The sequence below is a fragment of the Macrosteles quadrilineatus genome, unplaced genomic scaffold (assembly GCF_028750875.1).
Source record: "Macrosteles quadrilineatus isolate MER2022 unplaced genomic scaffold, UCM_ALF_1.0 Scaffold_3__2_contigs__length_128488019, whole genome shotgun sequence".
NCBI lineage: Eukaryota > Metazoa > Arthropoda > Insecta > Hemiptera > Cicadellidae > Macrosteles > Macrosteles quadrilineatus.
This window is the reverse complement of record NW_026542596.1, coordinates 126130115-126348856: the sequence shown is the minus strand read 5'-3', so window position 1 is coordinate 126348856 and position 218742 is coordinate 126130115. Positions and strand designations below refer to the sequence as shown.

Sequence of the window (218742 nt, the reverse complement as noted above, 5' to 3'; positions counted from 1 at the left end):
TTATTGACATTATAAACGGATTTTGGTTACAGTAACATAAGTGGTTACACTGCGCATTCTTGTTGTATTATTTACTCCGATGGTTGTCGTATGGTGAACTCAAATCGATACAAAACGATATATTTAATCGGAATAAATCGGATCATTCGGATTGTCATATCGCATTTGCACCCCCCCCCCCTCGCCCGAGAGCCAGAATCCAATATACGTGGACAGGCGCGGCGCGGCGAGCGGCGACACGTGCGCTCCTAGCGGACAGGACGAGAGATCGCTCTCACTTTCCTACTTCTTTGTTCTGGGTCCGGTGCGAGGTTGACTATTGTATCATCCTGTCTGTCTCGGCATATTGAAAAGGAGTGGCAGGAACCAACGCTGAAGAGGACAAAGTCCTATAACACTTATTTGAATCTGAAAGGAGGAGCGGTGGGAACATTATCTAATTTTGAGAATACAATATATAAATCTACTCTTGAGTCTTGACCAAAGTTTAAATGTACATGTTTTATCAAGGATTAAAATCGAACTCTTGTACAGGTCACTCTTATAATTTACCTGGAGTATTTTTATATAGTGTTTCGACCACTGTCCGTTAGCTCAATGACTAATGACAACTAGACCCATCTTTGCGTGGAATTGAACCAGCGACATTTGAGCACCAACCAGATTTAAAAGCGAGGAGTATAACTACTCGGATGTTCATACAATATTCGTAGAGGTGACCGTGGTATCTTTGAAACGTATACTAGGTTGTTATTACTTCTCAGACACAATTTTGAAAAAGAATTGAAAGTGAACAAGGTTTGAAAAAAGTCGTTAATATTACGTTATGGCATAAGTAAACACTACTCAGAAATTAATACAAACTAGTGCACCTGTTGCTCGAATTCGAGCAATACCAAAGTACAGGCGTTATTTCAAAACGAAATAACCCTAAAAGTCATATCCGATGTAAAAGAGTCAACTCCAAGATAATGTAATCAATCACACGAACGTTCTTGAGTGTATCATGTATTTACTATGAACAGCTTTAATTTATACAAATTATTCATCTGTTTAAGTAAACAAAATCTTTTCTTCATAAGAAATACAATGGGATTTTGATGGTGAAACCCGTCGAAAGTGACGGTTACTTTCAAGGTTTCATCTAACTGCGTTAAATTGGGTGAAATATACATATTTTGAGCATTTAGCATTGTTTAAAGAGTAATAAGTGTAAAAACAATAATGATATTAATTGCGTTAGTTGCCAAATTTGGTTGATCATTCAATGAATAAAATATTCCCCATACCGTACGACATCTGAGTTATTATTAGTATGTTATATGGTATCTCTTCCTTTGGAAGAACCAAATAGTATTAAAATCGTATGGGTGGATCTTTTGTAGTTAATGAAATGTAATTTCATATGACTTTATTTCAAAAGAAAATATTTTTTGGGAAGACATATTCTAACTTCAAAGGGAGGTATATCTGTTACAGTGTAAGTTTGATTTTTCCTTCGTCACGCCGCGTCAGTTCATATCGTACTTCTGAGCCAATGAGTGAACCCTCTAGTATAGTTTCGAGAAATTGATTGTGGGGTTACTGCTAAAGCTGGAATTCCTTGACATGGGGGATGTCAGTTAGTTGTCTGAGCCTTAACAATAACATAAAGTTGTCAATATAATCTCTCTATGGAATGTTAGGTGTAGTGGAATACTTGAAGTGAAGTTGGCTTTTATTCTTGAACTGTTAGGGGCCCCCTAGGTCATATGGTCTTGCGGCTTCATTGGCAACAAATAATGCAAATGGCATAGCAATGGGACATTTCCAAAAAGGAAAAATACTGTAAATTGGCTGTTACATATATAGGTATTGACGTTTACATATTGTTAATCAACGTATCTTATAAAGGATTATGTGATCTAGTTTAAAAGGAATATGACCTTTCTGTCATGATAGTAGCTGCTTAAATAGTATTTTCTGTTTCTCTTGTACAATATTTTACATCCAAAATGTCGTGTTATTTTCAATAATGTTACCAAACCACTGCGCCAAAGTTCGTAATATAGGCAGGTGCAAATAATTTGTTCCATATTAGGCAAGGTTTCTATGTTTAGATTTTATTAGACACGATAAGAGCAGATATTTCTACATAAATATTTGATATTTGTAGAATAATATGATAAAATGTATTCAAAAGTGGTGAAAAAGGCATATACCAACCCGTAAGAAATAATTGTAAGAGTTATTGTCATAAAAGGATTTTCTACTATGATTTCGTCATGGAACTTTATATTGCAACACATGAGATGATAAAGGAGAAAATCAATTTTAAAATCAGAAAATAACATTGCAAATACTTATTTGGTAGAGTCATAGACAAATAGAGTGAATAGAATTCAGTAACTTCCAATAAATGTGTGTGGTTTGAAATACAATTTAAAAATGAACAGCTGTTTCATTAAAAAGTATTATTTACATGGCCAAAATGTAAACAACTCTGTGGAGGGATCTTTAAAGGCTTCTGGGGCAGAGTCCTAAGGGATTTTGCTTAGTTTTTCTTTTGATAACTCATCTACAGACCAAGACCTTTCTTTGGACACCTCTACCAAGTTTCTACGCCATGCCGTTCTCTCAAATTAGTGGGGACAAAGTTTCCAATTAAATATTTAGATTCCCCCATGTTAATCTTATGGGAGAAACTCCAACTTTGATGGCCTGTGGGACAAAGCCTGAGGATTTTTATTACAGGAATTGGTGAAAGGGGGCGTCTACATAAAAAATACTTTATTTTGACACGTCGTTTGTAAACATCCGTCCATTATTAACTGAGGAGTAGTGTTTCGTAGAAATCGCCTTCACGTATTATATATAAGGATTCAGAGTGGGAAAGCAAAAAAAGGTTGGCTGCTAATGCCGTCCAACTTGAGAAACCCCAAAAGAAATAAGGATGTACCTAATTTTACCAGAATATTTATGTTCAAAGCATTTAATGCGGTAAATGAAACATAAGAAAATTAACATATAGTACACTGTGGTTGTGTGATATTTAATGTATTGCAATGTAAACAAAATAAGTCATTAGTTGAAAATATCAATCAACACCCGTATCAAATAATATTCAATTGGTAGAAAACATATAGGTTTAGTTATTTGCTTTTTGTAACAGCAATTTTGATTTTTGCTATAAAATCATTAAAAGTACATGCAAATCATCCTTCTATATCTAAATTTAGAACATATTATATTCCTCATAGTAAAAAACCTCTATAGTATTGCTCAATTGAGATTATTACCAAGGATTAATATTTGGTTCTCGCAGGGAATAGTTGAGTCGCGACGCCATATATACAAAGTCACTACAAGCAGGCAATGGGAGGACCGATGCTACTAGGTGTCGAAAGAGATACATTTCTCTACCTATCAGAAAGTTATTTTCCCATTGCAGGACCATTCAATGTCACCTCCAATGGACACTTACATCTCAATAGTGGACTTTGTTCTCCTTTTGACATTTCTTGAGCGTATTAAACACTTTAATAGTTATTTGTGTAACTAGTGGGTGAAGTGGTAGGCGAGTGTGGATAATTTCTCGAGTGCAGCAAAAACAATTTGCACTCGTGTTACACATTATATTTTTCCTGCAGTTATTATAAAGCATAGAAATAATTAGTCTTTCAAACACTAAACAACAGTCAATACGTTTTAGGTTATGTTAAATCCAAGGGTTGAACGAAATGGAAAACACTGCAACAGCTGATCGTAGTATTCGTAGTCGTACCGGTAGTATCTTCAAGTTGTCGCCAATCTATTTCCAAGCGTGTACGGATTACGTGCATAATAAAACACGCTGTTTTATGTTGTTTGGTTGGAATACTGGTGTGCGACAAAGTAAAAAGTGTGCGGCAAAGTAAGTAAATGCGGCAATTAGCAGCTTTCTGTACTATAATCAGTGTAAGGAAGCCCACTTTGTCGGGTGATTGTAGAGAAAATTATTGTTTACAAGTAAAAAATGTATATCAGTTTGTCAAAGACTTTTGATTGGCGAGTCAAATCTCTAATTTTCTTTTCTTCCAGTAATGAATCTTCTAAATATGTTTAATAAAAATCTTAAAAAATCTCCAGTTTTTAGATAACATTGACTGTGGTAAGAAGGTTTCATATCAACCTTAGTCAAAAGTCAGTAACAAGACTATAAGATAGCACCACTCATCTCATAGTAAAATATCAATAGCTTAGTACAAATTAAGGCGATTAGCCAGGTTTAAAAAACAAAATAACTTCGAAAACTATTACTCAATTATTTTCAAGTAGATACAGTAATATCTATAGAATTCGCTGATACAATAACACAACAGGTTATATTCAAATTCAACTGATTATCTAATAAGCGAAATTTAAATCCCTCACAGGGAACTTTTACGTTATAGCATCGACTAGGGTTCTATTATCTGTGGTTGTAGCCAGTCGTATTCCTTTTGGTGAAAGTCATTGCTGTTAATATAACTAAGTAAGATTATCTCTTAATTTTGGTAATCGGTTGTAATGTGTGAGAAATATTAAATTTGCAAATTTAATAATTTCTCTTTGTTGAGAACAGTTTGTTATGTCACGTCAACGTGAATTATGGAGGTCCTGATTAATTCTCCCACCTCTAAATCCCAACAAAATGGCGACCAGTAAATTGACACCCCCAATGCTGAAGCTGTCACTCCAAATTAACCCCATAAAACCGTCAATACCCTCTCTGATAACTTAATTCGGGTTGAAAGGGAGGGGTAAAGATTCGAAGATTGATTTAACTTCAGTTAATTTGCATTTTTATTTGGAAAGTGGAATAATTCATCATGGTATTACATTTTAAATAAATAATTTTTTGGGGACGTTGTTAGGGAAAAAATGGTGTAATGCAATGTTACTGTAGGGTACACTATTCTATTCAAATTTTGTAACTGCAACGAGATAAACGGTTGAATTTGCATTTACTGTATAAGTAATACAGAGTTGTGTTGATAATACATTTAGGATTTAACTGGTTCAAGGGACCGAACAATTTGATGTATAAGGTAAAGAATGACTTCGACTTGTGCAAAGGTGAACTTCAAAGTCAAAGAAGTTTGAAACATTAGAATCAAGAATCTCATATGTTTATCAACACAATGGTCGTTACATGACATAAAAGAATGCGACTGCGGAACCTAAAATGTATGCTCACTGCACTGTGAAATGGGAAAGCTTATATACTAAAAAAATGAATGGTTAGATGAGTGTACAATGAGTGAAATGCCTTATGTAGCATTTTAATAAAAATACTGTGATAATAAAAACGCCCAGATGGGAAAAGTTTAGCTGATCCCTTTATAATATTGAAAAAAGAATAATAAATAAGATATAAATAGTATAATATAAATTTATTGGCATGGACGTATCTTCAAAACAGATTAAATTCATGGAAATCTTGAATCGCTTGCGATGTTTCTTTAATACAGTACGTCCAAGAGAACCGGGTTTTTAGAAGGAAGAATGGAGAAACATGACCACACATTAGACAGTTTTTATTTACACTGTTTTTTTTAAGTGATGAACACAAAATACAACCACTGAGTTAGGACACTGCAAAGAAACGATCTATAACCATACTGTATTTATTTCAAAATTGGAGGCTTTTGTTTTTACGTCTATACCAACCACAATACAAAATAACAATCAACTTTGCGTTCGGGACCAGACCAGTAACGAGTCAGTGGGGATGCTGTATTCATTTTTAGTTTATTTACCCTTACGTCATATATTATGACCAAATAGAACAGTTAATTTTTTAAACTACGGCTTTTCCCTGGGTATGAAAACCGAAAGATGGTTAACCACCGTATTTCATCAAATCAGTATAGATTCGATCGATAACCCAACCTTATAATATGGCACTTGTTGACACTCTGCACACCTATAAACAAACCTTTTCCTACAGCCACCTGACAAAATGGTCTTCCTTGCACTGAATATAGTATAAAGAAAGATGCTAATTGCTGCATTTACTTCCCTTTTGTACACTCTTTTTACTTCTACCGCACTCCAGTATTCCAACCAAACAACACAAATCATCGTGCAATCGTGTTTTTATGAGTTGTTTATATAGTTGGCTTTGGCTTTAGACATGTAATCCGTGTACGCTTGGAAATAGGTTGGCAACACAGATAAGATCAGCTGGTGCGTCGCCGCGTTTTCCATTTCGTTCAACGCTTGTAAATACCGTAGGCCTACATGTTGCATAGTGTTTGAAAGACTAATTATTTTTCCTACAGTCACCCGACAAAGTTGGCTTCCCTGTACTGTTTATAGTACAGAAAGCTGCTAATTGCTGCATATTTATACTTTGCCGTACGGTTTATACTTTGCCGCACGGTTTATACTTTGCCGCACATCAGGATTCCAACCAAACAACACAAAACAGCGTGGTTTTATTATGCACGTAATCCGTGTACGCTTGGAAATAGGTTGGCAACACTTAAAGATAATAATACTATGAACAGCTGATTGACTATTATAACTACGATTTAACCTGTCATTTCGTGTTTATAGTTTTGGTATTTCTGAACTTTCTGGACTTTTCTTCTAAACGTTTTTAAAACATTCCTACGGTCTTAATAAACAAGAAAATACCTTTAAAGCATTTTTTTTAGGCGCGGAAACCACTTCAAATTACAAAAACATACGGAACTATATTCTCAAAAGACGGAGCACATTTCTTGCCGAGGAAAAATAGCGGAGTTATACGGACCACGGGTACTACTTTCTCCAGGGCACCATTTGTGTAATTGTGTTGCTAGCTGAACCTAAAAACGTGTAGTATAGTGTTTGAAAGACTAATTATTTATGTTTTATAGTGACTGTAGGAAAAATATAATGTGTAACACGAGTGAAAAAGGCCTTTGCTGCACTCGAGATCATTCCACACTCGCCTGCGGCTCGTGCGTAAACATTGCTCTCGTGTGCAGCAAAGTGCCACTTTCACCACTAGTTACACAAATAACTATATATGCTTTATAGTAACAGTAGGAAAAAATATGATGTTTATTACGTGCCACTTCACACACTAGTTACAAAAATAACTATTTCTTGAACTTGAAATATGTTTTACGATCCCTGTGTCTGCTTTTTAGTTTGCTTAGACTAATGCATTTTACCCCCTAGTTTGTCTTCGTTGCCGGGACTATAATCTAAATATATAAAAGGCAAAACCCTCACTGACTCACTGACTGACTCACTCACTCACTCATCACTAATTCTCCCACTTCCCATTTACCTAGGAGGCTGAAATTCGGTACATCGATTCTTTGGGCATTAAATAGGAAAACTAAGCAGTTTTTATTCTCATCAGGCTTTCGGGCTCCGCCCCAGTGGCTCTGGAGTTTCCCATGTTAACCTTATGATTTTTCATATTTAAAAGGAATTAATGAATCTTAACAGCTGTTTCAATTAAACAAGTTGGTTCTGTTCTATGATGTTCAATAGCATTAAAGTTACAAGCATTACCAACAGAGTGCAGCACTATTATTTTTTTTATTTATTTATGACAACAGCTAATTTGCAACTGAAAGGTGAGTGAGCGTAGCGAACGAACTTCAACTTGGAGGCGAGTTAGCGTAGCGAACGAGCTAACCTGAAGGCAAGTGAGGCGAGTGAGCGTAGCGAACGAGATTGAGCCATGCGAACGAGCTCACTTATGAAGAAGCACGGGTCACACTAGGCTGGCATCAGCGGCGAATTGAAAGAAGCCGCGACTGTCAGCTTAATGTGACCACAAAATTCGCAGCTGACACTGAGCTGACTCAGCCTGGATTGGTGAGCCGGTGATGCTGGTGCCAGCTGCTGATCACCAGCGGCTGGCAAACAGCCTAGTGTGACCCGTGCTTTAAGCGGGGCAAAGCCCGCGGGTACAGCTAGTGTGCTTTAATCCTATACTATAATACAGCATATTGTATGATACTGATAGTGATTTTAGTTTTCCTGGATCCCATTTTACGCTTAAAACCAGCTGCTTAATGCCACAGTAGGAGTACCAAAAACTGTGGTGAAGGTGAAATTCACCATACTGCCAACTTGACGACAATAATGAAACCATTATGGTGGTTGGTGGCACTGCAACTGCACTCGCACTGGCTAGTGGCTAGGCTGCTAGGCTAGGCTAGTGGCTAAATAAAAAAAATCCTAACCTTAGTTTAGTGCTATTGCTTTAGTTGATTTTTAAGTTGTCAACTTCACCAGTCATCAATATTTAGTTAGTTCGATACGTATATTCCGATTGGAATATTTACCGATTTGGCATTAACGAAGATGACTTCTCACGATATAAGCATTGTTGATTATTATGCAGAAAATAATGGTTATAGATGTGGATACTGTAAATCTCCCAACACAAACTACAGCCATGGTAAGTTAAGCTAGGCCTAGGACTATTCAAATTTTTAATAGATATACACTTTGAGGCCGACGTAGCAACAATGCACTTTGTGACGCACTTTGTTTGTTAGGCCTATGTTGCACAACTTTTTGCTGAAGTCAATTATCTTTGAATCCAAGTTGAATTAATTTGAAGTAGGCTAGCCTAACTTAGCTTTTGTCTGCACATTGCATTGTCGAATTTTTCATAGCTTTTTGATGATTTTGTATCATATTTCTGTAGGATTATAGGCCTATCCCATATTGGCCAGCCTTATAACATCGGTAAGCAGTAACTTATGTTAACTTAGGCAGTAACCAACAGTAGGCCTAAGTTAGAACAGGGGTCTCCAACCTAACTTATAAGTTATGGCCCGCTAGCAGATTTTTTCTAGCCCGCAGAAAGCCAGCATAGGCTACTGTAATGAAAACAAATCTTTTTGACAACAAACATTAAGTTAATCTTCTCGTGGGATTGCCTTATTTTAAGTTCTGTTGGTCTTGGTGAGACCGTGTAGTTTCACCGTGATTGTGGTAACCACTCGTGACCATATCTTGCAATCTCAGCGATACCGTGATCGCATCCCGCAATGTCGGCAACACCTTGTCATCGGTGATTGTGATTTCCTTATTTTGAAGAAACCCAATGGAACGCCGTTAACTCAATGAGTACCAGTAATGAATGAAAGGCTCGGCAATTGGTTATTGATGGAACTCTCAGCCTATAATACCTAATTCAAGTAAGTTACAATCCACTGTTTTTGTCTCTTTCATCAAAATTCTTGTTGGTACCTACTAACTTATTCACAGTCTCCAGGTCGGCTGGATACCTTGGTAAGTATACCTATTTAGCCTAAGCTAGTAGCTTGTCTCTCACTAGCCAATTTTCCATTTTAAGAAAATGACTTAGTGGGAAACATGTTAAGTTAGGGACTGAGTCTTCTAAGTAAAAAATCTGGGGAGTTAATTGGCCGTTTGAGATTAATCCTACTTATCATAACTTCAAAACTGTACCTAAATGTGCAACCCTAAATGAGCGGAATTTTTAAGTAGCAAATGCCTTGTTATGCTTTAAACACTTGTTGTAAACTCCGGTATCGTGAAGTTTTCTTATTGCTATTAGCCTAAAATAAAAGTTCTCTAAGTAAATTTTATAGTAGAGACAAGATAATTATGTCCCCTAGAGTAGAATCTAGACTAAAAATGTTAGATGAGCCCAAAATGGGGAAAACCATCGAGTAGGCTAAGCTAGGCAATAAAGCTGTTCAAAATCAATAAGTTTAAAAACTAATATAGTTCCATTGTTGTTGAACCTATTCTAAGCTTTAAGTTTAGGCTATGTTTTCTTTTAACACCACTAACTTATTTTTTCTGCTTTAAAGTTATCTTAACCAAATACCTAATATAAAAGAACGGAATTATTATAAACATCAATGCTTTAACTTTAAAATGTTATGCTTTTGAGGGAAAGTTATTCATCCACTCTCCCAGCACAGAAATACATTGGCACTTAAGACTTAAGAATAAGTTAGGCTTAAGTTAGTCCTACAAGCTGTTGAATAACTGGAAGGTCAGACTGAAAATTGGATAATTGAGACTCTATACATATCGATCAACGTCCTATTAAATCATTCTCATTCATTCTCTCATTCTCATTCTCATTCTTGGAGGCTAGCGGCCATCTTGGGTCAATTTCAAGCAGCTGCTGAAGAGTTATTTATCTTACATTCCCAAATATTTGTTCAAATACCAAAGTGATTGAAATTTAAATGTCTTTAATTTAAATAAAAAAAATTAAATTAATTTAAATTTAAATATCTAGGGTCCTATGAGGGAAAAAATTTTCTTTTTGTAGTAAATGTTTTCTAACTAGGCCTAACAAATTTTTAATGTTTTTAACTAACTAATAACTATTTTGGATTTGCCGCCTTGAAAGCAATGTTAGTTTAAAACAGCCGCTGAATAGTATTCCAAAATACAGGGTGTCCACAAAGTCTTGGCCTGATAAGAAAACCGCATAGTTTGAAAACGAGTGATAGTAGGATAACAATTTATTTACAGATAAAAGGAAACTTCTTAAGATTTTATAATTATGTACAAACGTAACACAACTCTATGTGAGCGCCTCCAGTGGTCTGCAGATCTTTTATTCCACTTTTCAGTTTATCCCAGTTTTAGTCAGCATTTCCTGGGTTACATTCGCCTCAGCATTTCTGATTCTCTCCCTCAGTGTTTGTAAATTGGGAACCGGGGGAGAATACAGTTTGTCCTTGACAAATACCCACAAAACGAAATCCATGAAGGTTACATTGGGGGAATGAGGTGGCCATTTCGTCGGGCCATCACACCCAATCCAGCGTCCGGGGAAGTGGAGATTTAAACATTTCTCACACATTTAGCCCAATGAGGCGGAGCGCTGACTTGCAGTAAAAATTAACATAGGTTGCAGTTCTTCTAATTGAGGGACTACATACAACCCCAACATCCAAGTAAACAAACCTATTCACATTTTCTTCCCCAAAGAAAAATGGTCTGTTGATTCCAACATGCATTACACCGCACCAAACATTTAGTTTTGGACTGTCCGTTTCATTTTCAATCACAATCCTGGGATTTTCACTCCTCCAAACTCTACAATTGTGTCTGTAAACCTTCCCACTTAAAATGGAAGGTCGTCGAACTGCTATAGGGGATTGGGTTTCGTGAAACAATAAAACACACATAGTGATTTTTCTTGTAAACTCACCATTTCTGATTTGTTATTGTATTGGGTCATATCTGTATTTTTGTCAAACAGCTGTTTTTAGGTGTTAAAATGAATAAAATAAACTAGGTGGCGTTCGCAGAGGCATCCACAAAGTTGAGCGGAGTCATCAAGGGTTCATTTTATATTGTTTTTGTCATACTGCAGGAAAAACAGTAGTTTTTAATGCATGCGTTGCGGGTATCTAAATAGCATTTTTAATAATAAGGGAGTAAAAATCGTTTTTAGCCTCTATGGAATAAAAATCAGCTGTTGTAAACTAAGTTGTAAATTTCGATTGTAAACGATTGCATGTATCGAAAATATGTATCGAATCGTGCTTCGTAATCATTTTAACATACAGTCTACAGTCTCTTCCCGTAGCATTTTAACATTGCAGATACATTAATCCATTCCCACACTCAACACTGCTCACCTTTAGTACTTCCTTCACCATCCCTTACGTCGTGGACCTATTTCCCTCTCTTCCCATAGCATTTTAGGATTGCAGATACTTTAATGTAATTGCCAAAGACAGTTCCCACACTCTGCACTGCTAGCCTTACTACTTCCTTCACCATTTCCTACGTCATAGACCCGTTTCCTTCCTTTCTCATAGCATTTAAGTATTACAGATACATTTATCTAACTGCGCAAATGGTTCCCCCACTCTGCACCGCCAGCCTTACTTCCTTCACCACTTCCCCGTCGTGGGGCCTGTTTCCTTCCCTTCTCAAAACATTTTAGGATTGAAGATACATTAATCTAACTGCCGAAGACGAATCTCACACTATGCTCATACTTAAAAACTTCCTAAGCCACTTCCTACGTCGTGGACCTGTATTCATCACCTTCCATAGCATATTAGTATTTTTGATACCTTAATCTAATTGCCACAAACATTCCCACACTCCGTACGGCTAGCTTTTACTACTTCTTTCGCCATTTCCTGTGTAGTGGGAATGCTTCCATCCCTTCTCATAGCATTTCAGCATTAAAACTGCTACAAACGGTTTCCAGTTCCAAAACTCCACACTGCTCACCTTACTACTTCTTTCACCTCTTCCATAGTCGCGGACCTGTTTCCCTCTCTTCCCATAGCATTTTAAGACTATATATACCTTAATCTAATCGTCATAAACAGTTCCCACACTCCGGACTACTTGCCTTTACTACTTCAGTTACCACTTCCTACGTCGCGGACCTGATTCCCTCCCTTCCCATTGCATTTTAAGATTGCAGATACCTTAATCTAATCGTCATAAACAGTTTCCACACTCTGGACAGCTCGGCTTGACTACTTCCTCCACCACTTCCTACATCGCGGACCTGTTTTCCTCCCTTCCCATAGCATTTTAGGATTGTAGATACCTTAATCTAATCGTCATAAACAGTTTCCACACTCCGGACAGCTCGCCTTGACTACTTCCTTCACCACTTCCTACGTCGCGGACCTGTTTCCCTCCCTTCCCATTTCATTTTAAGATTGCAGATACCTTAATCTAATAGTCACAAACAGATCCCACACTCCGAAAAACTCGTCTTTACTACTTCCTTTACCACTTCCTACATCGTGGACCTGTTTCCCTCCCTTCCCATTGCATTTTAGGATTGCAGATACCTTAATCTAATCGTCACAAACAGTTCCCACAGTCTGGACTGCTTGCCTTTACTACTTCCTTCACTACTTCCTACGCCACGGACCTGTTTCCCTCCCTTTCCATAGCATCATAGGTTTGCAAATACATTAATCTAATGGTCACAAACAGATCCCACACCCCGAACAGCTCACCTTTACTACTTCCTTCACCACTTCCTACGTCGCGGACCTGTTTTCTTCTCTTCCAATAGCATAATATGATTGCAGATACCTTAATCTAATCGTCATATACAGTTCCTACACTCCGGACAGTTTGCCTTGACTAATTCCTTCACCACTTCCTACGTCGCGGACTTGTTTTCCTCCCTTCCCATAGAAATTTAGGAATGCAGATACAGTACCTTAAACTAACATAATCAGTTTCCACACTCCAGACTACTCACCTTTACTACTTCCTACACTACTTCCTTCACCACTTGATTCGTCACGGACCTCAAGCTAGTGTCGTCATTTGATTATACTGTATTTATGATCCGTACCGTTTCTGTTCTAATATCTGTGAAATACTGCTATCAGCTATTTCTTTATTTGCTGCATTCAAAATTCAACAGCTGATCATATGTCTTTGTATTTGTTGTTTTGTTGTTGTTGTTGTTTGTATTTGTTTATGTGTCAAATACTGCTTCCATAAGGATTACATTGAAACTTTGAGACCCAGTGGGGCGGATTCCTGAGAGACTTTTTTAACGCCATATAGATGTTGGCACTCACCGATATGGTCTTTATCACCATGCAAAATTTGAAAACGATTGAATCAGCCGTCTAGGAGGAGTTTGCGTATTACGAAATGCATAAGAGTCGACGTATAAGAGCTTCGCTCGCTTCGCTCAATAAAACTCTATTAAATTCCCTTCAAAACAAGGCATACAAGTTAAGTGTGGATATAATGGTTTTCGTACAGCAAAGCTATTAAATCAGACCAAGGCTTGATGACACTCAAGACTCCATAGTCCAGTCTACCCATTGACGATTTTTTGCTTGACAACTAACTTAACTCATTCAAGTTTGCTAAACTGTTTAGGCGGTAATAGACTGTGTTAAGACGCTTTTAATAATTTTTAAAACTCTTAACTCCTCATCCAGTAAGATAAGTTTCATCCAGTTGAACCAACTGAATAAGTTAGTATTTTTGATTTTCTTTCAGGCATGTGGGCTCACAGTCTGACAGTACAAGATTATCAAGACTTAATAGATCGAGGCTGGAGAAGGAGTGGAAGTTACTGTTACAAACCTACAATGCATCTGACTTGCTGTCCAATGTATACAATTAAGTAAGTAGAATTAAACATTAGGCCTATCAGTGAATGTTGTGTTTATGTTATTTGGTATTCGTTTTCAGCCCATATATTGGCCTAGTCTTTATGGATCGAAGTATTATGTTATCGTATTATTTATAGTATGTTATTTTTCAAGAGCTACCAAACTTATTTAAAAAATCTAAGTTGGACCTAGATATATTTTACTATTTCATACATCGGTTGACATACCTGATATTTAAATTTAAGCACCAACAATTAATAATTAGGTACCATCAATCAGTGTCGCTCCAACCAGTGTTTGAACCATATTAAAAAAATGATCTACTGCTTCTAAGTTAAATAGCTTTTAAAAATAATTGTTTGGTAGACAAGACTATTGGTTTTGTTGGATGGTAGGTTGAACAGTTTTTATTGCCTTAGTTATTAATTGCACACTATAATTAATTATTGGCATTGATATTGTCTTCTGAATCTTGCTAGATGTTCTGCTCTGGATTTCAAACTTTCAAAATCTCAAAAAAGGAAGTTGAAGAGATTTCAAAACTTTTTGGCTTATGGGAGACATAAGAGCTCATCTCGAAACGATGATGCAATAGAATCAACATCTGATATGGAATCAACTGGTAAGTTGTAATTTGTTATGTCCAAATATGGTACAATTATTCTATGACAATCCCTTGAATAATTACTAAGCCGCCTTAATTTTTACGTTTATATTATGAGACTGAGTAAATACTACGAGAGTGTTTTTTTTAACTTGTGACCCTTCATTGTTTGTGCTAGGCGAGTGGCCGAAATCAGGCATGTACGGCTTAACTCCCTACCTACACACGTTGTCATTGTCAACCTCTTCATTATGAACTTCATATTGGCCTTCATTAAACTTCTGGCACCATTCATGCACAAAGCACAACACAACCTCTCAAGAAGTTTTTTCATAATGTGCGGTAAATTGTACAATGATTTTATGCAGTTTTATTACCGTTTGGCTAGAAATAAATAATGCTGCAATTTAACTCTTGGCAGGAGAGTCAATAATGGCGGCAATGCTTTCTTTTGCGGCTGTAGTATAACCGGCTTGGTGTCGGCAGCAGTAGGCTAGTGAATATTGTGGGAGGGTTGGTTTGTTGCCATCTGTGCATGCCTGTTTCCCACTACTTGCCTAGCGACGTCTTGAACAGTGTGAAGTAGAAGAAATACTTTAGCCTAAATTTTAACTAACAAAAGATTCTATTATAGTTAGGTACTTAAACATTAAATATAAGATGCTCATTAGATGTTTTATAACTGATAGATAATTGATTTAGGCTATAAAAATATCGACTACATGTCAACAAGGACTACATGTTGTACTCTAGTTTATGATTGAGTCTCTTGTTTTGTAGATGAAGGAGACCCAGGTTTTGGCATAAGTGATTTTCCTGACTTGAAAGAGAAAGCACATTCCAACGCCAGCAATGCAGTATTGACCTCTGTGGAGTCTTCTCTGCAAGATAGTCTGTCAAGTATGTGTCACGTACAACTTATATTACAACAATAACCAGGCCTACTGCATAAATAATACAAAGTCTGTCCGTCGTTCAGCTTTTCTATCATTCAAAAAAATGGAAAATCTGGATGATTCAAATTTAAAATCACAAGATATTTACTTCTTCTATGATAACCATTGGCCTATTACCGTTTCAATATTAAGGCTCTGCCCCACCACTTTCTAAGTATGTGGTGGGGATTTGGACGGTAAATAATGATTGGTCTTCCTGTATAAAAAAAAATGTTTGTGTTCCATTTTAAAACTTACAAACATCTAACTAAAAATAATGAAATAGTTAAATAGCTAAATTAAATAATTGGTAAAGAAATGTACGTTGTGCTCTGGAGATGTCATCGCTTAAATAGAAACTACGTTTATGTTCTATATTTGTGATAATTAAATCGTTTGTATACAAATTTTGGATAAACCAATATTAAAACTTTTCTTTTAATTTTCAATCACTTGTAATGCCACTAGTTAGAAAGATAATCATAGGATGGCCTATGTTGATGATTCATAAACTAGATTTAATTTATCTGTTATGCGTCTGTTATCTGTGTTTAACATTAAACTGCTCTAATTTAAATGTTAATTTTGCTGATATTATGTTTTGTGATAAAAAAAAAATCAGAAATGAGCAAAGCTTTTTGTCATTCCTACTTTGATAGTAGATTACACTGCAAAGATATTTTTCCCCATTTAAATAAAGGTTCATAACAAAACGGGTTCTCCCAAAATAAAATTCTATACATCAGGATACGCAAAATACTCATGCAAGGGAATGATGGTTACTTCCAGTCTGGTAGTTGTTCATCATTTTTTGCACTTTATCAGTAAACGCTGATAAAATGATCGCGTCTTGTGGTTTAAATTGAATCTGTTTTCCATGAGACTTTACTGTAAAAAATGTGAGGGATTATTAAATACAAATTAATACAAATTTATATGAACACAACTCTTGATACATGTTTATTTCTTAATAATAAAAGGTAAACATTGAATTATTTACAATATGAAATTATTCCAGTCATATGATTAATATTAAAGTAAAAGATAGATTCTTGGAATATATAACAATTCCTCCCTACTTATTTAAGAAGATCGTTCATTTATAAGTTCATCCTTTTAATCGGTTTTCTGATTCTCATTGAACGGCGAATGTTAGGGACATCTGGTTGTGAGTTTGCATTTGACCCTTCAGCCTCTTGTTGTATGATTGTACTCAGCTCTTTGGCATCTTGTTGGCTGCTTGTACTTGTACTTGACGCTTCATTGTTAGTTATAGGGCTTTTTGTCTCACTATCAGGCATTGAGTTTGCTGTAGGACTCGATGTTTCAGTGTCCTTAATTATGCACGGACGGTATGGTTATCTTGAGTGTGGGGGGTTCTTCCCGGAACCTCAATTGAGTCAAGGGTGTCGCCACCTCTGGTGGATAGGTTCATCCGGGTGGGTCCCACTTCTATACCTGCCTCCTTTTGGGAAACCCTGATGGCCTGGCAGTGATGTTGGGTCTGACGGGCAAACGAAGTAGATCGGGTGCTGGGTCCGAGCCCGCCAGGGGTATCTGGGGATCTATCGCTCTGGATATCTCTGGTTCCCAGCAATGGGTCAGGCCTCGATTGGGCAGCGGTGTAAATGGGAGGTTGGGGTTCCCCCCGTAAGCGTGCTGATGGTCCCCTTCCTCCTGGCTATTGATGGCGGGTTCTGCCTGTCAGGGATTAGATAGGTCCCGAGTGTTGCTTGCACTAAATGCGTCGGGGCGCTCTACTATGGACCTCTAGGTTCCGACCTAGTGGAACCCAGGTGGAGTGACGCTTAAACAAGCAGCCGGAATCCCTGGTTAGGATTGAGGGGCAACCCTCTTTCCGAAGGGTCTGCTTCGGCAGCCGGCGAGCCTGATGACCTTAAGTCATCCGCCCATGATGTGCTAAAGGTTGATGCGTAAGCTTCGGCCTACATCATGGGGCCCGGGTATGTCCTGAAGGATAGGTACCGGGTAAGCAGTCAGGGGGCTTCGGCTCTCATGACAACAAATGTAAATGTAATGTAATGTAATGTTTCAGTGTCCGTAGTTCCTTCCCAGCTCGGGGTGCTACTTGAGACATTTTCTGTTTCTTGTGACCTTTCTGAATTGCCTTTTGATTTTCTTAACATGCCGTACCTTGTATGTCCCATGAATGAAGGTTGTTTTGAACAATTTTGATTGGTATTTTGGAATATTAAAGTTCAATGAGTTTGCGTAGGTGGTTCTTTGGCTATTGGGTCGCATCGGTTGTTTGAACTTTCTTGCCTTGTTTGCTTCAATGAGCTAGGTAGAGGGCTTTTGTAATGAATAGGATCTTTTGGCACTTCACAAGCTCGAAGCTGATTGAAGCGACATTTTATCACATACCCATCATCAAGTTCCACGAGGTAGTGAAGTCGCCCCAGCCTTTCCACCACAGTTCCAAATTTCCACAGAATGGATCCTACGTAATTTCTTGATTGTACTCTCTCCCCAATATTGAAATGTTTGTTAAATATTGGTTGTTGGGCCTCATTTTTGTCATCTTCACCAGGCCTTAAGAGATCTTGCTTGGTTCTCAAGTTCCTGCCAAACATTAATTGTGCTGGGGATGCACCAGTACTCAGTGGTGTAGCTCGGTACCGAAATAATAGTGCACATAGTTTTTCATGTAAAGTGCCCTGTTCAAACTGCATGCACCTCAGTTTTGTCTTGAGCGTTTTGCAAAATCTTTCCGCCTGACCATTAGTAGAGGGGTTTCCTAGTGCAATGAATCGTTGTCTTATTCCTTGGCGTTTGCAGCAGAATGCTTGAAACTCTGCTGATTTGAAAATTGTAGCATTGTCACTGACCAATATTTCTGGTAAGCCATGGTGACTGAATATTTCTCTCAGATGATGAATAGTACTGGCAGTTGTTGGCGCAATTTTTATTGGATATATTTCTGGCCAAATGATCTGGCATCTACAACAATCAAGAAGTTGTGATTTAGAAAAGGTCCTGCATAATCCATGTGGACTCGCTGCCAATTGCGTTTTGGTATTTCCCAAACATGGGTAGGGGCCTTCTCTGGGGTTTTCTTATTCTCACAACATGCCTTACAACTTGCTACCATACTCTCAATATCTGTATCAATGTTTTTACAGTAATAGTAGTTTCTTGCCAGACTCTTCATCCGCACTATTCCTACGTGTGTTGAGTGTAATTCTTTGAGGATTTTAGGTTGTAGCTTTTTCGGAATGACAACATGATTTCCTCTAAAAATAATTCCGTCTTGAAGGTATATTTCTGGGTCAGCGACTTCTCCGTTTAGGAGCTTTTCCTTTAAACAAGAGAGTTCTTCATCAAGTAATGTTTCTTTTTCTATGTCTTTAGCCATGATAGTATCGGTTGTTATGCAGTGTTTTGTCTCTCTTCGAACAGTGTAATCTTCGTCAACCACATTGATATTCTCTTCTTTTATTGGCAAAGGATGTCTTGAGAGGTAATTTGCATTACAGTTGGTCGCTTGACTTTTCGTGTACAATCTCAAATCCTGAAAGAAAATGAGCGTATCTAAGCATCCTGGATGAAGTCAACAGTGGTAGTTTCTTGTCTGGTTGAAATATGGTCATTGGTGGTTTGTTGTCAATGGCAAGAGTAAACTTCCTTCCGTATATATAATCAAACATTTGTTTACACCCCCAATATACAGCAGTTGATTCTCTGTCCAATTGGCTATAGTTGCGCTCTGCAGCAGTGAGAGATCTGCTGGCAAACACAATAGGCCTCTCTTCATTATTTGGCATTTTATGAGAGAGCACAGCTGATAAGCCAACAGGGCTAGCACCTGTGGCAAGTATCACGGGTAAGTCTGGGTTGTATGGAGTAAGAACTGTGTCACTTGCTATCTCTTCTTTAACACGAGTAAAAGCTTTTTCACATTCCTGTGACCAATGAAAACGTTTGTCTTTCCTTAGAAGCTGTTGTAAGGGATTTAGCACTGTAGATGCATCTTTGATGAACTTTGAATGAACAGTACTGTACTAGTCCAAGGAATTGACGCACTCCTGTGATATTTGATGGGCGGGGAGCATCCTGGATTGCCCTCACCTTTTCTGGTGATTTCTGGATACCATCTTTGCTGATGATATGACCCAGATACTGCACCTTTCTCTCAAAAAACTTGCATTTTTCAACATTCACATGTAGATTGTGTTCTTCCAATTTTTCTAAGACCTTTATGAGCCTGGATTTGCAATCTTCAAAAGTGCAGCTTTGTACAACAATATCATCAAAATAAGCCACTGTCCCTTCAAGATTTTGTACAACTTGGTCAATAAATTTATGAAATTCATTTGGATCTGTCTTAATTCCGAAAAACAGTCTTTTGGCTATATATGTACCCTCATGTGTGGTAATTGTCTTGATTTTAGAACTTTCAGAGTCCACTGAAAGATGTAAATATGCCTTGTAAATGTCTAACGTGCAAAAATAGTTTCCATTCCTCATTTTGTTAAGGATGTCCTCTATTCTTGGTATTGGGTAACGACTGTCATGTAGTTGTTGGTTCACAGTTTCCTTGTAATCTGCGCAAATACGGACCGATCCATTTGCTTTTGGAATCACAACAATTGGTGTTCCCCACTCAGATTGGTCCACTTTCTCTATTATGTCTTCCTTTTCGAGTTTTTCTAGTTCATTCTCAACAGCTTCTCGAAGAGCATGAGGTACTGGTCTGGGTTTTAAGTACACAGGTCTTGAATTATCCTTTAGTTTTAAAGAGCATGTAAAGTTGGGTGTTTTACCAATACATTGTTCAAAAACGCTTGAGAATCTTTGCTTGATGGATTTGACAACAGTGTTGGTATCAACCTCTGGTTTCTTCATACTAACAAGATTAATATTGTGTAAGTTAATTTTCAATTTTCGAATCCAATCCCTTCCAAGAATAGCGTTTTTAGGTAGATTTACAATGTATAGGTCTTCTCTGCAAGATCTCCCTTCGTAAGATATGCTTAGGGTACAGACCCCGATTGGTTTGAATATTTGTCCAGTATAAGATCGAAAAAGAGAACTTGTTTTGCAAACTGGAAAATGTAAGTCTAGTTTCTTGAAGTCATCATTATTTATTATGCTAACGCGGCTTCCAGAATCACACTCAAAACGTTGCTGTTTACCGTTTAGAGATACGTTTATCATCATTCTGTCATCTCCTTCGTCATTCTTCAATACATTTATGATCCGTTGAACGTCGTATTCATATTCAGAATCAATTTCATCAATTCTTTTTACATTTTTCTTTGAATACTGTAATTCCTGTATTCGTTTCGCGATACAAACCTTTTCTTTGTGTCCATCTTTATGACAATACCTGCAATTTAGCTCATCTATCAATCGGCAATTTTGTGTTTCATGGTTATTCCTTCCACAGTGCAAACAGACATCTGAAAATCCCAGTCCTTGCAGCCTTTTGTTTTGGTTGTCTTTCTTTTTGCTTGAGTCATTATTGTATTGAAATAGTTTATGGTTGATAAATTTTTGTTTTTAGGTCCAATTTTGTTCTTTGTTGTTTTACTGATTTTGTGAATGTCATTTTGATTATTACTATATAAAATCTGGTTGTCAAGTTTTGATGCCTCTATAGCCAAGGCAATTTCTAAGGCTTTTTCAAATGATATTTCACCCAGTTGTAAGAGTTTTTCTCTTATGTCTGAGTCATATAAACCTCTGAAAAAATTGAGACCTGAGCATAAGATTTATAACTGATTTTGTAGATTTTCCTTCATTACACCCAGATTTGAAATCTGCTGAACAAGCCAGTTGTTTGAGGTCTGTAACATAATTTGTGATTGATTCATTTCCATCTTGTAAACGTGATAAGAATTTGTGCTGTTCTGTAAACATACTTACAGAACAGCACAAATTCTTATCACGTTTACAAGATGGAAATGAATCAATCACAAATTATGTTACAGACCTCAAACAACTGGCTTGTTCTTTGGGCTTAGGTGCTCATTTAGTAATATCAGTAACTCTTGATATGTTTTTGAGTCTGGTTTGTCTGGAGATGTTAGACTACAGATCAGATTGTAGTGCTTAGCCCCTAAGCAATTGATTTAAAATAAACCTTTCAATTGTCTCTAAATCATTGTCTGTCAATCCTTTTATTTAAAAAAATATTTCTAAACGCTGAGTGTAGCTTTCAAACGTTTCCTTACTTTCATCATAAGCATCAAACATCAAGGCATTGCTCTGTAGTAGTTCCTTGGTACTATGTTTTGATCTAGGCTGTTCTGTCTGTTGAATTGAATGTTGTGTCATTAATGTCATAAAATTGTTCAAAGTAGATATAAGGTCTTGTATTTCAGTCATTTTCTTCCTCGTCGCCAAATTATTAAATAGAAATTAATACAAATTTATATAAACACAACTCTTGATACATGTTTATTTCTTAATTAATAATTAAAGGTAAACATTGAATTATTTACAATATGAAATTATTCCAGTCATATGATAAATATTAAAGTAAAAGATAGATTCTTGGAATATATAACAGGGATGTTGGTCAAAATTTGCATGTGAACATTTTTATCACCACAAAATTACAAGGAACGTGAAAACTATAATCTAGATTTTAAATGTATTGGATATTTACTGAAACATATTTTGGTAATTAAATACGCAGAGGATACGCATCCGGTAACCGGACGTGGATTAGGCGTCCGGCAGTTACCCCTACTGTCATAACCTAACCTAACCAACCAAACTTGCTGATAATGAAAAAATTGAATGAAGGTTAAATTTTCTTCATAAAATAAAATTATAAATGCCAAGAATTCTAACAAAAGATGTACCGTACAGTTAAGAAGAAATGGCATTCAAAGCTAAATGTTTTCGACAAAAAGTTTAAGTTATCGATGGGATTCGAACCAGGGACCTATTGCACATCAGCCGAGCACTCTATTTACTACACCACGAACAACAAGGACTGTACATCGTATCGTTGTCGTAATGGCAATCCGGGCCCCCACAACCTGGTGACGTAACTGCCGGACGCCTAATCCACGTCCGGTTACCGGACGTGTATCCTCTGTGAATTGAATAACATAATCTCCCAGAGAATCTCAGTAATCCAGGGATCAATTTATAAACCACATTATTGGGTAAACACACAAACATTGTCACCTTTAATCACTTACATGGAATTTTGTTAAATTTGTTTAAACTTACTAAAGCCTTCATTAGAGTAATTAAAACATACTTCAAATGGTTATTAGGGATTTATGTTGAAATTGAAAGTAGGGCCTAATCTAAATGTTGAAAATTTGCTATGCGTTTATTCAAGCATTGAATGAAGCTACTTCAATGAATTGGCAAAATGTTAAAGATAGTAAATTCAATTTACATAATCCACCCTAATTCAATGATTAGACTGTAACGGGTTTAAGTACCTTAAGCTTTTTCTTAAATGACTTATAAAAATATCTCTAATAATAAAGTATTTTTCACAATATTTACATTATTTCTTTATTTTTATTGTAATTTTTTACTTTGTGTGTTTTAACGCTATTAGAATTTTAAAGTTTGTGTAGGAAGGACCAAATTCTGGTCTTGTTATTGTTTTTTTCCTAGGACCCTAGATAAGAGCCCGGAATTATTTTTCACATTACTTCAGGCTGGACCTAGTAGCTGCGGCATTATCACTTTGAGATGAAATCCATTGGTAATTTTGCGGGATTTAACCGAGGACCTCAGGGACCGAAGTCTTAACCTTAGTAACCGTGCTCTTACCTTATTAGTCTTGTTACTAGACCTATATCAAAACTCGACCTCTGTAGGTAACATCACTTATTTAGGCCTAATTGTTTTACCAATGATGTAATGTTTTAGTGAATGAAGATGGTAGCAAGAAAATATCTATTGAAGAATCACAAAGTAGTCATTTGGATATTAAAACAGTTGAGACCAACACTAGCACTTCCCAAGTTTCTATTACCTACTCTACTTCTAATGAAATGAATGAAGGGAAAACGGATGCATCGGTAAAACCACAGGCTAGAAAAGGAACTAGACCAGGTATTAGTTTTGTGCTTGTATAAATTTATCGTTTAGGAGTTTGATATACATGAGACCCCCCTCTTTTAACCGGCACTGGTTGTATAATATAGATCCATCAATAGTGAAAATTTTTTTATCAAACAATAAAAGCTACTACTTAAATAAATATCACACTCAATTAATAGCCTACAACATATTGAAGTGTTAATACAGCTTTATTTGAACAGTTAAAATCCCCAAAAAATAGTAACCCCCAGTTTTAATAGAAAAATTGCAACTAAAAATTCTTGTTTTATGAAATAATTTTGTGTAAAATTAAAAATTTTCTTAGGTGATGGTATGGACCCAAACCGACCAAAATGCAAAAAAGCTAAACTGTTACGACAAGAGAGAAAAGAGAAAAAACTAGCCCAGATGGGAACTTTGCCCCCTGAAAAGGAAAAGAATAAACCAGCGCCAACTGTCAAGTCATTAGAAGATTTCTTAAATGAACCTCTACCAGAAAATCCTGCCCACAGGTTAGAAGTGAGTATAAAATAAGTCTAATTAACTGTGAAATCCTGCCCACAGGTTAGAAGTGAGTTTAAAATAAGTCTAATTAACTGTGAATGGTGTCTTGATGACAGTTAATATTAACTCCAGTCATTATAATTACTTTATTGTTCAACAATTTTATAAAAAAAAAATACTATAAACTTAAACTTTTTGTTCTGATGGTTGTGAATGTGCATTATGCAAGTTTATAGGTTAAACGTTTTGAGGATTCAGTACTTTGGTTATTGGACAGATTTTACAAATAGAATAGGTACTCGTAACCAAGTGTCAATCACTCAGTTCTGGTTTCAGCACCCAGATCATAGCACTACGGTAGTTTTTAGTTATTTTCATTGAGTAATTTTTAAACTTCTCATTGTCAGTCAAAGCTTTGTATTTGTTACTCAAAGCATCAAAACATGGTAAGTTGGGTGTTAGCACTAAAACAGTTTGATTTATGAACAATTTAGGCTGAATTAACGAGATGATAACCTTGTTACTATGATCAATTGACCTTAAACCAGGGGTAAATATTCAAATTATGATAACTAATAATGTCGTTTCAAACATTATAATGTTTAAAAATCTTTTCTTATAATCAAACTTGAAACCTGTTATTGACCTTTTGTTGATCAATAAAAAACATGGCTACCAGTCTGTATTTGATCAATATTGTTACCAGAATCTACTGAAATGTTCTATCTTTATATAGCCTACCGTACCTTATATTTAACAAGTTATCCATTTGATGGCAACTTTCCAAATAACTTCTTCCTTTCCAAGTCCTTAAACATTTTTCAGTTAGTTTGATGACTTTTGTAGATAAGGCTAGTGAGGTCGTACCCGGCCAGTCATGAGTTCACCGCAACTTTCAAAGCTGCTTTTGAAGTCTACCAACGTTACCAAATGACTATTCACAATGATCCCATTGAGAAAGTTAACGAGAAACAGTTTACCAGGTTTCTTGTAAATTCACCTCTGAAGGTAGGAATAGATAGAGTGATCAGCTGGGCCAGACAGACAAACAACTTTCATTAAAGACTTCTGCTAACATTACCTTTTATGAAAATTCTGCTATGCATTTACAAACTTCACCCCACTTTATCCGACCATCCCAAAAATTAATAACTGATCACATTTTAAGCTGTACATTTAAATCTTAAACACAGTCATTGGAAGATTGTTTGAAAACTGTTGTGTGTTGAAGATTCTTTGAAAACTGTTGTGTGTTGAAGATTCTTTGAAAACTACCCCTAATAAAAAATGCTGTGTGAAATTGATGAAATGTTTGTAAAAAATCCCGTTGTGACTGCAAGTCATACCGACAATGACACCGTGACCCCAAGTCGTACTGACGATCACGCTGTGACCACGAGTCAATTCGACAATCGCGCCGTGACCGCAAGTTATTTCAACGATCGCGCCGTGACCATGAGTCACAAGTTTCTATACCTGTAAATTGTTTCCAATTTGTTGGTTTTTATAATTCAGTGCCACTTAATGGTAAAAATTGATATTATTTGTCTTTTTTGTTAACTGCAATACTCAAAACTTTCAAAACAACCCTTCTTATGCACAGGAAAGAAATCCCGTCCCGTCCTGTCCCGAAAATTGGAAATAAAAATCCCGTCCCGCCCTGTCCTGAACTAAAATCTCAACCTTCCATTCCTATTTTTTTTTTTAATTTGAGGTTTTGTCGCCCAGTGGAGTATTAGTTTTTTTTAATTGAGTTAAAATCTGTTATACCTGTAAACAACTGTTTTTACTTAACCTTCACGATACATGTTACACATTACTTGAGGCTAGGCCTAGAGGGTGGCAACATGATCTTATAGCTAAACCCTTTGGTGATTGGCAGGGTATGAACCCGGGACCTCAGGGACGGAAACCCCACTAGACCAGCTCACTCCCCAGTAGAGCTTCAATAAAATAAAGTTTCAAATTGAATGATACGTTTATGTTGTTAGATAATACTGGTGAGAAGTGACTCGGCTGAAATGAATGACTCAATTGACACTAGTTGGGCTCTGTTTTCCAAATATCAAATGGCAATTCACAACGAGAAACCTAACGAATGTGACATGTCAACGTATACTGACTTTTTGGTTCAGACCCCTTTGAAGGTATGTTTGTCTGTCTGGCTTGATACTAATTTTTACTGTTAGCTTTAACAATTTTGTGATAAATGTGTATTGTGTGAATAAAGTATGTAGGCATTTTGTTTTCATGTCTTTACTGTAAGTATAAATGGTGTGGCTACTTTAAAAAATGCATATTTCCTTAAGTATTCTTCTTAAGTTCAGCAATGAAATAATGATTTATTAAGTTTTTAAACCAGAGTCTTATGAAATACACTGTTAAAGTAGTTTACACAACGATCGCGTAAAGATAGTGTTATTGACAAAGGTGTAGAAAATTTAAGATACGAGCCTTGGCGAGTGCTCTAAGAACTTCTTCAAGTGTCGTTAAGACTATTTACGAGAGTTAAACTACTTTAACTATGGCACTTTTTTAATTACTAACAATCACTACTAAGAGCTTCTAAGAGAGGTTATGTTTTCATTTTTCATGTAATCTAAACAGCTGATTAGTTTACGTTCGAAGCACTCCAATTCTAGTCGCTAGAATTTTTGCTCGTGTGAACTGATATGTCGCCGGGCTGCTACAATTCTAGTCACAACCTAGCGACTTCCTAGTAGCTAGATTTGTCGCTCGTGTGAACCGGACCTTATGTCTTCATTTACATACATACACAAATACTCGCACTCATGATTTGTTTCAGCTTTGTGATGTTTTTGCAGCATTTAAATGATGATGGCTCAATACTGTATGTTTATATTTCAGCATATAAATAACTAATTTGGCCAGTTGATTACTTTTTTGTTGTGTGATGGCAGCCGTGGATGCCGAGAGATGGTCCTCCGCAAGGCTATGGATCGTTCCACCAGCAGTACTGGCTGGATGGTAGACTCATAGCTGTCGGAGTGTTGGATATCTTACCTTCATGTGTGTCCTCGGTCTACTTCTTCTACGACCCAGAGTTCCATTTCCTTGTACTCGGCACTTACGGGTCTCTTAGGTAAATGTTGAAACTTTAATTATTAGGCTCGATTAGAAATAATATCTCTAACGAAAGAATGAAAGAAAAATTTTATTTACTAAACATATTATTAGAATTTTACTCTTAAATGTTAACTCTAAGATATTATAGTGTTTTGAAAAATCTCTTGATATTTGTTTTAAGATAGTCGAATTATTGCGCACCCCAGGAAGTTGTTTTATTGATAGACCCTACAGATTCAGGCATCTGATGAATTGTTGTATCCCATCAGTTCCTCCACTGGAAGGTACTACCTTCAACCACCTCTTATAGTTGTCCTTCTAGCCTCAGAGAACTGTTCACAATAAAGAGCAGGTGTTCGGCTGGTTCCTTTAACCTATCGCAATTCCTACAGACTGGTTTGCCATCATACAAGCCCAACAGTTGTAAATGTTTCCTAAACCGCCCATGTCTGGTAATCAGTTCTACTATTAGTTTAACGAGGTGTTAGCCCGTCCTACGTACGGGAATTCAGTAGTCAGTTAAAACCGTGTACAATTCAGATCAGCTAGTTTACACATATAAAGACAAAGTTTCTTGCAGTTTTAATGTGAAAAATCATCTTGTAAATAAGTGTTGTGTGACCAAATATGCTTTTATTCCATCATAGGCCTATACAATATGCATTTTAAATCCGATAATTTTACAATAAAACAGCAATTTTTACGATGTGAAAAGCGTTGAAGTGAGATTTGCAGCCAATTCGCACAGACGCACACTGATTATAAGTAGCCTACAGTTGAGAGTAATATAATACACTACATACTACTAATAGTCAATTGAGAAGTGTATAGACCTAGTCAACGATACCACCTTCCATAGCATACCTGCCTCTTCCATAATAATTATTATCACCACAATACAACTACTATACACAATTTCCAGTAGGTCTGAATAGAAACTACCTAAAATAAAACGATAGTATCCAATAAAATTCACAGTACACATAATATAACTTTGGTGTCCTAACATCAAAACTAATCGTCACACCTATACTTTATATCAATTTCACTGCATTAATTGTTAAATAAATAAGCGTAAACAAAGAAAAGTAAAAACATAACAGTTTGTTTTGAAACAGCTGTTTGGTTCGAATAACATTCATTTGAAAAAAGAACTGGTCACATGTAGCAGGAATATAAAAAGTAAACACGCTAGTAAAGCTAATGACGTAATTGGCAATGTTTATTATCCATACCGTTATCAGTTCTATCCTTGGTAATTACCCACCCTCATTGAATAAATGTACATCGTAATTTCCCATATTAGTTAATTTAAACTACAATATATTCATAGTTGAAATAAAAGTGTTATTTTCACGTTTGCGTGACCACAACTGAACACGATTTCATAAAAGGATGGTTTGTCTAATTGCAGTAACCTAGGTCAATGTTGACGTTGTGTTCAATCTATGTCATCCATCTGTTTATATCTTTGTATAAAACCCGGCTAGGTTGTGGTGGTAATTTAAAATCGTGATTACTGATTATTCTTGATCTTCTTTTTATGTCACCAATATTTCCGGGACTAATCCAAACAAAGTTAAAGCAGACAAACATTAATTGTAAACAAAAAGCTACCATGAAGAATTAAAACATGTAAACATTGTTATTTTTCTAATATTTCCTTGAAAAGTGGAGCAGTAAAATAATTTGCATTTATCTTTTTTTATTAAGACTCGTGTACAGAGCCTCGATTTGTACTGTGGTTTAATTAATTTTGGTTAAAACTGTGGTCTAATTATCTCTACTAATCTTACTTATTTCCTATAGTCAATAACAAAAATAAAATAACCTCATAGTTCCATAGTTTATATTTAACCAGCTGTTAAAACAAATTATATTGCTCTAAAACAAATCTTACAAAGATTGCTTTAAAAAATAATGTGAACATCCTAGTATTTTACTATGTATATTTAAATAATCTGTCATCCTCTTATCGAAGGATTGAACGTATCAATGATTAGCATTACACATAGTATAAATAAGTCAACCCTAAGAATGTATTTACATTTTTATCCAAATGCTGAATTTGTGATACAAAAGCTGAATGTTTACAGCTGTTATGTTAAGCAAATTATTTTATGCAAAGAGCTAGTTTAGAATCTTAGCGTCGGCTGCTAGACTTTTTAAAAATTAAAACTTAATTTATTAAAAACTGGGACCCTAAACTAAAATTATGGCTTCGACATTCCCTAGTTCTCAAAATTATCTTTCTTTCAACACAGAAATCATGAAAATCCGTCGAGTGGTTGATTCAGAATCGTGAAATAAAAAAACACTGTTTCGTTTTAATATTATAGATTCTTTACATATCCAGTCTCAAAAAGTCTGAAGCAACCCGTTTAGAAGGTGTATGTGGAGTGAGCTTGCTAACTCTTAGGAGGCGTTTCAACCCAATGTTTCTTGCACGTTTCAGGGGCCTCAATCATATTTGCCACTAACGCAACATTTGCCAGTCTGTCTGCGGCTTTGTTGCCTTCAATGCCTGAGTGTCCAGGCCCCAGCTAAGCGTAGAATCATTCCTCCTACCCTTCAGACACAGAGGCAAGACAGTCCCACACGATATTTGAATTAATTTTGTATGAGTTGAAAGCTTTTATATCTTTGCTAAGATTTTCACTAGCACAAACCAAAATAGCAGTGACCTCCGCTTGAAAAACTGTCAGGTGCAATCTCATTGGAAGGCTAATACTTCCAAAGCAAACCGGCACCAGTCCCCCTTATCTGACCTTAGAACCATCAGTATAGCATTCTACATCACTTACCATATGCCTCTTTCCACCAAGCTATACTTCCCTAGTTGGAAGAAGTACATTAAATGGCTTACTAAAGAAGTTTTTTTTTTTAGACATAAGGCATATCCAACATGCTAAAGTGTAATATTTTTTTATATTTTGTTGTCAGAGAGATAGCGTTCTGTCGGTCCCTCCACCACTCCGCCCCCAGTCTGAGGTACTACTACATGGGGTTCTACATCCACTCCTGTCCCAAGATGAGGTACAAGGGGGCATACTACCCCTCACTGCTACTGTGTCCTGAAGTCTACACCTGGCACCCGATAGAGTACTGCATCCCTCTGCTGGAGAAGAGCAAATACTCCAGGTACACAACATACCCTTAAAGTGTTCCCCATTGCTATATCAGGATTTTGCTGCAATTGTTGAAGTCAATGGTAATGTAAGCGAGGAGTTGGACTAGCCGAGGTCGGATTAGTGAGGTTCTACTGTATAGATACATTTACTTTGGTGCAATAAAGACACAGGACAGGATAAGGAGGCTTACCTTAAAAATTGTAGGCATCCCACTTTGCAAAAGTAACACTAAACAAAAATTTAATTCTTCAAAGTCACTGTCCTCTTTAAAAAAATTGTGAGTCACTAAATTCGGGAAGTCCTTCACTGGTGAAGCAGTGTTGCCAACACAATATAAATTTACAAATGAATATGAAAGCTTACGTGGAATAGTAATTTCCACTCTACGCAATTTTTAGCCAGTTTTGTTGTGAAGAAAATTGTCTCATCAATGATCTCATGTTCTGCATGCGCACAAGCACTCTTTTCACCACCACGCTTAGGTTCAGTCACCTCCACAATAAATTACCGTTTAATTTAGTACTGCCAGCATCTTGTAGTTTGACTCAGTATTGTTACCTTTCCCGAATCCTACATGCCATCCTGATTGACAAGATCTCTAATATTCTCCATTAACGTAAATAAAGAATATTGCCTTTTGGAGATAAACCTGTTGTTGTCCAGGTTCAATGAGGACCCTAATGCCAAAGACACTGACCAAGTGGTGGACATTAACCTGGTGACAGTTTTGTATCACCACAGAGCCATGACCTACCATCAGTACATCTCTCTCAGTCCTTCCAACACACAGAAGGAGGAAGTGGAACAATACGCTAGCTTGGTGGGCAACAAACTCTCCCGCAAAATGCTGCTCCTCATCACATGAAAGCTTGCTTCTGGCGTACTTACAAAAATCACTTCGATATTGTCAAGTTTTCGAAAAAAGTTGTGTAGTTTCTATTAATTTATTAAAATATACTTTTGAATTTTTTTATTTTGTTCTTAGACTTTTTGAGATTTTGAGACGTTACTGCTTTGTGATAATTGTTACTTGTGATGTATTCATACTGTAGGTTAATTAAGAATCAAATAAAGAAGTCAGTGTAAAATGTTAATTGAGTCAAACCACAAAAAAATATCTTCATGCATATATTTTTTTACATTTCTAGGTCTGATCTTTAGTTGACTATTCCTCTCCGTCTTCTAATCTTCCTCCTCCATCTCACTCCTTTCTTCTCCACAACCTTCTTCAACTTATTTATCCCACCTTGCCTAGATCCACCTATCTTCTTATATTCCACCATCAACTTTATTTTGTAAGATTTTTTTTTTATTTTGTGAGCTGGTGGCTCAAGTGATGGTGTGAGGAAACTCGTAAACACCTTGGCAATATTTTGCTTTTTGGACCCTAGTGCTACTAGCTGCTACTAAACTTTGTTAGTAGTCCTACTTATATTTGCATTTTAGCGACATTCTCCATGTTTTGATAGACATGAACCTGACAACAGTGTAAATAGAGGAACGCAAGGTAAAAGAGGCTGCCAATCTTTTTATAAAAAGTTTATTTTATTAATAGATAACAAAATGTGTTAATATTAAACCTTGGTCTACATAATGTCATATAACAGTTAAACCTAGGTCTACTTAACGTGTTTCATGTATTTCAAACAAAAACAAAAAATATTCAGAATATTTTCCCCAAAAAATTATACTAATTAGTCTTGGTGAAGGTCAAACTTGTACAATATCCATTTTAGTATTTATTATTTCTTACTTTGACTAAGAATACTTACACTATTTATATATTTACAACTACATACTAAGAGATGTAGAAAGGAAGGGGTAAAACTTGTTCCAATTTCATGATTCATCAAGGTACTTGAGTACAGAATACTGAAACGACTGACTTGATAAATAAAAGTATGGAAGTGTTCACCCCGGATGTGTACATATTCCAGTTTTCCTCAGCGGAGGAGTGAATTTCCTGTTGTGGGATCGTTGGAACATGTTATCTTCATGATCAAGATCTTCACGCTTGGCTACAGCTGGGCAATGATAAATTATGTGTTACATTTCATGTGGCGTTATGACATTTATCTACCAATTATCAATAGGTTTTCATTTTTAAACTTACTTCTTTGAACAGTCATGATTTATATATAACTTTTTACAGCCTAGTGATTAAAGTGCTCGTCTAGTAATCATATTGTTGCCAGATAATGTTTGGTTCATTTCTAGACTTCACTAAAAGCAAAAGTCATACTAACTAAAATGCTTCTAATAATATTTATTTACATAGTCTCGACCACAACGTTAGAAAAGATCTGTCATAAATGTATGAAATGCCTTTGGTTTGAACAAATGCAGGAAATGTAAATAAAAAAGTGTAGGGTTGCCAAGAAAGAAGACCATGCAGTTTAAATAATTTTCATACTTTCAGAACCTTTTTACTATTTGTTATTCACTCTTTGTGTTGTATCATATTGACAGCAGTTTGCTCTCCTCAGCTTCATACACTTCAAGTGTTAGACGCTCACAACATATTGCTGTTCAAATCACGTTTCAAATAACTTTAATTTAAAAATCTTACAAGTTTACCTACCGAATTTTAATTTATAGTGACTCAAAGCTATCCTGAAAAAATGATGGGGGGTTTTAGAAATTATACCTAACAATGTTTAAAAAATCTTGAATCACAAAACTATTTTAGTATTTTTAATGCATAATTACCACTGAAAGTTTGCAAGCAACATAAAGGAAAATAACCATAAAGAAAATGTTTACAAGAGTTTTTTTGTGACTAATAAATAAAAACAGTTTTAACAATTTAAAAGTTTGATATATGAGGATAACCACAAGAATTCAGTTAAATTTTACTACACTACTGTACTTACATATGACAGGGTGAAATCGGATAGTTCGTGGAGTTCCCTCGTTGTGAATACTCCCAACCGAGTTTGTGAATGATGGATTTTTGTAACCTAAAACAATGGTAGATTACTTACATACAATTTTACAGGTAAGTTATATAGTTGTTGAGGCTTCAATGGTTGATTTTGTATCTGATAATCTAGTTTGCTTGCTTGCTACAGGTAGGTTAAAAGTACAATTCTAAGAATGCTTTAAGATTCATGATTGGAATTTAAGTATCCTACAGCATATATAATGAATTAAGTAAATTTTAAAGTAAATGACAAGGTAACACATTACTACAACATGAAATACTGTACTGTATTTTTATTCCTCAAGGTTAATCATAGTTTTATATTACGCCATGTAGTGTGTCATCACTAATTTTTCACCACTGTGCCCTAGAAGGCTTGAGGCTTATTAAAAAATCCACAAACACAAATCAGTTGGGATAAAGTATTTCTGAACATCATCCACCGTACTGGGAAGGGGATTTTGTTGATAAGTGATGTTATTCTTGAATTGAGAATCATACATTTGACGTTCATCATTCTAGAACCAGAAGCTTGTAATAGCAAACTTTAAACTCAAGCTACGAATGTAGGAAACTAATGTACTTTAAATACCGTACTTTACATTGAAATGGCGACCATACGGATGTAGGTATTTTAAGCCAAGTATGAATTGAGATGAGTGGCGCGATCTTGTAGTCTTGTTAGCGACTGAGGCTGACTACTCCTTAAACACAGCTGTTAGTTAATAACGCATACAGCTAATGGTAACTTAGGGACCTACAGTTTATAGTGGAATTTGAATCACATTTTTGCCTTGTAATTAACAAATTTGTCTAATTATTAGGATAGTCGTAGTACTCATTAGTGCTGACGTTAATCCGCACCAGGGAGTATCGCATCCACAGTGCATTCCTATAAATATCCACAATTCATGACCCCCTAGTAGCTTAGCTGGACTACAGGACGACGCCAGTCTATGACTCCTAGTATAAAGGACTTAAGTCCCCGAGCTCATGGGTTCAAATCTTGCCAATCCCCATTGTCTTTTAGTTATGTTATACGCCACTAACCGCTAGTAGCATGATGTAACGTGTAAATGGTTCTGGGCTTAAGCCTAGTGTCCTAGGTTGTGAAAATGGGGCTTAAAATTGTGGAAGTCATACGATGAAAGTCGTCCTTGGAAACGCACCATTCTCATTGCCCAAGTCAGTGTGGTTGGAGGCCATGTTGCTGGAAAGGGTGTTGACACTGAATGAGGCAGTTCTGTTATGAGCCATCACCAACTCCTTCGTGTTCTTCTCAGGAGTGAACACCACTATGTACAGCTTGGGGAGAAACAAACAGCCTAGCTGCACAAACCCACTGAAACAGTGCAATCCAGTATATGTCAGATAAATAACTGTGAACAGATATTTCTGAACTATTTCTAAAAATTTGCAGGATTTAAGAAATAAGGTCCTGTCCTCATCAAACCCTATAAAAGGTTTTGCCTGCTTTTTATAACTCTTCTCACCTTATGAATGTATGACATAAGCAGAAGTGTTTTAAATGCCTCACTTCATGAAACTTCACATTTAATTGTTACCATTCAATTAGTACGTCCTGTTTTGTTTAGTACAAGATTCATCCAAAATACCCATAAGTAACTTAGTTACAGTAATTGTTGTGCAAGTTTGCCCTCCGCCTAAGCCTCTTTCACACGAGGCGCGGCGCCCGCCGGATCCGGCGTAGGGCTATGGGAGTATATGAGTCCTTTCACACTATGTCCGGCGCGCGCCGCGCGGCGAATTCGCCGCACGGCGCGCGAGTTACCGCCGGATGCACCTTGAGCCGGACGACAGCGCCGCGCGGCGTCCACGCCGGACAACTCGGTGAAGGTGCATTGGTTCTTATGGGAGCTTTCACACGGTGCGGCGCGCGCCGCACGGCCCAACCCCTACGCTGTCTCAATTTAGGCAAACTACCTGACCAAGAGGGTGCAACAGTTAATTAAGAAATTATATATCGTTGTATCGGAAAATAATATATTTAAAGTTATTACAAAACATACATTTTTATGTTAATCCCATGCAAATCGACCAACTTAAAGTATTAAAACAAAAATTTTCCTTTAATAACTAGAGGAGAATATTTAGTATTAAATTAATAATTTAGTAATTTATACGTAATGAAACATTTTTTTTAACTTCTAGAATACAATATTTTCAGATATGACGAATACTTATATACGTGAAGGTGATTTCTACGAAATACTACTCCTCCGTTAATAATGAACCGATTTTTACAAACGACGTGTCAAAATTAAGTATTTGTTGTGTACACGCCCCCTTTCACCAATTCCTGTAGTAAAAGTCCTCGGGCTTTGCCCCTCAGGCCATCAAAATCCCAATGTATATCTTATGAAGACAAGATTTTGTTTAGTTAAACATGGTTAAACGGACGAATAATTTGTATTAATTACAGCTGTTCATAGTACACACATGATACACCCAAGAGTTTTCGTTTTCAGTTTCGATAGATGGAGTGGAGTGAGCGTTCGTTTTCAGAGTGAGTTCGTTTCCAGTTTCGATAACTGGAGTGGAGTGATTGGTTACATTATCTTTGAGTTGACTCTCACACGTCAACGGAAATAGTGACAGTTATTCGTAAAAAAAAACTCCTTTAATATTTTGCAATTGCTCAAATTCGAGCAACAGGTGCGCTAGTTTATTATATTTAAAATTATCCTATTCATTTAATTTGAACTTGTAAGTGGAGTATTCATTTAAAAGCCACAACTGAACAGAAAATAATAAATATTTAGGAGTGCCGTACGGCGCGCGCCGCACGAAACCGTACTAGTGTGAAGACACACGCTTGTCCGGCGCAGCGCCGCGCGGCGGACGCCGTACGGCGCGCGCCGCTTCGTGTGAAAGAGGCGTAAAATCAGCAAACTCCCACAGGATGGTTGGTTTACTAAACAAAAATCCACCCCAAAGTGTAAATTCAAAATTCTACTCTTCTATAACTTGCCATCTCACGCAGAGGTGCCTGAAATAAGTAAGTTTCAAATACTTTAAACGATAATTCTGGCTTTCGGACAGCCAAAAATTATCCACAGCATGTTACATGCAATTGTTTGTAGAGGAAGGAACTAGATACTGATTTACCCTTACAAAGAAAATTTCTGCAGTATCCTTTAATCCTTAAAATCTAGTTTGAAAAAAGGATTGAAATGTTTTTATAACACATAGGGTATACCTGAGAGACAAAGACATTGCTAAAGTGACAACTCTGATGGTGTAACTGGTGGAGGCAATGTACAATGGCACAAACGCCAACCAAATGATGATAGCAGTGTAGTTGGTGAAGCCTATGTGTCTCGCTTCATTGAACCCGTCAGGACACTTCCTTGTGAGAAAGGCGTAAACTGTGCACACTCCTGGAACAGTTTAAACATTTCATTCAAACATGTAAACTATAGAGGCAATGTACAATGGCACAAACGCCAACCAAATGATGATAGCAGTGTAGTTGGTGAAGCCTATGTGCCTCGCTTCATTGAACCCATCAGGACACTTTCTTGTGAGAAAGGCGTAAACTGTGCACACTCCTGGAATAGTTTAAACATTTCCTGATGAATTAGGATTGAGATGGTTTCCAGTGGATAGATGGATTTTTAAATTGTCTAAAGGCTGTCTGAAAGGTGAAAGGTTTCTTTTAGACATGTTGCTAATTAAAAAAATAGAAAATTAATATATTATTTAAGGATCTTTTCTTTTAATTACCATTCTTTATCACTTTTCTGTTTCTTCCCTATAGTCTCATTTTTGTAATACTGTATGCATTTTCTCCCTCAGTTTTAATAATGTATGATGTGCATAAAACTGATGATCAGTGTGGCCTGGTTAAAAGTTGGTGCATGGAAGAAATCGGAGATTGTTAGTTCATAACTTTGTTTAAACTGGCTACAACTTTAACATGGAAACGTGATGTCTACAGGCTGTATCATCATAACTTAAACCAAAGCAGCGCCTGGTAAATATTTTTTAACCAAACTCACCAAACAGAATTTTTAGCACAATTTTTAACACAAAAAATCATAGCTTTTTAGTATAGTAAAAATATACACATAGGAACGGAATGCCTACCTATTAGTACAAATGGGTAGGAGAGACCGATGAGGTAGGAAAAATCCCCCAAACCAGAGCAAACCCTCAGCCTAGACTCCCTGGTGGGGAAAATGTGGCTGACGAAAGGTGGATCATACAGGAACCATCCGATGTTGAGGAAGATCTGAACTGAAGTGAGAAGTGCTGTGATGAGCACCTGGGACTTGGGACTTATACATCTAGAAACAGAATGAAAATATGGATGTTAAAGAGTGAAAATATACACCTCAAGATGGAGTTAGTGATTCTGAAAATGTATCTTTTTATCTTGCAATCAATTCATCCAGATCCATCCGGTAAACCTACCAAAACCTATACCACATCCTTAAGTAAATGTTTAATACAGGGTGAGTCGGTAGCTCAGTCCGTAGCGCCACGGACTTCGGGCCCAAGGCAGCGATGTCGTAGCGGACCCCTCTTATACTGTAACGGCTCACCCCTTGCGTTACAAGGTAAAAGAGGCCGCCACCCTCTTTAAACAGAGAGTTTAACTTGTACAATACCATTACCTTGTTCTGTGAAGATTACCCCCACTGTTGAATATCCTGGCGATTCGATTAGTCTTTGTAACAATTGCTGCGTAGCAAAGTGTAAATGAAAATCCGAGGAGGAATCTTGTGGCAACACAACTCGGAAAAGTAGGCGGGGCTACCATTATGTAGGTGAGGAAAAACTCCAGGAAAGTACCTGTAACATGTTTTTCCTTTATTATAATATATATAGATTTATTGCACTGATTGCTCTTAAAATATGCAGTGGAGTAATTACATTAAGCGGCACCCCCCCTGCCCCCCAAAAAATCACCACTTATGTTCTTTTCGTTTATCTCAGGAAAAGCCGTGATCACGGCAAAATACAAAAATTCTCGCAGAAGTTTTTTAATCGCCTCCCTCGGTCATGGAAACAGTAATCTTTTTCCTTTATCGAGGTGATATCTTTATATCTCCTGCGTTTATGTAGACATGATCATTGTCTCCCGCGGTCATTGGAGTTGCGGGGGTGTTATTTACGCCACTGTAAATATGTTAAACTTTGGTTAAATTCTAAGCGAGATCATCTCCAGACAAAGAAGGGACTTGTCACTGGTCTATCAATTAATGATGCTAACAAAAGATCGACATTAGATAGTAACAATACTAGGTTTTTGACCATTCCCCCACAAGAACATTAAAATACCAAAGGGGTAATATACACAATAAATCATAGGAATGAACTGTAACAACTCACCAAACAAGAGCAGGTAGCTCAGTTCACGGCCAGAAGCCTTAACCACAGGAGTTTCTGCGTTTCTCCAGAAAATGTAGGATATTATAATTGTAACTGTTATTCCTAGAACATTGAATCATTTTATGTAGTGTATTTATCACACCGTAAACCAATTGAGCTGTGACCAAATTTCCCCTAGAATTGATTAATTATTCTCCTGGATCAGATAAAGAAAGCAAATTCAGATTTATGGATGTAATCGTAGAGCACAAGGGCCTATAGGATTTTTGAGACGATAGTTGGCTTACCTGAATGGCAAAAAGTCCAAACTGGCACAAGGAACACAATACTTTACCTGTATATAGTTTAAAGTTTTGTGTTTCCTGTGCTAGTTTGGACTCTTTCCCATTCAGGTCTATCAGTCTATCCTGCTATCCTCACAAAAAATCCTAAAATGAAGATTTATGTTTGGTAACCCTTGTGTGTGTTTTTATTTTCATATAATTTTAAACTATTTTACATGCTTCAAACTTATTGGAGTAAACAGAGCAATATTATTAATCCACTTGTGTTTTAAAGGCCCGTTCACACGAGGCGAGTTTACAAGCTACACACCAGCGTGTAAGAAGCAGGCGAGTTGGCGAGTGTGCTTGTATTTGTTCACACAGAGCTTGTCCACTCGCCAACTCGCAGACGTGTAGAAAGACGCCGGCGAGTGCGCTTGTAGTCGTTCACACGATGCTTTTTCCACTCGCTCAGTAGCTGGCTTGAACCAAATCCTCCAACATCTTTGAGTAACAAGTGCACAATCACAAGCAACTGTGTTCACACTGGGCTACTTTACACGCCTACTCGCTCAAAAGCTGGCGAGTTGGCGTGTAAAGTAGCGGCAGCGTCAACTTTTTCCAGAGCTTTTTTACAAGCAGCTTTTGAGCGAGTACGTCGTTCACACTGAGCTATTTTACTAGCTGCGTGTAAAAAAGCCGGCGTGTAGCTTGTAAACTCGCCCCGTGTGAACGGGGCTTAAGTGAGTTGTGCTTTTAAGCTTCTAGAGCTTTAATTTTCTCAGTCAAGCTAGCTAAAATCCATCCCTATACATAAAAACTCTTTACAGTATAGATAGGGGTGTTTCTACTAATATTACCATAGTTAAAAAGAAATGCTTATTAAAATATTACCTACTGTGGCTACGATGAGGGCTGGAGTTGCCCATGGGTTTGTGTAGTTGATGAAATCTTCTGGGATCTCCACACAAACAGATTTGTTTCTAGAAGGCAAAAATCCCCGATCACACCCTTGGCAGTGAAAATCGTCAATTTTCCTCTCGTAAGGAGAACAGTTTATACATGACCAACAGCATGTGTCGTCGTACTGAAATCAACATTTGTAAATATGTACCAGTAAATAATGGTTGATATATTTGGAATGGTTATATTAAGTATTAATCAGTGGTGTAGTTGTAAAATTTCCTAGGTTGGGAAAGCTTATCAGGGTCATGGAAAAATATGGATCGCTTATCAATGTGTTCTTTGGAAAAAGCAGAGCGGTAACCCCGCTCTCAAACATTCCTGTTCTACTACAACCCTGAAGTTAATCATTAAAGCTTCCATGAAGACAATCTTTCGTACAGTTAGACTTTAATTTATTTTTTTACAAACACAATTTTTTTAGGGGATATTTACTATTTCATTATTAAAACTGTAAAGGAGTGAACTCTTGTACTAATTAATAAGGCAGCATTGTAGAAGCATAAAATTACAATGCCAACTTGGCATTTCAAATGTGGGCCTTCTGCAGACTACTGTTCCAGTGTAAAAGCAAGTTATAACAACTATTTGTTTAAATAAAATATGATTTCCAACAAAATTTAAGACAAGCAACTACTATTCAAACCAAAAATAAATCACTTGAATTACCTCTCTTATTCGAATTTGCAGATCATCACAAGTTTGTGTGCATCTTGAAGATGGAAAATCTTTTAATTCTCGACTGAATCTTATTCGCTTGCTGTCTAGAAACAACTTGGGTGATCCGTATTCATCCACTTCAACATAAAATATAAAGTTAGATAACAATAAAATAACAAAAATGTACTGATTTAATCAATTAGTAATTTTTTTAATTGGGGAAAAATCTACTAGTGTAATTATTTGGAAAGCATGGCTTGTCTGGTGATTAGAGCGTGGTATGGTTAGATCGTTGTATGGTTAGAGTGTTGTACTGAGTAAAGGTTACTTAAGGTCATGGTTTGGATTCTGCTAAACACCAAAGACTTATGTATGTGATAATGTCATAATAATGCCGTAACGATGGTTTAAAACCTACCGAATACTCTAACGCCACCAATCTAGAAAATAGTTCATCTTGGCAAGAAGATCTCTCTCTGCATTAAAGAACTCAATAGTAAGCATAAAAGTCATACACTTAAAAAATATTAATAGAAATATGAAATATTTTGTATTGGTATTTCTACATAGCTTTTAAAAATGTGGTAGATCAAAACAATAAATATTTTTCTGTAAATGTTTACGTATTATGTATGCTTACAAGTGTAGTTGCCCACAATCTGCCACTGGAATGCGTTTACATCAGTTCTCTGAAAGTTCAAGATTGAGTAACGGGGTGGTCCATCCCGACCCTTCAGAAACCGGAATGGGTTTCCTTTCTCATCTGAGAAAATAGTAAACACAACATTAGTAATTTAAAATGGACAAACAATTTTTATTCACTTTTGTAGTACCCAAAAAAGAAACAACCAATGGTCTGTAGTAAAACAGGTGTAAATCTGTTAATGAAATTCCTTAAAACTCCTGTGCTCCATCTCACAAGATGTTCTATGTTGCCATTGAAATTCCATGCTCAGCTGACATTGGTTTCATTTTCAGTCAGTCAGAAAAAACACGACTTCTTAGAAGAGTACACAATTTTGATGGAAGACCTCATGAGCATAATAACTCTCCTAACTATCGGCACTATCACAATGTGCCAATTATACATATTACCATAACGAAACATTCCACATAGTGTGTAGACTTTTAATAATAGCTAGTTTGTTATCTGAACTACCTTTAAAAGTGACATTCCTGATGTATTCAACGACTTGGCTGTTCTCTATGTGACTCATGTTGGCACAAAGACCAGGCAATCCACCACACTTGTCTCTGAAGCAGTTAGAAAATCATACACATTAGGATGTAATTACATTTTATCAAACAATAAGGTAACCTTCCATCATTTAAACCATCATTTTGGTGTTTGAAGCTGTACCATTGACTATAAAAGTCAGGAGCAACACTATCTATCTAATTCATTCAACACTCATCCATAACCATAATATACACACCCTCTGGTGTGTCGTGGTATTCGTCTTGAATCTAATCTATTAGCAGCTAGTTGACATTACCTGTGCATGTTGTGTAGAGCTGTCGCTACTGCGTAGACAGCGTCCCTCACAAAGTGTAGACAGGAATGTTGTTGGAAACCCTTATCTTCTGTGATTGTCAAGTCCACAGTGCTGCAGTCTTGAGAGCTCTAGGAACAAAACCACATCCTAATGGAAGTGTAAAGTTATATCTACAACTATTCTTAATGTTTGGCTAGATAGTAGTCATATAACACTGTACTTGTCTAATAAGGTATAGGAAAAACATGTGTGGAGGTGGCATCTGGCAGAGGTATGCATGTGACACACTATAGGCCTGAGAGAAAATTGTGGCCCCTTCCCCCGTCATTACAGGGGAATTCATTTATCTTCCTTGACCCCAAAAAAACCTATACAACCTCTTGCGCCCACTATAGCGGCCCTGGACTACATGATACCACCATGACTAAAAATGTGGGTTATGATAACCCGGAGGGAAAAAATATTCTTGATAGGTCCAGATGTAAGGGTCAGGATCACCCCTGAAGTAGCCTCAGTCGGAGAATACTAAAGAATTAAAATTGACTAGTCAACAACCAGAATTAGTAATTACCGAGCCATAGAATTCCAGTTCACATTAATTTGAATTAGTGATGACAAAATACGTCATTACCAAAACACTAAGTGATATGCCATAACATAGGAGCAATAGAATTTCAAATTTAGCAAATTTAATTTTTTTTTAATTGTTTTTTGTATGTTTTTGTTTGTTGTTTGTATGCAAACAAATGTTTTATGTATGTTTCAAATTTCATCAATATGTAACTATACATGCCACATTATTTTGTAGGATATCAGTTTTTTTTTCTAAACAAGCTAGGTGAGAAACTTTGTGTTCAATTGAACTATAAAATATTAAGAAAGTTATCATTAAATAATTTATTTGACTAGGTAAATGCTTTATTATTCACTTCCCCATGTAACATATAAACAAAAGAAAATAAACCTAATGTTTTTTTTTTTTTAACTAAATACAATAAACATAAATAATGAATAAAGAATTTATACATGATTTTTGTTCAGTTTTTTGAAAGAGTGATTTATAGACACCAAATTATTTGTACGAAAATGAAAATTTTATAAATATGAATTTGTTTCAGAGTCAATGCTACCACGAGGGTGCATGCATGGATGTTTATTTCTTGTAACTTTTTACAAACGAGACTTACCTCAGACACATTTGGATCTGACTGGTTGTAGAAAGAACAGTGGAAGAACGCCTCCAAGTATTCTTTAAACCACGGATTCACCTTCTCGTGGTTTTCCACAGTCAAGCCGGCAAGATACTCATCAAACCCTTCCAAATGACTTGCTAGAGGCTGTATGGCTAAAGCCCCTTCCAGGACTTCGTGGCTTTCCAAGTCATCTGTAACGAGCGATAAGTTTAATGAAAATTCAGACATATTTCCCTAAATAATAATACAATATTTCCCTCATAATAATATTTTTAAAATTAAACATTGAAACATCATTCTCCGCTCTTGAAGTAAGTCTCCACCTTTATGGGATACTCACTATTTATATTAGCAATAATTGATTCAAAAGAAAATCAACACTCTCGTATGACTAGAGTTCTGTGATTAATTCTTTGTCATACAAGTGCTCAATACATGATCAAATGTATCACAAGTAGACAATGTCTATGGGAAAAAGTTTTTGGATGATGTAAATAATGTGTTTAAGTGGTTTTTAATAGTTGGCTGAAGAACATAAAACTGCATGACGAGACCAAAACGCAGTTGTTTATCGATTTTGGACAAGTCATTGAAAAAGCTAAAAGAAATTAGGCTTTCGGACCACTATGTTTGAATGTAGGAATGATTGGTGTGGAGACATAAGACTGCCATGGACAACATTAAACCATGGTATATTCAAACATGCCAATCAACTACAAAAGTATCTTAATCTTCCCTCACACATAATTAACTTTTCACCCATAACATACATGCAGTTATTTTATCAATGAAACACCAATTATATTCAATTATATTAGTAAATAATATTATATGCAATAATAAACCTCCAAAAGCACCATTTTGAAACTACTTATTTAACTTTACAATAAAGATTTGTACAGTCAGCATGTGAGTTTTAGAATTGGAACAAAGCACCAATTATTTTTGAAGAAATTTAGTACCTAAATAAATTAAGTACAGTCACTACTAGTCGCATGCTATTAGGTAGTGCTATTTCAACACAAATATTTTTAAGATTATTAAACAATAGATTTTTTTCTTTTTGAAATTACCCTTTTTAAGCACTAAGTTAAATTTTTGTTTAGAAACAACTCAAAAAAACAGAATCAAAATTGTTAACTTGAAGCAGCTGATTACCTTTAGTTAACTGCCGATTACGGTGATTAGGACGATTGACAGTACCCAAAGAATCCTCTAGAGCTAAGAGAAAAAGATTAACTCTATTAGTTTTTTACTAAAAAGTGTTTTTCTCTTGAAAAATTATTAATTTTTAAAATTATTGCTGTGTTATACAGTAAAAACGGATCATTGACAATACAACATGCATTTAACCTTTTTATTTACAAATTTAAATACTCGTTAAATACGTTTAAATACATGTTACTACTTGAGTACTTCTTTTATGAACAGAAATATTTGTTGGTATATGATAGACGCCATAGAGTTGTGAAATATTACGTACAGATTGTAAGGAAAGGGAATTTTCTCTTAAACATTAAAAAAAGATTATTTTACACCAAGTTATTTCCCAAGTTCAAACCCCTGAAGCACTTCCATTTCTGAAATTAAAACAATCTAGATTACAAGACAATCTACCACTGGCCCCATAACAAGCATGCAAAAGCACATTTCCCAAGGCAGTTCAAGAATATGGATTATACATTTGCTATTGAGAGTTATTAGTTCTGCGGCATTATATGACCATTTGTCATTAATATAGATAAAAAATCAGAGGTAAGTTCTATGAATAATATATACAGTCTGTGTACAAACATGCAGACAGACAGGAAATCATTTTTGACCCAGGTTTATACAATGTTTTTTATTGTTTTGTTTTAAGGAACAAAATACACAGACTGTATGCACCAGTTTGTATGCACCCTGTATAATATACGTAGACTTTAATGTCAAAAGTATTTTATTAAGTTATTACTGCTTTAAAAAACAAAATATTATATTGTTTTACCTCACAATTAATTGAGTCGCTAGCTTGAACAACATCATAATAATTAGTGACTAATTATTATGATGTTGTTCTGGTGTCCATTTTAGACAAATCTTAGGGTTATGTATACAATTGGTTATTGTTTTTATATGAAAATTTTATTTCAGAGAGACATATCTCTAAGCCACCCAATGTGAACTGAATGAACAGATTAAAAAACAAAAAGGGCAAAAAAGTAATAAAATCTGCGCTGCAATAGGGTAAAATCCTGGTCTTAGGCCTATCACTCACATATTTAGATGGAGTGAAAATAATTTTAACTGACAGATTAGATTAACACTTGCATTTGCTACACATAAAGTTGATAACACTCACTTGAGGACACTGGAAGATGATGATCCCTGTGATCCGTGACTGTCCAACCATGAGAGCCCACCCAGACAAACCGGTTGTCCACCTTCATCCTCCTAGTTGACTCTACCAACCGCAACACAACCGTCGGCTTCTCAGCAAACACAACCACAACTACGAGGCCAAACAAACAGTGGTTACTCTTTATCAAACATTGAATGAGGAAAAGTTGTTGTTTCTCTCTGCAAGGTGACTTTGCAGAAAAAGAATGAACGATGTAAGAAAAAGAATGAAATATTTAAGATTGAAAGATTTACTGAAATATTTTCAGGTACCTTTAGCGTGAGAGTTGTTAGCGAGTCGCTCTACAATGCGGTCGTAGTCCAAGTCACTGAAGTGCTCCTTACTCACACGCAGAGGAGTAGAGAAGCAAACACCGTAGGTTGGAGCTAGCTGTTGTAGAGTCTCGTAGCCTTGGTTGCCGTACTCGCTGTCTGAGTAGACGATGGATACATACGTCCAGTTGAACCTTCTGGGAAACATGTTCAACTATATGAAGAAGTATCATACTCGGGGTTTCTTGTGAAGGAAATCTACCATTAGTCTACTATTCCTATTGGGTTCATTTAGTTCTCAACTAACATGAAATAACTCACTTATTCGGTTTCACTAATAGTATGAGAAATTTTTTAAAATTTGGTTTTCTACCATCCTATGGGCTACATTGTATACAATACAATCTAAATTTGATAAAGTGTATTTTTGCTGCTAAGAGAATTAAGCTATCCATCTAATCTTCTCCCTCCAGTCAGTGTAGGGTTTACTCTGCAGGTGGAAGAACAGTCTATGGCAAAACCATTTTTACCAAGATTTATTGTATTTTGTCTTGGAATCCCACATCAATGTAGACTCTATTATGGTCGCCAGGGTACCGTGCCACATCACTAACAAGATGTGCTAATGTTTCGGCTGAACGCCATTTTTAGAGTAATAACAGAAGACTATTGTTTTATAAGATGACAGCACTGTGTAAGGAGAGCAAAATGTCAGAACACTATGTTCATGAACTGACACAAGTCTAGTTAGTCTGAAGACTTTGATAGTGTTACTAAGTGCGAGACTGCAGAAGCATTTTCTTCTAAGATCAATATTGATTGTTTGTTCCTAAAAAAAAATTAAAAATACGAGGCATGTTTTTTAAGTAAGTACCGTTTTTAAATTTCTCCGTTCCAGCACTGCGATTGGCATTTTGGACATTTGCGCTGTATATGTGCATCTATTGGCTAGCTCTAGCCGGAAATTCGACAAAAATCGGCCCTTTTTACATCCGGTTTCGAGCAATTCAAAATGGTGCCGCCAAATGAAACTGCCGCCGACTGTGAAGTTGTGGTGAAGTGCGCGCTGTAATTAGATTTTTAAGTGCTAAAGGTGTGAAATCCATTGAAATTTTTTCGACAGATTAGTGAGGTGTATGGCGAGAACATTATGAGTAACGGAATGGTACGCAAGTGGGTAAGGGCATCTAAAGACGGCGCCACCAACGTTCATGATGAGCAACACACTGGGTACTGGGGACATTGACGCCGCCCAGTGCGTTGCTCATGATGGACGTTGGTGGGGCTGTCTTTAGATGCCCATACCCACTTGCGTACCATTCCGTCACTCATAATGTTCTCGCCCACTCATCTGTCGATAAATTTCAATGGATTTTAAACCTTTAGCACTTAAAAATCTAATTACAGCGCGCACTTCACAGTCGGCGGCAGTCTCATTTGGCGGCACCATTTTGAATTGCTCGAAACCGGATGTAAACAGGGCCGATTTTTGTTGAATTTCCGGCTAGGGCTAGCCAATAGATGCTCATATACAGCGCAAATGCCCAAAATGCCAATCGCAGTGCTGGAACGGAGAAATTTAAAAACTGTACTTACTTAAAAAACATGCCTCGTAATTATTGAAGATTAATGTTACACACACCTTATCAGTTCCAGCATCGCGTTGGCCTGGTTGACATCGCTGGGAACTGTGCGGAAGAAGGTGGGAAAACGGTCTGGGTTGCTGAGGGCCGGTGATGTCGCCATGTAGCTAACTATTGGTGTCTTGAACAGCCTCAACATCGTAGCTATCTGGGAAAGGAGAAATAATGGTTTTAAATTGACCTGCAAGCTCAACCTTTTCAACTAAAAATTACCTTAAATGTTAAGTCATCTTCAATGACAGTACGAATTGGACTAGTCTAGATTCCTACCTGCATGGTAACAGCACTTGATTGTTCGCCTAGCAGAGCCACGACTTTATCGAAATTACCTCCTCTGTACATTGGAGCTGTATTGTCTTCACAGACAAACTCTTTAGGGTGGTCAGTGTGGTACTCATTGGCATTGAAATGAGCTATGAAGCCTGAAAATAAATTGCATTGTCATTTATATGAACAAATAAATATACTAAACAGTTCCAGGATTTTATCGCAAAGATTCTTTTTGAATTGATACTTTGCTACTAATAAATAGTTTCACTATGGTTAAGAACACTAACCCGTGAGATCTATGTATTATGTACCACTTTTTGGAACTTTACAAAAAAAAAAAAAACATACAGAAACTTGGCTCAACAATGACTGCATACTCCTTTTTCTCCATAGATGATCTCTCCTGGTATTTATAACCTTGAGACATCTTTCAAGTCTTTCTTTCATTTGTAAAAGCTATAATCAGTGTTTTAGTTTTTTTCAGAACAGTCTAGAGCAAAAACTTAGCAAAGTCTTACATCTTGTTTTACGATTTCCATCAAGGACCTTGGGCAGTCGACTTCCAGGAAGATCGCTTGTTCTTCAATACATTGTCCCTTCAAGATCGTATTCTCTAAAATTTTTATTACCAGTGTATTTACCTTTTATGAAGTCCAGTGACTGCTCCAAAGCGTAGGCTGGACTATCACAAGTGTCATAAGCTATCACTCCAAGTTTTACTCCAGGAAGGAGTTCCTCATTTTCATTGATTTCATTGACTATAAACAGCATAGCTTCCAACATTTGCAGTCCTTCTTCTACCTACAACACAAAACATGTTTGTCTCACTGTTGAGGTACCAATAATTCAAGTAGTTAAATGACCGTAAAACAACATGATAAGCAAATCAGTGAACAGATAAACAAAACTAAATTCTCACCCACTGATTTACATAAAAAATTTGTTAATTATAATCATGCTTTCATTGTAAAAGTCGATTACTTTAATATTCATCCTGAACGTCTTTCATCTTATTTTATATGTTTTCAAATCATCTTCTATATTGTTACTCAAGGGTTTAGGGTCTGCCACTATGCTCCTATGGCTATAATGTTTCAATATTAATTTGAGAAAAGGATTAGCAATTCCTTTTGATAGTAATAGAATTCGATACCGTACTTTAAAGTTGCAGTTGACCCAAGAAAAGAGATACAAACGATTAATGATATCGCACAATTATTTATGTAACATAAATAATTACCTAACCCCAACTGTCACCTATGTTTCAGTTCGGCCCTTCTAGGGGCTTTTCTAGAAGAAATTAGTGGAAGAAGTCAACTGCCTTGAACTTTTATCTTAGACAAGTAAGTTGTGTATGTATTCTTTCTTCCTTACGCTGTCCAGGCCAATTATGTTTTACTCAAAAAATCAACCAACAATTCAACGATTTACAAGTCAAAGTAGTTCTAATATTGCTGATTTTCACCAAACAACAGTTTTTCTATATAAAACAATGGTTTACATAGTAAAATACAGTGCTAAAGAAGAGAAGTACCCCAACAAAAGACTCTAGAGCTGTGAAACTTACAATGAGGTTTCATAACTATTTTACCTGTATACCTCCACACTCTGTGACGCCCCTGCCGTTGCCATGGACAGGAAACAGTCCTCCCAGCATGATGTCCCCAGAGGTGTTGAGGTAGGTGTACCTAGCGAGGACGGCCACGGGGCAACCGGAGGTCAGGAAGAGGAGAAGCGTCAGAGTCATCTCTAGAAAGAGATTTCACGGTCAGAAACTGGAGTCCAGAAATAAAGCTCAAACTGTCTCGCATCAACTTTGACAGCCTCTCTGCCTGAGTCCCGTATCGCATAACGGGATTAATTGATGCAGTAAGTGGCGGGCTTCATCACAAAGTGTTTGGTTTATAAACTGCTATGAGTCAATTTTTTTTACAAAATCAAATTAAAATTAATAAATTGGTTGGATGTGATGTAACACAATTCTCTGTAGAAACATGAATAGCTACTGTACACAGTATATAAAGTTTTAAATACAAATTTTTATTGGGATATTTTATTGTGATTCATAATATTATTTGTAAATGATTGCTCATTTGCTGCTATTGAGGAGCATGTGAGAATTAAAATGCAATTATACCATTTACATAAAAATTTATTTGATGTTGGTTTGACACAGACAATGCTAAACCCATGATGAAATTATTTTCTGAAGGATACATTTTTAACAATTAACAAGCAAAACAAATACAAATTTTAAGCAAACAAATTTATGTATTTTTAAAAATAAAATAATTTCTGCTCTTCGTAATATTTTTTACTGTAACTTCACCTAGGGAAAGCATTACAAAGTTAGATAACAAATGTATATAGAACTAAAATGTATATGTAAGTACAAAACGTGTAAATAGCTATGAGCATAAATGAGCTATGAGCTTGGCCATATTATGTTTTACGAATTTAACCTCTTCAGGGAGTAAGGCTCATATGGGTACATTAACTTTATTTCAATTTTTTTGTATTATTCTCAAACACCCACATTTGTACAGTGGTTACTATTGGTTACATTAACTTCTCAAAAGTTGGTAGCACTGATTCCTTTCCTTCCCACATGTTTCTAAGGCAATGAAATATTCAGTTGAAAGGGACACTGTGTGAGGTTATGTTTGAATCAGTGAATTTGCGAACTTTGATGTGTTCTGAAACCCATTTATAATGTACATATACACTTAATAATTTTTGTTTATGATATTTTATGCTTTCACCTTTCAAATAATATTTAGTTTACTACATTATCTTTTAAAACGAAACCAGAAATTTGATTTTAATATCTGTACTCATTTGCGTACAAATCTCAAATGTCTTTGAATCTCAAAAAACGTCCCTGAAGAGGTTAAAATACATTAGATTAGAATCTCCAAGTGCGTCTCAACAATGGAATCATACCAATATTAATGGCAGGCAAGAATAACTGACAAGCTGATGAAGAAGAAGAAGCTAGTTATGCATGTAGTACAAGAGTCATAACATGATCAGCAAACAGAAAATGACCGCAGACAGGCAATAAAGGGTCCATTGGTCGTTATTGGAAGGTCACATTCACCGGGCAGTGTTTTTAGCTGGGTAAATATCTCTCTCAAAACAAAACAGTGGTGGTAAAAATCTTACCGTACAAATAAAACTTTTTAAATTTATGATTATTTGATTTTATTTTAATCAGTTTATAAGCAAATATTTTTTAAATAAACTTTTTTGAAACTAATTCAATCTTATCGGCAATTATTGCAAGCAAATTACCTACAAAGTTAAAAAATCTTGACGGCCAAGACAATTAGCCTAAATTTATTGCATTTTAAACTCTGTGACTAACAGGCCAGCATTACACATCTTTGATTGATGTATAACATTTTGTTAAAAAAATTACTTTGAAAAGTTCTTTGGGGTTGATGAAGTATTGTGGCAAATTTGAACGGAAATAAATAAAGTATATGGCTTCAAGTGAGGAGAAATTTGGGGTCAATAGGAGTTGGGATTTCATTTTTATTTCTGTTTGGCAAATTAGTGGCAGCCTGGGATTCAGTGATGTCTCTAGGTGCATCTTTGTGGTTCTAAAAGGGGGTTTTCTTTTTTCTGCAGACTCAGTACAACATTCTGGATTTAAAACATTTTCATATTGGGTTATTAGTAAAAAACATAATTTATGTACAGTAGTTGAGTTATGTCTTAATTGTTATTGTTATGTCAAATTAATATTGTGTCTCAAAGAAAGATAGAAAAATCTAGGATGTTTTGAGAAGATAGGTGTCAAAGATTGTAGGGTTTTGATTGCACTATTTCCAATACTAAATTATTTTCATAACATCCAATTAATAACTAGATATCTTGGCCAAATTTTGTTTTCTTTAGCATACAAAAATTATTATTGGACCAATATAGATTGGAGAAAGGTGTCAAAAACTATAAAAACACTACAATAAACTAGTATTTTAAATATTTTATTTTACCATCTACTGTGATTATTTTTAATATAAGTTTTTCAAGTTAAGTAAGGAGTACGCCATTATGATTGTAGAATAAGGTGACCAGATATGTAAAGGTTAGTGTGGTGAAGGTAGTTTATTGAAGATCTGTCCAAGGTCTGGCCAATTGTTGAGGTCAGGTCAAGTCAACACAATTTCAATCAGAGAATGATTCAAGTAGTGCAAGAGAGTATTAATCTTGTTTTGCAATAGAATAACTTTTATGGGTTTTAGCATAATTTTACTCAGCCTCGTGGCAAGTACAATGCTTAATTTTTGGGCTCCTTATTAAAGGTATATTTATTAATTTTATACAACTGTGAAATTAAATTGCAAACCATTGCTTGTTTAGCCGTCATATAAATAGTTGTGTGGGCCAGAAGTTTAGCAAATTTCAAAAACACTAGTGATGTAGCATATACAAAGAAGTATAGTTTTATTTTGTCCAAAATGTCTAGTTGATTGCAATAGTTTCGCTGTCACTTTTGTTGGAAATTGGAGATGCTCTTTGAAATTATTTTGTTATATACACAAAACCAAAAACATTATACGTGAGATTGTCTGAAAGAGCTCACGCATGCTTACATATTATTCATTTGCCATATTACTCCAGGGGTTTATACAAAGGGTGGAGGCTGCCAGGGGTAGCAGAATACTCTAAACAACACTGTCAAATAATAGACAACAACAGGAACCCTACTGTGCTACAGATCCTTCCTAACTGTCTTCAATTGAGGTGGATCATAGCATCTACAGTCTTCAACCTACAACATAGCTTTAGCTAAGTAATGTTAGGGATTACCGTGGTAATTGTTAATCACGATTAGGTACAAAACTTAATACCAATAATCACTATGTTTTGAAAAATTTGTTAAAATAATTTGTTGAATTTTTGTATTCAACAAATTGACCCTTAAATATTTATTTTTATAGGCATATTAGGTATAGATTTAAAGCACTTATTCTGTAGATTTGCCTTTTGTGGATTTGAATTATATCCCCTTCGTCCTTTAGGATTTTAAAATTTCAGTGTTTGTGCTGAATTATGTTGTCAATTATCTGAACTTTTAAAGTTTACATTTGATCACATCAAAACTGATGGCTATGATACAATTTTGTTCACATCCATACAAAAATGGGGTTATCGTTACAGTTGGTGATGTTTTAGTGAATTCAAGTAAAATATTGTTACGTTATTGTATATGTAAAAAAAAAGAAAACGCATTTGAGTAAAATCTTGGATTGAATACACATTTTGGAACTGTAAAATAGAAAAAGGGAAAGTGAACTAAATTGTTTCATTAATTAATAACATAAACTGATAATAGAAAGTATAAAGGATACTACGGATGGATGACGGCAACTTGAGACTTAAAACCTTCAGGGAAAATAAGTCTAATATCACGTAAGGTTTTACGCAATCTGGAAGCTTTAAAACTCAGTTGGTTTTTTAACCTAATTATTTTATTTGTGAATAAGTTAGAACAGGTTTTAATTAGTATCGAATTTAGGGAATACAGGAATGTTAGTTTAAATTTGTTTGGTGCTTAAATTTTCCTGAAGTAGGCAGAGTAAGCAGAAGGCATTTTGGGTTTCATCGACAGACACACAAACAGGCAGTTTCCCTAGATGGAACGTGAAACATAACCGTTGATTCTACATAATGTTTTGAGCCACCACGCAGCCAGCTAGGGGTGAAGACCTGAAAGTAAGCCCTCTTGTATGAATGGATAAAATTTAATTTATTAGAGTGTTTCATACCAATTAATATTTTTACAACTCGTGACAGTCCAAAAAAAAATAGCAGAATCAAACAAAAACTGGGAAATAAAAAATCAACGATTATTGACCCCGGATATTGTAATAAGTCCTCTTAAAAGTGCGGGGTTTTGTCCGAAAGATTCTGAATCAACAACTTAACGGATTTTTATGTTTCTGGAATGAAAGATAATTTTAAGAGGAAAGGAATGTCGAAGCCAAAACATTAATTAAAAAAAAGTCTATCAGCCGATGCTAACAGTCTAGATTAGCTTTTGGCATAATAAACCATTTGAATAACACATCTGCAAAAATTCAGCCTTTCAATGTCTGCTGGATGACACAAATTCAGCATTTGGATTAAGATGACATAATTATGTTTTGTTGACTTAATTATGCTATGTGTACTGCCACAATTATTGATACATTAAGTACGGTAAGATGATGATATTTAAATAATAAAAGCCTAGCTAAGTCTAGTCTTAAAGTAAAATGTGAAACATGATTTGGTTGTGTTTTACGTTTGATGTCTACTTAACCTTTTACTATGATTTTACGTTGAAGTTTAGTACAGTATGTACCTTACTCTTTGCAGTACCAGAGGATAAGCAATATTTAATTATTCGACAATTTAGTAACCAAAATAAACAGAAGACATCAACGCAATCTAGAATTACTAGGTGACATAAACATTCCCTAACTTTATGATCCATAATAGAGCATGTTTAGTAAATGGTTGATGGTTGCCGTTTGGCCTTGTCGTCATATTATCCACATTTTTTTTCGCGAGTAAAATAAGTTTACCAATTTAGCTATTGTATTGTCGCATGAATTTGCGCGCCCTTACTTCTACGCGCACGAGGAGCGCGCAACGCTGACTCTTGGTATCGGCAAGTATTATTATTGTACAATATATTACAATACTTTTGTTTATTGACAGTTCATACTCAGCTTGTAAAACATGATATACGTGATTAAAATACAGAAAATACAACCTCACATGTGGGAGCACTTAACATAAATGAACAAAACAACAACCGAGATGAGCTTTTGAAATTAAATGAAAGCGTAAATTTGTGTGCAATATTCACTAAAATATTACTAAAAATATAGGAAACACAATCCTCTTATTTGATAAATATTGAATACTGAAAAAAATTGATCAAATTTGATCAACGTAAATACCATGGTAATTTTTTTATAAACTACAAAAGACTATTAATTACGTTTCAGAGATTTAGTCAGTTAAACTTACCTACTAATTGTAGTAACAAAAAATTACACAAGCTAACTATGAAAACTTAACCTCCTTTTGTTTAATGTTCACTTCATCAACCATAGCAAAATGTGATTAAAACTTCAACTTCAAAATTCTAATTCACCTTGACTTGTCAAGGTAGTAAAGCGTTAAGCCAATGACGTATTATCAGTAATCTCACCTTATACCAGTAGCAAGGTGGGTGTTATCTGCACGGAGCGCCGCACAGGTCTAAACTGACTCACAACCTCGACTGTGATGCGTCAGTGATCCAAGAACACCACACTATCAGCTGATATTGCTTGTACTGAGATGGGAGTCGGCAATACACCAACAGCACTCAGAGTGTATACACTTCGCAATCTATCGATTTGTTTATACCTTCTGCGAACAGTTTTCAGAAACGCTATTTTTTCTACTATAGCTAACAATGTATGTATAAAATTTGGCGTAGCAATTATTTTAATAAAAATGTTAAATACTTTTAATACTTAATTTAAAATTCACAAAATTCCGTTTAAATCTATAACGAGAAGACAACAACAACTAGCTTTTGTTGGCCCATCTATCTAGTATCATAAAAAAATATGGAGTCTGTCTGTGTGTTTGTATGAGATACACTCAAAAACTACTGAACCGATTTGGCACAAATTGTACAAAAATAATGCTACCGCTCCGAGGATACATATAGAACTATTCCCCCTTCGATATTGAACGCGCGCGTACAGATTGGCCAATGGTTTAAGGGTCGTTTCTAACATACAGATTGACCAAAGGTCCTAATGAGCAGGGGCAAAAAATGGGGGCGGAGCTTACAACAGCGATGTGTGTGGGGAAGGAGCTTGGCTATTCAAGTTAACTGTTTGTTAACGTTTTCTAATCTTACCAGATACAGAGGTGGTCTCTTTAATGCTATTGGATATCGTAGAACCAACTTGTGTAGTTGAAAAAGCTGACATTTTTTAATTCATTTTAAATATAAACTAGGTGTAAGCCCGTCCTACGTACGGGAATTCAGTAGTCAGTTAAAACCGTGTACAATCCAGATCAGCTAGTTTACACATATAAAGACAAAGTTTCTTGCAGTTTTAATGTGAAAAATCATCTTGTAAACAAATGTTGTGTGACCAAATATGTTTTTATTCCATCATAGGCCTATACGATATGCATTTTAAATCCGATAATTTTACAATAAAACAGCAATTCTGCAATTTTTACGATGTGAAAAGCGTTGAAGTGAGATTTGCAGCCGATTCGCACAGACGCACACTGATTATAAGTACATAGCCTACAGTAGAGAGAGTAATAGTCAATTGAGAAGTGTATAGACCTAGTCAACAATACCGCCTTCCATAGCATACCTGCCTCTTCCATAATTATTATCACCACAATACAACTACTATACACAATTTCCAGTAGGTCTGAATAGAAACGACCTAAAATAAAACGATAATATCCAATAAAATTCACAGTACACATAATTTAACTTTGGTGTCCTAAAATCAAAACTAATCGTCACACCTATCCTTTAAATCAATTTCACTGCATTAATTGCTAAATAAATAAGAGTAAACAAAGAAAAGTAAAAACAATAACAGTTTATTTTGAAACAGCTGTTTGGTTCAAATAACATTCATTTGAAAAAAAGAACTGGTCACATGTAGCAGGAATATAAAAAGTAAACACGCTAGTAAAGCTAATGACGTAATTGTCAATGTTTATTATCCATACCGTTATCAGTTCTATCCTTGATAAATACCCACCCTCATTGAATAAATGTACATCGTAATTTCCCATATTAGTTAATTTAAACTACAATATATTCATAGTTGAAATAAAAGTGATATTTTCACGTTTGGGGGCGCTGATATAGGCACCCCCAAACGTAACCACAACTGAACACGATTTCATTAAAGGATGGTTTGTCTAATTGCAGTATCCTAGGTCAATGTTGACGTTGTGTTCATCTATGTCATCCATCTGTTTATCTTTGTTAAAAACCCGGCTGAGGTTGTGGTGGTAATTTAAAATCGTGATTCCTGATTATTCTTGATCTTCTTTTTATGACATCAATATTTTCGGGCCATATCCAAACAAAGTTAAAGCAGACAAACATTAATTGTAAACAAAAAGCTACCATGAAGAATTAAAACATGTAAACATTGTTATTTTTCTATTCTTTCCTTGAAAAGTGGAGTAGTAAAATAATTTGCATTTATCCTTTTTATTAAGACTCGTGTACAGAGCCTCGATTTGTACTGTGGTTTAATTAATTTTGGTCTAAACTATTTTAAACTTTGGTCTAATTATCTCTACTAATCTTACTTATTTCCTATAATCAATGACAAAATAAGAGTAAATAAAATAACCTAATAGTTCCATAGTTTATATTTAACCAGCTGTTAGTTAAAACAAATTATATTGCTCTAAAACAAATCAAAGATTACAAAGATTGCTTTAAAAAATAATTTGAACATCCTAGTATTTTACTATGTATATTTAATTAATCTGTCGTCCTCTTACAGAAGAATTGAACGTATCAATGATTAGCATTACACATAGTATAAATAAGTCAACCCTAAGTATGTCTCTAAATGTTTATCCAAATGCTGAATTTGTGACACAAAAGCTGAATGTTTACAGCTGTTATGTTAAGCAAATTATTTATGCCAAAATTTAGTTTAAAATCTTAGCGTCGGCTGCTAGACTTTTTAAAAATTAAAACTCAATTTCTAAAAAACTGGGACCCTAAACTAAAATTATGGCTTCGACATTCCCTAGTTCTCAAAATTATCTTTCTTTCAACACAAAAATCATGAAAATCCGTCGAGTGGTTGATTCGGAATCGTGAAATAAAAAACACAGTTTCGTTTTAATATTATAGATACTCTTAAGGTTAACATGGGAAACTATGGAGCCATTGGGGCAGAGCCCGAAATGATTTTTGGGATAAGAATACGTCTAGATATGTTAATCGGGAATGTGAGCTATCTTCATACCAAATTTCAACCCGATCCGACCAGTAGTTAATATGTGATTGGATATCAAACAAACGAACAAACTCACAAAAGTTCACAATATTAGTACTACGATATATTGTACTTTTTAAGGGTGAAAACATGATGTCTCATCATATCTCTATTATTTTCATTGCGTGCGCGATCTCTTCAAGGCAACTTCAGAAAGATTAATAATACTAATGACACATGCTATGAAAACAAAAAATCTAACGTAAACCATTTTCTTCTTTACATTTTATACAAAACTAGCTGTTGTACCCGTGCTTTGCAACGGGAAAAGGACACAAAATAGAAACATTTTAATCTTTACATCTGTTGCATATAATAGTTACACATCCGCAAACGCTTTTAGAAACAAAATTCAACTTTTATGGCCTTCAACTTACTCGCTTCGCTCGTTGCACAACTTTCACCTGCGTGATGTAAAAACGCTCTTACTACACTTGTAATGTAAATAGCTATTACTATTTGAGTTTGTGTAAACATAACCCCCAAGACAGAGCGTTTTAGTATGGTTGTATCTTAAATTTGTGTATTTATCGTTGTTTTGTGTCGCTATGACGGATCGTGTTAGCATGATTGTAACTTAAATTTGTGCATTTATCGTTGTTTTGTGTAGCTATAATTTGTTTATTTGTTGTTTTATTCTTTTAAATGCCTCCGACGCGAATACAACGACACATATAGACAGGAGGCGTAATCGTGATAACGACCGCAGCTACAGAACAGTGGCGCGTAGGCTTAACAGTCAGCACCTGACCCTGGACAATCTCAACTATTAGGTTACAAATGCGCCCTAACACTACCCCAAAACGACTTTTCGTTCTCAATTGGCCCTCTATCAATCCTCTATGGACCTGTGTTGCCTGTACAGCGAGGCATTTTAAGAAGGAGAAAACCGGCCGGAATGCTTTAGGTTTATCAATAACGAAGATAAACATGGTCTGAGTTACACACCGGTAATCTTTGAGTTGACTCTTTTAAAACTCATTGTAAATATGACTGTTACGGTATTCGTTTTGAAATAACTCCTGTAATACTTTGCAATTGCTCGAATTTGAGCAACATGTACACTAGTTCAGGTTATTTCACTTCCAATGGAATATCTTTTTCCTTTTGTTAAAATACTACTCCTATAATGAATATTGCTAGATTGGTTTTGTGAACTTAAAAATGAACATCGTGTGCGAAATACTAAGACAGATATTCAAGGTAATTTTCAAACAATGGGTATACACATAAAAACGTGAATGCTTATGTTTTGAATCTTGAAAGAACACTTCAGGACTTTTAAATGGTAACATTATCCTTATTGCTATAACTAGGTCAAACAAACTAACAATTTCGTAACCAATTCGACCTCCCAAAAAATGTACTTTGTGTACAGTACTTGAAAAGAAATTGATAGTGAGTTAATAAGCAATTAGTTAGATTTTATAGCCTATTATTTGTATTAGAATGCCGCACTGTTTTGTTTAAGCTACAGTTGAATGTAAAAACCTCATTTGTTTACTTAACAGTTTACATAAAACTTAGTGTTTTAAAAAGTAAAATTCGTCTCTTGAGTTTGGCCACCTCTGTGACTGGTAAGATTAGAAAAAGTTAACAAACACTTGACTTGAATAGCCAAGCTCCTCCCCCACGGGACATCGCTGCTGTAAGCTCCGCCCCCATTTTTTGCCCCTGCTCATTAGGACCTTTGGTCAATCTGTATGTTAGAAACGACCCTTAAACCATTGGCCAATCTGTATGTGGCCTATTGAACTAGGTCTCTGCCCCGCGGGCTCTCAAAATTCTGAGGTGAGAGATTTAAAAGTATATATTGATTGGTCTCCATGGTAACAAAGTACAAACCCACAAAGTTTAAATGTAAACAAGCATTTTAAATTTCCACACAGCTGGTTCAAACATATTAAATACTGCACAGATAATAAAACAGAAAGGGCATGGATCATAAACATAAAATAATAATGTCACTAGCCCGAATGTAAACATTATTTAACATTACTTTAATGGAACTGTCAAACCATGTATAGGATTCTTTCATAATTCGCTCATTTTTCTTACATACTGACCCCGTTGCAAGGCACGGGTATAGCTGCTGGTTGTTGAATAATTCAATTAAGCTATTGTGGTGTCCACTAAAGTCAAAATGTTTGTTTAACTGGTAGCGGTTATTCGTAGCTATCTCAAATATACGTTAGTAACTAAATGAAATATTTTGTTTTAATGCGAAAAGATAACAAAAAAAATATTAGTACATTACAAAAATAAAACTAACTACAATAAAACTATTTTTATTGGGGAATTCGTTTTAATGCACTTACTTTTGCTTTCCTTATAACATACGAATTAAGGCTATTCAAAATTATATTACATGTATCTAGTTCAATTATTAAGATAAGCTTGGGTTAAAAACTGTTGGTATTATAACACTAGCAGTTTAGCTTTGTTAAGATAAGTAGTAGGGGTGAGTTGTGTTTAAATATTTAAATCACATCCTGGCCTGTAGGAAGAGCAAGGTTTGACATTGTATTCATTATGACCTGTAAGTCAACACTGAGATTACATTTCAATCAATTAATTAATCTGTGTAAACAAATGTGATTCAACTTATTTTTATAGAGTGGTTCTAAGAAAATAAACCGACTATAGCGACTGTAGAAAATTAAGTTAAATATAAATTTAATATTTATTTCTAGAATTATATAAAAGTAACTTAGAAGCATATTGGTGATGAAATATGCCTGTTGAAGCAACAAATAAATGGACGAAAGTAATTTATAAGCATTTTCATGCCTCATTACTTTTATTTTAAGCAAATTGTTTTCTAAGAAAAGTGTATAATGGAGTATGATGATCTGAGTAGCTTTGATACAGACTGAAATCAGTTGTTCATGATTATGGGTCAAATTTCCATTGATTAAGAACAGCAGTGTTTATTTCGAACAACTAAAAAAAGCTACTGTCATTACTAAGGGTTGAACCGGCGACCTGTACAGGATAGATTTACAGCTAAGAGTGAAGTCAATTAAAGTAAGTGACGAAGTATTAAAAAAAAATCTATAACCATGAAACCATATGTACGTTGTAAAGTGCATTTTAAATGATAAAGTGAGGTCTATAACTATTTGAATAATACTGAGGTATGTTATTCTGTATGTGTGTGTATTTTTCGTCGTGGTGAAAAGTATTGTTCATAACTCGTACCGAATGCTATTTTCCTACTCTTGCTCTATTATTCCCGTCCTCGGCTTCGTCTCGTACGTGAAAATAACTCTTACATGCTCGGCTTCACCTGCACGCGCCGGAAATAGCCACTTTCGGCCCTAGTACAGTAATGAAATACATTTATCGAATATATCCTTACATCGTATGAGATCGTCCAAGATCTGTGTGTAAGACGTTTACAAGTGGTCAGGTATAGGAAGCTGCTTGTTTCTCATGTATTGCTGTTCTCTAGTCTCCTTTGTGAAGTGGATGCCCCCCCCCCCGCCCCCTTCAGACCCCCCTTACATTATTTGTCCTCACGGCAGAGTATCAATATTCCACTGCGAGTCGCCGATACTCGATTCAACCAAATTCGGCCCCTTTGCTTCCAAATGTAATCGAATTTCCCCAAAACCTGAATTTCCGATTTCTTTCGAATTTGTTTCACCGAGTTTTTCTGACAGGAAAGAGAAGATTTTTAATTCTAGTTAGTTGATTTTGAATTTAGCGTGTTGTTTTTCATAAACGAACAAAAATGTATGAATCAATTAAAGTGGTCTGTAAATAGTTTAATCATCCATTGTATGGTTGATTATAAAATATATAATCTTGTTCCTGGTAATATAGAATATGTTTTGCAAGGAATGACTGGTAAAAAATCATAGGCGTAGAAACATTTTCATGGATTACATATGGATGCACCCACTTACCTATTGGGGAATGTGATAACAAGTAAATATTCTTGGGGATAATGCCAACGAGAAATTTAAGAATCTAAGTAATTTTCAGAACAAAAAAATAACTAGTTATGTTGTAGAAATCAAAGGGAAACTAAGCCAATTTGGTACACGTTCCATTTCTACCACAAGACATGAATTCCGGGTCTAAAATATTGCACATGTTCCATTACAATCCATAACCTAATCGATTTTCTCAAAATTTTGACAGCTGTTTATTGAGCCAAATGACACGTGTTGGAGAATGAAGGCAATTTAAAATTTCATACCAAACCATGTTCTTAAGTACCTATACGCACAGTTTACAAGCAAACAACTTAACAAACAAGTATAAATGTTATACAAATTCAATAATTTGAAAAGGCAAAACAATGTTAAGAATTTGTACGCAATATCTTAATTCTTTAAGCAGCATTGATTATGTATTAATTGCACATTCAACCCAAAACCAAAAAGAAAATTAATTAGAAAGTCTTTACCCACTACTCAGAGAGAAAGAACAGTTATTGGGTACTGAAGCGACGGAGACGACAATGCTTGTGATTCGATCTGATATGACTCATGGGCAATATCGCCGGATTAGAGCAGGTGTAAGGCCAATATTGGATGATATTGGCCGTTTTACGCGGGACCCGAAGGTTTTTTACGCGGCGACAAGAATACCAAGCACCGTGCTACGTTTTATTGGCCTATAAGATCTGACATTAGCCGCGCGATTCGAGATATTGCCGGCCTGCGGGTCTGTCCCGGCGGGAACGTATTTTATGATTATGTTTCCAATCTAGACTATTCTCGCGATGGAACTTTGTATGAGCTATGGTGTGGGGATGTTCGATCTTTGTGTAGTTTTTGGATAACATATCTCTGTGAAATGTGGCTAGAGTCATGATATTAGTTGCTGAGCGGCAATATCGTAAGAAATATTTAAGTATTTACCGAGGTGCAACCATCTATCTATCTATATACTATATTATACAATTGAGGTGGTGTTTGTCTGTGCAGCTGCCACGACTAAAATACTTAACCGAAACAGCCCAATTTAAGCACAAAGATTGTCCACATACCTAGGAATGTCATAGGCCAATTCACTTTCCTGAGTTCCTCTCGGGCTACGCCCCTTGGTGAGGCTTTCAAAATATTAATTGGTCTCCATGAGAAAATTAAAACTTTGTTTACCTTTGCGTTGACATTTAAATGTAAACAGTCAGAACTGCTAAATGCTTATTTCACAATTCCAGACAGATGTTCTAGACAAATTAAATTAATAGCTATTACACAACTATGTGTAGGTTTATTCATGTAATTGATTATTGGAACAAAGAATGATTCTAAAACCATAAATTATGAAAATTATGTTATTGATACGGCACAGAAGCTAGTTCCTAATTAAAAGACTTCAAATTTCCAAGTTTTACTAGAACTGCTGTAATTATAATTGACAGTTGATCTTTGAGTTGGCGATGCCAACTTCTTGGTTGGTATCGTACATGGGTTAAGCGTTTATTATGGCATGCGTATTCCATCTCTATTGTTAATATGTTACAATTCTATGAACGTTACCAATAGGTAAATAATTAATTGTAAACTATGTTACAGTTGCGGCAAAGTTCCACTAGTTAAACCGACCATCAGTACCCAATCCTAGGCAGAGAGTATCATCGAATTGTGTTGAAAGATGCACTCTCTTAAAGAAAAAAATATACATTCAAATCAAATCAAACATAATTTATTCCATGAATCAAAATATACAAAACAGTAACTCTAAAAAATAATGGATCCTCTTCACATAGGCGAAGCCTGTGCGTGGGGAACGAGTTATAATCAGTCCATCCATATTCTACAATCTACAATCTAACACAGTTATAATAATTATTACTCTACATACTAATTACACATTTACAAAAGGTAAAACAATTTTACTGGGAAGCCACAGCAGAAAACGTAAGCTTTATGAAATATATAAAAGGTGTAAAGAAAGAGAAAAGTCGAGTCAAAATGGGAAAGTAATTTATAATAATAGGATTTATACTAACATAGGAAATTTATAATAAACATTCATTGATATAGCTACAATTGATACTTGAACCAAAAATTATATTTTACCATTTAGTTGATTGTGACAAAGATAAGCTGATAAGCTACAGAAACAAAACCAGCACAATCTAATTCGTTCGACAGCCAGTCTTAATTCGTCCACGCCTCAACTACTAGGAGTTGAAAATCGAATTCCAACTCCTAGACCAAGATGCAGCTTGGCGTCATAAACATGTTTTCATGGAATATTTGGATGATGTTTAGAAAAACATTTTACTGTTTCACTAGTATTATAAAATGTACGAGATTACCAACACCCAACTGTATACTCTAACAAGTAGCCTATGTGACATTATATTCAGAACAAACAATTCCAAGTGTCAAAGATATTTCACACGATTGTTGGAACCATTCGATTACACAAAGTGGCAAATTGATACGTCTTGTAGAAACATCGGTGTCAAAACGACTGTTTACTTCGTCCAACCTTCAAAATTTCTTTCACGGCATAAATTTTCCACGTCACTGAAGCTTAAGAGGACGTTAATTAAACTGAGCTAAGTAAAAGTTGATCTGATTAAGACTGTTGATCTATAAAAAGAGCGGCGGATTTAATAAATGGGAGCAAGATATCGGAGGGTAAGTAGCCCCACCAGGGGGGAGGGGGTGTAAAAGTGATTTACGGGCAAGATTCGGTTTGATGGTGGCCCCGCACTCTTCCAGAAATGTCAAAACTGTTATTAAAGTCGTCTGCATGGAAGTTGGGGCCTTAACAGTCTTCCCATCTGTTGCCAAAGGGGGGTTCCTTCCCCCCCCCTCGCAACAGTTGCAACGTTTCATATCATATCGTGCGTGAAAAAGTTTTTAACCAGTTTTATTTTTAAATTAAAAATTAAAATAATATTTTTTTTTAATTAGTGCGACCTATTGTGAGTTTGGACCACTGTCAGTATGAACGACTGTTAAATAGTCAGTTTGGGACACTGTCAGTATGGACTAGGACTACTGTTATTGTGAGTTATAGTCAGTTTGGGGCACTGTCAGTATGGACTACTGTTATTGTGAGTTATAGTCAGTTTGGGACACTGTCAGTATGGACTACTGTTATTGTGAGTTATAGTCAGTTTGGGACACTGTCAGTATGGACTACTGTTATTGTGAGTTATAGTCAGTTTGGGTCCCTGTCAGTATGAACTACTGATAGTGTGAGCTATTGTGAGTTATAGTCATAATTTGGCCACTGTCAGTATGAACTTCTGTTAGTGTGAGCTATAAATAGTCATAGTTTGGTCACTGTAAGTATGAACTACTGTCAGTGCGAGCTATTGTGAGTTATAGTCATAATTTGGCCACTGTCAGTATGAACTTCTGTTAGTGTGAGTTATAGTCATAGTTTGGTCACTGTAAGTATGAACTACTGTCAGTGCGAGCTATTGTGAGTTATAGTCAGTTTAAGCCACTGTCAGTTCCAGCTATTTTCATCCACCACTAGACTCAAGCATCCCAACACCTCCGTTATCTACGGTACGAGAGGACATCATTATCCTGGATGAATGTTTGAAGGAGTACTGCATGGTCCCACCTTTTGTCCCAACTCTTCTCTCCGCATACACAAGCATTATCAAACATTCAGAACGGTCAAGGGTCTCTTCACCCCTTCTGCCCCAACTCTCACCGCTCTCTTAAGATTGGCCGGCTACATTATTGACGGTCATTTAATAATCCACCCTCCTCTTATTGTATTCGGTCGGAAAGGCTGAACGAATTAAGGGTTGTTTGGCTTAGTCCTTTGCTTTACATTGATTTCTCGTTTCGCCATTGAGGGTCGAGAATTTTCAATGAATTTTCAGTGTTTTGATTTTGAATTGATTATGCAAATGCAGCTCAATTTTGATCTTCGAGAAGTCAAATTTCATTAACCAGTTACACTTTTCCGTAAGGTGATTAGAAAAGTACTGAGTAAACTACATTTTGTGCCCCAAAACCAAATAAACCAAGGATTTCATATATGGAATGGTTTGAGTAAGTCTCGACTAGTGTCATATTAGTTTGATTTATTTTATGCTCATCAACTATTTTGAATATTTTTCCATCTAAAAAAAAAAGATAAATAGTCAGAAATTATAAGGGTAAAAACGTGGCAGCTTATGGATACAACAGAAACAACTTTTAGGTCAGGTTAAACTATATGGAAGTGAAATTGCAAAGTTCGGTCCTATTCTTAAGAATCTTTTTAAAGTTATACTATTTGAAATTGTGCTACATCACTTTTGGCCCTAGTGATAAAGTATAGTGTACCAGTTATTTTTTTACTGCTGTTTTAATAATATGCAAAAGGCAAACACGAATATTTTTTAAAGTGACCTTTGAGTTGAATTGAACACAAGTTTAGGCAATTTCAGATTTTTTAATAAACGAACACAACGTGAGAAGAGAAATCCATTACAAATATGTTATGTTACATACTTTTGAAATACGATCTCTCAAATTTGGTTCTGCAAATACATTACTTTTCAATACACCCATGCCTAAAATTAATATTTTAATCGAATAGTGACTAGTTTGTGTCTCTATTGCCACCCCTGTGCCAAAAGTCGTGATAGGCTCTTTCACCCCCAAGTACCACTTCCACCAACCAAAGGGTCCATAATGCATACTACAGAAGAAAACTCTGCTACGAAGATCAGAAAAAACAAGAGATGTGCGTTTGGAAAATAATGATAATTATAGGGGGAGACGTCCTCGTTAGCTTTGAAAAAATATTAAATTATCTCGGCAAACAAGTGAGGAGGACGGAGTGGCAAAAGATGTGATTATTAAGAATTAAACATGGAGGGTAAAGGTGGAGACGAGAACGCCGTATAATGAGCTATAAAAAATGCACAACTGGCGTCTTGGGTCGGGCTGTGGGGGTGAAGTGCCGTAGGGGGGTGGGGGGCGATTCCTCATTAGGGATAACGATGCGCGACGCGGCCCGCGCCAACCTGCGTTCCTTATTAGTTTTTCAACCAAGTTTCGTCCCAATCAGTCAAAGAGCAATCGAACAGACGAAGGCGACTTGTCGACTTGCAAATCGTTTAGGGCGTCTTGAGCCAAAATGTTTAAAGGCAAGTTATTCAAATACTACAAAAGGGTAGTGAATATTAAGATAGGTAACACCAAAGCGTTAGAATAGTTCTGTTGACGACCTTCTAACTGTGTTAAGTATGTTTAGATTAGTTCAAGGAGGATTTCAAGGTCAATGAGGTCGAAGGATGGATGTTGAATTGTTGGAATACAGTAATAGCTTTCAGCTTTGTTACTGTCAACTATCAGTGTGTAATGGTTATATATTAAAAGATCATTAATTAAAACCCAACGATCATGGACAACTAGGTTCAGTTTGAACGATGAAATTGCTATTGATGTTCAAGATCGAACGTTTTTTTTAGACATGGAAGGTGTTGCGTTTTACTTGAAGTTCTAAACTATCCATGGGTCCAGGGCCCGTTAATGTGTGCGGAACTTCTAGAGCAAAGCAAGAGGTAACAGGGGCAGCAAATTAGTTAATTTTACTGATCAAGTAATAGGATTGGAGGGTAAACTTCACCCTCTTTTGCTTCTACGGTGTCAATCCTAGCGTAGGCAGCCCTCGGGCTTGGTGCCTGTAATACCAGGACAAAACTGCCCTCGGCAGTGGCGTACTTGAGCCAAAAGAGAAAGAGGTGTTCCTTAGTCGTAAGGTTCCAGTAATTTAAAAACCTTACCTCCGTTAACCTCATTGACTATTAATGCTTTACTCCTAATTTTATGACTGAACAGGCTGAATTCATGAAATACCTTCGGATACTTTAAAAAAAAACTACTGAAAGTAACTTCAGTTGTGTTAATATACATGAAAGTTTGTTCAATGATCAGTAAACAAATGTAAAAAATCACATTAATATCTAAATGTAATTTAAACTCTAAAAATGTTCTAGTACTGTGAATAGAGTGCCTGAACTTGCAATCTAAAGGTAATAAATTCGTCTTTATAAAACTACTCCACTTAATTATGACACAAATAAAACTAAGATACCGATTATGCCTAGTTTAACTTCAACAAAGTATCCCGACTTGGTGGTGATTAGTTAAAATTCAGAGCGTAGTCTTGTACGGTCTTAAGTAGCCGAAGTTAGCGCCTGGGGATAGGAGGGGCTTAGCAACCGACTTAACACCAAGTTTTTAATTATCAGCTCGTACACTCCTTTTAATTTACAGCTTTTCAACAGTAGGGAAATAAACGTTAAAGTGTTGAGAAGGGGAGAAACGTGTTCAAGATTAAAGATCCGGGGGTGGTTAAGATAATAAAGATGTCTCTAGCTGAAGATGCCCCTGGTTCTGAATATTCAGTGAGAGACTTGCAAATCTCTTACCAGAATGGCGACCCCCCCCCGTCCCCTCCTGACTGGATAGTGGGCTAGTAAAGGCGTTTCTCTTGGAAAATTGCTCGTTAAAATGGTATTTTGTCGCAAAACAATTATGTTATTTATCTTGCAAAAGAAAGTATATGAAATCAAATTGAAGTAAATGCTTTAAGCCATTAAATTAATTATATTGACTCTTAGAGTAAGCCCATAGGTACATATTTGCATATATGTTTAAGTTAATATAGCTTGTGACTACATGACTACATGGTATAGGCTTATTTGATTTTTTAATAGTCATAATGCTCATGGGATCAATGAGGCCATTCTGCCTCTGTAAAAAAAGTGTCAACCCTACAAAGAATAACTTCGAATATTAAATGGTGTGGCATCCATAGAACATTTTAAGTTTTTTTAAAGTGTTTAAGATTATTATGGACACCCTTGTACATCAAACTGGCCCAAATATATATGTATATGAGGTATATTTAATAATAATAATCAAAGTGTAAATTCAAGAAATACTTATTTCACTGAACACAATAAAATCTCGACCTACATTATGAAGTATTTGAAAAATTTCCTGACGAGAAGTCTGAATATATTCAAAACGTGTGTGCTCCTTTTGAAAACACCCCTAAAAAAAGAAAAACAATTCTTTCATAAGAAAACCAAGACAGCAATAGTCTAATATTCAAAGACTTGTTGGAGGGTGTCGTGTCGGACAGTGTCGGACTAGTGGGTTTCCTGCTTAAGAAGTTATATCTAATTTAAAAATACCATTATATAAATCAGTATATTAATAAAGTTATTTATCTCCATTTTTGTCTATTTATCTCCATATCTTCTGTTATTTAATTATTTATTTATTTTTTGTATTTGATCAAATAAATAATGCTATGTTTGGACACAACTTCGGTCGACGCACAGGCTCGCTACCCATGTCGGCTTATTCCCTAAAAATATGTACGCTATGTTAAATATAGATGTAATTCAAAATTTAATTTAATTTATTATTTTAAATTTACTAATGTTTCTCCCCTTTAATATTTGTGTACAAATTCTGAACATACTTTGTTGGAATAAATATATAATTCATTCATCCATTCAACGTATTCTTGACCTATTACTTGTGCTTCAAGGCTTCATAATCTATTCAATTTTAGGATTTAAATTAATAACTAAGATTTTAAATTTTGAATTCCAAAATTTAATTTAATTTTACTGTCAAACATTGACATCCCTATCGCGTGACTCTGGAGAGATCTTATCCCATGACAAAGCCCCGGTGTAGGAGAGGGAGTCGGTTTCTCAATACATCGCCATTAGAAGGTTCATTCAGGAAGGCGGAATCAAATTTTCGCCTCAATTTCAGGACAGAAACCCTGAATTGAACGCTGCGTCACAAACACTTGTTAGCCTGACACCCGGAGGAGGTCTACGGAATGAGATTAGAACCGTTCGCGCCGAGACAGTTTAATAAGGTAAAGCTATTCCGATCGTACTACACGATGTTAAAATGTAAGGAAATCCCTCCCCCTCTGCTGATGCTTTTTGACAATAAGAGTAAAGCTTACTTCCAATATTTTCTTAGAAGTTTCTTTAACTAGCGATCTGGTTCTCCTCCAAGCCTTTTAAATTTTCTTTTTATTGTCATTCACAACAGTTTTATTATTAGTTTGAATCCGTTTAGTATTTTATTAAATAGTGACACACGTTGTATGAGTGTTTTTAAGTTGAATATGAATGAAGGGCGAGCAAAATGACCTATTTAGTTTTGTTAGACGCCTAAGATCATCTGAGTCTTTGGCTAGTATAATTTATTAGAGCACTTTATAGCATAACATACTTTATAATTAATTCAATGAAATGGCGACCATACAAAGTAGGTATTTTAAGCCAAGTATGAATGGAGATGAGTGTAGGATGAGTGACGCGATCATGTAGTCTTGTTAGTGACCAAGGCCGACTTATTCCTTAGACAAAGCTGTTAATTGATAGCTCATACAGCTAATGGCTACCAAGGGACCTACAGTTTATAGTGGAATCCGAACCACATTTTTGCCTCGGTATATACGAATTGGTGTAATTTTCAGAATAGTTTCAAATCCTACTGCAGATAGTCGTAATACTCACTCGTGCGGACGTTAATCCACACAAGCAGACACAAGGGAGTATCGCATCCACAGTGCATGCCTATAAATATCCACAATTCGTAACCTCCTAGTAGCTGGATTACAGGACGACGCCATCCGTCCCAGTTTAGCTACCTATATTTTAGCTACCCCGGGTATTAAAAAAGTTGGGGGGTTTTGAAATTTGAAATTATGTTGCCTATTCAGGTCGGCTTGGTTAAGAAGTTTGTGTTTTCAACAGAAATGATTAACCATGAGCGAACTCCCTGACCCTCATTTTAACTACTTAACATAAAAAATGTAATCCACCTTTAACATGAGAATCGGACGTATGCTTTCAAAGCAAATTAAAATTATTTAAAACAATTAAAGTTATAAACTTCAATTCACAAAACTCTAGCGCGTAAACAAAATAGATCCGTCAAGAACGCGGGAAAGTCCACAGCGTCTCCAGATGGTCGGATATTTAAAGTGTAAATCCGCCAGCATTCATTTGGCTTAGCCGTTTGACAACCCTTCTTCGCAAACAAAGCCCGGGATTACGTTAAGGAGGGAAGGGGTGGGTGTTTAGAAAAACGATCATTTTAACGCGCCCCAGATAGAACCAACCCCGTCTTGCTGCTTTTCTCGCTGTAATCATGGATCTTGCTGCTAAATTGTGAGCCTATAAAAAGGGGTTAGCGTTATGTACGATTTATAAGGGTAAGTGTATTGGAGTCCCTTCTCGGGGTAGTAAAACAGTGTTTGGGTAGTCAATAGTTGGCCTATAAGTCGATTTAACTGTCGTGTTGTATTGAGCAAAGTTGAATTAACTTCATTGAAATTTGTAGTTTATTGAACGATCGGATTGAATAGTGGAGTAAACATCTCAGATACGAAAACATAGTTGAAATTCTCATTGAGTATGATAAATTCAGTTATATTTTCCTTTTTAATTTTGGGCATTTGGCTTGCTTAACAGGTTGGTATATAATAAATGTCACTGTATTTTGAAATGGGGATGGAATGTCCTATTTGCAAGGTAAGTGTAGTAAAAGGTTCGAGGAAACGAGGCAATGCAAGTTATTCAAATGCAGCTGAATAAGTATGACAATATTAATTGAGAAAAAAAAAACTTACATTACGTAAGGTTTATGTACTAATCCGTTTTAGATCATAACATCAATTTCTTAGTTCCGTTATTCCATCTAGAACAGTGTAGTGGTGGGACTTCAGTCCATTAGAGGATTTGAATGGGAGATTGGTAAAAATGATGAAGTTAAATAGGTAATACATTGTAAGATGGTGGGTGAATTCACTTTCGACGAATTCCATTAGAGAGGAGAATATTTGTTCTTGTTTTAGGCTTTGGGAGGGATTAGAGTGCAAAATAAAGGAACTAGCATTAAACGTAGACCGAATATTAATCCAACATATGATCGGCACAAAAACATCACCATTCATTATTGTAATTCATTCAACCTCAACGTAAACAAAGTCGACAGCGCGGCGTTGCTCAACTTGTAACTTTCGGATGATATTTCCCTCCCTTCCCAGCTGTTCCTTTTCATAAATTTTAAATGTGTTCATTAGAGCAGCGCATGTGGACATGTTCATTAACATTAACCACGGTGTCGCCATCACGACGGTAAGACACTTTGCAGTTTCAACGTGTTCTAGTATGTCAAATATTTAAAACCCTGAGGTAGTTGAGTCCGATTTTGAAAGGCGTTCGCTTTTGTTTCGTGGTTGAAGGCTAATTCCATCATATCACTTTTGTTCCGAGGGGTAGCAGGTAGATTTCGGGGCCGGCCGAAACATTACTTTTGTTCCGTGGACATCTCTCTTGTTCCGCGAGAGAGGGGGCTGCACTCTCCCTTCCCCAAATCCTCTATTTCGATCTCCACCAAATTCTTTCTTTCATAGGTTAGGTTAGGTTAAATTGTTAAAATTACCGTATTGAAGAAAATGATAATTTGAGATCTATTGATTTGAGAAAATGATAATTTAACGAGTTTTTAAAGTCTGCATGAAAGAAAGGAAAGAATTAGGAGGAGTGCGAAAGAGAGGAATTGGGGGAGGGAGAGAACAGCCCTCTCTCGCGGAACAAGAGAGATGTCCGCGGAACAAAAACTATGTTTCTGTTGGTGAACAGATTTTCAATGGATGCTTCTCCCTAATTTAACCATCACAAACCTCCATAACTTGGTATTTTAATTTCATTTAATAGAGCGTATATTTTAAAATCTTCAACCTTTATCACATTACCTTTTTCAGAGTATATTATTTTGTTCATGGAAGTATAAATTGTTTATTCATTTTTGATATTTTTAAAGTTGTTTGTGTTATGGTACTTTTATACAGAACAACTTGTTCTACATGATAATTGTTAGTAAAATAAACATAGTGACATAATTCTAACAGAATGCCTCTTAAATTGTCATTAAATTCCACATTACAAACTACAAAATATCGCCCAGACTATCCTCCAACATACATAAACGTGAAAGACATTCGAAAGCAGCCATCCGTATGCCGTCAAGATATACATCCGTATTAAAGAGATATAAAGCGCGAAATGTTGGGGAGTATGAATCACAAAACAGGGACTGAGGCTTTCAACTGCCCTTTAAGACAAATATATGAACCTCTCAGACGTTATTCTTTGTATATCCATATTTTGACCATTAGGGCCCTACGCGCCCTTTGAGCCGAGGGCTGGAGCATGAATTATGAATGCGCCGAGCCGACTGTGCCTTACAAATCAGGCCTGGCTCAATAAAATCGGCTCCATAAAAACACGTGTTCTCTCACTTCAAAGCGACTGCAATGAATTGACTCCGAGGATCTTCGCTTGCTTACTTAGCGATAGTCTTGACTTGATCTAATTTTGATGGAAAGATGTTTGGAAATGTGAAGTGGAGAAAATTTTTTTTCGAGATTTGCTTGGCACCTTGACATAGCTTGGCTGTTAAATATTATACAAATTAATGATGAATTTTAAAGTTGATTAGTAAGTTAATATTAGCATTGACTTTAGACAAAATCAAATGCTAAAACCAACCATTTCAAAATTTTTCATAGAATTATGTAGTCATAAAATTTAACTTTTGGCATAAAACTTGAAAGTAGAAATTGTATTTCAACAGAAGAACACTCTGTAAGAGGTTCATGAAACTTGTTTTTTTTTTTTAAATAAAAAATTGCCACAGCTGGTCCATATAGACGAAATGTCCAATCTAGGAGGCCTATCCAATAGAAAATGTCAGAACCCATCCCAGATCCACGTCCAATTTAATTGAGCTTTTGTCTCTAAAAAATCAGGGTGATTGATATCTTACTGAACTGTTGAGTGCTTTACCAACCACACCTTAATTTGGCTTCTACAAGTATTAAGTAGAATGTAAAAAACAATTATGGCGTTAATTCAAAATTAATTTAGAAATAGAAAGCATGCATGAGGTAAATGTAAAAATACCAAATGAATAATCAAATGCGGATCATTATGGCCACTGTATAGAATCCGGGTGCCTGTTGAAAACCAAGTGCCAGGTTTGAAAAGTAATTGTTATTTTAAAGAACAGCTGATGTTACTACCACTATTATTGTAGATCAATATATTAACATAGGTTTGTCGAAATAGAATGTATATTGTTACAAACGGTTACAATATTCTTACAATGGTTTAAGAATGGCTACTTCAATGGTAATAAAATAAGGGTAAACGGCAATTTCAAAGCCAGGTTCTGTTAAAACTTTGTAAAACAATTTCTTAGCATGTATAAGGTTAAAGTAGACCAACGATACGCGACCTCATTGTTGGGGAGATATGGTTATGTCCGGGGTGTGAATTCAACATATCCCTGATGTTTACAATGCGATTGATTATCAGCGATATGAAATAATAGTGTGTGTGTGTGTTAAAACTAAAATCTGTCCGAATTAAAGCAAAAACCACAAGCTATTTTAAATTGTAAAATAATTTGTCTTGAACCCTTTATGCTCAACCATAAATTAAAACAAAATCAAACCATTTGCAATATTAATTATCCTCTCTAAGGGTATCGTGAGAAACAAAATACTCTAGCTTCCAAATAATATGGTAACCAGCAAAGAAAGGCTATGCAATATGATTATTTCAATCCTTTATGGCAAACTAAAGGGTAAATATATAAATATATATTTAAAAATTAAACTTTTGGGATAAAACCCCACTTTCTTTTTTTGCGTTTTGGAACCCTAAAACGAAAATAATTAGTGCTTTTAGATCCAGGCTTACCATGAAATCTACACTAATAGTTTAAACCATTAATCTATTTCAGTCTCCAATAGTCAGCAATAGCTACATCCTCATGGGCAATTCTACCAATCCTAAATATACAAATACGAGTTACGAGTGTGACATCACACACAACCTATTTTACAACAGTTGAGTTGATCTCAAAATTGACATTTCTAATACCCAAAACTCAGGGGAGCGAGCTGGTCCAGTGGTTAGAGCGCGGGACTTTGGTTCAAGAGGTCGCGGGTTCAAATCCCGCCAAATCACCAATGAATTTTATTTATGTGATAATGTCGCAACCCCAAGGTCTTGCCTGAAGTAATGTGAAAAACAATTCCGGGCTCGTGCCTAGCGTCCTAGGAAAAAAAAATAATACCCAAAACTACCTCCTTTCGTCGACTACGACATTTTACGAGAAGTGACATTGATTCTGACAAACGCGAATGTCAAGTGTAAAGAGCTAATGTAATAAAGAGTAAAAGGACAGCGGACGGACAGCTCTGGACGTACAGTATGTGACACCATGTAGTGGACAGCTGGTTCCCCACTCCTCTTTTACCCTCAATTATCCGACCATTTATAAACTCCTGGGTAATTAAGGCTGATGTAGAACGCATCACACTTGTCGTTTTTGTTTTGCGTTACAAGTGAAGGGAGTTTTGTTTACTCTGTAAGATAATTCCAATATCCTGCAATACGATTATTGTAACGGTTTTTTATCTTTGATGTCTTACCAAAAATACATGTGAATAAAAAAAGCTTCGTCATTTTTTATTATTGGGTTTTAGGGGTTTTGAAAGAAAATGTATTATTTTTATGATTTTGCGTAAATTAGATATATTAAAGTATGGATTTAATGCAGCACGCCTAGCTCTTGAAATTAAGCCTTTTAGGGTGTATCCAGAATACTGTAAAGTGAGTTTTGAAAATATGTGAATTATTATATGCTATTGAGTTTTTAATTTGTCAAAAAACACAGGATTTTTCAGTACTAATTTTGTTGCATGCCCCTCCAAATTATAAATAAGAGCAGATTTATTTTAACAGGTTTTACTTTACATAAGTTAAACAAAGACACTCAGTAACCAGTATTTAAATTTTACATAAATAAATAAAAACAAAATATTATATAATTTCCTCATTGTTTTTCCCCATCTTTCTTGGACTTGTCGTCACCATCCTCTTTATCATTCAGAGCTTTAGCATCTTTTTTCTCTTCTCTCTTCTTTTGATTCTTCCCTTCATGGAAGAGGAGGTATGCGAACCAGGCCATGGCCAGTCCACTAAGCGTGGACACGGTCAAGAACAACCTCGTAGCGTTGGCCCACGGGGGGAACGCGCAGGACTTGAGATCGAGGTAGAGGGAACTCACCAAGGCGGCCGCGACTGTAGGGAACCCTAAAGCGGTAGGAAGTAAAAGCCCCAACATGGCGACGTATGTAGGACCCATGACCAACTTCAAAGTATCAAAATCAGGCTTGGGAATGGGGTTGTTGGATACCGCAAGACCCCACTTGATGCCGCTGAGGACGGCTACACTGGAGGCAGCGAGGTTGAGCTGGTAGAAGGTGATGGCGTCAGAGTAACCTCCGATGATCTCTACCAGTGGGAGGACAACCTGTGTTGCCCCAACTCCAAAGGCCAACCAGAACGCGGGCGGAGGCGCGTCCTTCAGGTCGTTCAAGTCAACGCACTTCAACATGTTGATCATGTTGCACGCCAAAACACTGGGACTGGGCACTTTTGCCTTTTCCTTCTTCTGGTCAGAGGCCCAACGTATGTTCAAGAAAGGTGTAATGTAAGGGACGTTATTTATCATATTATTATTCGTTGGTGTGAGCAAGAGGCGTTTGCTGTGGAAGGCTACAGGTAGAATCGTCCTTGGCCGCTCGAAGACAGCAGAAGATGCGGAGTGCGCAGAGAGTGCATACTCTGGGAGAGGACTTTTAGCAAGGATTTTTCTTGTAGATTGAGAGAGTATTGCTCGCAGCATCTTTATTCTACCCTGAAACAATAATTGAAAATAAAATATTTATAGTGATACATATAGTCTTGCTGTTACATAGCCACTTCAGTGTTCAATGTTTTGGGTAGTTCATGTAGCTATTGTTACATTATAGATACATGGGTATTGGTTCATTATAGAATTATATAGCTTTATTACTTGCCATATTTACTTGGCTAGCAGTTCTTACCCGCTACATGTACGGTAAACAGAATGCCAAAGGAACGATGCAACAATTCAAGTCAAGGAGTACTGTAGTTTTATGCACAGTGTTAAATTGTATATGATACCAGGGATGAACTAATGATAAAAAGCTGTGAAATGTAAAACCCTAAAACTCCTAAAGTATACAACTAACTCAAGATAAAAGTTGGCCCTAATTCTCATAAACGTAAATGTTATTTAGGTCTACAATAATAAGACAAATCTTGCCTAGTAGTTTAAATGAAATTTTATTCTATAACTAACTCATTCATCCTAGGCCGTAATGTAAATATGGAATACAAAAGGACGATGAAAATAATAGTGTTTTTCAAGTTTGGTGTTCAAAATTATTTACAAATACTATCTCCAAAAATGAATATTGAAAACTAATTTTGACTATTATTGTTAAACCTACAGCTGTACCTATCAATCGTTGAATTGAGCTCTAAGGTAACATAATAATTTTGGAGTTTATCAAAGGAACCTAATGATAACTATACACTTTTAAAAACTTACCGAAATCACGTTGTAAGGTCAACACAAACGATAAATAACCAAATATCAAAAGGTTTTGAATGAAAAACGTGGAAAAGTGTACCTGAAGCGAAAAAAACAAACAACAAATTTACCGTTGGAAAAATAATTGTAGTTTTGTGTTTACAATGTAACAGCTGTTCGACATAAAATTAAAGCCTTGTTTGGTTTGATCTTTTCAAAGACATACAAATAATAGCATGGCTACTAAAAACGAATGATTGACTTCTCACCGTAACCGATACTATACAAAATAATAATGTTCAAGTATTTTTCAATATCTCGAAAAAGAGTGACACGTCATCCGTTAAGCGACCTGGTCGAAACCCCAGCACAGAATTTGTGATTCAGTTGAAGTAATAAAGATCGATGCATACTGAAACAATTTACTTATTGCAAAACACGTTCCGTTATCGCATGCTTTCGCGAAATGAATTGCCATGGCCTCCACAATCATGCGGTCTGACATCGATGGACAATTTTTGTGTGAATGTGTAACGCAACTAGTACAAGTGTATGCCAATAAACCACAAACCCATTCCAAAAGGTTAATTAATTCTCAGAACTAATATCGAACTCTCTTTTCATATGACCTCATTAATTGCGCCAACTGACCTAAGTCAGGTAGTCGGGTATTCCTGAATTGCGCCAACTGCTCCAAGCCAATATACCCGATGCGTTCATTAACTGTGCCAAGTGGCGGCCCTCTTTGACTGTATAATTGAGTAAGGTAGGTTAGGCTAGGCTAGGTTAGGTTAGGATGTAGGTTAGGATGACACGTTAACAGTGACATTCCTTCAGCCGGCAACTCAACCCTACCTGGCTTGGGCTTGGTAACTAAGGAACATTTTTTGGGACCCTTTGAGGGCTTGACGCAATTCAGGAACTCTTAAGCGCAATTAATGCACGACCACCTCTTACCTTGTTGCCATGTACACGCTCACAAACTGTGCTATTTCTCTTTCTACAAAAGCATGAATTTAAATTAGTTTACACAGTTGAAATCAGTTTGAAGATTATGGTATGGATTTTTACCAAAATAGCTTTGTTGTAAGCCATCATACGATGTTTTACGCAAAAACTTCCATAGAATGGATTATCATAACTCCAACTGCAGCGCACGACGGTGAATCGATTCATTAGTATCTGCTCAACAGTGCATTCGACATTAGAAATTGTTTCTTCACTGCCCATTGCTTGACGTCTCTGCGGAAGTGACTTATAGAGTGCATGTAAGAAGAAAACGGATCATGGTGGATAGAATATGTTGCTCGGGTGGACGATTGTGTCGCGCAAAATGGACGAAGTAGATCCAGTTTGACACATTGAACCACTTCTTAGTACATTTAAAGCATTTTTATGATGTAAGTCTATTCATTGTTGGTGGCAAAACAAACAGAACGATCATTGTTACACTTACTGTACACTTAGCTATCAGATGTAAAATTAATTGTTATTTGAAACAGTTTTATCAATTTAAAAACGAACCTCTAAAACCTCTTCATTAGAGAGAAACAATTGTACATCATCACACTCTAACGTAACTAACATAAACCACTCATAAATAAAACACACATAAAACACCAATAACACATAGGCCATCAGCTTTACACCTTGGTAATTTTACACTAAAATAAAAAGTCTACTGGTACTATTTAGAGTTCAGCTATGAGATTAATTACCAGATACTATGTATGGTGGCCTGGCATTGACAAAGCCAATGAAATGCATGTAAAGACTTGTGAAGCATGCCAAGATAACCGAGGAAACATGAAAGAGTCCCTGTTTAATCATGAAACATTCCTGAAAGAGTTTGGGAAAGGATTTAGCTGGGCCAGTTGATGGAGTAATGTGGTTAGTAGGGATTGGCGCGCTTTCTAAGTGGAAAGAAGTTGAATGTTTGAGAACAACGACTTCAACAGCCATGATTCAAAGATTGAGATCGTGGATGAGCAGATATGGGATACCATCTCAAGTTGTGACTGACAATGGGCCACAGTTTGTCCCTACTGAAATGGAACCGTTTTTCAAAAGACATTCAATTCGTCATATAAGAACTACTCCTTATCATACTAGAAATAATGGTTTAGTGGAGCGTCTAGTAGGCACCTTGAAACTGCGTTATAGAACAACAAAACAAGAAATTGATGATTCTTCATTGGCATTGCAAAATGTGTTGTACAGTTACAGAAATGCCCACGCAAAAAACCACAGGACTAGCCTCTACAGATGTTGGACATGAAAGACAAAGATTAGATTTGAAAATTTGGAGAGAACAACAAAATCCAACTCAAAAGAAAAATTTAAAAACATTTAGTGAAGGGGAAGAAGTATGGGTGAAACTAAGAATAACCCTGGTTGGATAGCAGAAAAATAGTCAAACAAAATGGCTTCTACTCTTATGAAGTCATGTGCGGTGGTGTCCTAAAAAGAAAACATTCTGATCAACTGTGGAGAAGAGAAAGTGCGGTACACGACGGGGAAGTAAAAGTGTAATAATATTGGAAACAGCTGGTCATATTGTCTTAGGTTTATTTTATTATGTAAACAATTAGTGTTATCTTTGATCTGTGACTAAACGAGTTTAAGTTAGTTTTTGATTTTATTTCAATACCCCTTCGTCCTTGATACAGGCTGTGTGTTTCAATCGTCGAGTGCGAGAGGGTAAGGGTTGTGCTGCCAGGGGTAACATGAGTGTGATATTTAGGTTGTTTACACAGTGTAAGGGTGACAAGAATCGATATTACGTCAACACGTCGCATCAACGAATGATTTCTAGATCTACAAACTTTGGTTTGATTTTTTAAACACGAGACTACGGTTTGTTGATTTCTCAAACAAATTATATTCTATCATATACCGTACATCGGTGAAATATGTACGGTACATTGGGTGAAAAATAGTATATTTTATCACTGGGGCGTAAAGTAGGCCTACCGGTAACTCTTTTCAGCCCTAGCTCAAGTTTAACAAAAATGAGCGAGTGTTGAAAAGACAAGATTTGCCCGTGTGATGAACTATATTTTTTGTCCTATTTCAACACTATCTACAAAGTAATTTTAACAAACGAAAATACTTTTTACCCAAAGATAAAATCTTACAACTACTTCAAACTCGTTATAAATTGACCAGTGCAAATAAGCAGCTGTTTATTGTTTAGTGATTCAATAATTTTGTCTATTACGATTGCATTATTGTAAACTATAACATCGATTTGTCAAAGTATTGACAAGAATGAAGCAATAAGCTACAACCTTTATGAAATCTATTAATTTCAAACTAGATAACCCGTTGCTCGAAATCGAGCAAAACTGAAACTTTTATTAAAAGAATAAACAAAAAATAAACAGCAAGACCTTAATCAAAGAGTAACTCTAAAATAATTTATCTGACGGATTATAGAATATTAAAAATATGATGATGTAAAAAACATAAAAGTAATCTACAATATTTAAATTTACATTCACTCGCATACTGGTTTGGTCATCTCTTATGTAGCCTATAGTAGGCGGGTGCACTCTATCAGCACGTAGATGTCAACCACACACTGTAATAGAGCTTTTGACTTAATGTAAGTTAGTTCAATTCCTCTCTTGACGCCAACAATTGCTACTCTTATTCTAGCATTGTTAAATTATTTCTACGATATGTTCTGTTTTAGGCGTGTTACATATGATTGCTTACTAACGAAGTTTAAAACTGAGTTTAAACAGCTGACTCTTACTACCTAAGGACTAAAAAGGCATTTTTTTTACTGAAGAACTACATTAGACCAGCAACTAATGTTTTTAAAACGCCAATTTTTGCTGGAGTATGACGAAAAGTAATAGTATTTTTTTACCATACCAGCCTCCAAACAAGTTTACGGATGTAAAGTATGTAGTATTTTCTTAATACAACACATGTTTAGTCTTGTAAAACTGAAAGCATAAGAAATTGTACAATAAAAAAGTTGTTATGTCCCCACCACTGCTAGTAGGAAGCAAATTTGAGAAACAATAAATCTTTAGTATTAGTAACACCGTAAGTAAAACATTCTCCCTTAGATTTCTCATTCTTATGGATCAGCTGAAGACAATTTTATCTTTAGTTCCGTCCGGTTCACCATAAAGGTAGTGTATTATCTACGATTTGTTTATTTTTATTTCAGTCATTTAAAACCTCGTTTGGCCAAACAATACGAGATAGTCATAAACAATAATTCGTCTTCTACTTATATAACCAAACAGTAAAGCACAAATCAAGAAATTAACGCCAAAATGATACAAACGAAATTTTGCCGACACCAGCGCCCAGTGTCACAGTACATGAACTAGACACGAAAACTACCTTCAAATTTTACAGTGGGATGAGAAGTCTACTTGTGTTTGTTAGTCTATGCTAGTACCCTCTGGTGAGATGGTCCTGAACTTAATTTATTTTCTTGCCTTGTAATTTGTATATTAGTCCATGGGCCAGCCAACATGTCGGTATAATTTGGGGGTACTGATTTTCCTTTTCACCAAAGTTATACGGGTCTATTAGGATGTCGAAAAATCATGATTGCCATCTCAAAGTGGTAGCTAATAGAAATGGCGGCCAATCCAAGATGGCGGATGTCGAGTTTTAGAAAACCAACTATATCTCTGGAACTATCCACTCTATTTCATTGTTTCTTTTTTTAAACTAAAGCTCTATATATGTTCTACAAATGTCGTCATATACACTAGTTCGATAAAATTAACCGTTAGTTAGTAATAAAGGGAATATTAATTGTTTTTCCAATTTTTATGTCAAAACCAATTTATTACTAGATTATTTAAGAGTTATATGTACATTCAAGCTATAAAACAGACTATATATGTAGTGTAATAAATTCTCTTCAATTTGATATATTGCATGAATAGATTCCACCGAAAAGATAAGTAACATAAATTAAATTTTAAAATCCACCGTTAAAAAAATACGGTAACTGAGCGCAGAAAAATGTTATGTTTCAGGTAAATATCGTTATGTTTTCAAAATAGCTTTTTAACAATTTCAATATTTTTTTTTGTTTTTAAGTATACATTTCTATAATATACCCTTCGGTTATTGCTGCCCGGAAGAAACAACATTTCCATAAATAAGACATATTTATTCCCAACTAGAGTACATGTTGCTCGAAATCGAGCAATTTCAAATAAGTATAGGAGTTGAGGAGTTACAGATACAAAAATGACTTGTTTAAAAACTAATAACAGTCACAATTTCCGATGATTTTAAAAGAGTCAACTAAAAGATTATTAAACTAATAACAGTCACAATTTCCGATGATTTTAAAAGAGTCAACTAAAAGATTATTAACTGATAAAAATACTCACAATTTACATAACAGTCCTATTCCAGTTTAAAGGGTTAATGTTTAACTATCAAACTGTCCATGGACGGGAAAAGGTAAGCTTACAATTTAAGTCAACGTAAAAAGGCTGTCAGCTTTTATAATGTACCGTACCTAAGTTATTTAGCCCATTTGTAGGTGTAGTGTGTAGGCTACTTTAAACTCTACAGAACAGAGTTAGGCGAAAACTGGCAGAACTCTGAAATGGAGTTATTTATCATAGGCATACTCATATGCCAAATCTATATATATAAAATCCAATGTATGTTTGTATATTTGTATATTTGTATATTTGTATGTTTGTATATTTGTATGTTTGTCCTTTATGGACTCCAAAACCGCTCGACAGATTGTAATGAAACTTTCAGGCATTATTAAGTATTATTCAAGGATGGTTTGTGTGAAGTTTGGTGCAGATCCGTCAATAGGGCTCCGCCCCAGTGGCTCTGGAGTTTCCCATGTTAACCTTATGAGTACTCATGTTTAAATGGAATTAAAGAATCTTAACAGCTGGTGCAACTAAACAATTTGATTCTATGATGTTCAATAGAATTAAAAAGTTAATAGGTTTACGAACAGGGTGCAGCACTATATTTATTTTTAATTTATGAGAACAGCTAATTTGCAACCAAAAGGTGAGTGAGCGTAGCGAACGAACTTCAACCTGGAGGCGAGTTAGCGTAGCGAACGAGCTAACCTGAAGGCAAGTGAGCGCAGCGAACGAGCTCCAACCTAAAGGTGAGTGAGCGTAGCGAACGAACTTCAACCAGGACGTGATTGAGCCATGCGAACGAGCTCATCTTGAAAATGAACGAGCATGTGACATAAAACCACAATAGGACAGGACGACGTCTGTCGGGCCAGCTAGTCCTTAAAATACAAATTCAATAATTAATAACTTATATCATTAAACACAAACTAACATCCAAAACTATACACATTTTTAATACAACATAGATAATTTACACATTGACTGTTTACAATTAACAACATGTGTTCTTCTTCAGGGATTTGACAGTTCTGGTGTTTACATTTAAATGTCAAAGCAAATGTAATATTTAATTTCTGACAACATCTGGAGTTTCAAAACAATGTTTCTTTCCCATGTTAATCTTATGGAGAAATACGAAACTTTAAAGGGCCCCAGGGCCTTACTTTCTAATTATTTACCTAAAAAGAAAGTTTCCTGCACAACTTCACGTTACGCTCTTTCCAATGACTTTAAAAACATGTCAATCGGTTCAGTGGTTTTGGAGGAGTAATTGTCACAAAAATCCTGCTTGCGTATTAAATAAGTACGAGAGGTCGTCCAGTGGTCGAAACTCGACCAAAAATATGTAATGTAAACTTACTCACTTCTCTATTTTCACCAAACACTGTAAATAAAACATGTGATTGGAGTTTCATCCATTTGTTTTGATTTTCTGTTTATATTTCGTTGTTATTTCGTCACCAGCATGGCAACGCATAAGATCCATGTTATTTTTTTCAAATTTTTAAACTCATTTTTTGTGCTTATCTTTGAGCCTATTTAAATTTATAAAGGGATTCTGCACACCTACAGGAAAATAGCTTTCTAACGGTATGCGTAGATTTACCCCACGATGCACACGAGCTGAGAAAAAAGGTTTTAAAGAAACATGCTTGCCTATTAATATATAGAGAGATAGATAGATAGATTTAAATAAACATTAGATTTAACGAGTGCTTAGGTTTGCTGCTACAGGGAAGGTAAAAAGTGTTTTTTAACCATACGTCAATAGTATAGGATGAAATAAATAAATTTGCCAAATTTTATCAATATATATCCATAAACAAGTAAACTACAAGACAGTTTTCATTTTCTCCATAAGAATAACATGGGAATTTAAATAACACTATTTTTGAATTTTCTCTGTGACCATTAGGCATACAAAAACGCTTCAATATACTAAAATATTTCTTTTTTAATCTCTACAAAACGGGTTGAAAATAAATTGCAAAATATTTTGTTTTTAGGGTAAAAAATGGGAAACCCCCACTTTTAACCCATAAACCCCGTTCCCATGGTTCAATATGCTGGTTTGCGAATTTGTTCAAATAAACGTAGGTTTACACGTTTGTATTCAATTTGTATTCAATATATTGAATTTCATCAAATTCGGATAATTTTTGCTCGAGTTATCGCGCTAACGAACATATATATATGAATTTGAACGGATTTTGTTTTTGGCCTCTTGGGATCTCAAAAACAAAAATTATATCGTTCCCGGGTCCAGGTCTTACCATGAGTACTATGGTAATAGCTTATTCCCTATATAGGAAATTCGCTAAAAACAACGAAGTTTGTGCTGGGATAACACCTGGAGAGCTTACATGCAGATGTAAATATATCTTCATCAGCTACGATAATTGATGGGATGGCATTAATTTTAAAAAATACACGGAGAAAATACAACATTTTATCAATAATTGACTGATACAATCCTCAATCAAGTTTTAAAAGCAGCCTATCATATGACTTGAATTGATGTTGTATTTATTTGACACTTATAAAAACAAGTCAATAAAGTCTGCTGAACGTCGTAGTAGATCGTCGCAGTTCAGATGCAGGAATACACTTTAAGAATATTAAAGGTGGTCACAGAATCATAAAATAGAGAAGTCTTCTACTAAGTGGTGACAGTAAAACATAATTAAACCAAGTTTCTTGCTGAAAGCTGGCAAGAAGAAAGTAAAAGGATGAAAATTGGTAACAATACATTACACGTAACTTCCTCTAACAAGTGTATTAAAATAACTGGCAGTGGTTTTCAAGAAGTACACGAACTTGCCTGTTCTCAAGAAGAAGCAGATACACGTATGATGCTACGTATAAAGGATGCTGCTATGGAATTTTCAAATGTAATTTGTGTATCTGATGATACAGACGTGTTAGCTCTCTACATATTATCATCCGACATCAACATAAAGAGTAACCTGTATATAAGCCGCGGTTCTAGTGGCCGAATCAGATTGGTAAACATAACAAGACTAGCATCCGTGGTTCGCTGTAGTGTCAAATCAGCTTTCCCTGGGTTACATGCGTGGACTGGCTGTGACACTGTGAGTGCGTTTTCAGGATAAGGAAAGCTCAAAGCATTGAAACTGTTACAAAGCAATATACCGGGTGAATAAAAGCATAGATAAAACATACTCCGTTGGTTAGTCTATGATAAAAGTCAAGACCCCCCTCTCTAATATTTTCTTAGTAAATATACAGAGATATTTGGTGGTCGTTTAATCTTAGCGGGAAGTTTCATTTAATGATTTTGAAATTGTTAAATGTCCCCTAAAAAGGGGGGATTTTGGGGACAACCAAAATTTTTTGATTGTTAACCCCCTTCAAGTGACACCTTATTTAACAGTTTTTACAAAAGCTTAAAGAATGGTGAAGACCAGAGTTTGCTATTTCATCTCTATCCAAAATCAAATATTGGTTCGTAATTGTAATACTAGCTACCATTTTGGACAGAGAAGAGATAGCGAACTCTGAGTCCCACCATTCTTTAAGTTTTTTAAACACTTCAAAATGAGGTGTCACTTAAAGGGTGTTTACATAAAAAAATTTTGAGTTGCCCCAAACCCCCCCCCCCTTTTCCACTCAAAACTTCAAAATCATCAAATGAAACTTCCTGCTAAGATTGCAAGACCTCCAAAAGGATGTCTCTGTATCTACTTAGAAAAATATTAGAGGGGGGAGGGTCTTGACTTTTTATTCACCCTGTAAAATTTTGCAACAGCTTGAATGGCAGCTTGGATGGTTGCTGTTTTCACAGCTTGGAAATGAGTTTGCCCTGACGAAGTATGATCAAAATTCAAAATGTAATCAACAAGTTCACCTGTAAGTTGTATTCAAGAAACACCAAAATAAAAAACGTAGACGAACTTACATGTTTCAAAGTCGGCAAGGTCAAGTGGACTCAGCTCAACTTCCTCCATGTCAAGATTGCTTAAATCAACATTCTAATCGAGCTAATTATCAAACAGCTATTTGAAAGCAATGTTTGAATAGTTTTCCTGAAATCCCAACACCTGAGAATCATGGATGGATGCTAGACGAAGATGGTGAGCTAAAAATCAAGTGGATGGCTGGAGCACCAGCCCCTGAAGCAGTCGTTGAACTCCTAAGTTGCTCCTGTTTAAAGCATCGATGTATAACCACAACGATGATACAACCACTTGCAATTCCATGCAATTCCACTTGCAATTGATGGGTGAGGCAATTTGCAACATAATAGCATACTCCTTTTATCTATGATAAAGTCGTGCCAAGTTCCATCATGTTCTTTTATGGTTAACAATCTAAAGTGCACTAATGCGTGTAGACTGTCAAATTGTGAAAACACTATACCGAACAAGAGGAAGAAAACGTGGATTTTAATTTGAACAAATCTTCTGAAAGTGACAAAGATGACTTTTAATTTTTGTTTAGACGTTACGACATTAAAGTGATTTTTCGGTGTTATGCTATCAGATACCTACATGTAATATATCAAGTTGAAGAGAATTTATTACACTACATATGTAGTCTGTTTTATAGCTTGAATGTACATATAACTCTTAAATAATCTATTAATAAAATTGGTTTTGACATAAAAATTAGTAAAACAATTATCATTTTCTTTATTACTAACAAACGGTTAATTTTATCGAATTAGTGTATATAACGACATTTGTAGCACATATATAGAGCTTTAGTTTAAAAAAAGAAACAATGAAATAGGTTGGATAGTTCCAGAGATATAGTTGGTTTTCTAAAACTCGACATCCGCCATCTTGGATTGGCCGCCATTTCTATTAGCTACCACTTTGAGATGGCAATCATGATTTTTCGACATCCTAATAGACCCGTATAACTTTGGTGAAAAGGAAAATTAGTACCCCCAAATTATACCATATCCTTCAATTCGGCTAGTTGGCCCATGGACTATATTACATAGGCTGTCTTTCTGAGTTATAGTCTATGCTTATGTGAATATAATATCACATAAAAATAATCCAGTCTATAAATTAGCTAATAATATAAGATGTTCCTTTCACTCTGATTTAATAACTTCCTTAATTCTTTGTTTACTCTCTAAAACACTCCGGTATGATATGAGTAGCATTCTAACAGTTTAAATATAAATGACGATGCATTTATATATATAAAGTTTCCAATTATAATGTTGTTGAACGTTCATATGTTATTAATTATTTTAACACGACCTTTAAAACTTTAATAAAGTACAAAAACAAGATATTGATCAATACGATTAAAGGGTAAAACGTTTGATGGAAGTTAAAGTATAACATTTCAGAGCGCCAATGAAGTTCTAAAGGGGAAGTAAATTAGCCGGATCGCGTCAGCAGGTTGATAAATGTAGAGAATATCACGAACATAATGACGAGAAGCAGACTGACATATGGTCGGGGGTCGGCTAAACTGTGTTGATCATTTGTCAAAACAACAGGGGCAATCGGGGCTAATGGATGAACGCGGGTTTGATTAAAGGCGCGAAAAATCAGCTGACGGGGGTGATATCGATCAGCTGTTCATCATGACTCATCGCTCCTCACGGGAGTCCGACTCCGAAGTGACTGACTTTTGGAGACGCCAAGGAAAAGAAAGTCGAGACGCATGCGCCACAATTTTCTTCGCCCTTTCTTTTCAACTCGTCGTTTCTCGGCTTCTTTCGCAGGAGGGGAGGCCGCAACGGCTCGGTCTCGGTAACCAGAAGATGTTGAGGCGGTCCCGCCCCTCCACGCCCCCGTAAAAACCAAACCGCACCCCGCGCCCACCGCCCCCGCCGCCGCCGCACGGGCGTAAAAAACATCAGTTCTTCGCGTTTGGTCCGTGAGAAAAGTGCGGCTAGGTGGCGGGCCGGCGCGGCGAGGTACTGGCCATAATTGGTGGCGAGGATACCACCCCCACCCCTCCTCGACCTGTCCGGGAAAACCGAAAAACTCGGATAACTTCAGTTCGTGCATAGTTTGACACCGGCTTGTGGTTGAAGACCTGAATAGTGCTGCTTTGTTGTGATTTAAGTGGTATGCGGCTTAAAAAGTAGTGCTAACTCATCTATTTAAACAAAAGTACTAATTTCTGTTATTTTCTGTTTTGGATCATTTTCGGGGTTTAGTTTAACCAAAAACGCAAAGAAACTTTTATGTTTTGCTATAACTAACTTTAAATTTCTAAGTCAAATATCTTTTGAATAATTTTACTCGTGTTTCCCACTTGTGCCTTTTCCACAAATCTGGGCTCATCCTCTGCCACGTTTTCTCGGAGTTGCCCTCGCCGCTTGGGCATGTGACCCAGGCGTCCTCCTAGGATGCACCTGTCGGATATGAACGGTCTAGACGCGGGGTACATGAGTGCGGACATCCTGGCAGAGCGGACCTTGGACGGCATCCTGTCGGAACACCCCGGGGAACTCGTGAGGACGGGGAGTCCCCATGTCGTGTGTACGGTGCTTCCTCCCCACTGGCGGTCCAACAAGACGTTGCCCGTGGCCTTCAAGGTGGTGGCTCTAGGAGACGTGACGGACGGCACCGTGGTCACCGTCAAGGCGGGCAACGACGAGAACTACTGCGCCGAGCTGAGGAACTGCACCGCCGTCATGAAGAACCAAGTGGCCAAGTTCAACGACCTCAGGTTCGTCGGCAGAAGTGGCAGAGGTAAGGGTAAGGGATTTTTCATATTTTTCTGTAGATTACAAAGTTAGAAGTAGGTGTAACGCTGCACAGACACTATCGCGCGGCCTAAAATTCGCGAAAAGCAAATGTGACCCACCTGCAGACGCAGCATATAGGTTGAACGTCAGCCCGGCATTATAAGTGTTTTATGTTTTCAATACTATTACGTCTTACGGATTTTTCACGTCTAATTTCTTGCTCTTATCGTCTTGCAGTCGTTATATTTTTAAGCTTAAAATAAGAATAACTATTTTCTGTTATTACAGATTGTTTTGATTATGACAGCTGTTATAGTTATGTTCGTATCAACAGTTGATGAGGAATTTGATCATTTGAGCCATCTGTGAATTCAAACACATATATATTTATATATTTAATACAGATCAAGTTTATTGTCTTTTAAAGTCTTGCCTGATTTAATATTTTTAACATATTCTTTTAAAACTGTTCGGTTAAATGGGCGATCCAATTATAAACTTGATTATAATGAACTTGAATTTTAACGAGCAAACCAACGATGGAGGAAGTGAAATTAATAAAATGTTACTATAATAAACGCGCTTTAAAAACAGAAATTTTGTAATAGCTATTTTAAATTTTTCATAGCTTATTATGGATTTTCGATAAATCAGCTGCCTGAGTTCTACAAAAAAATCTAAAAACATTCTTTATGCTCTGAATTTGTAAACAACAGGTCAGGAGAAAAATTTAAACGTGTACTCTTATTTATATGGAAGCGAATCAATTAAACAATTTAAAACGTAACCTTTGACAATCCAATAGTAAATTATTAACATTTTAAATTTTGTTTAAGTTTCAAAAGGGGACCTTTGTAAAACACGTTTATATGTGATAATGTTATTGTGATACTTCATCTATATTCATAAAACATTAAATTTGTTTTTAATTATCTCATAGTAAAAGGATGCACGCATGTTCATGAATTTTACTAATATCTTTTCACTTTGAATAATTATGTCGCCAATTATATTAGAAGATAAGGGGCCTTGCACTAACAATAGCGTCCTTTTACAATAAGAACTAACATTAAGAAGGCAATAACCGTATAAAAATTGAATAAAAAATTGAAAAATCTTCAACCAAAAACTGCAATATTACATGTTACAAAAAATAATGTCAATTTATATTTCGGAAATGTAGTGGTAATACGATAGTAACTGCACGTATATCTTAAAAAAATGTTAAATTGTGTATAATACAAAAATTGTATTTTAACACCTTTAAAATCACTCGGATTGCATACACTAATAAAAACAAATTGCTTGCAGAAGGATGAGGTTAGGTTAAGTTGGTTGAGATTATTGGGTGGTTGAAGGCGAAAGTTGTGGTAAGGTTGAGGCTTTTGGCTCCCTTACTTGCTAACTAGGCTGTACACACTTGCACATTCACACACATACACACACTTACACCACCGTTATAGGAAAATATTAGTACTAATGTATATTCGTATTGGTTTTAAACACTTTTAAGTAATAATTTCAACCGTTAGGTCCAATTTGTGACGCCTTCTCAATGCTCTTAGGTATCAAATTGGGTGCAACCCCTGTTTTTAAAGGGTAAACTTAACAACATTTGATGCATTCTAAGATTTTATGAACAGAGGAAGAGCAACAGTTAGCCTACTATAATGGACGGATAGTTATGTTTGGCTAAACTCATTTAATGTACAGTAGAATTATAAAGTCAAATTTGTTAAAGCGATTACAGAAACATAACTTAAGTTTAAGCTGATCCCTTTATTGCCATCCAAGTAAGCCCGCAATAAATTATAATAAATCAGGATCAGTTTTTGTGTCTAATTTCGCAGCTGTAATCAAAATTGACAGGTATATCCACGATTATTAGAACAGAAACGACTTGTATCGTAAAAATAATAAACGTTATCAGCAATCGGACACATACTTTCTCCCATAAGCTTGTCAACAACCTTTATCACGAAGCGGTGGGAGTAACTATGATAATTTTGAAGAAAAAAATCACATAAGTTGCAATAACAGTTGCATACAGTTGTTACAGTAATGGGGGTTGCATTATTTTGATTATAATTATAAGGACCATATCAGATTAATAAAAAAAAAATAGTTTTTTCCAAAATCCGATTTTTTGTAATTTTATGGGATTTTTTATGGGAAAATCACATAACTTTAATAAATAACTTTTGAACTGTAGTTTTTACGGAAATGGGATTTGTTCCATTTTGTTCAGAATCTAAAGGGCTATAACATACTAAATTTCTATCAAAATAGTTAACGCCATTTTTGAGAAAATCCAATTTTTCAGTATTTCAAAGGGGTTTTATAGGAAAATCCCCATTAAAAATAAAAATTTCTAAAAAATTTAAGAAATACCTGGAGATACCACGGATTAGTACCTACATACCAAATTTTATCAAAATCGGACTTCGGGCGGTTATATTATCTGTGTCTCCAAGCAGACAGACACACACGTAGACATCACTTCGAAAACCACTTTTTTGGGTTCAGGGGGAGGGGGACCCAAAATGGACGTATGCACTCAAAACTCAAATTTAAAAATGTTGTCGAAAACAATACTTTCTCAATATACTGTATACTCCATATATTATAGGGGGAGAAAGTAAAAATTACCTCATACTAATAACATTAACGGTTTTGACGGTTTTTATCACTCATTTATTTTTAATAGTTTCAGCTTTTTGAACATTCAGCAAATAAGAGAATACACGTTAGTTAGTCTCTATCCATCTACAGACCTAACTTAAAAATATTTCAGGGAAAAATAACAATATAAAATGAAATTATTTAAACAGTGCTTGAGCTGAGGTATAAAAAAGTTCTTTTTAGTCTTTATGTAGCGGTATTATAATTATTGTCCTTGACGGTTTTTGACCGTTCTAATTGAATAATAAATGTACGTTAGAATCATGTAGATGAAACTGGCCATGAAACATGCGAATACAGACCTTATATTTTTACAATTCAATGAGACGTTTACTTGTAAGGGTTTAGTGCAGGTTTAGTGCATTATTTGTATGAGAAGGGTGAGTATGGGCCAAGTTCCAGCAGGCGCTCTTTATCTCAAAGCTACTCTTACTATTTTCAAATAGTAGGCCTTCCATAGTGGTGAAAATTGTATTTTGATAGTACAGGAACATCATTTTCATGACGAACCTTAAGCATGTTTTGTGAAAGAATTTAGTATTTATTAGGTTTAATTTGTGTAACTAGGGTCTCGTTTTACACATTATTTTTTCATACAGTTACTACGAAACATAGAAGTAATTAGTCTTTCAAAAAGTAAAAAAAACTTTTAGGTTAGGTTAAATCCAAGCGTTGAACGAAATGGGGAACAACTGCACCAGCTTATCGTGGTCGTAAGGGTTGCCAGCTTATATCAAGCGTACACGAATTACGTGCCTAATAAAAGCACACTGTTTTGTTTGTTTGGTTGGAATACTGGAGTGCGGCAAAAAAGCGTGTGGCAAAAGTAAGTAAATGCAGCAATTAGCAACTTTCTGTACTATAATCAGTGCAAGGAAGCCCACTTTGACAGGTGACTGTAGGAAAATACCATTGTATGAGAAAAGTAGTGTAATAAAAAGCTGTGTTTTGCTTGACAATAGCTTACTTTGTAAGATGGTACCTAATTCAACTCTTAAGTACGGTACCAATAAATTGAAGATAAAAAAATTGATCCAGTATAGGATTTAGTAATTCTACCTTAGCATCTCACACACAAAATTACAACCGAACCTGAGCTCTTTACACCAAAAACTCATACCAAATAACGAACTTACAAAATCGTGAAATACCGGGTTGTAAAATTAATCACCTTAGGACAGCGCGCAAACCGAATAAACTTCGTCGCATAGCGATAATCCATCATCGGAAGGGTGGCAGCACTCATGTGCTTTTAAAAACCCAATTAATATCTTGCGTAACAAAGGGGTCCGCGGTCGGACAGTGAACAAAATCATCGTGACAAGATGTATTAGCCTGTTGTGCATCGTCGGTAAACAGAATTACCTTCTGGGTAAATTTATTTTTTTAATTTCCCCATTGTCCGTGCCCTTTGTGTAATGATCGTATATAACCTTGGATGACAGGAGTCCGACAGACCCTCCACTCAGGATTAATATCAACCTGACAATCGAATCTTTCCGCTCTTCATTTATTTGACACTTGTTGTGTGATTAAACTCTCGTTTGTCAGTTTTACTTGTGTGATTTGTGATGGGGGAGTTGCCGATTTGAATATGGCTTTAAACAATTTTGTAGGTACATAGGAAGAATGCTAATATTGTCTTTCAAAGAGTAAACAACATGTTTTAGGTTAGGTCAAATCCAAGCGTTGAACGAACATTCAAATTGAAATGGGAAACATCTGCACAATCTGATCGCGTAGTCGTTGTAGTAGTTGTGTTGTCTACTTATTTTCAAGCGTACACGAATAACGTGCCTAATAAAAGCATACTGTTCTGTTTTGTGTTGTTTGGTTGACTAAGTAAGTTTCAAATCGTCATAATAATATGTTTCGATACGTTATAACAGACATAATTAAAATGGGGGTTTTCTTGAAGAATAAAATATATGCATTTGATCAAATCAATATGACCAGATCAATTCATAACATTACCGTTGACTATCCAATAGTCAATGATATAATTTGCCTAATCAGACCAGTTTTAATGCGTGATTGAGCCCCAAACAAACAAACTTACAAACAAACACTCAAACTTTCAAGTTTTAGTATTATTAGTATGGTATATAAAGTAAAAGAACATTTAAGTGATAAATTAGGTATAATCTTAGGTAGTGTTGTTGTTAATTATATTTTTAATGTTTTTTAATACGATAGTTGTGGATGTGAATGAAAATCATACATGCTAAAATTTACAATAAACCACTTTATTGTACCACAATGAACCACGCTATCGGCAGAGTTTGGCGTGTACATTTTATTTGCACAATTGGTGACTGATTGAACTGAGTTGTTATTACTCTAAAACTTGCCACAACTCTTGACTATGGATAGAACTATACACTCCATTTACACATTAATGTTTTTGAATGAAAATCAACTTACAGTAGTCAAAATCCACAAACAGATGGTGTCGATGTAAAGTAAATTACTGATTTTGGTCGAACTCGCTAACATTTTTCACCAATTAAAATTGAAAAGGTCAACATGTAAACCTTTAGCACCATTCATATCACATGAACTATACCACACTATAATATATTATACGAACTCAAATTAAGTGAGAAAAATGGAAAGCTATATAATATGTAGCTCACTCTGTAAGTGACAAATACAACTGTATAACATGTTTTAAATTAACTACTGTATTGGCTACAGCTGCTTCAGACTGGATTTATAATGCTACAATACAGGACAGGAATTTTTATTTACTGAAGGTTGTACAGAATAGTTATGAATATTTTTTACGCCACACTACACTGTTTTGACGAACTTCCCACACAAGGATTTAGTCCAGAATACAGTTTTATGCCACTAGCTTAATCAAATGGGGTTTCATTACGCAATAATATACTGTAATGAGTTTTTACTGGACTCTAGCTGATTTGGCAATTAATTGTTATAAACAAAAACATAACCCCTCTTAGATGTTATGAATAGTGATTGTTTGTCCTTAAGTCGGTGAGAATATACACGGATTTGTACAGGGTTTTATTATTACGTTATCGAATAGTATGGCGTAAATGTCGTTCGTCACTCATCCAAAATGTGTTTACTGGACTCGCATGGTAATCCCGCACGGGAACGACCACTCTCGTCTGGTAAACACCTATTTTCAGGACTAGTTACACAATATACTATTACAATAGAATATATAAAAGGATAGAAGCGTACGAACAACGCATGAGAATTCATGTAAACAATTCAGCACCCCATCCAAGATGAGTGCGGCCTGAAATACTTTTAGTGAAATGTTCTCAATCGATGTGTTATCATAAGCTACAATTTGCAGTGGTATCTCAACCAGAGTGCTCGGTTAGCGGCGTTGGTTGGTGGTTGAGGTGGTGGTTGAGGAGGCATCGCAGCGTCTCGAGCCGCGTGGTTAGCCGGGATCTCACCGCCACCGCTCCCGCCGCCGCCGCGGTGTATCAACTGTATCGTTCGAAATTACTACGTAGAATGTTTGGCAAATATAAGACACTAGCATAGTACCCGTCCTTCGTACGGGGTTGGAATACTGTATAGGTATAAAATGCTTATTGCAGTTATACTCAACTTTTTAATGCTTTTCCATATCATAGAACCAACTTTTTTAGTTGAAACAGCTGACTAAATTCTTTAATTCCCTTTAAATATGAATACTCTTAAGGTTAACATGGGGAATTATAGAGCCACTGGGGCGGAGCCCGTAAGGATTTTTGAGATAAGAATACTGTATGTCTATATGTTAATCGGGAATGTAAGCTATCATCATGCCAAATTTCAGCCCAATCCGTCCAGTGGTTTATGCGTGATTGAACTTCAAACACACAAACAAACAAAAACACAAACTTTCACATTTATTTTATTAGTAAGATTAACAAGCTAAAGTATTGATTTCAGCATGCGAGTATTTCCTAATTCTTATCATCTGAACTTTGGTTTGACGTGAATTTAGTGTTAGCACTTTTTAGGTAAACCTAAAGAGGGACGATAAATTTTATAAGGAGTGCAAAATTGTGTGTGATCATAATACCATAGAGAATCAAATAGTTGGCTAATGAATATATTAGGCTTTTGTCTTGCAACTTAAATAGTTGTTAGTTTTGCGTTTTGTGGTTCACAATATAAAAAAAATAAACTGCATCAGCAAACTGACACTATTTCCCTCATTAGTTTCTAAACAACCTTTACCAAGGGTAAGCAGTGAGAGTTACTTTGATAATTAATTTGTTTAATGATACAAGTTTGGTTTCTACCATTTCACTTAAAAGTTAGAAGGACTATATAGAAATTCAACGTAAGATTGTTCTTAGGACCATTCCATTGATTGATCAAGAAGTTATTGATAACTAGCAGAGTACCCGTCCTTCGTACGGGGTTGGAATATAAGTATAAAATGCTTATTGCAGTTATACTTAAGCTTTGCGATTGCAATGGGTGGAGGACACAGTTTGATAAAATTTGTTTTTTTTAAATTTACAGTATTCTATAGTATTACACATCTACCATAGCCATAATGTTCTACCATTTCACCAAACAATAGAGAACAATAAATTATCAATTCGCAAAATATCACAAATTATTCATGAAATGAAAAACATAAACATAACTGACGTAAACAATCCTACTTTGACAGTTCTCATTGCGAATCACAGTTTTTTGTTGCTGCTTAGTTCAAATTAGCTGTTTTCATAAATGCAAAAAAAATATAGTGCTGCACCCTGTTGGTAAATCTTATAACTTTTTAATGCTTTTCCATATCATAGAACCAACTTTTTTAGTTGAAACAGCTGACTAAATTCTTTAATTCCCTTTAAATATGAATATTTATAAGGTTTACATGGGGAATTACAGAGCCACTGGGGCGGAGCCCGAAAGGATTTTTGAGATAAGAATATGCCTATATGTTAATCGGGAATGTAAGCTATCATCATGCCAAATTTCAGCCCAATCCGTCCAGTGGTTTATGCGTGATTGAACTTCAAACAAACAAACAAACAAACAAACACACAAACTTTCACATTTATAATATTAGTAAGATAAGTAACACTACTACTAAATGGAATACAGAATTTTATTTAATAGTAAACTAAAACACTAAGATGTTATAAGTATGTGTATTTTATTCGACTTGGAATTAAGTTTTGATTTATTGAGAATCACTTTGCCCCCAAATAATTAGATCACAGTATAAGGTTAATGGTTTCATCATAGCAACTCTGCATAACATTTACTCAGAGAGTTTCAAAACGGAAAATGAATTCAGTGGAAATTAAATTCCAAGGTCGCAATTATCGTAAGACTGTGCACATATTTGCTCTGCCCGTGCCTGAGACGGTTTGCGCCCTGGACAAACACACTAACGAATGTGGCCCTAGTTAGTGACCGCCCTCAGTGTCCAGACTCCCTTTATTTGCCCCAAATTTCGCCACACGACCCTAATGCTCTGACACTTTTGTGTTGCGTTTTTGTCGCAATCAACGTAATTTCTCAGCGCCATTTGTTTACTTGTGACAGCCGGGTGTCCGCGCCCGAGGAGTGTTGGTGTTAAATGCTTTGTGTTCAGTGATATGCTTTGCAACTGTAAATGAGGTTTGGTAAATACTTTTTTGATTTAACTCGTTATGGTTGGAAGTTTAGATTTATATTACGGCGTGATTTATTTTACCTTATAGACCCAGTAATTCGTTCATAATTTTCCAAAACTAGATATTAAACATACCTTGTATAGTATCAGGAATAACATTATTTTGTAGATGAATAACCGGATCAAAAACAGCTGGGTTTTTTGAGGTACAAGATCAATCCTATACTCTAATACGAGCTATGGATGTTTGTCCGTCTGTCTGTAATATATATCTCGTAATCCAGCGGAAGGATTTTGACTAAATTTTGGAATTACGGACTTATAGCTCTAAAAACGTTATTAGAGACAGCCACTGCATCAGGAAAACTCCTATTCCGCTTCACAACTAATTTGAAAATTTAAAAATTTAAAATTGTCCTTATGGGCTGCAATGTAACTATGTTGGTTGAACAAAAAAAGTAAAAACAAACAAGACTTGTAATGTAACATGTGTATGTAACAAACTATCCACAGTATATTAGCAAATTTAAAATACAGTAGAAAGAGAAAAACATCAGTTGTAACTATCGAGCAAAGATTACATTGAAGATTAACTCGATATAGGGGAAAATAGAGCAAGTTTTGATAAGTGTTTCGTGTTGGTGACGTTTGAGTGCACTGGCATCGACTTAATGTTTCACTCTTGTTTAAGGGTGATTTTACAATTTGTATGCATTATAGTTGCGATTATTGTTTACATAATTTGGACAGCTGTATTAAGTTGTTAGTTCCCAAAACTAATACATTCCATACGTATTAGTACACTCGTATTCGTTAACCATATGTGAAAACAAGCGTTGTCTCATTGCTAGCCAGCGACACCGTCAATGGTCTGTCGCCTGTCGCTCCATTAAACTGGTCCATGGCTGTCATAACAGCGACATTCTCCATTCTCTTGGAACACTCCCACACACACACACACACACACTCACATGTCCATCTTCCGGGCACTAATAAAGGAATCAATCCCAACTTCCCTGAAACCTTCTTCATATCATCAATATTTTTAAAGTATTTATCGTCGACATAAATTTCAAGTAAGCTTTCCAGCAATTGAATTATTCAATGTCTTTCCATACGGTTGGTCACTGCTCTGATTGTCATAGCTTTTCTTTGTTGGGTAATTTTTTCCGTTATGTAATGCAAATACCATAGCCCTAATTGCATTCAATTATGTTAGCTGTTTGTACATCTTCCCATTGATAGTTTACTCAAGTATGGTATAATCAAAAATTTAAACGTTTAAAAGTGTTTAACTAAATATGGTTTCTAAAAGATTATATTTTTCAATAAAAACCTGTGTAGTCAATATATTTAAGTTTCATAGTGATTTAGGTATGGTTTGTTAGACAACGTGTTTGTCCTCAAGTCAGGATGGGAGTTGTAAGTAAAATTGATAGAATGAAATATGTAACTATTATTTACTTAAATCAATTCATTACAAAGACACGACAGTTTCCATGTGTGGAACGTGGACGTACAAAATGTCGAGTTAATTTGTTAGGAAAACAAAAAAAAATTATCGTTTACAGTCGGAAAGGTCCTGAGTTTCCGGAAATGGTATTACATTTAGGAAAAAATATGAAAGGTTCCGTTTGTAGTTTCGAAGTGAACCCAAGTTCTTGCAGTGACTGATACTTCAAAGGAAGGAAGGTGAAGATTCTTTCTACTGATGGCTTTTTTCGAATTCAAGCCGTTTAGAATTTCCAAAAAAAATTAAAACTATTTTTTTCATTATTTCAGTCAACTACAATATTATTATTTTAACAGAAGTAAGACTGCAAAACAATATTTTTGGGACAGATGACATTGACTAAAGAATACTCTCAGAGTATACTAATAAAGTCCCCCGTGCAAAGCTCGGTCCCCAGGTACTAGTATTTTTAAATGACAACACATAGTGATAGTACATAGAACCACAGTCTGTTCTGCGTCCTCTCCCCGTTGAGACGCAAAGGTACAGGAACTATTAACAATAAAATAGGACAACAAATACAGTACACAAAACAATGCAATTTTGATGAACTTTTGATTAAACTACAATCAGAAAGAAAATGTATACGCAACTTTGATGACTTAAAATCCCCACAGTTTTCTACCGTAGTATTTCCAGTCGCAACGCCACATCGACTTGTTTACTACGGTGTGACGGTAAAGCGAGGCTCGAGACGCAGATCACCTGATTGGCTGCCACGGTTGAGCGCGCTGGTTCAACAAAATGGCATTGTATGCGCGACAGTTGACGTGTAACAATATTAGATTTGTAAACGTTGCAACGAGAGTTTGTACCAAGGGGGGGGGGGGGGCTCAAAACACGAGGGGCCGTCACGTCAAGCCGCGCCGCCGTCGACTTGTACAAAATCAACAGCGTCAAACATGATAAGTCGGGCCGTGTTGACGGGAGCAGCGACCGGTTGACCGGCGACGAATATCGGCTAAAGAGATTTCACCCCGTTTTTAAGGTTTGATGGTTTCACAATATTTTGCTCGACTCGGATGAAGCGTGTGAAAGATTTTGGCCTATTGATTAGGCCTACACATAATGTGTGGAATTGAATTGTAACTTATAGAACTCCGACACAAAGAGAACGGAAAATACAGTATTACAGAAAAATACGAGTGGGAATAAAAGTTATTTCTCTGCACCTTTTTATTCAGCCTACTACAAATCTGTTATTTGGGTTTCCATGTGGTTAAAATACTCTTCTTCAAATGTTATGGTTGCCGGTTCCATCTAAAGTGTTGTTGATTGTCTCAGTCACAGTTATTGATTGGGATGTTAATTAATTATTTCTAACTGGTCAGCATTAGATAGCAACAATACAAGTATGTGTACACATATTTTACAATAATTTAAAATAATCAAGTGGCTTTAAAATACATAAAAATACGCAATACCGCAATTGGAGCAATATAGGAGTGCTATTGAACGCCATTTAAAATACATATCAGGGGGGGGGATTCTGTATTGCTAGCTATATAATTGTATAGTTGAATTGAAAAAAATATTTTCGGGGTTTAAATGAATCCGAACACCTCACATCTATGTTACTCAACAAGTAAATTTCCTATAAAAATAGAGCACTTTTGCCACTGTTGTGAAATAGATTTTATTTTTGAATGCTATACATTAATTAAGTCTAGAAGTAAGCCTAGTCTAAATAAGTTTCGGTACCGTGATTTACATGTCTTTCGGCAAAAGCCATGAGGAAGAAATTGACTCATTTGAAACTTATCATCACGAACGAGGCTGTTTAATTAACCAACAACGTAAACAACCCCACTCATTTCATATCGGATTGTTTTCATCCAGACTTTTTCAGTTCCCCTAGCTCGAAACAGACCAAACAACTGAACATCTAATAAAGATTACCAGCGAGGGACCTGCGTTTACATTGGGGTTGTGTTTACAAATGTCGAGATGTTGGCAAGAGCCGGGATTTGCATTGATCGTCTCGAAAGACTTCTTTATTCAGACGGTTGCTTTCTTCAAGCCGGAATTATTTGAACAACTGGGGAGGATTTAAAAGACCCCTTAAGCGAGGGGATGATGGAATCAATTAGAGTTGCCGGACTCTCGCATATCGAGCGTCCAATTTGTCCCGTTTCCAGATGATCCGATGTTTGTGGGATTTTACGTAGACGATTGGCTAAGAGGCTCACGAATAAATGGTTAAATTAAATAAAGCAAATACATTTTGTATGGCAATTATTCAAGGTTTTCTTCAACTTAGGAAAAATTTCTTTACTAGAGAGCCTTTTACTCTTAATACTTTCTTATAAAATGGCGAATTATAAAATCCTTTTTTATGGATAGGTGGGCCTACTACTTACTCAGAGCCACAACGACGCATATCTTAAAGCCAGGTTATATCGAAGTTTAAGCCCGAACAGCATATAAGTTTCGTGATTTAACCTGCCTAACTAGTGGGTCACAATTCACACCACCACTACCACAATTTTACTGTGTAACTAATGCTTAAAATCGTCTTCTGCATGCGCAGGTTTAAATAACATAACAAATTATTAAATAGCTATCTAAATAAAACATATAGGGTGTTTCGAAACTCTCTCCCAACACTCCGTGGGCTTGTTCCTAAGGTAAAATAAAAAAATATATAAAAATATGCCCTATCTCGCTTCGTTTCCCGTCTGACAGTGTATATGTAATTTTTACACAACTTCCCATAACTTTAGAACCATTTGAGGCACCAACTTAAAAATTGGTACGTGTATGATGACTAATAGGAACTATATTTTTACAATGCATCAGTCAAACGGGGTGAAGCCCGTGTGTAACAGCTATAATAATATAGAGTTGCTCAGAAAAAAAAATAAACTCCAGATTAACTCACTGACCGTAATACTATACTCAACAAGTTTTCGTACTTAGCAAAAAAAAAAAAAAAAACACGCTAGGTCGCTTAGTGAAGTTCATTGCATTATAAGGAAGGTCTCTTTCAATAAAATTTGTGTCACTATCTTGTACTGTATTGATTATTTTGTTATTTTCTTTATATTTTATTGCTATACATATTGAGAGATTTATCTCAATCCCACTGATGCAGATATACAAATTTTTGTCTAAAATATAAATAACCATGACAAATGAATAACATATTTAAAGTATACTACACTACGATATTATAAAATACGAATCAAAGATGTACACAAAGTAATTCAGAAGAAAAACAACGCGGGGAGAGTTGTTAGCCGTTAAATCCGAAAGGGAAATGTAAACGGCGGGAGTCTTGGCTTCACCCATAACCCACATAACCATAATTCTGAGGCCCTCGCCGTGGTAAGCCTAGCGCTTGCGGAGTGACTCAATTATTCAAACCAATTCGCATTTCAATTTATTTCTGCACTTTTCTCCAGAAGGTAACACGTTTTGGTTGTAATTGTTTGAATATTTCACATAATCCGAGTTTTGTGAAACACTGGCTGGGTACTTTAGTTTGGAATTTTAAGTTGAACCTATTTATTCCTTATCTCACATACTTAGAATTATTATTATGAATTGGTTTTGTTTAGTTATGAGTTTCAAGACATGTTTATAAGATGTTTTAATAAGTGTTAATATTTTTTTGTGTTTTGACTCTCACTTGCATTACCCAAAAAATACGTATTTACTATGCAAGCTACGAATATATTGTAATATATTAGTTTTAAAATGATTTAGTTATTTTTGAAATTAGGGAACTATTGACAACTTTATAATTACAAGAATTAAATTATATAACGTGAACTTTCGTTTAATAATTTGTATTATTTGGATACTATAGATCTTTTGTAAATTTCTCTATAAGGAAATAGCCATTTGCATAGTCTTGTTAGGAAACCTGAGTTTCACGAGACAAACCTAACCTAACCTTACCTAACCTAGGCTAGGCTAGGTTAGGTTAGGTTAGGTTAGGTTAGGTTAGGTTATGTTAGGTTATGTTATGTTATGTTAGGTTAGGTTAAGTTAAGTTAGGTTAGGTTAGTTATAGGGCATTGCATGATTTGTTTGGCATCGGAAACATGCTATGAACTCTAAAGCGCAATTTACGCACGGGTCACCACGTAAGTTATACTTTAAAACTTTCTCATTCAAATAATATGAACACAAATTTACCTATCATTCTAAGTAATGAGGTAACAACTTTCACTCCTATAAATATTTTGCTTGAACAACCCGATATAGTCCAATAAAAGCGTAAACATAAAATATATAGATTTGGTAATTATATAATTTTATAAAAGTCAAAGCTTGAAAGTACAACCACATGGATATAAAATAACTTCCAATTTCCTTTTCAAAACAAAGGAAGGAACTTTATCTGCCCTCCACAGAGCCCAACTGAATTGGAGGGGATCCAAATGCTGGGCAAAGAAAATTATTGGCAATTAAATATGAAAGGGAAATTTCAACTTATCATCAGAGGCACAGCGGTGTTCTCACAGTTTGGTCCACAAACATTCAGAACTAGGCCTTCCATAGCAAAAGCGTTGTGAATAAGTATTTTACTCAACAATCACGTGAAGATAGTCTTCACGACACAATTTAAACTTATACGAGTGTCGTAATAGTCCAGGAGCTGAGGGGGTTGAGCATGCATGAAAGTAAACGTTGCAACGAGAGTTTGTACCGTGGGGGGGGGGCTCAAAACACGAGGGGCCGTCACGTCAAGCCACGCCGCCGTCGACTTGTACAAAATCAACAGCGTCAAACATGATAAGTCGGGCCGTGTTGACGGGGGCAGCGACCGATTGACCGGCGACGAATATCGGCTAAAGGGATTTCACCCCGTTTTTAAGGTTTGATGGTTTCACAATATTTTGCACGACTCAGATGAAGCGTGTGAAAGATTTTGGCCTATTGATTAGGGCTACACTATGTGGAATTGAATTTTAACTTATAGAATTTCGCTTAACCCAAAGAAAACGGAAAATGTATGATTTGTATTGGTTTTACAGAAAAATACGAGAGGGAATCGAAGTTATTTATCTACACCTTTTTATTCAGCCTACTGCAAATCTGTTATTTGGGTTGCTATGTGGTTAAAATACTCCCCTTCAAATGTTATGGTTGCCGGTTCCGTCCAAAGTGTTGTTGATTGTCTCAGTCACAGTTATTGATTGGGATGTTAATTAATTATCATTTCTAACTGGTCAGCATTAGATAGCAACAATACAAGTATGGGTACACATATTTTACAATAAGTGCCTTTGAAATACATAAAAATACGCAATACCGCAATGGATACCGGGAGTGTCCATGAACGCCATTTAAAATACATATCAGGGGGGGGGGGACGGGGACTTCCGTATTGCTAGCAATTGTATAGTTGAATTGTAAAAAACTATTTTTGGGGTTTAAACGTTCAAAAAGTATTTCCTAAGGAAAAATAGAGCCACTGATGTGAAATAGATTTTATTTTTTAACGTTATGTCTAGAAGTAAGCCTGTTAGTCTAAATAAGTTCCGGTACCGTGATTTACTTGTCTTCGGTAAAAGCCATGAGAAAGAAATTGACTCATTTGAATCTTATCATCACGAACAAGGCTGTTTAATTAACCAACAACGTAAACAACCCCACTCATTTCATATCGGATTGTTTTCATCCAGACTTTTCAGTTCCCCTAGCTCGGAACAGACCAAACAACTGAACATCTAATAAAGATTACCAGCGAGGGACCTGCGTTTACATTGGGGTGTGTTTACAAACGTCGAGATGTTGGCAAGAGCCGGGATTTGCATTGATCGTCTCGAAAGACTTCTTTATTCAGACGGTTGCTTTCTTCAAGCCGGAATTATTTGAACAACTGGGGAGGATTTAAAAGACCCCTTAAGCGAGGGGATGATGGAATCAATTAGAGTTGCCGGACTCTCGCATATCGAGCGTCCAATTTGTCCCGTTTCCAGATGATCCGATGTTTGTGGGATTTTATGTAGACGATTGGCGAAGAGTCTCACGAATAAATGTTTAAATTAAATAAAGCAAATACATTTTGTATGGAAATTAGTCAAGATTTTCTCCAATTCAGGAAAAATATCTTTACTAGAGAGCCTTTTAATGCTCTTAATACTTTCTTATGAAAGGGCGAATTATAAGATCCTTGTTTTTATGGATAAGTGGGCTTACTACTATAAACTCAGAACCACGACGACACCTAAAAGCTTATATTTTAGTTTAAACCCGGACAGCGCGATTTAACATGCGTGTGATTTAACTAGTGGGCTACATTGATTTATTTCATTAACACAATTTTATTAATTCAAAATCACAAAAAAAAAAATTAAAATCTACATCTGCATGTGCAGATAAACATCATAAAAAATTATTAAATAGCTACCTATCTAAATGAAACATTTAGGGTGTTTCGTAACTCTCTCCCGAAACTCCGTGGGCATGTTCCTTACGTAAAAAATATAATATCATAAATATATAAATATGCCCTATCTCGCTTAGTTTTCCGTCTGTCAGTGTGTATGTAATTTTTACATAACTTCCCATAACTTTAGAACCACTTGAGGTGTGCCAACTTAAAAATTGCTACATGTATGATGACTAATAGGAACTATCATTTACAATGTATCAGTCAAACGTGGTGAAGCCCGTGGGTAACAGCTATAATAATATAGAGTCGCTCAGAAAAAAATAAAGCTCCAGATCATCTTACTGACCGTAATACTATACTAAAAAAGTTTTAATATTTAGAAAAAAAAAAAAAAAAAAAACATACGCTAGGTCGCTTAGTGAAGTGTATTGCATTATAGGCCTAAGGAAGGTCTCTTGCAATAAAATTTGTGTCACTATCTCGTACTGTATTGAGTATTTTGTCATTTTCTTTATCTTTTATTGCTATACATATTGAGAGATTAATCTCAATCCCACTTATGCAGATATAAAAATTTTAACCTAAAATATAAATAACCATGACAAATGAATGAAATATTTAAAGTATACTACACTACGATATTATAAAATACAAATCAAAGATGTACACAAAGTAATTCAGAAGAAAAAACAATGCGGGGAGAGTTGTTAGCCGTTAAATCCGAAAGGGAAATGTAAACGGCGGGAGTCTTGTAAAAACGGCGGGAGTCTTGGCTTCACCCATAACCCACATAACCATAATTCTGAGGCCCTCGCCGTGGTAAGCCTAGCGCTTGCGGAGTGACTCAATTATTCAAACCAATTCGCATTTCAATTTATTTCTGCACTTTTCTCCAGAAGGTAACACGTTTTGGTTGTAATTGTTTGAATATTTCACATAATCCGAGTTTTGTGAAACACTGGCTGGGTACTTTAGTTTGGAATTTTAAGTTGAACCTATTTATTCCTTATCTCACATACTTAGAATTATTATTATGAATTGGTTTTGTTTAGTTATGAGTTTCAAGACATGTTTATAAGATGTTTTAATAAGTGTTAATATTTTTTTGTGTTTTGACTCTCACTTGCATTACCCAAAAAATACGTATTTACTATGCAAGCTACGAATATATTGTAATATATTAGTTTTAAAATGATTTAGTTATTTTTGAAATTAGGGAACTATTGACAACTTTATAATTACAAGAATTAAATTATATAACGTGAACTTTCGTTTAATAATTTGTATTATTTGGATACTATAGATCTTTTGTAAATTTCTCTATAAGGAAATAGCCATTTGCATAGTCTTGTTAGGAAACCTGAGTTTCACGAGACAAACCTAACCTAACCTTACCTAACCTAGGCTAGGCTAGGTTAGGTTAGGTTAGGTTAGGTTAGGTTAGGTTATGTTAGGTTATGTTATGTTATGTTAGGTTAGGTTAAGTTAAGTTAGGTTAGGTTAGTTATAGGGCATTGCATGATTTGTTTGGCATCGGAAACATGCTATGAACTCTAAAGCGCAATTTACGCACGGGTCACCACGTAAGTTATACTTTAAAACTTTCTCATTCAAATAATATGAACACAAATTTACCTATCATTCTAAGTAATGAGGTAACAACTTTCACTCCTATAAATATTTTGCTTGAACAACCCGATATAGTCCAATAAAAGCGTAAACATAAAATATATAGATTTGGTAATTATATAATTTTATAAAAGTCAAAGCTTGAAAGTACAACCACATGGATATAAAATAACTTCCAATTTCCTTTTCAAAACAAAGGAAGGAACTTTATCTGCCCTCCACAGAGCCCAACTGAATTGGAGGGGATCCAAATGCTGGGCAAAGAAAATTATTGGCAATTAAATATGAAAGGGAAATTTCAACTTATCATCAGAGGCACAGCGGTGTTCTCACAGTTTGGTCCACAAACATTCAGAACTAGGCCTTCCATAGCAAAAGCGTTGTGAATAAGTATTTTACTCAACAATCACGTGAAGATAGTCTTCACGACACAATTTAAACTTATACGAGTGTCGTAATAGTCCAGGAGCTGAGGGGGTTGAGCATGCATGAAAGTAGTACGCAATGATATTGCTGATTATTGTAATATGGACTATGGTGATCAAAATTACGTATGTCGCCTATTTCAAAAGTGGTCGATAAGGTGGGGGGAGAGGGCAAACATGGCGGTTTGCGCTATGCGTTAAAACGCTGATATTTCGAAAACGGTAAAAGATAGAACATCGGTTAAAACGTCGTTGTAATTCTAAAAATGTGGACTACAATAATGGTTATTGAGTCCGAGGTCGTATCTCTATAAATAAACAAGTTATTGTATAAAATATGTAAAAATTGACTTTTCGTGTAGTTTTTTACCGAAAGTAGAATTAATTTGTGAGTGTCGCAAAGAAGTAATATCAAATATCTTTGCTGATAGTTGTAATATGGACTGTGGTGATAAAAAATACGCATGTCGCCTACTTTTCAGGTGGTCGAGAACTTGTGGGGAGGGGGGCAAAGATGGCGGAACGCGCTATGCATTGAAACGACTGTAGCTCGAAAACGGTACGAGATAGGACATCGGTTAAAACGTAGTTTTAATCCGAAAAATATGGCCAATAGAAAAAATAAGTTTAACAAAATCTACATTATACAGCTATTTTCTTCAAAAATCATATGCATTGTTGATATAAAATAGTGTAATTACTTAATTACTCGGCTAAATATCAACTAGATGTATTTTCTTATAAGAAAAAAAATATTATTACGAATACATATGGTTCAAAATGTAAAACACGGCCTCCAAACGCCTTGGGGTTCGTCCGAAAGGTTGCGTCATAATTGCTGCGCAGTGCTGCTGATATCGGCACAACTGTTAAATCCCCCAAAAGTTCATTGCCTTCCAACTCAGTGATATCGGGGTTGTGAAAGTATTTGTACAGTTTAAGACTACTGACATTTATTGTGTTTTATTTATACAAATAACATTCTTTGATAACTTTTAATAGTTATTGAAATATTTAAAATTGCAATATATTTTATTTTAAGTTTCTTACGTTTTTTTTTATTGTGTGTGGCTGGTTTTTATGTACGTTTGTTCTTAGTGGCTAGTGGATTAGGCAATAAAATTTCATCAACTTACAAAGTTAGGTACCTATTTCAATTCAACAAATAATATGAACAACCAGTGTAATTGTTGTGGACAGAATGAAGAGATGTACCGTATTTTTTATTATAAGGTATTTACTTTTGTAGTTATGTTTTTTTTTAATTTCATATAACTGTATTTAATAAGAATCTGTTACATAATCATATTGTAATAACATATAACATTATAATTAAAATTGGATTTGGAGTGGTAATCTGTATTATGCATTTGATTGCGGCGAAACCGCCAGTATTATACGAAGTTTGGAGGCCGTGTTTTACATTTTAAACCATATGTATTCGTAATAATATATTTTTTTCTTATAAGAAAATGCATCTAGTTAATATTTAGCCGAGTAATTAAGTAATTACACTATTTTTTATCAACAATTCATATGACTTTTGAAGAAAATAGCTGTACAATGTAGATTTTGTTAAACTTATTATTGTTATAACTATTTTATTAGTTAAGATACAACTTTTTACTCAATAACCTTTTCTATTGGCCATATTTTTTGGATTAAAACTACGTTTTAACCAATGTCCTATCTCGTACCGTTATCGAGCTACAGTCGTTTCAATGCATAGCGCGTTCCGCCATCTTTGCCCCCCTCCCCCCAAGTTCTCGACCACTTGAAAAGTAGGCGATATGCGTATTTTTTATCACCACAGTCCGTTTTACAACTATCAGCAAAGATATTTGATATTACTTCTTTGCGACACTCACAAATTAATTCTACTTTCGGTAAAAAAAAAACTACACGAAAAGTCCATTTTTACATATTTTATACAATAACTTGTTTATTTATAGAGATACGACCTCGGACTCAATAACCATTATTGTAGTCCACATTTTTAGAATTACAACGACGTTTTAACCGACGTTCTATCTTTTACCGTTTTCGAAATATCAGCGTTTTAACGCATAGCGCAAACCACCATGTTTGCCCCCTCCCCCCACCTTATCAACCACTTTTGAATTAGGCGACATACGTAATTTTGATCAACACAGTCCATTTTACAATAATCAGCAATAACATTGCGTACTACTTTCATGCATGCTCAACCCCCCTCAGCTCCGGGACTATAAAGGCTAATTACAGGGCTTACATTGCTTTACCTTCGATAGTTTTTAATTACGTTTTTAACATTTCATGTATTTGAGAGAAATCGGGAAATTTGGTGTTTTCAGGGTCTATTATGCGAAACCCCCATTTTTACCCCATAAAACCCCGTTCCCATGGCCCGATCATGCTGGTTGTCAAACTCATTTAAGTTTACCCTGCCTAACACCTTCAAAATTGGACCAAAAATACTTAAGTTATCAAATACATATATACACATTTGAACGAATAGTGTTTTTAGCCTCTGGGGACATCAAAATAGAAAAGTAAATCGGTCCCAGTTGTACACTTAAAATACTGTGTGTTGCTACTCTTATTACGTTTCACCTGTACGTAATACAGCTCTAATTACAGCGACCTTGTCTATCCATGCGATTATGATGTATCTAAAATAGAACCAAGTCATTCAACTGCTCTGCCAGCTTTGCATCAACTTTAGTTTAGGTTTGTTCTTACCTAAGAAATAGTTCGACACGTTTTAGAGCAGATACGCCTACAACTTGAAAAATGAAACTGAATCTTCTAATTTTGATTCTCAGTGAGTACTTATAGTATTAATGAGTATATTAATGTTAATGATATTAATAAGTTAATGTTAATATTAATGAGTACTTATAGTAAAAGTTTCATAGCAAATTAAATGTTTATAAATAAATAAGTAAAACAATTTAGAATTAAGTATATCTGCCAAAGACTGACCGATTGATGCAAATATATTCCCATTGTGCGTGGGTCAAAATGCAAAAGTGTGTCAATTGTCATTAAAGTTACCATTTTGTTTTACACTGAATTTGTAAACAATATTGAGTCATACTTTCAAAAATATTTATAACCAACTATTTTCTTAGCTGGTTTACAAATCGTAATATAACAATTTTCTACAATTAACATGGCGTAGTTTGTGGTGTCGCAGAGAATTAATGGTCCTTGATAAAGATACCTTGTTAAATATAAAAGTCAATGAATAAACTCTAAAATGTAGTAAATGGTACTGATAATTAAGTATTCTCTTAAAACATTTTTAGCATTAAAATTAGTTAAATTGCAAGTATTTTAGTTAATACATTTCAATATGGCAACCTAAAAGAAATTAAAAAAAAATTAATATAAATATTTTATTATTTTATATCAAAACGTAAGAGGGGTTTTTTATTTATTGATTCAGACTCACCAACTTGATGGAGTTTTATATTTTTCGTGTTGAAAGAAAGATCATTTTGAAAGGAAGGTGATGTCGAAGCCCTAATTTTTTTAGTCAGGGGTTTCAGTTTTTTAGCATTTAAGTTTTAATATTAAAATAGTCTAGCAATCGACGCTATCATTTCGAAAGGAAGGTGATGTCGAAGCCGTAATTATTTTAGTCTGGGGTTTCAGTTTTTTAGCATTTAAGTTTTAATATTAAAATAGTCTAGCAGTCAACGCTATTATTTCGAAAGGAAGGTGATGTCGAAGCAGTCATTATTTTAGTTTGGGGTTTCAGTTTTTTTAGCATTTAAGTTTTAATATTAAAATAGTCTAGCAATCGACGCTATCATTTCGAAAGGAAGGTGATGTCGAAGCCGTAATTATTTTAGTTTGGTGTTTCAGTTTTTTAGAATTTATAAGTTTTAATATTAAAATAGTCTAGCAGCCGACGCTATCATTTTGAGCTGGTTTCAGTGTAATTGGGTTTAATTAACAGGTATGGTTTAAAACTCCCACTAAAATGTTTGCGGTTAAATATACTCTGGGAAAATATAAGTTTATGCTATGGAAATTTGAACTCATTTTAGGTGAATTTTGTAGAAATAAAACAAAAAAACTTTTAATTGATTGAGTTATAAGTGGTTGGCGGGTTGCTCTTTCTGTTCCCATATCTGTCGACATACGAAAATGTTGGTTATTTATGCAAAAGTCAACCAGTACAGAAGGTAGGTATTCGATAATGGTAGAATCCAAAATCGATTTATATTCTACTATTAGCATTATGTAACAGCGTGCAGAGATAAATATAAGTACCAGTTCCAGATAACTAATGTTGGGATACGGAAGAGCAATGCGCCAAGAGAAATGTATAAACATCCAGATAGGGGGGCCATTCAAAAGTAAAATGCTTAGTTGGCCAGACTAAGCATTTTAAAATACCACCAAAATGTACTTTTCATCACTCTGTATTCGAAAATGGCCTATTTCCATACAACAAAAACAAATAGTGATCAGCTGACTTTCGCTACATAAACAATACTTTCTGACATCAACAAAGTTATAACTGAAATTTATTTTCAGTTTTTTTTAGGTTTGATGAAGTAGTTTTTTTTTAAGTTTGATGAAGTAGTTTTTTTCATCGCAATGAAAAGTATCGTTCAATACTCGTCACGAAAGTCCCACTTCGGGGCGAGATAGTGCTTCCCATATACTAATACTGTATACTATTACATTATCCTAGCAACGTGTGTCGAAGCTCGTTTGAATATACAGTATACAGCCGTTCAAAAATTAACCAGGGGGGAGTATTATGAGACACCCGGTATATATTGTGAATAGTGCGTATTTGATGGAAGATTAAAATCAGCTTTTGACTGAATGCCTTTTAATATTTTATCGATAGTTAGATTGTATTTCTTTTGGATGAAGCAGTTCTAATTGAGCAAGTAGCGAGTCTCTGGCTCAGATGGTAGCACGACGTATCCAGAAATGCCACCAACAGATTAAAAACTGAATTACTATTGAGCCTAAAAATTAACTGTCTGTAGCTTAAAACAGAGCTCATATTAGGTGTAACCTTGTTTCAGTTCAATTGCAGGGTTCGCATGCAACTGTTTATAATTGGAAGAACTTTCGACCGACGGCAGAGAGGATGCCAAAAGGAGAGTTGGAATCAAATGTTGAGTTACGCCTAGTCGAGTAAGGATTGTCACTAATTATGTTTTGATTACTCATTCTTTGCGTTAGGAGTCGTTACTGCTACTTAAATTAGTGATTTTAAAAATCCTTTTAAAATTATAATACATACCTTTTTAGGTTTATTTAGGCTCTGAAAAAGGTTTACCGCTGTTTAAGTGAAAAGACATTTTGTATATACTTTTTGAAGCTTTTTGAGCTTTTTCCAGGGAAAATGGGCTTTTAAAATACCTTGTAAGTTTTAACTACCGAACCAATTTTATTGTTTGATGTCCTTTTTTTAAAGAACAAAGAAAGTAATGACTTTTTGTGCATACTCATGTTTTTTCTCAATTAGTTTATGATTTATGACTTCATAAATAACTTTGTACTTCACAAAAGATTATTATGTAATTAATCATTTTGTTCATGTACTTGTATTAAACCTATTACAATATTTATACACAACAATTTGTTTTATAGTATAAACAATGTGTGGTAAAAATGTCATTCTTTAAGCTTTAACAGTTAACACGCTATAAGAAATTATATGTAAAAAAGTAACAAAATTGATAAGTTGCGGAAATTAGCGGTAGACGTTTAAACGCGTATACTAACTAGCAGCCTGGCGCAGTATGATGCCCCGAAACCGGTGCCACGCTCCACTTCAAATATTCTTGTCACAGTGGTAAAAATATATATTATACCATACGTTGTGTTTTTCTGAAACTTTTACATCATAGAGCAATAAAAAAATCCTTTACAAAATTGGTCATTATCACTAGCTTATGAGACGCATCCAGTTAATTGATGAAGTGAAAATCATCAACACGAATTAAATATTAAAAACAAAATTGTTTTCGGGTGCAAACCAAAGCTAAAAACAAAATTGATGATTGTACATTTTAAACTAATTTTTAACTTGATTTGAATTTTTTAAACTTGAAAGCTGTTATAAATACACATCGATCGTGTAAATTTTTGAACTCACACACGATGTGTTTGATCTTGTTGTTAAGCCCCCAGCAAATGCAATATAAATATTGTTTTTCAAAAATGTGTAAATTACTTATTTATACCGCGTCATAGTTATAATCTGCATAAAATAAGGAAATATTACAATTACAAATATTACAGCAAACACTGGGTGCCACAAGGAACCGAGGCCATCCAAAAAGACGATGTGGTCCCCAGATACGTTGGCAAGGTAAAAGAAGCCTTCGATCTATTTATGTCTCCAAAAGTACTAGTCAAATACCATACTAGTCCGTTAGCAAAAGCTAAAGAGCTGCTGAAAGAAGAAAATGGCTACAAAAAAGAACAAGAGTCTATCTTTATCATCCACACTATTAACAGTGATGCTGATAGCTACTTTGTCAAGAACTTAGTCACAGGTATGATCTTGGATTATTTATATAGGCACCGATTGGTTATATATTTCACAACATTTCAACTAAATTTTCAGCTTATTAAAATTACTCGATAAATAAACTCCACGTTACTATGTTTACTCTATATTACTAAATATTGATATTCGTAAGCATATCGCTTCATAGGTCAGGTTTCTCACACTTGTTTTTCATGGCTATTGAAACTTTGTACGTATAATTAGAAACTAGCTTCGATCTCGATTTAAATTCCTGTTTAAGGATAATTAATATGAATTTAGATTTATTATTTACTAGCATATTTCTGGTCCTCCGTATGGGGTTCATGAGAATATGTATTGTAATGCTATGCCGACGCCTAGCGTTTGCATAGGAGAGTATTTTGGCGGAAGTAGAAAATTTGGAGCTTAAAATTTACCGTATGAAATAGTTACATCTCACATTAAAAGTGTTAATGAAACGCACTATGAAAACACAACATCCCACGTAGGCGATTTTCTTCTTTACATCCATATATAAATCTCAAAGTACCCATGCACGTTTGAGAAAACTTCAAGTCACACCCCCATAAACCATACTTAACATTTTCGTCATTACGAGAAACCTTCCCGTTTCATACATTTCCCTTGAAGGTCGTAATACCTTTCTAAAGGGAACTTCCCATATATCTAATGTTAAAAATACCTCAGCTGTACTTGTTTATTTTTTATTCTTTCAATTCATTACCTTATTAAAATAAGGTGTGATTATTTGCTTGCATAACTGTATTCTGTTTTGTTTATTTCAGCTTACCTTAACCAATCAATTATAAGTATTAATACTTATAAAGTCAAACGGGGTGAAGCCCGTGGGTAACAGCTAGTTTTATATAACTGGCATTACAATAGTTTAGTTGAAATCACTGAAACATCACCAACTAAAGATAACCCAAGGAAACACTAAATAAACAGTGTGGCCTTGGACAACCCCATTTTCTTATGGATGTAAACAAAATGTATTATGGCCATCCGTTTATGTAATCTAATGTTAACTTTAAACAATTCAGCTGATTGACATCAAATTCAGCAGAAATTTTAAAAGCCTGTAGGATGAAGGGCTTTTACGAGATATCATCCAAACCCGCAAAAAGCACATCTAGAAGATAAGAGCTTTAAATTAACACCCAATATGCATATACAAATAAATATTTAGGGGTATTTAGGGGTATAAATAATATTAATTACTTTCCGTAAAAAGTTCTTACGACATAGAGTAAAGAAAAATATATAACATATCCACAGTGTCTACTGTTCAAAACACAACATCCTACTAATATTATAAATGAGAAAGTTTGGATGTATGGATGTATGTTTGTGACAAGTAAATGCATTAACCACTGGACGGATTTTGCTGAAATTTGGCATGATGATAGCTCACATTCCCGATTAACATATAGGCATATTCTTAACTTAAAAATCCTTTAGGGCTCCGCCCCAGTGGCTCTATAGTTCCCCATGTTAACCTTATGAGTATTCATATTAAAAGGAAATTAAATAATTTAGTCAGCTGTTTCAACTAAAAAGTTGGTTCTATGATATGCAAAAGCATTAAAAACAAGGATTACCAACAGGGTGCAGCACTATTATTATTTTTAATTTATGACAACAGCTAATTTGCAACAAAAAGGTGAGTGAGCGTAGCGAACGAGCTCCAACCTAAAGGTGAGTGAGCGTAGCAGGACGTGATTGAGCCATGCGAACGAGCTCATTTATGAAGTAAAACGGGGCAAAGCCCGCGGTTACAGCTAGTTTCTAATAAATTAAAAATCAATCAAAAACATAAATTAATGCAAAAGTTGGTTAGAAACAACATTCTAATGCGTAGTTTATCTATTTCACTGACTGATCTTACATTTTTGATGTTTCAGCTTTTGCACTAAGAAATTTCTTGAAGAAGTATAATATTTTTGCATTTCATATGCCCAAATTGCAGGATTATATGGTGCAGACGATTGCCAAAGCAATGTATGGGCGAAGATCTAATTACGCAGTAAATATATACGTTACATTCATAAATTATATTATTATATTATCTGTTGTATCAATAAGGGGTAGCATTTGTATAATAGACTGACTTGCTGATGCAATATAACATTTAAGTACAAATATCAACATCTACTCTACACATTGCCTGAATTGATGTAATCAATTGGGTGTCTACTTCTAAACTAAATAGAATAATACCTTTCACTATTAACAAATTAAATGAAGACTTTGATATGAAACTAAATGCTTTATTCCGTTCTATAAGGACGAGTGGTATAATTAATAGTATAAATAGTATAGTATAATTTCAAGTAGTAAAACGCATACTCACATTGACAGGAAGATAAAACACTCGTGTTTACGGGGAATGAGTTTCCCATAGAAGTTCCCTATCATTCTTTTGTCAGCTTCCTTTGTGCACAGGAGAGTTTGTATATTGATTTGATGCCTAGATATCATGACTAACCGGGTTATAAGGTATATTTATATTGTGCCTAGTAGACACGTCTACTCTTTCAATCTGTGATTACAGTGTTGCAGAGGGGATCCCATGTATGATCTGGTAAATGCCAATATTCTTCTTGCATGACATGAGACACTGCAAGCAGAATGGATTGTAAACAGTCATCAGGTCCTAATAATCTGCACTGTTTACGACCCTTATCCCTTTATTTTGCAGAAGTATGACTTTCTATATCCCTAGAATAACATTCGGTGTAAACTAGAATAGCATTTTGATATTTACAGGACTTGAGTGAAGTTATCGGTAACTTTTTCAACACAGCAGTTGCAGAAGAACTGTTAGAGCTCGACCACATACACCTGATCGGTTTTTGCTATTCTAGCCAGCTTGCAGGCTACATAAGCCGCTATATATCCTCAAAAAACGGCGACAGGAAAATAAAATCCGTAACAGGTGCGTTTAAATTAAGTTGATCCAATAGTCAATGGTTGTATTTACAATATTGACAAAACCAGACGTTTCACCCAATGAGCGTCAGCTTTGCCACCGAGGTTACCACATCACAGAATAATTACTCAAATAATTATAATTTAGTTAATAATTCATCAAGTTTATTCTGATACTTTGCCTACAGTTCCAACAGTTATTCTATAGAATGACTAGGCAAAGTATAGGCCTACAATTAGCTCTTTTTCATACTTTACCTGGTTCATTTTAGGCATTGTATATAATGCATGGTCCTATAGAATGGAATGTATGTATACTTTCTACCTATTTAAAGGAAAAACTGAAAGTGAGTTGTACTTGTACCAAGGGTTGTTCTTGATGCTGGTAGAAGGGGTTTTCTTACTTCGGGCCAGCTCAGTACAATGCACTTCCTTGTACACTAAAAGCACTGTCTTCAAAAAATTTAAAACTCGCCTGAAGAATTTGTGATTAAATTTTAATTCTGTTTCACAGTGTTAAGAATCTTTGTTTTAGTCCTGACTTGAGCCAATTTGTAAAAAAAGTATTGTTACTGAAATTCGCTCATGAATAAAGACCTTATTTATTTATTTATTTTCCTGTAGCACATAAAATAGTGTACACACTAATGCGTTCCCTTAGCTCTAGACCCACACACTGCCTTGTTATACGGTCTAAGGAACAAAGTGCTGTCAAAGAACGACGCTCAGCTGGTGTTCGCGTATCACAGTAGTTCTCTCGGCGCGGGTTCCCTATTCCGCAGGGCGACTGTGGATTTTGTCTTCAACAACGGCTGGTTTCAGCCAGGGTGTAGCAAAAGTAAGTATTGGGCGCTAATTTAAATTATCATCTAACTAATCTGGTTTGTTACTTTTTCTGTCCAATTGAAAAGCCGGCCACGGCCAATATTATCATCAATGTGATTGACTATTAGCACAGACAATAGACCATTGATTGTGTCTACAGAAACCCGTACACATACTTTTACGGGAGTACGTTTTCACATAGAAACGCGCAATAAAACTATTCCCCCCTAAATCACATACGAAGAATCCATTTAAAATCCTTCAAACATGATCCAAGCACAGGTTGTTCCAGAAATGAAGGTCACGGGTTCAAATCTTGAAATTTCCTTATGTAAATCTACCACATTGTACATTTTTAGAAAGGTGTTACTTAAAATTCTTTTCAAAATGGTAAATTTTCGGGTTTTTTTGCATATTGACGTAATACCTTATATTTACGAAACCGCAAAACATTTTTGTGTTCTGATTGGAAATTCGTAATCCTGGTGAACACAGCGTTGCAATGATGTGTCACATGTAATAATTATTGAAATGAAAATATTTTGACATTTTATTTTTCTGTAATTTTGTTAGCCCTGTAAATAAGAAAAAAAAACTTAAATTGAAGCATATGTCAAATAGCATATAATGTGAAGCGTCAAAAGAATTTAGATAATTGAGCTATGTTTTCAGTAACATGTTGCTCTAAGCAAGACTTTTCTAAAATGTACCATGTGATATAGATTGGCGTAAGGAAATTTCGAGATTCGAACCCGTGAACTTCATTTCTGGAACACCCTGTGCTTGGCTCGTGTTCTAAGTACATTAAATGGATTCTTCGTATGTGATTTAGGGGGGAATAGTTTTATTGCGCTTTTCTAGGTGAAAATGTACTCCCGTAAAAGTATGTGCACGGGTGGTCTGATTCACCCTGTATAGTTTGTGCTATTGGATACTGTAGTCATAGATTTTGTATACTGAAGTATACATTCCAACTGTATAGACCACATGTAGGAGATTGTAATAATAACAGAACGCAGTCGAATTATCCACTTTTAGACTGAGCTAGTACATGTATATAATATATATTTTTAAATACCTTCGTCGATTTAACGGGTGAAGATTCAAATACTCAGAATACTTATTTGTGAAGAATAGTAAATTAAATTCCAGGTTTGCAGACTCTATTTTGATTGGTTTGTTTTCCAAACAATTTTCGTCATCCTACGCACCATTAAGCCGGGCGTATGCTGAGACTCGTTTTGGAAGTCTAGTGTACATTTTACACAATTGAAACTCACCTACTGTTTTCTCTACATAATCATTACCTAACCTTTTATAGGTGACAACATATTTTGTAGTCATCGAAGGGCAGTGACGACATTCTGGTACGTTATTCTATACCCTGAGCTGTGGACAGCAAGGAAATGCAGTAACTATCTCCTTTTCATGACCTGCCTCTGCAGTTTCGCGGACACAACTTCGCTCACATTTCCACCAACTCTCGGGTGAATAAACTGCACTTTATATGCTAGAATGTAGTACAATATGATTTCATCTTTCAAATACCACTTTTGAACAAGAAGAACAAATGTAATTAAGGCACAAAGTGTGATAAGGCAAATGAGATAAAATGCGTTACTGCTGTTACTGATTCTTGACCTGTTACAGTGCAAGAGGAAAATATTTTCTGCACACTCTGAAACAAAAACCTTACGGGTTCGGGCCTTCTGGGGCTGACTGTTTCGCCATCAACGCGGAGAAGAAATCCAATGATATACTGAACAAAATATCAAGCTAACCACAACCAGGCTTTTCATCGTTCCAACGTTTTATGATTGAATCCATTAAAATAATAAACTTCAAATGTAAGGTTTAATTTGCTATTAAATTGTAAATTGATAACCAAATGTTTTGTTTTATGTTGGTACCAATGTAAAAAGTAAAAATAAACTAAATTTAAATAAAATATGTGTAGCTCTAGCTACAGAAGTGGATGACCACTTTATTTTTCAAACTTTTATAAAGTTGTACTATAACTAAATTCGTTTGTAACTCAATGTAGTTATATTGTTTTATCAATATGTGGTGTAGTGCTAAATATGTTACCATGAAAATAAATTAAATTGGTTTCAGTTACTATTATTATTTAGACTTTTCCAACGTTTAATATGTTTGAAACCACACAACGTTTCTGGAGGTGGATCAACTCCTCCCGTTTTCAACTGTAATTACTAATTACTACATTAGTCTCAGTTAGCCATCAAAAGGTAAGCCGGTAAAGCGTAAACTTAACAATAACATAGTTTAACGATATTCAGTTTATACTTGGTTTTTGTGGACGTATTCTTGTTATTATTTGTTTTTTGTCATTTGACCAAATTTAAAACTTTTTCAATAACAACTATTAGTCAAGCAAACTATTAGTTAGACCTTGCTTTGCCTCTGGTAACATAAACTATTAAAGCAATAAAAGTAATACAATCTAATTTAAAATAATAAGAGAAAACACTTACAGTATCCAAAAATCAGCAATCAACGTTCCTAATATAGACAGTGGAAATACATTTTTATTCTATTTGTCTATGCTAATCTGGAACACAGATCTTACAACGGAAGAAAAGTTACTTGAAACATTTCTTCAGAGGGAGATAACAACCACTAAATACTAATAATAACTTCAATACCATAAAAGATAGATACTGTAGTTACAAAGATCTGAAGAATATGAATAAGTCAGAATAACGTCAGAATACTTGTATGACGAATCATAGAAGCAAGACTTATGTTTAAAACATACTTGGCAAATAAAGCAATACGATTTGCAGTGTTTAAAACACCCCTAAAATACAAATTCTTAAGAAACTATGTTCCATTTACATATTCATATAAATCAATCCATAAAACATATAACTATTAAAGTTGATGCTTGACTCTTTAATCTAGCTTGGGCCCATTAGAAAATCGACTTTTTCGCTGAAATGCGCAATCAATTGTGTGAATTATAATTACAACTGATCCGGTAAGTTAACTAAAATATACAAACTTTATATGATTTTGAACTAACTTTGTGGAGAAGATTATATTTATTACTAGCAGAGTACCCGTCCTTCGTACGGGGTTGGCATATAAGTATAAAATGCTTATTGCAGTTATGGGTGAGGACATGGTTTAAGAAAGTTTGGTTCTTTTGCTCTACCACTGCCCCTGAACCATAGAAAAAAGTAGAGGTCTCATTGTGTAATGCATGTGTTAAATGCAAAAAAATAATAGGGCTGCACCCTATAGGTAAACCGTAAAACCTGTTAATGCTATTTAATATCATAGATTTGCTTGTGCAGTCGAAACAGCTGACAAAATTCTTTAATTCCTTTTAGATATATTTTTATCAAATTTGGCAAATTGATTTATCCTATACTAATTTTCCTAAAATCACACTTCGTAACCCTCCCTGTAGCAGCATAACCTAGATACTCGTTAAACCTAATGTTATTGAATTAGATTTAATTGAAAATAGGCTGCAGGTGTGCTGCGGCGGGGGTATTATGGAATTGTAATTGATGTAGAAAGAAGACTTTGTGGTAGTACATGATTAACTCTAAGTTATATAAGATACTAAAAAAATCAATCCCGTCGGTCCCAATTAGTAGCGTCGGTCGCTTAAAAATTTGACTGGCGCTACTGCAACCAGCGCTAGTATTCGTTAGGTTTGCTGCAGCAGGGATATTAAATTACTGTTTAAACAAAAATAAATCTAAAACATAATTCTCATAAAACTCAGGATAAGGGCCTAGGTTGATACGGCAATGATTGTAGAATCTTAATTATATCCTATATCTATGGATAATTTCTTTTTACGATGAAATATTCACTATAAAATATTATTACAGCATATCACAAATATTAGAACAGACTCAGTATAATTGAGTATAAACATAAACAAATTATGTAACTGAAAGAATCCTATTATAATGAAATGACATTAACATATGGTTTGACAGCTCCATTTTAGTACCTAATGTAAAATAATGTTTACATTCAGGCTAGTGACGTCATTATTTTAAATATGATCCCTACCCTCTCTGTTCTTATATTCGTGCAGTATTTAAATAAATGTTTGAACCAGCTGTGTGGAATTGTGAAATCAAAATTCATTTGACAGTTAGTTCTGCTTGTTTACATTTTCAAACTTTGTAGGTTTGTTCTTTGTTACCATGGATACCATCAATCAATATTTACTTTTAAATCTCTCACCTCAAATTTTTGAAAGCCCACGGGGCAGAGCCCTAGGACAATATCGAAGCGGGAATAGTTCTATATGTATCCTCAGAGCTGTAGCTTCATTTGTGTGCAATTTGAGCCCAATAGGTTCAGAAGTTTTTGAGATTATCTCATACAAACACACACACACACACAGACACCACCTCTTCTTTATAATAGTAAATAGATAGATAGATTGTTATGTTACCCTACTAATACAGTAGTATAAAGTTGCATTTTACCACTGGAAGTCGTTTTGAGAGGTTATCTTTACATACAAATTATTTCATTTTCTATCTTATATTAGTTAGATAGTTAATGATGAAATATGACGAAAAATATAGTTCACCACACGGGCAAAAAGTGACTTTTTAACCCTCGCTCATTTTCCGACCTCGGCTTCGCCTCAATCGTAAAACTTGAAAAGAGTCACTTTAGGCCCTAGTGATGAAATATACTATTAAATATCAACAGTTCAATAATACACGGTCATTCATGCCTTGTGAAACAATGGATACAAAAAAATATTTTATTCTTTTTTTCGCATAGGTTGGTGCCTACGATTGACTAAAAGTATATGTGGGTTAGTTTGAAATGTTTTTTATCATGGCTTCGGATTTCTTCCTCTTGCTGAAAGAGAAACAGTTGGCACTTGAAGGTCCGAATCCATAAGGTTTCTGAGCCATTGTGTTCAAGTAATAAGTCCCTTTTGCACTGAAACAGGTCCATATTAGTCAGTGAGGGGGAAAAGTGTAAATTAATTTTCCTTCCTACGCTGATTGATACTCTTTTGCGAATTTATTGATTGAAAAAGTCGTATTTTGAGAAGTATTATCAAAACTTAATGCAATGAAAGTAGTTTTATCACAATGTATGACCTTCAACGATTCTAGACAGAACACCTCAAACTTTAATTAAACTCAAAATTGTAAACTTCCTATCAAATAAAACACAAAATTAACGCTAAACAGGTTTGAGCAAATAGACCTAAGCCTCAAAATCATAAATGGATAGCTAAATTTTAACTCCAAACTGTTCAATATAAGCCCAATAATGTCTGGTAAAACGTTACACCATTGGGCTTCAGGTTTGGTGGTGAAGCACAATACAAGTTGAAAAATTGTATAAAATTGGTATACAATCCTAATATAGGCCAGAGCAAGAACCATTTAGTTACGGAAGTATTTTGCGATTGGCCCCTACTCAATTTTCAAAGAAATTAGAAAATTAGATAAGTAACATATCAGTTGTATTGTAATTTACCCTAGGGCTGGTGGGAATGTTAGGGAAATCTGGACCCAAAACTGCAGAGACAGGACTTGAACAAGAAGAAGCTACTACACTTTCTTGCTGTCCATAACTCAGGGTATAGAATTACATACCAGAAAAGCGTTACAACCCTCCGATGGCTACACAGTCTCTTCCCACCTGTAACAGAGTATAACAATATTATGTAGAAAAGCAATAGTTCAGTTTTAATTGTGGCTTGTAATATAGCTGCAAAATCGCTACTGCATTTACAACTGCTCAGGCCAGACGAAATGGGAGTTTGGTTTATTCAAAGAAAAATTGTGTTATGTTTAGCTATTTATAATTTGATATTTCTTTAGTAATAGTAGGAATAAGTCAGAAATTCTTTAGTAATAAGTTATTAAGGAATAATTCTTGGGTAAGAGAGGTTTAGAGATGAGAAAATAAAACATGATGAGATACAAAGGACGTTGAGACGTTTCGAAAGGTAGCTAGGAAAATAGAAAAAAACCAGGGGTACATACAGGCTTTTGAATTGAAAAAAAAGAAACCAACAAAAACTAAGAAAGAAAAGGAATGAAAACTTGCCCATGAAGGGACAGGATAGAGCTGAGTGAATTTCAATGATCCCTATCGCCCAAGGCGGTAGTATTGAGTATTTACATAATCTTTGAGTCGAATATTTTAAAGTAATCAGAAATTATGACTTTTATTCGTTTTAAAATAACGCCTGTAATTGCTCAAATTCGAGCAACAGGTACACTAGTTGTAATAAATTGTTAAAGTATTTCATAAGATATCCATAATAATTTGAAAGACATCGAGTTTACATTTTTTACACACAATGATGGTTGATACATAATTCGAAAAAAATATTCTTTATTTTCGTATTATTTCAACTCATAAACCTTTTTATATTTTCATTGTACCAACGGGACACCCTGTAGTATGTAGTAAAAACGAACAATGCAAACTAGAGGTCTTTATCTTAACACAGTAAAATATGGCAGCCAATTGAATATAAAATCGCACGTGTATTCTGATGTATGAAGATTTCAATCAGCTGCAATCTTTTACTGTCACTGCCGTTATCTGTCACTCGATGGGTCTTACCGTTTAAAACTTTTGAGTTTCCCCCAAAATCCCCCATTTTGGGGATGTACGCCAATTAGCGGTGATGCCCAAAAAGTACTTCATAACCTGCCATAAAGGTGTGCCGAGTTTAGCTTTTCTAGTATGGTCCGTAAAAAAATTAACAGGGGTTCTCCAGACTTTTTACTAACAAAGTGTAATGAGTAATGAGTAAGTGTATTGAGTATCCCACTAGGTGTCAATTATAGACTATCCAAAAGTGAATGCTAGTACTTACTATAGTAGCAGCCAGGCTGGAACCATCCATTGTTGATGTTGAAATCAGCTGTTGCCTTGCGAAAAAGAGTTCCGCCGACAAGTGAGTTGGTGTGATAGACGAAGACCAGTTCGGCATCCTCCTCAGAAAGCACTTTGTTCTGAATACCGAAGAAAAACGCCGAGTTTGGGTCTAGGGCTGAGAGAAACAATTAATTTGTGTAAAATGTGTAGCGAGATTTCACTTAAAATTGTTATCATTGAAGTTTAAATATGGTAAGATTATGATTAAAAATTATGACGAAATTGAAATTGTTTTATATTACGTACAAAGCATACCACGTCTCTTAACTAATGTGATTGAATACTTTTTTAATGCTAGATTTGTAAACAAAGATGTAATGCAAACATGCCTTTTTTAAATTATATACAATCTTGAAATCAAAATCGCTTAATTTCTTTATTACTATAAGAATCGCATCTATAATTGTGTTTTTCATAAAATGATTAAACATATAGAAATAATTTTAAACTTTGCGTATGCTGTTTTTAAGCTCCAATGCAAATACCCTTATGCATTAATCCTTCTGAGTTAAGCAGAGTAAAGCAGTTTTTTTCCAATGGACCTTTTTTTCAAACTCACCTGTTATGGATTTGATCTTCTTTCCGTCGTTTTTTGACGAAATGTAGCGACTTATGTAGCCTGTGAGCTGGCCAGAGAAGCAGAAACCGACGAGATGTATTTTGTCGAGTTCTAATAGTTTGTCGGCAATCGCAGAGTTGAAAAAGTTACCAATGATTTCACTTAAATCCTGTAAACATTAAAGATTATACTATATAGTCTATTTACTGCGTGATTTCAAACTTAAGACAATAGTAGAACAGAATACACACTTGGAGCAAGAAACTATCAATGCTCGGTTTTGGATAAGTATTTTACTGTAATTATATTTTGATAACAATATACTAGTACATTGCTACTTCGATTGTATACGTAGCCACTGTATAAGTGAAAATGTCGTTTTTCAAATCAAAAGGGTATCATTATAGTTCAGGACATTGACAAATCTTATTGTATTTCCTAATTCGTCAACTAAATTAATTCTATGGTGAAGTGAACACACAATTAAGTTAGTGTTGGGTGAGACAATATCTAAACAAGATGTTTGTGTCATAACTAATCTACAAATAGTCTGTCACAATAGAACAATAGAATGTATATTGTGATTGTTTGAAAGCCCTTCATGATATATCTGAATTGTGACAAATTTTAAAACTACTTAAGCAGTATAAAGTACGTAATACTTACATCATAGTTAGCCCTCTTGCCATACAATCCTTTCATGACAGTTTGCTCCATATAATCCTGCAGTTCTGCCATGTTGAATGCAAAAATGTTATATTTCTTCAAGAAATTTCTCAATGCCATAGCTGAAACATCATATGTAAGAAGCATTTTAGTTTGTAAAATATACTAGTAGTACGCTTATTCTGCGCGTAACGGGATGAGTGAACATGAGCGCAATAATGAAAGAGTCCACCCACACCTAGCCTACTTACCGGTGTCACTGGTGAACACAATAATGTTATTTGTATGGGCAAATCAACCAAATCTCAGTCAACAACAATCCTAACTTCTCGTCCATTAATTAACCAAAGTCATTGGTAATATTCGTAATGGATTTCCAACAGTTATCGATATGAGGTAAATCCATCGTTCCTGTACAAAACGTCTTTTGATTAAATAAAACCTATTTCTATATTTGTTATGAAGCCTATCATAAACAAAACTAAGCCAAACTGAACTAATATAATTTAAATAAATTGCCAAAGCACAGTGTAAGGAATCTCCAAAAAAATATCATATTGCTTACAATGATGATTTATATCAACGATAGTGCTATTATATCATCTAACAATGATTAAAAATCCAATAAATGTTCATCTAACTAATGAATCTAAATGCCATAAACGGTTCCCACACTCCGCACTGCTTGAATTTACCACTTCCATCGCCACTACCTACGTCGTGGACCTGTTTCCCTCCCTTCCCCCAGCATTTTAGTATTGAATGTACATTAATCTAACTACCACAAACTTTTCCCACATTTAAAACTTCTCGCATTTACCAAATCCTTCCCCAATTACTACGCCATTGACCTGTTTCCCACCCTTACCATAGCATTTTAGTATTGTAACTGTTTCATTGCAGATACATAAATCTAACTGTCACCAAATGGTTCCCACACTCCGCATTTCTCACCTTGACTTTGACTACTTCCTTTATCACTTCCTACGTCGTGGACCTGTTTCCCTCCCTTCCTATAGTATTTTAGTATTGCAGGTACATTAATCTAATTGTCACAAAGGGTTTCTACACCCCGGACTGCTCGCCTTGACTACTTCCTTCACCGCTTCCTACGTCGTGGACCTGTTTCCCTCCCATCCTATAGCATTTTAGTATTGCAGGTACATTAATCTAACTGTCACAAAGGGTTTCTACACCCCGGACTGCTCGCCTTGACTACTTCCTTTATCACTTCCTACGTCGTGGACCTGTTTCCCTCCCATCCTATAGCATTTTAGTATTGCAGGTACATTAATCTAACTGTCACAAAGGGTTTCTACACCCCGGACTGCTCGCCTTGACTACTTCCTTCACCGCTTCCTACGTCGTGGACCTGTTTCCCTCCCATCCTATAGCATTTTAGTATTGCAGGTACATTAATCTAACTGTCACAAAGGGTTTCTACACCCCGGACTGCTCGCCTTGACTACTTCCTTCACCGCTTCCTACGTCGTGGACCTGTTTCCCTCCCATCCTATAGCATTTTAGTATTGCAGGTACATTAATCTAAATGTCACAAAGGGTTTCTAAACTCCGGACGGCTCGCCTTGACTACTTCCTTCACCGCTTCCTACGTGTCGTGGACCTGTTTCCTTCCCTTCCGATAGCATTTTTAGAATGGCAGATTTATTATTCTAATTGTCACAAAGGCTTCCCAAACTCCGGACTGCTCGCATGGACTACTTCCTTCACCACTTCCTACATCGGGGACCTGTCCCCCCCTCGCATAGCTTTTTAGTATAAAGATATACCAACATCTTTGAATATTTAATATTCAATGCCAACATTAAATTGAATAATGTAAAAAGCTGCTTTGTTCTAAATACATTCATATATATTTTTAATTTAAAGGTGAATTTTAATACTGAACATAAACGGTATATAACTATAAACTGCCGACTAATATTGTTAAGTTCAATTTATTAATCTGAAAGTTGTGAAAATTAATTAGCTTAAATAACATTATTCTGAAAGCTGTGAAATTATAATGATATATATTAGACATATATAATGATATATATTAGTAGACGCCAAACTGTTTACTCCATGAATGAAGGAGCTTAGAGTAAAAGTCGTTCTCTCTGTCTTAAGTAGACAACAAAATTGTTGGTCGCAAACACAAAACGTAAACAAATAAAAAGAAGAAGAAGGTAGCTCCTAATGTTATTCTTATGGGACAAATTGAAAAATGTTTTTTAAGTATTTTATAATTAATACTGAGTGGAATCGTCTAGAATTTTAATGGTTTCTTCCCACTGGTGTCATAATTATTTGTGCAAAATTTGAACGCTATAAGTGCGACGGTTCTTGAGTTTTTGGTGCGAACGAACACACACACACACACACAAGCGGACAACTTTTCTCCGACTCCGCTATACACGATACATAGATTCGTTCACTTCGTTCACTCATCTATTATCTTACTTTCAATAATTATGATAGGAATATCTGGACAATAAAGTGGTGCTTCGAGCTTCATATTATCCTTGTATAAATATTTTATATTGTACTTCATGAAACTACTATCTTAATAAAGGTTCTCTAGAGGAAGTTGTATTAGAAACCTATCTTGTTTTGTTAGATAAACTTAGAGGTATGAACGAATGTTCTTAATTATTATTCTATGAATTATTAGCAGTTATTACTTAATCAATTCTAAACAGAATTTACAGCTATGGATTATATAAGATCCTCAATTGACAAGTTATCATGTGTAGGTAGTGAGCTTTGTAAGAACATCCAAATATAATGTTTCAAACGCATACCGAGTTCCTTGATTGTGTTACCGATCTTATTCGATTGAAGAATCGACCTGGAATGACATACAATTTAAAACGATTAGTAAATGGATCTTAGAAATATTCCAAAGTCATACCTATAATTGAGTTTTTGACAAAGTTGTCATTGGCAGAGCCCCCAACAGTGTGGATGATAAAGATAGACTCTTGTTCTTTTTTGTAGCCATTTTCTTCTTTCAACAGATCCTTTGCTTTTGCTAACGGGCTAGTGTGATACTTGACGATTGTCTCTTGATTAAGTAATATTTTTAATGCGTCTGTTGCTTTGCCAGGATATCTTGGGATAACATCATCACTCTGAATTGCCTCTGTTCCGTCTGGCACCCATTGTTTGCTGCAATATTGTAAAAGTTTAAATGTAATGTTACATTTTTTCTTATAGCTAAAACATTGTAGAAAGAATGTTATAGATTAAACTATGAATACTTTAGAGTAAGAATGCAAAACATTATAGCTTTACCCACTTATAATCTCGCCAACTTCATTGCGGGAGCAGTTTAGTCAAGCCCAATAAAATAACAATTCAAGCACGGGTGACCCACATAGAAATGTTACCTTAGTCCGATATTAAGAACTTATTAAAACAATGAAAACAATTCAAATGCAAAATTCAACCGTCTTTGGAAAAATATTGGTTTTCACCTGATAAGCTGTTTCCAAAATGGAAGATTTTATGCTCGGTTCAATATGTTTGTGGTTTGAGGGGAAGTTCTTCCACCATTTTTTTGTACCTAATGTATGTTGCTTAATCAGCTGTTGTGCTATTATTTTAAAGATAAGGATAGAGTGGAGGGGGTGGATTTCTTCCCCTAAAACCACCTAAATGTTTTTACTGACAAAAATAATTAAATATAGACCGACAGCCGTGCTGCGATTAGCATAGATTTGGCGTCCACTGCTGGGAGCCCCATGTAGTTAAGTGTGTACGCGGTGACTACACGGTGCTCCCAGTGGTGGACGCCAGAACCTATGCTAACCGCAGCACATCTGTCGGTCTATATTTAATTCTTTTTGTCTATGATATTGTGAACTAGGTAAGTTATACTATTGGTGGCTTAAGATAGCTCGATGGACGAGTATCTTGACAGGTAAAAAAATGTGGACATATCACCACAGTGTACACTTTAAGTAAACTTATGCTGTTCTTGCAACTATAAAACGACAGAAGTAAAATAAAATACTATATTTACAATACTATAAACATGTTTTATGCTCACTTACGTCCAAAATATATTCATTGAAAATTTAGAATCGTTACGATATTAAAAATTTTATTAAATTATTTCTTTTGGGATTTACCTTTAACTATTAAAACAAGTAGACATTCCATCCCCATGTTCAAGTTGTCACCGGTTTTTAATCAAAGTCGTCGTAGTTGGTATTTGCCACTCAAATAGAAGAACTTTTTTACCAAGTCAAATGACTTATTTGTGAGCTAAAGTAACTGTTATGACCCATCAACTTGGTCAGCAAAAATATTAAGCTATAAAATTGAATTTTAAACCCTAGCGCATTCTGCGTCTGGTTCACACAGCTATGTTTTTTTTAGTAACAGATTTGTGACAGCTGTTCCATAGAGATAGGATGTCTACTTCAGTGTTAATCTAATGTTTTAACTGTAAAATAATCTCAGAGTCTTGATAATGCAAAAGAAAATCAACAAACGTTTCATACAAATGAATAGTTACCAATACTTACTCAACAAGGTGTAAAACAATTTTAGATTTGATCTCTCCTTTTGGCAAACTCTCTGTATTCGGGAGAAAGTTCTTCCATTTATAAACTTTCCCGTAGGTGTCTTGCAAATGAACTGAAAAAATAAAACTTGAAGTAAGGTCTTAAGCTTTTAGACTCAATAATAATTTGTAGGTATTTTTGTAACTAGTGCTAACTGTATTTTGTAATGCTACTACCGTCATATTTAGCGACTCACTACTTTTTTATTTGGGACAATTTAATACGTACCAAAAAATACCTTACTAATGAAAATAGTAAGATACATTGGACCAAAATGTAATTTAAAATTGATTCCTTTCAGAATTATCACTACTGTCTCCTACGTTGAATACTCAATATTTAAAATCCTAGAAAACACCAGAAATAATTAAAAATAGATTATCATTTCAAACGTTATAGTAAATAAACCATCCATAAAGATTTTAATTTAGTTCTTTAATAAATTAGTACATTATTTATACAGCCTACATAATTGCAAAATTATAAGTACTTACTTAGAGTAAATAGTAGGAGAATATTTTTCATTTTCTAAGATGTACTCAAAAACTTTTGCAACACTGCCTACATCGAAATGAATAAAACTAAGCAAATTGAGTTCTTGCCTGGAACGAGTAACTTGTACTAACATATGTTAGTTTTAATGGCGCGCAGTTGTTATTTACTATTCAATAATAGCAATAACTCAAAGGTGAAATATAATTTTTCACACTGCAGCAAAACCCGCCGTTTTAATACATGCATTGCGGGTCTCAAAAAAATCTTATACTCCCAGGGAGTAAAAAGCCTTTTTAGTCCCTAAGTAGTAAGCTGTAAACTCAGTTGAAAACCTCGGTCGTAAGCAGTCACATGTATCGAAATTGTGTATCGATTGGCTGAATCGGTTGTAGCATGGATAAATCTTACTTCTCATCCTTATGGAACAGCTGAAGCCAATTGTACAGTATTGTTAGTTCTGTCCGGTGATCTGTAGAGGTCTTGTTTTGTTTTTGTCATTGAAACTCAGTTAAACCAAATAATACGTTGTAATCATAAACAATAACTTTAAAGTTTTTCAACCGATCTTTATGAAACTTGGTATGTATATTGTTAAAGAGACCTATGTTTGGGGAAAAATACGTTGGTTCAATTTGAAATTTTAAAATAAATGACATTTTTTCAATAAATATTTTTTTGTAATTTAAGTTATAAAAATTCAAACGTCCGCCATTTTAAAATTTCAAATTTAACCAACCTATTTTTCTCCCTAACGGCCTCTTTAACTGCAATATACATACCAAGTTTCATAAAGATCGGTTGAAAAATTTCAAAGATAACAATGTTTATGTACATAAAAAAATGCAGATATCTGGAGAAACATGCATTTTCGGATATACCTTCACACAAACTTTCTTTCTTTCTTTTGGTATGAGAATCCATACCCCTAGGTCCTGAAATGTTTTTTATGGACACCCTGTATATTTAGTAAAAACTAGATTGAAACGAAACTTGTTATCTAGATGTTTTTCGCGTAAAATATCTGAATTTGCCCTTGGATTTAGAACGGGCTCACAGCTATAAATTATGTTTCACCTGTCAGCTAGTCAGTTATTACAGTTATTAAGTCATCCAAAACAGCAACTGCGCTTCAACACACATCACTCACACATAACATCAGTTTAGTTTTTCTTTTTGAAATGACAGCAACGTTCTAGTGGTTTTAGAATACATTCTGTTGAAAAATGAAACCGATTTTGCTATTTTTGATTTTCGGTAAGTACTTTTATATACATAATGAGTTTTAAATGAATTCCCCCCTAATTTTTTCTACATTTCTTAAGATATCAACTCCAGACCACGTCAGATCATTGTAGAGTAGTAAGAAACTCATTTTGAATGGTATAAATATTCAACCGCCATCTTGGATCCGCCATATTGGATACAAAGTTTATTCAAAGGTAAAGGTAGGGTTGTGACCCATCATTTCAAATTAGAATTATACGCAGAGTACAATGCCGCAATCCGTTTTTCAAAATATTGATCCGTTGAAAGGTTATTACGAATTTTCAAAAATTAATTTTTGAACCAGTTTGTTTACAACCTAATGTTAAAATATGCCCTTAGTCTTAATAATTTGCTAGAAAACGAAAGTAATCTATCACTCAACATATTCGGGTCATATTTTCTTCTTTTTGATGAATTGGACATTTTCAGCCGCCATCTTGGATCTGCCATATTGGATACAAAATATTTTAAAATGTAAAGGTGGGTTGTGACCCATCGTTTCAAACCAAACTTTTACTCTGAATTCTATGCTACAATCTTTTTTTCAAAATCTTAATCCGTTAAAAAGTTATTAGGAATATTCAAAACTAATTTGTGGATACATTTTTATATGACGCAATGTTAGAATTTGCCCCTAATCTCCTAAATTTGCTAAAAAAACGAAGATTTTAAAAGTTAAGAATCTGATTATTGTAAGGTCAAATTGACTTTCTTTTAACGAATTATCAATTTTCGGGCAATAAGATGTATACACAAATTATAAAAAAAAATTCTAATACTTTTTTAACGAAAAAAGATTTTGAAAAACGGATTGCAGCATTGTATTTAGCGTAAAAATCGAATTTGAAACGATGGGTTACAACCTACACTTTACATTTGAAAATAATTTTTGTATCCAATATGGCGGATCCAAGATGGCGGCTAAAAATGTATACTGAGTCAAAATGAAGTACATTCTACTCTACCATGATCTGACGTGGTCCGGAGTTGATATCTTAAGAAATGTAGAAAAATTTAGGTTGGTAACTCATTTAAAACTCACCCTGTATATTTTCTCGTTGTAGCCTAAATGTATGGGCATGGGCGTTTAAATGGCATGAGTGTGTGTGCGTGTACCAGGCGTTTTTGGTGTTTAATGAAGGTATTATGTTTTACACTAAATTAGAAAACGTTGGGAACTAAGGATTTAAAATATTTAAAAAAACATTTCAACTTTGTAGCAATTTGCTATTTTCAGTTGTATTTATTTTATGGAAACGTATAGTTACTGAATTAAAATACAGTATAGGTTTGAAGGAATTGTCCTTTTTCGATCTGGCGTATGATTGCTAATGCTAGATGGATTTGCATTGAAATGTAGATTGCCAATAATTGCTAACAGATTCGACAAAATACCCTTTTCACTAATTGACTAATAGATTGATTTATAATAATTGATAAATTTATTTAAATTGATTTTTTTTTTGCTAATTGATTTATATGCAGCTAGGGTTTGTTGATTTAGTAATCAATTGTTCCAATAACCAAATGACGAGTCGCTGACTCATACGGTAGAGTGGAGCATAGACAAAAAGAATTCAATATATACCGTCAGCTGTGCTGCCATTACCATAGGTTCTGTCGCACACATGTAGGAGAACCATGTAGTTACGGCGTTCGTGCTACGTAACTACACGGCGCTCCCAGTGGTGTGCGCCAGAACCTATGGTAACCATGGTAACCGCAGCACGGCTGACAGTCTATATTTAATTCATTTGTTAATGAGTGGAGTCAGCTGTTTAAAAGTGCACTAAATTGTTGTTAAGTTTGAACAAGTGTCTATAGCTAAATTAAGAGACCTCATTTAAGATTTTACATTGTTTCAGTTAACTTTCAAGGTTCAAATGGGGATGCTTATAAATGGAGGAACTTTCTGCCGACAACTAAGAGTTTACCAAAAGGAGAGATTGGATCAAAAATTTCATTACGCCTTGTAGAGTAAGGATAGTTAACTATTAGTAGGCTATGTTGAACCATAGACAAATTGCATTAAACATGAACCAACCGACAGCAGTGCTGCGTTTAGCATGTGGCGTCCACCGCTAGCAGTGCCATGTAGTTACGTAGCGTGTGCGCCTCAACTACACGACACGGCGTTCCCTAGGGTGGACGCCAGAACTTATGCTAACCGCAGCACTTCTGTCGATCTATATTTAATTCTATTTGTCTATGGTTGAACACACATTGATTTCCTTTTCCGTTACTCGGACGAAGACTAGAATATGTGAGTAAAAATCAACAGTACGTAAACGAGATTTAACAGATTAAGACAAACAGCAATGAAGTAGATGAAGGTTCTAAATTTTAAACCATACGTTATTCAATTTTGACATTTTACGTTTCCAGTTTTCTGCTCTCTAGATATTTGGGTACTTTCCTGTTAAAGGGAACATTCATTATTATCGAGGATTTTTTCTCGATATATCGATGTTTTTGTTTTCCGATCCATTACAAATTGACAACAAGAAATGAAACTGTTCTAAGCTAACCTAACATAACCAACCATACTTGCTGTACCATTTAAAAATTCCCTTTGGGTTTGAATATAAAAGGCAAGTTTTAAACGTGGAATTTTTAAATGTTACAGCAAGTTTGGTTAGTTATGTTAGGTTATTTATTTTAGAACAGTTTCATTTCATTAATGTTTGTTGATACTGAACAATATTTTTCGTCATTGTCAGCTGATATGTTTCAATTTGTTAATATCGATATATCGAGAAAAAATCATCGATAATAATGAATGTTCCCTTTAACAGGAAAGTACCGATATTTGTTAATTGAAGTATCTTAAACCACCATTATGAACGGCCTCCCAATTTTGGAAACAGCTTGGCTGGTGGACACCAAATTTTTGTCCAAAGAAAATTGAATTTTGTTTGTGCATTTTTAAAATTATTTTTAGTTTACTTTAGGGTCCCCAAACCAATTTTGAAATATTTTTTTTACTAATGTATGGTATATTTTGAACACGTTTTACCTCTAGCAAATCGCAAAATGCGTTAAGAATTGGCACTGTTTTTTCCGTCAGCTGAAGGGATGTATTTAGGAAATTTTGAACACTTTAAACCTCTAGAACCTTTTCGGCAAATGCCATTTTCAACCTGAAAATCATTTTAGAAAAGTCGTCAACAATCTCAAAGTGCAAAAAATGACTGAGCAGTGCTTTGGTTAGCACAAGTTTTGGCGTCCACCGCTAGAAGCGCCGTGTAGTTACGGAGCACACCGCTGCAGCGTCTGCTGGTAACATACGGCACTCCTAGCGGCACATTGTGGAACCTTCCTTTGACAGTCTATATTATTCTATTTGCCTATGATTCTACTGAATGTCTAAAGTCGGCCTTAGTCACTAACAAGACTACAAGATCGCGCCACTCATTTTACACTCATCTCCATTCATACTTGGCTTAAAATGCCTACTTTGTATGGTCTCCATTTCATTAAAAAGTATTAAAGTACCTATTAAAGTTATAATGATATGGATTGGCATGATGATTCTTCTGTGACGTACACTATCCTGTCTTTAAATGATGCGATGGTTCGTGATACTATGCGAAAGTCTTTTAAGTCTCCATCCACGAATACAACTTAACAAATTGATTTCGAGTACAGTAGTTTGTGCGATGTATTAATTTAAACTATGCTTTAGTTGTACTTTACATACAAGAACGTAGTATTACATGAAAATTGAACAAAATATTTCAGCAAACAGTGGGTGCCAGACGGAACCGAGGGTATTCAGAATGATGATGTCATCCCCAGATACCGAGGCAAAGTAAAAGATGCGTTAAAAATGTTCATGGCTGAAGATCTGGAAGTCAAGTACCATAAAAGCCTATTAGAAAAAGCCAAGGATCTGTTAAAAGAAGAAAATGGCTACAAAAAAGATCAAGATTCTATCTTCCTAATCCACACTGTTAGTGGCTCTGCTAAGGACAACTTTATCAAAAACTCAGTTATAGGTATGAATTTTTAATATAAGTAATAGAACTCCACTGATTATTTCCGATTTCATAAAATTTCAACTAGGTCCTTAAGTTTAATGTAACTGAACAATTAAGGACTTGTGAAAGACAAGTTTTAATCGGGTTCCAGGGTTTTATTCTTGGCGTTTCACTGTTAATTCATACCAAGATATAGTGATTTTAAATTATATGCCGTGTAAATATGTATAAACAGTTAAAAATACTGAGCATTTTGTAAGCAATAAAAATAAACACCTTTTTAAAATTATGAAAACTCTGAAAATTTTTATTTTGAGTAAAAACATTATGAAAAATCTGTACTAATTTTTTTTTTCTGGTAGAACGATAAAATCAAACCTGGTATGCACCTTATAGTATATTTACAACCACTACACACATTTTGACTTCCTATGATTACCTTCACAATGAGGAAACCTTTCTAACCGCGCTAGTGCTTGTAGCTGTAAACTTTGTTCACAAGCGTAAGTAAAAAACCACTAATGTTGATAGAATGTTTAGATTAAATTATTGTTCTAGTCTTCTCAGTTTTTAACGAAACAAAATTTGATTCAGTTTCAAAATCCCTTTATCAATCGGAGATTTATGTATTATCTTTGACTATTAATACAACAAAATTATTGAATTTTATTTAAGTGTCGTAAGAGGCGTACAAGGACAATATGACTTTTATCACTTCTTACCGCAACAAGTTTATCGTGATTGTTAGAAGTTGATTTGTTGCAAAAATTAAATTTTTCTTATGTTTAATGTTGCAGCGTTGGCATTGAGAAATTTCTTAAAGAAATACAACGTTTTTGCTTTTCACATGAAAGAATTGCAGGACTATATGGAGCAGTCAGTAGTCAAGGCGATGTATGGACAGAGGGCGAATTATGATGTAAATATTTGTTACATATCTAATTTATTGTATGGGTAGTTTTACAATTTGCCATCATTTAGATCAAATATTATTTCATATATTGTTAGCTAACTCATTACAGGTTTTTGAGATATCACACTATCACAGGATATTGAACAACAATATTATTATATAATAGTTACAGAAAAACGTACTACTACAAACGATTAATTTTAATGACGTTTAGTAGAAATTATTGCCAACCAATCCCAACATGAGGGATCGATTCAAGCTTAAGACTCCTTAAAAATAACATAACTCTTTTAAAAGTGAACGATCAAAAACGAGTAGATACATCTTTTTACAAAATCCCGCAATCATGGTCATAATTACTTAAATGTTTAACATAAGGGGATAGTTAACTAAGCAAGGTTTCCATTTGCCTGATTTTATTTAAAATGAAATTAATTGCAATATTATTAGGTTAACCGAGTACCTAGGGAAGGTAAGGGAGTTTCTTGTAAAACATTAACAGCATAGTATAAAATAAATACATTTGCCAAGTTCTACTATTGCTACTAAGACTTAATTCATAGCTTAAATAACTATAATTACATGTTTAATATTACAGGACTTAAGTGAAACCATTGGAAAATTTTTCAACTCTGTGATTGGCGACAATCTAATGGATATCGACCGGATACATCTTGTAGGTTTCTGCTTCTCTGCTCAGCTCGCAGGCTATATTAGTCGCTATGTATCCTCGAAAAACGGTGGCAAGAAGATCAAATCCATAACGGGTGCGTTTGAAAAATATAACAAAATAGTATTTGTGTAGCTGCTTTACTATGTAAAACTTTCCATTGGAAGTTTTATTGTAAGAATATAATACTCTAAAACACAGCCCCTTAAATAGATTTATTCGTGCAATTTTTATTTTATTTTACTAGCAACAGTATAATGATTTTAAAACATATAACGATTTAGAAGGTATATTATTTTCACTACAATAAAGTGTGCAATTTAATGGGACGATTTGGCATTAACATACATTTTAGTGTAAACCTTGGGCTTTCTTCATTTAAGATTCTTAATAATTATTGAAATTATTTTCAAGCGATTTAATTTTCTGTCTCTGTTATTTGACCTCAACAAATTAACATTAGAATATTTTTAGAAGTCAGTGATAACAGTTTTAGTTCTCTTATACATATTTCTATATATTTATGTGTTTTTATCAGCTCTAGATCCATACTCATCGTTTTTATTCGGAATTAAAAACAAAGTGATCTCTAAGCACGATGCCGAGCTGGTCTTTGTCTATCACACCAACTCACTTTTCGCTGGTTCTATGTATCGCAAGGCAACAGCTGATTTCACCATAAACAACGGATGGTTCCAGCCTGGGTGTGCCTACAGTAAGTATTGGGCGTTAATTAAAATTAAAATTATTGGTGATGCTAATATGTGATCTGATCCTTTTTCCGGCTGAACTAAAAGCAGGACTGCATATATTATTTAGCTTTGCTAGTCGATAATGTGTCAGTAAAACTGCAGGAACGCCACGATATCTCTCGATATCAAGATGTTCCGTTGTCAAGGTGTTTCTTTGTCATGGCGTTCCGTTGTCAATATGTTCCGTAGTCAAGATGTTCCGTTGTCAAAAGGCTCCGAATGTTTTACGTCACGGTTGGCGGGGGACAGAGGAGGGATGTCACTCTTTGTACACGGTGATAGAGAGTAGGGGTGATCAACACCCACACGCCATTTCGGAACCTTTTGACAACGAAAATTCTTGACACAGGAGAATCTTGTCATCGTAACAAAACTGTACCGTATTGTCAATAGTGGGTACTTAGGAAAACATTTTTTTCTGTAGCTGCGTATATCTGAACTTGCATACGTACATACTACAAAGATTTTTACGTTCTTTGTGTCAGGTCTATGTATGAATTTAAATCAATTGTTCACGAATACAAATTAAAAAGTGATGAGCAAAATTCCACGTTTTATAACCTTACTTTGTTATCTATGTTTCATAAATCATTTTTGAATCCTACCCACCTACTCAATGAAGTCTGTATTAGACTTTAGACTTATAGACACAAGCTCAAAATCTAATGAAACAAATAAACCTAAATACACGCATTTCTCTTTAAACATCATATGAAATAGATTTCCGCATCTTCGTTTAAGTTACGTCCACCACCGATACAAATTGCAACTAGTATTGTTTTCCGCATATTTGTCATACAATATTTTTTAGGTACCAACATCTTGTGTAGTCATCGAAGGTCTGTCACGTTATTCTGGTATGTCATTTTGTACCCGGAGTTGTGGACTGCGAGGAAATGCAGCAGTTATCTTATGTTCTCGTCGTGTTTCTGCAGTTTCGCGGAAAAGACTTCACTTGTATTCCCACCAGCTCCTGGGTGAGTAACACCATAGACAAAAGAATGAAATATAGACTGTCAGCCTTGCTGTGGTCACCATAGTTACGATAGGTTCTGGCGCACACGGCTGGGAGCACCATGTAGTTATGGCGTACGCGCTACGAAACTACACGAGCTCCCAGCGGTGTGCGCCAGAACCTATCGTAACCATGGTAACCACTGCACGGCTGACAGTCTATATTTAATTATTTTTGTCTATGGTAACACTTCATTTTGTATAGTCTTGTAATGATGTTGACTAGATAAGTACAAACAGGCAACGGTACAAGCCAGTCGAACAAAAACAAGTAGGCCTACTCTTAGTTCGGGCTGTAACAGCACTCAACCAGTAAATCCAAATCAGATTATTTGTCAACATTGTTGTAACTTGTTAAATTTAAATAAATTGTTTTTCAAAAGTTCAAGTTTCCACCACTGTTACTGACTACTCTGTATCTGTTTCAGTGCCAGAGGGACGTATTACTTGAACACTATGAAACACAAGCCATACGGATTCGGACCAGCAGGTGCTAACTGCATCACCTTCTTTAGGAACAAGAAAGCCAACGATATAGTCAACAAAATATCAAACTAGCCAATCTCCTCGATTTTCAGTGAACCCATGAAATCAACTTTAGTTGTAAAGTAGAATGTGCCAATAAATTGTACACATACAAAATTGACTTTTTATTAGATGCTGATCCTGGATCCTGATTTAAAATATATTTATAGCTAGTGCAACAAATGAGTAGACTACTATTTCAGTTAAACGTTTTATATACAAAAAACAACAACTTTATAGTAACATTGCTCAGTACAAAAGTGTAGTCCAAATGTTTACTCAAACAGCGTTTGTATAGAGCCAGTTCAAGTTTAGTGATTAAGTTACGCTAGAATTGAATAAAATGAATTTGATGAAAGGTACCTGACCGTTATTTGCTCTGCATTTCAAAATATAATATGTCTTGCGTGTTTTGGACCATAAATAAAATAATTCTGATAAATAAAATATATAATTATCTAAGCAAATCTAAACGTTTCTTCTGTGATTGAAGGATCCAGATATTTCAATAAATTCTAATTTAAATTAGTTGTATGGCAGTTAAGAATAATAAAGTATTAAACAAGTTCTTACATTTACAAGGGACTGTAATCCTGTTGTTAGAAATCGCCAAACAATTCTGTCGAGACTAGGAGTATCGATATTAGTTTTTAATATTTCGCTGAATTTAAAAAAAGTAGGCGGCACGAAAAAACCTAGACCTGGGATCGATTTACCTACGTCAGACAGGGCTTTCTACATCCAGTTCTTGTCTCGTTCAATTCCACTCAGAACTCTTCACAAAACAATTCATATGTCTGTTACAGTTCGGTGTGTACATTATCAACCTCTAAATTCTTCACAATGCAATATGGACTCCTTTGCTGAATAAGTTAGATGACTCGTATCATAAGACATCATTATAACATTGGATGTATTTGCTACAAGCAATTTGTACCTACACATAACAGCAAGAAGTATGGTTAAGATTTATCAAGTTCAACAAAATCGGCTACAGTCAAAACTAAAGAAATGGATGTGTACAACTTGATCCAAATATTTAATTTCAGCACGTATAGTATTGTGACATAATATAAAGTTATTTGTGTAACTAGTGGACTTTGCACTCGTTCACACCACACACCACACTGGACAAAACACTGTACAAATTAACGTTAGCGGCTAATTCTACTTACATTTCATTATTTAATATAACGTTTTTAAGTTAATAAGATAATTCAGTAATAGAGAGCACCCATTTTCCTTATAATACAGACTTATTTTTGATGTATCATATACAATTGAATATGAGCACAATTCATAAACAATACATTATTGAGATTTAATTTTTATCTATATACATACTTAACTTGCCGATTTATATTTCAAACGTGCATTTTTAAGAGAAGACATACAATATGGGGGTTCTGCCCGCCTATCTATCCCAGGTTAGTTTCTTCAACTTAAGGTACATTTTTCGGAAAAAAGGATTAACGTTAACTCAGGACTATAGGAGGTATGTTAATAAATAATTCAAGCTAATAAATTTTTAAAATATCGATCTTGTAATTTTTTGCTTTTGAAAAAAATAGCTGTTTTTATTGATTTTTAAATAACTAACGCAGTTTAAAAACTGTAGACCATATATAAAAATCAGAATATTATTAACATCTTTTATAGTTTTGGAAATAAAAAAATAAACAAATAAATTAATAAAAACAGCTGTTTTCAAAAAAATTAAGTAATTACCGATTGATATTTTAAAAAGTTACCAGCTGTAATTACTCATTATCATAAACTCTTTTCAGTAACATAAAATTAGTCAGGTCCCTAACTCTAATACTTTCTTAGAAAAATTTACCTTAACTTGAAAAATTTAACATGGGTGTTTTATTATTAGGCGTGCTGCCCTCCCCCCTTTTAATAGCAAACGACATAATTTTTAGTATAGTTACAATACGAAGAACAAAAAAATAAGTAATTATCTGGTTTATGAACCCTAATATTCCACTTAAGATGGCTTTTTGTACACTCCAGAAGTCTCCATTCTTTACTACTATCCAACTTATTATCTCGCTTAAGGGAAAGTCTCAGTCTGGTGTCAAATAGCTTTGGAAGGGTGGCTAAACCATTGACTAAGTTAGATAAAATTAAATCAAAGTTTCGGCAACACTCACACGTCGAGGCGTTCTGACAACTCTTAATGCCAGAGATTAATCCAATCACTGCTAACTTCGTTTATTTCAACTCTAAACTGGAATTGGTGATGTCGGCGGCAAGTTGGCTAAGATAATACTCAGCTTAAAGTACTTTTGTGCACAGGATTATTTGTAAATACGTAATAAATTATCAAGTTAAGTACGGTATCTCGATTATAAATTTATTTCATGGAACTTTACTGCTACTGGTTTTTCTATTTACCTACTTCAGGAATGTTACCAGCTCTTCTTAAATCAAATGAAACGTTTTTGACATGGTGTAAGAGTTCCTTGAGAATTTAGTTAAGTGGTTTTTCTAAGCTTTAATCACAATTACTAACACGAAGTAGACATTCTATGTTCATGTTTAAGTTGTTCCTAACTTTTGAGTAAAATATATTTCATTACTAGTGCTGAAAGTGTCATTTTCTGATACTAGCTCAAGTTTAATTTGTAAGACAAACCCTAACAAAGGAACAGAAAATTTACGTGTGAGATGAAACCGAGTATGTGAGAATTATTTTCACGTACGAGGTAAAGCCAAGGACGTAGCAAACGTACATAACGTAAAAATTATAAGTTCATGTTCAAAGGTCATCGTGCAGTAAACATGCACCAAACGCTAAAACACATAGCAAAACCAACACTAACGTACCCACCGTATGTGTTGTAACGTATTGCCAAACAGTAAAACGGATGATTAAAGTGAGAGAAATAAATTTCAAACAAATACTTGGGCTAGTGGACAAATGAAGAACTAAATTGAGGGCAAGGGATAGTACCCTACCTTTAGAAAAAGGGAAAATCAGTTGATCGTGTTCTCTTGTTCTAATTACAATTTGGGAAAAGATTACTTTCTTTGATAATAGCTGTTATTAAAACCCAACCTAATTTCTGTGCGGAGTGATTAAAAAGAAAGTTCTTGAAATGAGAGTATAAAGAAAACTACGGTATTACGTGGTATTTTATCCATAGTCGCATCTTGAGTTAAATAAAATTAGTAGTAGAGACAGTTATAGACAGTTATAGTTAGTAGTTAGTGGTAGTTATAGATCAACTGTCTATTGTAGTATCTGAAGTAAATTTAAGGTGACATCGCCATATCTTTGAATATGGATTAAAAGTTCTTCGATCAGTTATACGTTAATTTTCACCGAGCTTTATTGATACTTCTGCAACCACTACTGGATGTACTGTTTTCAGTGCCATTTCCCTCTTGCTTATTCTTCATCCTCTATACTCTTTCCTCTTTCTGTTGCAGGGAAGAGCTTCACGCTGACTATCATCCTCAACTCCTGCCCTCCTCAAGTCGCCACCTACAACAAGGCCATCAAGGTCACGGTGGACGGACCCCGGGAACCTAGGTCGAAGACGAGTGAGTACCTTCGTGAATTAAGTTAGTAAGTTGTGATCAAAGAAATAGTACTTGTCATAACAAAACATTACACAAGCTCTTAGAGAATACAAATTGTCAAACAAACAAATTTTTTTTCAGTTGATATTTCCATTTCACAAAAACGCACATAAGAAACTAACCGATAATTATTTGTGCAACGAGAGAGAAAAGTGAGCAATTGACTCACTCGAGAGAAATCCTTACTCACGAGCCGTAGGCGAGTGAGGAATGGTTTCTCGAGTGAGGCAATTGTACTTTGAACTCGAGTTGCACATTATACTTTTCCTACGGTTACCATAAAAGAAATAAATTGGTGAAAAAACATAACCTATTTTTACAAATAAAAAAAAAATCAAATCAAATCCATTTATTGCCATCAACATTATAAATACATGTATAGCAACGTCATACAATTTCATCACAGTATATCCATTAACCTACTTAATATGTTCTACAAATTCTTTGACCTTATACACACATAAATCACACAAAATCTTTCTAATAGTAAATTTAAATTGTCGTATTTCAAGACATTCAACGTGAGCAGGTAACATATTATACAATCTTTTTCCAAATTCACTTAAGTTATTGATTGTGGTCATAAAATTACATTGATTTGGACGGAGAAAAGTGTTTTGTCTGGTAAAATGGTTATGAACTGAATCATTTGTAGGGAAATCTCTTAATATTATTTTTAATATACAGTAAACAATCTAAAATATAAAGAGAAGTGACACAGAAGTGAACTTTTATTATAACATTTAATGTGAAGTGACAAATACAACAGTACAACAGCTGACCAGCTGATTTACAGCCAGTGCTGCCAAACGTATTTCGCGCGCATACGACGTTGCCTGCATGTTACCCGCTCACTATTTCGTGCCTTCACGTTGCAAATCTGGAGTGAGACAAAGTAATTAGAGTGTCACATTGTCTCACTGATGAGCGAATTGGCCACTTTGCTTTCTAAAATCAGAGAGAGAACATGTACATTGTTAGGTAACTGTAGGAAAAGTAATTTGTTGTAATGTTTTTAACAATATCACTTTTACAGCGTGCTATTGAAACGTAAACATTAAGGTATAAATCTGACTTGAGTTGAATAATGTGAGGGTTCTGAATATAAATTGAACCAAACAGATGAAAAGATCGACTGCAGACATTTTTAGTAGAATGTCACTTTACAGTTTTCAAGTAAGGTAATCGTCAAGAAGTAAAAAAAAAAATAATACTGATATTAATTTTCCTGTTATCAGCAATTTCGTCTTTTGTTTATTGGTCCTACATGAAACTTTGATATATTAAATATCGATCTGCCCTATTATTCTAATACATTGCATAACTATATTGTTCAGGGTGTACCTAAATGTACATCGTTCCCAAAACAAAACCACCTAAATGTTATTTTTTCATGAGTTTTTCCTATTTAAATTTTTTACATTTATTTACTTATAAAATAACTGAAAATCTGATTTTCACAAAGACGACTTAAACGATTTTTATTAAAGTTTTGTATATTTTGTACTTTTAACTATAAACAAAACTAAACAACTCTAATTTCTGTCAGAATCGTTGTCAAAAAGACATTGCAATATTTTATGAAACCCCCCCCACATAAAATTTACTCCCATCGCTTACCCCTTATAATTGTGGAAGATCATAATAAGAAGAATGGAAAAGTCAATTTGCTGGTACAGTAAGGTTTGGATTCGTTTTAGATTAAATTTAGTTTTGCAATGGTTTATTTTTAGATACAACTAAGTTTATACAACATTAGCAAATTAATGCTATGGTGTTTGTTTAGGGCACCAGCCGTTCCACCCGTTTCATTTTGGGCCTCGACCGTTCCCGTTTGGACCTCACCTAGATCCTCAAAGGGTCGCAGAGTCTTTACCCTTTAAACTATCTGGTAAGTATATGAAGGCACTATATCGTGGTCTAGATTCGATCTCCATTCGATATATCGTTTGGATGCTTAGGTTAGCCTAACTAACCAAACGATATATCGAATGAAACAATTAAATAACCGATATATCGATCGATATTTTCATTCGGTTGTTTTTGACAACAGATACGGAAGTCTACCCGTCACCCTTAAAATTAGAGTATAGTTAATTCCTAATACTGTACCTGTTCACTCTTACTTTGCGTGACGTTTTTCCCGCCTACCTTTAGTTCGAAACTCACGTAGACGGGCAGATGTAAGATTAATATATCGCCAACCTATTAATTTGAATTGTTGAAATTAGGGATGTAAATTACAAACCTAATACTAGGTTCTTCTTAAACATAACTTCAACTGAAAACAAAACAGTTGCATGCGTTAGCTCCGTGGAGCCACAGGTAGGGTCGGCAATAAGCCTTGAGCCTAAACTCTCACCGTCTCCCAGCAACCTAAGCGGCTTATAATAAACCGATTGTAGCTGATAACAGGGTACATTACAATAAAATAAATGTTACATCAATCCGCAGCTGTAATCTGCTCAATGCCCCCTTATGTACATTGCACAACGATTCGAAATTCTTTTTAAACTCGATATTTGCTATATTGTTGATATTTGTCGGTTTAAAAGATCAACGCGGATTTTGAATGTTTGGATTTTTAATATAGTTTCAGTAATGTTTTATGATGGATTAAACGAAGTGTTCAGCGTGCGGAGTTCAAGTTGTATTTTATTTATATTTGTTTATCGAATATTTTTATTCCTTCCATTTGTAATATGAATTGATAACTAGTTGTTCTGTCCGTGCTTTCGCTTTAGAGTACATTAGAGATAATTTTGGCCTCTTAATATATTGCAAAAACACTCAGGAAAACCAAATGTCACGTGCAAGGTAAAGCCAGGTAAAGCCGAGGACGAGAATAATGCAGCAAGTGTCGGAAAATAGCTTTCGGTACGAGTTATGAACGATACTTTTCATCACGACGCAAAAATACACACATACAGAATAACATAGTTTTAGACCACTCTTTATCATTGAAAATACACTTCACAACGTGCATGGTTTCATATTGTATATTATTAGATAAATATAAATACTTTGTCACTTACTTGAATTGACTTAACCTTTTTGTAAATTTTACCAGTTTCCAAACTTTCTGTATTCCTCTTCTTGCCTTTCCCGTGATTTAGTTAGTTAGGTGATTATACCTCTTAAGATGTTTTCATAAATCATCAGTAATGTTCGACATACTTTGAGCAATTTCAAACATGCACTATGCTAAAACACAGCAAAACAAACTAATGCCTGTTTCTGTGTATATTTAGATTTTGCAACAATAAAATCAGCTGATTTAAATCATTAAAACAAACCTAACAAAACACTATTGCGCATAGTGGATAAATGGAGAACTAATTGAGAGTAAATTTAGAGTGAGGGAAAATCAGCTGATCGTTTTCCCTCGTACTAAATTAGAGCTTGTGAAACAACTGATTTCTTTCATAATAGCTGTTATCGAAAATAGTTACTTTCGGTAAGCAGTGATGAAAATAACTTAAACGAGAGAGCCTGGATAAATTGATATACTAAAAAGAAAACTGAATTAACACTGTGCTGCATGTCTTAGTAATCATTGAAAGAGACGATTTGCAAACTATGGATTCATAAAGTTTTTCCCCAGGACACATGAATCTTGCTACCTCCTGATCTTCAGCTATACTAGGTAGAAAAGCCTGGTTTACGCCCAATAAAAGCAGACCCAACTCAACAGCTTGAAAACGTAAACGGCAACTCGGAAATGGTTTAGTTCGGATTGTAAATATTATAGCGGGGTTTTAATTGACTTTTAAAGCCCCACGGTTCTACGCTCCCCCCCCCCCCTGTAGTTGACACAACCCCCCTCCCTTGTTCACTGGTTGTTATGAGGGTGAGACTAGGGGTGTTATATTAGTTCCTTCTGATTGTTGATTTATCTCCTGCGCTTTTATTTTTGATCTGTTGTTATTTCCCAAGATATTGGTAGGTGAAGTATTGTCTGAGTTTTTTGCCAGTGGAGATTTTCGATTTATGTAAGGGAATATTCAAAACTCTGCTCTAATTATGTAACTTCAACTATGCTATATTAGTGTTTGGGGAGTAAAACTACGTATTAGTATTTCCTCTTGTTAAATCAAGTCAATTAATGAAACTAAAATCATATACATCATATTTTATTGAAATAGGTGGCCGAAACAGGAATAGTACTCGTTCAATACTTTTATACAGTAGATGTACTTTTGGACTACCAACCATTTTGTCATGACATTATTACTTGAATATCATTGTAGATTGGCAGGATTCGAGTTTAGGCCTCAGAAAAGTCCTGAGCTCTAAACTATAAACCAATCGCACGCCATCATTCAAAATGCAACTAGATGTAAAAACTAACATCATTGCTAGAAGACGGAATCTATAACCTCTACAAAACAAGGTTTGTTTGAAGGTGGTTGAAACAATGATACAAACACCTTTCTAGTTGTATAATGTAGTGGCTGTAAAAATAATATAACTGATCAAATAAAGGGGAAAAATGCCAAAACCTATAATATATAAGAATAGTTTATAGTTTTCCCAACAATTTTAATCTGGAAGAGTTAGGAATTTAATTAAGTTAGTTGTACTATATAGTCTTGGATTACATCCATATGGAATTTTTTCAAATATTCTCAGTAGTTGGAACTTTAAGTTTGTGCAACACCAGTTTAGGCGTAAGACGACAAGCCCGCAGTCTTGACATTTCCTCAAATCGATCTTTAGTGGGTTCGTTCCTTACCGAGCAACATAAGGTTACGTACACAGCAGCCTATAGCAAGTTTAATGTTACTAAGCGCTCAAGAGCAGATTGTTGGGTGCTTTCTGCATCCAGGTTAAGAATATTTGACAACAATAGGATGTTTTTCCTATTTAAATATTTTAGATTTGTTTGTTTGACAATCACACTTAAATTAGTTTCACATAAATGACATGCATGGTTAAAAATAATTAACCTCCTGATCAAGTACTGCCATGTTCGGATTTGGTATGATATTCACTTGGTGTTATGCTTGATTTTTCATGATTTTGTAAATTTTTATTATAAAGAAAAGACAATAAAAAAACCTAGCTTAAGGTGTTTCTTTTTTGTTTTCTATGTGAATATTATTTGATAACTCAACTAACTTTCAAATTGATAAGTACTTTGCTGACATTAGTTATAATAGTGTCATCATAATAATAAGGGAACATCGGGAAAATCTCTTAAGGTTTGTCTCGTCTCAAAAACAAGAATATGAACTAGAGAACAAGTATTGTTCAAGGAATTAGAAATACAGAGAATAGAAAAATTTATGCAAAAATTCGTAGGTTTATACTTTTAAATAGTTACAATTTTATACACAAAACCATACAAAAATCTCTTAATAATATCGATAAATCGTTGAACATGATAAATTATTAAAACAGATTTAACATAGGCTAGACCAATTGGAATGTCACAGTCTTACTGGTTCTCGTATGAAAGATGGGCTTTTCATTTTTATTTAATCACATTAAATTGAATTAAAAATGTTGTTGTCAAATGTTGACACTAAATAGTACATAAATCCAGATTTAAGTCTTACTTGAAGAATAATTTTTATCTAAATTGGATATATGTCGTATATTTCAATAAATACACATATCTATATATATAAAAGACAAAGCCCTCACTGACTGACTGACTCACTCACTCATCACTAATTCTCCCATTTCCCACTTACCTTGGAGGCTGAAATTTGGTACACTGATTCTTAAGGCATTAAATAGGAAAACTAAGTGGTTTTTATTCTGATCGGACTCTCGGGCTCCGCCCCAGTGGCTCTGGAGTTTCCCATGTTAACCTAATGAGTACTCATATTTAAATGGAATTAATGAATCATAACAGCTGTTTCAATTAAACAAGTTGGTTCTGTTCTATGATGTTCAATAGCATTAAAGTTACAAGGATTACCAACAGAGTGCAGCACTATTATTTTTTTAAATATTTAACAACAGCTAATTTGAAACCAAAAGGTGAGTGAGCGTAGCGAACGAACTTCAACCCGGAGGCGAGGTAGCGTAGCGAACGAGCTAACCTGAAGGCAAGTGAGCGCAGCGAACGAGCTCCAACCGTAAAGGTGAGTGAGCGTAGCGAACGAACTTCAACCAGGACGTGTGAGCGCACCGAACGAGCTCCAACCTAAAGGTGAGTGAGCGTAGCGAACGAACTTCAACCAGGACGTGATTGAGCCATGCGAACGAGCTCACGTAAGTTAAACGGGGCAAAGCCCGCGGGTACAGCTAGTTATACATATATGGAAAAACTGTCAGTTCTAGTTTTAATTGATGTCAAATTTACAAGCAATCTTTCGTGTTTTTGCTCTTATTAAAGCAAAACTAACTGGACAATCTCACCACAAGCCAGGTTGGGAAGGTTGGTTTTTGTTGACCTCAGGCTTACCACGACTAATCCGCACAACGGAGGACTTCAGAATCCTGGACCTGGACGTAATCTGGCCTTTACTACTAACAGTCGTGTACATGTTATGCATGTATTATAGTAGACTAATAAACTTACACTTAGAATTAAATTTCTTTACTTCTACTAGGGTCCTAATATATTTATTTTAGGCAACTAACTTTTATTGAGTAGAATTCTATGATACAGAAAACATTACCTCGTCTAAGAGAAGTCAATTTTTTATTTTCGAGACAGGTAAAACAACAGCGAGCCTCAAACTACAAACATTTATAAACTAATTCAAAGACAATGTAGTTGAAAGATTGTACCCGAGTTTCCAGGAAAAAAGTTCTGTGCCAAAAATCAACAGTAGGAATGGCTTTAAACACCACTTACATATTATTACAAAAATATTGTAATTGACAAGGTGAAGAGTAGCTTTTTAAAACTATCTAAGAATAATTGATAACATCAGCTATTTGTATGTTTATGTAATACGAAACTAATTTAGTGCGTAACAGTATTGGGTCAAATTGAATTATGATATAGTTTTCGGTAAAAGTATCTAATAATGACTAAATATTAGCACAGAAAACATATACTACTAGTATGTTTTCTTTGATATTAGAAATCTTTAACTATTAAGAATCTTTTAGCAATTACTTTGCTGTACAGGAAATTTTACTTTTGATTTGTAAAAAAATTACTAATATTTATCTTTTCAAATGTAGTATCTGACGTAACATATATGGAGTAAGACTTGAATAGATCGTTGCATATTAATTTTACAATTGAATGTATATAATAGTTATAAAATTACATGAACTATAAACAGCATTTAACTAAACCATAAAAATATATAAAATGGTGAAAGGTAGAACCTCTATACTAGTAGATAAGACTTTAGAGGATTTTACATAAAGCCTTTTTTTTCAAAGTATATCAATAACATTGCTTTTCGTTCAAAAAAATGTAAATCGTTCTAAATTATTTTAACCCTCTAATGATTAACACTTTTGAAACCAAATAACAATTTAAATAACAATTTAAAAAAGTCCTTAAATATATTACTTCTTACGAACACAGTTTGGCTTCAAACAATAAACATTGTAATTCGTTCGCCACGCTAGTGCTTCATGAACCAACATGATCAGCTGTGCTCACAACAATGAGCGTAGTGCTGACACCTGGCGCCGAGTTGGACAATTAAAACAAGTGAATGGGAGGGGAGGGGGTGGTGATTACTGGACAGTGGTCAGTGGCGCTATCTGGAAGGGTTAACAAGAGTTACATACGTGTAGTTAGTACCTAACATCGCCGTCAGGAACCGACACAAGTCATTATGCATTTGTTGCGATTTCTATCTCGTCTTAGTTGGAATTTATTCTTACATAAATTATGGCAATTAATTATAATGGTTATTCATGTTTTCTCTGTTATAAAAACAGTGGTTTCTGAAGTATTTATAATCTGTTTAGTTAAATGTTGATTTGCAGCATGGTTTATGTATTTTAGGAATCCGTAATTAGATTTCCGTGACAGTTAACAATAGTTAAAAAAAAGGAAAATTCTCGCAAATTATCTTTATTTTAAAAGTATTTGAATCTTTAAATGTTTACCAGGTATCATTTACAAATTCGTTTAGTTTCAGACTAATGATGTATTAGTAATAGATCTATTTTTAAGATAATTTGGTTAAAAAAAATTTAAACGTGAAGATAAATTTAAATAAACTTGATCAGTACAAGGCTTAGACATAATGATTATTCATGAAACCGTTTAGATGACTTTGATAAATTTGAGCTAATTTAGATTACAATATACACAAATGTGTTACCTTACCGTAAAAAATTATAAATTAGTGAAGTTTTGGAATCATTACCGAACAACAATTGATTCCAAATATAATTCTAAGTAAGATTGTTTGAAGTTTATGTGCCGACAAATTGTAATTTTGGTAAACAAAATACTCAACAACAACCAATAAAACACACACCAGATACAGATATAGGAATTGATATAAAATAAGTCAAAACTATCTACCAAACGAATTGTTGCCCAATAGAGTACAGTATATCACACTGTTGTGAGATAAGGTACTGGGGAGTGAGCAGTGAGGCAGAGCGACAGAAGGTGTTCAGTAACGTAGTTAGTATCCACCTCACCAGGCGCGCTAAAGTAGTTACCTTACATACTGCAAACTCCTAACTCGATTCCGCCCCTGTTAGAATTTCCACTCACCCCTTATATCGGGGGATCATCACCTGTCAAGCTCCCCCCGACACACACTAAACGATGTAACATACGCTAAACGTAATGACACACTGAAAAGGGCTACACACGATAAATAATAGTTTGTTTACGTAAGCAAATGTAAAATTACAAAACAGTGTGCCCACACTAAACATTGAACCCACATTTAACAATTGAAAAAAAAATGGGTGGTGTAACACAATACAAAAAAAACAATGTTAGGTACTATTATTATTTAAAATGACAACGAGAGGAGTTGATCCACCTCCAGAAACTTGTGAAGTTTGAAGCACAAGGTACGTAGGAAAAGTCAAATTCAAGTGACATTTCAGAACCTACGTCATTTTTAAAACTCTGCAGTACTAGGTAGTGTAACACACACTATATGGTAGAACACATACTAAAATAGTAACAAACATTAAACAATGAAAAATTACAGGGTAGTTGTACCCCACAAAATAATTGAAAACACACTAGACAGTGAAACAGACACTATGTAGTGTAACAGAATAATATAAACAATGAGCAATTGCCCCTGTACTGTGTAATACTTCTAACATCATACCTTCCCTGCATACACCTGTGCATAACGCAGTCTGCAGCTAAGGTACGTCTGATAGTGACACGTTGACAAGTCTACTAGCGACATACGGGACTCTAACATGATTACACCACAAAGTGACATCTCGGTCCGTGACAAGTATGCATCCCTGTACCTACTTACTGTGCAATACTTCTCACAACATACCTTCCCTACATACACCTGTGCATAACACAGTCTGCAGCTAAGGTACGTCTGATAGTGACACGTTGACAAGTCTACTAGCGACATACGGGACTCTAACATGATTACACCACAAAGTGACACCTCGGTACGTGACAAGTATGCATCCCTGTACCTACTTACTGTGCAATACTTCTCACATCATACCTTCCCTACACACACCTGTGCATAACACAGTCTGCAGCTAAGGTACGTCTGATAGTGACACGTTGACAAGTCTACTAGCGACATACGGGACTCTAACATGATTACACCACAACGTGACACCTCGGTACGCGACAAGCATGCATCCCTGTACCTAATTACTGTGCAATACTTCTCACAACATACCTTCCCTACACACACCTGTGCATAACACAGTCTGGAGCTAAGGGGCGTCTGATAGTGACACGTTGACAAGTCTACTAGCGACATACGAGACTCTAACGTGATTACACCACAACGTGACACTTCGGTACGTGACAAGCATGCATCCCTGTACCTACTTACTATGCAATACTTCTCACATCATACCTTCTCTACAAACACCTGTGCATAACACAGTCTGCAGCTAAGGTACGTCTGATAGTGACACGTTGACAAGTCTACTAGCGACATACGGGACTCTAACATGATTACACCACAACGTGACACCTCGGTACGCGACAAGCATGCATCCCTGTACCTACTTACTGTGCAATACTTCTCACAACATACCTTCCCTACACACACCTGTGCATAACACAGTCTGCAGCTAAGGGGCGTCTGATAGTGACACGTTGACAAGTCTACTAGCGACATACGGGACTCTAACATGATTACACCACAACGTGACACCTCGGTACGCGACAAGCATGCATTCTGTACCTACTTACTGTGCAATACTTCTCACAACATACCTTCCCTACACACACCTGTGCATAACACAGTCTGCAGCTAAGGGGCGTCTGATAGTGACACGTTGACAAGTCTACTAGCGACATACGGGACTCTATCATGATTACACCACAACGTGACACCTCGGTACGCGACAAGCATGCATCCCTGTACCTACTTACTGTGCAATACTTCTCACATCATACCTTCCCTACACACACCTGTGCATAACACAGTCTGCAGCTAAGGTACGTCTGATAGTGACACGTTGACAAGTCTACTAGCGACATACGGGACTCTAACATGATTACACCACAACGTGACACCTCGGTACGCGACAAGCATGCATCCCTGTACCTAATTACTGTGCAATACTTCTCACAACATACCTTCCCTACACACACCTGTGCATAACACAGTCTGCAGCTAAGGTACGTCTGATAGTGACACGTTGACAAGTCTACTAGCGACATACGGGACTCTAACATGATTACACCACAAAGTGACACCTCGGTACGCGACAAGCATGCACCCCTGTACCTACTTACTGTGCAATACTTCTCACAACATACCTTCCCTACACACACCTGTGCAGAACACAGTCTGGAGCTAAGGGGCGTCTGATAGTGACACGTTGACAAGTCTACTAGCGACATACGAGACTCTGACGTGATTACACCACAACGTGACATCTCGGTCCGTGACAAGTATGCATCCCTGTACCTACTTACTGTGCAATACTTCTCACAACATACCTTCCCTACATACACCTGTGCATAACACAGTCTGCAGCTAAGGTACGTCTGATAGTGACACGTTGACAAGTCTACTAGCGACATACGGGACTCTAACATGATTACACCACAAAGTGACACCTCGGTACGTGACAAGTATGCATCCCTGTACCTACTTACTGTGCAATACTTCTCACATAGTGCCTTCCCTACACACACCTGTGCATAACACAGTCTGCAGCTAAGGGACGTCTGATAGTGACACGTTGACAAGTGTACTAGCGACATACGGGACTCTAACATGATTACACCACAACGTGACACCTCGGTACGTGGCAAGCATGCATCCCTGTACCTACTTACTGTGCAATACTTCTCACACAGTGCCTTCTCTACACACACCTGTGCATAACACAGTCTGCAGCTAAGGGACGTCTGATAGTGACACGTTGACAAGTGTACTAGCGACATACGGGACTCTAACATGATTACACCACAACGTGACACCTCGGTACGTGGCAAGCATGCATCCCTGTACCTACTTACTGTGCAATACTTCTCACATCATACCTTCCCTACATACACCTGTGCATAACAGGGTCTGCAGCTAAGGGACGTCTGATTGTGACACGTTGACAAGTCTACTACCGACATACGGGACTCTAACATGATTACACCACAACGTGACACCTCGGTACGCGACAAGCATGCATCCCTGTATCTACTTACTGTGCAATACTTCTCACATCATACCTTCCCTACATACACCTGTGAATAACACTGTCTGCAGCTGAGGGACTTCTGATAGTGACACGTTGACAAGTCTACTAGCGACATACGGGACTCTAACATGATTACACCACAACGTGACACCTCAGTACGCGACAAGCATGCATCCCTGTACCTTAGTGCAATACTTCTCACATAATCCCCTACAAACTTACCCTCGTGTTTATCTGTTTAGCAAAATTCCTTTCACACCTGTTTTCAGTTCGTTGCGCATCAGCTCCTGCAGCAGTAAAATATCACCAAAACAGGTGTTTAGGAGTTATTTGTTTGTCTTTGTGTGTATGATAATGTTTGTCGATTATAGTGTTGGATCAGGGTGGTAAATGAAACTTCTGTAATGCATTTACGGCAATTTTCGTGCGTAAATTTCGAATAAATTACCAGTGTAATACTTTTGGTGGTTATTAAATCTTTGTATGATTATTAAATTTAATTATAGACGTTGGATTTACTTTAAGTACAATTTTATTGGATGTTTAGAATGGCAAATTTATTAGCACCTGAAATTTGACACAGCAAATTTTTTGCTCTGTTAACGATATTATCCACATGCTTACAATTACTAATGCTAAATTAGCTTACTCTGTGTATAAGCTTGTAAATAAATACGAAAAAAAATATAGGATTTTCACCGAGATCTATTTTCACCCGTCCTACTTAACCAGATTGTTATTAGTGTGATGGCGTTTTAAAGCTACTATATCTAGTGGAGAGTCAAACGGGTGCCAAAATGGTTCCTTCTCTAGGGCTTCGCCTCCTAGCGTTTGTTTCTAGAGTTAGCTTACAAAGACTAACACACTCTGACACCTTTCTAAAGAAGAGTTTAATATTGATTCTTTTCGTAGTGGTACTGAACAGCTTTCTTTAACAGAGTTAAATTGTGAATGGTAATTTAACAGCCAAACAAACCGCTAAACAAAGCTGCTTAACATAGCCATTAATTTACAAAAGCCTCATAGTTTTCGTAAAACTCAGCTGCAGAACAGACTGTTATTAAAAAGGAAAAAATATTTAGATTGCAGTGGAATAATTCTTACTTGTAACTGATTACGGGTTTTGTAAGTAAGGGTTCATGACTGTACTAAAAACCCAATACATCGTGAAAGCACTATAGTAAGTGTAATGGAAAAAAGTATCTGTTCATCTAACCAAAAGTAATCATAATGGTAATCATGCATTTAACATAGTTTCTCTGTATATTTATACAAAGTATGTTACTTTGGTGTCAGTGTCCCGGCTCGGCGGGAGCTGACGACGCCAGAGCCCCACGTGGCGCGGACACCAACTAATGAGCTCCTACAAATTGCCCCCCCCCCCCCATGTGGAAAGGGGTGGCAGCGCCTCAGTGTAAAAGAGAATTTCAAAGCAGGCAAAAGGCGCAATTAAAGAGACTGTGGGAGGGGTAGCCACCACACTGGCAGAGAAATCCTAATCAATAGTGGCCAAGCTGGGACCGCGGTCAAGAAAACTATGGTCTGATTGTGACATTAGTAATAATATCTTTATAGTTTTATTCTGCGTATAGGTAGACTTTTATTTCATGCACGGTAAAAAAGAACATGGTATAGGTATGAAAATGTGACATTTTTAGTAGAAATGCTTTAAAAAAATCATTATTCTTTGGTAATAATTAACGTGCCTTTAGATATTTAACTTATCGTTGTAAAAAAAATTGGCTGACTCTATTGTTAAAATGCTTTATATAATGATTTCCAATAGCAATTTATTTTACTTAAGCGTTTACCAAAATGCTAAAATTGACTAAAAAGGTATAGATATGTTCAAACGTATTTAGCAGAGACTATTCAATAAATCCAGTTTCTTTAAATGAATAAGTACTTTATTTTCTAGATTCTCTACAACCGTTCGATCGTTTAGATTAAATAAAATTTTAATTTTGAAGTGGATCACAAACATAAATTAAAATCTTCGTTAAAACCTTCATACAAGCAACTTAAACAACACGCAATCTTATAGTAAATTCTTATAAGTAATGAATTTTGTAAATGAGAATTTTAGACTGAAACGTTAAACTATACAGAAACAAAGTTTTATACTAAAACAAATACAAAGTTTCAAACAAAATTTAAACTACAGGGCATATTAAAGGAAACGGAGTGATCAAAAAATATTTTTTAAACTAATAATTTAAAACATTCATATTATTAAATATTCAAATATAGCTTTTAATATTTATACATCCGCTCATAGCGTCCTGGTAGTTGCCGAACTTTCCGTCAGGCAGCGCGGCCATCTCCATACGTCAAATCACGACTACATGCCTTAACTGCCTAAATGTATGTATAAATTTGAACAACTAAATATTGCAATATGGCTAAGTAGCCACCTAACCGTTAGGCTATGTCTAATATACGTAACTTTCGAAATAATTGACTGTATGTCTACTTGGCTACTTAACTACTGTACCTGGTTACTTGGCTACCTGGCAACTTGGCTACTTGGCTACTTGGCTACCTGGTTACTTGGCTACTTGACTACCTGGCTACTTGGCTATATAGATTCCTATTGGTTATATTCCTACCTGGTTGCCATCAGGATATCATTAAACCTAGAATAGCGAGGATTACCGTCGTGTCGTTGGGGAGCGGCTGATCCCCTTTCAGCTTCCAGAATCCGATATTTAATAGCTTCCTTCCTTCTTTGTCCCATCCGTTAACTTTAACGAGGTTAATTAATGCTGTTTGGCGAATAACTGTAATATAAAATATTAAAATTCAAAAAATATTTTAGTAAAATATTGACTGAATATTCATTTAAAATGAGCTTATAGCATTAAAGAAACGAGGTTTAGCTTATTATCCAAACTTAGTATTCCCAATTTATTATCTACATACCCATAGAAAATATTTTTTTATATTAATAATAGCATACTGATGAACGGGCAATAGATGAATTAATATAAGGACACATCATATTACTACTTCTTACAGTAAGGATTGAGCGTCTGGCCCCTGCAAAATGCCAAACGAAAAATGGCTACACGTGTCTCTGGATTGCCTATCTGCGCCTTGTCTTTTTAGAAATTCTCCAAACAATCTGTAATATGATAACAAGTGGTCAACACTGTATGGTTTGGATTTGTATAATAGTAATTTTTACACCTAAAATATATGCCAGAAGTATACTTTTTCAGTAAGTTAATAAGTCGACATTTTAAAGAAGATTTATAATGTAAGTGACTAATTTGAACCAAGCAATTTAATACTCTTTTGTATTGTTTAACACCTTTACTAGTGTGCTCTAATACGGGTTTTAAATAATCGGAAGAAAATATTTATCGTAGGCTATCACCAAATTCTAAGTCATGCATGTATGGGTGGTAATATTTTAGTTTTAAATGTATTTAACTATTCATTAAATACTTTGACATCATTGGTCCATACACAATAGTAGAGGCACAGGATAGTTTGGTTTGAATTTCAAAATTATAATAAAACTACTATTATTAAGACTTGAAATAATGTGTGGACTTTCTACAAAATATTGGTGAGACACTAAAACACCCCTTCTTCCCCTAATGAATATTTTTGCTTGTTAATTAACGTGAGAAATCTTGTAAGCAGTAACCGAACTTTTCGCCAAGTGTTTGTTACCGAACCCATTAGGCGCGGGTGTGTTTTGACAGGAGAGATCCAATTGCTCATGATCCGGGAGATGACAACGCGAATGAGGCAAAAATAATAGGAAGGTGAAAATGGATTGTGGCGCTTCGAGGGTAAAGCGGTGACCCGATAAAACAATAACGAAGAAGAAGAGTAAGACGGAGCCAAGATAAGAACGGTGTGAGGTAGGGAGGATAACGTCGGGGTGGGGAGGGGTTGTGGCACGCTATTGGTCCCACAAAACGTCACCGCGCCGCGCACCGCATTTCCCCTTAACTCCTTCCCCCTGAAATATCGGTCAATCGTCAACTAACCCGGCGAGAAAATTTCATTTTCCAATTGCCTCCACCGTAAATGAAATAAAAGTTTCTGCAATCAACCCGGTCCGGCCTCAAGATGTGGATGGACGGGTTTATTGTTTTCTTTTCAACTCCCCCCCCCCCACCCATCTTGTCACGTGACCCTCCACAGTCGTCTCAACCAACCTCGCGGGTCGTGTGTCTTGATCGATAACGCCTTTATTATAGGACTTGACAAATGTATTAGATCGTTTGACTTTGTGCGGAATGAAAATAAATGTTGAAACGTAAACATTTTAATGACTTTTGACTGTAATACTATTAAATTACGTTGGTAATGCTTTATGGACATCGAGTATGAAGTAAAGGGGACAGAAAATTTTAATTGGACTGAAAGGAAATTAATTTAGTATATTCTCATTTTGATCAACTTAAAATACGAAAAAGGTACTCATGAATTGAATTATTTTTATAATTATTTATAAAAGTTAGGGAGTTTCATAGTAGCGCACAAAAATACATTTTTTAGGTACATTATCACGCTTATTATCAATTAACATTATAAGAAACATCCCTTATAATAATAATCATCATAATAAGGTTTGGACAAACTTGTAAAATCGTTATGTTGTATTATTCTTTGTTTTACAGCAGACTACAATGTGTAGTAAGATGTCAATTTTAAAAATAAATTTGAATTTATATTTTATCTTATATCAGAGAAACAAAACGAAGCAAGATTTAATTTATTGTAATTATTCTCTGAGCAGTTTTATATAAAACCAACCATTAAATAAGCTTTCGTAGTAAAAATATAAGAAATTGTATTACATACTTTCTAAACATCAAATACATAAGCGTAAATTTGATTAACTCAACAAAAGGAATGTTGCCTAAATTAAACATGCTTGGAATAATTGATACATTCTATAAACATAATTATTTACAGATATAAAATGAAATAAAATCAAGTACAATATTACTGTGGCGCCCGCAATACGCAACACGCAAGATGGCTACACGTGTAGCTGTTTTGCCTATCTACGCCGTCTGATTTGTTTTCGCTTTGTGCTGCCTTTCAGCATATCCTGATATAACGTATACTAAAAAAAAAAAAAAAAAAAAAAAAAAAATACTAAATACTCTGAGACAGTAGTTGTATAGGCAAATAATCCAACAAAATTACTAACAAATAGGTAAATAAATGTTCCAACAATAACAATGATGGTTCATTTATAATTTTTTTAATTTATAGTGAATAAACTTATTGTATTAATTTTTAATTAACTTCTTTATCAGCATCGTACGTGTTATTAAATTACCTGAAAGGACAAACATATGGCAAATAACACTTGCAATAATATATTTAGCATTATACTGTTGACTCACAAGTCAGTATCGATTTCGGTTGGACATGCCAATCACCATCACACCCCATTAGCATATTATTATAAGTGTTATTTGATGTAATTTTTTGTGCTTTCAGGTTATTAATTTTTTTATTAAATTATTATCATTAGTATGTTAGGAGTGTTCTTCATTGTGACCCTTGGTTGGAATATATTGTTGACAAAATAAAAGGATTACCTTATCCAACCACAGTAGCTGGTATGACAAATAGTTTCGTTCCTTAGAACTTCGTCAGGTTATTGTAAGTAGCCACATCATCAATGTATACATTGTGGTATGTCAAAAGATTCTTGAAAACACTGTCAAAATCCCAATAAATCAAAACTAGCCATGATGATCAAATGATTAAATTGAATAAAAAGTGACAACACTGGTTAAAACTGTAAAGACTGGCCAGCACTGTTTTATCACTGTCACTGATTAAATCAAACTCCTTACTTTTATTTCTCTTTACTCTCTATTAACCCCATACTAGTGTTAATTAGCCTAAATTAATGTTATATTAATGTTTTATATAGTGAATAGTTCTTATTGACAGAGAAGAGGCGATTGGTATACGATTAAAGGTTTCCTTGCTCTGGGTCTGGGTTTAAATTGTGCCAAAGAAAATTACTTTTGCCCATCTAATAATGTCGTGATTTGTTAATTCGGAGCCCTACCTTCACTAAAATCCACCTACATGTCATCGATTCATACCTTCAACCAACAAATGGTTCTTAATGTTGTGTCACACCTGTCTCAGGATTTGTCGAACTGAGAGACAGAACAGGAGGGATTCACTGGTAGGGTTGCGACATTTGCGTCGACTTACGACCTTAACATCCCTTCTTTGTCAAAATATCATATTCCCGACCTTTACAACCCTTCCTGTGTCTAAGACGACTGTGTACATTAACTCTGTGATGACCCGTAGAAGGGTTAGCATGGACCCGTAACGGGAGGTTCATGGAGGTTAGCAATGTGACATTTAGTACATAAGGTTAATTCATGATGAGTATTAATTTTATATTAGTACTTTTGGAAAAATATATGTATATTGTTTTACTTCTTTTGATGATCAAAGCACAAAATGTAACAATGAAACTACTTAAATGTGTAACAATGATATACATTTTCCAAAACTATTCGATATATGCATGCACACCTATACTGTAAAATGTATATGGTAAACATGAACAAAATGTTTTAAAACTGTTATGAAGCCCAATCTTAGATTTAACGTCTTAGAATTAACGCGATGTCTACTGTGAGTATGTATTTACAGAGTATAATGTTGTAGATCTCTATCAAACTGGCCATTCTTTAGAATAATTTGGAAAAAAAGCTGAAAAATTGTCACTACTCATAAATGAAAGTAAAGACAATGTGTCGTTAAACTCAGAGACGCGCTATTTTTGTATTTTTTATCTTTGCTATGTAATATTTTCAATTCTTTACATTGGTATACTTGATTTTATTAATTACACTGGTACCGCACAAATAACTACAGATACCTTTTAGATGAAAACTTTTTTACAAGCACATTGTTACGTATATTTCTTTGTCACTTTAGCAGAAAAATGAGAATTACAAATAAATTGTCTTTAATTGTCTTAAATATAACGTCTTGTTGTAATTTTAAAAATTTACTTAAAATTTAAAATAACTTAGCCTTATTAAGATTTTAACCACCAAGACACTGATGATAATGATCTTGATGGTAAGAAGATGGCGTGTTTTCTAATTTATGTTACAGAAGTTTCTACTTAATACTATTAAGATCGGCAAAGTAGATATTGAGATCGGATTTGCTTCTTTACGCCCTAACTAATGGCAACACACTCCAGATCGCGTGCAGAATTAGTGTCAGATTAACAGCACTAAAAGCCTTTCTCAGTTACAACGAAGTCTCAAACTGTAAACGTTCGGTAAAACATAAAATAAATAGTTCATATTATGAATCTCAAAAGAATTTTTTTTATTTATAAAGTTCACCACTATCCAAAATCACTTTTCTTACCCTAAAAAAGCGATTAGGTGTATTACATCTTTACTCCACGCTTATTGGTTGCCAAAACATCGAAATTTCCAAACGCAGTGTTAGAAACATCTTTCTCCTATACACTGTACATTTCGCATTTTGGACAATAACCTAATTTGTATCATTCACTAATTTAAACCTGTTTTGAATTTGTATTATTTGTATTTAACTGCACATTTTTCATGGTTTGCCCACGTTTACAGGGATGGCGCATCACCTGAGCATGGGTGCTGGGGAAGGCCCGTGGGGCAGTGCGTTTACCAGAGGTCTAGGGGCTTACCCACCCCCCTACCTGCCCCCTCACTGCGCAGCCCCCCCTGGTCTGCACCCCCCTCACTTTCCTAGGATGTTGGCGCTCTCCGCAGCCGCTGCCGAGCAGTCGTTACACCCATCAGCGAGAGGTAACTGAGCAAAAATAAAGTAGTTAGTGTACTTTTAGATTACACATAGTAAGAAACCGCAACATAATATCAATAACTTATATTATTACTTATAAACAAATTCAAAAATCTTGATATTTGTTGCAAGACGTTATGTGGTATCCAAACGAAGGAACCCGTGGTCCAATCACACAGTGCAATTCCTCGAAGACACAAATACTAGAGGAACCCGTGGTCCAATCACACAGTGCAATTCCTCGAAGACACAAATACTAGAGGAACCCGTGGTCCAATCACACAGTGCAATTAATCGAAGACACAAATATTAAAGGAACCCATGGTTTAATCACACAGTGCAATTCCTCGAAGACACAAATACTAAAGGAACCCATGGTCCAATCACACAGTGCAATTCCTCGAAGACACAAATACTAGAGGAACCCGTGGTCCAATCACACAGTGCAATTCCTCGAAGACACAAATACTAAAGGAACCCGTGGTCCAATCGCACAGTGCAATTCCTCGAAGACACAAATACTAGAGGAACCCATGGTCCAATCACACAGTGCAATTAATCAAAGACACTAATACGTTACTCATCACCACATCCACATAAACGTCTGCAAATTAAACACTTAAAGTTTATTTTCATAATTTTAGATTGATAGCTAAGAGATTTTACATATAGGTAAATTTAATTGTTATTTTATCATCACACCAATTATCTTTTCTCATTTTCAGTGACAGAGCTCGTCCGGTCACCAGGTCCGGAGCCCCTAGGACCCATCAGTGTGAATGTCACCCCTGAACGACGGACACCTCCCTCAGATACCTCGCCAGGGAGAAGAAGGAAGAGGTCCAGGTCTCCCTCGGAGCCTCCTAGACCACCTGAGGCCCCTGTGTCCTCTACGTCATCAGGATCTGCGGAGCCCCCACGGAGTGTATCCCCCGTGTACCCCACAAGCCCTCCCTTGCCGTTCCACCCCAACCCCGCCTTCTTCAGCCTCTTCCTCAACGCCCCGCTGTTGCAACCTTCCCAGTGGCTGTACTCTCAGCTGTATCCTCACCACCCGTACAACCACCTGCCATTTAGGAACCCGCCCCCCGAGGAAGTCTCTTCGGACTCCAGAAAGTCCCCGCCAAGCTCTCCAAGTCCTGTCAGGATCAAAAGTCCATCCCCTCCACCCTCTTCGGCTCCAGAACCCAAGAGTACTTCAAGAAGTTCCGATGTGTGGCGACCGTACTAGTGGTTGTGTACTTCAAGGAAACATCGTAAAGACTTACTAGAGATGTTTAAGGAGAAAATCAAACCAAGTATAGTTACAAAGAGAACTTTGAATCTGCATCAAAAGTGATATTATTTCCCAACTTGTTTTAAGAAACAGTACATTTTACAAGGGTATGGTAGGATTCCACCATGTTACGATATGAACATTTGAAATCTTAAGATGTTGTCAGCCATAAGTTTGCCAGATTTTAGAGGTGTTCAATAAATAGCTAAATCTTTAAGTTATACAGAATGTTATATAATGCTATACAGAATGAAAAGTTGAAACTTACTAAACATTTCCTGAGCTGAAAGACCTTTTTACAATTTATTTATTTTATATCAATTTTGTTTGGTCGATGCTGCAACAGAAATATTAAACATACTCTTAAACCTTTATGAAATTTTGGGGCGTTGATATAATTAATGTGTACAAAACTTGTTGAGTGGCTCAATTAATTTTTACATGTTGTAGAGAAACTCATCCTTATTGTAAATTCAAATATCACATTTTTATAATCTCGATGGGATAGTGTACAAATTACAGGTTATTCCTAATGTCTATTATTTTCTACCCACACTGATGTTGTACTTATGTAAATATGTGGATCACATTGTATGTAAAAACGATAGGTTAATAAATCGAAGGATTTGACGCCCACGAGTTTTGTTTGATTAAACCTTTGAAATTTATCCTCTGATTGGTTTATAGTTTATTGAAATCCTTTGGCTAAGCTATATCCTGAGAACCTAATACAAGGTTCATTTTATCCAAGGTTCATCTATTCATAGATGTCCTGATTCAAATGATTCTGGAGATAGCAAATTATAAAAAGCTGCAAGACATCAAACATCGGCTATGTTTTCCATAGCTTAAAAATCTGCTCTAATCTGACAAAGCCGGTCATATATTCTTCTATTTCTCTATTAAAACTTATCAAAGATTAGATCTACAAGTCTCAAGAATGCAGTTTATGTTTAATAAAATCCAAAGAGGTTTAGGTAAGTCCACTGCTTCTGAAAAAAGATCGTTTCACCTCTACTAAATGCCTATTCTGGCCATAAAAAAGGAATCTAACAATTATTAATAAAATAAAAGTTTTTTTTTACCAAGAGGGAAAGCTGATTGTAGTAGAGGTGTGTGGATCTCAAAAGAATGGTCCCCAGGGTAGAGAACAGTGATAAGAGCTATGTAGGGATCTCGGGGGTAAGAGTTGCTATTGGGGTTCTTCAAATCGCTCTCATGGCTCTAGTTGAACAGCTAAAAAACCACCGAAATATATGTAGCAAGTTTCTATACTACATGTACTACGAGATTGTCTGACGAGGTACGTTTAGCCATTATTTGTCATAAAACGCAATTCTGGGGCTATCAAAATGAATTATTATTGAACGTCTATAAACGTTAACTTTCAACCCAGTAGCACGGAATGCATGGACAAATCGGAAGAAAATCAAACATGCCTGTGTGCTTTTTGTGAAGGTACAGCAAGGTAACAAACAATATTAGCTTTTTTTTACCATAGTATGACTCACTTGAACTTCAAATAAAGTGAACGCGAGATTCAATATAGTTTGGTTTTACTTTGAGATTCAGCTCTACATAATAATAATAAAGTAATGAGTTTTAGATCAATTAACCTTATTTGAGTTTGGACAAGAAATTTCTGACTCCAGTTATCTTATGAGTGATGAAGCAAAACCAAAACTTAAGTATAGAACATGTATTTTTATTTGAGGAAGTTTGCATTTATGGCTCAAGATAACTTAGAATGAACACGAGTCTGATTACCCAAATGTTTGATTTTTGTGGGGAAATAGTAAAAAGTATAGGGTAATATAATTACATAAAAAAATAGTAAATTTTGGACACTTTTAAAATTATATCTCAAAATTTGAAAACTATTGTCCAAAGACAAAAGCTTTAAAACCCAAAGTCTTCCACCTTTCGTATGTCAAACCTTGAAATTTTCAAAACATGTACACCAAATTATATCTAAGCCTATCAGTTATACAGTATTTCCTACTACTCTGGACGTAAGAAGTTTGTAAGTAAAGAAGGTGTGGTATTCAGTGTCACTTTCAGAGTCTCGGCAGCGATCCATGCTTTTGCCCTGTTTTGCTCCGCTTTTACCCCACTTTTGCCCCACTTTTCAGTCCAATTGGCTTGTCAATACCCAAGCCACGTCGCGAGGGAACGTCTTCCCCAGATTCTCGCCTTGTCAAACCTAATCGCATAAAAATACAATCTCTAAATGGTGTTAAAACCAACCTCCCCCAGTTTTATTTTCACCCTTGTTTACCCAAGATTAGGCAATTCTGTTTTGTAATCGTGTTCGACGTATGCCTGGGATTGAGTTGTGAGACTTTTAATAGAAAAAAATTTGAGAAAATGTATTTTATTGTACCATTACGTTATTTCTACGAGTCTCGTATTTTGTTATTTTAATGACTAATAGTAGTTTACGCAACGATTGCGTAGTGAACGACACGAGTAAAAAATTCAAGGTACGAGCCTTGGCGAGTGCCTTAAAAACTTCTACGAGTGTCGTTAACACTATTTACGCGAGTTGCGTACACTACTTTACGACGGCGTTTTAATTACTAAAATTCACTACTCATAACTTCTAAGAGAGGTTATGTTTTTGTTTATAACCTCTCATTGCCACTGACAGTGATTCAACAAAACTACTAATTGCACCAATCAACAATTAAATTGGCCTGAACAGCTGATTAGTTGAATTTCTAATCATTACAATTTTGCTTCTCCTCTCACAATCCTTGAACCTCATTGGTCCGTTACCCGTGTTGTTATGAGTAAAACTATGCTGTTATGAAAGTAAACAATGCTGTTATGAGATACTTTTCAATTATAAGAACTGTACTGAAACGGCTACTTTAAAAAACGGTCGTAGGTAAAGGTATTAAATTCTTAGCTATGTACTGGTGACTCAGCAATAGAATGATGTCAAACTCATGCTGTTATGTTCTCTGTAAAGTGTAATGATTTTCAATTTTTTAGTTTATTTTAACAAAGCTTACTTTGAATCAAAAATGTACTGAATTATCAATCTTATTTATAGATTTGGAACAAAGACAGTAGTAGCACGATTACATAATCTTAATTGAGACATGTTTAAGTTTTTTCTATAATTCATCATATTTTTAAGTTCTAGGTACAATAAGACGAGCTTCGTGGCTTCAGGATTGGATGTAATATTACTAAATCACGTGCTTCAAGAGACTCCATGTCTAGACAGCTTTATTATCACCACTTATTATTATATGTGTAAAACTACAATCATTTTTACTTAAAATTACAATAGTGTGTCCAGATATTAATATTAACCAGCATTTTAGAGGAGGATCCTTTAATTTTAAAGGAGGGTATAGGATGTAGAAGAGCATTACAGTAAAGTTAAGTTAGTACATTGTCGCTAGAATTACACTTTAATCTGCCTCTTGGGCACGATACGTCCAGGATGGTTTCACTCTCAAGGATAATGCTTAATATTTGATCATAATTGCTTTTGAAATTCTTATACTCCGAACTATTGACGTTTGATTAACCTACATACTTAAGGGTTTTCCCTGTAACATCCTAACAGCCTCTTTCCTCCACAGATTGTTACGATTGATGTGTCATTTTAAATATCATGATCTATTGGTACTGCGAATCGTAACTAAAAAGGTAATTTCCTTAGGGCTTCGCCCCTCACGTTATAACTCTTAAGCAATCACTGTAGAATTAATTCTAAAATATCAGCTAAATTATACGTAACCAAGCTTGAAACTAATTCAAAACATTCATCAAATTTTACTTGTTAGAATTGTGATGAAAATACAATTTGTGAAAGTATAGTAGTTTACGCAACGATTGCGTTAAGTTAGTCTTTACGGCACGAGTAGAAAATTTAAGGCACGAGCCTTGGCGAGTGCCTTAAAAACTTCTACGAGTGTCGTAAAGACTATTAACGCGAGTTGCGTACACTACTTTACCTACGACCGTTTTTTAATTACTAAAAATCTGGTTTTTTATTACTAACAATCACTACTCATAACTTCCTAGAGAGGTTATGTTTTCGTTTATTGTCATTGTCACTGAAAGTGGTGCAACGACTTATTGTATAATCAGCTGATTTCATGTAATTACGTGTTTGTAAAACTTTGTTAAATAATAGGCCTACGTTACTTTTTCAGGCAATAGGTTTTGCTAGCAGCATTCTTACCATAAATACTGTATCAGGTACAATTAGGGAAATATTGCATATATTTTTGGACAACTGAATAATATAGTGAAACAGGTAATTTACAGTTAGATCTCAGCATCGAATATGTGGTCCACAACGAGTTGGGTTTTGAAAAGTTGTTAAGAGGTTTTCAAAATAAACCAGAAGAACAATCAATTTAACCTTATTTTGTTTCGTCCATTTAATGAACTGCTGGTATGTAATTGCATATGGTACCTTTGTTTTGATTTTGGTGGCAAAAGATTAGCACAAACAGTTTGTGCTCTCATTTCTATCTCGTCAACACCACTTTCACTAACTGATATTTTAAAATCAACCTTCATTTAACTTCCACCAACTTAGGTTAAGAATACGCGAGTATCAACAGGAACAAGCCGGATCAACAATTAAAACTGTCAACTGATCAGCTGATTAGTTGACGTTCGAAGTATTACAATTGCACTTCTTTTCTCTCAATCCTTGAACCTCATTGGTCCGTTACCCGTGTTGATATGAGAAAAACTATGCTGATATGAAATGAAACAGCTGTTAAGTGAAACTTTTCAATTCTAAGAACTGAACTGAAATGGCTACTTTAAAAAACGGTCGTAGGTAAATATGTTTTATGTTGTGTTTAGGTGAAGTATATGGTGTAATGTTCCGGCCTGGATTCCTACATGAAGGATGTGAAGGTGGGACTTAAAAAAAATTTCTTATGCTGAAAATACCACCTCATAAATTATCAAAAAAAGTATTCCGTGGCGTGTATGGATCTATACTTAAAAAAATACTCACTAATAAACTTGTGGAATGAATCAGCTTAAGACAATGTTAGTGTTTGCTCAGCCTGGTTTACAACGAAGATGCTAAGTTGTTTGCATTTTGTTTCTTGTTATTTGGCAGGTTTCAAAACTATTTTGATCAAATAAAACAACCTGATTTTCAACAATGGTTTATCTTCTTGTATTGCAACAAAATAGGAAAGGACGAATTGTACAATCTACCCTAAAGTAGGGAAAATTTTTGTCATGATCAGCACACTTAAATGTCGGTAAAATGAATCACCCATAATAACCTCCAGATTTTACAGTAGGGTTATTTTACAAGCATGATTCAGCCAATGGAAGGCGAAATTCAAATAACCTGTGTAGCTTTTTACTGACAAAAAGCTGATTCTTTGGTCAAGATTAATAAAAAAATTAATAAAAAAGTTCTATGATCAAGGAAATTTGTATCTAAGTCTCAAAATGATCAACACATCAATACATTAACAGAGTCTTCAGGTTTCACAACTTGACGTAAAATCTAATAGTGCAAAGTAAACATTTTTTCTACTCAATTCCTAACATAAGAATGTCTTGGTGTATACAGTAACTGATGACACTAATAGGGACTAGACGGACGAGGCCATCCGGTAGCTTTCATCACAGCTATCGCAGATCACTTGATGACGCCATACATCACAGCCTGTGGTAACTCCTGGAGATCACTGATAGCAGATGCTACTGATCTGGACTGCGACGGATGAGACCATCTGGTGGCTTTCATCACAGCTATCGCAGATCACTTGATGACGCCATACATCACAGCCTGTGGTAACTCCTGGAGATCACCGATAGCAGATGCTACTGATCTGGACTGCGACGGATGAGGCAATCCGTTTGACGGATGCGGTCACCTCATCCCCCGGCGCCGTCCTGTCACCAACCGGATGCTATCAGACACCGATCCGGTAAAAGCAACAGCATGGGGCCCACTTTGTGGCACCTTCGGTTAGAAGCGGTAGTCTGTACAAGGTGTTGCTAGAAGTTACTGGGGTAAGGGTATGATGATAGGTGCAAATGTACTATATACGGATTGCTGTGGTTATATGCAGCCGGTTTATCCTTATAACGTTTAAATAGCTGATTGTAATATTGACTACTTATTCTTTAATCATCTGGCACTTACGGAAATTGCTGTACCTTTAATATAGTCTAACAAAACCCTAAATGTTTTGGTAAAATATTATTTTCATGTTTAATTTTACTTTAGCATACTGGAAATGACACCAAAGTTTTTTTTATGTTTACATCTTATCTTGCATAAATAAAACATTAAAGCTATTGCCTTCTCATATTAAACTGTTTTTATTAAAAGTTTTATTGAGATATTCAACTAGGAATTCCAAATCAGAGCTTCAAAAATATTACAAAAATAGTGGACACAAAATGTATCATTAAATTCATTAAGATTAAAATTATAAATCACTCAAAACGAGTTAAAACAGAAAAAAACTCAATAAACGCAAAGAGCGATGGTTGTGGCGACAAATCAAACACAAAAGTGGTCGCACTTCGCATTCACCGGGCTGTTTGCTGTTTGCAGTTGATTTTTCACAGCCCGAACTGCAAACTGCAAACTGCCCCCTCGGCTCGTAGTGGACGTTTTATAATGTAAATGCAGCACAAAACACAAAATTGGCTCCCTGGAGTCGTCGCGTTGCCGAGCTCGTGAAAACAAACCTATTTAAAAGAACCTCAACACGTTTTCGGTTAACCGTTAATGTAGCTTTTATTCATTATGCAACGATGTTTTCGCTAATGTGTTCATTCCGATATTTACGCCACCGGTTTTGCTATCGATTGCACTTTAGTTTAATTCCTGCCATTGTCTGTTTTCTGCTTGCTTGTTTCCAGCACGCTATTTAGGGTGATTATTTGGAACAGTTGGTTTTGTCTATGTTTGGTTGTGTAGTTTATTGTTTTAAGTGGTGGATGATTACAGGTATTGTAACAAACTTTTATTTAGTTTAGAAGAGGAAATATTCAACAGTTATTTATGGCAGGTTTACTTACTTGTAGTGTGAAAATATAGAAATATACTTTCTGTCACTTCTTACGAAAGATGAAATTAAATTGAAGTGTTTTTAGTTAAATAATTTAGGACCTTTTAGTCCTCTTTATAAACTTATGCCTTGATAGTCATTCCTTATATAACCTTGCTAACATCTAACAAATACAATGTTTAATGAATGCAGCTTTTGTAGTAATAAAAACTAGCCGTTACCATTGACTCTGTTACCCACGGGCTTCACCCCGTTTGACTTAAAAAAATATTAATAAAACTACTGATTGGTTAAGTTAAGCTGAAATAAATAAAACAGAATACAGTAATACAAACAAAATAATTACACCTAATTTTAATAAAGTAATAAATTGAAAGAATAACAAACAAATAAGTACAGCTGAAGTATTAGGTATATAAAAAGTTCCCTTTAGAAAGGAATTACAATCTTAAAGGGCAATTTATGAAATAATGGATAGTTTTGGGCAAGGTTTCTCGTATTCACAAGCATTTTAAGTGTATGGTTTTATGGGGGTGTGACTTTTAGTTTTCTCAAAAGTTCATGGGTAGGCCTATTTTTGGGATTTATATATGAATTAGATCAAAAATCTTCTTATCCGATAATATTATGCGATCATACTTTTACGGTTGTTGGAACAGGTTGTTTCAAAATAAAATTTTCGAAAAACAATTCTAACTTCAAAGATCAAAAGCACCCGACCTTGTCTCACGGGTGGGTAATCTCAGGTACAATTAGCATTGGTCACCTGACTCAATATCATAAACAAACTTCACAAAGGCCCCGCTCACCTCATCAGGCTAAGGGAGGGAACAATCGTCATAAACACACTGGAAGCACACGCGCCGGCGCCAAAATGTCGAATTAGTGTCGGCATTACTCTATATTATGACTTTAGATTTGCTCCAGGACATTAACAGGGTTCTTGGGGTCTGCGTTAATGCCTTTGTCGAGTCTTAACGGCACAAAACTATCCTCAAGACAGATTTAAGGGCATGGCGCGGCCGGTCCATTGGCGGTTGGCGTCCACTGCGCGCCGGGGGGAGCCACCCTGTAAACACGGGCGTTATTTATTCAAGCGGCCGCTTTGAACACTGGGTGATTGTTTTGGAATAATCAGCTGACTTGGACCTCCATGCTGTAATGGACCTCTGGTGCTTTTAAACTAAATGAATTCGTAGCATACGATGCTTGCACGGTTGGTTCAAAGGTTTAAATTGCCCCACAAGTAAGTATGTTTGTCAAATTTAGGAAAATGGTTATACACCTCCTTTATTTCTAAATAAATTTAATTTTTTGGGAATTTATACAATGAAATCCTACTTGCGACTTAGTTTGCAGTAAGGTCTGAATCGTTAAGTTTTATCAAGGTTTTATCCACTGTCAAAATACTTTTTTGGTGTATAAGATTTTAAGACAAGGTTGGCCTTTTAATTGAATTCCAGAACATACAGCTGGCTATACACTGACTGCACTTTTACGCTAAAACAGCTGATAAAATAGACTAGTGCATCTGTTGCTCGAATTCGAGCAATTGCAAAGTATTACCGACGTTCAAAACTATAACAGTCGTAATTTCCGATGACTTAAAAGAGTCAACTCAAATATTATGTAATCAATCACTCCACTCCAGTTATCGAAACTGGAAACCAACTCACCCTGAATACGAAAGCTCATGCATGTGTTTATCATGTGTTTACTATTAACAGCTGTAATTACCACAAATAATATGTCTGTTAAAGTAAACAAAATATTTTCTTCGTAAGAAATATATTGGGATTTTGATGGCCTGTGGGGCAAAGCCCGAGGATTTTTATTGCAGGAATTGGTGATAGGGGGCGTATATACAAAAAATACTCAATTTTAACACATTGTTTGTAAAAATCGGTCAATTCTTAACTGTGGAGTAGTGTTTTGTATAAATCGCCTTCACGTATTATATATAAGGATGTTTTTAACAATTACATTCTATTGGTTATCATACTTATGTGTTTTTCATATCAGCTAAAACACAAAAAATACGTGAAGTCAATAAAATATTTCTCCCTTACTTTAAAAGATAAGTAAGAGATATACTTATAACGCCCGACGGCAAATTATGTGGTGAATTGAAAATCTTTTGATTTCGTCGAAATGCATAAACTAGGTGATGAATGGTCTACTGATGTAATCAGCAAGCAAACTATTTCCTTATGCCTTGTCCTTGATCCATAAAATAGTATCATTAGTCTACATAGAAGTATGTGTTTATACAGAGGTTGTACACATACAGTTAAGGAAGAAGAAGATCAATGATGCTTTTGAACAATTACCTAAGACGCTTGACGAAGAATGGACGTTCTCCAAGCAGTTATGATGAGAAAGTTGGGACTCGACAACGGTTAATTTGAAAGGTTAATTTCGATTAATATTCTGGAGAAACGCCAGTAAGCTACTTGAAATACTTTGTCTAAACTACCACATAAATCTCGTTGTTTACGTGACCATCCGCCATCCAGTGACAACTAACTTTCTTTTCCTGAATGAAGTTGTAAACGAAAATGAATTGTAAGTAAACATGCGGCAAACAACGTAGTTTGGACCTAATAACAAGTACACTACTAACCTTTCTCAACGTGTTAGGGATGTGTACTCTAGTTTTTGTAGTTCATTCAAATTTATTGATTCGTGTACCTAAACATCCTTTGTACGAAATATACTATCCAAGTTTGTAAGATACTATTAAGTTATAATAAAATGATAAATAAATTGTATTGTTTATTATTTGTAATATACTATTAAGTTATAATAAAATGATAAATAAATTATATTGTTTATTATTTTAATAACATTTTTTGGGGTAAAATCAAATTGAAATGTAATTTGTATCGATTCACCACTGAATTGCCTAAGACATTAAGCGTTTGCACACCTGATTCGAAGCATGAGTGCAGCATGAGTGAAGCATGAGTGCAGCATGAGTGAAGCATGAGTGAAGCATGAGTGCAGCATGAGTGAAGCATGAGTGCAGCATGAGTGCAGCATGAGTGAAGCATGAGTGCAGTATGAGTATGCTGAGACGTTAAAGATCGATAGTTCCTCCTTCGATACCTCGAAAAAAATATCGTATGACACTGAGAGCAATATTGTTTTGAATTTAGATTTTTCCTCAGATAACATACTGTTTATATTTGTGTGTACATACACAAACCCAATAAATAAACTCTAGAATACTCTGTATTGAAAAAATCGTCAGTCCCAAAATTGAAATTAATGATTCAGAGATTTATTGAAGGTTAATATGTTATTTAACGTAACACGGCCTCTTCATACAGGAGTGTGGCAGTTGTTGGGAAGACGTTCAAAAGATTTTCTTATTTTATTCCTCCTCAATGTATAATCATCAATTCCTCATTTTGTCAATTTCTCTCAGTAGTAGGAAGATAAGTTTTAGAACCGTTTCGAATCGCGGGTTTGCTGTTCGGCCTCGTTCGGTGCTTGGCCTGAGTTCGGGGAAGGTTCGGTCAAAATACCAATAAAGCCATCAATGGCCGATGCGTTGACCTGATGTAGGGAGAGAGTAGCGCACTGGGGTTCTAGGTCACCCCGTGCAATCACACTTTTCAAAGCTTTCACAAAGGGTCAGAATAATTACGGTAAGAGCGTCCTGAGTTTGAATTAGGGATTCAAAGTAGGCGCTGCATATTTCATCTTTTCTCCCCCGAAGCGACGCCACGGTGCTTTATGGGCCAAGAGTGATAACTTTTAATGGTGGGTGATTATTATAAAAACGCGCCCCACTTTAATTATGAATGCAAAGACTTTCAGACGCCTGAAGGGCGGTGATCTGTTTACTAATTTAAGCAAATGTTGTGTCTTCATTTTTAGTTGTATAGGTTGGATATACAATTCTTTTAAATTGAACACTTGTCAATTAGTCAATTAGATAATGCAATAATTGAATTTTCAATTAACTAAGAACAATTGGGTTATGTAAAGCTGGACTAATTATAGTTCACGTATATTATAACCTTTTTGTGTTAAACTTAATTAGTCTTAGGTTTCTTATAGCAAAATATTTGTTTATTTCAATATAAACAATAGGCTAGCATAAATTTGTTTTCCAATGTAAGGATATTGTGTAGAGAAGCATGCCCTTCATAAGTTAAGTTAGAGGCAGGGTTTTACTTAAAAGACCAAACCTGTGAAACTAAAATATTGTTTGAATGATATTTTGTAGTTTTAGGCCTATGCCATTAGCAAAATACCTCTAGGAACCTATTCATAATGGAAAAACTAACATGTCAAGTCTGTATTTTATGTGAAAATTTTAAATAAACTAAGCAATGTATATTAGGATTATGTTTTCAATGTTGATTATTATAAACACTTTTGTAATAATTTTGTATGTACACTTTTATGTAACTTCTACTAGGGTAAATAATCATTTATAGTTGTTTTTTTATTATATAAACCTCTTTTTTTTGTAAACAGATACGTAACAATAAAACACAATAAAGATTGAGACAAATAATATTTCAATGAAGTAGTGAACCTTACTCTTACTACGCATATCCGACCAAGGAATAATAATTCAAATTTACTTGGAGTGGGTTCTAGAGATTTAATTTTCATTGGCTGAAATATTATTTTGTACATAAATACCCTGAAACTTCCTTCAGGTAGACTTTGGACCTCCGAGTGACAGTATTAAAAATCTCAATATATCTATTTATATAGTTGAGTAGTAAGGCCTATATGGCTCACCTACCAATCTACTAAAAGGTTAAAGGTAGCCGGTAAGTAAAGGTTGCCGGTTTTGACCTGAAGTAAAGTCAGTAGCTTTTTGATTGTTCGAAACTGAGCCTATCTGGCCTTATTCATTAAGGCTTTTCATAAATGGTCCTGACAAAGAACATTTAGATCTTAGCCAGTAGACTAGCTACATAAATCCTCTACCTCACCTTGTACTCATAATCAGCGTAAAATACGGATCTTGATAGGTTACCATAGGTTCTGGCGCACACCCTGGGAGCGCCATGTAGTTACAACATACGCACTACGTAACTACAAGGCGCTCCCAGCGGTGTGCGCCAGAACCTATGGTAACCGCAACACTGATGCTGACAGTCTACATTTAATTCTTTTTGTCTATGGTATGAGTGACCAAGTAGTGTTAATGATCACTACTAACAATTGCTGGAATTCGAACAAGCTTCTCTAAGGCAAGCCCCGCGCTCTGATAAACCTACCAACTCCTTCACATATGCGATAATGTTAAATACATACCACATTTCAACACCGAGTTATCGCTGCGGTGGAACTCTACTATCTTGAGTTCCGCGCTGAATGTCGTCTGCAAAATATTGCGTCGTAAATTAGAGCGTGTTTACCCTTGAGAATTTGGCGGGAATGTACCATATATGTTGGCCAAGGGTGTATTTCTGGCGGGAAACGTTACATTCGAAGTTTCCAGACCGCAGACCGGTGTTTATCAGATGGAATTTTACCTTATTGTCTGGAAATAAATTGTCAAGAAATTCGTTTAGTGTTGTTCTTTATTGTTTGTTATTTATACAGGACAAGAAATACAATTTTTCTTGCTAAAGAACAGTTTGTCCATACTTCACTCATCTTACCGTTATGAGTTGCATCGTTTACTACATAGTTTTTTTTAAATTTAGAAACTATACCTACAATTTTGAAGATACTACTTTTAATTAAAATGCAGATACCTACAATTTTGAAGATACTACTTTTAATTAAAATGCAGTGCATTGTCGATAGCAAATTCCCCATATAGGGAATGAACTATTACCGTAGGCCTCATGGTAATACATAGACCCGGGACCGATTCACCCGATTTACTCATTCATTTTGATGTGGTACACAATGCCACAAAGACGAGGGAACCAGTTCGCGGATTGCATATTGTAATAGGGCTCAAAACTTGTTTCCGATGTGTTAAAATGACGCATCAAATAATTGTAATAATTGGTTAAGTAGGACGTGGATGCTACAGAGTAAAACCTTAATGTATTAAGTATAGATAGATAGATAGTAATAGCTTATTTATTAATCAAAAAACTTTACCATGAATAGTTAAAATATTTCAACTGAGTTAATCCACAGAATATTGACACTTCAGCACTCTTATTGGGGGGAGGGGGGGGGGGGGTGAGAGGAAGATGGTGTAATTCAAATGAGGAACTGTACGTAATGTATTAAGAGCATACAGTTAGATGAAATGTAATCTTATATTTCCAGTTTTACACTCCGCTATTGTGATGTATTCTCCATAAAACAGTATCTTATGTTTAACATTATTTATATTTTAAACCTAACACAATATGCTTAAAGGTGATTTTTTGTAATGTTTTCTGTATCATGAACAATTTACGTGTCTCAAGACCTTACTTTGGAACCCCAGGACATGTGTAGTGAAAATCCAGACCTTTTCGTAAAACCATAATGCAAATCAACCCTAATACCCCAAAACCTGCATTGTACACACTTTAGCCTAAGGTCAATGCTAATAGTGTTATTGCCCCTGGTAACTGCGGGTTCCCATTCTTTTGACAAGTGGTTGTTCACTCTCACTTTTGGTTTCCTTTTCACGCCGAGGATGTATTTATTGCCGTTTTCACCCCCAAGGCTCCCAGGTCGGTCACCCAAAGACCTTGTGGCAGACTGACACATTAACCAGCTTTGTCACCAGGTTCTTGACTCTTCCCGGGAACTTACCGTCAATTGTGAAAGTGAAACCGGTCGCTACGGTGTTGTTTTGTCTGCTGCCGTTACACGTCTTTGTGCAGAACAGGAATTAGCGTCACCGGGTCAGCAGTGATGTTTGACGACGGTTTGTAAACTGTTCGATAATTTGGACTAGATGTCGTCCAGTGGTCCAAGACTCGACCAAAAATATGTAATGTACAGACTTCTCTACCCTACGCTGTAAATAAAACATGTGATTGCAATATTATTTGGATTTTCTGTTTATATTGCGTTCTTATTTCGTCTCCAGCATGGCAACCAGTAAGGTCCATGTTAAATTTTTAAATTTTAAATTAATTGTTGTGGTTATTTTCAGCATATTTTAATTTATGAAAATATTCTCCACATCTACAGGAAACTATCGTTCCAACAGTATGCGTAGACTTTCCCTGCGATGCACACGAGCTGAGAAAAAAGGTTTTAAAGAAACATGCTTGCCTATTAATATATAGATTTATTTTAAAACTTTGCCCCCTAGTTTTATTTTTATCTTGTTTTAGGAAGTACTGGATCCGTAAAAAATTGACGAGTAGCGTTGACAAATTTGTAATTTATAGTGCGTTCAAACAGCCGTGGCACCTGAGGGATTAGGAGGCCCCAAGGGTTTCCATGGGGTTTGAACTGAGTATAGGGTTGTGCAGTTTTCCAGCTCCTAAATCTTTTGACATTTGGTGGCAAATATGACGCTGTATATGATCTCGGTCGATTTAATATACGGAAAGTAAATAAAAGATACCTATAATTGCACTTAAAGCATATTTACGCTTATACTGTTAACTCACAATACGGTAAATATACATAAACGATGGTAAGTGGTGATCGATTTCGATCGGACACTCCAATCGTCATCAGACCCAATAGGCGAATGTTGACGTTGGTCGATGTGACACTTATCATAGTTTATGTATATTTACCGTCTTGTGAGTTAACAGTGTAAGCGTAAATATATGTTTTAAGTGTTATTAAACATATATTTTATTTCCTTTCCGTAAATTATAAACACGTACAATGCTTATTAATAAGATATTTAGATTTAATATACACCAACAGGGCTGATGGTGGTTTTGCTTATAGGCAGGAGAACGTGGTGTTGCGTCGTCATATTTAAAGTAAAACCAATTATAAACTTTTCTAATGCGAATGAAGAGATGCGTGCTCTCTGGACTATTTTAGATTTTAAACTCTATAGTAAATAGACGACTATATACATCTTGTAATTTGTTATTCTTCTTGAATAATAAAATACAAATTTTAAAAGTAATAAAATAACTAACCGTTCAAACGAAATACATGTGCAAACATATTGATTTAACTCTACTTCACGTGGTAGCCTAGATATTCTATCTAGTGGGCTTCGGACTATTCACAATTTATCCACAATACTTTCCCTTTGTACATATTGTTTTTATAGTTTTCATACAAACGATCTGATATACCGTGATTATTTTCATAGACAAAAAGAAATTATTATTTAAGAGGATTTTATTAAAAATAATCAAATTAAATTGGCTTTAAGTGTTGTTTACACAAACTTACCCACCTATTAGGTTACATAAACATTCTAAAAAAAAAAACGAAAATTTAAAAGTTTTAGATCAAAGTTAAGTGCAATCATTCTGAATGCTGTGTGTTGTTTGCTTTTTGACTGACAAAACGCAACAGTTTCATGTTGCATTGCCCCCTTGGTTTATTCGTGATTAAGGTAAATAGATACACAACTTTTGCAAATTTGTAGAATAGGGCCTACATTTGTAAAAAAAGGGGTTTGTTTATTCTACAACAATAATACTGAATTAAATTAATGTATCAGCTGGATTTCCTATTGCTCTGTTGTCAAATGCAAAACAATCTAAACATGTTTGAAATAATGACTTTTTATTTGTTAAATGTATTACTGTTTTATATATAAAAAAACTCTTTACAAATTAATGTTTTGTATAGTACCGTAAGAAGCAATAATTGTTATTTTCAATAAGTAGGCTATAACTAGAATTCAAAATATATGATTAAAATTGTATTTATTATATATTATTAATTGTAATTTTTATTTTCACAAATGGGCTCCTGTTAGAGTATAAAATCAGGCCCTCAGCAGAAAGGCTGGACTCTAAAATAAGACCTTCAATTTTTTTTGTATTGCGATCCCAAGGTCCAATAAGTGTATGAGCCACAAAATACGATTATTAGGATGATTTAGTGTCAATATATTTTAGTTATAAAAATGACTAACTCATGATTTTAAAATACTTGGACTTTAATAAGACTATAACCATCCCACTAAACCGTGTTCTATGTACCTAAGTGAATATATCTTTGCTCAAAATTTGCATTTAAAACTAGGAGTATATCCTTCAAACAATTGTATTCTTAGAATTACCTGACATTGATATTTTTACAAGGATCAGTGTAGAGATGGCTAAATGAGTTACCAAGTAAGTCTGCAGAGCAATAACAGTTAAAGAGAGCGGGGGGGGGGGGGGGGGGGGGGGGGGGAGAGAGAAACAGTCGACACCGATGATCGTTATCAGAGGTGATTGTCGGCTTGATCGGTCAGTGGTAATATCACACAGCTCTCCCCCCCTCTCTCTCTCTGCACACATCTCAGATTTAATTTAATGAGATTTCCTCTGTTCCACCCTACATCTCCTTTCTTGTCTCATTTTCTCCTCTCAGTCATTTATCTCTTCCCCCCGACGACAGTATTTCATCATTTCCTCTCTTCAAACAAGCTCCAACGCTTTGCATTTCACGACAATCCGTCCGCACTTCCTCCCCCCTCCCACCTCCTCTGCTCCCATTCATTTCGAATCATTTCAACCCCGAACGAGGCGAAGATCGCACACATTCTTGAGAAAACGTCAACACATTAAGCGATATTAAACCCTTTCTGTCGATGTTGAGAGGCGAACAGCGATTCCTCGTTGAGCCGCGAGCGCTCAAAGATGTCTTGGCTGAGTGTAGGAGTTTTGCCAACGGGTATCAGGTAGAAAGGGTCCCCATCCGTGAATTCCTCATACTGCGGAGTTTTGCCAACGGTTGGGGGTTGGCGCGAGAGGGGGATGGAAGAGAGAGAGATTACACGTGACCGTGAGGGTGGCTTCCGCTAGGGGTGGACAAACGAGGCAGGATGCTGACTGTGTTCAAGGAATGCAGTTATGCACCTCTGACTGAGAAAGGCAATGTATTGAATCTTTGAGCCAGGAAGCACTCTTGACACACTGTTTCTTGTGGAAAGGACGTGTGATTGTTAAGTGTATCCGCCTTTTCCGTAAAATGAAAACGTACATATTCCGTAATAACATCTCCCAGGATACGCTATTTAAAATATGTATATGTTTAAATATTTACATACATTTAACTGGGGATTCAAATGGTTAGATTCAGAAAACTAATATAATAGTTGGTACAACCATAGTAGCTGCTGTACTAATTTTGGCCTTGGCCGCATTGCGTAAAATGGTACTTTCCTGTTAAATGGAACATTCATTATTATCGATGATTTCTTTCCGATACATCGATATTCTATTTTTGATCCGATAATGAACGAGATGTCAGCTGACAACTACGATAAGTAAATATTGTTCAGTATCAACAAACAATTTAAAAATATTATATTGAAATGAAAATGTTCTAAACTAACCTTACCTAACCAACCAAACTTGCTGTAAAATTTCCAAATTCCGTTTCATATTACTCACACGCCTTTTCTGTTATCAAACAACATTTTAAATGATACAGCAAACCCAGCAAGTTTGGTTGGTTATATTAGGTTAGTTTAGAACAGTTTTACTTATTTATGTTTTGCCTAAACAAGATCGGTTGTCAATTTTTAATTTAAATGTGTTTGAAGATATTAAAACAGAAGGTATGGATCGTAAAGGAAAACAAAATTATCGATATATCGAAAGAAATCAGATCAATAATAATGAATGTTCCCTTTAACAGGAAAGTACCCGTAAAATATTTTAAAATAACCATTTAACAGTGGCCACATTAATTAATTATTTTGCATTAGCAAAATACAGTTAATAAATGCGGTTAATAGTAAATACGGTTGGTTTACATAACCGTAACAGAATGCAATCATTTAACGTTGAATGCAAACTTCATTAGTGACGTTTTTTTATATTTTCTAAGTCCCGTGCGAGACAACTGCTAACTTCAGTAAATAGAGGTTTCCAGATTGTTTATAACTGTTAATTGTTATGTGTGTATATTATACAGGGTGTATAAAAACTCCCTGGAAAAATGTTGTCCACTTGTGTTTTATGTCAATAAAAACATATTTAAAAACATGGGTCTAAAATGGCTACTTTTCTGCATGTCGGTTTGTTTGTTATTTTTATTTAATTCCACTTAACTTTTAAACTATTATTGGAATCAACTTTAAAGTCGATCAATGTATGAATACTAACAGGATCTTACTTTTTGTTGACTACCACATGTATACGTTCAAGCAATTCAAAATTGCGGTCATTGAGAAATTTAAAATCGGAAACAGCATAGTTTTACAAAACATCAACTCTTTACCCTTGTAATATTTGTTTAACTTACACAGTATATGTTCCGTACCTATTTATAATTCTTAATTTTTAATACCAACAAATATTTAATAGTACATTGCTTATAAGCTACATTGTTGTAACCATCTATCTTCTATATCTATATATTATAGGCAAGCATGTTTCTTTAAAACCTTTTTTCTTAGCTCGTGTGCATCGCAGAGAAAATCTACTCATACTGTTAGAAAGATATTTTCCTGTAAATGTGCAGAATGCCTTTAAAGATTCAAATAGACTCAAAAATAAACACGAAAAATGAATTTGAAATTTAAAAAAAAATTAACATGGGCTTTAAATGGGTTGTCATGCTAACGGCTTTTGCAAACTTACAGTTTGGGGTGAAAAATAGAGAAAACAGTACAGTGCAATTGGATTTTTTAGCTAGAAGTGGTTAAGCTGTGGTGGAATATTTTTGAAGATGAACCTTTTTAGTGCGATCTTGTGTTCATACGTGTCAAATTTTGAGGTTAAATCAAAACAAACAAACTGGCATACATAATACTCAATTGCCAATCGTTAAATGTACTTACTTTACTTTAATATACTTTACTAATAAATACTAAATATACTACTAATACTTTACTTTTTAAGGAAGGAATGTACATGTTAGTATTATAAGTATGTATTTTGCTGTATTGAATGTTTGTGCTTTTTATTATTTTTGAATTATTAAATAGGTACTTGTAATTAAAAAGCGAAATAATAAAAACCAGAGTACCCTGAAATTCATTTTTATTTAAACTGATACGTATTTCGGCACTAAGGCCATGATCAAAGTATGAGCTATATAAAAGTATGTAAAAAATAAAATAAATAAATAGTTAATAACATATGTTTTGAATTCATATTAAATTTTTATTTAAATGGTTAGGTGTATTTTTTAACATGTAAATGTGCAAGATTCTTCCCTGATTTGTCTGATTTTTTCATGTATTGGATTTTGCTTTTGTTTTTGCATTACATTGAGAATTTGGTCGCCGTATTCTTTTGAGTGTAGGTATATTTGTAGCTCTTCTTTTATATCCATTTTTCACACTTTTGTTCAAAATTTAGAATTTTGACACATTCTTCTAATTTGCCATAATTGTGATTATTTTCTAATATATGTTCTGCATACATTGAGCGTTGGGATATTTTATTGTTTGATTTTACGGCTTGGATATGTTCTTTGAATCTGCATGAAAATGATCTTCCAGACTGACCAATGTAGAATTTGGGACAATTTAGACATTTAATTTTGTATATTCCAGATTTTTTCATATTTGTTAATTGTTTGTGGGTTCTTGTTTGATAGTTTATTAATTAAATCGAATGCGTTGTTTCTAGATCTATAGCTAATTTTGAATTTAGATGCTTGAAATGTTTTCCTGATTGGTTTGTTTAATACCGAACTGTACGGAAGACAAATAAACTCCTTCTTCTCTCCTATGTTTAAATTTTGGGTTTTCTTATTTTTGATCTTCTTGATTAATTTGTCTATTAAACTATCCTTGTATCCATTTTTTGTAGCTATGGCTTTTATAATAGATTTGTCCAAATTGTACTGTAATCATCTTCATTTAAAGGTACTCTTAACATTCTGTGTACCATAGAGTTGAAGCTTGCCATTTTATGTTGCCACGGTGAATTTGAGTCAGCAGGAATAACAAGATCTGTTTGTGTGGCTTTTCTATAAATTTTAAAATAATGTTTCTCATTGTTTATTCCAATTGTTAAGTCGAGAAAATTGATTTCATCTTTTTGTATTTCCATTGTGAATTTTCTTTTCTTAGATATTGTGTTTATTATTTAAGGTACTTGTAAATATAATATTTTTATAACAAGTTTTTTTTTAAAGCTACCCTACCTTCTATGTCTTTAATTACCTAATTGCTGTTGGAATTAAAATAATGTAAATAATATGACCATTTAAAATTTCTATATATTTATAGTAGAGCACCCGTTGTGACTTCGTCCATGATAAAGTAGAATGTTCAAATCAAAAAGTTAGTTCTTTCATTCTGCTCTAAAAGCAAATTTGATCATTATTTATTTAACTTTTAAAGTAATTAGGCCTATCTATTATAAGTGTTTGTATTTTCCAATATAATTTGATTCAGTCGTAAACATAACATCTTGGGCCAATATCATAAACATGCTTACTTTTTCAATACTACTTCAAAATAAAAATGATAATGCAGTACTGTATTTGATTCTGGCAAAGAGGGGAGTTTAGTAGATTTTCAAGATTATTAGGCTAAGTAAGGTCACTAAAAAAAATCGAATTAGCTAGTGCGATCTTTTTATGACTGTTATATAACATATTCCACTATTGTTATTTGCCATCCTAATGCTACCAATTTAAATAAAGTTAAAATACCCCTGCTGCAGAAAATCTGTATACTCAGCGAATTTGGAATGCTTGAATATACTAAAAATAAGGCTAAATACCAATTTCTAAATTTTGCTCGTTGCCCATAAATATAACAGGGATATGAGTATGCTGCTACGTGAACTCACAAAAGTACGTGGTTGTATTGAGTATGTTGGATAGGATTTATGCTACGAGGACCTTCTAAGTGGGATTTGTAAGCGAATATTGGATAAATCTCAACTAAACGAAGCCATATATATATTTTTATTTCATTTGATTTGATACACAAAATGTTATCAATATATGGGAAAACGCGAGATATAACTGCAAGCCTTTAATAATTATATAAATAATAAAAGCGTTATCTCAGCATGAAAACAGGATTTTAGACACAGCTCTTGTTAAATATAGCAACGTCTTAGAGCTAATTTATTTGTTTAAGTGAACTTAATGGTGCAAATATAAATTGAATTATTTTTATTTTTTAAGGCGAAGAGTTTAAGAACATTTTTGGTGCATCTAATAAATAAGACGCTTAAAGACACGTGTATACTACTATGCTTGAGTATGCTACTAAAAAGTTGAAAATTACTGTATAAGAAAACATTAATTTACAAGGATAAATACTCAACTCATTAGGGGACATATGTACGTTTTCCTGTTATGAGAAAGATGGATGCTCTTTAATAATCACTCCAAGAATCGATGTGTCATGAGTGCTCCTGGCTCAAAAATCTTATACATTTCCTCCCAATGCGACTGCATTCCTATGAACGCAGTGGACACCCTGGTCGTCAACCCCAAGCGTAGACAACCCTGACAATCGCTCTCTTTCCCTCCCTCACACTTTCTTTCTCCCGCCCCCACCGTTGGCAAATCTCCGCACCAAGAGGTGGCCGACGGCATCCCCCCCATCTACCTGACACCCGTTGGCAAAACTCCGGTTCCCGTCTTGGCTTTGAGTGGTGCCAGAGAAGCGAAATCCTCTAGCGTTCCAAAACTCATCTTACAATAAACGTTAATGTTCTACATGCTAACACGTATTTTATATACTGTAATAAAAATTTAAATTTTTTTTTAAATGTATAATACTGTACAAGTTTTCGTACAATTTTGTTTTGATTCAATAAAGTCCTTTCATCTTTGTAAAATATTTGTATCACATGTTTTATTTACAGGCAACACAAAAGAAGCTTTGGCACTAGAGTTTACTATACTACATAAATAGTTGTGTAAAATAAATAAATCAGTGAAACTGGCAGTTTCTAACGGATGATAAAATATAATATTGGTTTTCTAAATAGGATTATATAAAACTTTAAATTTTAACAATCCAAAAACGAGTTTTTTTTACTTTCAGTTACATCATGGCAACTGGAGAATCTTGCTTTAAGCTTTCGGATGGTATAACTTATTTTAGTACAAACTGTACAATTATATTCCTAAATACTGTACGGATGAATTAGAAAAGTTCTTACACTTAGTAAAACAAAACAAAACTACTGAAATAACAACGACTTAACAACTCATCTAGCCACAGTCTATGAACGCAAATGTTATCATTTCACTTTGAATGCCTTTAAACCTTCAAACTCTTAAACTACTTGCAAAAAATAACGAATAACCTCAAACTTAAGATGTAAATAGCAACGACATGGCAAAAGAATCATGGCTTAAAGTAGCTTGAACAGCACAATTTGCCAGTCTGTAGATGTATCACGTACAAAGTATTCGACACTTCGTCTCAGTGTAAGTTTGGCTGATCGCTTTGCCAAGTTTGTACGTAACCCCGCATACGCGACACAAGTATTGTCAAGTGATTAGAGGAATCTACACTAACAAGTTTCCTCTTGGAACTTACACTTTGGGATTTGTTGCTTACAATTTTAAATTTAAAAATAAAATATCTAATTACCTAAATCCGATTGTTATGTTACAGTATTTATCATTGTTATTATTGTTATTATTACATTCAGGGAGAGAACACAGTGCTCTGTGGGAGAGTGCTGGTGTAGTGGTTAGAGCGCTGACTGAGGTCCCGGGTTCAAATTCCCCCAAATCACCAATGGATTTTATCTGAGTGATAATGTCGTAACTCCTAGGTCTAGCATGAAAAAACATTCGCGGGCTCGTGACTAGCATCCAGGAACAAAACAAACAAGAAATATTATAATTCAAGTCATTATTGTGTCGGTTATGTCTGTTTTTTTGTGAAAGTTTAATTATTATATAATAGGACTTTTCCTAAAGATGTAACGTAAACATGGTACTAACACAACTGCTGTAGAAAACTGACCAAAACTATTTTTTCCCATAATCGTGTGGTTTTCATTAACATTCACCTTTTGAGAAATTTTTATTTATTTTCATACTCTAGGGCTAGGGTATTTCAATTTTTATTATTTTTACATTTATGTACTGTTTTGACTACACGCTCTGCTAATCATTTTTATACATATTGAACAATATCACTTCACTTGTCTTGGCAAGATCACAATACTTTTCCCTCAGTGTCGCAGATGTGCAAGGGAGGGGGTGACCTGGGGGGTGACTCGCAGGTAACACGGAAGTCTAAGTGTTCACGGGTGGCCGAAGTCTCCTAGGCGACGTCTCCCTACCTACAATTATTTGTCTCACATTTTGTCGCAGGTATTCCAATATTTTGAGGGGTGGCGCTCTCTCGGTCCACCGGGTCCTTAGATTGTTCCGTCACCCAATAAGGATCTTCTGTGTTATCCTTGTTTGTGGCTCAGTGGACGGTAAACTTTGATACTGATTGATAATGAGGAAAAGTGGCCGAGAGTGGAGAAAACAAACTCTAGGTATTATTTTATGTATCTTTTTTAATCTGTGAGACAAATATATCTTTGGTTTAGTTTTTAATCGGACGATATACAATTAGTCTTTAACCCTTTCCACTCTCATTTGAGCGCCCATCCCATGTCCTAGGTTTAATTCACTATGCAGGTCATTAAGCCTACTAAGTATTTTAACCAAAAATTACGTTAATAATAAAAATAAAGTTTAAAAAACCGACGAGAGAGTGGTATTAACATATACAAAAATTAGATACCCAAAAAATCAAGCACAAATAAAATTTTTTATCCTCTTTTCCACTGATAAATGGTGGGAACATTCAATTTATTTTAAAGCAAACAAATCTTTTCTACTGGTGAAATAAGTGAATTCCTTATTTAATCTATGTGTTCAAAATATCTTGAAGATCAGGTATCCTTCTTACTTTACCGTAAATGTACCAACTTGTGGACTTGGTGTTTTAGCTGGTAAAATAAGAAATAGTATATAATAAAACACACTTATAATAAATCCAGCCAATTAATTGAGCGGAGCGAGCGAAGCGAGCGTAGCTCTTTGGGATCAACTTCAATGCAACAAATAAAGCAACATCACTCAATAACGGCAGAACACATTTCAGCTAAACTTAACAAGATTACTTAGATTAATAGTGAGACGGTTAATAAACAAACAAATTTCAATTAGATAATGCTAATGCAATTTAAAACGAACTTAAAATTTCCAAATTTTAACATTAGGCTTATGGGACTAAAGTAGCCATATGACAGTTTTTTGTTTACAAGAAAAATGTAAACAAGAGAATCATAAGGTATTTCCGAACTTTCTAGACTTTTCTTTTAAACGTTTTTAACCATTCATATGATTTTAATAAACAAGAAAATGCCGTTAAAACATTTTTTAAAGGCGCGGAATTCACTGAAAATCGAGAAAATATACGGAACTACTTTCTCAATGCGCGGAGCATAAACAAGGAGCGGAGGGATATGGACCAGTGACTACTTTCTTGGGAACCTATTTGTGTTGCCAGCTGGTAGAAACAGCCAATGTTAGAAATCAGGATTTAATAAGCGATATATCGAACCGCATCAAAATCGATATTTAATCCGATAATACCTCACAGGTTATTATGTTGAATTACATCGACGGTACAGTAAGTTATTACACTTATTAATAAAACACTGATGAACACTGATCTAATTTAGGCATGTGGGGAAGGTAGGTCGGGGTTTATGAGTATTCGTGACTACGTGTTTTGAAGTTAGATTAGGGAGGTAAAGTGTAGGTTATAAGTAGGTGATCGAGTTGTTTATTTGTGTTGCACCATATAATTTTTATCTTTTGGAATAGTTGGTTAAGCGGGGAAACGATTTCAAAAATGTTTGCATATGGTCTTAACAAACCATCTACTGTATTCTAGCATTGACTTTATATAAAGTCAATGATTCTAGCAAATTACTACATAAAAACCAAATGAAAAGAACATTTGGATTTGGACCTAAAGTTGTATATCATTAAATACTATTCTGTAATATTAATAATTGTTCGGCAAAACCTCATTTTAATGGCTCGGCTGAAAATGGAATCTGCGTTTTGTGAAACAGTAATTTGGTAACAATTAAGTAATTTCAAATGTTGACAACAGTAGCCTATCCTATAAAAAAAAACTGTTATTTGATTGCCAAGCCACGGACTATACATACGTCAAGTTACAACCCTAATAAGTAAATAATTAATTACCTGGACTTATAGAAGTACACTTTTAACCAAGGTATGGATAATCGTCTAGGCCTGTCCAGAAGTAGGCTACTAATTTCTAATTATATTATCTACATTATATTTTTAAGGCATGACTTCCCTTCTTATTATTATTTTGTTTTCACTTAAATCAGCTGAATCACAGCCACCTCTAATACAGTATTAGAGGTGGCTGTGGCTGAATGCGATGTTTACTTATTACTTATGTTTAGGCCTACATTTCAGCCATCTTATTTTATTGTTCAATAAGTAAGTCTTTTTTTCAGTTTTTACACATTGAAATATATGATTGATAATTCAGTTCATTTTAGTCTTTTAAAGGTGTTTTACATTTGAGTCTTACATTAAAATAGCTCTACATTTTTCGTAGGCTTATGTTTTATCTTTGACTATCAATACAACTAGACATTCCATCCCCATGTTAAATTTGTAACCAGCTTTTTCATCAAAATCTTCTGTATCCAATGGCCAATGGTATTATTAAGGACAGTATTAAAATGCCGTCTCTAAATCGTCCTAATAATGGTAGAAGACCTACATTCCAGTTACATTACAATCATATCCTCCATCAAGAATACTTGGTATTAACAAGCATAAATTATTTCAAGCAAAGAAAGCTGAGTTTAACCGATTGCAGGGGTTGAAATGAAGACCAATGTTTATGTTGCACAGTTGAATTTAAGTGTCAAATTTCCCCTCCTGTTGTAATACTTTTAATACTCGTTTTTTAATAGTTTTTTTTTTTTTTTTAATAGTTACTGTTTTTTTTTATTTTAATATAGCCTACTTTAACCGATCGTAAGGGTGATAATGAAGTCCAATGTTTTTGTTGAAGGCTACAATTGAATTTGAATGTTAAATTTCCTTTCTCTTTTTTATACTTTAATGCCCTTTTTGGATGTTAATACCAGATTCCAACTACTGTAATATTTTCCTGGTCAAAACTACCATAATGCACTTTTGGAAGAGGTATCTGATTAAAAAGATGTAGTAAAAACAAATCTGAATTATTATAATTTTAATCAATAAAACCAGCATTAGTACATCTATTGACTTTTTTACATTTAGTTACTTATACAATTATCAAATCACGTTTGTTCCGCTCAACTGGCTTTCACCTCTCTGAAAGCAACCCTAGTAAATTAATAAGGGTGGTTTGGTTGATTAATGTATAATATGGTGTTTTTTTCCACGCAACCCAAGATACATGTTCCTTAAGACACTTTTTAACGACATAATAAGCAGATGTGTTGTTATTGCTGTGTTCTTTACTTCATTGCCGATCAGCTGATAGGCTATGCGTTAATGCATAGATGTCTACGAGATATAGTTGTATTGGGAACTTATTGTTAATATGACTCAAAATGGGGTTTTCGAAATTCCACACAAAAAAGGTATTGTAGGTTTTCGTTTTATTGGCTAAAGATCTGTTTTCTTAAAATTTTTGACGAATTGATTTATTAGGCACTGAAATCACACTTGAAAACTTAATTCCATACCTTTTTTGACATAAAATCAATTAATTATTTACTTTACTGCATTCTTCCTCAATAGCCTACATAACCTGCTTGGGAAAATCATGTTATGCACAATAAACTCCCAACAAGATAGTCTAGTAAAATTATGATTTGACCTGGGCAAAATTGCTTCATAAGCCATTGAAGTGGCATTCGACTCAACAAATGTTACTTTACAACATATCCAAAATCCGACAAAATCCGACCATGGGAAAGTGTCTAAAAATAAATTTTAAAATGGCGACTATTTTTCTTAAGAGCTATTTATTTTAAAACGCCAATATTCAGATAAATATTGGATATGGCCTTAAAACAATGCAAGAAAACATTGTATGGTTTTATATGGTATAGTGTTGGGTGTGCACTGCAGAGTGACGTACTAAAAGTTGCCAAAAATCGGTCTACAGGAAACCCCCTCAAATGACGATTAAAATGACGGTTATCCCCAACATTGGACACATTCAAAAATATATCACATGCATTTTTATGCATATTTTTGAGATATTTACTTGAGATTACCACCGATATTTATTGGGTGGTTAGTCCTTTATTTTGATAGGGGACGCATTTTGGCCGCCATCCTGGATCTGCCATATTGGATCCGCCATATTGGATACGCCTTATGGATACAAATATATTTTTTAAACGTAATGATAGTGTTGTGACACATCATTATAAATTAGATTTTCATGATGATTTCAATGCTAAAATCCGTTTTTAAATAATTTTTTTTCGTTTTGAAGATATGTTCAAACGAAAATTCTTCCTCATCTATTTCTTATGGACGTTACGTAGTTTGAACATTTTTTTAGATAATTTTTTTATATTGTTCATATATCTCCAGTTTTTACTAACGCTTGCAGTTTGTTCTAGCCTTAAAATATTCAGTAATAAAAGTGTTTTCATTTGAGCTATTGATCATTAAAATCGGACGTGTTATAGGAGCTACAAACCCTAACACAATATTAAATTTAACTTTTTAGAAATAAGTTTTTATTAAAGGATGTATATCTCGGGTTGCTAATGTCACCAAGTTCTTTCTCGTCTCAAATTACTCAGTGGATGTTTGGCTTTAATTTTATGTATCACTTAATAAAATCTGACAAATTTAAAGTGAGTCATGAATCTTTATTTAACAGTAAATTATTTCTTTTACAAAATTTGTCTTTAGTTTAGGGCATTTATCCCCAATTCTAATAACTCCCAATAAGTAATCCATAGCTAAAACAAAAGTCAATAAGGTTATTATTTATTTAAGACTGTAAAGACTTTTGGGAGTTATTTTGAATTGGGGATATATGTCTAAAACTAAAGACAAATTTTTAAAACAAATAATCTACACTAAATAATACTGTTAAATAAAGATTCGTGCTTCAGTTAAAATTCATCAGATTTTATTAAATGGTTAATAAAATTAAAGCCAAAGATTCACTGAGTAATTTGAGACCAGAATGAACTTGGTGACATATTAACAACCTGAGATATACATATTTTAATAAAAACTTATATCTAAAAAGTTAAATTTAATATTGTAATAGGGTTCGTAGCACGTTTCTAAATCATCCGGTTTTAATGATCACTAGCTCAAATGTAAACCCTTTTATCACAGAATATTTTAGGGCTAGAATAAACTGCAAGCGTTAGTAAAAACTGGAGATATAAGAAAAATTATCTTAAAAAATTTCCAAATTATGAAACGTCCATAAAAAATGTATGGGGGTACGACTTTTCGTTTTGTAGTCTTTTTGCATTGCCTGTTTTGATATGTTTACTGTTTCATACTGTAGTATTCATGTTTACTGTGTCCTATAATAGTTATTTTTTCACATATTTGTTCAAACGTCTGAAAATAATGTCCTTCTTGGTGGAAAACTCGTACTACCGAACAGTATCTGATATACCGCCAACCCTAGAGTGATTATTGAAAATGGTCCATTCTTCTTTTAAATTTACATTAATTTACTTTTTTTTCATTGCGCAACTGTGGGTGTAAACAGAACGGACTGTCTTGTTCTGCTTCTTGAGGGGAGTGCCAGATCAATGAATGTAAGAATATTTGAAACAAAATGATAACAGTTATTCAAATGAATATTTGTCCAAGAGAACTTATTAAATTTAGTTCTTTTTAAGTAACGATGGAAACTAAAATGTAAATACAAATGTCCTTGTCGTTTTAATAAAGTCTATTCTTGTATTTATTTGATATTTCAACATCCAATCTGATATTTTATTTATGTATATGTGCTTTCCGTTTTCCCATACCGCCAAAAGTCTTAAAACAAATATCACAAAAATTTGAAATTTTGTCGCCGTTTTGAATTTGATTTTTTAGTAATTTCTCATGGTCGGATTTTGGATATGTTATAAAGCATTATTTTCTGTGTTGAATACCACTTCAATCGCTTGTGAAGCAATTTTGCCCAGGTTTAAGGGTAATTTGTCGTATTTCGCCTGGACTAAGACTAAACCTCATAGATAACTATGCAACAATGGCATATCAGATGATTGACAATGAAGTAAAGAATACAGGGATACTAACATATAAGCCTATTTTGTCGTTAAAAAGTGTCTCACGGTACTTGTAACCATAGACAAAAAGAATTAATATAGACTGTCAGCCATACAGTGGTTACCATGGTTACCATAGGTTCTGGCGCACACCGCTGGGAGCACGTAGGCCGTAACTACACGGCGCTCCCAGTGGTGTGCGCCAGAACCTATGGTAATCGTGGTAACCACTGCACGGCTATGCTGTAACCCATTATCTCAGTTAGCTGATTTGAGTTTATAAACGTATTTGATACAGTAGTAATACCACTACAAGCTAAACACGTTGCCGGTCGTTTGCGGATTACCTAAGCGAGTATCTGAGACTTGTCGAAGGGTTGATGTACCATGAATATTTATACCTTATTTTACTCAGATAAAAGCTTTCCCAGTCTCGTCGCGGATTATGCACTCGTCTTGAGACGTTTAAATGGTAATCCTCCGCTTGCCGGGATTATTTTTGTTATTCAGCTCATTAGCGTAATCCCGCATGAGTCACTTGAGACAAGTTCTCCTCAAAATCTCCTCCCAGAATCCCGTCTTCTCTCCTTCCTTCGACATGTTTGTGTGTCAAATAGGATCGACATCATGTAGTTTTATCGTTTAAACTATAAACACAAGCAAATCAACCAGAAGGAACCATAATACATGTGTGGTACTGTAATAGTTTAACCTCCAGCACACCAGTTTTATGGTCGTCTGTGCTTTCTTATTACAGCCTCATCTTAATCAAGTCTAAATTATCAATGAATAACATAAATATAAACAATCCAGTAGTAAAAGATTATTTGGAACCCTAATATATTACCAAATAGAACAATTTAAGAAGCTGACATGTGACTTTTACCCATACATCAGAGAGAAACATTTAGATCTGACACACTTAAGGGTATGAGGATGTAATAAATTAACCTCAACAGGCTTTGTATTTTACAGGAGTCACCACAAGACTGCCCCCCGGACAACTCCCCCAAGCAGGTTCCAACGTCATGTTGACGTCGTAGATCGGGGGGGGGGGGGGGGGGGCAGTTTCCCAGTCACGGACACTAAAGTTTCGTTGTTACTGTTATAAACCAACCTAACTTGATGTAATGTTTAAAAAATATTTTTGATATTCCAAAAACGTCTTTTCTGTTATCAATCAAAATTACTCGAATTGAAATTACCATGATAATAATTATGTATAAAATTAACATTACGTATACATAGCATCTCATTTTGCTAGGGGGGTAGTATTCCAGTCGCGGAACCCGTATTGGATAGTTGGCAGATTTTGTGACTTACGTTTCAAGGGGGTGGTTTTCCGGTGAGGGGGGGTAGTATTTCGCATCCCGTTTTACTGTAGGATCACTAAACTAATTTGTAGGAGTCAATAATCAGGAGTCAATATCATTGATAAGGATTTTTAGGATTGGAGTAAATCATAAACTGTAATACTGGTGATAAAGAAAGAAGATCTATTATCAATTACAACACAACATAAAAATAATCTTATACCTAACCATTTTTCTTCAACTTCAAAAGTAAATAAAACTAGGTCAAAATCTCTCAGCTACCTTAAAATCCGTCAAGATCAAGTTGGTCGGTCACGCATAGGTTAGATGAAGGTAGCTATTTAAATTTTTAAATTATGAAAATGAAAATATTACTAACCTAACCCAACAATTATCTCTTGGAATAAACACTATCAGCGCACCTTGAAAATTCATCTGTCCAATAATTCAAATACTATCTACCAATTCGTTAGAATGTGTGTGTATTGTGGGACCTTTCAGGATGACACTAAAAACCTAACGATTTATTCGCTCAAAACCCCACGTAACAGACAGATTTGTAGAAACAAACTTCCAAAGGATTCCGATAGAAAAGTTGCAGGAAAGTTGGCTGCCCGAACCTACGCTTTATCAATAATAAGACAAGAAGTCGATAAGTTGTCTGCCTAAAGGTCTTTAGTATCTCGGTTTGTCTTCATTACAGACCCTTCCTTCAGACCTACTTTGCATTTTAAATTATCCTCAGACTTAGACCCAGTCGGGACCCAGTTAATGGGGAATGGGCACGACTCCATAACTAATTCTCCCAACTGTTTAATGGCCAAAATAATTGCCACTGTTTAAAACTTTGAGGAAAATTAACACTTCATCTTTTCCGGTAAATTTGTGCTGAGATGGATGTTACCAGAGAATATTTGGGTTAAAAGAATATTAATCCACTGAGGAAGAAAATAGCGGTCAGCAAGGTAGTTGATCTGACCGGTAATTCAAGTATTCTTATAAATCATTAAATGCCTTTTTTAATGTATCGCAATATTCTATATATTTCAGTACAGCAAACAAAACAGATTTAGCTTAAAAAAAACTCGGGAAATGTGATAGTTTCAAAGTCAAACACTGGAACTAAGATCAGTGCTACATTTTTAAAACGTCTTATTTCACAGTTTAGTTTTCAGTTTAAAATTCATCACTTTATCCTTTGCCTATTTTAAAAACTAAATATTCCATTCTCATGTATAACATATCACCAGGCTCATAAAATGGGATGTATATACAGAGGGTGTCTGGTCATCAATATTACAAAAATGTTTTGGTGTAAGTACAAATTAAATTAAGTGTGATGATGCATATAAGAGGTTCCAAGTCTAAAAATTAGATTTCTAAAGAATTTTTTTAGGATTTTTTTTATAACCATGTTTTTAAACACAATACAGTGATTTCTCAATTAGGTACCTGTATGTCATTTCCGTGTTCTACATTCAATTTTTAAGAAGAATAATGGAAAATGATGGAAGATCAATAGTAAAAACTCCATTGTAAATAGTTCCAAGATAAAAATTAATGTCTAAGATAAAAATAAAAATAAAAACATTAGTCTATTGCATTTTTCTACACCCTGTATACAAGAAGGTAGCAAAGTATGTTGAAAACTGCACCATTTTATAAGCTTTCCAACCATATGGTACAATGTTGAGGTTTAGATCTGCTTATGTTCATTTTAGTTGTTTTAAAATTCCAAAACATGATGTTTTTTTTTTAATTTTTAACATAGATAGTAAGCATGTATTCAGTAAAACTTGTATTTGATTCAGTTTAAACAGTAAAAAAGTTCCTTGTTTTTTAGTATTCAAAACACAACAGGAAACATAGGTAAGCAGATTTAAACCTCAATAGTGAAGCGTATAGTTAGAAAGATTATAAAATGACGGAGTTTTCAACACATGTTGCTACCTTCTTGTGTACAGAGTGTAGAAAAATGCAATAGACTAATGTTTTTTGTTTTTTTTTTATCTTAGACATAATTTTTATCCTAGACATTAATTTTTATCTTGGAAATATTTACAAAGGAGTTTTTATAATTGATCCTTCTTCATTTTCTATTATTCATATTCAAAATTTAATGCAGAATACTAAAATGACATCATCTACTCTGACCCATTTACAGGTAATTGAGAAATCTCTGTATTATGTTTAAAAGCATGGTTATTTTTTAAAAACTTAAAATGATTCTTTGGGAAGCTAATTTTTAGACTTGTAACCTCTTATGTGCATCATCACATTTCATTTACTTTGTACTTACACAAAAAAAAATTGTAACACTGATAACCAAAAACCCTAAGTATTCAATAGTCAATGCTTTATCTTATTATATACAAAATATACACCAGTAGTGTTTTATGAATCAAATGTTTTGTACAATTATTCTTTCGCAGAGCATAGCTAAGTCAAAATAGGCTATCTTCATCCAACAAGTAACTGGTAGCAATAAATAATCGTGTAGTTTAAACTAATGTGTTTTCCTAAAAGAAAATAACATTACCTAAGGATTACAGCACACGTGTTTCATGTCAGTTCTTTTAGCGAATTTTCACATGGTAAAACTTAGACCCGGGACCGATTTACATTTTATTTTGATGTCCGTGAATACGATAACTCAAGTAATTTTGGTCCGGTTTTGATTACATTTGGCATGGCGTAGGGTGGCATACATTTGAATGGGTTTGCAAACCAGCAAGAGATCTGGTCATAAGAACGGGTTGATTTGGTTTTTTTTATTTTCAAAATTGTTTTTTTCATATGTTTACTTCAAAATGAAATTCCAAACTCTTATTACAGCCATCGTGTACAGTTTATACCCCAATTTTGTACATAGAAGCAGTGTTGTACGATTGAAGGTGACAACAAAATAAAAAAAAAACTGTACGTAATACTAAACAAATTATGTTAAGTAGTCTTAAAATGATTAAGCAAATTTATTAATACACTTAAGAGTATTCGCTATACTTAGTACCTAATACCTCACCACATTAAATTTTGCAGCCTCACATCCCCACCAAGAGCTCATAACCCTTCCCCAACACCTTATTAAAATTTAGCACTCTCGTTCTATTAGGTGTGTTAACGTCTTCCTTTGCCCTCGTCCTGTCACCTTTAGTGGGGCGAAGTTGTGAAGTACTTAGGTACGTCTGAGTTGATGTGTTATTAAATGCCAGTTAATAAAGGTGCGTGCGCGTGTGAGCGAGAGGCTCGAGCGGTGACAAAATAGCGCTCTCCGTCCCCATCCATCATACTCCCCTTGGTTCTTATTTTCGATTTTATCGCACGTTTAGCGACTTCGACTCGGTTGGAAAGTAAATAATTTTTTGGATTGTTAGTATTATTTTAGTAATTTAACGTATTACTATGTTTGCTTAATTAAAAAAAATCTCATGTAAGATGCTGAAACGTAGAAATATATTTAATTTCAGGCCTTACATCTTAAAATAGTGGAGAATACAAAATTTTCATTGCATCTTGAATAGGATATGTATGTTTTTGAACTGCAATAAAATGCCAACGATAAACATTACAATGATTGTATTTATATTTCAACATATCAAGATACAGACCTTCGATATTTTAAAATGCTTTAGTTACTTATAAAAATAGTAAACGAATTCTGAATAGGTAATAAGTAATAATTAAATAATTGAAAATATCAAAGAAACTTACGATTGTAAAATTTACAAACTGTCCAAACTAAGATCAAAGAATGAATAAAATATCTGTGTGTAAGGTGTAACAACATTTGAATACAAAACTTTGATACTAAAATATAATGCCAAGGGAAAATAAATATTTTCCAGAACACACTATTAATTATGTAATGGCAATATTAAATCTTAAAATCTAAATGGGTAGAAATATTTAAAAAGGCATATTAAATTCTTTCGAATAATAACAAAATATTTTTTTTCTTTATTTTATATTTCCATAACAAGTATTGCTAAAGTAAGATTTGATACTAAAAACTTGATAATTTAATTACTTAAGCAACCAGGACTTGATAATATTCTAGGAATAAATTAACGAAATTAAAAACATCGCAACAGGCAGCAGTTGCCAAATTGCCACCCCAAGTCCAGTTGTTTTCCTTGGACGTAATTAAAACAATTAATTAATTACAATAAATTCAAGGCTTCTGGCACTCCATTGCGGACAGGGGAGGGTTAAAAACTTTGTAGTCAAGACCAAGCGAGTTTGTGCTGGGCTCATTTTGAATTTAAGCGGGGCATTTCTCATTTGGCTAACGAAACAACCCCCCCTCCCCCCCTCACCATCAGAGGCAGGGAAATCTCAGGGTGACTTTGAGAAGTTGTGTCATCACTTTTAACAGTAATTGCATCCCCAACAAAGCCTCTCAGGCCTTCGGTGACAAAAAAACGCTCAACGCCTATCAAGGGCCTTATTCAATAATGCATTGAGGAACCGTCTCCTTGCCGCTTTAATTCTTGCGTTTTGTAAATCCGACAAGAAAGAAATCCAATTTCACCCCACTTTCCGATTCCTATTGCTTTCTATTCAAACGTTGAATATATTTGGGGTTTTGATTGCACGTTTGTTGGAAGTATAAGAGAAATTATTGAAATTTGTAATAAGTAAAAATAATTGGGTTTACTGTTACTAGCTGTTACCCACTGGCTTCCGCCCGTTTGACTTCATGAGTATAGTAAAACTATTTATTGGTTAGGTTAAGTTAACAAAACAGAATACAGTATTACAAAAAAATAATCACACCTGGCTTTAATAAGGTAATAAATTGAAAGAATAACAAACAAACAAGAACAGCTGAGGCATTTTTAACATTAGGCATAATATGGAAAGTTCCCTTTGGAAAGAATTTACGACCTTAAAGGGTGAAACATTTTAGGTATATGGTTTATGGGGGTTGACTATAGTTTTCTCAAAAGTTCATGAGTACTTTGGGATTTATATGTGGATTTGTTCGTTGATATCATATACAGGCTCTAGTTATGTACCTGAGTTAACCAATATAACTGAAAACAAGTAACTTGTTATAAGTCTTGATCTCAGTATATTTACAAGTTATGTTCACTGTTTCTACTTTTTAGCGATTAAAATCCTTTTAAAATATTTATTTAGTAGATCGTTTCATCAGATTGCAAATAAAAAAAAATACTCTGGAAATCTAAACGTGGCTTAGATCTAAAGGGGGGTATGTTTTATCTATGATCTAACAAAAGTATTGCCTTGCTCCATTTTTTAAAATAATAATTTACCTCATTCACAAAATAATTTGGACCTTACAGATATTTCTCATATAAAATCCAACCCGTTGCTACATAACAGTACACAACAAGTCCATTAGGTACTTGCAGCATTGTAGGCAGAGTAGACTAATGTAGGCACAATAATTACAATTACACCAAAGCACCGTATCTATAGTCAGTGTAGTGACGTAATAGTTTTATGGTAATACAGCTCACTATACGTGTTCTATCAATAAAACTAATGGGCCACATTGACTCATTATCTCCATTATTGTAATACCCCCCTGCGTTACCCCCTTGCGTTAACCCCCCCCCCTGCGCTGTGTTAACCCCCTCTGTCCCTTAACTATTTCTCTCTCTAGAACGAATCATGTATACACTCCGTATCACGATTCTATCAGCTGATTTTTATCAGTTAAATGCAATGTTCTGGTTATTCCGGGTGGTAGAGAAACAAATATATGATAGCTAATTTAATGTTTAATAAAATATAAATTTATTTCGTAGTGTTTGATTAATGACTGTATGAGTACACTTAAGATTTTTATAATTTATAATTTAATTTTTAATTTAATATTTAATTTAAATAATATAACATCGATGTTTGAATCAATAGATCCACCTGGTTGTGCTATAACAATCAATCTGCAAAACAAACAAAAATCCTACCGTAAACATAAGTACTTGAATAATAAGTACGAAAAATATAAAAATTGAATGCAAACTGTTTACCCCAAGAAGGGAATAAAAATAATCTTTAAAATGTTACGAGTGGTGTTTTGACCGCCTTCATAACGATAGCTGGTTGTTTATAGGAGGGATGCAATGTTGAGTACGGGGGGAAGGGGGGTGTGTCTGCATATTTAAACAGCCGGGCCGGCCACCCATCTGGCTTGAGATTTCCCTTGGTTCCTTCTGCAAGTCGGCTCTCTTCAGTAAGGAAACGTTCAAAGAAATGTTCCATTAGTATTTTCTCGCTCTTTGGTACGAAACTTTCCATTTGGTAATTAGACATCGATTGCGGGATACTTGGAGAAAACGTTGGGTTTGAAGAAACTGTTTTTATACCCGATGAGTTTGTTTTAAGTAAAGTAAATATCTGAGTTAAAATTTAAAACTTAACAATTGGAGGCAAGTTGTGCTTATAGACTTGATGTTAAAGGTGGCATATTTACAACTAAATAATAATATAATATCAAAAATACTATATTAATAACAGATATAGTTAGTAGTAGTTGTTGTAGTTGAGTATAGTTAGATAGAAGTTAGTATTGATATAGTTTGATATATATTGATATTTTGTAGGTGTACTACAAAAAAAGCATAATACGTTTCTACAAGATGAATAACCAGAGAAATGGATAAACCCCGAAACCGTCATCTTGGTGCGAGAGTATTTCTAACAAGTAAAGTGGAATATGAACTTTTTTTATGTAACTAGTATGAATAATTAATGGCATAACTAAGAAATGCATAGTTGTTTGACGTAATATATAATTAATCAAACTAAGTTTATGTTTCAAATCCAAATATTGTAGGCTACAATATTTAAGAAAATGTTGAATTCCAATTATCCAATTAGGCCTATCTAGGTGATAGGAAGTAAGAGCTTAATATAAAAATAACTATAAATTGCATTTCACTCATTTCAACATTAAGTGTAAAAAAAATGCTATATATTTGTCTGATGTTTTATAATTAAAATAACCCGGCCGCAGCAAACCAGCAGACTAAGCGAATTTCCATTTACCCGGCTTGATTTCTAATGAAATATTCCCAAAATATTGTCAGATCATTTATTTCATATTTAAATAACATTAATTTTAGTAAGTACTTAGGTTTGCTGCTACGGAGAAGATATTTAGGGGTGTTTTTCATCGAAATGTTGATAGCTTAGTATGAAGTAAGCAAAATTGCCAAATTTGATTATTATACTGTATATCCATAAACAAGCAAACCACAACAGTTAATTTATTCGCCATAAGAATAACATGGGAATTTTTAATTTACATTTTTTTAATTATAAAAACAACAGAACCAATTGACAATTGTTTTTCATTTATAGTATACACAGTAGTTTGAGTTTAAGTAAATACACATTTAAGTTTGTACATAACCCTGTAAAAACAAGCAATAACTGACAAAGAAACTATAACCGTATATTTTAACATTTTAAATGTCTACAATCAATTGTTCAAATAAAAGATTATAAATACGAATAAAAAGAAGAAAAACCACTGTCCACATTCAGTAGCCCGAGTGAACCCCGATAAACTAAATCATCGTAAGGACACACATAAGGGACGAAGGTAATACCATAAAGGCCTAATACGATGTAAAGGTAAGGAGACAAAAAGCTGCCCCAAGGGGCTAAAGTCATTACAACCTCCTTGCACCATTACAAGATAATAGAACGGAGAATAATTCAAACAAAATTGCAAATTCTCCCGCGCTTTGCCCCTGTGGGCGGGTAACGGCCGGCGGACCCTTCTACTCTAATTCGAACAAATGACGCCCCGTTCCAAATTAGATTCCGAGCCCCCCCCCCCCCCACGACGGCTCCACGCCTCAATATAAGTCCGGCACAACTGGGCCCGCTCTAATTCAATAACTAGCGCACATTTTACTATGGTAACATGTGTGGAAAACTGAGCACACCCTATTGATCGTAAGACGCGGGAAGAAAAAACAGCTGATACGACGGTGGCGACACAGCGGTGACTGTGGGAACTACAAGTCACGTGTGGTGGTTATTGAGGGTACCTTTTGTCATCATTTTGGGTTGTGAGAAATGTTTACATTTTAAAGTGCACTTGGATATAAAACGGGTCCTTGTGAAGAAATTTAGGGCTTTCATAATGGTTTGTTTTTGTTGTTTTTATTGGGATGCAGCCTGCGGGTTCTAATCCCGTTGATACCGACGGGTTTTTGATTTATATAATAATGCTCAATCCAGTGGTTCAGAGTCAGCTGTTATGCCACTTCTGTTAATCCATAAATCTAAAAAGGACAGGTCTCTCAACCGAAGCATATTATTTTTGGGGTAATTCATAGTAATGAAATGAGCACAACATTTTATGTTAATAATGCTGCCTGGAGAGAACGTAATAATCCTGCCCTTTCCTTGAACATTCCTATTGGAATACAAATCTATAAATTATAACTAGAAGTTTAAATTCATAAAATTGCAATAAGCACAGAGACAAATTTCGTAGTAGGTATTAAAAAATAAATTTAAAATATGATGAGAAATGTTCCTAAACTTAAAATATTATAATCTAGAATAAAGCGGAAAAGACAATTTTGATTCTCTTTGTGCTTAATCCAAACAGACTTTATACTCGGTTATCAGGTACAAGGAGTACAACCGAGTCATGCCTCAGATATCACAACCGGTATTTGGGTATGGCAACCGACGGTAAGGTGTAATCAAGTAACACAAAAAATAATCAGGTCAAATGTATCACAAAATGACTTTTGGGTACAACAACTGGTCATCAGTAACACAACAGATGTCAGTTCTGAAACTTTACAACTGGTAATCAGGTATCGGGTATTGAAATCAGGACATACAACTGGTCAATAAGTATCAAACCGGTAATCAGGTGTTGAACGTGTAGTCTGTAATCTCTACCGGTATTTATGTCACCTCTACCTACTCTGGAATCACTACCGGCATTTATGTACCAAACCGGTAATTAGGTATGAAAACCGATAATCAGGACCTACAACTGGTCAATCTCTACCAGTATTAATGTCACATCTACCTACTCTGGAATCACTACCGGTATTTATGTACCAAACCGGTAATTAGGTATGAAAATAGGTAATCAGGACCTACTGGTCAATCTCTACCAGTATTAATGTCACCTCTACCTACTCTGGAATCACTACCGGTATTTATGTACCAACCCGGTAATTAGGTATGAAAATAGGTAATCAGGACCTACAACTGGTCAATCTCTGCCGGTATTTATGTCACCTCTACCTACTCTACCTATTCTGGAATCACTACCGGTATTTATTCACCGAACCGGTAATTAGGTACGAAAACCGGTAATTAGATAACAAAACTGATAAGGTATCAAAACCAAGGTATCAATCCGGTAATCGGGTATCGCATCCCGTAATCCAGCGATCATACGATTACTACGCCACGCATTATCCAATAATGTAACGGATTTAATTATCAACAGCAATAACTAATATACAATCTACAACAAGCCGATACAGAGCTGTATTCATTAGGCTGCACATTGAGCCTGCACTTAACTGGTCGCTGTTAAACAAATAAAATCTGTAATGAAACTAAACTGTTCGCTACAGTAATTAGGCTAAACTACGCTATATTTAACAGCTATGCGAGTTATTGGTCTATCGGAAACACTAGGCTACTTGACAGCTATTAACACGACTAACTAGTCCGTAATGGGGGAACCGGTGCAATTTATAGTAAATTATAAACATGACGGTGAAGTTGAGTATGGATTCTAGAAAACGCAATGTTGATGTAACGAAAATAAACTATTGAAAATATTGTGAATAGGATTTATATGGAAAAACGGGCAGTGCTTTAAACTAAAAAAAAATGATTAAAGTATTTAATTTTTATTTACAAGTATATAAAAAATAAATTATATACGAAGACACTTACATTGCGTTTTCGGCTTTAGTAAATAAAACGCGAAAACAGTCCAACTAATAATTTAACCAAACTGAGTGAGTTTCAAAATAGTAATTAACATGTTTAAAGACACATACACTTCATATTTTATTTACGTTTCTCGTCCCAATTAATCATGTTTCAATAAATATACCACGTTAACTATACTTATGGTATTGCGTTTTAATAATCGATTATTGGAGACTATTTAAAATGTTATGTACACAAGACGATTAAGTGCTATTGGGAATGCTTGTAATTCCCAAGATAGACACATTATCATTTTTGTTCGTTTTGACATTAACATTGAAGACTAGACTTTGGGAGTCATCCTTATTAAATAATATGATTTTAAAATTTGAAACTTTGTATTAAGGGGGTTCAGGTCAGGCAATGGTTGTGTGCAAACATATAATATAAACGAGTATTACATATTTTAGAGTAAGTTCTGTTGTATGCTGTTTATCCTTTCGTTATTAATCAGATTAAAAACAACCGTTAAAGATTATTGTTATTTAAAATATTTTCTTAAGCCACCAAAATAAATGCGAATAAAAATGAATCATTGTCGCAATGTAGCGTTATATTACCTGGATTGAACATACTATATACATGTTTTCAGTCAATCCACAAGATAGATCTATGAGGGATTATGTTAATCATTGCTTACGGTCAATTAAAAGATTTTGTTCGAATGGAAATCAAAATTGCAAAGTTTTTTATTTGCGACCCAAGGAAAATACTGTGTTCGTATGTGTTTGTGTCAACTCAAACTTGTACGTTGTTCATTGTGTGTATATAAACTGCAGTAATATTATACATTAATATACAAAATGAGGCGAGGAAGCCGGTCTAGTGATTAGAGCGCGGGACTTCGCTTCGAGAGGTCACGGGTTCAAATCCCGCCAAATCACCAATGCATTTTATCCATGTGATAATGCCGCAACCCCTAGATCTAGCCTGAAGTAATGTGAAAAATAATTCCGGGCTCGTGCCTAGCGTCCTAGGAAAAAATATACAAAATGAAACAAATACTTTCCTTAAAACACAAAAGACACCTCATCCTTCCCGCTACGCCTAAAATTGATCTTAGCACCAGAAGACCGGGACAAACGGGACATCTCAAAGAAAAATTATAATATTGAAAAGTATTATCTGAGATGCGGGTCTGGGATTTTTCATAAAGGTTCATTAAGGGGGAATGTTGTTGGAATTCGGTTTTAATTAAGTTGGCAGCAGCGACAGAATGATGGAATAATTGAGAGGCACGCCAGACTCTGATCATAGCGAGGACAGTAGCTTTGATTGTCAGATTATTGGAGATGATAGCATTTGTAAGTAAACTGTTCATCGGCGTGTAGTTACTCGAGGGCAACCCAAGTATACGCAGGACATAATGCTATGCAACAATTTCTTTCTGGGTATTATTAATTTTTCATTCTAAAACGTGGTTATTTTAAATTGCTAGAATGGATGCTGTATACTTTGGGTCAAGTTGTGGATTTAGAAATTTTTAAAATAGATTACAAAGATCTTTGAGAAAATTTTGCAAAAAGTTTTGAAGAGTGCAAAGATTTACTAAAAGATCGGTTGATAAACCAAACTTCGAAGGAATTATTGCCATACCATAACAGGTTGGTCATCAATATCTGCATCGATTTGTCGAAACAAATTTGTCTATACTTAAACTGTTTATTGCAAAGAAAACCAAGGTATTAGCTACAACTAACTTTCTTTCAAAAATACAAGTTGTCGTTGTATTAAGCAAAAAATAACGTCCAATTGGTATTTTACAATTATAGAAGTTAAGGGCTTAATGTAATATAATACCATAAAATTTAAGTAAATTTATGATTTTTTCATCTTATTCTAAATTTGAATTCCCACGTATCAGTGCAAAATAGTGTAATTTAATTATTTTAATTTTTAAACCCTTAGATTATAATATGACTGACACCAGTTTGACTACTATGTTTGTTGTGAATTGAGAAATTGTTATTTTATTTTATTAACAAAATCCGATGGCTTTTTGGATTTCTACAATACTAACTGTTACATGAAACTAAATGGAATAGGAAAATCGTGTTTTTCAATCCCACTAAATTCAATGCTAACTTCCTTACACACGATTACAGATGCATTGGGTTATTGAGCTATTCAGTGGAGGGATGGAAACCAAAATACTTGGTATCACAGCCCAGCAAGAAGCGACCCAGGGGGGGGCGAGGGGGGGGGGGGGTTAGTAGGCCATGTGGAAAACACACAAGCGGGGAGAGGAATGCCTCCGCATTTGTCAAGGCGATCGCATTTTGTTTTGTACTCTCTCCAGGAATTTGAATAATATTTCATTGGCGTGCGGTCGGCCCTGGAATTGGTTTCCAAACCGGGGATCCGGGAATGTGCTTAATCTCGCCGTCAGACTTTTGGATTCTTGCTGCGATTGCTTTAGGCTTCCCTTGAGTCAGTAGCGTCTTACAAGGCTTTGTTGTACGTGGTACCATAGACTAAGGAGAATAAAACATTCATATTATATACAACCCCATTAATATATACAACCCCATTAATATATATGTACAACCCCATAAATATACAATCCCATAAATATATATACAACTCCATAAATATATATACAACCCCATAAATATATACAACCCCCCATATATATATATACAACCCCATAAATATATACAACCCCATAAATATACAACCCATATAAACATACAACCCCATAAATATATATACAACCCCATACAACCCCAAATATACAACCCTATACATATAAACAACCCCATAAATACATAAACAACCCCATATATATATACAACCCTTTTATTCTCCTTAGTCTACGGTGGTACTGTGCTACCCAGAAGTTGATCTTTCAGCTGAAATATGTAATCGTTATTGTTATACTGATGAAAATTTGCACCTTTAAACCATATTTAAGGCTTTACCATATTTGAAACCACATTCAATCTTATTCAACCGTATTCATTCACAATATTCATTTTTACACTACTCTTTATCACCAATTAACCTAAGAAATTATTCGGTTAAAATATTCTACTATATTCTATAACTAGCTGCTGTATCCGTACTTCGCAACGGGAAGATGTACTATACCGCAAAATCCAAATATTTATTAAGTGCCAAATCTAACCAAAAAGTACATTTATTTGGATTAGCTTTCAGAAATTATATAAGTTTATTTTATATAATCAATGACATAAATAAACCTTACACATACTGTAGTTCTGTTGTATAAAATATTGTATTCAGTTTGTTTGTATCAGCTGCCTGAAATTGTGAAATATGCATTTAGTTCGGATTGTTTACAGGAAAATATCAACGCAAATGTAAACAAATATTGTGAATGTTCTAATTCTTCCATGGAGACTAGTAAATAATTACTTTTGAAAACGTCACCTCAAAACTTTGGACATCCAAGGGGAGTAGCCCGAGAGGAACTCAGGGAAGTGAATAGGCCTATGACATTCCTAGGTATGTGAACCATCTTTGTGCTCAATTTGGGCTGTATCGGTTTAGCATTTTAGTCGTGGCAGCCGCACCGACAGACAGACAGACAGACACAACCTCAATTTTATAATAGTATAGTGACCAGTTACAACCATTGTGTTACGATAGACAATTGAACAACAATTCTAAAACAAATTTATTTCTATTACCTAAAAAAACCAGTGAAAACTCGTTTCATATTAGTTTTAAATCCGAAATGTCTCGGTAAAACACAAAACCAAGATTGTATTCCCAAAATCACGAACACCAAATTATAGAGCCTAAAATCGTAAAAGAAAATGATCAACCAGAACGTATAAGAGGTACCAAATTCCAAAGCGTAGCTATAAATCTATTACTGGGCTGACGACGAGCTACAACCCCTTTACACGGCTGCAATTGCCAAAACAAGGGAGGAGAGGGGCGAAGCTATCGAGTCGGAATGAAAATTGAAAAAAAAACTTCGTTCCAAGACTTCCCTCCCCAGACAACCGGAGCAAGAATCAAAACTATAAAGCGGCGTTCAAGCTGTGGAAAAGGGCTATTTCTTTGTTTTATACTTTTTCATTCTTCCCACCCTCCGTTTAAACTTTTCTTCCCTCGACATTAAATCGTCTCCCCCTCTGTCTTGGTTATCCGCGGGCATTTTTTCAGCAGGAAATGAAAGCACAGGACATTTAACCCGTGATAACGACAACAAATTCCCAACTGTCTGCAAGGGTTAGTCACGTATAGGTCGCGGAAACAAAAAGTCTAGAGACGTGACTTTGAGGTGGAAGATAAAAGTGAAATGAATCTGGGGTTTAAAATTATGGGGTTGGTCATTATATGCTCTTAGGAACGAGGGGAATTAAAAATAAGTGTCGTAACCTACTACATGAAGGAAATATCTGGGATATTTTAATATAGGTACACAGAAATAAAATTCTGTTACCTTTTGCTTTCATTTTCCTTTCAACTTATTTACGTCTTTGCAGTATGTTTAGCTTGAACTCATATAACACTCCAATGAAGTAGACATTCCAGTACGTAAGTTTATTTTGTTGACCAGACGTTCTCAATAGGACAATAATATAATTTGTCAGGCAAAATAAATCCTAGGCACATCATTGGAACTTGTTAACCGTTTCAAGGACCGTGGGGTGTCTGTATTTACATTGACAAATATAATAAAAATATTTATTCTATTAGTCTATAGTATTACTGTAAATGGTCTCTAAAAGAATTTTTTTATTTCTGGACTAAAATATATGCGAGGTTAAATATATATTATTTTTAGTAATTTGCTCTGTTTGTAACTATTTATAGCACTCGGTTTTTGTACAGAATCGAGTGCAACCATTATAACAGAAACCAGGTTTCCTACTGGATTTCCTAGTGGATTCCTACTGGGAGCAAGAGAATAATATTTTACTTTTTTGTACTGAGAGAGTGTTAGCATATTCAATATGTACTTGAACATGTTAATTAATTTTTGTCAATGAATATTTTGTGACAAATAAAAATATTGTTGGATGGTTGACTATAAGATTTTATTTTATTTTTCATTTGTATATGATTTATTATTTAATAAAAAAAACCTTAAAAACTATATTAATAATAAGTGGTTGAACCATTAAAACTTGAGTGGATGGACAGTATTTTAACGATTGAAAACTTCAACAAAATATTAACCTTCTATATTGTGAGCTAAAATTAGGTATTGTAAAACTGATCCAAAGTTCAAAAGTAACTGCGATTTTATAAAATCCCGGTTAAAGAAGCGGAAAGGAAACGAGGCGGAAGCGACAGTTGCCGCCACTTGGAACAGGGGGTGAAAAATCTTTAATTGTGACAATCATTGAAGGGAACTCTCAACTAATGAGAGATCCACCGACACGCTCCAGCATTGGAAAAGGACATTCCTAATGAGCTGGGGGAAGCGACCAAAGTGAAAAAAGATCGCAGAAACGAGGGGTGGAAATTGAACGATTCAAACGAACTTATTTGACACAGGATCAATGCTACCGGAATATTGAGTTAGGCAACTTTTGAGGGGTGCTCAAAAATTTCTTTGAAACTCAGTCAGAGGTGTTAAGGTAGTGAACGTAAGTGTTGGATAAGTTTCCCAGTTGAATTCGTATGTTTAGTTTGGTAAAACTAAAACGTTACTAAATAAATAGGTATGGTATGAAATTAAAAAATCTTTTATCTAAAGTAATACGAATATTTAAACAAGATATGTTTACGAAACCAATTCAATGGATGTAATTTAAGATAATGAAGAGAATTAATAAATAGTTTCAAACCTCTTTTTGAAATCATGAGTGTAAAAGTTGAGTTGATCAGTTAAGGCACACTTTATATCCCTAGCAATCTTATAGTAAAAACAAACAAAAAAATTCCCACAGTCCTGTCCTCTAGGCATATTTCTACTTAAAAACTTCCATCGATACTTCATCTTCTCAACATATAATGTGGATTTATGATTTAGTTTATTTTCCTACGAACTTCATACTTTCAAATGAAATTTTTATAACTTTGTCCCTGGCTTGTTAACATAAATACGATCCAAGGCTATTTGAGATTCGATATCTGATACTTTCGTCGTGAAAGTTTCGAATTCAAATCTCGCCAACCAATAGTGAATTTTAAGTTTTAGGTTGAGTTGCCAGAGCTAAAAGGATATGTCACTTGGCGAGAAGAAATTATTTTGTATTAAAGATATCGATATATTAATGAAATAGTTTTTATAGTATGTTTAACAGGAAAAAAAATATTATTCAAAACATCTGGTACCGAACAAATCGTCATTTTCCGTGATTTAAAAATTCCCTGCTCCACAACATACATATACATTTTTCCAGTAATTCCTCCAGTACATACATCATTGTCGTCTGCAGCAGTGTTTTTGTTAAGAGATCCCCACTTCCGGCCAAGTATTATGGATATTATTTCTGTTTTTGCTAGGTTAGGGGTTCTATACTTGTGTTTATTAAACTGAAACCTAGCACAATGACTGTTAGTGTAACAAGAAGTGTTTTATCAATAGAAAATGTTAATAGTTGACTTTTTGGCACTAGATGTAAACTAGGAAAACAAAACAGAACTGGTCACTAAGGAAATCAAAACTTTTTATGTATTGAAAAACTCCTTGTGATTACCATACACTACCTAGCTAACAATCAGATAGTTAACAATCAGATGGTCAAATCCTGTGGAACTTAATTTTAGTTTGAAATCCGACCCAGCTGGTGCTGATCATTTTTAGCCTTTTTATAACAATACCAGAGCTTAGACGTTACACAAAACGTAAAAAGATCATATAGTGTAATAAAGAAAATCTTTTAGATCCTGACTAAGAAACATCTGGTCTAAGACGGTAACAACTCAATCAATTCTACACTCTTCCTCGTAAGAATATGCCAAGCTGTGTTCTCACCTTCGAAAATAATAGTAATAATGGTAATGAGGGCAATGGTTAAACTTTTACCTTAATTTAAATTGCTATGGTAAATTCAATTTCCGTGCATCACAAATAAATAAGCAAACACTGAGTGGAAAATCATGGAATCGCATTCAGGTAATGGATGCAGAACAATCATCCAATCATTGTAGTTGTCACTGATGACACAGCCGGAATAATTGCATATAGCTGTGGCTCAGCGTATAGTAATGTTCTCGCTGCACTATTAATTGCACGCTGATTGTCTCGTTGTAGATTGTTTTAGGCACAAATGATGCTAGAGGACTTTGATTTTGACGTAATTGAATGTGCTGAAAAATGAAAAGTCGAATGAATAAATGACGATGTAAGAGTAGGGTTGTTTGTTTGAAGATATTTGTGTTGATATTGTTAGTGCGGTGCTAACATTTTCGTATGTCTTTGGAAGCTGTGCTTACAACATAGGAAAGCTCTGCTTAACTCAAATGACTATCTTTTTTACTATACATATAGTTACAGCTTAAAATGGCTCCGAGCTAACCGTTGTTGAATCCAAGATCCTTTGGATATATAAGGTTTTCAACCCACAACCGATGTAGCAACAACACCTGCCACTGCAAGGAATGTTGATGGTGGCATCGCTGTAAAAGGCATTATTCCGAAAGGCTCTGTTCCGAATGAATTTGCTACTAAGGCACTGCTCCGAATTGCATTGCTTTGTAAGACGCTTCTTTAAAAAATGGCCTAACTACTCCGACAAAACGACAAAGTACTACTACGAAATGCAACTACTCTGTTAGTCAATTCTCCAAACTTTTTAAGAGGTTTGAGGCATTTTTTTTACCTTGCATTTGCCTGCCCACATATACTAACTGTGCGTGGAACGTATCCAGCAAAGCAAGGGGTGAGCTGGTACAGTACGAAGGTGGACTGTACTGATATTTTTGTGGCAGTGACCAGGATCCGAACCCACGACATCGCTGCCCAGGCCCGAAGTCCGTGACGCCACCGACTCACCAAATTGTGTAATTGTGTTTTAGAACAGTGTTTTTCTGAGTTATGCATTACGGAGCAGTAATTGGATATGAAGCTGCCAGGCCAGACGAGCATGAGCATGAGCCGACTTGGCGCGACTCAAGTCTCAAGGCGGTGATGGAGTGACGACTGCAGACATTTTCAATTATCGTGTTGAAAGGCGCGATTCGCGGCTTTGTTGGTGTACAATCGCGCCCCGCATTGACACTACACAATCACACAATCACTCGGGTGACGACGAGTTAAGTTTTAATTGAAACTTTAACTCTGAACGATCGAGGTGAGGGGAAGAGAAATGGGACACGTGATGATACACCGTTTACTCAAATAATGTAAAATGTCTTGACTCATATTACATTTGATTCGATTTGATTTGAGTTAACCCCTTGATTAAAATACATTCAAATTCAAGAACCACTAAAATTATTTTACTTTAGATAATAAATAGAATTATTTTGTCACCTTACAATGTCCTTATTCGTCAGGTAGAACCTTATTCGTCAGTCGTACATGTACACGTTTCGATCATCAGGTCCATCCTCTTCTACTATTCGTCATATACTTAAAATCAAAAACACAAAACATGAGGCGTTTAACAGAAAACTTTTACATTAATAGAACAACCGTCGCGGTGCGTGCACGCATTTGGGTCCGGCGGTGACTGAATCATTTCAACGTGTATTTTGTGTCTTTAATTTTAAATATATGACGAACAGAAGATGATCAACCTGATGATGTGGCAGTTGCCACGATACGTGTAGTTTTACCTGACGAATAAGGATATCGTAAGTAACAAAATAATTCTATCTACGTAAATCAATAACCAGAAAAGCAAGACGATGAATTCTTAAGAAAATTACAGGGAAAGAAACTAATAGCTTTAGATTTACATGTTGTGATTGTGCATATTAAACTACGATACGTTATTGCGTGCTCTCTATTAGTTTAACTACGTAACCCTGCGTTTATAATTAAAATGTAAAATCATACTTTCTATTAACCATCTGTTGTGTTAAAGTGAGTTTTTGCAGGACTACCTACCAGCAACTGATAAGTCTATCCCCGTTGGAAGAGAACACAAGAGACGAGTGACGTGGCAGACACTTTCAATTATTCTGGAGAAAGGAGCCTCTTTGAGACCAAATGGAGGCTCAACTTGATATCCATCAGTAGAATAAGTTTAAATAACAAAATTGTAAAACTCAGTTTTAACCGTAAGTGTTTTGTACGTCAATATGTCTTCAAACCAAAGTGTCAGTAATTAGTCCAGTAAATGAATGATCCAAAAGTAGGTGTAGAGTGCGTGAGCAGGTAACTAAGCGATTCCTTCAGAAACTTGTTCAGGGGGCTTAGGGTGTTAACATACCAAAAGTCCTGACTCCTAGGTGGTGAGCCAGGGGGTGGAGGGGGAAAAAGGGGGGGGGAAGGTACGCATTTTGGGTTTTTTGATTATATCTCGAAAACTATCAACTTTTTGTATACTATAGTAAATTATAAAATTGAAGAAGATTAAATTGTCTACAAGAAAAGTATATAATGTGTTTATTTTGGTTCAACAGATTACGAGTTATAACTTATTTAATTGATATCTTATTAAAATACTCCTTCCATAAGAAATGCATGTAAATTAGTATGCGAAATGGGGCGAATCCTATCCGCCCAAAGGAAATATAACTGATATTCTGGAAATCTTGACAAAATTTCCAGTAATTTGACACTTTAATCATGAAATTTTGTCAAAAATTAAAGCGAGGGTGAGCGTTTAAAAATGGGATGATTTAAGGTTTTTTTTATATATTTCCAATAAAAAAACCACCAAAACTCGACATTTTGTTACCTCGCCCTCGCCTTAATTTTGGATCAATTTTAATGATTAAAGTGTCAAATTACTGGAAATTTTGTCAAGATTTCCAGAATATCATTTATATTTCCTTTGGGCGGATAGGATTCGCCCCATTTCGCATACTAATTTACAAGTATTTCTTATGGAAGGAGTATTTTAATAAGATATCAATTAAATAAGTTATAACTCGTAATCTGTTGAACCAAAATAAACACATTATATACTTTTCTTGTAGAAAATTTAATCTTCTTCAATTTTATAATTTACTATAGTATACAAAAAGTTGATAGTTTTCGAGATATAATCAAAAAACCCAAAATGCGTACCTTTCCCCCCCCTTTTTTTCTCCACTCCACCCACTGGCTCACCACCTAGGAGTCAGGACTTTTGGTATGTTAACACCCTAAGCCCCCTGAACAAGTTTCTGAAGGAATCGCTTAGTTACCTGCTCACGCACTCTACACCTCATTCCTTGACTGGACTAAATTGGCAGCTGATTTCTTTTAGTTTTCCATTATTTGATAGAAGGAAAGACAGTTAATTAAATTTTTTATTCTTTGTTTATTTCCCCTCCAAATAAATATTGTTACATAACTAAGAATGTTTTATTTGCCAATTTGGTCCAGGAATTGAGCTTATTGACTAGTGAAAACTAATATAACTTTGGTTTAAACATTTTTCGAATTTTAGTGATTTCAATTTTAAGAAGAAAATTATTTATAGAAAGGCTGTATGTGTAAAGACAAAACTAATTTACAATCGTGAACATAAAACTACCACAATGACTATTATTAGTCGCTTTGTGTAGAATTTTTCTCTTACAATAGTTGTTTCTTCAGAACAATGATTCATGTTATCATTTCCAGCCATCCTCCCTGGTCCACAAATCTGCTTGAGAGATTGGGTCAAGAACCGCTGAGGCCCTTCATCATACAGCAGTATTAATAACTACCCTCTCCCCCACCACCCCTCGTCCTTCCCGCCAACCCGCGACTTATTTGTTTTGGCGACTCTTCATTGCCTCCGATCCACTCCAGTGACCGCATCTCACTCCACTCCAGCCAAGAGCCATTCCAGTCCACTCGTCCCATGTAACTTCCTCCGTCCTTCATCCAACTGACTCATATTGATTGTGGAGACAAACAAGAGTTTGAATGGCAATTTATGAGTAAAAATGTATACAAATAGGTATTAGAATTTGAAACCAAACGCGCAGAAGATAAAATTTAACAGACCAATGTAAACAATAAATAAACATACTTTTGAACACTTTCAGATAATATTTTTTTTCAATTGGATTCAAATTAATATTCAGATAGATAATCTCATTTATTTCCAGCCATGAAATCTTTATTTGGTTTCATTGGATTAATTTTGCATTAATTCAAAATAGTTAATAACATGAAACATAGTTTAATTTGTTATTATACATTTTGATGATTATCACCACGCTTTACCCTACATAAAACTACTTAATGGAATAGTTATGACGAACAACAAGTATATTGATTTGCTTGCTTTACTTTCGTTGGGCCTTATTTAAACTGTCTCCTAATGCCAGTTGAATCCTACCCCTAGTTAATACCACAAGTTATTTAACTGATTTTAGAGTTAATAGTAATATATGTATATGTGGTAGTGATATGTGTTAAAATTTATGTTTCTGTAAAGGGCTCTTTTTTATATTTTAAGCAAATACAAACGTATAAAATGTCTCCATCTTCTCCTGCGGTCAGTAGAATGGCTATTAGTTAACACCATCAAACATTTATGTACGACCTATGTGGAAATTCCTTCTTGTAAATCTCATTTTTACACATACTGTTTTAAATTTTAAATTTTATCCGGATTACAACAGCACTTCATGTTTTAGTTGTGAACGCTCCAATAAGACTCTGAGCTAGATTTTCATATCTAAAAAGAATAAATTTACGTTATAAGACTGCCAATATGTTTTTAAGGTTGAAATACTGCTTAGAATGGAGTTAGGTAAGGTTAAAAAACAAACAAAACCGGCAACATTAATTATGTTTTGTTAATAATTTATATAGTCATATCCAATACATATATTCGTGTCCATATTTTACCTTTGAAAGTCCAAATCTAGATCAGATAAATCGATTGCCGGAACCACCTCGGAACCACAATCCAACTTTTGTTTGACTTCTCACACACTGATTGAATTATCGCCATTTGCAGAAGCCCAGCTCCATTAGTGGAATGAACCGCTTGTTTTTCTTGTCCGGAGCTTATTAAGTTACAGAGTAGTCTGGGAGGGGGTGGTTACCCCCCATCAGGGGGTTGTTTGGGCAATAAAGTGGATTGGCTGTATCAAGTGGTGACTTCTAAGGGTTACGCTACAAAGCGCTTTATGGAAATCGGCCAAAACTAAGTGGGGCTGATATAGGTCGTATCAGTAACCCTAATAGCACTGTTGGTGCACAACAATACACGGGTAATAGGGGGGGGGGGGTTTAAGTAATGTTGGTTTGTAAGATAGTATCACTAGGTTTATGTAGTCTTAAAAGGACGAAGCTACGTTTCCGTTAAGATATTGCTATAAACTGTTGTAGTATATTATTTTTGTTAGTGGTGTTTGAATTTAAATTTTTGTATGACATATAATGGCTAAACGTACCTCGTGGGACAATCCTGAAGAATCAAGGATCGTCAAGGAGGTATGTTTACCGATAATTTGTCATAAAAACGCAATCCCGGGGCTGAATTTTAAATTTTTTTTCACCACAATATGATGTTTTTAGCTGTTTTACATACATTAATTGTTGGCTGAAAGTTACGTTTTGCTGGCCATGCCAGCTGTCATCGTCATTTGGGGACCGAGCAGGTTTTTACATCCCTACGACTGCGAAATCAGCTGCCCGCTTACTTTCGTGAAAAAATGAATGCATAGGCCTACTAAATACACAATCAGTATCCATAGCATTGCAATAGAATTGTTTCATTTTCATAGCTGCCTAGCAACTATTTATTAATATTTTTGCTGATTCCTCAAATTATTTCTTCACATAACCTTAAAGTTGTAGTTGTGTTGACTATCAGTGTGTATTATTATTGTTGTGAATATTGGTAATAGGGTATAGTGTGGTGACTTCGTCTCGAACTTAAAAACTATCTCGAGCTGGCAAAACCTCATTTTCGGCCCTTGGTAAGATATATACTATTAGATTACTTAAGTTTATTTTTCTTTTAATTTTCGGATTAGTGTGTCTTTTCGATTGCAAGTGAGTGATAATGAAAAGCCACATGTTAGACAAAAAGTTATTAGTACAGGTCACTTACAATATTTAATTATTTTTTTGCTAATTCTTTGTGGTATTTAATGATTTGCTTGAATTTTGTTCTGTTATTTTCTTGTTATTTAAGATTCAAACAGGTTCATTCTTTACATCTTAGATAGTTCAACCTGAAATTAAAAAGCACTTATTTTGGTCAAATATTCAGTTGCATGAAATTATTTTAGTACAAAATAATATGTAAACAAATTGTACGACTACGCTTATCTCCGTATGTGGTTTTTGTTTGTTTATAAATAAACTTTCATACAGTGTCTATTTCCCTGTGTATATTGTATATTAAATTGTATATATTGTGTTCACCCCCTTGGGTATACAACACTGTGGAGATAGGGATCCCCTGTCACTTATGATTGCGGAGACTATACACTATATATATTGTAATGGGCATG

At 35.0% G+C, this 218742-nt stretch overlaps 7 protein-coding genes across 11 annotated transcripts; 3 read left to right on the top strand and 4 right to left on the bottom strand.

Moving 5' to 3' along the window:
- The first annotated feature begins 8188 nt into the window (after positions 1-8188).
- LOC128989171 (arginyl-tRNA--protein transferase 1-like) lies at positions 8189-31358 on the top strand. 2 transcript variants are annotated; one of them, XM_054411041.1, is made up of 10 exons: positions 8189-8413; positions 13969-14095; positions 14564-14706; positions 15469-15588; positions 23493-23678; positions 23992-24185; positions 26162-26317; positions 27092-27273; positions 30201-30398; positions 31052-31358. In XM_054411041.1, exons 1-10 carry the CDS (start codon positions 8317-8319, stop codon positions 31251-31253), a joined length of 1605 nt encoding a protein of 534 aa, XP_054267016.1. In that variant the 5' UTR covers positions 8189-8316; the 3' UTR covers positions 31254-31358. The 2 variants fall into 2 exon arrangements, with proteins under 2 accessions (XP_054267016.1, XP_054267015.1); XM_054411040.1 differs by lacking the exon at positions 26162-26317 and adding an exon at positions 25017-25178.
- Positions 31359-32033: 675 nt separating this feature from the next.
- On the bottom strand, positions 32034-37765 carry LOC128989541 (metabotropic glutamate receptor 3-like). The gene is made up of 6 exons (XM_054411439.1): positions 37755-37765; positions 37422-37621; positions 36532-36712; positions 34481-34653; positions 33262-33348; positions 32034-32412 (listed from the first exon to the last, which is right to left on the bottom strand). Exons 1-6 carry the CDS (start codon positions 37763-37765, stop codon positions 32300-32302), a joined length of 765 nt encoding a protein of 254 aa, XP_054267414.1. The 3' UTR covers positions 32034-32299.
- Positions 37766-38765: 1000 nt separating this feature from the next.
- LOC128989540 (metabotropic glutamate receptor 4-like) lies at positions 38766-55092 on the bottom strand. The gene is made up of 15 exons (XM_054411438.1): positions 55023-55092; positions 49401-49558; positions 48451-48610; positions 47810-47961; positions 47539-47687; positions 45897-46093; positions 45586-45735; positions 44403-44465; positions 43239-43435; positions 42052-42179; positions 41715-41809; positions 41196-41318; positions 40565-40692; positions 39831-40019; positions 38766-38771 (listed from the first exon to the last, which is right to left on the bottom strand). Exons 2-15 carry the CDS (start codon positions 49554-49556, stop codon positions 38766-38768), a joined length of 1893 nt encoding a protein of 630 aa, XP_054267413.1. The 5' UTR covers positions 49557-49558; positions 55023-55092.
- Positions 55093-75657: 20565 nt separating this feature from the next.
- Positions 75658-77475, bottom strand: LOC128990709 (uncharacterized). 2 transcript variants are annotated; one of them, XM_054413236.1, is made up of 2 exons: positions 77349-77475; positions 75658-76628 (listed from the first exon to the last, which is right to left on the bottom strand). In XM_054413236.1, exon 2 carries the CDS (start codon positions 76614-76616, stop codon positions 75762-75764), a length of 855 nt encoding a protein of 284 aa, XP_054269211.1. In that variant the 5' UTR covers positions 76617-76628; positions 77349-77475; the 3' UTR covers positions 75658-75761. The 2 variants fall into 2 exon arrangements, with proteins under 2 accessions (XP_054269211.1, XP_054269213.1); XM_054413238.1 differs by lacking the exon at positions 77349-77475 and adding an exon at positions 77256-77273.
- Positions 77476-88914: 11439 nt separating this feature from the next.
- LOC128990979 (runt-related transcription factor 1-like) lies at positions 88915-165286 on the top strand. Of its 2 annotated transcripts, none has more exons than XM_054413669.1 (5): positions 88915-89406; positions 143652-143765; positions 145591-145695; positions 163193-163390; positions 164111-165286. In XM_054413669.1, exons 1-5 carry the CDS (start codon positions 89061-89063, stop codon positions 164614-164616), a joined length of 1269 nt encoding a protein of 422 aa, XP_054269644.1. In that variant the 5' UTR covers positions 88915-89060; the 3' UTR covers positions 164617-165286. The 2 variants fall into 2 exon arrangements, with proteins under 2 accessions (XP_054269644.1, XP_054269643.1); XM_054413668.1 differs by having other exon boundaries at positions 88915-89412.
- Positions 122518-131196, bottom strand: LOC128990981 (phospholipase A1 1-like). 2 transcript variants are annotated; one of them, XM_054413671.1, is made up of 8 exons: positions 131093-131196; positions 130560-130671; positions 128939-129195; positions 126025-126146; positions 125359-125527; positions 124738-124914; positions 123500-123545; positions 122518-122831 (listed from the first exon to the last, which is right to left on the bottom strand). In XM_054413671.1, the coding sequence occupies exons 1-8, from the start codon at positions 131121-131123 to the stop codon at positions 122702-122704; spliced, it is 1044 nt and encodes a 347-aa protein (XP_054269646.1). In that variant the 5' UTR covers positions 131124-131196; the 3' UTR covers positions 122518-122701. The 2 variants fall into 2 exon arrangements, with proteins under 2 accessions (XP_054269646.1, XP_054269647.1); XM_054413672.1 differs by having other exon boundaries at positions 122694-122831; positions 123381-123545.
- LOC128990980 (phospholipase A1 1-like) lies at positions 132222-140314 on the top strand. The gene is made up of 8 exons (XM_054413670.1): positions 132222-132347; positions 134225-134336; positions 136101-136357; positions 137137-137258; positions 137851-138019; positions 138461-138637; positions 139486-139651; positions 140117-140314. The coding sequence occupies exons 1-8, from the start codon at positions 132317-132319 to the stop codon at positions 140244-140246; spliced, it is 1164 nt and encodes a 387-aa protein (XP_054269645.1). The 5' UTR covers positions 132222-132316; the 3' UTR covers positions 140247-140314.
- Positions 165287-218742: the final 53456 nt, after the last annotated feature.

Excerpts from the sequence above, each read along its gene's own strand:
- LOC128989171 (XM_054411040.1), top strand. The coding sequence starts at position 8,317 with ATGACTTCTCACGATATAAGCATTGTTGATTATTATGCAGAAAATAAT. Across the intron at positions 27,274-30,200 it reads GGCACTTACGGGTCTCTTAG|AGAGATAGCGTTCTGTCGGT; the intron begins GTAAATGTTGAA and ends TTTTGTTGTCAG. Across the intron at positions 30,399-31,051 it reads GAGAAGAGCAAATACTCCAG|GTTCAATGAGGACCCTAATG; the intron begins GTACACAACATA and ends GTTGTTGTCCAG.
- LOC128989541 (XM_054411439.1), bottom strand. Across the intron at positions 34,654-36,531 it reads GCAATGTCTTTGTCTCTCAG|TGGGTTTGTGCAGCTAGGCT; the intron begins GTATACCCTATG and ends GCACTGTTTCAG. Across the intron at positions 32,413-33,261 it reads CCGATTTCACCCTGTCATAT|CTGTAGCCAAGCGTGAAGAT; the intron begins GTAAGTACAGTA and ends ATCATTGCCCAG.
- LOC128989540 (XM_054411438.1), bottom strand. The coding sequence starts at position 49,556 with ATGACTCTGACGCTTCTCCTCTTCCTGACCTCCGGTTGCCCCGTGGCC. Across the intron at positions 41,810-42,051 it reads GCTCTACACAACATGCACAG|AGACAAGTGTGGTGGATTGC; the intron begins GTAATGTCAACT and ends TAACTGCTTCAG. Across the intron at positions 40,020-40,564 it reads TGCAAATTCGAATAAGAGAG|TACGACGACACATGCTGTTG; the intron begins GTAATTCAAGTG and ends TGTTGATTTCAG.
- LOC128990709 (XM_054413236.1), bottom strand. The coding sequence starts at position 76,616 with ATGCTGCGAGCAATACTCTCTCAATCTACAAGAAAAATCCTTGCTAAA.
- LOC128990979 (XM_054413668.1), top strand. The coding sequence starts at position 89,061 with ATGCACCTGTCGGATATGAACGGTCTAGACGCGGGGTACATGAGTGCG. Across the intron at positions 89,413-143,651 it reads CAGAAGTGGCAGAGGTAAGG|GGAAGAGCTTCACGCTGACT; the intron begins GTAAGGGATTTT and ends TTTCTGTTGCAG. Across the intron at positions 163,391-164,110 it reads GTTACACCCATCAGCGAGAG|TGACAGAGCTCGTCCGGTCA; the intron begins GTAACTGAGCAA and ends TCTCATTTTCAG.
- LOC128990981 (XM_054413671.1), bottom strand. The coding sequence starts at position 131,123 with ATGAAAAATATTCTCCTACTATTTACTCTAA. Across the intron at positions 130,672-131,092 it reads TCTCCTACTATTTACTCTAA|TTCATTTGCAAGACACCTAC; the intron begins GTAAGTACTTAT and ends TTATTTTTTCAG. Across the intron at positions 129,196-130,559 it reads ATTGTTTTACACCTTGTTGA|CAAACAATGGGTGCCAGACG; the intron begins GTAAGTATTGGT and ends ACAATATTGCAG.
- LOC128990980 (XM_054413670.1), top strand. The coding sequence starts at position 132,317 with ATGAAACCGATTTTGCTATTTTTGATTTTCG. Across the intron at positions 132,348-134,224 it reads TTTGCTATTTTTGATTTTCG|TTAACTTTCAAGGTTCAAAT; the intron begins GTAAGTACTTTT and ends ACATTGTTTCAG. Across the intron at positions 137,259-137,850 it reads GACAGAGGGCGAATTATGAT|GACTTAAGTGAAACCATTGG; the intron begins GTAAATATTTGT and ends TTAATATTACAG.